Here is a 284,267-nt window from a genome sequence, read left to right on the forward strand (position 1 = left end):
ACCAACTCTACGCCGCAGTCTCAATTCCTTCTGATCTGGCTTCCCTTTCCCTGCCTGCTTCCTTCTCACTCAAACTGCACTTTAAAGTCTCACAAGCTCACCCTGGCTGGGTTGCTCAGTTGGTTAGAGCGTTGCCCTAATACGCCAACCAAGGTTGCGGTTGGATCCAGGTCAGGGCATATACAAGAATCAACCAATGAATGCATAAATAAGTGAAACAACAAACCACTAATTCTGTGTGTGTGTGTGTGTGTGTGTGTCTAAAATAATCAGTAAATTAAAAAAAAAAGAGGTTTAAAAAAAAAACATCTCATTGGCCAGCTAGGGTCATAAATTGTCCTGTTGTTAAGACATTAGGAGAATAGCTGGTCCAACATCTCTTATTTATTTTTATAATTGGGTGTAAGTGAGAAGACTTGAGGTTCCTTATTGTGGGAGCTGACTGGTGTCTCCTACCCTGTTGTGAGCATTTCTTTTTTTTTATTTATTTATTCATTTTAGAGAAGGGGGGGAGGAGCAGGAAGCATCAACTCCCATATGTGCCTTGACTGGGTAAGCCCAAGGTTTTGTATGTATAAGTACCGCGCGCTAACCGATTGCGCCACTGGAGCTCCGAAGCCCAAGGTTTTGAACCAGCGACCTCAGCGTTCCAGGTCGACACTTTATCCATTGCGCCACCACAGGTCAGGCCTGTTGTGAGCATTTCTAAAATTATTACAAATGTCGCTCTGGCTGTGTGGTTCAGTTGGTTAGGGTGTTGTCCTGAAGCACAGAGGTTGCCTCTTGCATCCCGGATCAGGGCACATACAGGGACAGATCTGTGTTCCCCTCTCTCTCTCCCTTCCTCTCTTGCTAAATCAATAAATAGAAATTTTTAAAAACCATAATTACAAAAGTAGCATAAGGAGCCCGACCAGACGTGGAGGACCCAGGTTCAAAGTCCCGAGGTCGCCAGCTCATCCGGTTTGAGCACAGGCTCGCCAGCTTGAGCGTGGATTCACTGGCTTGAGCATGGGATCATAGACATGACCCCATGGTTGCTGGCTTGAGCCCAATGTTGCTGGCTAAAGCAAGGGGTCACTCACTCTGCTGGAGTGTGCCGCCCCCAAGGCACATATGAGAAAGCAATCAATGAACAACTAAGAAGCTGCAATGAGGAATTGATGCTTCTCATCTCTCTCCCTTCCTGTCTGTCCCTACCTGTCTCTTTCCCTGACTCTCTTTGTCTCTGAAAAAAAAAAAAAAGTAACATAAGGAAAGGAGCTTCCTGACAAGCCTTTCAGATGTCTCTTGGGCCATAGATGCAGGTGAGTAATCAAATTTGTTGGACAAATATTGAAAGCCTAAAGGGCCAGGAACTGGGGCTTATCAGTGAACAAATAAATGAGTTACTGCATTCATAATTTGCTGATGGGTTGGATATGAGAGAAAGAAGAGTCAAGGATGAGCCTTGTAGGAGTTAAGCCAACAATTAAGCTCCTACTGGGATTTAGACTGTTACAGATACTGAGGGAGTTTTTGGACTGGTTTGCCTATTTATCACATATGCTAAGTAATTAAATCTGAGGTCCTCTCTGTAATAATTAATAATTTATAAAGTAAGGTAGGTCCATTGAACCCTCCTCCTACATTTTGCCAGGGGAAAATAATTCATATTTTGCTACTAGATCAGATCCCTGTTTTATAGCACCTATAACTCCTTTGGCTTCATAAAGCTTTTCACATTATTTAACTATATATTTCTGTCATTACTTTTTGCCCTCCAAAAAAGGTAAACTTTTAATCTTCCTCTGGCAGACAAGTTTCTGATTATAAAGTGAATTCATAATGCACATTTCTTTCTTGATATAGCTCTGTGTTTTCCTACCAACGATGGTTGAAGCTTATTACATTTTTCTAAGTACAGAAAAACATTTTCATTAGTAACAGCCAAGACTGTTGGTAAAAGTGAAAATATGCTTGGCCCTGGCCGGTTGGCTCAGCGGTAGAGCGTCGGCCTGGCATGCGGGGACCCGGGTTCAATTCCCGGCCAGGGCACATAGGAGAAGCGCCCATTTGCTTCTCCACCCCCCCCCCCTCCTTCCTCTCTGTCTCTCTCTTCCCCTCCCGTAGCCAAAGCTCCATTGGAGCAAAGATGGCCCTGGCGCTGGGGATGGCTCCTTGGCCTCTGCCGCAGGCGCTAGAGTGGCTCTGGTTGCAGCAGAGCGATGCCCCCTGGTGGGCAGAGCATCGCCCCCTGGTGGGTGTGCCAGGTGGATCCCAGTCGGGCGCATGCGGGAGTCTGTCTGACTCTCTCTCCCCGTTTCCAGCTTCAGAAAAATACAAAAAAAAAAAAAAAAGAAAATATGCTTTTCTCAATTCATCCTTTTGTTTTGAAAGCCTAAGCATACTTTACCATACCATCCAGCAATCATGCTCTTTGGTATTTAACACAAGATTCACAACTTATGTCCACACAAAAACCTGCACAAGGATAGTTATAACAGCTTTATTCATAATTCCTAAAGGTTGGAAGCAACCTAGACATCCTTCAATCAATGAATAGATAAACTGTGGTTCATCCAGACAATCAAATATTTAGTGTTAAAAAGAAATTAGCTATTAAACCATAAAAAGACATGGAGGAACGCTAAATGGATTATTGCTAAGTGAAAGGAGTCAATCTGAAAAGGCTACCTATTGTATGATTCCAACTAGATAACATTCTGGAAAAGGCAAAACTATGGAGGCAGTAAAAAGATCAATGGTTGCTAGGGGTTGGAGGGAGGAAAGGATGAATAGGTAGAGCACAGAGGATTTTTAGGACAGTGAAAACTATTTTGTATGGTACCATAATGGTAGACACATGTCACTGTACATTTTCTGAACACAAAGAATATACAGCCTGACCAGGCGGTGGAGTAGTGGATAGAGCGTCGGACTGGGATGCGGAGGACTCAGGTTCGAGACACCGAGGTCGCCAACTTGAGCGCGGGCTCATCTGGTTTGAGCAAAAGCCCACCAGCTTGAACCCAAGGTCACTGGCTCCAGCAAGGGGTTATCGGTCTGCTGAAGGCCCGTGGTCAAGGCACATATAAGAAAGCAATCAATGAACAACTAAGGTGTTGCAACGCGCAACGAAAAACTAATGATTGATGCTTCTTAGCTCTCTCCGTTCCCATCTGCCTGTCCCTGTCTATCCCTCTCTCTGACTCACTGTCTCTGTAAAAAATAAATTAATTAAATTTTTTAAAAAAGACTTAAAAAAAAGAATATACAACATCAAGAGTGAACCCTACTGTAGACTATGGACTTTGGGTAATTATGTGTCAATGTAGTTTCATTGATTGAAACAATGGGATGTTGATAGTGACGGAAGGTGTGTGTGTGTGTGTGTGTGTGTGTGTGTGTGTGTGTGTGTAGGCAGGGGATGGAAACTCTGTTTTCCACCCAATTTTGCTGTGAACAAAATATAGTCTTAAAAATAGCTAAGGACTGACAGCTATTGAGTGCTCGTGCTCACCATGTTCCAGGCATGTGCTATAAGCTTTTATTTTATTTTATCCTCATCTGTTAACGAGATTACAGCACCTCATAGAGATTTTGGAAGAAACAAATGAAATACCACTCGGAGTGGTGCCTGGCACATAACAGAAGTTAGTGGTTAGTTATTCCACTTTACGGATAAGAAAGCTGAGGCTCAGATAAAGTAGCTAACCCAGAATCATACAGAAATTGGCATAGCTGGGACTCAAACCCAGGTGCTCTAGTGAGGTTTTGACTTGGCAGTATTGACATCATAGGACTGAGGAGCCACTGAGCCATTTCACCCGCAGGTGTTGTAAAGTACCAAAGGCTACAGAATTAATATTTTAGGAGGCTTGGAGAACATTTTATTAATTTGGATTAAGGTGTGCAGATAAATTGTGAGAATAGTCTCTGTACTGTGTGATTGGCATAACCAGGATGGCCCTTGGCATTGTATTGTAAATGCAAGGGGAGGAAAACATGGACTCCCAGACATTGCACCACACCTGTGGGGAAAGGGGTGAATGGCTAGCCAGGTACAGGAAGAGAAAAGCCAAAATAAACCTTTTCTTATAGCAATGAGTCATTTGCAGGCATTTGTCCCCACCGAAACTACCTCTCCTATGTAAATGAGTGTGTGACTCTGGACAGAGAGATAGCAGATAAACACTAGATAATATAGGAATGCCTTTAATATGTAAAGAGACATCTTTCTACCATTGTGTTGGCTTGTAAATTTGTTTTCTCCAAAATGATGTATGGTTTGCAAATTGAATGTGGTCCTATCATGTTAAAGGACATATGACTATAACCAATAGCGGGAAGGGGCTCCTAATTGCAATTTTTGCTTCTGTACTTCCCACTTACAAAATTATAAAAACTAAGTAGAACAAAGGGCTGGCGCGCTCTCCGTCAGATTTCTGTCGGAGTTCCCTCCGTTTGGCCAAGCTAGACAATAAAGCTTTGATGTGTAAACGACGGGCCATGCTCCTGTCTTCCATATTTCGGGTCCCTCCGGATTTGGATTAACAGGACCAGATAAGTTGTTGTAGGAGGTTATTCTACGTATTGTAAGATGTTTAGTAGCATTCCTGGATGGTTGCAAATAAAACCCATATTTTTACCAGAACCTTTAAAAGCTTCTTTTACCCCACAATATCCATTAAAAGGTGGACATCGGCCCTGGCCGGTTGGCTCAGCGGTAGAGCGTCGGCCTGGCGTGTGGGGGACCCGGGTACGATTCCCGGCCAGGGCATATAGGAGAAGCGCCCATTTGCTTCTCCACCACCCCTTCCTTCCTCTCTGTCTCTCTCTCCCCCTCCTGCAGCCAAGGCTCCATTGGAGCAAAGATGGCCCTGGGAGCTGGGGATGGCTCCTTGGCCTCTCCCCCAGGTGCTAGAATGGCTCCGGTCGGGGCAGAGTGATGCCCCGGAGGGGCAGAGCATCGCCCCCTGGTGGGCAGAGCGTGGCCGCTGGTGGGCGTGCCGGGTGGATCCTGGTCGGGAGCATGCGGGAGTCTGTCTGACTGTCTCTCCCCGTTTCCAGCTTCAGAAAGAAGAGAGAAAAAAAAAAAAGGTGGACATCAAGAGTGACAGAGGCCATAAATAAATTAATAGATGAAGACATAATTGAGGTAGGAAGATCATATATGTGTGTGTGTGTGTGTGTGTGTGTGTGTGTGTATATATATATACATATATATATATAATAGTCCAGTGTGGCCAGTAAAAAAGCCAAATGGAACCTATAGAATTACCATAGACTATAGAAATATCAACAAAAATTCTCCTAGTACAGATGGAACCTTACCTGATGCGCAAGAAGTAATTAACATTTTACAAAAGGACAATCCGAAATTTATGGCAGCAATTGATCTCTCGGATGTGTTCTTTGCAATACCCATTCATGAGGATTCCAGACCAATTACAACTTTCACGCGGCAAGGAAAGCAGTATCGATGTAAAAGGCTGCCACAGGAATACAAAAATTCACCAGCAATTGCACATAATTTATTAGCATCTAGCATAAATCCAAAGGATTATTAATCCAAAATTATTACATACATTGATGATATAATAATTTATGGTGAAAACAAAGAAAACCTCCAGAAAGACTTAAACAAACTAGTAGAACAATTGAAAGGAGTAGGACGGACAATAAACCCAGAAAAAATACAACCCCCAGAGACAGAAATAAAATTTTTAGGAATTCAATGGAGCTCAGGTGGTAGGAAAATACCAGAAAAGGTAGTAAACGAAATACTTAGCATCAAGGCCCCCAGTAATAAAAAGGAAGCCCAACAGTTAATGGGATTATTTGCATACTGGAGAAATCACATCCCATACTTGTCAGTATTAGCAGAGCCAATATATAAAGTAACTAGGAAGGCAATAGATTTTACATGAGGGAAAGAGCAACAAGAAGCCTTAGAACAATTAAAAGAATATTTAGAGCACCATCAAAAATTAGTGGCACCAAAACCAGGAGACACAATCACATTAGACATAATTTTCACTGCAAATCATGGATGTTGGGTTGGGGCCTATATAAAAAAGGACCAAGTGATAAAGAATACCAGTAGGTTTCTTTGTGTTTTTTTTTTCTTTTCATTTTACAGAGACAGAGAGAGAGAGTCAGAGAGAGGGATAGATAGGGACAGATAGGAGTGGAGAGAGATGAGACGCATCAATCATCAGTTTTTCATTGTGACACCTTAGTTCATTGATTGCTTTCTCATATGTGCCTTGACCGCAGGCCTTCAGCAGACCCAGTAACCCCTTGCTTGAGCCAGCGACCTTGGGTCCAAGCTGGTGAGCGAGCTTTGCTCAAACCAGATGAGCCTGCGCTCAAGCTGGCGACCTTGGGGTCTCGAATCTGGGTCCTCCACATGCCAGTCCGATGCTCTATCCACTGCACCACCACCTGCTCAGGCACCAGTAGGTTTCTGGTCCCAAAGATTCCCATACTGCCACAATAAATATTCACCCTATGAAAAACATATATGGGTACTATATGCAGCACTTCTCCATACAGAGCCACTAATAGGACAAATACCAATAATAGATCCTTACTACCCCTCAAAGCATGGCTTAAAATTTCGGCCGAGGAATTGGCAGGTACCCAAATTGAGGAGAAGAAGGTACTGGCATGGAAATGGTACACAAACTCCAGAGAAATAACGAGCACTGGCGAACCAGCCCTTCTCACAGAGGATGTCTCCAAACTGGAGATAGAACCCCCAAGACATTGTTGAGAACCGAAGGGTGCCCGAGACTCTAGGGGCAGTAGGGCCTAAATATACACCCTAATTGAAAAATGCCTGGTTTACAGACGGATCAGCCCCCATAGCCGGAGACTCGACCAAACTGAGAGCAGCAGCTTTCAATCTGGCGGCAAATACAGCGCTCACAAGGGAAGGTAAGACTGACTTGGCTCAACATGCAGAGCTATTAGGAATCCTTCTGGCAGTGGAATATGCTATGGAGAAGGGCCTACCCAAAGTATATGTTTTTACTGATTAGGGAATAACAGAATGGTCAGGAAAATGGAAACAAAATAATTGGTAAATTAATGGAAGGGACCTCTGGTCTAGAGAACTCTGGGAAAAACTAGATGAATTGACATCACACATAAAGCTCTATGCAACCCATATATCAGCTTCTGCCATAGATAATTCTCCAACCACACTAGGGAATCAAATAGCAGATAAGCTAGCAAGAAGAATTAAGGTAGACGAAGAAATTAATATTAGGGATACAACAAAAACATATGGGATAAAGTTAAGGTTACAAAACGATGAAGATACAGGAGAATATAAAATACCTCCAATACCTACAATCAAGTTAAAAAGGGAAGAGGATAAATATAAAATACAAGAGGAATACCTAGATTTCTCTCCAGAGTTTATAAAGGAAATTCATATCCAATTAGGACATCCAGGACAAACAGCAATGATAGAATGGTTTAGAACTAGAAATTTAAAGGCAAAAATAGAAGACATAAAGAGAGGCATTAATAGATGTATAGCCTGTAAAAATGTATATACATTCTGGACAACAGAGCCACCAGGGTTAGATAGACCCCAAATACCAAATTTTCAAGCCCAAATGGATTTTATTGGACCCTTGTCATGGCCTTTTCAACAAAAATATGCATGTACGATGGTTGATGTACATACAGGAATAATGTTTGCCTTGGCAGCAAAACACCCATCAGCAGCCACTACAATTAAGACATTAAATATGTGGAAAACATTCTTAGGAACTCCTAAAATCATAGATTCAGATCAAGGAACCCATTTTACAGTCAGCTGAGTAAAATCTTTTGCTGCTATAAATAATATAGATTGGAATTTTCATATGCCATATAACCCAACAGCATCAGGAATAATAGAGAGACATAATGGATTATTAAAAGCCAAATGTCATACATTATTAATAGATAGAAAATTTAACAATTTACAAGCACTTTTTTTTTTTTTACAGGGACAGAGAGAGAGTCAGAGAGAGGGATAGATAGGGACAGACAGGAACGGAGAGAGATGAGAAGCATCAATCATCAGTTTTTCGTTGAGACACTTTAGGTGTACATTGATTGCTTTCTCATATGTACCTTGACCACGGGCCTTCAGCAGACTGAGTAACCACTTGCTCGAGCCAGCAACCTTGGGTCCACGCTGGTGAGCTTTTTTTTGCTCAAGCCAGATGAGCCCGCGCTCAAACTGGCGACATTGGGGTCTCGAACCTGGGTCCTCCACATCCCAGTCCGACGCTCTATCCACTGTGCCACTGCCTGGTCAGGCGCAAGCACTTCTTAACAAAGCATGCTTTGCCCTAAATAGTAGACCAAGAGTAAACAAAGTTCTCCCCTGGAAGAACTGATTAAACCCCATTTAGAACAAGCAGAAATCAAAATGGGAAATGTACCTAAAATTAAGGAAAATCCACCCTATAAAATAATAGTAAAATCCCCTAATGATGCATCTCTCTCCCAACAGGAAATAATATGCAACGCAGGATACAACACTGTGTGGATGGTAAATAAACAGGGACAAATACAACAGATCAAAGTAGACAACCTCACATCAAATGACTGAGAATGTGTAATTTAGTAAAATTGTTAGTTGGGATCCTAGTACTCCTTATGATCGTACCTTATACAATTATAATTTTACATATAACCTGGTGTGCCAATAGAAATTGCCTGAGCAATGGAACACAGATATTCCGCTGCTCTCAAATTAATAATAATACTCTCTGCATTTTAGACCATGGAACATTCTGGAGAAAACAGTAGAACAAATAAATAGTAGACATCCTGGCAGCAGGACCACCAAAACTAAAGAACAAAATTAGAAAATATTTATGGGATTCATATCTTTTTTTTTTTTTTTCTTTCATTTTTCTGAAGCTGGAAACAGGGAGAGACAGTCAGACAGACTCCCGCATGCGCCCGACCGGGATCCACCCGGCACGCCCACCAGGGGCAACGCTCTGCCCACCAGGGGGCGATGCTCTGCCCATCCTGGGGGTCGCCATGTTGCGACCAGAGCCACTCTAGCGCCTGAGGCAGAGGCCACAGAGCCATCCCCAGCGCCCGGGCCATCTTTGCTCCAATGGAGCCTTGGCTGCGGGAGGGGAAGAGAGAGACAGAGAGGAAAGCGCGGCGGAGGGGTGGAGAAGCAAATGGGCGCTTCTCCTGTGTGCCCTGGCCGGGAATTGAACCCGGGTCCTCCTCACGCTAGGCCGACGCTCTACCGCTGAGCCAACCGGCCAGGGCCGGGACTCATATCTAATGGGAGACTTTGATTGCCACTGGGAAGATATTTGTATATGAATGAACCCAGAACAACCAAAACAAAGACAAGATTAAAACTTTTTATTTTTATTGTTTGAATAGAGAACCTGAATCCTCGGATTTTAAATCAGACTTCACGGGAAACTGGGACTCTGATGAGCCATTGTCACCAACAACACTTGAAAATATGAATTTAAATTAATGAAAGAAGGGTGGCCACAGTCTAGGGAACTATTTAATACTAATTTACATTTTGAATCAGAATTGCCATCATCACCCCATTAAAATTAATTAAAAAAAAAACTACAATGAGATACCACTTCAATTAGTGCAACCATTATGGAATAAAGTATGGTGGTTTCTCAAAAAATTAAGACTGAAACTACCATATGACCCAGCAATCCCTCTACCCCCAAAACTCGAAAACATGGGTTCGTAAAGACACATGCAGCCCCATGTTCATCACAGCATTGTTCACAGTGGCCAAGACATGGATACAGCCATAATGCCCTTCAATAGAGGATTGGATAAAGAAGATGTGGTACATATATACAATGGAATACTACTCAGCCATAAGAAATGATGACATCAGATCATTTACAACAACATGGATGGACCTTGATAACATTATACTGAGTGAAATAAGTAACTCAGATAAAACTAAGAACTGTATGATTCCATACATAGGTGGGACACAAAATCGAGACTCATGGACATAGACAGGGGTGCAGTGGTTACCAGGAGGAAGGGAAGGGTGAAGAGGGAGGGGGTGGGGGAAGGGGAGGCGCTTAAAGAGAAACAAAATATAGGGTGACAGAAGATGATGTGACTTTGGGTGATGGGTATACAACATAATCGACAGTCCAAATGATGTGGAGATGTTTTCTCTAAATTTATGTGCTCTGATTGATCAATATCACCCTGTTAAATTTGTCTAAATAAATTTTTTTTAAAAAAGAAAAAAAAAAGAATTGCCATCAATAACAGAGGAAAACTCCAAAAAGTGAAGAAGATTCAGATCTAGATTATTTACCCTCACCACCAAAAACGCCCATAAGGGCACAATATAAGGAAAAACAAGTAAGTCCAGTTTTGATTGCTCCACATTGGTGGAGGACCTATAGGTATTATCCAGAACCAATCCATACCCCCTGATACCTCCTGCATGAAAATAATCAGAATTTGAATGCAGAAAAGGCTTGGCCAGAAATTCTGACTGGGGAATGCAGGGAGCAAATACATTGTACCCTCAACAGCATCCAATCAATGGACAATCTTAGCTATAAATAGCTAAGACAGCTATTTATAACCCACATAGCCAATTTACAGAGATTTAGAAAATCCACCCCAGGGAATTTATCCAGATACCCTAGCATTTTTAAATTCTGAAGATTATCACAATTACAAACAACAGCCTAGGGAAAACATTACTCCATATAATACAGAAGAATCTGCTTCAGAGCCAGAGGAAAATGAAATAATAGAACACCTATATAGAGTGCATAGGAGACAACCCAGAAACTGGCCAAACCAGAATGAAATCATCCAATATGATCACAAGTTGGTTCATCCTGATTGTCAATGTAATATTAAGGTGTAATGCTAATAATACTAACAATAATAACAATGTTGTTACTGCTACTGCTATTGTGACTACCTTTAAATTTCCTAATGTACTAATTGCACATAAACTTAACCTTACACAATATTCACAAAAATCACATCTAATTTTTCATCCACCGCATATAATAACAAGTAACAATTCATATTTTTCTTAGATTTTATTTATTCATTTTTAGAGAAAGGAGAGAGAGAGAGAAAGAGAGAGAGAAGAAGGGAGGAGGAGCAGGAAGCATCAACTCCCACATGTGCCTTGACCAGGCAAGCCCAGGGTCTCTAACCGGCGACCTCAGCGTTCCAGGTTGACGCTTTATTCACTGCGCCAACGCAGGTCAGGCACAATTCATATTTTTATAATATACTTGACAACAACATATTGGGTTGGGGAATAAGTTCGTAGCGTTTTTATATTTTCTTTTATTTTACAATGATTTGTTTGCTGTTTGGCAAAGGGTAAGTATTCATTCGATAAAACTCTTTCTGCTCTACAAAACTATGTTAATTATATTTTTGAGTTATTTAATTTTTTATTAGTTTTGAGGCTTAGAAATGGAATACCCAGGAGGCAAAAATCAACATTTTCGACACCTGCTCTTCTTTGCTTTTCATCGAGGTCAAAAAGCTGCCGAAGCAGCCCGGGACATTTGCGACATGTATGGAGAAGGTGTCATAGGTGAGTCTACAGCACGGAAATGGTTTGCAAAGTTCAAAAATGGCGACTTTGACATCGATGACACGTGCCGCAGCGGAAGGCCTTCTGAATTCGATGAAGAACTGGGAAATGCTCGAAAAGAATGCCACGGTCAACAAGGAGCTCTACATTGCCCAGCTACACCGCGTGAATGAGGCTATTCGACTGAAAAGACCTGATCGACATGGTCAAACCATACTCCTTCACGACAATGCCAGGCCCCATGTTGCACAAGTCGTCAAAGCCGCACTCCAAGAGCTCGAATGGGAGGTCCTTCAGCATCCCCCGTATTCTCCAGACCTTGCACCGACCGATTACCATCTTTTCTGCTCCCTGTCAAACCATATGAAGGGCGTTACCTTCTATAACAAAGAGGTCCTTAAAAACTGGCTCAACAACTTCTTTGACACCAGACCAGGCGATTTTTGGCGGAATAGCATCAACAAATTGGTCGAGAGGTGGGAAGAGGTTGTAAACAGCAACGGCGAATATATAATTGATTAATTTATTGATATAATTATTGTTTTTTGTTTAAATAAAAGTCTTCGGTAAAAACGCTACGAACTTATTCCCCAACCCAATACATACAGGTAGCATAACAAGATTTTTAAAAAGATTTTATTTATTCATTTTTATTAGAGAGAGAGGGGAGAGAGAGAAGGAGAGATAGAGAGAGAACAGGGGGAGGAGCAGGAAGCATCAACTCCCATATGTGCCTTGACCAGGCAAGCCCAGGGTTTTGAACTGGCGACCTCAGCATTCCAGGTCGATGCTTTATCCACTGAGCCACCACAGGTCAGGCCACAAGAGATATTTTTTATACAAGCCCATACATGTTATGTCCAACATACCTAAGTAAAGCATATTGCAAATATGAATTTTTAAAAGAATACCAATTTTTACTAAGAGTTAGATATGATACTACACTAGACACATGCCTAAAACAAAAATGGTTCCAACAACAATTAAGACTGAAATCTATATCAATTGTAGACCTAGAATTAGTGGAACCCCCATTGAGCCACATGAAGTTATAAAGGAACCCATTAATAATGCATTTACAAATGCAACACTACCAATTCTACCAACATATGACATAGACCCATATATAATCAGAGAATATTTGACATGCATACAAAGAGCATCAAGAAATTATGTACCATTTATGAATCATCTGATGTATTTCTGGTATCAACCAGCATCAGATGATGACACAGATTATAAAGATTATGAAATGAATTATGAGGATTATGAAGAGATACAATCAGACAAAATAGGAGTAACAGAGAAAATAGAAAACATAACAATTAGTGTGACATCCAACACAAATACACTTTTAACAGAAAACCATATTATTTACCACCAAAAAATAACCCAAGGCTACCATTACGATTTAATTCAAACAGTAATTTTAATATGACACATATCATTAAAGAAGGAGACATTACATACATACAGTATTATCTCACAGGATTCCCAAATTTCCCAAGTTATGGCAATTTTTGCCTCATTTATTGTATACCCCCCCAGACAAAATTATAAGATTTTTTACTTCTCTGATGGAATAACTTTTGGAAACAAACTCCATTCACAAATGTATACACCATTGAAGGAAGCCATCACCCCAGAAGAATTTTTGAAATATGATCAAGGCTTCTGGGCATTTAGACATAAACCACAAATATTAACTGATCTTATACAGGAACCTATATTAGAAAGACCAATTCCTATTACTAACACACCAACTTTTGGTAAGATTCAACAAAATGCTTGTATTCAGGACTATTTTTAACCAGTCCATAGATTCTATTAAGTACTGGCAGCATGATAATTATACACATCCAACCATTGATATTACATTATTTTTAAATTGTGTACCACCTACATGGATATCATGGCAAACTAAAGATTTATTACAAGCAGTTTCCCTCAAATGTTTTGTTTCTAATTTACAGTTAAAGGTATCATCAAAAGGATTTTTAGGATTAAACAGAATTATATTACACCACTCTATTGAGAAGCAATTAGGCTAACTGCCAGGGTCCAGCCCCGGGGGGAATCCAGGGGTCCGACAGGAAGAGATGGCATCGGCACAAAATGAGTGAGAGAGCTGAATTCTTTAGCATTAACTGCCAGGCATCTCTGCCAATGGCTAGTACAGCTTTATTTTTATACACACACACTAAGTTACAATCACATGGTATACAGAATGCATTGATTAATAATTGTTTTTGTTTCACTATGGTTACATATTTCTAGGCAACAGTTAGTATATATCTTTTTTTCTTTTTCTTCTTTTTTTTTTTTTTTTTTACAGAGACAGAGAGAGAGTCAGAGAGAGGGATAGACAGGGACAGACAGACAGGAATGGAGAGATGGGAAGCATCAATCATTAGTTTTTTGTTGTGCATTGCAACACCTTAGTTGTTCATTGATTGCTTTCTCATATGTGCCTTGACCGTGGGCCTTCAGCAGACCGAGTAACCCCTTGCTCGAGCCAGTGGCCTTGGGCTCAAGCTGGTGAGCTTTTGCTCAAACCAGATGAGCCCGCGCTCAAGCTGGCGACCTCGGGGTCTTGAACCTGGGTCTTCTGCATCCCAGTCCGATGCTCTATCCACTGCGCCACCGCCTGGTCAGGCCAGTTAGTATATTTCTATAAGCTATAAATCAGGTGGTAAGTCATTCTAAGTACAGTTATACAATATCTCGAAAACAGCAACAACAGTTTTTGTGCAAGCTTCTAAAAGGTCAGTATTGATTAATAACTCTACCTTACCTAATGTCTAGTCAAATTTTATTTGTCTACTAGGCCCTGGCCGGTTGGCTCAGTGGTAGAGCGTCGGCCTGGCATGCAGGAGTCCTGGGTTCGATTCCCGGCCAGGGCACACAGGAGAAGCGCCCATCTGCTTCTTCACGCCTCCCCATCTCCTTCCTCTCTGTCTCTCTCTTCCCCTCCTGCAGCAAAGGCTCCATTGGAGCAAAGTTGGCCCCGGGCGCTGAGGATGGCTCCATGGCCTCTGCCTCAGGCGCTAGAATGGCTCTGGTTGCAACAGAGCAACACTCCAGATGGGCAGAGCATTGCCCCCTGGTGGGCATGCCAGGTGGATCCTGGTCTGGTGCATGCAGGAATCTGTCTATCTTCCCGTTTCCAACTTCAGAAAAATACAAAAAATAAATAAATAAATAAAAATTTTATTTGTCCACTATATTCATATACCAGTTAAGTTCTAACTTTATTTTTCTGAGTGTTCCACTACCTGCAGGTCAGGTATGCAAGAAGAAAGGAAAGTTTTTCTATTCTATTATGTGAAAAGGCTACAGAGGTAAAGTAATGGATTAAGTGAAGGCTGAAACGTGCTTTTGTGAAACAGCTTCCTACCTATTCATAAGTCACAATCTATTTTTTCCTAATATGATTTATAGGAGGAAATTTTTCTACAGACCTAACCCTTTTGGCGGACAATCATAGCTAGCCTCTTATGTCTATGAGCCCAGGTAAAGAGGCTTTATAGGCTTTTCTGTGGAACTCACACCCTCTGTCTCATTTCCAAAGAAATTACTACGAATCTGAAGGGAAAGCACAGTGCTATTATCCCTGTGCCATAAATGATAGCACACACACCCAGCAAAGGGGGGATAAAAAACCAAATTAATTCAAAAAGTTAAAGGGGGAAGTATCGTTGTGCCTCTTCTTTCTGTGACTGTGTCAACCAGCAGTTGTTGATCTTCTTTGCTGTGACTATGTCAACCAGCAGCTGTTGATCGGCTTCCGACAGCCAACATTAGCTGAAAAGCTAGGATTACTAGAAAACACAGAATTTCATCTAAATCACACACATTTGTGTAATGACACCACACAGAAAGCAAAATATATAAGATGCCTTAATATTACCTTTTGAGGAAAGGTAATTGCATCAAGGCCCAAACATAAATATATAGCAGATATATTTGCCAATATATCTTATTATACATATAATTATACAGGGCTGACCAACTCATCATTTGATATAAGAACAATGATATATCCATTTTTCCTAACAGACATATATACAAGACAAGACAACACAAGTATACCCAAAAGGAAAATCAACATAATAGCACCGAAACTACACAAGATATCACAGTGCACAGACAGTAACATATTTAACACAATTAAAATAATCTCACTACCATACATTGTAATACAATATAATCCATTTCCTAAAGCATTTAAGTCACTCAGTTATAATCCATATGTATTTGGACCATATCACCCAAATACACAAATGTGTCAATTATGAATGGCACACAAATATACACATTCCCAGAAATAATGGAGGCACCAGAAATCTTAAGGAACCCAGACATAAGATACCAGTCGTGATTTGGGTTATTGGACTCATTAGTAGATTTACACTATAATTCAAGTTACAATTATAAAAGATTACACTGGTATGACACATTTGGTGCACAAACAAATCCACTTACCACACAACGAATTTTAGGGTCACATGCATCATTGTTTACATATTATATGTTAATGCCATTAGAAAATTCATGGACAAAAGTAATTTTACAAACACATACACCAGTTACAAATTATTCTTTTCATCCACAAACAGACTTATTTTCACACAAGTTTCTAGCAAGATTGTTATGTGACACCATTAGACCCATGTATAATACATAGAGGATGTTATAATGACACTCATTGCTTGAGAACATTACACTACGACCCATTATTTTCATATGGAATTCTCAGACCAAAACCTACCTCAAAGTAAGCACCACCATACATCACACTTGCAGAAAAACCATTGAAAATCATAATGAGACCATTGATGACACAAATAAGAATACAATTCAATTTAGAAACATTTACAGTATTTGAACACATACCACAATGTATATCACTTAAAGAAAAGATAACAATAGATCAGATTATACTACCAAATAGAATAGACATAAATAGAGGAAGAAAATTTACAATTTCTAGAGGCAGCAGCTGTTGGAATGTCAGCTTTAGCATTATCAACATCAGTATACAACACAATCAAAATTGACAAGATCACAACAAAACTAGCAGAATTAGAACTAAAAAATAAGAGAGACTATGAACAAACTCTAGACTTACTCTCAAAACATTTTGCGACTGCAATTGATATAGCAACACACATGCAGACACAAATACAATTATTGGAAAAAGCATCCAAAGAAAAAATGGATTACTTAGATCAGGGGTCCCCAAACTATAGCACGCAAGCCACATGTGGCCCCCTGAGGCCATTTATCCAGCCCCCGCTGCACTTCCGGAAGGGGCACCTCTTTCATTGGTGGTCAGTGAGAGGAGCATAATTCCTATTGAGGCCCTGGCCGTTTGGCTCAGTGGTAGAGCGTTGGCCTGGCGTGCAGGAGTCCCGGGTTCGATTTCCGGCCAGGGCACACAAGAGAAGCGCCCATCTGCTTCTCCACCCCTCCCCCTCTCCTTCCTCTCTGTCTCTCTCTTCCCCTCCCACAGTGAGGCTCCATTGGAGCAAAGATGGCCCAGGCGCTGGGGATGGCTCCTTGGCCTCTGCCCCAGGCCCCGGAGGGGCAGAGCATCGCCCCCTGGTGGACAGAGCGTAGCCCCTGGTGGGCGTGCCGGATGGATCCCGGTTGGGCGCATGCAGGAGTCTGTCTGACTGTCTCTCCCCGTTTCCAGCTTCAGAAAAATAAAAAATAAAAAAAAATAAAAATAATAATTCCTATTGAAATACTGGTTTGTTGATTTAAATTTACTTGTTCTTTATTTTAAATATTGTATTTGTTCCCGTTTTGTTTTTTTACTTTAAAATAAGATATGTGCAGTGTGCATAGGGATTTGTTCATAGTTTTTTTTTTATAGTCCGGCCCTCCAATGGTCTGAGGGACAGTGAACTGGCCCCCTGTATAAAAAGTTTGGGGACCCCTGACTTAGATGTTGATATACAAAGCCTTAAGAATTTCACATGAAACTTAGCTTTGCTAACAGCTTGCCAAAGAACCTAAGACCAACTAACCTTTGCATTAAGAGATATTAGAGACATAATGATAAGGGGAGAAGAATACCCCTCTGGACACAAAATTTAGCATTATTGGAACCATCAGAACCAGTAGGATGCATAATGTCACAGTGTGAATTCACTATAAAAACTATAGCAGGAGGCACAACACTATTAGGATTCCATACAATACCTTTACCACACAAATTAGCAAATGGTAAACATATAATATCAGTATGCAATTTGATATACGCTAACCCTTACTTCTTGAAACCAGAACAACTAATAACATGGACAAAAAATACATACATAACCACACAGCAGCTAGTCATAAACTTTTTTGACCTACTTGTGGTGGAAACCACCCCGAGGGAAGCATTTTATAATTTAGGAAATTTCACCTTTGTACACTGCAACACCAACCTGACCTACTGAGACCACACTGCGAACTCGGGGAATTGGACAACGGATAACATCGCAGATGACTCAATGGACACATGCAAACAAATCACCGACACCATGAACATGACAATCAACGGATAAACCATATACTCATCATATGCAATTCACGGCACATTGAAATATTTACCAACAACAACGTTCAGTGAACTGCAGAAAGAACATATGAATAGGGAAAAAGATTATGGAGAAACCTTCAAAAAACTTGAAGTACTCCATAATGAGACCAAAAAACTTATCTCAAAAGCTGGACAAGAACAGAACATTGTAAAGGAACTGAGACTGATACCTAACAGTATGAACATCATCTTAGACCATGATGCAAAAAGACAGGGTAAACCATGTAATTTTATAGAGACTATAGGATATTTTCAACACTGAGTTGTAAACCAACATGGAATTTATTAAATCCAGTATATTATATTGAACAAGGTATTCATACCTTTACATCAATATGGACTGGAATTAAGGAAATAATAATATTTATATGCCTGTTTGTTGTGATTGTATTTGGATTGAAAGTGCGTGATCCCATTTGCAATATATGTTTTAAAAGGAATAAAAAAGTTTTGTAATGATCCCTGCAAGCTTATAGCTTGCTGGGATCAAGGGGTGGAATGTTGTAGTAATATAAGGTTATAGTAATTAAATATATAGAAATATAAAAATATGGAAGATATATAAAAGTAATTAAAATATTAAAAATAATTATTAAAATTAAATAAAGTTATGTCATTTGGATAGGAATTAATACATTGTGTCCATAAAGTCATGGTGCACTTTTGACTGGTCACAGGAAAGCAACTAAAGATGATAGAAATGTGAAATCTGCACCAAATAAAAGGAAAACCCTCCCAGTTTCTGTAGGATGATGTGGCAGCATGTGCGCATGCGCAGATGATGACATAACACCGTGTATACAGCGGAGCAGCCCACAGCCATGCCAGTCGAGATGTGGACGGTACAGAGGAAAGTTCAGTGTGTTCTGTGGCTCGCTAAATTAGAAGCCGTGACCAAAGTGCAACGTGAATATTGGTGCGTTTATAACGAAGTGCCACCACATAGGAATAACATTACTCGGTGGGATAAGCAGTTGGAGGAAATCGGCAGTTTGGTGGAGAAACCCCATTCTGGTAGGCCATCAGTCAGTGACGAGTCTGTAGAGGCTATACGGGGTAGCTACCTAAGGAGCCCTAAAAAATCTGTACGTGAGCCCACATTGAACTGCACTGAATAGGTATGAAACTGGGAGAGTTTTCCTTTTATTTGGTGCAGATTTCACATTTCTATCATCTTTTGTTGCTTTCCTGTGACCGATCAAAAGTGCACCATGACTTTATGGACACACTGTATAATGGCTTAGTGCCATAACTCTGTAATGTGATAAACAGACTCTGACTTTCAATCAGAGCCCAGTTAGTATGTGTGTGAAGTTATACCTAGATAAGAAGTAGCTTGGTGTTATTTACATTAATTTTGTAAACTGATGTAAATAAAAACATCTTAAAAAGTGGTTTGATGTAAACATTTCAGTAGATTGACGTAGAGGGGATTCTCTGCGAGGAACTCCCAAAAAGGTGGTTTGAAGTGATAATCCTGTAGATTGACACCTGTTAGAAGGTGTTGGCCAGAAAAGGTACTAAAGCTGAGGGGCCCCCTGCTGCTGTAGTCCGCCAGACTCCAACCTTAACATGGACTGTCTCCACACTGCTCTGAGCTCTGACCAAAGCCAGCCGAGAGGAGCACGCTGACGGGCCCCCTTAAGCTGTACCCAGGCATGCCAAAAGGATTTGTGAGTAATAAATTGCCTGTGTGATTATTGCAACTAATTTGTGTGTTGGTTGTGTCTTTCCTCCGGTGGCACTTAACAGTAGCATCCTCATAGCCGCCTCAAGAGTAGTCTTGAAGAGGCTGCCAGCGCTGCTGATAAGCAGCAGTGTCCCACTGCACCGGGAAGTGGAATCAGGGACGCCCGATTCCACTTGGACATAGAGCTTGGGCTCTACTGGGACATTTACTCTTTCATTTCTGTAGCTATAAAGGTGAATGTACAATTTGATAATGTAAGTTAAAAAAAAGTTTGTGTATTCTGTAAACTTTCCCTCCTTGTTTCCTTCCTTTGGGAAGGTATCCTTTGTAAGTCTTTGAAGGGAAATTTGGAGGAGAGGGGAGCATTTCTAAGCTCTTGGATTTCCCTTGCCTTAGTGGCTCGCTATAAAAAACTAAAGCGCGCGCGGGGTGGGGACGACGACAGGGGACGGGGGACGGGACACCGCGGAGCCTCGCCGCGCCTGCGCGTCTCCTGGTAGTCGACGTCACGACGCCGGCGTCGGCTGACTGCGCGTAAGAGGGGGTCACCACAGCCGTTACCGGGCTGTTGTCACTGTTGTCCCTGCCGCCGCCACTACTTCGTCTGCCACCATGGCTCAGTACAAGGGCGCCGCGAGTGAGGCGGGCCGCGCCATGCACCTGATGAAGAAGCGGGAGAAGCAGCGCGAGCAAATGGAGCAGATGAAGCAGCGGATCGCTGAGGAGAACATCATGAAATCGAACATTGACAAGAAGTTCTCTGCACACTACGATGCTGTGGAGGCGGAACTCAAGTCCAGTACCGTGGGACTTGTGACCCTGAACGACATGAAGGCCAAGCAGGAAGCACTGGTAAAGGAACGGGAGAAGCAGCTGGCCAAGAAGGAGCAGTCGAAGGAGCTGCAGCTGAAGCTGGAGAAGCTGCGAGAAAGGGAGCGCAAGAAGGAGGCCAAACGGAAGATCTCTTGCCTGTCTTTCACCTTGGATGAAGAGGAGGAGGTGGGTGAGGAGGAGGAGGAGACGGGCGAGGAGGAGGAGGAGACGGGCGAGGAGAGGGAGGAGGGAGCTATGTTTCAGGAGGAGCTGGAAAGGGAAGGGATCACCACTAAGAAGAGGAAATTGGGGAAGAATCCAGATGTGGACACAAGCTTTTTGCCAGACCGCGACCGCGAGGAGGAGGAGAATCGGCTCCGGGAGGAACTTCGGCAAGAGTGGGAAGCCAAGCAGGAGAAGATCAAGAGCGAGGAGATTGAAATCACCTTCAGTTACTGGGATGGCTCCGGGCATCGGCGAACAGTCAAGATGAAAAAAGGCAACACCATGCAGCAGTTCCTGCAGAAAGCACTTGAGGTCCTGCGCAAAGACTTCAGTGAGCTCCGGTCAGCAGGGGTGGAGCAGCTCATGTACATCAAGGAGGACCTAATCATACCCCACCATCACAGCTTCTACGATTTCATCGTCACCAAGGCACGAGGGAAGAGCGGGCCACTCTTTAATTTTGATGTTCATGATGACGTGCGGCTGCTCAGTGATGCCACTGTGGAGAAGGATGAGTCACATGCGGGCAAGGTAGTGCTAAGGAGCTGGTACGAGAAAAACAAGCACATTTTCCCTGCCAGCCGCTGGGAACCCTATGACCCCGAGAAGAAGTGGGACAAATATACGATAAGGTGAATGGAGAGGTGGAGTAAGCTCGCTCCCCCAGTTCCCTGCAGTCTTCCCACTGCCTGGGTTTCCAGGACTCCAGAAGCGGAGCTTTCCCCCTCTGGCATGACTGATCATCTTTTGCCCCTGACGCTGTCATTTGTTGCTTTTTTCTTTTACAATAAAGAAATGCACACGTAGAGTCAGAGCACTGTTTTATTAAGAAAAACACAAAACATTTTTTATCTAAAATTTACATAACATAAAGTTCACCACTTTGGTCATTTCCAAGTGTACAATTTGGGTATTTGGTACCTTGACAATGTTGTGCATCCCCTCTATCTAGTTCCAGAATATTTCCAACACCTTAAAAGGAGACCTTCTACTCATTAGCAGTCTCTATCCCATCCCTTGGTACTCCCTAGCCTACTTTCTGTCTGTGTGGACTTGCCTATTCTGGAAGTTTTACATAAATGAAATCATACTATTTTAAAAAAAAAGTTAAAGTGAGATAATTAGTTACCACTTCCCCAACTAGTTTTCATTTCTTCCCCCCACAACTAATTTTCAGTAGGCTTTTTTATTCATATGCATATATATTCCTGAATTGACATACAATGTAAAGTTATAAATCAGGGACTTTTAAGATAAATATAAGATTTAAATCTCTTCCCAACTTTCCTTTAATAACATGAAGAAAACAAACTCTTACTTCAAGATCTGAAATGTGAGACTGCTTTTCTTTCTTCATTTCCTAATAAGCACTAAGAAGCAATTTGCATCAATTCACCACCTACTCCTTGGTATCCCCAATTCCTCCAGCAGTTATTGCGAAGGTGGCTTCATTTTCAGGCATCTCAGGGCTAACAGAATGCAAGGGAATAAAGTTTATAAAAAGCACTATTTCTATAAATATTATATTCATGTCACAGGCATCATTCTCCTATCAGTGTGAATCTCCAGAGATATCTCAGTACAGCTAAATATGGACTACAGAATTTACCTACAAGTATTACCTACCCTCACAAACTTCTACTGAACTTTATATATAAGTAAGGTCCTGAAGGCCAAGAAAAATTACCCCAAACTTGGAAATAGTCAAAAGGGATTAACAGCACTCTTTCAGTGTGTTATCAGGCATTGTGTAGCAGAACTTTAGGGGCTTATCTGATTCTAAAGGGGTATACACCTGTTACTGACTAGACCAATGTAGGGGAAAACTGTGAAAGACTGAAACGAACTAAAAGATTACTGAGCACTTGCTGTGAAAAATAGGTTGGCTAGCACATCTTTCCAAGTTATCCAATTCTATGCTGTGCTTTTCATTGTCTTTGAGCTATTTTACAACTCTGTAAGGTATAGAAAACTATAAATAATACAAATTATTCTTGTCCATAGAAATGTAAATTGTGTAAGGAAGCATGTAATTGATTAGTGTCCTATGGATATACTGTGACCTGTTTTTGATCAATTTATAATTCATTTTGGCATTCCTTATCTAACTACATATGTCTGGTAGCTTGATTTTTTTAATCTGGTTATAAAATCTTATTGGTTACTGCCTTAATGGGTTGAATAAACTGACATTTTATATGTGTATATGAGTCATGATTATATACTCTTTAAAAATTTATCTTTTAATTTGTTCTGCAACTTTGTAGGGCAGAATTAATTTGTAGAAAACTAATCGCAATGCAGTTTATTCCAGTCTATAGCAATGAAAGTGAATTTCATGGTGTAGAGAAGCAACTGATTTCTCTTCAGTAGAAAAGACAACTTCAAATGTCACAATTTATTGCTTGGTAGGATATCAACCTACATAGAATTTTGCATTTACTAGCAAATTTATTTCAGCATTCCTTTGACTGACTACATAAATCTCAAATTATTCTTTGAATTAGTGGTTTCCTCATTAATTACAGAGTTGAATAAAATCTTTAACATGTTCATTTTATATTTGCAAGAAAGTCATGTTTTTAACTTTTTGAAAATCATACTTTAGCATGTACTAATCCCTCTAGATTTTCCAAAAATGAGAGTCCTTACACTCAAGAAGTCTAACAGGTGAGCTAGTACATATGACAAATATGCAAAGTAAGCTGTTTCATAAATGCAGTTTATATGTTATAGAACTCTAAAGAAAGGAGATGACATTATGCCAAGTAGGTTGATTATGAAAGGCTTCATAGTTAATGTTTGAAGGGCCACTGAGGAAGAAATGGGAGTAATCCAGGTAGAGGTAATAGCATGAATAAAAAAATAGGAATAGGAAGCTTGTTTTCAGTATAGGAGGGGAATAAGAAGTCATGTTTAACCTGACCAGGCTGTGATGCAGTGGATAAAACATCGGACTGGGATGTAGAGGACCCAGGTTCAAAACCCTGAGGTTGCGGCTGGAACACGGGCTCACCAGCTTGAGGACGGGATCATCAGGCATGACACCATGATTACTGGCTTGAGCCCTAATGTTGCTGGCTTAAAGACCAAGGTCGCTGGCTTGAGCAGGGGGTAACTTGCTCTGCTGTAGCCCCCCAGTCAAGGCACATATGAAAAAGCAATCAAAGAACAACTAAGGAGCTGCAAAAAAGAATTGATGCTTCTCATCTCTGTCCATTCCTGTCTGTCTGTCTCTCTGTCTGTCACACACACACACACACACACACACACACACACACACACAGTTCTGTTAGAAACGTTGTGTTTGATGTACTCCTGGGACATTTATGTAGAAGAGTTCTGCAAGCAGTTGGAAATAAATATCTAAAACTTGAGTAAATGGTTAGGCTAGAAATAGAAATATAAAAATCACTGATCATGAGAGCCTATTGTTACTCTGTGCTATTATAGCCAGGTTATGGTGACTATATAATAATATTAATAGCTTCCTTTATTAGCTTTCTTTATTAAGTATTTATTATTACTGTGTGTCAGTATCTCTCATTTCATTTAAACTTTATGATAATCCTGCTGGGTATATATTATCATCCACATTTTACAGATGAGAAGATTGAGGTTCAGAGAGTACTTTGCCCAAGGTCACATTGCTAATAAGTGAAAATGCCAGGATTAGATACTAAGTTAATGACTCCAAAAGCTTTTGATCCCAAAGCTCATGTTCTTAACCATTAGGCATATTGTCTTTCAAAGTTGGGTGTGTATTTTTTGTTGTTGTTTTAAATTTTGCTTGTTTGGTTGTTTTGTTTTGTTGGGAGGGTGAAGAGTAGGCAGTCAAGTTTGAGCGTACTATGGATAAGGTTAGTTCCCTTAGGAGATAGTGGAGGGGTCTCCTGTGAGGATAGAAAATTGTCTGTAGGTAAGGTAGGGCTTGCTAGACAAAAACTGGGGTTGAGTTGGAAGCCCTGAATGGAATTAGGTGCTTCTCCACCCCTCCCCCTCTCCTCTTTGTCTCTCTCTTCCCCTCCCACAGCCAAGGCTCCATTGGAGCAAAGTTGGCCCGGGCGCTGAGGATGGCTCTGTGGCCTCTGCCTCAGGAGCTAGAATGGCTCTGGTTGCAACAGAGCAATGCCCCAGATGGGCAGAGTATCGCCCCCTGGTGGTCATGCCGGTGGATCCCGGTAGGGCGCATGCGGGAGTCTGTCTGACTGCCTCCCCATTTCCAACTTCAGAAAAATACAAAAAAAAAAATTATTGTTTAGCCTGATCAGGCAGTGGCACAGTGGATAGAGTGTTGGACTGGGATGCAGAGGACCCAGGTTTGAAACCCTAGTTTGCCAACTTGAGCACGGGCTCATCTGGTTTGAGCAAGGCTCACCCGCTTGAACTCAAGGTCACTGGCTTGAGCAAGGGGTCACTGGATCTGCTGTAACCCCCTGGTCAAGGCACATATGAGAAAGCAATCAATGAACAGCTAAGGTGCCGCAACAAAGAATTGATGCTTCTCATCTCTCTCCCTTTCCTGTCTGTCTGTCCTTCTCTCTGTCTCTGTCACAAAAAAAAATATTGTTTATAATTCTTAATTAAATAAGTATTGTGAAAGAATATAAGATGTAATAAAGGGGAGAGCCTAGATCAGGTGAAGTGATACTTAAACTGAAACTTAAAAAGAAAATTGGCAGAAAAAAAGGAGAACATATATCCTATCATACCCTGTACATTTCCTGAACTTTACTGATTATTTCATTATCTAGCTTCATTGTGAGCTTTGGAAGGTCAAGGATCAAGTCTGCTTGGCAAGAGAATTCCTAAATCCCTAGAACCTAATACATAGTAGGGACTTCCCAATGAATTGAATAATTTTTTAGAAGGAAATTCAAACATATAGTATCTTCCAGTGGTATGATTACAGCCTCTCAGGAGATGCTGTTTTATTTAACCCCTTGAGTAGTGAGTTTTTTTCATGCTCGCTGACCCCTGGGAGTGAGTTTTTTTCAAAACATGAAATTAGTTCCAGTTCCAGTTTTATTAACTTAAAATCATGTTTGTTTGATAACCAATTTATGGAAACAAGAACAACATACATTTACCTTTTTTTAATGTTGCCTTACACATTTCTAAAATAAACCGATCATACACTGGATGGTCAGGAGGCACGAGGATATACATCATTGGTAGTCAACCTTTTTATACCTACCACCCACTTTTGTATCTCTGTTAGTAGTAAAATTTTCTACCACCCATCAGTTCCACAGTAATGGTGATTTATAAAGTAGGGAAGTAACTTTACTTTATAAAATTTATAAAACAGAGTTACAGCAAGTTAAAGCATATAATAATAATTACTTACCAAGTACTTTATGTCGGATTTTCACTGTTTGGCAGAATAAATCTTTGTAAAACAACTTACTATAGTTAAATCTACCTTTTTATTTATACTTTGGTTGCTCCGCTACTGCCCACCATGAAAGTTGGAACACCCGCTAGTGGGTGTTAGGGACCACTGATGTACATGAACATTTGTACTACTCAAAGGGTTAATATCATATGTTATAAGAATCTGATTTAAAAAATATTTACCTGTCATAAATCTTGGCAATTCTCAGTTCTCCTCTTCCCTTTCGCAAACTTATTCTTGTTGTTGAAGCATGAGCTAGAATGTGTCCCCCAATGGGTTTTTTGGGGTCTGCCTGAAAACTTAATTAAAAACACCTTTTCAGATTACAGTATATGGACTATGTTGAGTAATATCTGCAATTCAAGGAAACTTTTCTGTGGTGGATGGCAGGGGATGGAGTAGGTGTGTATTGTGAACCATCAGGTTTGTTCATTAACTTTGGAGTGGGGTAGGGTGTGGAGCCATCCAGTTCAGGATTCCAAGATTCCTGTGATAACTAGTCCATTTTTTTAAATAGAAAAAAACCCCATAAGTAAACATTACTCGGACTTAGGATAACTATTGGGGTTAAGCAGTTTTTCTTCTTTGCAAAATATATTAAATTTACTTATTTAGCCCTGGCCAGTTTGCTCAGTGGTAGAGCATCGGCCTGGCGTGCAGAAGTCCTGGGTTTGATTCCCGGCTTGGGTACACAGGAGAAGCGCCCATCTGCTTCTCCACCCCCCCCCTTCCTCTCTGTCTCTCTCTTCCCCTCCCACAGCCAAGGCTCCATTGGAGCAAGTTGGCCCAGGTGCTAAGGATGGCTCCATGACCTCTGCCTCAGGCACTAGAATGGCTCTGGTTGCAACAGAGCGATGCCCCAGATGGGCAGAGCATCGCCCCCAGTGGGCATGCCACGTGGATCCCAGTCGGGCACATGCGGGAGTCTGTCTGACTGCCTCCCCGTTTCCAGAAAAATACAAAAAAAATTTACTTATTTATACATTCATTTATCAGAAATATTTATTAAAATCCTACTATGTACCAAGCACTATTCTTGTCTAATGAATAACAAACACCTGGCCCTGGCCAGGTTGGCTCAGTGGATAGAATGTTGGCCCGGTGTGCGAATGTACCAGTTTGAATCCCTGGTCAGAGCACACATGAGAAACAACCATTTACTTCTCTTCCCCTCCCTCTACTTCTCCCCTTTCTTTCTCTCTTCCCCTCCTGCAGTCCGTGGCTTGATTGGTTTGACCATCAGCCTCGGGTGCTAAGGATAGCTCAGTTGGTCCAAGCATCAGCCCCAGATAGGGGAGGGTTGCTGGGTAGATCCTGGTTGGGGCACATGTGGGAGTCTGTCTCTCTATCTACCCCCCTCTCACTTAAAAAAAAGAGAAAAGAAAAAGAATGTCCAACCCTCTTTCATGACATTGTAATGTAAATATGAACATATTGAGTGCATCCTTCTTATGCATTAACTGTATGTTGGAAGTATTCAATGTTATACAGGTTATGAATTTGCAGTGAGAATAATCTGAGATATGGAAATGATAAAAATATCAAGGAGAATATTGAACTGTAGAAAGATTGATGCTTCCACAGAAGGTAGATCAGTTAAAAGATTCTATCAAGGGAGACAAGAAAAGATAGTTAGCTAAATGGGCAGAGAGAAGTTTTAATAGCTATGTTAGATGGTCTCTCAATACTGCCTAGTAATTCTATGTGAGCAGGGGTAGCTTCACTTCCCCTTTTCCAAACCTTCAGTAGTCTCCTTAAGTCCCCTTTTCTATTCTTGTCCTCTCATCCCTGACACCACCATCTGCTTCTTCACAAAAAAAATGAGGGCTCTTAGGAGGAAGCTCCCTCAACTCCTCTTCTTTCTATCTGCCACCTATTTACAGTTGTAGTCATTCTTCCTCCTTTCCTCTCAAAATTATTTTCTTTTTTCTTATTTCAGCAATTCTTCTTACTTTTGCACACAGGATTCCCTCTGGAAAAGAGTCCCCTCTCCTACTGTGTTTGTTCATTTAGCTCTCACTCATTCATCAAGTATCATCCTTTCTTGGGAGCCTTGACTGATACCCTGAAGCAGAGTAAAAACCTGCCTCCTCTGTGCTCTCAAACCATGGTATAGATTCCTCTGTTAAAGCACACTACATTGCCTGACCAGGTGGTGGCACAGTGGATAAAGTGTCGGACTGGGATGCCGAGGACCCAGGATCGAGACCCCGAGGTCGCCAGCTTGAGCATGGGCTCATCTGATTTGAGCAAAAGCTCACCAGCTTGGACCCAAGGTAGCTGGCTCAAGCAAGGGGTTACTTGGTCTGCTGAAGGCCTGCGGTCAAGGCACCTGTGAGAAAGCAATCAATGAACAATTAAGGTGTCACAATGCGCAACGAAAAACTAATGATTGATGCTTCTCATCTCTCCGTTCCTGTTTGTCCCTGTCTATCCCTCTCTCTGACTCTCTCTCTGTCTCTGTAAAAAAAAATAAAAAAACAAAAAACACTACATCGTGATTTAAAAAAAAATTTTTTTTATTCAGTGAGAGGAGTGGAGGCAGAGACGGACTACCCATGCCCCTGACCAGGATCCACCTGGCAAGCCCACTAGGGGCAATGCTCTGCCCTGTTGCTCCGTTGCAACTGTAGCCGTTTTTTAGTGCCTGAGGCGGAGGCCATGAAGCCATCCTCGGTGCAGGAGCTAACTCGCTCTAATCGAGCCTTGGCTACAGGAGAGAAGAAGAAGGGTGAGACAGAGACAGAGAGAAGCAAGAGTGGGAGGGGTGGAGAACAGATTTAGAATAGGGTGTTTTTCCTGTGTGCCCTGACTGGGAATTGGACCTGGTACATCTACATGCCGAGGCTCTACCACAGAGCCAACCAGCCAGGGCCTACATCGTGATTTTTAATTCGTGGGTCTTACTCCCCTCAATGATCTAAATCCTTGTTCATCTTTTTAATTCTAGTGCTTAGAAAAGTGCGTGTAATATAGAAGGCACTCAATAAATATTGTTGAATGAATACAGAAGAGAAGATAGTTTGGGTCTCCCTGGTCTAGATTCTTTTGGAGACAGATTTGTTTTTTTTTTTTTGTTTTTTTGTTTTTGTTTTTTTTTTTTTTTTTTAGATTTGTGACATATATATATATATTTTTTAATTATTTTTATTTATTTATTCATTTGAGAGAGAGAGAGAGAGAGAGAGAGAGAGAGAGAAGGGGGGAGGAGCAGGAAGCAGCTTTGACTCCCATATGTGCCTTGACCGGGCAAGCCCAAGGTTTTGAACCGGCAACCTCAGCATTCCAGGTCGATGCTTTATCCACTGTGCCACCACAGGTCAGGCCCTGTGACATATATTTAAAGAAACTATAATTTAAGGAAATTTTGAAGGGTGTTCTGACAGAAAGAAAAAGGTAAAAGGAGATAGAATTTCTCCCTATTTGAAGTAATCCTTGATCTCAACCCTAGTACAGAGAATTTGAAGAGCAAGAAGCTGGAGCTTCTATATATATATATATAGCCATGGTATTTTCTTAGCAAATTATTATTTGCTGTTTCCAATGAGGTACCCTATGCACAGAGAGAATAGGTATTACTGCTTGTTCTTAATTATTGTAGGCAAAGAGCCTGAATGTTAAGAATGTCATCTCCAGATTGACCAGTGAAGGCATAGTGGATAGAGTGTTGACCTGGGACACTGAGGTCCCAGGTTCAAAACCCCAAGGTAGCTGGCTCGAGTGTGGGTTCACTGGGCTTCAGCATGGGGTCACCAATTTGAATGTGGAATCATTGACATGATCCCATGGCCATTGGCTTGAGCCCAAAGTCACTGGGTTGAGCAAGGGGTCACCAGCTCAGCTGGAGCCCCCCCCATCCCATCAAGGTATGTATGACAAACAATCAATGAACAACTAAATTGCCACAAGTAGGAGCTGATGATTCTCATCTCTCTCCCTTCTCCCCCCCAAAAAAAATGTCATCTCCAAAGGGAAATAATTTTGAATAGTAAAATAAATTATAAGATTTGCCAAAGTACTAAGAAAATACATAGGAAAAACATGGGGAGGGAGAAAAGCATTTAAAATTAGTCATAAACTATGAGGTTATACTTAATCAAATAGACTGCAACATAGTATAACAACCTTAGTTCTAGGACAGGGGGAGTCAACCTTTTTATACCTACCGCCCACTTTTGTATCTCTGTTAGTAGTAAAATTTTCTATCCACCCACTGGTTCCACAGTAATGGTGATTTGCAAAGTAGGGAAGTAACTTTACTTTATAAAATTTATTATGCAGAGTTACAGCAAATTAAAGCATATAATAATAATTACTTACCAAATACTTTATGTCGGGTTTTCGCTAAGTTTGGCAGAATAAATCTTTATAAAACAATTTACTATAGTTAAATCTATCTTTTTATTTATACTTTGGTTGCTCTGCTACTGCCCACCATGAAAGCTGTAACGCCCACTAGTGGGTGGTAGGGACCAGGTTGACTGCCACTGCTCTAGGAGAATGTCAAGTCAATTCAAATTTTACTTGCTCTACCAAGGTATTCAGGATCCAGGTGTAGAATCTGGGATTGCATATATGGCTCTTAACCTTTTTTATAGGTCACTAACATGCTGATAATTTAATGAAAGATACAAACTCTCAGAAAAATATACATTTGTACATATACAAAAGTTTGCATATACATTTAGGAGATTTGTGGTTTCTTGTCCCTCTTATATAGATAGGTATTAATAATAACAACACCAAGATTTATTGAGTCCTTACTATGTGGGAGTCCTTATTCTTCTAACTCCTAATTATTTCCTTTCGCTTGGATTCCATATTTAGTAAATAATTTTGAGTTAAAATTTGGATTCCTATAGAGGCCTGCCTATAGGGAGAAAATGTACTGGTCATAAATGTAGACTCTGGCTGGTTGGCTCAGTGGTAGAACATTGGCCCAGGGCCCAGTGTGTGGATGTCCCAGGTTCGATTCCTTGTCAGGAGAGGTGGCCATATGCTTCTCTACCCCTCCCCTTCTTGCTCTTTCTCTTCTCTTCCTGCAGCCATGGCTTGATTGGTTTGAGCAAGTTGGTCCTGGGTGCTGAGGATGGCTCTGTGAAGCCTCCACTTAAGGTGCTAAAAATAGCTTGGTTGAGTTGCCAAGCAATAGCCCAGGATGGATAGAGCATCTCCCTGTAGGGGGCTTGTGGGGTGGATCCCTGCAGGGTGCATGCGGGAGTCTGTCTCTCTGTCTCCCCTTAAAAAGAAGCTATAATTTAAGGAAATTTTGAAGGGTGTTCTGACAGAAAGACAAATATAAAAGGAGATAGAATTTCTCCCTAATTGAAGTAATCCTTGATCTCAACCCTAGTACAGATAATTTGAAGAGCAAGAAGCTGGAGCTTCTTGGAAGGAAGGAAGGAAGGAAGGAAGGAAGGAAGGAAGGAAGGAAGGAAGGAAGAAAAGATGGAAGGGGAAGGGAAGGGAAGGGAAAGAGAAGGGAAGGACCTCAAATGTAGTTACATTTTTCAATATCAGTAAACTGGTTCTCTGATCATTCAGTCTCATGAGCTTGATTGATGTGAGTCTGCCCCTGAGGGATGAATTTGTTCTTAGTAAGCTAGCCAAATCAAATCTCTGCCTGCAAGGCTGAGGGCCCTGAACTCTGGTCAACTCAACAGGGTAATGGATATATCCCTGCAAAGCCTCTCAAACGATGGCATGCCATCCTTTCCCCGGGCATATACAGCCCTTGATGTACTGTGTGGTATAGAAGTTTGGAGTTACACCTGGGTTCAAATTTTGGCCCAGACATGTGACCTCAGGAAAAATGTTTAACCATTCTAAATGTGTTTCCTTTTCAATGAGAGATAATAACTATGCCTAAATAGTAATCCTGACTCAAACACAACACATTATCTATTTTACCTTGGGCTACTTACCTTTATGAATCTGTTTCCTTAACTGTAAAATGAGAACAAAAAGACTTTACCTCTTAATGCTATTGTGAGGAGTCACAATATATTTAGTATAATCCATTGGGAGCCTACTACATGCCAGGAATTGTGCCAATTAGCTCTATAGTTACAGTAATCTTGGCACATAAAGAGATAATATATGGTAATTATTATTCTTTAACTAAATGATCTAGATAAAACATATAAACCAAGAGAATCTTAAAATTTCTTTCTTTTTTTTTTTTTTTACAGGGACAGAGAGAGAGAGAGTCAGAGAGAGGGTTAGACAGGAACAGACAGACAGGAACAGAGAGAGATGAAAAGCATCAATCATCAGTTTTTTGTTGTGACACCTTAGTTGTTCATTGATTGCTTTCTCATATGTGCCTTGACTGCGGGCCTTTAGCAGACCAAGTAACCCCTTGCTCGAGCCAGCGACCTTGGGTCCAAGCTGGTGAGCTTTTGCTCAAACCAGATGAGCCCGTGCTCAAGCTGACGACCTCGGGGTCTCGAACCTGGGTCTTCCTCATCCCAGTCTGACACTCTATCCACTGTGCCACCGCCTGGTCAGGCTTAGCGGGATTTAATTTACTTCTATTTCTGACCAAGTAAAAACAGCTTCAGAAAAACACCCACATCCTTCCTTTAGTGTATTCTTTATTTCCCCTTCTTTTTTATTTTCTTTTCCTCTTCTTTGCTCCTTTTCTTAGGGGATGGAGAATGTGGTGAAAAAGAGGAAGAGATGAAGTGGATATTAAAAATAAAGAGAGGTCAAGAAAGATTGTTTTATTTATTCCCCTCTGGTTGAACAGCCTATCATATAACTCAGTGGTCCCCAACCCCCGGGCCGTGGACCGGTACTGGTCCATGGGCCATTTGGTATTGGTCTGCAGAGAAAGAATAAATAACTTAAATTATTTCCGTTTTATTTATATTTAAGTCTGAATGATGTTTTATTTTTTAAAAATGACCAGATTCCCTCTGTTACATTCATCTAAGACTCACTCTTGACGCTTGTCTTGGTCACGTGATACATTTATCCGTCCCACTCTAAAGGCCGGTCCGTGAAAATATTTTCTGACATTAAACTGGTCCGTGGCCCAAAAAAGGTTGGGGACCACTGATATAACTGAAAGTGAAACCCAGAATAGCCTGACCTCCCAACTTCAAATTAGGATGATTGGGTCATGAGTCATATAGGGTTATGGTGAAGGTAGGGCAGGTATTTCTCTCTGGGAGTGGGATGGGAGGGTAGCACGGGGAGGCTAAAATAGCATAACTTTGAAGTCAAAGACACCACGAATAAAATCCTGGCTCTGTTGTGTTAAATTTTTAAAAAAAACTATTAATTGATTTTAGCCCAACCAGGTTGTGGTGCAGTGGATAGAGTGTCAGACTGGGATGTGGAGGACCCAGGTTTGAAACTCCAAGGTCACTGGTTTAAGCTGGGGCTCATCGGCTTGAGTGCAGGGTTGCTGGCTTGAGTGTGGGATCATAGATATAACCCCATGGTCGCTGGCTTGAGCCCAAGGTCACTGACTTGAGCAAGAGGTCACTTGCTCTGCTGGAGCCCCCAGGTCAAGACACATATGAAAAAGCAATCATTGAACAACTAAGGTGCCGTAACGAAGAACTGATGCTTCTCATTTCTCTCCCTTCCTGTCTCTCTGTCCCTCTCTCTGACTCTCTGTCTCTGTCAGAAAAATTTTAAAAATGATTGATTTTAGAGAGAGAAGAAGGGAGAGACAGATAGACAGACAGAAACATCAATCTGTACTTGTATGTGCCATGACCAGGGACTGAACCCACAACCCCAGAGAATCAGGACAACACTCCAACCAACCAAGCTATTAGGCCAGGGCCTGTCTCTGTTTTTTAAATTGTGTGATTGATTAAGTACTAAATCTGAGCCTCTGTTTCCTCCTTTATTAATTAAAAATAATAATAGTATCTACCTGAAATACTTGTTGGAGTGGGGATGTTGAGGGGACAAGTTTGAGACAATGAGTACTCCTAGTAATTCTGACTTGCTAAGGGGTAAGCTTACAGATGGGATTTTTGAGAAGGGGTCCATTGAGGAGAAAAAGACTGAGTAAACATGCCCAAGAATGAGGAGAGTGCTTTGAGATTAGGTAGAGACTAGAAGAAAACAATACAGCTGGCCCTGGCCAGTTTGCTCAGAGGATAGAGTATCAGCCCAGTGTATGGAAAGCCCAGGTTCAATTCCCGGTCAGGGCACACATGAGAAGTGACTATCTGCTTCTCTTCCCCTCCATCTCCCTCCCTCTCTCTCTTACCCTCCTGCAGCCAGTGGCTCAACTGGTCCAAGTGTGGGCCCCAGGCACTGAGGAAAGCTTGGTTGGTCTAAGCATCGGCCTCAGATGGGGTTGCCAGGTGGATCCTGGTCAGGGTGCATGTGGGAGTCTGTCTCACTATCTCCCTTCCTCTCATTTAAAGGAAGGAATGAAAAGAAAAGAAAAGAAAAGAAAAGAAAAGAAAAGAAAAGAAAAGAAAAGAAAAGAAAAGAGCCTGACCTGTGGTGGCACAGTGGATAAAGCATCAACTTGGAAACGCTGAGGTTGCGGGTTCAAAACCCTGGGCTTGCCTGGTCAAGGCACATATGGGAGTTGATGCTTTCTGCTCCTCCCCCCTTCTCTCTCTCTCTCTCTCTCTCTCTCTCCCCTCTCTATAATGAATAAATAAAAAAAAATCTTTAAAAAAAAAAAAAGAAAAGAAAAGAAAACTGCCAAAGAGAAGAATTTGGGGAAAGAGGAGATGATTTCAAGAAAGGAGTATGTTTAATAAGTTTTGTTAAATAACTCTCTTGTTTTTTCCCAAAGTATGCAGAAAAATCTATACTTTTTCAACATCTTGCAGATGGAATTAAAGAGTTTTTGGGAGCAGGGACAACATACTGAAATTGGTTTTAGAGAAAGAACAGGGAGGCCCAAGGATGCTGAGTGAATTACATAAGATAATGCATGAAAGCACCTGGCACATGGTAAGCAATTAATAAATACAAGTTCTCTTAATTTTAACGGGAAAGAATATAAGTTCAAATAACTTGGACAGAGTCACCATACTTGTAACCCTCATTTAATGTTTTTCTCTAACCACATCGCCTCTTAGTTTAGGCTAATGATGTTGGTTCAGTAGGGGACATCATTAGAGAATAAACTGACTTCATATTTACAAGACTGCAATTGTTCCAAGATGACTTTTTGTTTTAATAAGACAAATGAAATAGGTTACATCAAGGTCTTATTTGTTGCTCATCTTATTATTCACCCTGATGTGGATCCTTTGACTTTTTATCTCCAGACCTTCATCAACTGGATCATTCTAGTTCTAAAATCTGTATCTGCAAGCCTTGTCTAGGAGCTATGGCTCTGCTGTATCCTACAGCAGCTCCTCACCTCTATAATTTTGTTCCTTTTTAATACAATGTGCCATCAAGTATAATGCATGGGGTATAAGCTTCAATTATTGTCAGCATACTTGGGGACTCATACCAATTATAGTGATATTTTTCTGACAGGCCCCAGGCTTGCTGTAGCTTGGAGTTCCTCAACACTGAGAAACAAGGGTATTTTTTTTCTTTTCAAACCACATTTGAAATCCTTTAGTTTAAACTGTCCTTTCTTTTTCCATTTAGTGTGGTAATTTATGTGCTTTATATGAAGACATGCATTTAATTTGTATTGTTGTAATTTAAAATACTTTAGAATACACTAATTATGGTGAGCCTTGTTTCCTTACAGCTCAGCTAGGTGGAGGAGATGATGTTTCAAAGCAGATCCACCCAGCAAAAATACTAGCCTTTGTTACCTTCTCTGGCTCTTAGCTCACTTCATTATAGATCTGCCCTCTCTGACTCATTCAGTTATTTTCTTTCTGTCACCTCTCCATTTCTCCTGTCACTGTCTTACTGGAGTCAATTCAAAATGGTTTTACTCTTTTTGAAACTTTCTACAAGTACAAGAAAAAGAACCCCTTTCTGTGACCTCATGTATACTGATTTCGTTTGTCTTCTGACTCCAGATAGACAGTGTTGGCCTCTTCAATATTTCTTCCCCACACCTGAAGAAAGAACATTCATTGCTCTTTAACTTGGACTGTTTTTACTTGAATGCATCCCACTGAGCCAATGAGTCATTTTCCTCTTTTTAAAAATAAAATCTTTTGTTTTGTTTTTATTGCTTTAATTTAGACTGACAGGAAGGAAGAGAGAAAGAGAGAAGCATTCATTTGTTGTTCCACTTAGTTGTGCAAACATCTGTTGCTTCTGTATACGTCCTGACCAGGGATCAAATGAAACCTGCAAACTTAGCGTTCTGGGACAATGCTCTAACCGACTGCGCTAACCGGCAAGGGCCAAGTCATTTTCCCTTTTTAAGGCAAGCCTTAAACATCTTCCATTTCTCTTTAGTTTAAAATTATTCTGTTTGTGAAGTATTTCAGGTCCTATGTATAAAGATACCCTATAAAACAGAAAAGATTGCCTTAACCACTCAAAGACTAATGACAATGCATGCCCTACCAAGACTGTAGACTTTTGAGTTAAAAGGACATCATTTGGCCCTGGCTGGTTGGCTCAGCAGTAGAGTGTCGGCCTGGAGTGCAGGAGTCCCAGGTTCGATTCCCGGCCAGGGCACACAGGAGAAGCACCCATCTGCTTCTCCACCCCTCCCCCTCTCCTTCCTCTCTGTCTCTCTCTTCCCCTCCCACAGCCAAGGCTCCATTGGAGCAAAGTTAGCCCGGACGCTGAGGATGGCTCTGTGGCCTCTGCCTCAGGCGCTAGAATGGCTCTGGTTGCAACAGAGTAATGCCCCAGATGGGCAGAGCATCGCCCCCTGGTGGGTGTGCCGGGTGGATCCCGGTCAGGAGCATGCGGGAGTTTGTCTGACTGCCTCCCTGTTTCCAACTTCAGGGAAAAAAAAAAAAAGGACATCATTTATGTATATATGTATTTATTTATTTTTGTGACATAGAGAGAGAGAGAGACAGAGAAAGAGACAGAAAGACAGAGAGAGGGACAGATAGGGACAGACAGGCAGGAAGGAAGAAAGATGAGAAGCATCAGTTCCTCCTTGTGGCTTCTAAGTCTCCTTAGTTGTTCACTGATTGCTCTCCCATATGTGCCTTGACCAGAGGGCTACAGCATAGTGAGTGACCCCTTACTCAAGACCTTGGGCTCAAGCCAGCATCCTTGGGCTTCAAGCCAGTGACCTTGGACTCAAGCCAGCGACCATGGGGTCATGTCTATGACCCCAAGCTCAAGCCAGTGACCCCGCACTCAAGCTGGCGAGCCCACACTCAAGCTGGTGATTTTGGAGTTTTGAACCTGGGTCCTCCTCATTCCAGTCCGATGCTCTATCTCCTGGGCCACCACCTAGTCAGGCTATTTTTCTTTTTTTATGGAGGCAAGGTACATAGTCTCTTTTGAATTCCCAGGATCTCGGTAAATATATTTTTGATAAATATTTATTGAATGAATTAAATGATTGATTTCCCTCTACTCAATCCTTTAAACTTCCTTAATATTATTTGTGTAGTTAGTATTTTCACATTGGAATCTCCTGTGATTAAGTAGAAAATACTCGTAAAAGAGTATTGAAAAGTGAGAGATATATCAAACTGCAGAAGATGCAGCAATATTCTAGGGTTTATTTAGAAAATATTTAATGAAAAAAATATTTCACTACTATTTGCAGAATTTGCACTAGCATATCAAAATTCTTTAATATATTGTCAACCTCTATGACTTATTTATTTTATAATTGGGAGTTTGGGGATGTAATATACAGCAGAGTATACAAAATAACAAAAAATAAAATGTCAATGACTCATTTATCTGCTATTTGATATATTGACTCAGTTTTAGAGTAATATCACTTTGTATTGCAACCATCAGAGTAGTAATTGATGGAAGTAAGAATCTTCAATGGATCTTAAAATCAATTGGTGAAAGCTTATCATAGAACAAGGTATTTACACCAGTCTCAAAGTATCACTTCATAAATTACTTATTGATTACAAAGGGGAAAAGGTCTTTAACAATGTAGAAATCTTGTGAACACCATCTAAATCACATGATGAAACTTAACATCACTAATAATGGAACAAACTGCCCTATAGTTTTCCTGCCAAAAGTGCCCTGGCTGGATAGTTCAATTTGTTAGATCCGTCCTGAAGCACAGAGGTTACTGGTTCAATCCCTCCTTAGGGTACATACAGGAACAGACCTATGTTCCTCTCTCTCTCCCTCCCTCCCTCTCTCTCTCTCTAAAATCAATAGACAAACAAAAAATTTTATGTGTTTAACACTTTAAATACTGAGAAAAAAACTCAGCCACAAATTGAAGGACAAGGACATTCTGAAAAACAGTTGGCCTGTGCTCTTCAAAAATGCCAGTGTCATAAAAGTCTAACAAAGGTTGAGGAGCTGTCTTGATTAAAGGAGACTAAAGAGGTATGACAGTGACATGCAATACATGCTCTTCCATTGATCCAAAATCTAAAACAAAACAAAACAATCCAACAATTATATAGTAAATTATTGGCAACATTAGAGACACTTGAATACAACTGCATAGTATGTCAATGTTAAATTTCCTGAGTGTAATAATTATATTGTGGCTATGTAGTAGAATGTTCTTGTTCTTAGAAGAGATATGCTGAAGTATTAAAAGATGAAGTGTCATGCCTGACCAGGCGGTGGCGCAGTGGATAGAGCGTCGGACTGGGATGCAGAGGACCCAGGTTCGAGACCCCAAGGTCGCCAGCTTGAGCGCGGGCTCATCTGGTTTGAGCAAAAATCCCACCAGCTTGAACCCAAGGTCGCTGGCTCCAGCAAGGGGTTACTCAGTCCGCTGAAGACCCGCGGTCAAGGCACATATGAGAAAGCAATCAATGAACAACTAAGGTGTTGCAACGCGCAATGGAAAACTAATGATTGATGCTTCTCATCTCTCCGTTCCTGTCTGTCTGTCCCTGTCTATCCCTCTCTCTGACTCACTCTCTGTCTCTGTAAAAAAAAAAAAAAAAAAAGATGAAGTGTCATGATGTCTACAAATAATCCTCAATGGTTCAGTGGAAAAAACCCTCAAGTGGTTAACCAAAAAATACACATACACACACAAATGCATGTATGTGCATGGAGGAAGATTTCATATGTGTGCATACACACTAGAGAAAAAATGTGGCAAAAAATTAACTTGATGAACCTTGACTGAAGATATATATGTATTCATTATACTAGTCTTGTTTTCTCTGTTTAAAAATTTTTCTAAATAAAAAGTTGTTGAAAAAATATTTTAAAAAGCAGTATCATAGCCCTGGCCAAGTGGTTCAGTGGATAGAATATCACCTCGGTGTGTAAGGTCTCAGGTTCAATTCCCAGTTAGGGCAAATATGAGAAGCAACCAATGAGTGCACAACTAAATGGAGCAACTAAGTGAAACAATGAATTGCTGCTTCTCTCTCTCGCCCTTCCCCTTCTCTCTCTTTCTCTCAAATCAATGTAAAACTTTTTTAAAATAGCAATATCATGGATTCAGTATTATTTTGATTGCTTTTTCAGATACTTAATCCTTGGTTTGATGGTAGTAAGTAAATCTTCTGTTTTTGTTACCCTTTTAATCTCTGCTTGCCTTTCCATTCACAGCTACCTCTCAAACCATCAATAGGCGTTTTATGTGCACACATATTTAAATAAATTCTGCATATGTCTAATATGGACTAAAAACATTTCTCTGTCCCTCTCTCTGTCTCTGTCACACAAAAAAATAAGTTTTTATTTCTCTAGGATTTTTTTTTTAAGTGAGAGGAGCAAAAATAGTGAGAGACTCCTGCATGTGTCCTGATTGGGATACACCTGGCAACCCTGTCTAGGACCAATGCTATTTTTAGTACCGAGCTATTTTTAGTACCTGAGGTTGGTGCACCTCAGTGTCCAGGGCCATGCTAGAACCAATCTAGCAATTGGCTGTGGGAGGGGAAGAGGGAGAGAAGGGGAGAGGAAGGGGAAGAGAAGCAAATGGTTGCTTCTCCTGTGTGCCCTGACCAGGAATTGAACCCAGGAAGTCCATTTACCAGGTCAACACTCTATCCACTGAGCTACAACCCACTGAGCTACCGGTTAGGGCCTGAGATGTTCATTATCCTTCAATATCCTTTTAGTCCTAGACAAAAGCAGAGTCCAAAGTATCTCTTAAAATAGTTAAATTGGGTCCTGGCTGGTTGGTTCAGTGGTAGAGCGTCGGCCTGGCATGCAGAAGTCCCGGGTTCGATTCCCGGCCAGGGCACACAGGAGAGGCGCCCATCTGCTTCTCCACCCCTCCCCCTCTCCTTCTTCTCTGCCTCTCTCTTCCCCTCCCGCAGCTGAGGCTCCATTGGAGCAAAGATGGCCCGGGCGCTGGGGATGGCTTCTTGGCCTCTGCCCCAGGCGCTAGAGTGGCTCTGGTCGCAACAGAGTAACGCCCCGGAGGGGCAGAGCATCGCCCCCTGGTGGGCAGAGCGTCGCCCCTGGTGGGCGTGCCAGGTGGATCCCGGTGCGGCACATGCGGGAGTCTGTCTGACTGTCTCTCCCCGTTTCCAGCTTCAGAAAAATACAAAAAAAAAAAAAAAAAAAAGTTAAATTGGCCTGACCAGGCGGTGGCACAGTGGATAGAGCATAGGACTGGGATGCCAAGAACCCAGGTTCGAGACCCTGAGGTTGCCAGCTTGAGCGCGGGCTCATCTGGTTTGAGCAAAGCTCACCAGCTTGGACCCAAGATCGCTGGCTGGAGCAAGGGGTTACTCGGTCTGCTGAAGGCCGCGGTCAAGGCACATATGAGAAAGCAATCAATGAACAACTAAGGTGTTGCAACGAAAAACTGATGATTGATGCTTCTCATCTCTGTTCCTGCCTGTCTATCCCTCTCTCTGATTCACTCTCTGTCTCTGTAAAAAAAAAAAAAATGTTGCTTTATTTTATAAAGACCTAGAGAAAAACAGGTTCTGGATAAGAAATAAGTAATATTGCAATTATGAAGTAATATCCACAGTGCAATATAAAGATTTGTGATATATTTATGCCTGTATTAGGACGGAATATATTGGAATTATTTTCTATTCTACACTTTAACCCTCTGTTATTAACCTTTGTGAAATACAAAAGCAGAATATTGGGTCTTACGTCATTGTTGCTCCTGGATCAGCAGTCATTTGATTGGTCACAAACACAGCCACATTATATTCTGCATCAACAAAATAAAATTAAGAAACTAAGATAATGGCAAAGTAAACATAAAAATTTCTTTGCTTAGATTTCAGAGTTTAGAAATATTATATCATGAATTTATTTCATAAACAAGATATTACTATTTTTTCTTTGATAACATAAAGTAATTGAAAGTTATATTTATTATTTAGGTATCTTATTGTATTAGAATCAATTTTTTTTAAAAGAGTGGTATTCCCATGAAGGTAATTTTAATATTTTTAAAATTTTTATTGCCTGACCAGGCAGTGGCGCAGTGGATAGAGCGTCGGACTGGGATGCAGAAGACCCAGGTTCGAGACCCCGAGGTCACCAGCTTGAGCGTGGGCTCATCTGGTTTGAGCAAAAGCCCACCAGCTAGCCTGACCAGGAGGTGGCGCAGTGGATAGAGCCTCGGACTGGGATGCGGAAGGACCCGGGTTCGAGACCCCGAGGTCGCCAGCTTGAGTGCAGACTCATCTGGTTTGAGCAAAGCTCACCAGCTTCGACCCAAGGTCGCTAGCTCAAGCAAGGGGTTACTCGGTCTGCTGAAGGCCCACAGTCAAGGCACATATGAGAAAGCAATCAATGAACAACTAAGGTGTTGCAACGCGCAATGGAAAAACTAATGATTGATGCTTCTCATCTCTCTCCATTCCTGTCTGTCTATCCCTCTCTCTGACTCACTCTCTGTCTCTGTAAAAAATAAATAAATAAATAAATATATTAAAAAAAAAAAAAAAAAAGCCCACCAGCTTGAAACCAAGGTCGCTGGCTCCAGCAAGGGGTTACGTGGTCTGCTGAAGACCCACGGTCAAGGCACATGTGAAAGCAATCAATGAACAACTAAGGTGTTGCAACGTGCAATGAAAAACTAATGATTGATGCTTCTCATCTCTCTCCGTTCCTGTCTATCCCTCTCTCTGACTCACTCTCTGTCTCTGAAAAAAAAAATTTTTTTTTTTTTTATTTAAGTGAGAGGAGTGGAGATAGAGAGACAGACTCCCGCATGCACCCCAACCATGATTGGTGACCCCAATCTGGGGCTGATGCTCTTCCCATGTGGGGCCCATGCTCACAACCAAGCTATTTTTGGTGCCTGAGATGGAGGCTCCTCAGACCCATCCTCAGCACTAGGCACCAAAATGCTCGAATCAATTGAGCAATAGCTGCCGGGAGGGAAAAGAGATAGAGAGAGAGAGAAGGGGGAAGGGGAGGAGAAGATCACTCCTGTGTGACCTGACAAGGAATCAAACCTGGGACTTCCACACACTGGGTCAATGCTCTACCACTGAGCCTACTGGCCCGGGCCTAATTTTAATTTTTAAAAATATGTTGCCTCCTGACTTTATTCAAAGCTTCTCCTCAAAGTCTACTAAGCAAACTAACAGATACTATTCTGATGGTGCCATTTTACTTTAAAAACCTACCTTCTGAGATTTTTTGGAGTCGTGATAACATCTGGGCCAATTTTTGTTGTCGTTCCGCCAACTCCCCACGACCACTAAAATCCACTCGAAAAAGTGCCATTATTGAATCAATGATCTGCATAGAATGAATGTAAAAATAAATATGCATTTTGAAAGAAAGAATTTAGATCAGAATCAATAGAAGAAAGATAATATACTCTGTGAGTGAGCAATGTTTATTTTTATTTTTTTAATCTAAAAGCTTATACCAGCAGCTTGAAGATGCCGGCTTCTTCATGGAACTTTGCTGCTACATAGTCAAGTAGCTCCATCTGATGTTCACCTGGTGAAAAATGCAGTGAGAAAACATAAAAGCTTGAAGAAGCAGAGAATAAGATTAGTTATGTCCTTGGGAGTCAGGCAGAGTCCTTGTAGGATTTTCTTAATTATTTATGACTTTATTAAATATGATTTCATATTCCACCTTAGCATACATGCCAAATGCTGCATTATTCGTGTTACTCTCCTTTTCAAAGACAAAGTATAAGGAATAATTGGAGGGCATTTTAATATCTAAGGACTTATCAGATGATATAATTTGTGGGCTAAACTAATTTGGAGAAAATTAAAATAAAAAGAGAAAAGAATAGTGTCAAAATGTTGTATCACTCATATAGTAAATCAGTGCTTCCAACCTTAAAATAGCCCAAACATCCAACTGCATGGGGCCCTTACTAGTATATGCACGTGCATAAAGGACATTGTCCAGCACTGCATCATGGTCTACATTGAAGCGATCAGCAATGTCCCGGAGGCGATCTGGACGGCTGGAAGGTGCCAAAATTAAGGAAACAATAAAGCAATTCCAAAAAAGTTTAGACAACAACTACAAAAAATAATACTGTAAGGAAATTAACAGAGAGGCAAAATAATGTACCTACAAAGATATTCTGAAGGATGCTAATAATCACTTCAAATCTACACCAGATTTAAAAAAAAATTATTTTATGGATTGATTTTAGTGAGAGAGAAAAAAACACATTGATTTTTTTATTTATACACTCATTGGTTGGATTCTTGTATGTTCTGACCAGGGATAAAACCTACAATCTTGGCATATCAGGACAGTGCTCTAACCAACTAAACTACTTGGCCAAGGCCAGATTTTATTTTTTTTCATAAGTGCCTCAATGAATACCTTAGGTAGTGATTATGATTAGAGAAATGATGAGGCAGTAATGCATTTAAATATTAAATTATCTAATCTTTACAGTAACCATGGAAGCTAGATGTTATGGCCTATAAGACATTTTACAGATGAGGACATTTACAGAGATTAAGCAAATAATTTAGGATTATTCAACAAATTATTACAAGAGAAAAACTAGATACTAAGATTTATGAATCTCTTTTATTCTATGTTCCATAAAAATAGATCTATTTTAGGAAGATAACATCACTGAATTATAATTCAAGTCACTTCAAAGTAAATTAATTCATTCTCTTCATACTCCTCACTTGTCCAGTATGAAATAGTTTAATAAACCATTAACCATATCTTGCCAGTGAATAATAAAATTGACTACATGAACCAAAGGGTCAGAGAAAGTAACTTCAAAGGTCAGAAGGAAATTACCCATCTTCTAAAGGAGCTGGGTTAGCTTTTTGAAATGAGTAAATTCATAGAGAGGCAAATTCAGTCTACCTGCAAAGATATTCTGGAAGATGCTAATAATTAGTTACATCTATCTAAACTATAAAGAAATAAAATCATTTTTAGGTCCTTGGTGATCCCAGCAATATGTCTACAATATATTTTCTAAAGTGAAGTGGGCCCTGGCCGGTTGGCTCAGTGGTAGAGTGTTGGCCTGGTGTGTGGATGTCCTGGGTTTATTTATTTATTTATTTACAGAGACAGAGAGAGAGAGAGTCAGAGAGGGGGATAGATAGGGACAGACAGACAGGAATGGAGAGAGACGAGAAGCATCAATCATCAGTTTTTCGTCGTGGCACTTTTTTTTTAGTTGTTCATTGATTGCCTTCTCATATGTGCCTTGACCGGGGGGTTATAGCAGACCGAGTAACCCCTTGCTCAAGCCAGAGACCTTGGGTCCAAGCTGGTGAGCTTTGCTCAAACCAGATAAGCCCATGCTCAAGCTGGCGACCTCAGGGTCTCGAACCCGGGTCCTCCGCATCCCAGTCTGACGCTCTAGCCACTGCGCCACCACCTGGTCAGGCGATGTCCTGGGTTTATTTCATACCTTTCCCCTTACTTTGGACCATGACTCTGAGTGAGTCAATAATCTGTCTAGTTGCAAATAAAATATTTGGAGAAGATGATTAAAAATGATTAAAATGTAATTTCATCTCATGTATTTGTTTGGTCAATTTCACACCAAATCCATTTTAAAAAAATGAAACATTTTAAAATAAAAAGTGATTTGAGACCTTCACCAGCAATTGTTTACCCCTTGGCTTTTCTCATTATTGCTGGATTACAAAAATGATTATAAAAATGACATAGTTCAAACAAACTCTGTTATAGTAACATTACTATATCACACTACTAAGTTAGCAACTTGTTTAAATAAAAAGGTTACAAAGTATTTTCTGTATCGATGAAAATAATCTTTCCTCCTGAGTAGCCACCTGCTCCTGGAAGTTGAGCTGTCACTAGAAAACAATTAAAAGTTAGTTAATATTAACAGGATTGAATAAACTTTATACAAATGAATGTGTAAATTAACATGGGATTTTTGCTGATTTCAGTTCTGAATCAAGCTAGCAAAGAACCATGATCTTTTAGTTTCTAAACAAAATGTTATATTTTTTATTATAAACCAATGAAAAAATAAGTATTCTGCTAGCAGAACAGTAATTCAACAAAGAATGTCAATATTTCTCACAATGCATGATATTCATGAAAGCTAGTTCTCCTAAAGAATAGAAGTATACTAACTTCCTTCGTAAAAGAAATAATCACAACTATAACTTATGTTATATAATTCATTTAAGCAACCTTTAGATTAATTTATGTCAAATTTTAAAATGCATTTTCTTTATATGTAGTAGTAGCTTAGACTAAGGAATTACTTTATATTAGGTACATGTATATATTATTTCATTTATTTTTCAAAACAACTCTAAATTTAGCATTATCATTATTCCTACTTTACTGGTGGGGATAATTAGAAAGGTGAAGCAACTCACCCAAGTCACAAAGCTATTAATAGTATAACCACAACTAGAGCTCAGTATTTTGATTCTAGAATCAACTCATAACCATTTTGCCATGCTCCTTCCACTTAAGTCAAAGAAATGCACAGTAATGTCTTTGTATAAAAGGAGGTTTTCTTTCTTACTTTGTTTTAGAAAAAATTGTTTTTAAGTTTTTCTTAGGGCCAACCTTATTCCATGGAAAATAAGGAATTCTAGGCCTCAATAGATTTTATAACATTCTTGAAGATATGACATAGGAAAGATGGAATGAGAACAAGTGAGTCAGTGCAAGCCACTCCCCACCAACACACTCCTATACTTGTTTAACTCATCTCCCTGCCATCCAGCTGTTCAGAGTACAGCACATCACCTCAAGCATCACACGAAGACTGGCTCTGGTATCTGTGAGTGGGCAATTTATTTAACTTCCCTGAGACTTAGTTCCCTTGTAAATTTGTTCAGATTACATGACATTATATAAAGTTCCAGGCACAAATTAGATTAGTAAGTGATAGCTATGATTATTATTGTTATTGATGTTGTTCTGTATCCTTACCACAGAGGGTATGAGAGAGCTGGGTTTTTCCAGTACGAAATTCTGTGAAATACAGAAAACAAAAACAAAAAACAGTTACATTTTAGATATTTTCATAAAGAATAAAATATGACCTCATACTATGGTGTTCTTTTCCCACTGTCAAATCTCACACATAAAGTACCACCACATCGTGAATAGATTCTGTATATATGAATACCAGTAGTAAAAATAATTTTTAAGGTATTTCTTCTTAAAAATTGTTATTAGATGAAAATTAAGTTAAACTAAGTTTTCCTTAGGAATAATTATATGAATGAGATTTTAAGACCCTACCATAGGAAGGAGAGCCTGGGGTTCTCCCACTGAACTGAGATCCTCAAAGGGGAGCTAAAGTAGTCTCAGACTGGTGGCATGTCCTAGCTACCCATAATGCAAATTCTCTCTGGAGGAAAACCTGCCCACTTACCAGTTTAGGCCCACTGAACTCCCACAGATAAAATCAGCAATAATCTCACAAATATTAATAAATACATAAGATGATAAACCACTAAGACTGAGAGAATAAAATCAGAAATAATGAAAACAAAATTTATTTTTCTAAGTCAAAAGAAACATCAACAAAACAACAGATTAATTCCCCAAAGATAGCCAATACTGGAATTGTCAGGCACAGTATAAAATATAGTTATTCATTAATTGTTTTGAAGAAAAATAGAGGATATAAATAGGGAAGAGAAAAATCTATTTTCTATGTTCATTCAACATGCATTTCTTAGAAATAAAATGTTTCATTATTCAACACCTTTTGAAGGAATGCGAAAAAATTCTATTTTCTTCTATAGGAGTCAGAGGTAAAAATAATGAAAAACACCAATCTAAGACCCATCTATTAATGTTGGAATACATTTTTAAAATGATAATTGATATTTCATAAGTTCCAAATTAGATACAATTTACTATTGGTTGTTTTTAATTAATTAATTAAGTTTTAGATTTTTAAAATTTAATTTATTGTGTTTACATAGATTCTAGTGTTGCCCCGAATGCATCTCCCCCTCCCCCGTATTCCCCTCAACACATCCCTTGCCCCCCTCCCCACTTCCCTTCAGGTTTAATTCCGTTCCTCAGTTCACATTGTTCCTTGGATTCCTCAAATGAGTGAGATCATATGATATTTTTCTTTCTCTGCCTGGATTATTTCACTTAACATAATAGTTTCCAGGTCCATTTATGTTGTTGCAAAAGGTAATATTTCCTTCTTTTTCATGGCCCCATAGTATTCCATTGTATATATATACCATCGTTTTTTGTCCACTCTTCCACTGACGGACACTTGGGCTGTTTCCAGATCTTTGCTATTGTGAACAATGCTGCTATAAACATGAGGGTGCATTTCTTTTTTTGAGTCAGTGATATGGTGTTCTTGGGGTATATTCCTAAAAGTGGGATGGCTGGGTCAAAAGGCAGTTCCATTTTTAATATTTGAGGAATCTCCATACTGTTTTCCACAGTGGCTGCACCAGTTTGCCTATTGGCTGTTTTTTAAAAATACTTTTTATTTAGAAATTAAATTCAATGGGGTGACATTCATCAATAAGAGTACATAGGTTTCAAGTAAACATTTCTATAGCATTTGAACTATTGATTGTGCTATGTGCCCATCACCCAAAGTCAAATCATTTTCCATCACTGTATATTTGTCCTTCTTTACTTCATTTCCTCTCGAACCCTTCTCCCTGGTAACCACTTCACTTTTATCTATGTCAGTGGTTCTCAAAGTGTGCGCCAGGGCGCACTGGTGCACCCCAGAAGATTTCCAGGTGTGCCCTATGGTATTCCAGAGAAATATGTTCCTGTTGGGGACCAAAAAACCAACAGGGTTTTTGGAGTTTAGATTTTTGGGGGACAGAGTTGTGGGGAATTGACTGTAAGCTGACAGTCTGCTCAACCCCCCACCTCATTTGCCTGATTAGGTTGCAAAAGGCTGTTAAGCTGTGGTGCTGGATTGTTTATATAACCCCCATGTTCCCTTGAAAGACTGGAGGCAAGTTTCTTCTATCCTTTGTTTGGTGTAAAGTTAAGATGATATGTATGGTGGGGGTTTTCTGTACTCAACACAATTAAGAGTAAAAAGAGAGGAATTCTTCAATGTATTGACGAGGAAATGAGAGTTTGCCTTTGAAATAGATGCCCAAACATTGAAGAAATCGCTAGGACACATCAGGCTAATGTTTCTCATAAACACAAGAATGAAAAAACTCAACACATTCACCCCGGAACCTGCCAAATTTACTAAATCTTACTAAGAATGGATCTATATATAACAAAGATAACTTTTTTGTTGTTTATTTTATTGATTTTAATTTGTTGTGTTTACATAGATTCTAGTGTTGCCCCAAATGCATCCTCCCTCCCCCATATTCCCCTCAACATCTCCCTTGGCCCCTCCCCACAGCGCCCTCCCCCCTTCCCTTCACGTTTATCCCATCTTATCATCCCCTTTTCCTCTGTCCTCTTTTCCTCTGGTCTCTTTGATCTCTCCTCTGTCTCAATTCCATTCCTCAGTTCACATCGTTCATTGGATTTCTCAAATGAGTGAAGTCCTATGATATTTTTCTTTTTCTGCCTGGCTTATTTTTATTTTTTTTTTTTTACAGGGACAGAGAGTCAGAGAGAGGGATAGACAGACGGGAACGGAGGGAGATGAGAAGCATCAATCATCAGTTTTTCGTTGCGACACCTTAGTTGTTCATTGATTGCTTTCTCATATGTGCCTTGACCGCAGGCCTTCAGCAGACCGAGTAACCCCTTGCTTGAGCCAGCAACCTTGGGCTCAAGCTGGTGAGCTTTTTGCTCAAGCCAGATGAGCCCACGCTCAAGCTGGTGAACTTGGGGTCTCGAACCTGGGTCTTCCGCATCCCAGTCCGACGCTCTATCCACTGCGCCACCACCTGGTCAGGTATGCCTGGCTTATTTAACCCCTCTTTTGAACAAATTCTAAAAAGCATAACTCAAAAAATATAACATAAAAATGTTTTTTAATGTCAGAATAAATTTTATTTTGTCGTATTTATTTCGTTTAATTACCATAAAAGCATGCTTGGATGTTATATATTTTTTCTTTAATATTTGACTTAATTATTATAACATATTTCTCAGAAATTTGTATATAGTGCGTCTACAATTATTTGTAGGATTTTAAATGTGCCCCGACTTCAAAAAGTTTGAGAACCACTGATCTATGTCCATGAGTCTCATTTTTATATCCCACTTATGTATGAAATCATACAGTTCTTAGCTTTTCCTGATTTACTTATTTCACTTAGTATAATGCTCTCAAGGTCCATCCATATTGTTGTAAAAGGCACTATGTCATCATTTCTTATGGCTCAGTAGTATTCCATTGTATATATGTATCACATCTTCTTTATCCAATCCTCTATCGAGGGACACTTTCATTGTTTCCATGTCTTGGCCACTGTGAATAATGCTGCGATTAACATGGGGGTGCATGTGTCCTTGCATACCAATGTTTCTGAGTTTTTTGGTAGCTACCCAGAGGAATTGCTCGGTCATATGGTAGTTCTATTCTTAATTTTTTGAGGAACCACCATACTTTCTTCCACAATGGCTGTATTAGTTTACATTCCCACCAGCAGTGAATGAGGGTTTCTTTTTTATTTAATTATATGTGTGTGTGTGTGTGTGTGTGTGTATTTTTTCCCCAGTAACAAAATGTTAAAGTTCTGCCTACCTCCAAATGCTTCTGTGATTGCCATGCTTTCAATTCCACCTCCTAGCAACTTACTGGAAATAAAAGGCAAGCATTAGTAACAGGAACAGAAATAGAGATAACAAGAGAGGAGAAAGTGCTAATTTTATTTTATTTTTTGTATTTTTCTGAAGTTGGAAACGGGGAGGCAGTCAGACAGACTTCCGTATGCGCCCGACCGGGATCCACCTGGCATGCCCACCAGGGGCCAATGCTCTGTCCATATGGGGCGCTGCTCTGATGCAACCAGAGCCATTCTAGCGCCTGAGGCAGAGGCCATGGAGCCATCCTCAGCGCCCGGGCCCACTTTGCTCCAATGGAGCCTCGGCTGCGGGAGGGGAAGAGAGAGACAGAGAGGAAGGAGAGGGGGAGGGGTGGAGAAGCAGATGGGCACTTCTCCTGCATGCCCTGGACGGGAATCGAACCCGGGACTCCTGCATGCCAGGCCAACGCTCTTCCACTGAGCCAACCGGCCAGGGCCAAAAGTGCTAATATTATTTCTTCTACATCTATCTGTAGATCTATCTATCTATCTATTCAATATGAACAGGAATTCCTGGCTGAAGAAATACACTTCACCTGTTTAGATCACAGGTGCTACTGTGTGTGGGCTGGTGGATTAACAAAACAACTTGTAAGCTCTACTGTTCATACTTCTAGGAACCAATGGGCCATATAGGCCTATGTCTTAGTTCTGTTCTTTAGAACTCAATTGAAGTTTGAATAAATGCTATTATTATTAAATGGGTTTTTCAAATTGTGCTGGGACTATCTTTCTTTCTTTCTTTTTCTTTTTTTTTAAAATTTGTTTATTTTTTTACAGAGACAGAGAGTGACTCAGAGAGAGGGATAGACAAACAGGAACGAAGAGAGATGAGAAGCATCAATCATTAGTTTTTCGTTGCACATTGAGACACCTTAGTTGTTCATTGATTGCTTTCTCATATGTGCCTTGACCGAGGGCCTTCAGCAGACTGAGTAACCCCTTGCTGGAGCCAGCGACCTTGGGTTCAAGCTGGTGGGCTTTTGCTCAAACCAGATGAGCCTGAGCTCAAGCTGGCAACCTCGGGGTCTCGAACCTGGGTCCTCTGCATCCCAGTCCAACGCTCTATCCACTGCGCCACCACCTGGTCAGGCTCCTTCCTTCCTTCCTTCCTTCCTTTTTTCCTTCCTTTTTTCCTTCCTTCCTTCCCTCCCTCCCTCCCTCCCTTCCTTCCTTCCTTCTTTCTCTGTTTTGAGAGAGGCAGGGAAAGAGAGAGACAGGAACATCGAGCTGCTCCTGTATGTACCCTGACTGGGGAATCGAACCGGCAACCTTCGATGCTCCAACTGACTGAGCTGTTCAGCCAGAACTTAATTTTTATTGATATTATTTAGAAAGACAGAGAGAAGAAGGGGGATAGAGGGGAGGGGAAAGGGAAGCATTTGTTGTTCCACTCAGTCCTGAATTTCTTGGTTGCTTCCCATGTGTGTGTCCTGACTGGGAATTGAACCCACAACCTTGTTGTTTCAGGATGACACTCTTAACCCACTGAGCTAACTGGCCAGAGACTGGGACTTTGTTTCTAAAAGTCAATTGAATATTCAATTTTTAAAAAGTATACTGAGCCCTGGCCGGTTGGCTCAGTGGTAGAGTGTCAGCCTGGAGTGCAGGAGTCCCAGGTTCGATTCCCGGCCAGGGCACACAGGAGAAGCACCCATCTGCTTCTCCACACCTCCCCTTCTCCTTCCTCTCTGTCTCTCTCTTCCCCTCCCACAGCCGAGGCTCCATTGGAGCAAAGATGGCCCAGGCGCTGAGGATGGCTCTGTGGCCTCTGCCTCAGGTGCTAGAATGGCTCTGGTCGCAACAGAGCAACGCCCCATATGGGCAGAGCATCGCCCCCTGGTGGATGTGCCAGGTGGATTCCGGTCGGGTGCATGCGGGAGTTTGTCTGACTGCCTCCCCGTTTCCAGCTTTGGAAAAATACAAAAAAAAAAAAAAAAAAGTATACTGAGAAACATGAGAAATAGATAATAGGAGAAAGAAAATGATAAGTTGAACTAATTTTAAAAATGATTTGTAGATTAATACAGGCTGATTAAGAAACTATATTTTGGATCTGAATTTCTTGTAAGAAATTTAATCCTGTTTCTACAAGCAGTTTAGAATTTATTTTCTTCAGTTGCCTTTTGAAAAAAACAAACAAAAACCTGACCAGGCGGTGGCGCAGTGGATAGAGCGTCGGACTGGGATGCAGAGGACCCAGGTTCGAGACTCCGAGGTCGCCAGCTTGCGTGCGGCCTCATCTGGTTTGAGCAAAAGCTCACCAGCTTGGACCCAAGGTCGCTGGCTGGAGCAAGGGGTTACTTGGTCTGCTGAAGGTCGGTGGTCAAAGCACATATGAGAAAGCAATCAATGAACAACTAAGGTGTTGCAACGAAAAACTAATGATTGATGCTTCTCATCTCTCTCTGTTCATGTCTGTCTGTCCCTATCTATCCCTTTCTCTGACTCTCTCTCTGTCTCTGTAAAAACAAAAACAGAAACAACAACAAAACATAAAGAAAAAAAAACTACTTCCAGTAGAAACAACAACCAGATATAGAAAAAGAAATAAAGTGTTTTATGAGATACATACTCAAATTCCTGGCTCCCAGTGGTGATATGGAAAACCATCTTCCTCTTCTCACTATACTCGAATGCAGTCAAGAATCCTGGTTCCTACAGGAAGACAAAAGGTTTAAAAAGGGTATAAGAAGATGGTTTTAATTTCAAATGCTGCCAAAAACTACCTACTTGGTTATCAAATCATTATTTGATATAAACTACAGTTCATTTGTTTCTGAAGGCAGCACAAGATCATGGTGAAAAACACAGCCTCCTTAGCCACCCTACCTAGATTCAGTGGCCCCAAAAGCTCAACACAAAAGCTGGAATCAAAGCATGTTTTTGCTTGGAACCTGTCAGCTGCATGGACCTTTCACAGTCTGTGGGCCCAGTTATAAGGTATGGATTTAGCTCAGCTGCTACAGTGAGCACATCCTTGATCATATCTGTCTCAACTGCACACATATAGAACCAACCTCTGTTAGTCTAACCCAATGCTCTCTTATCAATTGGTCTATACCAGGAGAGAGTAACTTCTTCAGTGCTGAGCCGTAGACATATTTCTTACAATAGCCATAGATATATATGAGGAATCTAAAAATGAGAAAGAAGCATCAGCCCGGCATATGGAAGTTCCAGGTTCGATTCCTGGTGAGGGCACACAGGAGAAGCGACCATCTGCTTTCCACTCCTTCCCCTTCTCTCTCTCTCTCTCTCTCTCTCTCTCTCTATGTCTCTCTCTCTCCCCCTCAAGTGGTTCCAGCAACTTGGCCCTGGGTGCTGTGGATGGCTCTGTGGCTTCACCTCAGAAGCTAGAATAGCTCGGTTGCCAAGCAACAGAGCAGCGGCTCCAAATGGGCAGAGCATCTCTCCCTAGTGGACTTGTTGGGTGGATCCTGGTGGGGCACGTGCAGAAGTCTGTCTCTCTGCCTGCTTCCCTGCCTCTCACCCTCTCACTTAATAAAATTAATTAATTAATTAAAATTAGGAAGAATGTAAAAAGTAAAAAGGAGAAGAAAAGGCAGAGAAAAACAAAGAAAAAGAAATATAAAGGAATACAGAAAGAAAAATTTTGGTAAATATAATTATCTTCATAGTGTTCTAGGTCTCTTAATCCCTGCTTCAATCTTGTAGAAATTAATTGCTGTTGCTTTTTTTTTTTTATCACTGAAGTGATAAAAAGGTAACATGGGGAGATTGATATACTGTGATCTACATACAGGAACTCAGAGCTCCCACAATAGTTTCTAGTGTTCATAATGAGAAAGTCTACAGAGACTCACAGGGTCCTGCTAAGCTTAAACAACAAAGAAGGATTTTGCTTACAATAAGTTTGTTGGCTGCCTCTTTAATCTTGTCCACTTTTGCTTCTGAGAGCCCTTTGACATTGCACAGGGCTCTTCTTGTTGTCATTTGTATCCCTTTGATGGTACAGATTCCTACTGACTTCAGTTTCTTAATGTCAGCCACGTTCTATAAATGAAAGAATGGAGCAGATTGCTAAAATACCAGCCTGAAAAACTCCCATACTATGTCATGTGCTTTGTGTCCATCTCCTTCCACAATGATGCCAATTTTATACAAGCAACCAGTTGGAACCCACCCACCATGTAGCCAAATGTTCTGGAAATATCCGAGTAGAACACACCCAACACACTGCCAAATGTTCTGTCTGTGCCCTGATTTCCCAAGAATGTTAGTGAGATCATGGCAATGTAATAAGGAATTCAAAAGAAAAGTCTGTTGGTAGAAAAGCTAGTAAATTTATCACACATTCACCCCTCAGTTCAACTCCTTCCTTCTGCAGAACTTCATTACCAATATATTCCTTTAAAATTTTTAAAGATTTTTTTTCTTCCTCTACCCTTGGAAAATGCAAAAAAACTAGATCACCAGAGGACCAGAATTTTCTCTTGCTCTTATTTTATAAACCTAACTGAAAGAGATCAGGTGTGAGATTTCAAAAGATAATATAAGAGAAGTTTTACTATCAACTGATTGCTGTTGAAATTCATTTAGTTTATTACTCAAAGTCTGTATTTCTGTAAACATTTACTCAAATCACCTGACATAGAACTGAATTTTCTGCTGCTGAAGACAGTAGATGTTGACAGCTCTGAATACCTCCAGTTAAACTGTGGTTCTCAAATGGGGGCAACTCTGTCCGCTGGAAACACTTGACAATGTCTGGGTAAATTTTAGTTGTCATAACTAGAGATGTGCTACTAGCATTCACAGAGTACTTAGGAGCCAGGGATGCTACTAAACATTCTAAAATGCACAGGACAGCTCCCCACATCAAAGAATTCCCAGTTCTAAATGTTCAATAGGGTCAAGGCTGAGCAACTCTGAATTGGACAATTTGACACAGCATTGAAAAAATACTTACAATTCCATGTTTTTGTAACAAGTCAATGTCTTGAAACAAAGATTCCTAAAGGAGATGGAACAGAAAAAAAAATGGAGTTTTGATTCTTCATATCCAACTATTTTACATCTTTTAAAGGCTTAAGTCACTCCAAATTCCTCAAATTTCACTTCTCCAGACAGAAAGATGTAGGATAATGCTTTACAAACACATTGTTACATACTCAGAATAGCCAACCTCAAAAGGGCAGGGAAATTCAATACTTTTGTCATAGCCCAAATGTTTAAGATCTTCACCCTAAGGAGTAGAGCAACACTGAACCTATTTTTAAATATGTTTTCTCAATCTTCTTCCCCACAGGACCTTGCACTTCTTTCTCTGTTATTCGGTACCAGTATGCATAGGAACCAGTATGGCCATACCAGTTGTTAAGTTATTAAAATAATTTCATGCCTTTGCTAAGTAGCTAATCTTAGCACCCTTTGCCAAACAAGTTGTTGCATATTTAAAATATTGCCTCTCTCTAGAACTATGTTTTAGTTCTATTGTTTTTAAAAATAGTAGCTAGCAGAGAAGGAACATGACTGTGAGCCATCACTGAATGTCTACATATCTTTCAATATTCTTGCCAATACCTCTTCATCTTGGAATCCTGGTTCCTCCTGCACAACTTGATCCTCCTTCATATTGAAAGATGAGCAGCAGAAAAATAAGGAATTCTGGGAAAATAAATATTATTTAAGAAGTAGTCATTATATAGATTATATATTAATAGTAGATTAAGTAGATTATATAATACAAAATCTTTTACCTAGAGACCTCCTTGATTTTATTTCAAAGTCACCAAGGACCAGAAGAACAAGTAGAGAATCATTTAGTTTGAAATGACTCAGCTGGCCTATCTTCTTTCTGCTGAGCATGTGGCATTATATATTTTGTGAATGTATGTGGGGGTGGGAGACTTAGTTTCTTCTCTCTCTCCTCAAAACTCATCATTTTAAAAAAATCTTTTGATTTCTCATAGCATAACTGTCATACCAGTCTGATAATGTCTTATTTTCTTGGAATGTTTAGAATTGCATATTGCTATTTAACTTTTCAGGTTTATATTAACAACACTCTATGAACTTTGACCTTGTGTCCTTCTTCCTGCATCCTCCCTGGCTCCTAGAACTTAGTCCACCATCAATAAATAGATTTTATTTTTCTCATAAAATATGAATGTCTTCCTGCTAATTATTAATGGGCTCTCCTATAACATATATCTTTTTGCTTCATAGTAACATTAGATGTATTTACTAGTTCTGTGGTTTTAAGATTTAAAATTATGGTGGCTGCCCAATATTAAAATAATATTAGGGCCAGCCTGACCAGGTAATGGTGCAGTGGATAGAGCGTCAGACTGGGATGCGGAGGACCCAGGTTCGAGACCCTGAGGTTGCCAGCTTGAGCACGACTCATCTGGTTTGAGCAAAGCTCACCAGCTTGGACCCAAGGTCGCTGGCTCGAGCAAGGGGTCACTGGATCTGCTGTAGCCCCACGGTCAAGGCACATATAAGAAAGCAATCAATGAACAGCTAAGGTGCCGCAACAAAAAACTGATGATTGATGCTTCTCATCTCTCTCCGTTCCTGTCTGTCTATCCCTATCTATCCCTCTCTCTCCCTGTAAAAAATAATAATAAAATAAATAAATAAATAAATAAAATAATATTAGGGTCAATAAACAGAATCAAACAGTCTTTGATTTAACACTGTTGTAATTATTTTAAGATCTCAGGAATCTATAAGCCATGACTATGTTCATTAGTATAAAACGTGGTCCAAGTAATTCATTTCCTTGGTCTATTCCACCTCCTCACTTAATATTAAAGTCAGGAGTTGGGACCCAACAAAAGGAGAACAGATTGCTAAAATAGAGGTATTGTTGCTACCACCTATACATCTAAACACAAAGTACCGTATTTCTCCATGTATAAGACAGCCCCATGTAGAAGACACACCTTAATTTGGGGCCCGAAATTTGAAAAAAAAAAGTTACATAAAGTTATTGAAACTTTATTACATAAAGTTTTATTCATCATAAAGTTCATACAACTCCTCATCACTATCAAAACTCCCATCCATTAGCTTGTCCTCATCTGTGTCTGATGATGAATCACTGTCTTCAACAATGAGCACAGAAACAAGTGTGAAAAAGCAGGAAATGCAAGTAAAAAAACTACAACCTCTGTATAAGACGCACCTAGTTTTTAGACCCCAAATTTTCCCGTGGTGGTGGGGTGGGGTGGGAGGAGTGGGTGTCTTATACATGGGGAAATACGGTAACCGAGACAAATGAGGAGACAGTGTAAATGGAATCTTCTGGAACACTATGGAATACTGTCTCTCAGTTAATCATATGTAAGCCCAAAATTCCACATTGACAAAAAAACCCCATCTATTTCTCCCTTGGAAAAATGAAAAGATTGCTCTATTTCTCGAGAAGCAGCTGATGGGTTGAACAGCTGGACAGCTCCCAGACCTCAGTCCGGGCGCCCGATGCTGTTCGCCATCGCGGGAGGCGTAGTTCCGGCCGCCCCTCAAGGAGGCCTGGTCCGCAGCCGGACGTTGTCCTGACACCGGATTCCCTCATAAGGAGGCTGAGAGGGTCTCTTCAAGACTGAAGTCCGACTTGCTTTAGCATTAGAATGCTGGGACTCCCTTGAGCTCACCGAGATTCCCTCCCGGGGCTGAGAGGGAACGCACGAACCCACCAGCCGAGGGCCCACAACGACCACCAAGCATTACCAAAGAAAGGAACCTTGGCGTTTCCCCTCAGATTCTTCACACGCTTCGCTTTTGCTACAAACCCCGCTCGTACCCAGAGTCTCCCGAGGTCGTCAAGGTGAATCCCTTCCACCCCCAACCCACAGTTTCCAGTCTTCAGGGATTCTGACTGGGAATCAGAACCCGGAGACTCGCGCGTCGCTGACCAGGAGGTTTGGTTCCAACCGCAGGAGTTTGGGCGCGCGCAGAGCGTAGACTGTCAGGCCAAGGGGCGGGACTAAGATGAGGGGCGGGGCACAAGGGGGCGAATCGGAAGTGGGCGGGTCACTGGGCGGGACTGAGGGCAAGGGGTAGGGCGGGGCCCAAGGGGCGCAGGTACTGAGGAGCGAGTGGAGGTGAAGATAGACAGCTATTAGAAGGAGGGCCCAAAGGTAGTAGTGGCAGTTCTGAGATCGAAGAGAGACTGCTGGGAAGGGGACATGAAATAGAAGACCTCAAGGCGGAGGAGGAGTCCTGATGGAGGTGGTTGGAGACAGATGACGTGTAGAAGACTTATCGCAATTCAGAGCTCAGGGGTTAGGAGAACGAATATGGGGGGCTCTTTCCTCCCCTGCTCAAGGCTTTCCTTTTCACTCCCAGTTTTTCATACCTGGCTTTCATACCTGGCTTTCATACCTGGCTTCACTAACACCTCAGCGTTGTTCATTTCTTTCTTCTTTGTGACTCTCTTACCATTTGCCACACTCTACCTAGTCTGCGAGTGAGGCACCCAAGGCCCATTCAGGAGGGAGAGTAATTTTTTCTTTGTCTTAATTTGAAATTTTAAATAGACAACAGAAGCCAAACATATTTTGGTCCAGCTTTTAAATAGAAGTTTTAGGCCAGCTTTCATAGCCGCGGAGCTGTCTCTGGCAGCGTCATCCTCCTCCTCTTTTTTTTTTTTTTTTTTTTTTTGTATTTTTCTGAAGCTGGAAACGGGGAGGCAAACTCCCACATGCGCCCGACTGGGATCCACCCGGCACGCCCACCAGGGGGCGATGCTCTGCCCATCCTGGCGTCGCTCTGTTGCGACCAGAGCCATTCTAGCGCCTGAGGCAGAGGCCATGGAGCCATCCCCAGCGCCCTGGCCATCTTTGCTCCAATGGAGCCTTGGCTGCGGGCATCCTCCTCCTCTTAAATGGAGACTGACTGCTGAGAGTCATGAAACATTTGAAAGAGCATCTGTTGAGGTGGAGGCTGTGATGTATCTTGGATGAATATCTGTGCAAACAGTTTCTGGGTTCAAGACTTAGTACAGGGTGACCCTTATTCTTCAGTGTCTGAATCATTTTGTTGAAATAAATAGAAAAAAAATTCCCACAATAGCAGTTGGTATTTTGTAAGACATTTCCCCTTCCTAAGGTGGATTGTTTAAAGAGCCAACAAATAACTGCCATATTTTCCAGAAACACAGCCTGTCCTTCAGGTTAAATGGAAATTAATGTCCATTTTTGGAATGAACTGTATAGAAATAAAGCTTTCACTTTGAGGATTCACCTAAATTCTAGCTATTTTTGAGCAACTTGTTAGATGGAGATATCAACTGTACAGAAGAGCTGCAAAGAGCACAGCAAGATGATTTAGGGAAATACAACATATGTGATTTGGTGTAGTGACAGCTGGGAGAGAGAAATGTTCGAAATATTTGAAGGTTGTGTGCAGTACACTTAAACTGAAATGAGCTTGGTAATAACAAATCCGTGAAGTGAGGATAAAAATCTTGTTTGAATATGATATTGATGGTTACATACAACTTTTTAAAGTTTTTTTAAAAAACAAAACAAAAATCCTGGAGTAGTTAAAAGTACACATGAAGATCTTCCCATTCAAAAGAAAAAGACACTTTTCATATCATACAAAAACTGTGAATATGAGGAAGGTGATATTTCAAATCAGTGGGGAAATGACTCCAATGAATGGTGTTGGAACAACTAGTTAGCCATCTGGAAGAAAAATAAAATTGGAACCATACTCACACCTCGTGCCAAAATAACTTCCAGATAGATCAAGAAATTAAATCTGAGCAATAATATTACAAAAGTGCTAGAAGAAAATATGAGGCAATTTTTTATTATCTCAGTATAAGAAAAATCTCTTTAAGTATGACAAAACTCAGAAGCCATAAAAGACTTATAAAAGCTACTACAGGAAAAAAGAAATCCTGCCTGGCAAAATGCTCCTTTTCCATCCTAGATATAGAGCATGGTGAACGAGAACTTCTTCCTCAGTTAGTAACCAATTAGTAATTTTGACAATTAGTTTTCACAATTTCTCATATCTTTAAGTAAGTCCACACATTCTCTATAAAATTTAAAATTGTCATGTCATTTTTATTATATTCTAAGACAGGGGTCCCCAAACTATGGCGCGGGCCGCATGCGGCCCCCTGAGGCCATTTATTCCCCCCCCCCCCACTTCTGGAAGGGGCATCTCTTTCATTGGTGGTCAGTGAGAGGAGCATAATTCCCACTGAAATACTCGTCAGTTTGTTGATTTACATTTACTTGTTCTTTATTTTAAATATTGTATGAAGCAGGGCAGGGTCTCAAAGCCCTGAGTTATCTGGGGCCAAAGCCTGAGCTCTTTCTCAAGTACCTTTCCTGCACCTCTTTACCTGGGTAATATTCTCCAAGCAGGGGTCACCAAGAATTAAATTCAGGGTGCAAGTGAAGATGCATATCCCTGGGAGACACTGTAGGTCTCTGTTCAAGCTAACAGCCATATGCATGATTTTGTCCCTCTGGGCTGTGTCAAGCAGACTGTTTTCTAACACAAAGCAGGTTACTCCTTGCCCTGAGGCCAAAATGGTAACATCTAAGCCTCTCAGCCCAGCTGCATGTCCTTCAGCACACCCTGGACCTTATAGTTTCAGTGAATCTCTCTGCACTTGGTTTTTCTTAGATTTTACGCAGCTCTCCTGCAAAGCATTAATGTATGTTTTGGTTTACATGTCATACCCCCTCTTCTAGACTGTGAGTCCTGTAAGGTCAGGAACAGTGTCTTTATTCATCTCTGTATTCCCAGGGACTAGTACAGGCATGACATGGAATAGACAGCTAGTGGAAGTTTGCTCAACCTCTCCAAGCCCTGGTGTCTTCCTAGGAGAAATGGAGGTAACAGTACCATCTCAGGAGACCACCAGGAGGATTAATGGAAATAATGTTTAAAAAGGACTTAACAGAGTGTAAAGCCAGTATCTAAGGCCAGGGCCACTATCACAGCAGCCTGGCCCATGCAGGTTCGCATTGGATTCGGACAGTCGGTAAAGAAACAACGGAGCCAAAAACTGATGGGCCATTATCTTTAATCCTACCTTGCACCCGGCGGGCAAGTAAAAACACACACTGGGCTCCAAAACCCACTCACATTCAGTGCTCACAAAGCTACTGATTTATCCGAGTTTCCTAGAATCAAAGGTTTCTAGCTCACCAGATTTATTCACCTCTGTTCCCCATGTCCTTCCTTCTCCCTGCACAAACTCTGCACAAACTGGCTTCTCACTCAACACTCCGCCATCTTGGCTGCTTCTCCTGGCCTCCTCCACGTGGCCTCTCTCCCCTCTCCTCTCTGCTCTCTCCTCTAATGATAATCTCAAGAACCGAGAGAGCAAGCTCCTGTTCTGCCCCCATTTTATAGTGTAGATTCATAACCTTTAATCCAATATACAAAATAGGGAAGTTTCTAATACAAAATCACTTATCTGGGGCATGATGGGATTGTACCACCCCACATCAAAACGGGTGGGAAAGGCTTAATCCTAAAACCAAGACCCAGGCTACAAGGATCCTGCCTGCCCACAGCCCACAGAGACACACATTAATATCACCTGGGCAACGGCCTCCACGTGGGCAGCACCATCTTTAACAAAGTGAGCATAATATTCAATACATTTTATCCGCCCAACACAGAGCACTCAGCACATAGTAAGTGCTCAATAAGTGATGTCTCCTATGATTACTATGTCACGTAATAATATTACATATTCCATAGTATTACTAATAAACAAGTGAATGAAAGAATTAGTAAGTAAATGCATGAATGAATGGGGTTGTAAAGCCAGTAGCCACAGCCACCATCACAGCCTCCTGGCCCATGCAGGTTCGCATTTGATTCGGACAGATGGTACCGAAACAACGGAGCCAAGAACTGGTGAGCCATTAGCTTTAATTCTAGCTTGCACCTGGCGGGCAAGAAATACACACAGTGGGAAAACACTTCCCTTTCCATTCAGGGCTCCCAAAGCCACAGACTTATCCAAGTTTCCTAGAATCAAAGGTTTCTAGCTCACCAGCCTTATTCACCTCTGTTCCCCATCTCCTTCTCTCTGCACAAATTGGCTTCTCCTTCAGCACTCCACCATCTTGGCTGCTTCTCCTCTCCTCCATGTGGCCTTTCTTGGCTCTCCTCCCTAATGCTAATCTCAGGAACCAAGAGAGAGCAAGCTCCCAGTCTGCCCCATTTTATAGTGTAGAAATCAAAACTTTTAAGTCAATATACAAACAAGGACGTCTCTGATACAAAGTCACTTATCTGAGGCATAATGGGATTCCTCATGAGACTGCACCACCCCAGGGTGGGAAGGCAGCTATGCTCACCACTATACCACCAACGCTTCGCCACCCCAGGGTGGGAAAGGCTTAGTCTTAAAACTAAGCCTTAGGCTATAATGACCTTGCCTGCTTACAGCCTGTCCCCCACACCCAATGCAAACTATAAATGAGCAAACATATACATCATATTTGCAAACTTATTTGACCCACAGAGGTGAATTAACTTCAATTTAAATTCTGACTTACACCCAGGGTAGGAGTAAACTTTAATATGTTTTGTCCTATGGACTGGGAATGACTAAATGTGTTGCAGTATTACTTTCTTATCCTTGTTGTTTCTGTTTTAGATTAAACCCAACAATATGTGCAGGTTTCATCCCAAAACTTGTCCCAGTTCTTCGACAAGGCTTCCTTCAGTTGAGCTGGAATGTGAGGAACTAAGCAAGAACACTTCCTTTGTCTGTGTTGGTTTTGACTTCTTGGTGACCTCTCTGTGGATAAATCATAAAGACATAAACAGAAACAGATTTTAATTTTTTTTTTTCCATTTTTCTGAAGCTGGAAACAGGGAGAGACAGTCAGACAGACTCCCGCATGCGCCTGACCGGGATCCACCCGGCACGCCCACCATGGGGCGACGCTCTGCCCACCAGGGGGTGATGCTCTGCCCATCCTGGGCGTCGCCATGTTGCGACCAGAGCCACTCTAGCGCCTGAGGCAGAGGCCACAGAGCCATCCCCAGCGCCCGGGCCATCTTTGCTCCAATGGAGCCTTGGCTGCGGGAGGGGAAGAGAGAGACAGAGAGGAAAGCGCAGCAGAGGGGTGGAGAAGCAAATGGGCGCTTCTCCTGTGTGCCCTGGCCGGGAATCGAACCCGGGTCCTCCGCACGCTAGGCCGACGCTCTACCGTTGAGCCAACCGGCCAGGGCCAACAGAAACAGATTTTAAAAACCAGTTTGAGCAAGAGAATGAAGAAGGGGGCCCTGGCCAGGTGGCTCAATGTATAAAACATTGGCTCAGCACACTGAGGTCGTGGGTTCAATGCCTGGTCAGGGCACATATAAAAGGCAACCAATGAGTGCACAACTAAGTGGAACAATGAGTTGATGCTTTTCTTTCTCTCTCTTTCTCTCTCAAAGCAGTGGAAAAGAAAGAGAGAATGAAGAAGGGAATTCCCAGGATTATATAAAGAGTCTAGAAATCAACCACCTAGAATGAAGCAGGTCAGAAGGTGAAATTGATAGACTATGTAAAGTATCTGAATGTACTGAGAAGAAATTTATAAAACCAAGGGAGAATCTGGAGATAAATATTATAATAAGTACACAAGAAAAAAAGGAGAAAACAGGAAAAGATTAAAAAACAGAGAGATTGAGTTCCAGGGATAGCAAATGGTTTTTCAAGAAAAGAAAAATAACCATAGTACACTCAGTGGTTCACAGCAATGGTATTGATGGTGTAATAATGCTGATTAATGATCCAGCCAAAATCACAACAGAAACACAGTGGGAGGGTGGGAGATGGGAAGTGTGTGCATGTGAGAGAGACCTTAGTCCTCATCTTTCCTGGTGAGAACTCAACAGATAAAGCCTAACATTGAAAAATCAAGGAGCAGAACAACATGGAATTTAGACACAAAAAGGAAAATATACAAATACTGAAGCAATCAGTTAAGAAAGAGGGGGATAGGCTCAGCGGTAGAGCGTCGGCCTGGCGTGTGGAAGTCCCAGGTTCGATTTCCTGCCAGGGCACACAGGAGAAGCTCTATCTGCTTCTCCAACCTTCCCCCTCTCCTTTCTCTCTCTCTCTCTCTCTTCCCCTTCCTCAGCCAAGGCTCTACTGGAGCAAAGTTGGCCGGGGGCTGAGGATGGCTCCATGGCCTCTGTCTCAGGCGCTAGAATGGCAGTGGTTGCAACAGAACAATGCCCCAGATGGGCAGAGGATCGCCCCCTGGTGGGCATGCCGGGTGGATCCCGGTCAGGCGCATGCGGGAGTCTGTCTCTCTGCCTCCCCGCTTCTCACTTCAGAAAAATACAAAAAAATAAAAAAATTAAATTAAAAAATTAAAAATAAATAAATAAATAAATAAATAAATAAAAGAAAGAAGGGGATAGATGGTGATGAAAGGAGACCTGACTGGGGTGGTGAACACAGTATGCTATATACAGATGATGTGTTGTAGAACTGTGCACCTGAAACCTGTATACTTTTATTAACCAATGTTACCCCAATAAATTCAATAAATTTTTTTTAAAAACCAGTTAAGAAAGTGGAAAGACTTGTTTCTAGGGAATGGGAAAGGGGGCTCCAGGGAGTGTAATTTTTTCATAACACATTTTGTAGAACTATTAATTAGTTAATTTAATAAGCATTTATATTTAGCCTGACTAGGTGGTGGCACAGTGGATAGAGCGTCAGACTGGGATGCGGAGGACCCAGGTTCGAGACCCCGAGGTCGCCAGCTTGAGTGCGGGCTCATCTGGCTTGAGCAAAGCTCACCAGCTTGGACCCAAGGTCGTGGCTTGAGCAAGGGGTTACTCGGTCTGCTGAAGGCCCATGGTCAAGGCACATATGAGAAAGCAATCAATGAACAATTAAGGTGTCGCAACAAAAAACTGATGATTGATGCTTCTCATCTCTATCCGTTCCTGTCTGTCTGTCCCTATCTATCCCTCTCTCTGACTCTCTCTCTGTCTCTGTAAGGAAAAAAAAAAGTATTTATGTTTAGTTTGCATCAAGCACTATTCTGTTTTACAAATGTTAAACAATTTAATCCTCATAATAGCTTTACATTATACCTATTATCATCATTTTACAAATTTGTTGAATCCCTACTATATGCCAGGTGCAGGACATTCAATGCTGAATGAGACAAATTCCCTGAACTTGAGAGACTTACAGTAAGTACAGAGAGGAAGATGAACATCTATGGACATATTCAGCATATCCAGTGGAGCATGTTTGAAAAAGCAGACTACAATAGATAGTTATGCCAAGCTGGGATTTAAGGGTGAAGTAAAAATCAGCCAGATAAAAGTGTCTATAACATTTTCAAGGAAAAGGAGAGAATGAGTACTACTGTTAAAATGAACTGAACTAGTTGGTTTCCCCTTCCACTGTAAAATGGATAAAAACAATAGTATTTATAAGCCACTCCTAACCTGGGAGATTCCATAGCCCAAACCATGCTGCTGTAAGCCAGTATCAGTGATTGTTTCTTTATTTCTTTTTTTTGTGTGTGACAGACAGAGTCAGACAGAGGGACAGATAGGAACAGACAGACAAGAAGAGAGAGAGATGAGAAGCATCAATTTTTCATTGTAGCACCTGAATTGTTCATTGATTGTTTTCTCATATGTGTCTTGACCCAGGGCTACAGTACACCGAGTGACCCCTTGCTCAAGCCAACGACCTTGGACTCAAGCTGGTGAGCCTTGCTCAAACCAAATGAGCCTGCGCTCAAGCTGGTGACCTGAGGGTCTTGAACCTAGGTCTGCTTCCCAAACGTGAGAGCCTGAGAACTAGTCACTAAGCTTCTCTGGCTTGTTCGCTTCAGGAGTAAAATGAGGGTAATATTATCCCATATCTCACAGGAATGCTGTGAGAATTAAATAATACATGGATTATGCTTGGCCAAAACAAGTACTGAATAAATAAATTTTAAGTATGGAAAACTCTGTGCTACTGCTCAAGGTGATAAAAACTAATGAACAAGTAAAAATTATAATTAAGAAAAACATTAGATGATGTTTGATGCTAGATGATGCTATCTTAACACAGTATGTGATACTTTTTTTTTTTTTTTTTTCCTGAAGCTGGAAACGGGGAGAGACAGTCAGACAGACTCCCGCATGCGCCCTACCGGGATCCACCCGGCACGCCCACCAGGGGCTACGCTCCGCCCACCAGGGGGCGATGCTCTGCCCCTCCGGGGCGTCGCTCTGCCTCGACCAGAGCCACTCTAGCGCCTGGGGCAGAGGCCAAGGAGCCATCCCCAGCGCCCGGGCCATCCCTGCTCCAATGGAGCCTCGGCTGCGGGAGGGGAAGAGAGAGACAGAGAGGAAGGAGGGGGGGTGGAGAAGCAAATGGGCGCTTCTCCTATGTGCCCTGGCCGGGAATCGAACCCGGGTCCCCCGCACACCAGGCCGACGCTCCACCGCTGAGCCAACCGGCCAGGGCCAGTATGTGATACTTTAAGATACCAAACTTTCACACTGGCTGGTTAGCTCAATTGGTTAGAGCATCATCTCCAAATATCAAGGTTTTGGGTTTGATTCCTGGTCAGGATACATACAGGAAGTGACCAATGAATGTACAACTAAGTGGAACAACAAATAAATGCTTCTCTCTTTCCCTCTCCCTCTCTAAAAATCAATCAATAAAAAAGATGCTGAAATTTGCAGATATACTAAAAATTTATATTTTATGCTAGTGAGCAGTCCTTTATTGGATGCCAGAATTTAAAATAAGATTTTTATAGGCTTCTGCAAAGAGCACTATGATTTCTGACTGTTTTGTCCCGTACAGATGGGAGAATGAGGGCTGTGCGCTGAGAACACCCTGTGTATAGCAGGCTCTGCTCCTTCACCCTTTAGTCCATCTGCACTGGAAGACTGCCTCTTCCCCCACCCTAAACCAGTAGCCCACTGAAACAAGCACTGGACTGCTTTCTCCATAATGGGTCTGCTCTAAATCCCCTAACCCAGAATGTTCCAACAGACTTCCTTGCACTGCTTTGGGCTCAGCGAGTTTTCATGTCTAAGAGCGTAGAGGAAAAGCATTTAACTTTGATCTTGTGTGTGTGTCTGGGTAAGCTTCCTGGAGGAGGAGACATCATCTGCACTGACTGTGAAGAAGCAGCAGGAGCTGGTGGGGGTAGGAGGACTGAGGTAGGAGGGGGAATGGCATTTCCTACTGAGGAAGATGCTTGTGCCAAGCAAGGCCTGGAGGCAGGAGGAGCTCGGCCTCTTAGGGCAGCTGCAGGGCTCAGTGTGGCTTGAGGTGGCAGTGGAGACAGCAGAGAGAAGCGAGCAGGGGCCACCTCATGAAGGCCTCATGTCTAAGAATTTAGATCTTATCTCTATGAGCCTTAGGGGCATGAGGAAAAAAAAAATGCAGGTTTTCAGCAAAACAGTAGCATGATGAGATGTAGATTCTGGATAGAGACCCATGAGGAGCTTGTGCCTCAACTCAAGTGAGCCTCAGTTGCCTCCTTGGAAGCAGGAACAATAAAATTTACCTCAGAGGACTGTCGTCAGACTTGAATGGGGCAACTGATGGAATACACTCAGCACAGGGAAAGACTACTTGTCCTCAATTTCTCCTCCAGTATTTGTAACTGGAAGAACAAGTCTGCTCTTCCTTAGGCTCCTAGAAGTCAGGAGGCACCAATACTCAGTGACTTCTGAAAGAAGTGTCAAGAAGGATGTTTTTGGACCCGGGCTGTGCCCTGTCTGAATGTGACATTCTGGGAGCTTGGAGGCTCTTTCCTGTGTAAGAACCCATGTACTTTCTGGAGCTTCAGCGTTTCAGTTCCCACAGTGGGTGAACAAGTGTGGACTGCGCTAATCAGTAAGCTGTCCGGGCCCAGGAAACCAGGGTGTCCTTCTGGGTGGCTAGGCCAGTGCTCTCAAACAGGCATATGCGAGTCCAGGAAGACTTAATCCTTCCTGGATTAAGGAATGTAAGAAGTTTTAAGGAAAAAAAAAAATCACATGGTGACTGTTAATTATTGGCAGTTTTATGCTGGGTTCCTTATATGGATTAGCTTTCATATGTAACAACCATCCACATTTTTATGGCCAAGGAAACGGGTCAAGAAAACAGGTAATTTGACCTAAAGTCACAGAAGGGCAGAGGCGGATTAAGGTTGGTTGAGGCCCCAGGCACAGAGTAAAATATTGGGCCCCTTACATTAGAAAAAAGTGTAAAGTTGGGGTTTTACGGGGCCCTTCAGAAGTGGGGCCCAGGGCATGTGCCAGTGCACCCACTTTTAAATCTGCCTCTGCAGAGGGGGCACAGCAAAGATTCAAAACCCTGATCTTTTTAGAATTAAAGCTCCTTCTACTGCTTCATCTTTTCATGTGGGGAAAACTAAAAGGAAACCTCTTTACCTGATTAATTTTTACCTGGAGTTCATCCGGAGTAGTCATCCCTACCATAAGATGGATCCCCAAAGGAGCCATTATAAAGGAGAAGATATTGGAATTTCTATTTATATATTATTTCATCTTTTTTCAATTCTATTTTTCTGTATGTTTTATAGTATATATACTATAATAGTATAGAAATGTATGTATGTGATTTCTAAATAAATGTATTATTAGGGGCTGAATTCTCATAAATGTTTCACTGAGAGACAGACAAGATCAAGAAAGCTTGAGAATGGGAGAACATATTTGCTGATACATATGATAAGGGGTTAACAACCAAAATTTATAAAGAACTTCTAAAACTCAACACTAGGAAGGTAAAAAATCCAGTTAAAAATGGGCAAAGAATCTGAATAGACACTTCTCCAAAGAGGACATACAGATAGCCAATAGGCATGTGGGAAAATGCTCAATATTATTAATCATCAGACAAATGCAAATTAAAACTACAATGAGATACCATCTCACACCTGTCAGAATGGCTTTCATTCAATCAACAAGTGCTAGTGAGGATGTGGAGAAAAGGGAACCCTCCTGCATGGCTGGTGGGAATGCAGACTTGTGCTGCCACTGTGGAAAACAGTATGGTGTTTCCTCAAAAAATTAAAAATGAAACTGCTTTATGATTCAGCTATCCCACTTTTAGGAATATATCCTAAGAATCCCAAAACACTAATTCAAAAGAAGATATGCACACATGTTTATTGCAGCATTGTCTACAATAGCCAAGATCTAGAAACAGTGGACAAGTGTATAAAAAAGCTGTGGTACATATATAATAATTACAATAGAATACTATGCAGCCATGAAAAAGAAGGAAACCTTACCTTTTGTGACATGATGGAACTGGAGTATTACACTAAGTGAAATAAGCCAGGCAGAGAAAGAAAAATATCATGTGATCTGACATACAGGTGAAATCTAATGAACACAATAAACTGAGGAACAAAATAGAAACAAAGGCAGGGTCACAAGGTACAGAAGGACAGCTATCAGAGGGAAGGAGGATGAGATCAAAAAAGGTGAAAGGATTAGCCAAATTATATATACATAACACACTGATAGAGATAACAGAGCAGCAAGTCCCAGAGGGAAAGGGGTGATGGAGGTGGGGGGGGCAAAGGAGGTGAAATGAGAATGGAAAGAGACTTTGCATGGGCATGGAGGGCACAATGTGGGTGGTTGAGGGTGTTATATTGAGTGGGACACTTGAAACCATGTTAACACAATAAATTTAAAAATTTAAAATATAAAAAAAGAAAGCTTGGGGACTACTGACTAAGAGGTATAGTATAGGCAGGTTTCTACATAAAGGTAAATAATTGTGTGAGATTTTGCAGATCCCCCAAAATACATACAACTCCCTTTGTGAAGACCACCACTTGCCATCAGGACTTTTAAAATCAATATATGACTATCTGGTTTCCCTGTTTAGTATCTTTCAATGACTCCCCATGACTTAGAAAATAATGTGCCTCATGGAAACCCCTTCATGATTTGTCCAGGGATCTTTCCCAGGCTCACTTTCCGGGAAGCCCCTCACACACTGTCTTGACCTCCTGCCTCAGACACTACTTTGCCTCCACTGCTCCATCACTGAGAGGACCAGCCCCCTTTCTCATCCCATGCCTTCTGCCTGGAAAACACCTGACTCAGGTCAAGGCACACCACCTCTGTAAAGTGCCTCTGCATGGCTCTGGCTGCTGTATTCTATGTCTCCTCATTCTAATAGCACCTCTGGAACTTATGGCATTAATTTGTCAATACATCTGCCTTCTCTCTACCAGATCGTGAGCCCCCTGAAAATAGGGACTGTATCTTAGCTATTGTTATTCACTCAGTTTCTACTGCGGGGAACTTCTGAAACCTCTCCAAACCTGAGCTTGCTGCTAAATGTAGTGGATAATCCCTACCTCAAATGGCTGTTATAAAGGTTAAAATAAGGTCAAGTTCCTAATGTGTTTAATTCCATGCTTGGCACAGAGTAACCAGTTAATAAATGTTAGCCATTATTATATTATAATTTAATATTGCTAGTTATAATATTTAAAATAAAATAATGGGTAAAGAGTAAATGCATGAATAAAAACAAAAAAAAAATCCCCATTCCTGTTTTTTTACTCAGTTTAGGAAAAATTATAATTAACTCTTTCCTCTGCCCTGGGAATTGTTATTTTTTTAATTCTTTTTTTTTTTTTTCCCTGAGACAGAGAGAGAGTCAGAGAGAGGGATAGACAGGAACAGACAGACAGGAATGGAGAGATGAGAAGCATCAATCATTAGTTTTTCGTTGTGCATTGCGACACCTTAGTTGTTCATTGATTGCTTCCTCACATATGCCTTGACCGTGGGCCTTCAGCAGACCGAGCAACCCCTTGCTCGAGCCAGTGACCTTGGGTCCAAGCTGGTGAGCTTTTGCTCAAACCAGATGAGGCCGCACTCAAGCTGGCGACCTCGGGGTCTCGAACCTGGGTCTTCCACATCCCAGTCCGATGCTCTATCCACTGCGCCACCGCCTGGACAGGCATTATTTTTATTTTTCAATCTTTGGACATAATTTACTTTTTCTCCTGTTGTGGTACTTACCCGGTATCAGAAATATCAGATGATCCATAGGAGCTATCTACTTTCATGGAAGAGACTTCATCAAGCCTTGCAGGTGGCAAGGAAGAGTAGTTCAACTTCTTTCTCTCTTCCCTCTCCTTTCCCTTTCTGTGGGGAAACAAACAAACAAAAAAACATCAACAGCCTGACCAGGTGGTGGCGCAGTGGATAGAGCGTAGGATTGGGATGTGGAGGACACAGGTTCGAGACCCCGAGGTCTCATCTGGTTTGAGCAAAAGCTCACCAGCTTGGACCCAAGGTTGCTGGCTTGAGCAAGGGGTTACTCGGTCTGCTGTAGCCCCAAGGTCAAGGCACATATGAGAAAGTAATCAATGAACAACTAAGGTGTCCAACAAAAAACTAATGATTGATGCTTCTCATCTCTCTCTGTGTCTATCTGTCTGTCCCTATCTATCCCTCTCTCTGACTCTCTCTCTGTCTCTGTAAAAAAAACCAACAAAACACATCAACAGAAGTTGGCTCAAAAATCCAGTGTGATTTCTTCAAATTTGGACTGGAATCCTGACAAGTTTTGGAAAAAAAAAAGTTGACTAATAACACTGGCAGCAGCAAACGACTGAAGCATTACTGAACACACTACAATGACTCTCTCATTCATTGTCTAAACAATGATTGAAGACCTGCTGGGTGCCAGGCAGTAGACTAGGCCCTGGGAAAACAAGGTTATCTAGGACAAGATCCCCAACCTTAAGAAAGAATGGAGTTGGCCCTGGCCAGTTGGCTCAGTGGTAGAGCATCAGCCCAGTGTGTGGAAGTCCCGGGTTTGATCCCTGGTCAGGGCACACAGGAGAAGCACCCATCTGCTTCTCCACCCTTCCCTCTCTCCTTTCTCTCTATCTCTCCCTTCCCCTCCCACAGCCAAGGCTCCATTGGAGCAAAGTTGGCCCCGGCGCTGAGGATGGCTCCATAGCCTCCACCTCAGGTACAAGAATGGCTCCAGCCACAAAGGAGCAATGCCCCAGATGGGCACAGTGTCACCCCCTGGTTTGCATGCCGGGTGGATCCTGGTCAGGTGCATGCGGGAGTCTGTCTGACTGCCTCCCCGCTTCTAACTTCGGAAAAATACAACAACAAAAAAAAGAATGAATGAGGTTAAAATATACCTTTAGTCTAGGCAGATGGACAAGCAGATCTATGACAAGAGAAGGCTATGCTCTGTGGAGTGTGATAAGGAAAGTATAGGGCACCTAATGGGTACCCTCAGTAGGCAAGTCAGGGAAGACTTCCTGGAGGTAATCGCTGAGTTGTTTTTTTTTTTTTTCTTTTCTTTTTTTTTTTTTTTTTCATTTTTCTGAAGCTGGAAACGGGGAGAGACAGTCAGACAGACTCCCGCATGCGCCCGACCGGGATCCACCCGGCACGCCCACCAGGGGCTACGCTCTGCCCACCAGGGGGCGATAATCTGCCCATCCTGGGCGTCGCCATGTTGCGACCAGAGCCACTCCAGCGCCTGAGGCAGAGGCCACAGAGCCATCCCCAGCGCCCGGGCCATCTTTGCTCCAATGGAGCCTTGGCTGCGGGAGGGGAAGAGAGAGACAGAGAGGAAAGCGCGGCGGAGGGGTGGAGAAGCAAATGGGCGCTTCTCCTGTGTGCCCTGGCCGGGAATCGATCCTGGGTCCTCCGCACGCTAGGCCGACGCTCTACCGCTGAGCCAACCGGCCAGGGCCTGAGTTGTTTTTTTTTTAAAAACTTCATTTATTCAATTTTTAGAGAGGAGAGAGAGAGAGGGAGAGAGAGAAAGAGAGAGAGAGAGAAGGGGGAGGAGCAGGAAGCATCAATTCCCATATGTGCCTTGACCGAGCAAGCCCAGGGTTTCGAACTGGCAACCTCAGTGTTCCAGGTCGACGCTTTATCCCACTGTGCCACCACAGGTCAGGCGATCACTGAGTTTTAAGGGTTTATCTTGACTAAGAAGCAGCTGAGGCCCTGGCTGGTTAGTTCAGTGGTAGAGCTTCGGCCAGGCGTGTGGATGTCTCAGATTCAATTCCTGGTCAGGGCACACAGGAGAAGTGCCCATCTGCTTTCCCACCCTTCCCCTTCTCACTTCTCTCTTTCTTCCCCTCCTGCAGCCATGACTCAATTGGAGCAAGTTGGCTGGCCCCAGGCACTGAGAATGGCTCCATGACCTTTGCCTAAGGCACTAAGAAGAGCTCTGATGGGCAGAGCATCGCCCCCTAGTGGGCTTTCTGGGTGGATCCAGGTTGGGGTACATGTGGAAGTCTATCTCTCTGCCTCCCCTCCTCTCACTGAATTAAAAAAAAAAAAAAAAGCAGCAGCAGCAGCCAAAGGATAGTCAAGTCTGAGGGAACAACAATAATGTTGGTGACTTTGACTTAGTTGGCTTTTTATACTTCTGAGAATCTAAAATGAATATCAGAAAGACTATTAATGAGTCACCATCCTAGAAGATTCCATGGATCAGACAGGTAAGTCTTAAGCTAAATTGCTATTATAAAAAAATTGTGGTCTTTTTCTGGTTCAAAGGAAAACTCAAATTAGAAGGTTTGAAAAAATTGGAAGGTTTTAAAATAGGAAGGTTTTCTTACATAAATTTCTCAACTCACTAAGATTTTATTTCATTTCTAAAATAAAGAGTATGACACCATCTATCTGTGGTAGATGGTTATTTACCAACCCATCATCCACTATCCCCTTTTTCTTTAGCAATGGAGCCAATTTTTGTTTAAGAAGGCAATGATCCCATTTAAAAAACCCCTACATTTTCCAACCTTCTTTGAAGCTAATATCACCATATGACTAACATCTGGCCCTTGAAATAAAGTGGTAATGTTATATGGTACTTCTAGGGAGGTTATTAAAAAGGGAGGGGGTAACAGGGATTGACTACAAATGGGCATGAGGATCTTTCTGATGTGATTGAAAAAGTTCTAAAATTAGACTGTAGTAATTGTTGCAAAAATACTATAAACTTACTAAAAAATATTGTACCCTTAAATGAGCAAATTTTATGGTAAGCTGTACCTCAATAAAACTTATAAAAGAGTAATAATTATATAATTATAAAAGGAAATTCAAAGCCCTGGCCAGTTGGTTCAGCAGCAGAGTGTTGGCTCAGCAGGTGGATGTCCGGGGTTCGATTCCCAGTCAGGGCACAAAGGAGAAACACCCATCTGCTTCTCCACCCCCCACCTCACTTTCTCTTTCTCTCTTTATTCTCCTCTCTTCTGCAGCCATGGCTCAATTGGAGCGAGTTGGCCCTGGGTGCTGAGGATGGCTCCATAGCCTCTGCCTCAGGCACTAAAGAAAAAAAAGAAAGGGCTCTGGTTGCAGCAGAGCAAGGGCCCTAGATGGGCAGATCATCGCTGCCTAGTGGGCTTGCCGGATGGATCCTGGTTGGGTTGCATGTGAGAGTCTGTCTCTACCTCCCCTCCTCTCACTAAATTAAAAAAAAAAAGCATTCAAATGTTTTTTTAAATGATTTTAAGAGAGGAAGGAGAGGAGAGAGAGAGAGGGAGAGAGACGGGGGTAGAGAAAGAGAGAAGCATCAACTCATTCCACTTAGTTGTGCCATTGATTGCTTCTCATGTGTGCTCTGACCAGGGCTTGAACTGGCAACCTCAGAGTCAAGCCAGTACCCTCAGGATTGAGCTGGTGACCCCAGGATCAAGCCAGCAACCTTGGGATTGGCAACGCTGGGCTCCAGCTAGTGACCTTGGGATCAAACCAGTGACCTAAGTGCTCCAGGACAATGCTCTATCCATTGTGCAACTGGCAGGACAAAATGATATCTTATTAAAAAGGGAGAAGGTGGCCCTGGCCGGTTGGCTCAGTGGTAGAGTGTCGGCCTGGCGTGCAGAAGTCCCGGGTTCGATTCCCGGCCAGGGCACACAGGAGAAGTGCCCATCTGCTTCTCCACCCCTCCCCCTCTCCTTCCTCTCTGTCTCTCTCTTCCCCTCCCGCAGCCAAGGATCCATTGGAGCAAAGATGGCCCGGGCACTGGGGATGGCTCCTTGGCCTCTGCCCCAGGCGCTAGAGTGGTGGTCGCAACAGAGCGACGCCCCGGAGGGGCAGAGCATCGCCCCTGGTGGGCAGAGCGTCGCCCCCTGGTGGGCATGCCGGGTGGATCCCGGTCGGGCGCATGCGGGAGTCTGTCTGACTGTCTCTCCCCGTTTCCAGCTTCAGAAAAAAAAAAAAAAAAAAAAAAGGGGGGGGGGGAGGGAGAAGGTGTTGTAGCTGTGTTGTCATGTTCTAGCAATGAGGTATAGGTGGGGATTTCTGGAAATGCTCCTTAAAAGAGAATGGGGTTAAAATATACCATGCTAACACTAATCAAAAGAAAGCAGGGCCTGACTGGTGGTAGCGCTGTGGATAGAGCATAAACCTGGGACATTCAGGTCCCAGGTTCAGAACCCCAAGGTCACTGGCTTGAGCACGGGCTCACCAGCTGCAGCATAGGATCATGGACACGACCCCATGGTTGCTGGCTTGAAGCCCAAGGTCACTGGCCTGAGCAAGGGGTCACTGGTTCAGTTAGAGCCCCTGAGTCAAGGCACATATGAGAAGGCAATCAATGAACAACTAAGGTACCACAACAAAGAATTGATGCTACTCTTCTCTCTCCCTTGCTGTCTGTCCTTCTCTCTCACTAAAAATAAATAAATTAAATTAAATTAAACTAAATTAAAAGAAGTGTTGGGAGATAAAATGTAGAGATTTGTCTAGAAAGTAGGACATAAATTCATAGATTCCAACAGGAAAATAAAGACAAGAAAATTAGAAAGTCAGTCCAGGAGGTCCAACAACTGAGTGTAATCCAGAAAAACAAAGCTAGAAAAATAAGGAGAAGGAAATTATTAAATAATAAGTAGTAATAAAAATTCTCAGAATTGGAGGACATTACTCTCCAGTATAAGCGGGTTCTCAAACCAAATAAAATGTATTAAGAAAAACACTGATACCAAGGCATATAATTGTGAAACTTCAGACTACTAGGGATAAAGACAATATCCTAAAACGCTACTCAGGAAAAAAGTAATATACAACATTCAAGGCCATAGAAATCAGAATGGTATCAGACTTTTCAACAGTAAAACTAGAACTTAGGAAAAAAGTTTTTTGGTTTTTTTTTTAAGATTTTGTTTATTGATTTTATAGGAGCTGGATGTAGAGCAAGAAGTTTCATTTCCTAGTTGCTTCACTTTAGGTTCATTGATTGCTTATCATATGTGTCTTGACCAGGCAAGCCCAGGGTTGCAAACTGGCGACCTCAGTGCTCCAGTTCGATGTTTTATGCACTGTGCCACCACAGGTTAGGTGGGAAAAATGTTGTTTTTTTTTCCAAAATTCTGTGGCAAGTTGACTTTTCATTTAGAATTTCATTCCCAGCAAAACATTTGTCAAATATCAATCAAGAGCAAAGTCATTTTGGACATGTAAGGACTAAAAAAAATTCCCATGTACCTTTTCTTGGAGAGCTCCTAGAAGATGTGCTCCAGCCAAATAAGAAAGTAAAATAAGAAAGAAAAAGACATGTGGCCTGAAAAACAGAGACTCCAACAAAGTAAAGTTGACAAAGAGAAGTCCTAGGATGATGCTGAATAAAATCCCAACATGGTAACTATGAGCAAACCTAGAGCACACCCATCTGGATTGGAGGAGGATAAGGACCTGAGAAGGAGAACTTCAAAATTAAAAAGAAGAAGAAATTAATAGAATGTATCCTCATTTTTAGAAAAAGCCACAACTTTTTCTTTTCTTTCTTTTTTTCAAGTGAGAGGAAGGGAGACAGTAAGATAGACTCCCACATGCATCCTGACTGAGATCTACCCGGCAACCCCCATCTTGGGCCAATGCTCAAATCAACTGAGCTATTTTTAGCCCCTGAGGCCCACACTTGGACCAACTGAGCCATCCTTAGCACCTGGGGATGACAATCCAACCAGTTGAGCCACTAGCTGCAGGAGGAGGAGAGGGGGAGAGAAGCAAATGGGTGCTTCTCCTATGTGCCTGACTGGGAATCAAACCCAGGATGTCTGCATGCCAGGCCAGCACTCTATCTGCTGAGCACTCTATCTGCTGAGCACAACTTTTTCTTAATCCTTTGGGGTCTGAGCCCTGGCTGGATAGCTCGGTTGGTTAGACCACCATCCTGAAGTGCAGAGGTCGCTGGTTCAATCCCTGGTCAGGGCACATACAGGAACAGATTGATATGCCTCTCTCTCTCTTTGTCTCTCTCCCCCCTCCCCCCTCCTCCCTTCTCTAAAATCAATAAACATGTCAAAATTAAAAAGAAAAACAACCTTTGGAGTCTGCATCTGCTTGCAATGAAAAGAGTAAGCAGTAAACTGCATTTGTCCTTGTTACGACCACATTAGCTAATAGAATATATATATATATATATATATATATACATATGATACATTTGAGAATATGGAAAATAATGCTGCTTAGTATTTTATAGCTCTTAACAATCTGTAAAAAAATGATCAACAGATAATGTCTTAGAAAGAAAAATATCAAGAAATATATATATATATATAAGTGTGTTATTTAGAATAATGGATATAAATTCCAGAGTTGAATACTGTAATTTCTGTAGAGTAGACTTCTGGCTGGCTGGCTATGGGCTACAGGACAGCAGAATTCAAGTGTGGTATTTAGGACCCCCTAATATCCCCCACCTCACTACTTCTTCAGCTCTCCCTCGCTCCCTGCCCAGCCAGTCCCCATGGCAGGCTGATAACTTCTAGGCCTACAAACGGGTTTGAGCAGCTCTCTGCCTAGAGTGCCAGCCATTCTTCCCTTCAACCTAGCAAACAAAAAGAACTGACCACTTCCTACTGTGTTTCCTTTTGAAGTGTTCCCTTAGGACCTATGCAACTTGTAGCATGTTACCTATTTACATATATTTTTTTCTTCCCTAGACTACAGGAATTTTAACTTAGTTATTTCTTTGTATCCTTAGTGCCTGGCATAGAAGGTCTTTAGTCAATATATACTTGGCATGTATGTGCCTCCATTTCCTTTTCAGTACAATGGGAGTGATGTTATTTAATGGGATTTGATGAGATATAAATAAAATTAAGTGGGCATGTTGTCTTTGTATGATGGCATGTCACCCATTCTATCCCACATCATTGACTGTGCCCTGCTCTCTCAGGTCACATGACACTCAGGCTTGACTAATCATAGCACTGCTTCTTCTTGAACACAATGTTGGTCCAGACAGGATGGGTGAGGCCATGACCCAAGCAGAGCAATAAGAGACCTCAATGAGGTTTGGTGAATGGAGGCTGGGTAAGGGTACATCCTTTTAGGTGATGCACTATAAGAACATAGGCTTGTTTCTGGTCCTCTTTGTTTCTCTGAGAAAAGAGGCAGCTTGAAAAGCAAGCCAGAACTCAGAGAGCAAGAGGGTCAACAGAAAATATCCCTGAGCCCTTAGGTCTAATGTGCCTGCAGTCAACTTGTCCACAGGCTGCCTGGTGATTGCAGCCACTAGGCCCTCCTTCTTCTCAAGCTACTTTGAGCTGGTTTCCTGGCGCTTGCAGCCAAAGAGCTGTTACTCATACAGTTCATAAAGTACAAATGCTTGGCATAAAGGAAGTACAAAATCATAGGTAGCTCTTTCTACTACCATTAATAATAAAAAAATAAAATAAAATGAGAATTGAGTGACACATAAAAGGGAGTGAACTTTTATGTATTCTTTTCCATATATTAAGAATTCTTACATTGTTCACATTTCTACTTTTACCATGGTTTTATTCTAACAAACCTTAAAAGAAATGCAATCTCCCTCTGACGGATTCCTTTAGATTTCTTTCGAAGGAATTCCTCAGATGAGACTGCAGGACGGATGAACATGTGGTTTGCTTTTTTCTTTTCTGCTTCTCTTTGGTCTATAATCTTCACCTCCCTGTGGGAAATCACAAAGACACACAGGGAAAAAGACTCAAGAGTCAGCACAATCTTCTCTCTCCTATCTTCATATGTAAACAGGCAAATATTTACAAATTCACTCATTACATCTGTCAAGAGAAACTGACTGAACAGAGAGTTGATCACAAATCAGCAACCCAGACCTTGCTGTGTGCCAGAGGTCACATCAACCCTGGGGCCAGAGAGGAATAAGGGTGGCCCATGAACTCAAGGAACACATCTTCAAATTAGAAAGAGGTGAGGAAATCCACAATATGAAGGAAAGTTGAAGCGTGAGCATTGAAGGCAAGCTGAATTTAAGTTGGGGCTCTGGCACTTGCAGAGTGACTTTGGGAAAATTACTTCACTTATCTATGTCAGTATACATATCTCAACACGGTAATCATAGAACCTAGGGCATGGTGAGGACCGAGTTACCACAGGTCAGATGCTTAGCACCATGTCTAGTGCACAGGAAGTGCTCAATAAATGTTGGCTGCTGCTGCTGTCATTATATGAGGTTTTCAGAGTGGAATGTGCTTAGATAAGCTTGTGGCACACAATGGGAATACTGAATTGGCTAATATATCAGCTGATTATTCAAGGATGAGTGGACATTTACTGATGAAGAAGCATATTATGGATGTTCAAGGTAGACAAAACAGTAATAAATATATATTTGAGTGAAGTCCGATGCTGTCATATACTTCGCTGTTGTGGCAGGTAGGATAGATGTATGAAGCATGATATTTAAAAACTAGCATTGAACCAAACCAACAGTTATTTAAACAGTGGGGGTCTTTTCCCAAGTCAAAGGAAAAAATTGTGTTGACATAACATTCTCATTTTTATGATCTTCTGCTACAACCTTTCTTAACTTTTTGGAGCCTGCCTCTGCTTGCAATAGAAAGACAAAAATAAGCAGCAAATTGTCCTTGTTATGATCACATTTTTCCAACAGAAAAACTTGGATGTAATTCTTTATAATGTTTTCTATATTGTCATTTCTTGAGCTGTTGCAGCTTGAACATGTCTTAGTCTCCTTTCCTCGAGTAAAAGCATCTTTATTTTGGATGACAGAATCATATGTTGAAACATTTCATAGAGTTTTCCAAAAAGCATTTTAAATTGTGGGTGCTTTGTCCCCAGACCAGTGTGAGGATCAGGGCTCTGAACTCACAAGAAACGAATTCTACTGTAGCAGCTGACCCTGCTCCTCTACTATGTAGCTCCATCTGCACGTGCAAACTCGACTCTTCCTCCACTCAAAGCAGAGAACCCTGCACATGCAGCTGGTTAGACTGCCTTTTCTCAGGAGGTCTGCTCCATACCTCCCTAAATGCAAATTTCCCAACTCCGAGTCCTTGTGCTGCTTTGGACCCTGCAGTTTTCATGGTATGGGCTCACATGTATTATCTCTACAGCTACCATTCACTAAGCACTTCCTTTGAGCCAGGCACCAAGCTAGACATCTCCTTTCACTCACACGACTACTTCGGGAGTACTACTATAAATATTTCTGTCATATAGATGGCATCCAAGCCTCACAGAGGCTAACTGATGGACCTAATTCACACAGAGAGTGAGACAGCTGTAACTGGAGGTTCGGTCTGTCCAACTTCAATGTCAGTTCTCCTAACTGATATGCTCTGTTAGGGAAATAAATGGTAACTGATGTCCCAAAGGGGCCCTAGCCCATCTACAAGTAATATGCCACATCGCCATTTGTCACCTTTTGTTTTTGGTATGTCCACCATTAAAAAAAAACACTTATTTAAAATTTTATAACATATAATTTGTATATAAAAGTAAAGAAAGTAATATTATGAGCCCCATTTACTCATTCTCTAACTTCATCAGTTACCAACATAAGGTCAATCTTGACTCATCTGTTACTCTCTTTGTCCCCTCATCCCCACCTTAAATGGGTTATTTTTATTAATTGATTTTAGAGAGAGAGGAAAGGAGAAAGAGTAAGAGAGAGACATTGATTTGTTGTTCTACTTATTTATGCATTCATTGGTTGATTCTTAAATGTGCCCTGATCAAGGATGAAACCCATAAATTTGGCCCTGGCTGGTTGGCTCAGTGGTAGAGCGTCGGCCTGGCGTGCGGAAGTCCCGGGTTTGATTCCCGGCCAGGGCACACAGGAGAGGCGCCCATCTTCTTCTCCACCCCTCCCCCTCTCCTTCCTCTCTGTCTCTCTCTTTCCCTCCCACAGCCGAGGCTCCATTGGAGCAAAAGATGGCCCAGGCGCTGGGGATGGCTCCTTGGCCTCTGCCCCAGGCGCTAGAGTGGCTCTGGTGGCGACGGAGCCACGCCCCGGATGGGCAGAGCATCGCCCCCTGGTGGGCGTGCCGGGTGGATCCCGGTCGGGCGCATGCGGGAGTCTGTCTGACTGCCTCCCCGTTTCCAGCTTCAGAAAAATCCAAAAAAACCCAAAAAACAAAAAAAAACAACCCATAAACTTGATGTGTCAGGACAACGCTCTAACCAACTGAGCTTTCCAGCCAGGGCCTTACGTGGGTTATTTTAAAGCAAATCTTAGATACCATGTCATTTCATCCATAAACACTATATTATGTATCTCTTTAAAATATGACTTCTAAAAAAATAACATAACTATAAACTATTATAATATCTTTTACAAAGGAACACACCAATAAAAGGAATTCCTAATGTCATTTAAAACCCAGTCAATATTCAAATAAAATTAAAAATTATCTCTGTTATTATAGAGTTTACATTCTGATCACAAGAATACTTGTGTTTAAGATGTTACAGGGCTAACCCCCATTAAAGTTATTCTGACGGGCTGCCAACAGACAAGTGCTGGAACCCGGTTACGTCCCTCAGGTCCCTCACATACCTGAGGAAGCTTTTCTGCAGTTCCTTCAGGTACTCATCAAAGTAATTCCATTCGCTCCAGTGGAGATGGTGCAACTGCTGGAGGCATTCTCTCCGCTTCTTCATGTTGCACCTAGTCAGGCTGATAATGTCAGCATAGGTCGGGCAGCACTCAGTGGCTTTCATGGTCAAGGAAAACCTCACAATGTTGGTAGGTACTGATTCTTAACATTATTAGTGCGATGTGCCTAGTGTGTGGGGTGGGGGATGGTGAGATGGCAGAGTGGGGAAACCGTCTGCTTGTGGATGAGGTAATGGATATCTGAGCAGGAGATGACTCTCTGCTGTTTGACAATAGCCTGCTTTGGAAAGAGACTATTCTTTCCATGGCCAGATCACCCCTTATCTTTAAGAAGCCTGTCTTGTTTCCTGCTGATTCAAGGCCGGGTGATGCTTTTTCAGACTTTCATCTAAAAGTTCAACTTTGGTATCAAAGTGCTGAATAGGAAGGCATTCCAACTTTTCTTGCCTTTAAGGCCCAATGCCTCATCCCTCTGCTGTTTCTATGTTGAAATTTTTTCTCTGCCTCCCTCCATGCCCTCCACCCCTTCTGGATCAGTCAGAATCTCAGCCACACCCACCACTTATTGTGGGAGTCCAGACAAGACATAAGCTAACCTCTGTGTGCAACCTCTGTGCTTCAGGACGATGCTCCAACCAATCAAGCTATCTGGCCAGGGCAGGACAGCAGGTAAAAGTCCTACCTAGGCCCTGGCCGGTTGGCTCAGTGGTAGAGCGTCGGCCTGGCGTGCGGGGGACCCAGGTTTGATTCCTGGCCAGGGCACATAGGAGAAGCGCCCATTTGCTTCTCCACCCCCCCCCCTCCTTCCTCTCTGTCTCTCTCTTCCCCTCCCGCAGCCAAGGATCCATTGGAGCAAAGATGGCCCGGGCGCTGGGGATGGCTCCTTGGCCTCTGCCCCAGGCGCTAGAGTGGCTCTGGTCGCAGCAGAGCGACGCCCCGGAGGGGCAGAGCATTGCCCCTGGTGGGCAGAGCATCGCCCCTGGTGGGCGTGCTGGGTGGATCCTGGTCGGGCGCATGCGGGAGTCTGTCTGACTGTCTCTCCCTGTTTCCAGCTTCAGAAAAAAAAAAAAAAAAGTCCTACCTAGTTCATTATGAAAGCTCCTCCTCATGGGCAGCTATATGTAGATAGGTCCCATTCAATCACTTGTTACTTAGGCTCCATGCTAAGCCTTTACCTCTGTGCTTGTACTCTGCAAAGCAGAGTACTATGAGGCAGGTACTGTTATTCCCCATAGATGAAAAAAAATGAGGCTCAGAGAGAAGTTAGAATTTGTCTAAGATAACTGAGCTGGTAAGCAGTTGAGCTGGTTCCTGAGTTGTCTATTTGAGTCCATTTTCTTACCCCTTGTGGTAAACTGCTAAGACTCAGGACACCAACATATGTCAGACCTGTTTTCTTAAGATCTGAGCTTTATACCAAATCTTTAAGATAACAGTAGGACCAGGAATTTGCTGATGTGTCCGGGGGAGGAGTGTATGTGAGAAAGGTGTTAGAAAAAATAGACACCCAGACACTGAAATTCCTGATCAGTACATACTCCAGGGTCAGTGAGCATCTGGGAGGCATTACTGAGTTGCAAAGGATGTTTGAGCATCTAGTTAGCCTATTCATTCTGGAAGGAATTTTGTACAAAGGACCCTGTGTGCCCAGGGTCCCACACAGCCAGTTCATGAGGCAATTGTGGAACTGAAATGAACAAGATTCTGACCCTGACACTTATATCAATGACCACACTTGACAGGCACCTACCATGTGCCAGGCACTATTGTAAAGGCTGGATGCCTCTCCTCGACCCTTGCTCCTGGGAAGAGGAAGCAGGGGCCTGGAGTAATGTGTACTCCACCTGTGAAGGGAAGGATATGGGATGGTCTTGGTCTCTTCCCTCCGGACTATCAACATGTCTTTGCCACGCTGCTGCAAAGTGACGTAATTTAGGAGGAAATATACAATTAGAGGGCTCTTCCCATGAATGTTGAAGAGGTTTGAAGTCAGCTCAGGGCTTTTGCAGGCAGGGTGAGACTGAGAAGAAGAGAGAGAGAGAAAAAAATAAAAGATAGTGTCATTCTTACAGCATACATTAAGAAATGTAAAGGCACTCAAGTCCTTTTGAACTGGTAATTCCAATTTCAGGATGCTAGCCTAAGGAAGTTACCCCCTCTCCCAAATGGTTTAGGCACAAAGATGTTTACTGCAGAAATTTTCACTATAACAAAAGACAGAATAATGTTCAAGAAGATATTAATATCCCCACCCCAAGGAATAGCATGCTACTATTAAAATGTTTATGAGAGGTGGTACTATAATATTGTTTCAGATATAATAGATTAAAATAATCTAGATGCAAAATTGAGTAGATAATATTAAATATTTTATATGAAATATAAATTATGTGAAATAATTCTGTACAAAAAAATAGATAAAACTAGAAGCACAGTCACCAAAATACTAATAATTCATTCAGCACGTATTTTTGGGTGATTACTATGTATTCACTGTTCTAGGCACTGGAGATTCAGCTGAAAATAAGGCAAATTCCAGCCCTGGTGGAGCTTGCATTACAGTTCAGAGGAAAACAGTAAGCAAATCAAGAAATAAAAGAATTCCATGATATTATGGAATAAGTGCTTCAGATCAAAGTAAAGCAGGACAAGGTGTAAAGGGTGGTGTGGTGGGAACCTGGAGGGGAGAGGAATCTTCCACGGGGTGGTCACGGAGGGCTGCCCTGAGGAGGAGAGATCCTGGCAGATCCTGAATGATCTGTGCAATGGGGACAGCAAATTCAAGAGACGCTGAGGCAGATGAGAGCTTTCTGTAGCAGGGGGACAAAAACAAGGCTTGCGAGGCTCAAACGGGGAATAAATGATGAAGCTGAAGAGGGAGCGGGGGCTCTGAGCCCCAGGAAGGAAAAATCTTTTCTCAGTGTGATGGGAGCCACTGAAAAGTTCTGATCTGGGCACAACATAATCTGATTAATTTTTTCTAAGGATCTCTTTGACTGAAGTGTGGAGAAATGACTCCAGTGGGTATGAATGGACGTGAGAAGAACAGTTGGGAGGCCTCTGCAGTGGCTGGGGGAGCTGATGGGGCTAGGACTGGGAACTGGAAGAGGGTGAGAAGCGATCAATGTGCAATATATTATGAAAGCAGAACAGGATTTGCTGATGGACTCAATGTGGGCATGAGAACGAGAGGAGGCAAGGATGACTCAAAAGGTTTAGGTGCAGTTGCTGAGGGGGGAAGACCTGGGAAGGGACAGGTTAGCAGAGTGGGAAAAGCAAGAGGTCTGATTGAGCCTAACCAGGAAGTGGTGCGGTGAATAGAGTGTTAGACTGGGACGTGGAGGACCCAGGTTCAAAACCCCGAGGTCACCGGCTTGAGCACAGGCTCACTAGCTGGAGCGCAGGGTCACTGGCTTGAGTGTGGAATCACAGACACAACCCCATGGCCGCTGGCTTGAGCCCAAGGTCACTGGCTTGAGCAAGGGGTCAGTTGGTCTGCTGTAGCCCCCCAATCAAGGCACATATGAGAAAGCAATCAATGAACAACTAAGGAGCCACAACGAAGAACTGATGCTTCTCATCTCTCTCCTTTCTTGTCTGTTTGTCCTTCTCTCTGTCTCTGTCCCAAAAAAAAAAAGAGGTCTGATTGAGATGTGTTGTATTTGAGATGCTAACAGACAGCTAAGAGGAAGTAGATCAGGAAAGAGCAGGCTGGGGCTGAGAGTGGTTTGCTTTCCATCCTTATATTCCTCTGCCTTTCCCCCAAAATGTCAATAATGATTATGTACTACTTTTGTATTAAAAAATATATATTTTATTTTGAAAAAGTGGTTAGAATTTAATCAAACAAAAAATTCTGTCTCGAGAATAAAGGTCACAACCGGACTTAACCACACTCTTTTCTAATCCTACCCATTTTAATTGCGTAATGAGAGTTCTTCTATCTATAGCAGAGTCTCTCAACCTCAGTACTTTGACATTTTGGGCCAGATAATATTCTGATGTGGGAGATTCTCCTGTGCATTGTAGGATGTTTAGTGACATCCCTGATCTCCACTTGCTAGTGACAGTACTACTCCAACCCCAGCCTCCACAGTGACAGCCAGAAATGTCTCCAGACATGGCCAAAAGTCTCTGAGGGGGCAAAATCTCCCCCAGTTGAGAAGCACTATTCTACAGCAAGATCCTACTGTATCACAGAAGCTTGGGGTTAGTAGGGAACCTATCGATCATTTAAGTCTCTCTCATGATGCCTAAATCCCCATCTCCACATGTGGCCAGTCTGTGCTCACTGGTCTCCAATGGAATAAGGAAAACAAGGAAGAATACATTATGATATATCTGGTGTAAAGTAAACTTATTCACTTTAAGGTCTCTCTTTTACCCTGAGATCGTCTTTTATACACGTTTATATTGTAATGATCTTTCTTTCATGAAATGAAAGTGATGGCAGATAACAGGTATTTGGTTTTTATGAACTTATTTTTTAAAAAACCAAGTTTTTCAAAGTCTAGAAAAATCCAAACTGGATCTAGGATCTGCTCAGCTTATCAGAGAGTTGTTGTCCTGGTTGCCAGTAGCCATTCCCCTTTCCCAGCAGCCCGAGTCTTATGTGTCCGGTGAGTTTACCTGCCCTTTAATGCATTTGGGAGCAGTAATTCAGGGAGCTTTAAATCAAAAATAAAAATGGAACCATAGGGTCTCATAGGATGCCATCTGGGTCCTGCTTCAATAGTGGAAAGGAAGGTCATTGAGCTAAAGCCTGCCAGACTTACATGCCTCTGCTGTGAGGAAACAGGAACACTGGAAGGTAGGCTTCTCCCTCGCTCCTCTAAGGGAGGGTTCAGTCTCTTCCAGCCCTGCTCCAGCCACTTATGACCTAACCTTGCCCAGAATGCTGGGGTTTGCCACTGAAGGCTGAAAGTGCCCAGGGCCGTCGGCCCCATCTACGACACTGTGGACAAGCCTAGGGTATTTCTTCCAAGAAGCAGGTAAACTGATCTCATTTGCACAAGGGCCACTTAACTATGTCTTGCCTGAATAGTCAGGTTTTTTATTCTTCCCTCGAAGATCTCTGTTGTGGGTATTGATAGTCCTATTTTCTGCTGCTTTGTTTAATATATAGTGTTTCCTTTATTCCTCCTACCTCAATGTCCCGCTCATATTTCAGGCTGGGACCTACTCCTAATTTAGAGCTCTCTTTCCCCCTTTTGCCAACTTCTATTATGAATCTACCTTTGCCACCCAGCTTAGTGTATCCCAAGGTTCTTTTTACCATGCCACAGTCGCAGAGCTCCAGGGAAAGGCAACCTGGTCTCATCACTCCAGGCAGAGGAGAAGAGAAGCTCCATATCCACGCATGCTGCAGATGACTTTTCCAGTCTACCTGAATCATTACCAGCTAGAAGCAGCGGTCACTGGGACTTGGACGTGAGCTGCAAAGTATAGAATTGTGACAACAATTCCAGTGCCATGCAAACTTTTCCTGGATGTGGACTTTTCCTGGATTCCTGCTCCTTGTGACAGCTCCTAACAGACTGAACTGGGGTTGGGTTGCATTTTTCAGGGATTTGGCATGGTGTTGGGGCCAACTTGGACTTGGTGAACATGTTAAGGACACTACTCTTTTATGGATTCTTGCTGTATTGGCCAAGAGTTTGCTTAAAGGCTTTAATCACTGTAAAAAAAAATAGAGGACTGGATAAAGAAGATGTGGCACATATACACCATGGTATACTATTCAGCCATAAGAAATGATGACATCGGATCACTTACAACAAAATGGTGGGATCTTGATAACATTATATGGAGTGAAATAAGTAAATCAGAAAAAAACAAGAACTGCAGGATTCCATACATTGGTGGGACATAAAAACGAGACTAAGAGACATGGACAAGAGTGTGGTGGTTATGGGGGGTGGAGGGAGGGAAGAAGGGAGAGGGGGAGGGGGTGGGGAGGGGCACAAAGAAAACTAGATAGAAGGTGACGGAGGACAATCTGACTTTGGGTGATGGGTATGCAACAGAATTGAATGACAAGATAACCTGGGCATGTTTTCTTTGAATATATGTACCCTGATTTATTGATGTCACCCCATTAAAATAAAATTTTATTTATATAAAAAAAATGGAACCATAATACCACTGCTGGCTTCCTTTTGCAAATGTTATAGAAGAAGGTCAAAAAGGCTAAACAGCTTGCTTGAGTAACACAGCTAATGAGGTACAACACCAAGATTTGAACCATGTCTGTCTGTTTTTCCACCATGGCCTAATCCTTCTCAAAAGTTTCATGCTAGAGGCTGATGGGAAAGAGGCAGCTGTAATAAACATGGAGAAAAGAAGGAGGTTCAAGAAAGCATCAACCTGGGATGCTAAGTTTGCCAGTTCGAGGCCCTGGGCTTGACCAGTCAAGGCACATGTGAGAAGCAACTACAAGTTGCTTCCCACTCCTCTACCCTTTCTCTTTCTCTTTCCTTTCTCTAAAAATAATTAAAATCTTAAAAAAAACAAAACAAAACACTTAAGCCTGACCAGGCAGTGGCGCAGTGGATAGAGCATTGTACTGGGACATGGAGGACCCAGGTTTGAAACCTCGAGGTTTCTGGCTTGAGTGCAGGCTTATCTAGCTTGAGCACGGGCTCACCAGCTTGAGTGTGGGGTCGCTGGCTTGAGCATGAGATCGTAGACATGACCTCATGGTCTCTGGCTTGAGCCCAATGGTTGCTGGCTTGAAGCCCGAGGTTGCTGGTTTGAGCAAGGGGTCACTCACTCCACTGTAGCCCCCAGTCAAGGCACATATGAGAAAGCCATCAATGAACAACTAAGGTCCTGCAACAAAGAATTGATGCTTCTCATTTCTCTCCCTTCCTGTCTGTCTGTCCCTATCTGTCCCTCCCTCTGATTCTCTGTCTCTGTCAAAAAAACCCACAACACTTAAAAGAAAAATCCTAATTCTTACCCTGACATCCCTTTGGTGCTTACTTTTGTAGCCATGCCCCCTAGCTCCTTCTAAATCATCTCTGCTATTAAATTTCCATCACCTTCTTAGGAAGCATATTCTCATGGCCTCTTGCTTCTGATATCCTCTTGACTTGTTGTGTAGGTCTCCTCATGGCCAGAGTCTGAATATAATGATCTGTCAATGCAATATTAGCAGAAAGAAAAATCATTGGAGTTGGTTGGCTGTGGTAGACCTCTATTTCCTAAGAGTGTGAAAATGCCTGGGTGTATTCAGATCACTGGAAGATACTAGAGAGAGGAAGTAACTCAGTAAATTAATACAGTTTCACTTTAATTTTATCCATATATACACCTATGGACACAGATTTGTCCATTTATTAATCTGTCCATCCAACAAACAAACATTTACAGAGCATCTATTATGTGCTGGGCCTACGCCAGGTGCTAGAAGTACACTATCTTCAAGAATCTCACATTTTGCCTGGCTTGTGGTGGCACAGTGGCTAGAGCATCAACCTGGAATGCTGAGGTCACTGGTTCAGAACTCTGAGATTGCCTGGTCCAGGCACATATGACAAGCAACAAGCAAGCAATGAACAACTAAAGTGAAGCAACTATGAGTTGATACTACTCACTCCCCACCTCCTCTTTCTGAAAAATCAATAAAATCTTAAAAAAAAAAAAAAAGAAATTCACACTTTAGTGAGAAGAAACACATGCAAATAATAAATGTAATACCAACTCAGGTGCCATGATAGAATTCTCTATAGGTTAAAGTATGATCAAAGAACAAGGAAAGGTTAAAGGCTTTAAAAAAAAAAAAAAAAAAAAAAAAGCAGATCAGGAAAGGTATTGTAATTAAATGAAAAAATATCCAACTGTTGCACAATGTTGTAGTCTTTCTGTAGGAGAAAATTAACAGAGAACATCTTAAAGATGGGCAGAGAGAAACAACAGGTCATCTATAAATTAATAATTAGAGGTACTGCAGCATTTTCAGCAGCAGCACTGGAAGCTAGAAGACAGTGGAATAAAATCAGCAGAGCATTTAGGTAGACTTGTGTATCCAGTAAATCTACCCTTTAAGAACAAAGATGAAATAAAGACATTCATAGAAAAACAAAAACAAGGAAAAGCATAGATTGCTGGCTTGAGCAAGGGGTCACTGGCTCGGCTGAAGTCCCCCTGTCCTCTCCCCCGCATCGAGGCATGAATGAGAAGCAATCAATGAACAACTAAGGTGCTGCAATAAAGAACTAATGCTTCTCATCTCCCTTCCTGTCTGTCTGTCCCTATCTGTCCTTCTCTCTGTCTCTGTCCATCTCTCTTGCTAAAAAAAAAGAAAAAAGAAAAAAAACCTGTGATAAAGAAACTGCTAAAGATTATACTGTATGTGTTTATCTCCGTCTCTCTCTGTCTGTCTCTCTTTCTCAGTTTCCTATTCTACAAAGTGAAGATAACAATTTAGCCATGGCTGGGTGGCTCGGTTGGTTTGGAGCTCTGTCCTGCAATGCAGGGGCTGGTTCAATCTTTGGTTGGGGCACATACAGAAACACATTGATGTTTCTGTCTTTCTCTCTCTGAATTAAAAAAATAAAGTAAAAATAGAAAAAAAATAAAGTGATGGTAACAATTCCTAGATCAAAGTGTTAAGAGGTTTACCTGAGGTCGTAATGATAATTCTCATGTAATAAACACTAACTACAAGTCAGGCACTACACTAAACCTGGGCATGCAGTACATTTTAACTGTCAGTCCTCTAAGATAGTAACTCTTGCTTTTCTTCAGTTTATTAGTGAGGAAAATGACACTTAGAACAAGTAACTAATTTGTCCAAGTTCACAAAGCAAATAAGTGAGAAAGCCAAGACTTGCATGCAGATTTGTCTGACTCTGACCCTGAGCTCTTAACCGCTGAGTTTTGCCACAGAACAGTACAAATTTTCTTCAAGAACGGGGAAAGTTTGATAAAATTGTTCAGGCACATCGCCATCCCAGTACATCAAAGTGTTCAGCAACTTGTTCATCAAATCACACTGTTTAAGAGTTTTCATAACTAAATCTCTAGAGTCCCCCACCCCTCCCTGGAGATTGGGAGAGGGAACTAAACATTCCCACCCTCTAATCATATTTGGTCTTTCTGGTACCCAAACTGCATCTTGAAGCTTTCTGGGGTCCCAACCTAAGACATCTTGTTAGCATATACTTAGGTATGGCTGAAAGATGCTCATTATGAATGACACTACTATGGCTCTGGAAATTTAGAGGCTTTTAGGAGCTCTGTGCCAGGAACCAGGGACAAAGAAGACCAAATCTCTATTTTTATTATAGCACACAATCTGAACAATGTGGACACAAAAGACTGGAAAACATGAATGGAGTCTCAGGGATTTATGGGACACTATCAACAGGTCTAACATTTGTGTCATCAAAGTCTCAAAAAGAAAGGAGAAAGGGTATGCTACAAAAAATTTATTTGAGCCTGATCTATGGTGGCGCAGTGGATAAAGCGTCGACCTGGAACACTGAAGTCACCAGTTCGAAACTCCGGACTTGCCTGGTCAAGGCACATGTGGGAAGCAACTACTACTGCTTCCTGCTTCTCTCTCCTCTTTCTCTATCTTCTCTATCTCTAAAAGTCAATCAATCAATCAATAAAATTATTTGAGAAAATAATGTCTGAAAACTCTTCAAATTTGGCAAAAGACATAAACTTACAGTCTCAAGAAGCTCTGCAAACCCAAAACAAGCTAAATTAAAAGAAATCCACACCCATACACACCATCATCGACCAGCTAAAAGATGAAGACAAAGTAAATATCCCGAAAGCAGCCAGAGAAAAAGGCATCACACAGAAGGGAAGCAATTGCAATGACTGTGCATTTCTCACCAGACCAGTAAGGCCAGGTGGCTGTGGAACAACATTTTAAATTACTGACAGAAAAGAATCATCAACCCAGAATTCTATATCCAGAAAAAATACCCTTGAATAATGAAAGTTAAATAAAGGCTTTCTCAGGTGAAAGAAAACTAAGAGAATTCATTGCCAGCAGGCCAATTTTAAATGACATACTAAAGGAAGGACAATACCAGAGGGAAACCTGGAACTTCAGGAAGTACCAAAAAGCAACAGAAAATGTAAATATCTTGTTATATACAGTCAATATAATATATGGTATATAGGAAGTATATAATATAAATAGTAAATGTATAATATATAAATACAAGGTGGGGCAAAAGTAGGTTTACAGTTGTGAATATGTGAAACAGAATTTATTCTTTTATTATTAATTATTGTATTAGTTTCCATACAAACAACTGTAAACCTACTTTTGCCACACCCTGTGTGTTTAATGATATATAGCAAATATAATAGACTCCTTTCCTTCTCTTATAGTCTTTTAAATACATATTATAATAATTTTAGAATACAGTTTGGCATTTCTTCAAACTGTTAAATACAACTGCTCAAAAAAAGTAGGGGATCAGGGAACGTGCAGACACTCCAGCATTTTCAGCCTTTTGTATACTGCATTTTCACCAATAAAATAAAAGTTAGTTTTGCATCTCATTTGCATAATCGAACAACTTTCATTGAATTGTTTGCATCTCTGATGTTCTTGTTTAATAAAAAAATCAAATGCTTCTTTTTTTTATTGCTTCATATTCATTTTGAAATATCCCTAATTTTTGTGAGCAGTATATATGACTCAGCAATTCTACCCGTAGGGATGTATATACACCCAAGAGAAATGAAAGCATGGTTACATGAAAGTCTGAACATGAGCCTGACTGATGGTGGCGCAGGGGATACATTAACCTGAGACATTGAGGTCCGAGGTTCAAAACCCCAAGGTCGCCAGCTTGAGTGCAGGATCACTGGCTTGAGCACATGGGATCACAGACATGATCCCCTGGCTGCTGACTTGAGTGCAAAGATCGCTAGCTTGAGCAAGGGGTCACTGGTGCAGCTGGAGCCACCCCAACCCGCCTCCGGTCAAGGCACGTATGAGAAAGCAATCAGTGAACAACTAAAGTGCCACAACAATGAGTTGATGCTTCTTATCTCTCTCCCTTCCTGTGTGTCTGTCTCTCTACCTCTCTCTCACACTAAAATTAAAAAAAAAAATGAACATGAATTTCCATAGCAGCATTATGCAAAAGAGCTACAAAGTGGAAACAACCCAAACTGAATAAAAGACTGTTTCTAAAATGTGTGGGATGCCTCAGTGTCCAGAGGTATCTGACATTAAACACTCATATACAGCATTAAATGTTCATATTTGAAAAAAGGTCAGATTTTCATTCGTTCAAATATCTTCTAATTTCCCTTGGTACTTCCTCTTTGACTCACATAGATTTTCATGAACTGAATATACATGTATATGTTGGGAACTTGCAACATCTTCCCCAAATATTGACCTCTAACAGCCATACTCATTCTATTGCAATTTGCTTTTTTGAGCTTTATAGATATCGCAGTTTTTTTCCAATTGAAGGCAAGACCCTCTACCAGTAAAAAGATTATTATTATGGTTCATTGAAGGCTCAGATGATGATTAGCATTTTTGGCAATAAAATATTTTTTAGTTAAGGTATGTACACTGCTTTTTTTTTTTTTTTGCATTTTTCTGAAGCTGGAAACAGGGAGAGACAGTCAGACAGACTCCCGCATGCACCCGACCAGGATCCACCCGGCACACCCACCAGGGGCGACGCTCTGCCCACCAGGGGGCGATGCTCTGCCCATCCTGGGCGTTGCCATGTTGCGACCAGAGCCACTCTAGCGTCTGAGGCAGAGGCCACAGAGCCATCCCCAGCACCCGGGCCATCTTTGCTCCAATGGAGCCTTGGCTGCGGGAGGGGAAGAGAGAGACAGAGAGGAAGGCGTGGCGGAGGGGTGGAGAAGCAAATGGGTGCTTCTCCTGTGTGCCCTGGCCGGGAATCGAACCCGGGTCCTCCGCACGCTAGGCCGACGCTCTACCGCTGAGCCAACCAGCCAGGGCCTACACTGCTTCTTAAACATAATGCAGCCCTGGCTGCTTAGCTCAGTTGGTTAAGAGCGTCATCCTGAAATGACAAGGTTGCGAGTTTGATCTCCAGTCAGGACACACATGGGAAGCAACCAGTGAAGGCAGGACTGAGTGAAACAACAGATGAATGCTTCCCTTCTCCCTTCGTCTCTGTTTCTCTAAAAATCAATTAATTAAAAAAAAGAAATTAAGCCCTGGCTGGATAGTTCGGTTGGTTAGAGTATCATCCCAGAGCACAGAGGTTCCTGGTTCAATTCCCCGGTCAGGGCACATACAGGAACAATTTAATGTTCCTGTCTCTCTTTCTCTCAAAAACAAACAAACAAACAAACAACAACAAAAACCCATAATGCTATCACACATTTAACGAACTACAGTATAGTGTAAGCATACTTTTATACACACTGGGAAACAAAAATTCGTGTGACTAGCTTTATCATGATATTCACTTTATTATAGTGGTCTGGGACTGAACCTGCAATACCTCTGAGGTATGCTTGTATTTACAAACCTGGCTATATCTCTCAATGAGTAGTCCTAAAGTTATTTTGGTTTTTTTTTTTAATAACAGCTCTACTGAGATATAATTTGCATACTAACTTTATTGAGCCGCCATTTCTACATCAAGAAAAAGAATAGTTTGGCCTGGCCAGGTTGTTCAGTGGACAGAGGGTCATCCCAGTGCGCCGACATCATGAGTTCAACCCCTGGTCAGGGCACATAAGAAGCAACCAATGTTGGCCTGACCTGTGGGGTGCAGTGGATAAAACATTGACCTGGAACGCTGAAGTCACCAGTTTGAAACCCTGTGCTTGCCTGGTCAAGGCACATATAGGATAGGAGTTGATGCTTCCTGCTCCTGCTCCCCTTGTCTCTCTCTCTCTCTCTCCTCTCTAAAATGAATTAAAATTTTAAAAAAAAATATAGAAGCAACCAATGAGTACACAACTAAATAGAACTATTTCATTGTGTTCATAGTTCATTGGTGGAACAATGAACTAACGCTTTTCTCTCTTTCTCTTCCTTCCCCCTCACCCTTCCTCTTTCTCTCTCTTTTTCTCTCTCTCAAGTCAATGGAAAAATTAAATTTAAAAAAGATGCCCTATCCAGATAACTCAGTTGGTTAGAGCATTGTCTCAAGTCACAGAGGCTTCCAGTTTGACCCCCGGTCAGGGCACATATGGGAACAGAGGGATGTTCCTGTCTCTCTCCCTTTCTCTCTCACTAAAATCAATATGTAAGAAATTTTTTTTTTTTAAAAAGATGATTTGTGAAATTGTCTACAATGTTCTTGTGTTTTCTGAGATTCTGTATTTGTCTATTTGGCATCCATTAATTGTAGGGTCAAACAAATGGACAAAGTTGTTTCAATCTCCCCTGTGATCCAGAACCCATCCTCTGAACCATCACCTTTATCTAACTTTCACACAAGCTGATATTTTCCCTGACTTAAATCCAGGGTCAGGTGCCAGACAAGTAGGGAGAGCCCCTGAACCCCCAAAGCCTGCCAGAGTTACTCAAAATTAGCCAATCCTAAACTGTTTGCCGCCATGCCTGGTCTTTCCCAAGGAAATACATGCCTTCCCTTTGCTCCTTTCTGCCTCCTGACTAACCCTGAGAGAGAGCATATGGTAGACCTCAGCTTCCGATCAGTGTGACAGTACCTGGGGTGTATTCAGATCCCTGGGGGATGCTAGAGACAGAAGCTCAGGTAAAGTCATAAAATTCCACTTGCATTTTATCCCCTGGCTGTGCAGGGCAAGCCATGCTTCTTGTTCCTAGGAGAATTGTGAATAACAAACTTTTCTTTCAACAGCATTGGCCCCGGTGGGTAGTTACTCAGTCACCTGTATAAGTTAACAACCAGGAACAAATCAGTTCCTACCTCAGTAAATGCTGGTTTCTGATGGGGAGAGGAGAGTAATCATGTCTTAGATTTATTTCCTTCCATTGCCAACAACCTCTCTTTCCCACAGATACTAGTGCTGTGTTGGACTCATCATTACAAAAGTGGAATTGAATCAGTGCTTGTTGAACTGAAAAGAAAATTATGTCCTCTCATAAGATATCATTTGGTGCCAAAGCCCAGGCTAGATGGAACCTTGGTATGAACTAGAGTGACAAATTATGTTGAAACAAACCTAAAGAAACCAGGGTTTTGGAGATAATAACTGAGTTGAAAGCTTACATTTCCCTTTTAGGTAGTTAATGTACCTTTCATGGTATCCTGTACTTGTGAGGTATCCTCTGAATTTTTCTTAGATAAAGAGTCTCTCTCGTTGTTTGACTTTACACTAGTAGACTCCAGGGGAGAGGGGGAAAAAAAGAACAAATTCAGTAAAACTGGTAGTGAGAGGAATATAGAAAGTACACATGCTACTTCCTAGACATTTCTGATTGTTCTTGCAGAGAGGGAGCTTTCAGGTACAGCTTGACAACTCAGCCCCCATCCCAGGATGGGGATGCAGGCTGATGCAGAAGACGCATGGGCTAGCGGCTGAGGGCTGAGGCAGACAGGGTTTCCTCCCACCCCGCTACGCAACAGCTGGTGATCGTGGGCAAGTCACTGAACCTCTCTATTGTCTTGTTTCCTCATGGGGTTCTTATGGAGATTGTCAGCAAAGCATACGAGTGGCAACTCATGGAAAGTGCTCCATGAACATTGCTACCACTGTTCATACAACCACCATGACTCCTTCAGTAAACATTTCACTGAGCAACTACCAATGTGCCTGGCACTAGGAAGAACCTACAACCTACTCCCGGTAAGGAGCTCCCAGTCTACCAGGGGAGAGAATAGTAAATAGACGATTATGCTAAGGTGTGGAAAGTATCACATATTTATTAGAGAGGCAATGTAAGTTAGGAGTAAGTTTGTATGTGAGGGACAGAGACTCAAAATAGCAGTGGCTCAAACTAGGTAGAAATTTCTTTCCCACACAACAGTCTGAAGGTAGACAACCTAGGGCTTATATGACATTTCTCCTGAGACAAGTCCTTAGGGCCTCCGGCTTTTTCCAGCTCAAGGTTCCACCTTTCTTAAGATAGAAATCTTGTTCTGAGGGTCCAAGATGTCAGCCTGAACTCCAGTCATCACATTCACATTCCAGGCAGTAGAATGCAGAGAATGACAAATAGGTCAAGGACTCACATTCGCTCTTTTCTTAAGGTTCCCAAGAAATGCGGCATGGCGCCCACCTATATCTCATTAACTGGATCTTAGTCACATGGCTACACATACGTACATGTAGGGGAGGCTAGGAAATGTAATCTTTTACCTAGCCATGTACATGCCTAGAAAAAAATGAGAGTTTCTCTTTGTATAGAGAAAGGGAACAGTAGATTCTGCAGCACAAATAATAGTAGGCCGGAAGTACAAGCAGAGCGTCATAAGAAGGCAGAGTGGGGAACGCTTGATTCTATCTGGGGGAGAGCTGGAGGGTTTCCAAGGAGAGAAGACAGCCTTGTTCTGTCTTTGAGGGTGAGCAGGAGTTTAGGGACACTAAACAGATGGTCTACCAAGTGGCAGATGAGCAGTCTACCAGCCTCAACAACCACTACTTTGCTTTTATGTAAACATGATATTTGAATAGGAAGAAGAAAGCTAAAATGCACCATGCAGCTGGTTGTCCGACAGCTACTGACGCTTGTAGTGTTGAAGCAGTTACTGGGGTTTGTAAGAGAGAAAACACTCCCAGGGCTCAATGAAGCATCATGCTCATTCTTAACAGGCTTCAGAGAGTCTACAGTAAAGCAGAGAACAAATGCAAAGAGACTGGCTTGGATTGAGTTATTAGACTCTCCTATTTGTTAGAGGCAGCAAAATGGTGCAGAAAGAGCTCAGACTGGCAGCATCCTGATGTCAGTGGAAGTGGCCTGGGATGAGTGATTCACCTCTTTGAGTTTATTTTTTCCTTTGCCAAATAAAGATAATAATTACCGACCTTGCAGGAACATTGTAAAGACTAGAATGGATATATACAAAGAAAATCTGCACATGGTGCACTCTCCAAAGTCCTTTTCCATCTAGTCTCAAGTTGTAGCCAGCAACCACCCTGAGTACGTGAGGCTGGGTGACTATATCTGGGATCAGGGTGGCAAACTAAGCCTGCTCTGGGGCTCCCTCCCCACCATGGCACAGAGGAGATAAAACCATTCTATCCCATGTGGTCACCCTGCTGCTCAGATTCCGTATGCTGACAGCTCAGGTATGATGAACCAATGTGAGATTCACTCTGGAGATGCCCACAAATATCTGAGAGGGGGGTGGGCTTTGAGATCTGAAATTAGCAGGTATGGGCACAAGCTGGCCAAAGTTGGGTCAGTATTGTTATTGACCCTCACTGTAACCATGCTCTGGAACTTAGAAAAATTCAAGGGCCCCTCCCGAAGATGACAGGATAGGGATTGCTAGATATAGGACTGACAGTGAAGTCATTAAAGTTTATGGGCTCCAAGGGGTCTGGGTTTGTGCCTCTCCACTCACATGAGGAGAGTGGATCTTCTTGCTCTGGGCAGACTTCTGGAAAGAGTATGTCTTAAAAGTGAGGAAGGACAGCTCTCTTCCTAGGGAAAAGAAAAAGTTCTTATTTTTTTTTGTGTGTGTGTGTGTGGCAGAGAACGAGAGAGTCAGAGAGAGGGACAGACGGACAGGAAGGGAGAGAGATGAGAAACATCAGTTCTTCATTGTGGCTCCTTAGTTGTTCATTGATTGCTTTCTCACATGTGCCTTGACCGTGGGCCTTCAGCAGACTAACTGATCCCTTGCTCGAGCCAGTGACCTTCAGCTCAAGCTGGTGAGCTTTGCTCAAACCAGATGAGCCCACGCTCAAGCTGGCAACCTTGGGGTTTCGAACCTGGGTCTTCCACATCCTAGTCCGATGCTCTATCCACTGCGCCACCACCTGGTCAGGCAAAAAAAGTTATTCTTCAATTCCTTCATATCCTGGGGTGACACTGCAAACCATGACCTTTGAGACAGCCCCCTCCCTGGAGGCAACAGCATGAGAACCAGCCTCAAACCAGAACTGCTCACTGAGTGACCTGGGTGAATGATCTAACCTCTGTGACTCATTAAAAGGTGTGAATACTAACTACCTTGCAGGGCAGGACAGATGAGCCAATTAAAGGGAATAAAGTTTGCAGAGTATACAGGACAAGCATTCAATCCACATTTTAAAAGTACTGACTTCAAAAGAGAAACAAAAAAACTCAGAATCTAGCAAAATTGAAATAAACAAATGTTAGATTAAATGCTTTAAAAAGTAACAATCTATCAATCTCCTCAAGTACTTAATTTAGTGTTCACTGAAACATTGTTAAATTTGAAGACAATTTACAGGTTATATTTTTTTCACTTTGAAATTCCTGTGTGCACCTGGCCAGGCAGTAATGCAGTGGATAAAGTGCTGGCCTAGGTCACTGAGGACCCAGGTTTGAACCCCAAGATCACTGGCTTGAGTGCGGGTTCACCCTGCTTGATTGTGGGGTCATCAGCTTGAGCGTGGGATCACTGACATGACCCCATGGTTGCTGGCTTGAGCCCAAGGTCTCTGGCTTGAGCAAGGGGTCACTTGCTCAGCTGGAGCTCCCTGGTCAAGGCACATATGAGAAGGCAATCAATGAGCAACTAAGGTGCCGCAGCTATGAGTTGATGCTTCTTTTTTTTTTTTTTTTACAGGGACAGAGAGAGAGTCAGATAGAGGGATAGATATAGACAGGCAGGAACAGAGAGAGATGAGAAGCATCAATCATCAGTTTTTCGTTGCAACATCGTAGTTGTTCATTGATTGCTTTCTCATATATGCCATGACTGCGGGCCTTCAGCAGACTGAGTAACACTCCCACTCGAGCCAGTGACCTTGGGTCCATGCTGGTGAGCTTTTTTTTGCTCAAACCAGATGAGCCCACGCTCAAGCTGGCAACCTCGGGGTCTCGAACCTGGGTCCTCGGCATCCCAGTCCGACGCTCTATCCACTGCGCCACCACCTGGTCAGGCGAGTTGATGCTTCTTATCTCTCTCCCTTTCTATCTGTCTGTCTCTCTCACAAAAAGAAAGGAAGGAAGGAAGGAAGGAAGGAAGGAAGGAAGGAAGGAAGGAAGGAAGGAAGGAAGGGAGGGAGGGAGGGAGGGAGGGAGGGAGGGAGGGAGGGAGGGAGGGAGGGAGGGAGGGAGGGAGGGAAGGGGAAGGGGAGGGGGAGGGGGAGGGGAGGGGGAAGGGAGGGGGAGGGGAGGGGAAGGAAAGAAAAAAGAAAAGAGGAAAGGGAAAGAGATTCCTGTGTGCCAGTGCCCATGATAACTGCTGGGGGAAAAAACCTATTTATTAAGTGGGTCAGCAACTATAAACTAGAAAAGTAGTACATATAAGGGTCTGTCTCCGAGCCAGGGCTGGCTATTCTAACTTCCAGCCAGTCACAGAGAAGCAGTCTCACTCTTCTCTGAGGCTGTCAGGTATTCTCTTCCTGTGCCCTGCCTGCACCAGGGCTTCCCAAACTGGAATGTGCTTATCGATCATGGGGATCTCGGTAAACTACAGAGTCTGATTTAGTCCATCTAGAAGGACACTGATGCTGCTGCTGCTGGTTCTTAGACCATACTCCGCAGTTCTGAGTTTGGATCCTGATTCAGCCACCAACAGGCTGGTTATCCATCACAATTCTCCACTGCAGACATGAGGAATGCCTCTCTGTTCCCCTCTGGCCTCTGGGTTTCTCACACGCTGTTCCTTCTGTCTGGAACAGCAGTCCTCCCCTTTACCAGCCTAAAACACACATCCTTTAAATCACAGCCTAACTCCCACTTACTGACCCTCTCAGGGCCTTTCCCAAGCTGCTCAGCACCCATATTCCCCATCACAGTGCCCAATCCACTGTGTGCTACTGTGCTGCCTGTATTTCCCATTAGCCTGCACAGCAGGAACACCATGCACGAGCCTAGTGTTTATTCAGCACAGTGCCTGGCCCATGGGGCTCTTTCCTGGTCTGTTGAGTGCAAGAAGAAAGCTGGCCTTGGGAAAGGTGCTTCTCTGAACTCTAGTTTCCTCACCTGTGGATTTAGTGTGTACTTCACCTCCCTGTTGTGAGGATTACATAAAAAGGATGAAAAGCTTAGTATGGTGCCTGGCACACAGTAGACACTAGATAACTGGCATCTACTAAAATATAAAATACCACCTCCACACCCCAACAATTATGCTGTGCTGACTATGGTTCACAAATTGACATTTCAGTCCTTTGGGTAGCTAGTTTGGGTTTACAAGAGAGAGAAGCTGGCCTGAGGATTTCAATACTGAGGCCTTCCCATGCCCCAACCAGACGGTGGCTGGCATGCCCGGAAGAGGGGGACAGGTGTCCATAAATGGTCCCTTACCCTTTGTCAGTCCTCTTCTCTGCAACATTAATTCTTCTCTCCAGAATCTCTCTGGATCCAGTTTTGAGTAGTCCCAACAGTCATAGCTCCGTAGGCTAGGATATATACCTAAGAGGGAGTCAAAAGTGACAATGAAAACTGCAGAGAATGGGAAGCAGAAAACAGAAGACAGCCTCTGAGATGCCCCTTGCTGGTCCTGAGGAGACTGGGTTTCCAGCAAGCATTATCCCCATCCCACACTGGATTTGTGGTCTTGCTGTCCCTTCCTCTCTAGGCGGCTTTGGTTTCTTTATCTGGAAAATGCAGATGGTGATGCCCACCCTGCCTTCCTGACAGCATGGGTATAAGAATCAGATCACACCAGGGATGTGTGACTCTGTGATGTGCTATACAGATGTGAAGGCACTGTAATTATTTGCTTCTTGTCTATCTCCTCTGCTTTTACTGGACTATGAGCTCTCTGAGGGCAGGTCTTACTTATCTTTTTACCTCCAGGGTTTAGTACTGGACCTGGAACATAATAAATAGGCACTTAGTAAATTATGTTCAACATATTAACACACTTAGCTAAGTGCCAGAAATGGGTTCACCCTAAATGTTTGATAGTGATAGAAGTGTGAGACTGCTTCTCTGTGACTGGCTGGAAGTTAGAATAGCCACCCCTGGCTCAGAGACAGACCCTTATATGTATTACTTTTCTAGGAGTTTATAGTTGCTGTCCCACTTAATAAATAGGTTTTTTTCCCCCAGCAGTTATCATTGGCACCGGCACACAGGAATCTCTTTCCCTTTCCTCTTTCTTTTCTTTTTATGGGACTAATGCTTTTCTCTTAGAGAATCATCTGTTTCAGAATCTTGACTTCTTGGAACCTGGATTCTCAGACATCAGAGGGACTACACTGTCTCCCTCAGTTCTCTGGTTTAGGAAAGAAAAGATGAAGGATTAATTGATAAATTTCAGCCTCTATGCAAAAATGTTGTCTCTTTTGGACAAAGTAAGTAGACAGGAGGTTTGTTACTGGGGATAGAATAGGAAAAGGAGGCACAACCTTGGACAAAAAGAAGGAATAGGAAAGAGGAATAGAAAGAGACAGAGAGCCTGACCAGGCGGTGGCGCAGTGGATAGAGTGTAGGACTGGGATGCGGAGGACCTAGGTTTGAAACCCCAAGGTCACCGGCTTGAGCGTGGGCTCATCAGTTTGAGCATGGGCTAACCAGCTTGAGCACAGGGTCACTGGCTTGAGTGTGGGATGATAAAAATGATCCCATGGTCACTGGCTTGAGCCCAAAGGTCATTGGCTTGAAGTCCAAGGTCGGTGGCTTGAGCAAGGGGTCACTCACTCTGCTGTAGCCCCCTGATCAAGGCACATATGAGAAAGCAATCAATGAACAACTAAGGTGCCGCAATGAAGAACTGATGTTTCTCATCTCTCTCCCTTCCTGTCTGTCAGTCCCTATCTGTCCCTCTCTCTGACAGAGAGAGCTCTATCTCTGTCGAAAGGGAAGGAGGGAGGGAGGGAGGGAGGAAGGGAGGGAGGGAGGGAGGGAGGGAGGAAGGAAGGAAGGAAGGAAGGAAGGAAGGAAGGAAGGAAGGAAGGAAGGAAGGAAAGAAAGAAACAGGAGGCAGAGTGGCATAATGTTCATAGTCCTAGCTCTGCTATGGTATGGAATCTGAATGCCTGGATTTGAATGGCTGCTCCCCCATTTGTTTGCTGTTAAATTTCTTTCTTTCTTTTTAAAATATCTTTTATTTATTTTAGAGAGGAGAGATAGAGAGATAGAAAGAGAGAAGGGGGGAGGAGCAGGAATCATGAACTCCCATATGTGCCTTGACCAGGCAAGCCCAGGGTTTCGAACTGGTGACCTCAGCGTTTCCAGGTTGACACTTTATCCACTGCACCACCAAGCGCAGTGGATAAAGTGTTGGATCCTTCATATGTTAAGAGGATTAAACAGCTGTGCAGAAAAGAGTTAACATAGGCCCTGGCTGGTTGGCTCAGCGGTAGAGCGTCGGCCTGGCGTGCGGGGGACCCGGGTTCGATTCCCGGCCAGGGCACATAGGAGAAGCGCCCATCTGCTTCTCCACCCCCCCCCTTCCTCTCTGTCTCTCTCTTCCCCTCCCGCAGCCAAGGCTCCATTGGAGCAAAGATGGCCCAGGCGCTGGGGATGGCTCCTTGGCCTCTGCCCCAGGCGCTAGAGTGGCTCTGGTCATGGCAGAGTGACGCCCCAGAGGGGCAGAGCATCGCCCCCTGGTGGGCAGAGAGTAGCCCCTGGTGGGCGTGCCGGGTGGATCCCAGTCGGGCGCATGCGGGAGTCTGTCTGACTGTCACTCCCTGTTTCCAGCTTCAGAAAGATAAAAAAAAAAAAAAAAAGAGTTAACATAGTAAACTGTTATCCTTAGAAAGGCCTGCTTGTGCCCAGCCGGTGGTGGCTCAGTGGATAAAGCATGGACCTGGAATGCTGAGTTCACAGGTCAAAACCCCGGGCTTGTTGGTCAAGGTGCATATGAGAAGCAACTACTACGAGCTGATGCTTCCCACTTTCCGCCCACCTTTCTCTCTCTCTATCCTCTCTCTAAAATCAATAAATAAAATCTTAAAACAAAACAGCTGGCATCTGTGACCTTGGCTGGTAAACATTTCCTTACATTGATAAAAAACTTCCCCTAACTACATAGAAGAAATGGATAAATACCTAGAAACATATAACCTACCAAGACTAAATCATGGAAGAAATAGGACATCTGAACAAATAATGAGTAAGGAGATAAAGTCAGTTATCAACCCCCCTCACCTCTAACAAAGAAAAGCCCAAGACCAGATGGCTTCACAGATTAATTCTAGTAAAATTTAAAGAAGAGTTCAATCCTTTTCAAGTTCTTCTAAAAAATTGAAGAGGAGGGAATACTCCCAAACTCACTTTAGGAGGCCAGCATTATCCTTACCACAGTTAGATAAGGATACCATAAGAAAAGAAAATATAGGCTAGTATCCTTGATAAATATAGATGAAAAAATTCTCAACAGGCTCTGGCCGGTTGGCTCAGTGGTACAGCATCAGCCTGGTGTGCAGAAGTCCCGGGTTCGATTCCCGGCCAGGGCACACAGGAGAAGCACCCATCTGCTTCTCCACCCCTCCCCCTCTCCTTCCTCTCTGTCTCTCTCTTCCCCTCCCACAGCCGAGGCTCCATTGGAGTAAAAATGGCCCGGGCGCTGGGGATGGCTCCTTGGCCTCTGCCTCAGGCGCTAGAGTGGCTCTGGTCGCAACTGAGTGATGCCCCAGATGGGCAGAGCATCGCCCCCTGGTGGGCAGAGCGTCACTCCCTGGTGGGCGTGCCGGGTGGATCCCGGTCGGGCGCATGCGGGAGTCTGTCTGACTGTCTCCCCGTTTCCAGCTTCAGAAAAATACCAAAAAAAAAAAAAAGAAAAAAATCTCAACAAAATACTAGCAAACAGAATTCAACAACACTTTAAAAGAATTACACAGCACTCTCCTTCCAGGAGCAAGCCCACATCTTTCCCTTCCCTTCCCCTCAGGCATTTCTTACTTTCTCTTAAGGTCCCTTTATCTTACCTTGTAATGTGTTTCCTAGAACCCATTTCTTCTATCTCTGTGACTTTCTAAATAAACTTTGTCTTATATTTTGAAAAAAAGAAATAACTAAAAGATCACACACTACCCTGAAGCAGGATCTATCCTTGGGACAGAGGATAGTACGACATACACAAATCAATAAATGTAATACATCACATTAATAGAATGAAAGATAAAAACTATATGTTCATCTCAATAAATGCAAAAAAAGTATCTGACAAAATTCAACATTCTTTTATAAAACTTCAAAAAAAAGGGTACAGAAGGAACATACCTCAACATAATAAAGGCCATATATTACAACCCCACAGCTACATGATACTAAATAGCTAAAGGTTAAATGATTTTCTTCTAAAATCAAAAACAAAACTAAGGTGCCCACTCTCACCACTATTATTCAACATAGTACTACAAGTCCTAGCCAAAACAATTAGGCAAGAAAAAGAAATAAAAGATATCCAAAACAGAAAGGAAGAAATAAAATTATCTCTGTTTCCTGATGACTTGGTATTATACATAGAAAACCCTAACGATGCCATAATAAACTGTCAGAACTAATAAATGAATTCAGTAAAGTTACAGGATACAAAATCAATACACAAAAATCAGTTGTGTTTTATACACTAACAAAGAACTATCAGAAAAACAAATAAATAAAACAACCCTATTTACAATAACATCAAAAATGATAAAATATTTAGGAATAAGTTTAGCCAAGCAATTAAAAATATCTACACATTGAAAACTATATGCCTGACCAGGCAGTGGCATAGTGGATAGAGCATCAGACTGGGATGCAGAGGACCCAGGTTCGAAACCCTAAGGTCGTCAGCTTGAGCATGGGCTTGTCCAGCTTGAGTGCGGGCTCACTGGCTTGAGCCCAAAGATCGTTGGCTTGAGCCCAAGGTCACTAGCTTGAGCAAGGAGCCGCTCGCTCTACTGCAGCCCCCTGGTCAAGGCATATATGAGAGAGCAATCAATGAACAAGTAAGGAGCCACAATGAAAAATTGATGCTTCTCATCTCTCTGCCTTGTCTGTTTGTCCCCATCTGTCCTTCTCTCTGTCTCTGTCACAAAAAAGAAACTATAAGACATTGATGAAAGAAATTGAAGACACAAATAAATAGAGAGGTATCCCATGTTCATGTAGCGGAAGAATTAATATTGTTAACATGTCCCTACTACCCAAATCCATCTATAGATTGAATGTAATCTCTATCAAAATTCCAAAAGCATTTTCACAGAAATAAAAAAAAAAACATGCTAAAATTTGTATGAATCCACAAAAGACTCTTAACAGCTAAAACAATCTTAAAAAACAAAGCTGGAGGTAGCACACTGATTTAAAACTATATTACAAAGCTATAAAAATCAACAGTATGTTATTAGCAAAAACCAGCCACACAGATCAATGAAACAGAATTAAAAGCCCAGAAATAAACATATATAGTCAATTAATATTTGAAAAGGAAGCCAAGAATACTCAATGGGGAAAGGATAGTCACTTCAATAAATGGTGCTGGGAAAACTGGATATTCATATGCAAAAGAACTCCTACCTTACACCACTTACAAAAAATCAGTTGAAAAAAAGTAACACAGAAGAAGAAACCAAGATGGCGGGAAAAGAGAGAGAAGCCAGTTTTGCAGTGTAAGAAGCCATGTTGGCAGATGGAGAACCAGAGTTGAAGGTCAGCAAGCCTCCTGGAGCTGGAATGCCTGAAGGTCAGAGTCTGCATCTTTTGAAGTTAGTTTCTGAATTCTTATCCAAACATGTTGTGTATCTACAAGTTACTCAGAGTCAGAATTTACAGAAACAACATCAAAAGAATGGTGTGAGAAGAGAGAGAGAGAGAGAGAGAGAGAGAGAGAAGGGGGAGGAGCAGGAAGCATCAGCTCCCATATGTGCCTTGACCAGGCAAGCCCAGGGTTTTGAACCGGCAACCTCAGCATTCCAGGTCAACGTTTGATCCACTGCGCCACCACAGAGAGGAGAGAGAGAGAGAGAGAGAGAGAGAAAGAGAAGGGGGGAAGAGCACGAAACATCAACTCCCATATATGCTTTGACCAGACATGTGCAGGGTTTTGAACCAGTGACCTCAGCGTTCTAGGTTGATGATTTATCCACTGTACCACCACAGGTCAGGCTGGGTAGAATAATCTTGGTTGAAGTTCCTTGCTTTTCATTACATTAAATATTTCTTGCCAATCCAAAAAAAAAAAAAAAAAAAAAAAGTAACAAAAAACCCAAACAAAAAACAAAGAAAACAAACCAAAAAAGTCCCCCAAAAGTATAAAAAAAAATAACTAAAACAATGAAAGGAAAAGATAAACTGAAAATGGATTGAGGAACTTAAGTGTGAGACTTGAAAACATAAAACTCCTGCAATCAACCTAGGGGAAAATCTACAAGTACTTAAAGAAATGGGAAGATTTAACTAGAAGTAACATCAACGTAAGAGGCCAAAATGAAATACTTTTGATGCCTAAATTAATTTTTTGCATGCACAATTAGAAAATCCAGCTCTAAAATTAAACTGAATACATGCGAAGCTTATCTTGACTGGAAACTAGAAGCTTCGAGGGGAAGCATGGCTTGAATAACTTTAAAGGAACCTCTACAAGAGGAAACTAATCTTGAGACTGACTGAACATTTGCTAACGATGTTTCTCTCTCCTCTCTGTCCTCTGTCTCTCCTCTCTCTAAAAAATATTTTATACACAAGGGAATATATGTGGGCATAAAAAAAAAGGAAATCCTGCCATTTGTAACAACATGGACAGACCTTGAGGACATTAGGCTAAGTTAAATAAGTCAGACAGAGAAAGACAAATATTGTATGATTTCACTTATATGTATATTTAGAATCTTAAAAAGTTTAACTCAGAAGCAGAGAGTAGAATGGCAGTTGCCAGGAGCTGGTGGGAAGGGGATATGGGGAGATGTCGGTCAAAGGGCACAAACCTCCAATCCTGACAAGTTCTCAGGATTTGATGTACAGCATGATGACTACAGTACTGTCTACTTGAAAGTTGTTATGAGAGCAAATCCTCAAGGTTCTCATCGTAACAACAACAGAAAACAGGAATTATTGCAAGGTGAAGGATGTGTTAGCTAGCCTCATTATAGTAAACACTTTGCAATATATTATGCATGATCACATTGTACCTTAAACTTACACAATGTTATAGGTCAATTATATCTCAACAAAGCTGGGGGGGAAAACATTTTCCTTAGTGAGTAAGAGTGTTTCACTGTGCCTAGACTGCTTGCTAAACAACGTGGCTCATGCTGAACACCTGCTCTTCTGGATATTGAGTACATGATAGACAGAAGTGTCTACATGACTAGCTCCCAATAAAAAGGTTGGGCATTGTTTCTCAAGTAGGATTCTGGGCACAAACATCACACACATTACTACATTTTTGTTGCAGAAGGAGAGGGCTTTGCATAACTATTCATGGGAGGAAGAGAGCATAAGGAAGCATGCACAGGAGCTCTTCCAAACTCTACCTGTCCTCTCCGTTACGTCCGGCTGTGTATCCTTACCACATTGCTATAATAAATCTTAGCCATGAATACAACCTGTGAGTTTTCTTAGCAAATCTCCTAATATGGGAGTAATCTCAGAGACTGCCAATGCAGTAAGAAATGTAAAAAGTGCTTACTTACCAGAGTACCTACTACACAGGTACCTCTCAATAAATGGTATCTTTTAGAGACCTTAAAAGTGTCTAGGTTGAGCCTGGCCTGTGGTGGCACGGTGGATAAGGCATTGACCTGAAATGGTGAGGTTGTGGGTTCAGGACCCTGGGCTTGCCCAGTCAAGGCACATACGAGAAGCAAGTTGATGCTTCCCATTTCCTCCCCCAATCCTTTCTCTTTCTCTTTCCTCTCTCTAAAATCAATCAATAAAAAGAATCTTAAAAAAAAAACTGTCTGGGTTGAGATGGGGGAAGTGGGGAAGGAAACAGAAAAGTAGTTTAAAAGCAAATATCACACGGGCACTGTGTGTGCTACAGACAGAGGGGGTGATACATGGGCTGCTTGGCATCACATGGGGGAGGGGTGTGGAAGGGAGGGATGGTTATTTTTTTGTGTTTTTTAATTTCTTTTTTTTTTTCCCAGAGACAGAGAGAGAGTCAGAGAGAAGGACAGACAGAGACAGACAGACAGGAACGGAGAGACAAGAAGCATCAATCATTAGTTTTTCGTTGCGTGTTGTGACACCTCAGTTGCTCATTGATTGCTTTCTCATATATGCCCTGACCGTGGGCCTTCGGCAGACCAAGCAACCCCTTGCTCGAGCCAACGACTCTGGGCCCAAGCTGGTGAGTTTTGCTCAAACCAGATAAGCCCGCACTCAAGCTGGTGACCTCGGGGTCCCAAACCCAGGTCCTCCGCATCCCAGTCCGACGCTCTATCCACTGCGCTACCGTCCTGTCAGGTGAGATGTTTTAAGTGTCATGATGCTTCTGGATTCCTGAGTTCTGGGTCCATCAGCCCACAGCACGAGGTTAACTTCTGTGCAGTAAATGGGGCTGTGCTCAAACCTGCTTACATCAGATGCAGCTGGACACAAAAAGGAGCCAAGGAATGTTTCAGAACTGTTTTGAGGAAGCAGGAAAATTGGTACTCTTGGGACTCTGACAGTACACTTTACTTTCTTTAATGTCAAAGAGAGAAAAGGACAGCTGCCTCAATGAAGGGATGTGACGGCAAACAACAACATACTCAGGTGGAAAAAGGATTTCCCAAATTGTTTCCCCAGTAGAAAGCAGCCAACCTCTTACCTGAAATCCACAGGCTCATGGTGTTACAGATCAGAGACTTGAATTCGTGTGTGTTGAACCAGGACTGTGGGAAGCAGCAACAGAAGCTGGTATACAGGGCTTTACTCAGAAGTGATGGCAACCTCTAAGGGGCAAGCAGAGCTCAGGCAACATTCTGGACATCTCTACCCTCAGAAAAGAGCCCCTGTCATCAAAAAGGAACTGCGATAAAATTCTCTAGCTGACCCTATGCTGCCTTCCTGGTTTTGAGGGGAGCAATTTCCATTTGTGGCTGCCCCACAGCTCAGTGGACTCCTTACCCTAACTGGGGACCACTTCTTTTTAAAAATTTGTTTTTAATTGGATTTATTGGGGTGACATTGGTTAATAAAATTGTTCAGGTTGGGGACCACTTCTCAAACATCACGCTGTGCTAGGCCAGCAGCCCTTCTTGCAGCTCCTCTGTACCTGGTCTTTGGCTCAGTCCTTTCTGCAACCTGGCCAAACAGTAGTCCAGAAGAGGACAAGATACATGTGACCCACCCAACTTGTTGTCTCCCAGAGATGATACTAGTAAGTGCTACTCACTGGGTTATTTTCTTCACACAGGTGGTGCTGTTGTTTAACTATGGTTGAGCTCAGATTGTACATTTATATTTTACTTTATTCATTTAACATTATAAGTACTTCCCCAGGTTGTTATTAACTCTTTGGGATTTTCTTTTTCCATAGTGACCTTTATAATATTGTGCAGAGTGGGCATATCAAAATTTGCTTAAACATCCCCCACTGGTGGATATTGTCTTATTACTCATTATCCAGCACAAATTAGATAGTCAAAATTGCTGAATGAATGAATACATGTATGAATAAAAGCAGTTCTTCCTGTATATTAAATTACGTGATCCAGGAGACAATATGATAATGCTGCTAATATAGAAGCTATGATACATTGGGGGCTTATCGTGTGCTGGGAAAAATGTCATATGCCGTACAAACATCATCACTTTTAATCCCTAGGGGAACTCAGTGAGAGGCATTATTATCCCCATTCTACGGGTGATGAAATTGAGGCACAGAAAACCTAAATGATTTGTTAAATGGTTATTTCATTAGTATAAGTGCCTTCCAGCATAATTGTATCAATTCACTTCCCATTCATACAGAGTGCCATATACCCTTAACAACACTAGCAATTACATTTTTGTGTGTGTCACAGAGATAGAGAGAGACAGAGAGAGGGATAGATAGGGACAGACAGACAGGAAGGGAGAGAGATGAGAAGCATCAATTCTTCGTTGTGGCACCTTGGTTGTTCATTGATTGCTTTCTCACATGCGCCTTGACCAGGGACTACAGCAGATCGAGTGACCCCTTGCTCAAGCCAGCGACCTTGAGCTCAAGCTGGTAAGTCTTGCTCAAACCAGATGAGCCCGCACTCAAGCCAGTGTCCTTGGGGTTTCAAACCTGGATCCTCTGCATCCCAGTCCGATGCTCTATCCACTGCACCACTGCCTGGCCAGGCAGGAATTACAGTTTTTAATTTATGCTCTTGGCCCTGGCCGGTTGGCTCAGTGGTAGAACATAGGTCCAGCATGGGAAAGTCCTGGGTTCAATTCCTGGTCAGGGCACACAGGAGAAGCACCCATCTGCTTCTCCAACCCCTCTTCTCTCTCTCCTCCTCCAGCAGCCATTACTCAAACGTTTGAGCAAGTTAGCTCTGGGCGCTGAGAATGGCTCCATAACCTCTCCTTGGCACTAAAATAGCTTGGTTGAGCAGTGCTCCCAGATGGGCAGAGCATTGCCTGGTAGGGGGCTTGCTGGGTGGATCCCAGTTGGGGTTCATGCAGGAATCTATGTCTCACTTAATTAAAAAAAAATTTATTCTAACAGGTAAAAGAGCTATTAAATTATTGTTTTCATTCATGCTTTTTATTATTGTTAAGGATAAACTTTTTCCCATTTATATTTCTTCCCTGGTGAATTTCCAGTTTACATACTTTGTCCATATAGGGTATTTCATTTTTTCCTTACTGATTTGTAAGGTTTTTTTGTTTCGTTTTGTTTTTTTGTATTTTTCTGAAGCTGGAAACGGGGAGGCAGTCAGATAGACTCCCGCATGCGCCCGACCGGGATCCACCCAGCATGCCCACCAGGGGGCGATGCTCTGCCCATCCGGGGCGTCACTCTGTTGCGACCAGAGCCACTCTAGCGCCTGACACAGAAGCCATGGAGCCATCCCCAGCGCCCGGGCCATCTTTGCTCCAATGGAGCCTTGGCTGCGGGAGGGGAAGAGAGAGACAGAGAGGAAGGAGAGGAGGAGGGGTGGAGAAGCAGATGGGCGCTTCTCCTGTGTGCCCTGGCCGGGAATTGAACCCGGGACTTCTGCATGCCAGGCTGACGCTCTACCACTGAGCCAACCAGCCAGGGCCGATTTGTAAGTTTTTTATGTTGTGTGACATATATGGTACTAGTATTTTTGCACAGTTTCTCATTTGCCTTTTAACTTTGTCTGCAGTAATTTTTAAAAATTTATATAATTAAATCAATCAGTCTTTTCCCATATGGTTTTTTTTCTTTTTTTTTCTTTTTTTCCTGAAGTGAGAAGCAGGGAGGCAGTCAGACAGACTCCTGCATGCACCCCACCAGGATCCACCTGGCATGCCCACCAGAGGGCAATGCTCGGCCCCTCTGGGGCATTGCTCCTCTGCGGCAGGAGCCATTCTAGCACTTGAGGTGGAGGCCATGGAGCTGTCCTCAGCGCCCTGGCCAACTTTGCTCCAATGGAGCCTTGGCTGCAGGAGGGGAAGAGAGAGATAGAAAGAAAGGAGAGGCAGAAGAGTGGAGAAACTGATAGGCGCTTCTTCTCCTGTGTGCCCTGATGGGGAATCGAACCCGGGATTTCCACATACTGGGCCGACGCTCTACAGCTAAGCCAACTGGCCAGGGCCTCTTTTCCCATATGGTTATTTGAGGTCATATTTAAAGAGTCCTTCCCTACTACCAAATCAGGTAAATATTCACTTATATTTTCTTCTAGCAATCCTTTTAGTACATATATACACTTATATATAAAAAGTAAATACATATATGCAATTTTAATTTTGAAATTATATGCTTATTTAAATACTATAGAAATATATAGACTAGAAAAGGAAGTCTGTTATAACCTTATTTCTCAGAATATAATGAGTGCTAATGGTTTGGTAAATATTTTTTCAGATTTTTTTCTGTTCATAGGCACATATGCATATATAAATATTTTTTAAAATATAGAATTGTATAAATTGCTTTGTTTTTCACTTAACATACATCATTATATTTTTCCCAATCAGTATAGGGTGGGGGAAAAGTAGGTTTACAGTTATGAGTATGCACCAAAATACAGTTTATTTTTATATTATTACTTATTAATTATTGTATATTATAGCATGATCCATATGAAAAACTATAAACCTATTTTGTCCTACCCTGTATATACAGACCTACCTCATTTTTTGTAACTGCTGCATTACAAGTCAGTGTATAAATATATCACAACTTACTAACTAATTACTTCCTTATGGAAAGAAAGTTAAGGGCATTCCACTGGTATCAGAAGTGACTAGAGGCCCTGGCCAGGTGGATCTGCAGATAGAGCCGGAGTTATGGACTTGATCCTTGGTCAGGGCACACATGAGAAGCAACCAATGAGTGCACAACTAAAAGGAACAACTAAGTGGAACGAGCTAATGCTTCTTTCTCTTTCCATTCTCCCCCACTGTCTCTCTCTCCCTTTCAAATCAATGGAAAAATTTAAAAAGAAAAGAAAAAAAGAAGTGAATAACTATTACATGTGATTATTTTTCTAAACAGTGGTTGATACTCACTTTTAAGATAGCCTCTTCATAGTGGGACCTTGATTCATGAAACAAAAGAAAGGTATATTTTTGGGATATCCGATCAAATAGCTTATTCTGGATCTCTCTGTTTGGCTAACAGGAATAAAAATAGAGAAGGAATTATTAGAATTCCTTGTTAAAACAGCCAAGGGCTGAGATTCTTAAATAAGAATTTCTCTCATTTTTAAAAATCTTATTCTCAAGTTACTTAACCTCCTATTAGTTAGGAAACTATCATACAGTAATTTGTTTTACAGGATTTATAAAACATGTACAGAGAAGTAGAGCATTGAAGGTTCCCTAACTCTGGACCAGGAGGTCCTGGCTTTACTCTTGGCCCTGGCCTTGAACAGCCATGTAACACGAACTAGTTCCTAAAGTTTAAGGTAGCTTCAAGACGTTGGGGTAACAGCTAAAGCACAGGGTATAAGGGTGAGACATGAGTGGGGGAAGGGGTGGGATGACGGATGAGGCTGCAGGCACAATCCATGGAATCAGAGGGGCTTATAGCCCACGGTAGAGTGGTCAGGGTTTGTGCCATAGAAGCATAAGTTAAGCAGTGGAGAGAAAAGCGATCAGATTTGCATTTACCTGGTATCTTTCATGAAAGATCCACCAGAAGCTATCCAGCCATATGGCTCTTAGAGGAGGCGAAGAGAGAAACTTCTCCAATTCTCTACCTGAACAGAAAGACTTGAAAAAACAAAATTCACGTTATTATTGTTGCTGTTTCTGTTCTTTTTTAAAAAATTTACCTGAAGCCACAGCCAGATTCATAATCATCTCCACTCAAAACCTTCCTTTCCTCCTTCTGTGTTCTATGCTTTGTTATTGTTATTAATCACACCATTTTCCCACCAGTCAGCTTTGAAGTCAACATACTATGGAGTCAACCTGAAAAAATATCAGACACCTAACTTTATAGTGAGTGCTGACTATTTGCCTCGCTAGGTATTTTCACATGTTCTCTTTTAACCCCTAAAACAATTATACAAGCCATAGGTTATTATCTGAATATAACAGATGAGGAAACTGAGGGCTACAGAGCTGAAGTCACTTGCTCGAATAATACAGCCAGCAAGTGGCAGGGCCAGGATTAGAAACCATAGTTCTAGATAGGTGCTCCATGCTCTCACCTACATTCAATTAACAGTAATCAATATGAACAAACACAAAAATTATATAAATGTAAATCACCAGATCATAAGATTACACTCAGTTAATAGTAAGCACACAGAATTCTAAAATTAGAATTATTGCCCTGGCTGGGTAGCTCATTCAGTTAAAGCATCATCCCAATATGCCAAAGTTGCAGATTCGATTCTCAGTCCAGTCAGGGTACATACAAGAATCAACCAATGAATAGCCTGACCAGGCAGTGGTGCAGTAGATAGATCATCGGCCTGGGATGCTGAGGACCCAGGTTCAAAACCCCAAGGTTGCCAGCTTGAGCACAAGCTCACCTGCTTGAGTACAGAGTTGCCAGCATGAGTGTGGGATCCTAGCCATGATCCCATGGTCACTGGCATGGGCCCAAAGTTCACTGGCTTGAAGCCTAAGGTTGCTGGCTTGAGCAAGAGGTCATTGGCTCAGCTGGAGCCCCCTGGTCAAGAAACATTTGAGAAAGCAATCAATGAACAACTATGGAGCCACAACTATGAGCTGATGCTTCTCATCTCTCTTGCTTCCTGTCTGTCCCTCTCTTTCACAAAAAGAGAGAGAGAGAGAGAATCAATCAATGAATGCATAAATAAGTAGAACAACAAAAGGAGCTGGAGGCCAGTGCTCTGGTAGACAGAATCTAGGTTTCGGAGGAACATGGGCTTGGGGTCTAATGTCAGCTAACTCACTTGCAAACTGTGTGGACTTCAGTGACTTACTCAAATGCTCTGACTCTTTGTTTTCTGGAGTGTAAAAATGCAACAGCTGTGTCTCTGCAGGGGTAACTTTAAAGTTAGGGTACAGCTGGGCCCACAGCTGAGCAGCACAGAGGTAAGCTGCCCGCTCTTTCTTACCTTGCCAGTAAAGGGGTTTCTCTCAGACTGGACCACATTGCCCACCATGTCACAGAAGTTCACCCCATTTGGAAGCTCATTTGGCTTAGAGCTGTCAAACTGTGAGTACTGATACAGCTCTGCCAACAAATTTTTATCTGTTGTTTTCTGAAAAAAACAAAAACAGAATATGAAAATGAAGTCTGTCTTTTGATAGTTTAAGACAATAGGGTATTTTCCCATTTATATCATGAAGACAATAACCTTACAGGACATTTAAAAAAATGAGGGCAAGTTCATGACCCCAGCACCCCTTACCAAACACCCATTCACATTATTTCTAGTTTCCCTTTCAGGCCTTGAGCACTTATATACAAATACATATATGAAACTATATTTTAACACACACACACACACACACACACACACTCTCTCTCTCTCTCACACACACACTTTTATGTCCTGCTCTGTGCACTTTAGATTTTTCACATTGCTACATTGTCTTCAAATTTCTCATCTAATATAATATATCCTATTAATAAGATAGGTTATAATTTAATTAACATTTAATTACTTCTAATTAATACTACCACAGCTATTATATATATATATATTTAAGATTTAATTTATTCATTTTAGAGAGGAGCGGGGAGGAGCAGGAAGCATCAACACTCACATGTGCCTTGACTGGGCAACCCCAGGGTTTTGAACCAGTGACCTCAGCATTCCAGGCTAGCACTTTATCTACTGTGCAACCACAGGTCAGAGGTATATATTTTAAAGTTAATACTAATTTGGAACATACAGCTTTTCCTCCTCCTTGGGTTACTTATTTAGTATGACTTTCTCAAAATGACAACATTAGATCAAAGAATAAAACTCTCCTTATGGTTCTTTATATACATTATTAAATGAATTTTTAGAATAAAAATAAGACTATAAAAATGTAAAAATATGCCCTGGCCAGTTGGCTCAGCGGTAGAGCATCAGCCTAGCGTGCGGAGGACCCGGGTTCGATTCCCGGCCAGGGCACACAGGAGAAGCGCCCATTTGCTTCTCCACCCCTCCGCCGCACCTTCCTCTCTGTCTCTCTCTTCCCCTCCCGCAGCCAAGGCTCCTTTGGAGCAAAGATGGCCCGGGCACTGGGGATGGCTCCTTGGCCTCTGCCCCAGGCGCTAGAGTGGCTCTGGTCGCAACATGGCGACGCCCAGGATGGGCAGAGCATCGCCCCCTGGTGGGCAGAGCGTCGCCCCATGGTGGGCGTGCCGGGTGGATCCTGGTCGGGTGCATGTGGGAGTCTGTCTGACTGTCTCTCCCTGTTTCCAGCTTCAGAAAAATGCAAAAAAAAAAAAAAAAAAAGTAAAAATACAGAAAAATAGAAAGAGGAAACCAATTACCATCACCCAAAGGCACCTCTGGAAACATTTTGAGGGACTAAATTACTCTCTAATTGTGCAATGGCACTGACAGTGGAGGAACCCAGTGAGTAAATGCACCGACTCTGAGTCAGACAACTTGGGTCAGACGTCACTCCACCATCTAGTAGCTGTGTCACCTTGGGCAGGACATTTAGATCCGGTTGGGCTTTATGCTGTATGGAGATCCTCTATAAAGGGAATTCTGCAAATTCCCTGCACAATCACCACCCAAGTGCCAATTGTTTCCCCCCTCCCAGGAACAAAATCGATTTCATGCCTAGCAGAAACCAGCCAGACACAGACTCTTACCCTTTTAACAGCGAAAGATTTGACATTCCTGGATTCTGAGCTGCTGCAAGTATGCTGCGGTTTTTTATGACTTTTGTCTGCAGAAGAATGGAAGAGAAGTGGGGTGTGAGCAACCGCAGGGCCTGTCCACTGCTCTGCTCTGATGATAACTGTGATTTCTCATTCAACCTGAGTTACCTGAAGACACTCACATCATTAGTCTCACTAGATCCCACCTGTGTTGCTGACTTATTAAGAGTCCCCTCCTTATTTAATTATTAGACTACTTGAGCCAGAGAAGGAGCCAGAGTAGAAAAAGCATGGGCTTTGAAATCAGGCTGGGACAAATCCAGGACCTGCCACAGACAAGCTGTGTGACTTTTGGCAAGTTGCTCCCTTCCCCCAAGCCTGCTCCTCAGCTATAAAATATATCAATGGCACCCACCTCTCAGGCTGGGGCACTATGCAGATTTAACAAGGAATATGTACACAAGCACCTGGTGCAACGTGGACGAGGCACATATCAGGTGGTCTCTGAACGGATTGTTCTCCCTGCCTTTGTTGCCCAATGTCAAGAAGTCAGATTTAAGGCTCCTTCAGAAGAGGACAAGAATACCCTCACCTGAAACTCTGGATTCCTATTCAATGCTATTTTAGACACTGAAAACCCAAACCCCACAAAAACATCATCAAGGCTGAGAAAGGATTTTTGCCTCTGTCTCCCGGGCTGTCGTGACTTTTCTCTCTTAAAGCCTTCTTCTCCAACTCAAATCTCTCAATTGCCTTCAAAAACCAAAAAGAAATGGATAATTAGAGACTGATGCATTTGTGACAGCGCCTTTCTGTGTTCTCCTTGGGTGGTAGGGCCTTGGCGGCCACTGACCTCATCCCTGAGCGTGACTACATCCCCAACCCTGCCCTCTCTCATGCTGCCCCTCCTCCTGGCTACACCTCTGAGGTGCACAGGATTTGGAGCAGTTCCAATCGTGGCTCCACAGGTTACAAACTACTTTTAATCTCTCTGTAAAAAGGGAATAATAATATCTACCTTTCAGGATTCTTACAAGGTTCATATATAAAGATATTAATGCATCTTAAAACACAAGTGCAGAGACTAACAGGTAGCAGCTGCTCAATAAAAGGTAACTCTTATTAGTATTGATCATTATACCCTTGACCTCTCAAGAAATTTCTCTTGATCTTGGACTCCTCCTCTCCTAACCCACCCCCTCCTGAAAAGAAAAGAAAGAAAACTGAATGCCAGCAAGCCCCAGCCCACTGCTCCTGGATAACAAGGTTAACAAGAAGTGTGATTCTGTGTTCCTGCCCTCAAAGAACTTACAACCTATTCTGAGAGCCAAATCAACACCTGTGGAAGAATTAAATTGCTACTTTCAGGATTCAACCAAAGAGATTAGTGTGAGCTGGAGCAATCAGAAAGGACTGCCCAAAAGAGGCGGGACACGAGTGTTGGGGAAAATGATGAAGCATCTGTCTACTTAGCTCCATCACCTGAAATACCTCTCCAGCCTGCCCCCACCTCTCTCCTGAACTGGCATGCATGCAGGCGTGTATGTGGCGGAAGGGGTCACATTGGTAAGGTACATATGAATGTTGTTGCTCTAGTCAAGCATGATGGATGAATTGGTGGGTGGGTGTCAATGTAGCAAAATAGCAAGGCCTCTGATCCTTATTAAGACACCACTATAGGAATATTGTCAGGGCCCTGGAAGGATGGACAAGACCTGCACACAGAGGGAACAGAAAGGATAGTTGAACATTGAAAAGAAAGCAAGATGGCCCTGGCTGGTTGGCTCAGCGGTAGAGCGTCGGCCTGGCGTGCGGGGGACCCGGGTTCGATTCCCGGCCAGGGCACATAGGAGAAGCGCCCATTTGCTTCTCCACCCCCACCTCCTTCCTCTCTGTCTCTCTCTTCCCCTCCCACAGCCAAGGCTCCATTGGAGCAAAGATGGCCCGGGCGCTGGGGATGGCTCCTTGGCGGCTGCCCCAGGCGCTAGAGTGGCTCTGGTCGTGGCAGAGCGACGCCCCGAGGGGCAGAGCATCGCCCCCTGGTGGGCAGAGCGTAGCCCCTGGTGGGCGTGCCGGGTGGATCCCGGTCGGGCGCATGCGGGAGTCTGTCTGACTGTCTCTCCCCGTTTCCAGCTTCAGAAAAATACAAAAAAAAAAAAAAAGAAAAAGAAAAGAAAAGAAAGCAAGTTTTAGAGGGAGAATGATGAGACTGGCCTTAGGCCGAGTTTGCATTTGAGGTGACAGCAGGATCTTCCAGGGGCGGTTCTCGACAACTCCCAAACCTGTGGAGGTCCAGCCCTGAGGCACATTATTCGGATATATATATAGATTCACCAGAGGCTTATTCCTTAGGCCTGCACTGGGTCCTAAATAGTGGCTCCTAAATAGTTTTCTATGTAAATATTTAACAACCAGTAATTTTCATGGTACAAAATCAAAGAGTATAATCAAGTCCTCCTACTCCTTGCCCAATACACTTAGTTTCCTGCATAGTCTTCCAGAGCTATTCTGTTCAAACGAGAGCACTCAAGGTACACAGTCTCACACCTTGAAATGTCCACTTTTAGTTTTCAAAAAGCTCCCAGGGCAGTCAGATGACTAGTTAGGTTTAGGTATCCCTCCTCTAGTAGTGGGGAACAGGAGACTAAAATGAGGGTAAGAAGCTATAATTTGTGAATGCATTAATTCCGCCAATATTTCCCAAGCACCTACTAAAAGCTGAACTGTGCCAATGTTGAGAATTTGCCGTGAGCAGTGTTGCCATCCCTGCATTACCAGCACTCACAGACTAGTGGGGAGAAGCTGGTGACCAAGAAAGAGTGAGTGGTGCTGCTCTGGGGAGGGACAGCATGACAGAAGTATGTCCAGAGGGGTACCTACACTGCTCTTGAGGTTAAGTGGCCAAGAAGGCCTTTGCAGGGGTAGTGACCCACAGGCAGAGAGAGGACGGAAGGTGCCTACGACTGAAGTGAAGGGAGGAGCTGTGGTGGTGGGTGAACAAGCTCTAGAGGGAGACCGGAAAAAGAGCTAAGTGAGGTTCATGCCCAGAGCCTGGAGGGAGACCCACAGTGAAGGCAGGAGAGAAGGAATGGAAATAGGAAGCGAGGAGGAGGATCTGAGACGCAGTAGGAGATGGCTCACACATGAATTAGTACCTATCTATGAAGCACTATGAAGTACCTATCTATGAAACACATATTGAAGGAGAACTAACATTACTCGACTTTAAGACTTACTACAAAACTATAGTAATCAAGACAGTGTGGTATTGACAGAAGAATAGACAAATATATCACTGGAACAGAATAGAGAGCCAGAAACGTGTAGATCCGCACATAGTCAACTGAACCTGGACGAAGAGTCAAAGGCAACACAATGGAGCAAAGACAATCTTTTCAACAAATGGTGCTGAAATAACTTGACATTCACATGAAAAAACAAACAAACAAACAAAACACCCAAGACACAGACCTTACATTTTTTCACAAAAAAATGAACTCAAGCCTGACCAGGTGGTGGCACAGTGGATAGAGTGTCGGACTGGGATGCAGGGGACCCAGGTTAGAGACCCCAAGGTCGCCAGCTTGAGCATGGGCTCATCTGGTTTGAGCAAGGCTCACCAGCTTGGACCCAAGGTCGTTGGCTCAAGCAAGGGGTTACTTGGTCTGCCGAAGGCCCGCGGTCAAGGCATATATGAGAAAGCAATCAATGAACAACTAAAGTGCCACAACGAGAAACTGATGATTGATACTTCTCATCTCTCTCTGTTCCCATCTGTCTGTCCCTATCTATCCCTTTCTCTCTGACTATCTCTGTCTCTGTATAAAAAAAAACACACAAAAAAAACCTCAAAATGGATCAAAGACTAAACATTATGTGCAAAACTATAAAATTCCTAGAAGGTAATATAGGGAAAAACCTAAATGACCTTGGGTATAGCGATGACTTTTTAGATACAACACCAAAGACACAGTCCATGAAAGAAACAACCGATAGCTTGACTTCATTAAAATGAAAAACTTCTGCTTTGTAAAAAATACAGTCAAGAGAAGAAGAAGACAAGCCACAGACTTGGGAGAACATCTTTGCAAAAGACACACATAAGAAAGGACTGTTATCCAAAATATATAAAGAACTCTTAAAACCCAACAATAACGCCAAGTGGCTCAGTGGATAAGTGTCATTTTGGTGCACTGAGGTCATGAGTTTTATCCCTGGTCAGGACACATGTAAGAAACAGTGAATGGGTGCACAACCAAGTAGGACAATGGATTGATGCTTCTCTCTCTCTCTTTTTCTCTTTCCCTCTCCCTCCCTCTCTTGCCCTCTCTCTCAAATCAATGGAAAAAAAATTTTTTTAAATGTGTTATAAAAACAAACCAACAATAAGAAAACAATTCATCCCTGGCCAGTTAAGTCAGTTGGTCAAAGTGTCTACTGAAATACCAAGGTTGTGGGTTCAATCCCTGTTCAGGGCACATGCAGAAAGTGACCAAGGAATACACAACTAAGTGGAACAACAAATAAATGCTTCTCTCTCTCTCTCCCCCTATCTCTCCCTGTCTAAAATCAATCAATGAATAATAATAAAAAAAGAATAATTCAATTAAAAAATGGGGCAAAGACCTCAACAGACAGAAGAAGAAATACAGCCTGACCAGGTGGTGGCGCAGTGGATAGAGCGTCGGACTGGGATGCGGAGGACCCAGGTTTGAGACCCCGAGGTTGCCAGCTTGAGTGCGAACTCATCTGGTTTAAGCAAAGCTCACCAGCTTCAGCCCAAGGTCACTGGCTCGAGCAAGGGGTCACTCACTCTGCTGTAGCCCCCCCGGTCAAGGCACATATGAGAAAACAATCAATGAACAATTAAGGAACTGCAACGAAGAATTGATGTTTCTCATCTCTCTCCCTTCCTGTCTGTCTGTCCCCTCTCTCTGACTCTCTCTATCTCTGCCACAAAAAAAAGAAGAAATATAGATGGCAAATAAACATATGAAAAGATATTTAATATCACTTATCACTAGAGAATTTAAAATTAAAATGAGATATCATTAATTAGAATGGCCAAAATACAGAACACTGATACCACCAAGTACTGACAAGAATGTAGAGCAACAGGGCCTGACCTGTGGTGGCACAGTGGATAAAGTGTCAACCTGAAATGCTGAGGTCGCCAGTTCAAAACCCTGGGCTTGTCTGGTCAAAGCACATATGGGAGTTGATGCTTCCTGCTCCTTCCCCCTTTTCTCTTTCTCTCTCTCTCCTCTAAAATGAATAAATAAATAAAAATAATTAAAAAAAAAGAAAGAATGTGGAGCAACAGGAATTTTCCTTTATTGCTGGTAGAAATGAAAAATGGTGCGGTCACTTTGGGAGAAGGCAATTTGGCAGTTTCTTATAACCTAAACATACTCAACATATGGCCCAGGAATCGCACTCCTTTGTATTTAGCCAAATGAACTGAAAACCATCTCCACACAAAACCTTACACATGAATGTTTATCACAACTTTAGTCATACTTGCCAAAATCTACTATAGCAGCAACCAAGACTATAGCAGCAACCAAGACGTCCTTCAGTAGGTGAACAGATAAACTGTGGACCTCCAGACAATGAAGTATTATTCAAAACTGAAAAGAAATGACTTATCAAGCCATGAAAAGACATGGAGGAAACTAAAATGCATATTACTAAGTGAAAGAAACCAATCTGAAAAGGCCACATACTATGATTCTAACTATACGACATTCTGGAAAAGGTAAAACTATGTAGACAATAAAAAGATCAGTGGTTATCAGGGGTGGAAGGGGGGAAGGGGATGATAGGAGCACAGAAGAGTTTTAAGGCAGTGGAGCTCTTCTGTGCAATACTACAAAGGTGGATGCATGTCGCTACACGTTTGTCCAAACTCAGAGAATGCAGAGCACAGAGAGAAAATCCTAATGTAAAGAATGGGCTTTGTGTGATAATAATGTGTCCATGGAAGTTCCTCAGTTATAACAAGGGTAACACTGTGGTGATGCGGAGGCTGTGAATGTGTGAGAATAGGGCAATGTGAGAACTCTATACTTTCAGCTCAGTTATGCCATGAACCCAAAACTGCTCTAAAAAATCCAGTTTGTTAATTAAAAAATATATCTTTGAGACCTCTGATGGGCAAATATGCTTGCAAATAAATGGAGGGGCCTCCAGGGCCCTTCCTTCCTAGATGCCTGGCCTCAGCCCCAGCACCCGTAACTCACCAGACTGTTGTCCAGCAGGCTGAAACTCAGATCCATCTCAGCAATCTTTTGGTTCACCTGGTGGATGGAGCCAATAAGGCACGCTGGGTGGTGAGCTGGCTAAGGAAATGGTCTGGGTGGTAGTTACACCCAAACAGGATGGAGCTAGTCTGGCAAGGACAGAGGCTTACTCCCTTCTTGTATTGTCTCTCACTCAATTATTTTCTTTCCAAACATTCAATACTTCTTTTTTTTTTTTTTTTTTTTCCTGAAGCTGGAAACGGGGAGAGACAGACAGACTCCCGCATGTGCCCGACCGGGATCCACCCGGCACGCCCACCAGGGGCTACGCTCTGCCCACCAGGGGGCAATGCTCTGCCCCTCCGGGGCGTCGCTCTGCAGCGACCAGAGCCACTCTAGGGCCTGGGGCAGAGGCCAAGGAGCCATCCCCAGCGCCCGAGCCATCTTTGCTCCAATGGAGCCTTGGCTGCGGGAGGGGAAGAGAGAGACAGAGAGGAAGGGGGGGTGGAGAAGCAAATGGGCGCTTCTCCTATGTGCCCTGGCCGGGAATCGAACCCGGGTCCCCCGCACGCCAGGCCGACGCTCTACCGCTGAGCCAACTGGCCAGGGCCCAATACTTCTTTTATCTTGTTTTAAATGAGTAGCTAATATCTTGGAAAATATAAAAAGAATCATCCATTATGCTACCACCCTAAACTGCTGTTAGAATTTGCAGAGGCCCTGGCCAGTTGGCTCAAAGGTAAAGCATCAGCCCAGCATGTGAAAGGAAATCCCAAGTTCAATGCCTGGCCAGGGCACACAAGAGAAGCGCCCATCTGCTTCTCCACCCTTCCCTCTCTCCTTTCTCTTTATCTCTCTCTTCTCCTCCCACAGCCAAGGCTCCATTGAAGCAAAGTTGGCCCAGGCGCTGAGGATGGCTTCATGGCCCCTGCCTCAGGTGCTAGAATGGCTCCAGTTGCAATGGAACAATGCCCCAGATGGGCAGAGCATCGCCCCCCAGTGGGCTTGCTGGGTAAATTCCAGTCGAGCACATTCAGGAGTCTGTCTGCCTCCCTGCTTCTCACTTCAGAAAAATACAAGGAAAAAAAAAAGAAAGGAAGGAAGGAAGGAAAGAAGGAAAGAAGGAAAGAAGGAAAGAAGGAAGGAATAAAAAGAATTCGGGGGAGATTCCTTTCCAATATATATTTTAAAACATTACATATCATTTTTTTAATGTTTCTTTTTTTATTGATTTTATAGAGAGAGCAAGAGAGGGACAGGAACATCAATCTTTTCCTGGATGTGCCCTGACTGAGGATCAAACTGGCAACCTCTGTGCTTCGGTATGATGCTCTAAATTGTTTATAACTTTTGAAATGATAAATAATTCCAAATTATTTATATACATAGTCACACAGAGTGCTGTTTCCATATTTTGGATTATTCCTTTAAGAGAGATTTTCAGGTTACAGATGACTGGGTCAAAGTGTATCTCAAACTTGTTTATCACTGTTGAAATCTCTGCTCAGTTCAATGACCCATTTTTTTTAACTTGTTTTTCCTGTTTTTGTTGTTTTGATTCAATGGCCCCTCTTATTACTGTCTGTACATTTGAATTTCTTTCTGTCTTAGCTTCAGTTGGTCTAGGACCCATCCTCTGTAAATGCCCCATAATCCCATCACACCTTGCTGCCTTCACATAAAGCAAAGTTCACTCTTCCAAGTGGTCTTACAAATTGGAGGATATGTGACAAATGAAGATGTTGAAGAGAAACATGACAAATCAAATGGGTTCGGTGGAGATGAGAGTGGATTAAGAAGAAAGAGGAACGTCAGAAAAGGCCCAGGGAAGCGAGACCCTGAAGCTCATCCCGATAGGATCACCCATGCCTATCTTGAAGAGGGTTTCTGAGAGGCCTGGGAGAGAGGGGACACAGAGAGGTACATGCAGTCTGGTTGGCAGCAGCATGCTTAAAGGGAAAGGAGGTCTTCATGAGATGGAAAGATCTGTGGTTCTTTATCATCTAAGAGGGCTATTTGCTGGACAAGCTCTAAGTCCTCCAGAAATAAGATTCTGTGGGTTCCTGGAATATAGTTCAGGGTCAGAAATGAGATGAAGATCAAAGAAGGCAGGACTGGAGAAGTAAGATGCTGATGGAGCCTGGATGGTGCCAGAAGGGGCAAACTCTGAGCCCAGGCAAAAGGGCTGGCAGGTTTGGTGAGGTTAAGTAGTGCAAAAAAAAATGCCCTGGACAGGTAGTTCAATTGGTTAAAGTATCAACCTGATACACCAAAGTTGCAGGTTTAATCCCCAGTCAGGGGCCCTACAAGAATCAACGAATGAATGCATAAATAAGTGAAACAAACCAATGTTTCTTTCTCTCTCGCTCTAAAATCAATAACTATTAAAAACAAAATTTTACTCCATGTTTCCAGCTTCAGAAAAATGAAAAAAAAGAAAAAAAAATTTTAAAAATTGAGTCTAAGTTCACTTGTCTAAGGGTAGAGGGCTGGACAATAATTCTTTTGTTACTATCTATAATTGTAATTCTTCAGAAGGTGAAAAGGAAAGAAGGAGATAATGAAAAATACTGAGCTTTTTTCTCTTATTCCTGATTCTTTCAAGAAGTATTGCCAGTATTTCTTCCTTTTAAGTTCTTTCTATCTCAGTAAAACAAATTCAAGTCGAACAACCCTTCACAGTCTCAAATACCTTTAGAGAATAGGTAGAACTCAGGTAATGAAAAAAAGTAACAAATATATAAGGCACAGCTTATAAGTAATGCATGTTATAAACTTGGCACAGGTTACATGTCTGTGGCAGTTGTATTTTATCTCAATTGTAAACAGCACCATGAAGGATACAGGATGGACTGTCTTCCAGATTCTTCCTCACGACATTCTGCATTGTGCTCTGTGCAGTGAGTGAGACAGTCAGGTGCTCATTCACTGGCACCATTGGCAAGGCGATGGCATTGATGACATCCATCTTCTTGAAATAGGCCACTCTCCAGTTTCTTGTAAACTGATAAACAGTAAATTTCCGCTTTTAAAAGCCTCTCATTTCTTATGGTGGTCTTGTTCTCTATTCAGGCAGTCTCCTGGAAATCACAAATCCCATGGAACTGTCTTAGAAAACACAAGCATGCTCACCTGGCAAGCAGGGCTGATGGAGAGGCACCTGCTGGATGTAACATGGGGAATAAAGGCTTTTGTCTGAGAAACCCATTGTCACTGAGCACTTCAAGAAATATATACTTTTTCTTTTTACTTACTGATGTCCACCCTCCAGCCCTGATGAAAATTGAAAATTGTTGTACAGTTGACCCTTGAACAATATGGGGATAAGAAAGGTGCGGCCCAGCCCTGGCCGGTTGGTTCAGAAGTAGAGCGTTGGCCCAGCATGTGGAAGTCCCAGGTTCGATTCCTGGCCAGGGCACACAGTTGAAGCACCCATCTGCTTCTCCACCCTTCCTCCTCTCCTTTCTCTCTATCTCTTCCCCTTCCACAGCCAAGGCTCCACTGGAGCAAAGTTGATGCGGGAGCTAAGGATGGCTCCGTGGCCTCTGCCTCAGGTGCTAGAATGGCTCCAATTGCTATGGAGCAATGCCCAAGAGGGGCCAAACATCGCCCCTGGTGGGCATGCCAGGTGGATCCTGGTTGGGTGCATGCAGGAGTCTGTCTGTCTTCCCCCCCACCTCGCTTCTCACTTCGGGGGGGGGAAAAAAAAAGAAAGAAAGAAAAGAAAGATGTGGCCTAATGAACTGAAATTCCACATATAACTTTTTTTTTTTTTTTTTTTTTTAGAGTGAGAGGAGAAGAGATAGAGAGACACAGGCTCCTGTATGCACCCTGACGAGATCCACCCGGAAACTCTGTCTGGGGCTGATGCTCGAATCAACCCAGCTATCCTCAGCTCCTGAGGCTGATGCTCAGACCAGTCGAGCTCTATCCTCAGTGCCCAAGGATAACACTCAAACCAACTGAGCCACTGGCTGTGTGTGAAAGGGGAAGAGCGAGAGAAGGGGGAGCAGGAGGGAAAGATGGTTGCTTTTCATGTATGCCCTGACTGAAGTTGAACCCAGAATGTCTGTACACCAGGCCAACCCTTTATCCACTGAGCAAACCCACCAGGGCCTCGCATATAACTTCTCACTCCTGAACTTAACTACCTCTGACTACAAGCCTTATCAATAGCATAAACAGTCAATTAACACATACTTTGTACGCTATATGTATTTCATGCTGTATTCTTACAACAAAGTTAGAGAAAACATTATTTAAAAATCATAATGCCTGACGAGGCAGTGGCACAGTGGATAGAGTGTCAGATGGAGACACAGAAGACCCAGGTTCAAAACCCCTGCCTGACCAGGCGGTGGAGCAATGGATAGAGCGTCGGACTGGGATGCCAAGGACCTAGGTTCGAGACCCCAAGGTTACCAGCTTGAGCATGGTCTCATCTGATTTGAGCAAAAGCTCACCAGCTTGGACCCAAGGTCGCTGGCTCAAGCAAGGGGTTACTCGGTCTGCTGAAGGCCCGCGGTCAAGGCACATATGAGAAAGCAATCAATGAACAACTAAGGTGTCACAATGTGCAACGAAAAACTAATGATTGATGTGTCTCATCTCTCCGTCCCTGTCTGTCCCTGTCTATTCCTCTCTCTGACTCTCTGTCTCTGTAAAAAAAAATTTAAATTAAATTTAAAAAAAAACCCAAAGTCACCGGCTTGAGCGTGGGCTCATCCAGCTTGAGTGTGGGGATTCTGGCTGAGCGTGGGATCATAGAAATGACCCCATGGTCGCTGGCTTGGGGTTGCTGGCTTGAGCCAGGGGTCACTCACTCTGCTGTAGCCCCCCTAGTCAAGGCACATATGGGAAAGCAATCAGTGAACAACTAAGGAAACTAAGAAGCCGCAACGAAGAATTGATGCTTCTCATCTCTCTCTCTTCCTGTCTGTCTGTCCCTATCTGTCCCTCTCTCTGTCTCTGTCACAAAATAAAAAAAACATAAGAAATAGAAAATATTTACAGTATTGTACATGTTGATTGAAAAAAAAAAAAAAGTGCCTGACCTGTGGTGGCGCAGTGGATAAAGCATCGACCTGGAAATGCTGAGGTCGCCGGTTTGAAACCCTGGGCTTGCCTGGTCAAGGCACATATGGGAGTTGATGCTTCTAGCTCCTCCCCACCTTCTCTCTCTGTCTCTCACTCTCCCTTTCTCTCTCCTTTCTAAAAAATTTAAAAAAAAAAAAAAGAAAAAAAGTCCACAATAAGTTCAAGAGACAACTGTAGTTTTAAAAATAAGGAGACTAGGGCACTAAAAAGGCTGGGGCTCCATACAACCCAGCAAGTTAATTTCCAAGTTAGAAGTGAAATCAAATCTTTTTGCCTCTCTGAACCTCATCTATTTTAACTTAAAACAGGTTGTCTTTTGTTCAGTTTAACCTTTGGTCCTTCAATGACTAGTTACTGAGTGCCTAACACAAGCCAGCAGTATATTTCCACTGAGGATACGATGGTGAGCTAACCAGACTGGATACCTGCCCTAATGGAGCTTATGTCTACTAGGGGAGACATGCAATAATCAAACAATTATAATAAATAATTGGGAATAACTCTGACCACTTCTTTGAAGGGATATACAGTGTGCTACAAGATGACGTAATAGTGGACAATGACCTAGTCAACACGGCCAAGATTTGAAGGAAGAGCAGGGGTTAATTAGATAAAGGGGGAAGGGAAACACCATCAAAGCAGAGGGGAGCAAGGGTAGAAAGGAAGGAAAAGGCTAGACCTGAGCATCACAGCCACATATAACAAGTAAGCCCTTGGAATTTAGTTAATGTGACTGAAGAAGTAAACTTGATTTTAATTAAAAAATGAGCCTGGTCTATGGTGGTGCAGTGGATAGTGTCGACCTGGAATGCTGAGGTCTCTGGTTTAAGACCCTGTGCTTGCCTGGTCAAGGCATATATGACAAGCAACCAATGACCAACTAAAGTGAAGCAACTATGAGTTGATATTTCTTGCTCCCCTACACGTTTCTCCTGTCTCAAAATCAATGAATAAAAAAACTTTAGGCTCTGGCTGGTTGGCTCAGTGGTACAGCGTCGGCCTGGTATGTGGATGTCCTGGGTTCAATTCCCAGTCAGGGCACACTGGAAAAGCGCCCATCTGCTTCTCCACCCTTCTCCCTCTTACTTCTTTCTCTCTCTTCCCTTCCTGCAGCTATGGCTCGATTAGAGTAAGTTGGCCCAAGGCGCTGAGGATGGCTCCATGGCCACCTCAGGCGCTAAGAAGAGCTCAGTAACCCCAGATGGGCAGAGCATTGCCCCCTAGTGAGCTTGCCAAGTGGATCCCGATCCGGGTGCAAGCGAGAGTCTGTCTCTGCCTCCACTCCTCTCACTGAATTAAAAAACAAAACAAACAAAAAACTTTTAAAATGAAGTACAAATTCATATGTTTTAAATATATTCATTATATGCTAAAATGATAATATTCAAAGCATTTGGAGTTAAATAAAATGTTATTTAAATTAATATCACCAGAATTTTTTTAACTTTTAAAAGTATGGCTACTAAAAATTCTAAATGACATATGTGGTCCACATTATGTTTCCATTAGACGGTGCCGCACTAGACCGTGCAGATTTTGGTTCTAGGACATGGAACTCTTCCCCCTTTCAATGCAGTGAGGTGCAGTTGAAAGAAAATTACACTTGGAGCTGGATAGCCATGGGTCCTGCTCCTCACTGACTGGTGCACCCAGTAAATATCCCTTGAATGACCCTGCGTTTCTTCATTTATCAAATGGAACTAATAATACCTCTGTTAGGACTTTAGCAGATCTAGAGTTGACTCTTGAGTAGTTCTCTGCCCCTTGCTCACTCTGAGACCCTGAGCCTCAGTTTCCTAGTCTCATCGAAACCCTTGAGAGTTGGGCGTGAGGGGGTGTGGGTCACCGTTCTTCTGTTCATCTTACCTGAAGGCACCGGCGGAATCCGAGGAACTGGGGGCTGGTTTTGTCGCAGGTCCCTCAAGGTACCAGGCGAAGTTCTGGGTAAGACAGCCAATACCACTGCCCCCCACATCCACCAGGAAGAGGTGCCTTTTGTTTTGCGGTTGTAGGGGAAGAAGAAGAGGAGGCGCAAACAGGGAGAGGCTCATTTTGCCACCGTGAGTCCTGGCGTTCTCCAGGCAACGCGGGACGCAACCACCACGTCCCCCTCTCCCACAATAAAGGAAGCTTCGCAAACCCCTGCCTGACGCGGTCACCAAGGAGACGATCCAAGTAGGTTGGGGAGACCAGACCAGTGGGTCTGTAGGGAGGGCAAGTGTCGTTCCTCGCCCTATTCTCTCTCAGAGGAATATGTAAATGACTCCAGAGATAATCTCTTTGTGAAACCCCTTTATTATGTCGAGAGCAGTCCTCAAGCCTTCTTAGTGCTCCGCGAAGACACACGCGTTTAAGCCCACCGTCTGGACGCCCCCCCTCCACTCTCTCAGTGGTAGAGTCGGGGGCGGGGCTGCACTTGCGCGCGGCGGTCAGGTGGGAAAAGGGCCCGCTGTCGCGATCACCTCTGGTCAGAAGACTCGTTGCGGGTCTTTTGCACGCGGTCTAGGAGTTTATTTGGAACCTAGCTTCTGGAACGCGTCAGTTACGTCTCCTAACCCGGGATCTCCCAACGGCCTGAAGGAGGGTAGGACATCCGGGCTTTCCCCAGAGGACCCAGGGCCTCTCGGCTGCTTGGACGGCCCCAGGGCGCCGAGCAGGGGGCGAAGGCCTGCTTCACCCCGGCGAGTCTCCTCCCCTCTCGAAGTGTGTTGCCTTGATTGTAAATTGGAATAGTAATTCCTCCCCGTAGGCAGGCTGCGAAGGGCCTGCGAGTGAACAGTGAACGCTTGTTCGCTACCGTCAGTTGTCTCCACCAGCCCCGGGCGGCTTGTACCTGTGCGACGCGGACTGGGCTGGCACTGAACTCGGGGATTCGCGGATCCATTTGAAAATCTGATGAAAGCCAAAGACTTTTTGTTAGATTAAGATAAGAGAGTGCATTTTATGGCCCATTGCAAAATGTTCATTGCACTGTGGTGAAGTGATTATTATCACTAGCACAGGGGACTAGACCTTATTTTGAAGCTCAGGTCCACCACCTACTCACGGTGTGAGGGGGGCAAGTTACTTAGCTTCTCTCAGCCTCAGTTTTCTGATTTGTAGATTGGGACATCCTTGGGTTGCTGTGAGCATCAAATGTCACAGCTTTTTGTAAACAGTAAAGTACGTTAACAACTTGTGAGCCGGGTACTGGTCTTTCCCCTGATTACAAATAAGAAGCCTGAAGTCGGGAGAAGGTAAGGGCTGGGATCCTGCTGGAGGTGAGCGGCAGCGCGATGGTTGGAACCCATATGCTCTCCCTTCACTTCCTGTGTACTGAGCCTTGTCTCCCCCGGCAGGTTCACTAGAAACAAGGGGACCCCTCGGTCCACACTGATGTTCCAGGACCCATGGGTCTCAGCTCGACTTGTTTGTGGGTTACTGAATCTGACTTAAAAGGCAGCTAGTGCAGACCCTTCCTTTTCCTCATTGGTTGTATATTGGTGATGGTTCTCAGCTGAAGAATTACGAGGATTAGTGAGGTCATTGGTGAAGTGTCCCTGTTAAAACCCTGAGAAATAAATTAACGAGGCTAAGGTTCAGCAGGCTACTGAGGGGCAGAACCAGGCCTGGAAATTGCTCTAAGGATGTGCTCAGGCAGAGTTGTTAGCACAGTTGCTACCTTTGCAATGACAATTGGGCTTTTTTCTCTCCTTCTTTGCATGTTTCCAGATGCCTGGAGAGACAGGCTGCTTTTCTTATGTGTTTTTTTTTTTTTCCTAAGTAATACATGAATATATTATTCTAATAATTCATTAAATCTGGAAGTGTATTTCTTTAATATAATTTTCTACTGTAACATATGAAATTGCCACTATTTGCTCCCCTCCCCCCCACTCCACCCCACCCCATTTTTTAAGCCTATAAAAATGATCATTTCTTTGGAGTCAGCCATTCTACTCCCCTTCCCAGATTTAACCACTGTGAGCTGTTTGGTGTATCCTTCCAGGTTTTCTTCAAATTTTGGGGGTTTTTTTGTATACACACTATATTACTGCTTTTTTATTTGTTTTTATATTGTCATATGGGATTACAGTATACATAGTGTTCTGCAACCTGCATTTTTAATGTAGAGCGTGTTGGAAGGCTTTTCGGGTCAGTCCATATACAGCTGTCTCATTGTCTTTCCTTGCCACTTAGTATTCCATTATGAGAATGTGCCATGATGTATTTGGCTGCACCAACCATTGGATTGTTACATAGCCATTTTGGGTTTTTTAATTTTCACTGTTATTAACTAATGCTTATACATTAGTATAAGCATGCTCAACCAATTCTTTGTGGAGGATAAATTTTTAGAAGTAGATTTGCTGGCCAAAAAGTATGCACATATCAAATTTTGCTAGGTTTTGCCTAATTGAAAAATTATAGCATCTTAGGTTTCCACCAAGAGAATTTTTTTTTTTTTTTAATCTTTCTGAAGCTGGAAACGGGGAGAGACAGTCAGACAGACTCCCGCATGCGCCCGACCAGGATCCACCCGGCACGCCCACCAGGGGCGAAGCACTGCCCACCAGGGGGCGATGCTCTGCCCCTCCGGGGCGTCGCTCTGCTGCGACCAGAGCCACTCTAGCGCTTGGGGCAGAGGCCAAGGAGCCATCCCCAGCGCCCGGGCCATCTTTGCTCCAATGGAGCCTTGGCTGCGGGAGGGGAAGAGAGAGACAGAGAGGAAGGAGGGGGGGGGGGTGGAGAAGCAAATGGGCGCTTCTCCTATGTGCCCTGGCCAGGAATCGAACCCGGGTCCCCCGCACGCCAGGCCAACGCTCTACCGCTGAGCCAACTGGCCAGGGCCAAGAGAATATTTTTCTCTACACCCTCACTAGCATTGGATATTATTCATCTTTGAAATTTTGCCAATATGATGGATGGAAATGCTTTTTATATGCTGTACCCCACAAATATTATTACAGAGGCAATTTGCTATATAATTTTCACCAGCTGACTGTGGCTGTGGACCTTGGGAAAATTGCCTATATTCTCTGAGGCCTAGTTTTTCCATATGCAGCAGACATTGGGAAATACCTACCTTCAGGGGTTGCTGCAAGGAATCCAAGAACTATAGGAAGTGTACCCAGCATTGGGCCAGACCCATAGTGGATGTGCAGGAAATGATACTACTTTGTTTTTGTTACTGTGCCCTTTTCTTTTTTGTTAAAAATCTCTCTTTCTTTACATTCTAGTTTCATTCTTGTTGTGCCCTCTACAGACATAAGATTAATTGCCTCCCCTCTTCCACCCTTTTGTTTTCTCCAGCAGATACAATACCAGGGCCTTGTGTTTTGGATGACGTGGTAGCACAGCTTTAAACTCCCTCAGCATCTTGGTTCCCACTGCTGTCCCGTCCACCACCAAGCTGGAAGCATTCGGGTTTGTCCAAGTCTTAAGTTGTTGTGCCCAGGCCCAAATGCCATTCCATAGGTTGTGGGTCGACAGCTTTCTTTCATTACAAAAACACACCTACCAATAAAACTCTCATGAGTACACACCCCAAAATATCTTTTTTATATATCATGTATACTTACACTTTTGTATTGTGTATTGTAACACCTCCAAAGAAACTTTTAAACTTTTATCATTAATTTTAATGATACTAGTTTCTACATCACTGAAAACAGCACAGAAAGAAGTTTTCCTTCATGTTCTCATTGAAAACAGATCTTGCTAATTATGATGGATTTATACTATGAGTTCTTTGTGTGTGTGTGTGTTTTTAGTTATCCTGTAATGATAGTTGATATAAAACCTTGTTTCAAATAGTCTTGAGAAGTTCCCTCTTTTTTGACCAACTTCTTATTAGATATGATTAACTCATTACTGTTTTTATCTTATAATGTGGTAAAGAAAGACCTTATTATACTAGGACTAGGGACAGTGAGAGCTCTAACAGTTTCTTTGCTCACCGGTGCTTTAACTATTATTTTAGTCCATTTAGAGTTTCTTAGAAGGAATCTTTTTAAGCCACTTGTGTGTATAAGTTAAAACTAGGTAATATATGGGAAGAAATGAACCTTGACTCCTGTTTCTCACAATATACAAAAATTAATTCCAGATGGATCATAGTGCTAGGTGTGAAATAAAATTTCCAGAAATTAATATATGAAAACATCATGACCTTAGAGTAGGCAAATTATCTTAAATAGGACACAGGAACACTACTTGCCTGACCTGTGGTGATGCAGTGCATAAAGTGTTGACCTGGAACTCTGAGGTCATGGGTTCGAAACCTTGGACTTGCCTGGTCAAGTCACATATGGAAGTTGATGCTTCCTGCTCCTCCCCCTTCTCTCTCTTTCTCTCTCTCCCCTCTCTAAAATGAATAGAGTCTTTAAAAAATTAAAAAGAGGAAAAGAAAGAAACACTACTCATTAAAGAAATTTGGTAAGTTATATTCCATTAAAATTAAGAACTTCTTTGCCCTGGCTAGATAACTTGGTTGGTTAGAGCATTGTCCTAAAATGCAGAGGTTACCGGTTTGATCCCTAATCAGAGCACATATGGGAATGGATCAATGTTCCTGTCTCTCTCCCTTCTTCTCTATAAAATATATAAAAACTAAACATTAAAAAAAAAGAACTTTTTAATCACAATGAATTTTAGTATTCTCTATATATACAGACACCAAAGGACTTGTATTTATCATGTTAAAAAAAAGACCCTTACAAATAAAAAAAAAAGAGACAACCCAATAGAAAAAAGGCAAAGACTTGAACCAGCATGTCTAAAAAGTGTATCCAAATATCCATTGAGCATATGAAAAGATGCTCCATTTAATTAGTTATTGGGGTAAAGCAAATGAAACACAATGTGATACACCACCTACCTACCAGAGGGATAAAATAAAAAAGGATGAAAATGCCATATGTTTACAAGGGTCTCATACATTGTTGGTAGGATTATAAATTGGTATAACCATTTTAGAAACCATTTAGCAGTATCTACTAAAGCTGAATATATAGAGGCTCTATGAGTCAGCAATTCCACTGCTAGATAAAGAACCAGAGGAGTAGTATACTTAACGTGTGTGGAAATCCACATCCAAGAGTGTTCTTAGCCCATTTTTAACAGACAAAAATTGGAAACAGTCCTAACATCCACTCTATGCAGTAGAATATTTTACGGCCATATGAACAGACTACAGCTATATATAATAACATGGAGAAATCTCACAAACATGGTATTGAGTGAAAAAAAAGATACAAAAGAGGATATCCTCTACAAATCCGTGGCTTTGAAGGTGTTGGGCAAGGCTTGTCGGGTAATGAAGTGTTCTGGATCCTAAGCTGGAGGGTGGCTGCACAGGGTACGTGGGTGGGGGGCTTATTTTAGTAAAACTCAGGAAACCATGTTTATGACTTGTATACTTTTCTTTTGTTTTTAATTAATTAATTTTTTTTTTTAAAATATTTTTCTGAAGTTGGAAACGGGGAGACAGTCAGACAGACTCCCGCATGCGCCCTACCGGGATCCACCCAGCACTCCCACCAGGGGGCGATGCTCTGCCCATCTGGGGCGTCGCTCTGTTGCAACCAGAGCCATTCTAGCGCCTGAGGCAGAGGCCACAGAGCCATCCACAGTGCCCAGGCCAACTTTGCTCCAATGGAGCCTTGGCTGCGGGAGGGGAAGAGAGAGACAGAGAGGAAGGAGAGGGGGAGGGTGGAGAAGCAGATGGGCGCTACTCCTGTGTGCCCTGGCTGGGAATCAAACCTGGGACTCCTGCACACCAGGCCGACGCTCTACCACTGAGCCAACCGGCCAGGGCCAGTATACTTTTCTATATTTATGTTACACATAAATATACAAAAAGATTTACCAGTCTTCCCTCTCCCCCTACCCCTACCCCTATCCCCCAAATGGACAATGTCAGTAAATTTATGTAACTGGGTCTGTGTGAATTGCAGCAGGTTACAATATGCTGAAAGCAAATGTGTAGCTGCTATTGTCAGCTCTGCCATGTTATGGGCCTGCCTCCTTCCACTGGATGCAGGACAGGTGACCTTTGACATTTAGTCCAACTGAGGGGCACTAGTATCAACCTGAAAGTGAAGTATAAATATAGCTTTATTTCTTTAAAATGGAGTTCATGCAGAGGTTGTGTGACTCTTACCAGGGTACGGGAATAAATAGAATTATATTCCTTGCTCCCAGTGGTCGGCAAACTAATTAGTTAACAGAGCCAAATATCAACGGTACAATGATTGAAATTTCTTTTGAGAGTCAAATTTTTTAAACTTAAACTATATAGGTAGGTACATTCCTTATCGAGGTAGTACCCGCACATGGTATTTTGTAGAAGAGCCACACTCAAGGGGCCAACGAGCCACATGTGGCTCACGAGCCGTAGTTTGCCGACCAGGGCCTAGACCAGGAGTAGTCAACCTTTTTATACCTACCACCCACTTTTGTATCTCTGTTAGTAGTAAAATTTTCTAACTGCCCACCGGTTCCACAGCAATGGTGATTTATAAAGTAGGGAAGTAACTTTACTTTATAAAATTTATAAAGCAGAGTTACAGCTTTATAATTTATAAGAGTGAGCATATAATAATTACTTACCAAGTACTTTATGTCAGATTTTCGTTAAGTTTGGCAGAATAAATCCTTATAAAACAACTTACTATAGTTAAATCTATCTTTTTATTTATACTTTGGTTGCTCCGCTACTGCCCACCATGAAAGCTGGAAAGCCCACTAGTGGGCGGTAGGGACCAGGTTGACTACCACTGGCCTAGACTAGAAACCTGGTGATGTCAGCTTGTGATATTTTAAGGCGGGCCAGTTAGGCACTTCTCTGTGGTTAACTTAAACTGTAGAGCCCCACACAGCTGTGTTCAAATTCTAGCTCCCCCTTAGGACCTTAATCTTTCTAAACCTTATCTGTCAAATGGGGATAATGAGAAGAGTGAGCAAAGGGTGGTGTGAGAGTCGAAACACTATATGCAAGGGTTTTAGCATACTGCCTGCCTGGCGCTCAGTGAGCACTCAACACAGGGGAGCCATTACCAGGGTTGTGAATCATCACATAAGATGTATGTTTTGTGATTTTAGGACAGTGACAAAGTCACTGACCCAGCTGTTTATACCCCTGACTTATCCTTACTCTAGCACAAGGAGCATTGACCTTTCCTTCATCAGGCCAAAAATGCCTCTCTTTGGGAATACGTTCAGTCCAAAGAAGACGCCTCCTCGGAAGTCTGCTTCTCTCTCCAACCTGCAAAATGTGAGTGTCAGTACTAGGGTCAGCCTGGAGTGCATGTGACTGGAGCATCAAGCCTGGTCTCCGATGGAAATGGGGTCCTCCAGAGGCATCCTTTTCATTCATATTGCTATTGCTAAAATAATTTTTAACTCCTATTTGGGGATGACTGTCAGAGCTTGTTCAAGAAGCTAATAAGATAGTTAATTTTATTACTATTTTTTACTCCAAATATTATCCAGTTTGGCTTCACTTTATTTCCAAGATGTGGTCAGGAATTGATTTTAGTCATGTCTAAAAATCAAATTATTCTGAAAAGATGATGTTTGCCACTATTAGTGGCATTCCAAAGGATACATCACAGCTCCAGAGACAGTTTCTAGGCTCCTCAAGGGCAGAGCTGGTCGCATTCACCTCTGAATACCCAGTACTAGACCTGATGCAGAGTGGGTGCTCAGCGACTTGTAAAAACATTGAAAAATACATTGCTCACAAAAATTAGGGGGTCAGGGAACATGCAGATACTCTGGTACTTTCAGCCTTTTGTATAGTGCATTTTCACCAATGAAATAAAAGTTGGGTTTGCATCTCATCTGCATAATTGAAGAACTTTCTTTGACTTGTTTGCTTTTTTTATTGCTTTATATTCATTTTTAAATATCTCCTGATTTTTGTGAGCAGTATACATTAAAGAACAGCTATTCCTAATAGGGTATTAACATTTTATGCCTTGTCTGTGATGTATGTAGCTCCATAGTAAGCAGATGATAATTTAGGCACTTATTACATTTTAAAAAAAATTTCACAGCCTGACCAGGCGGTGGCGCAGTGGATAGAGCGTCAGACTGGGATGCGGAGGACCCAGGTTCGAGACCCCAAGGTCGCCAGTTTGAGCACGGGCTCATCTGGTTTGAGCAAAAAAAAAGAAAGCTCACCAGCTTGGACCCAAGGTCGCTGGCTTGAGCAAGGGGTTACTCGCTCTGCTGTAGCCCCATGGTCAAGGAACATATGAGAAAGCAATCAATGAACAACTAAGGTGTCGTGAAGAAAAACTAATGATTGATGCTTCTCATCTCTCTCTGTTAATGTCTGTCTGTCTCTATCTATCCCTCTCTCTGACTCTCTCTGTCTCTGTAAAAAATAAAAATTTAAAAAAAAAATAATTTTCACAGTATGTGTAAAATAATTCATTTTACAAACTCCAGCATACATCGCTTTTTTGAAAACACCTATTGTATAAAGCAGTATGTTCTCTCCTATGGTTTAAGTTTTTGTTGCACCTTACTTGATTTTCTGACTTTAAAAAACAATATTTTTATTTTTTATTTTTTTTTTCTTTCATTTTTCTGAAGCTGGAAACAGGGAGAGACAGTCAGACAGACTCCCGCATGCGCCCGACCGGGATCCACCCGACACGCCCACCAGGGGCGACGCTCTGCCCATCCTGGGCGTCGCTATGTTGCGACCAGAGCCACTCTAGCGCCTGAGGCAGAGGCCACAGAGCCATCCCCAGCGCCCGGGCCATCTTTGCTCCAATGGAGCCTTGGCTGCGGGAGGGGAAGAGAGAGACAGAGAGGAAAGCGCGGCGGAGGGGTGGAGAAGCAAATGGGCGCTTCTCCTGTGTGCCCTGGCCGGGAATCGAACCCGGGTCCTCCGCACGCTAGGCCGACGCTCTACCGCTGAGCCAACCGGCCAGGGCCTAAAAAACAATATTAAGCCCTGGCCAGATGGCTCAGTTGGTTAGAGCATTGTGCTGAAGTACAGAGGTTGCCGAATTCGATCCCCAGTCAGGGCACATACAGGAACAGATTGATGTTCTTGTCTCTCTCTTTCTCCCTTCCTCTCTCTAAAATCATTAAAATATAATAAAAATTTTTAACTAAAAAATGATTAAATGTGCTGGGTAATGATTAGAAGGAATAAGTGAGTTAGTCAGGGTTCAATACTGAGGAGAGGTGCTGGGAAATGGAGCCTGTGTGCCAGGCTTTCTGAAGCTGGCATGCGATATCTCACCCACAGCTGGATCGGTCAACCCGGGAGGTGGAGCTGGGCCTTGGCTATGGGACCCTCACTATGAACCTGGCGGGACAAAACCTGAAGTTTGAAAATGGCCATTGGGTAACAGGTGGGCTGATTTCCTGCCATTTTGACTAACAAGATTATGGAAGGAAATTACCCCTGTAACTCCTCGTTTTGTTTTTCCACCAGAGACAAGGGTTAGTGAAGGTGTGGACCAGAGGGAGGCTCAACGCCTCCGGAAGCGGAACCAGCAGTTGAAAGAAGAGAACAATATCTTGCAGTTGAAGGTGGACATCCTGCTTGACATGGTGAGGAAGGTGATGGGAAGGGCTGCCTAGGCTTTCCTTTTTTTTTTTTTTTTTAATTTATTTTTTTTGTATTTTTCTGAAGCTGGAAACGGGGAGAGACAGTCAGACAGACTCTCGCATGCGCCCAACCGGGATCCACCCGGCACACCCACCAGGGGCGATGCTCTGCTGCGACCAGAGCCACTCTAGCGCCTGGGGCAGAGGCCAAGGAACCATCCCCAGCGCCCGGGCCATCTTTGCTCCAATGGAGCCTCCGCTACAGGAGGGGAAGAGAGAGACAGAGAGGAAGGAGGGGGGGGTGGAGAAGCAAATGGGCGCTTCTCCTATGTGCCCTGGCCGGGAACCAAACCCAAGTCCCCCGCACGCCAGGCCGACGCTCTACCTCTGAGCCAACCAGCCAGGGCCGGCTTTCCTTTTGAGGAGACTCCCCCTCCAGTCGGTTCTTCCTGCTCATACTTTGTGAGGGCCAGTTTGCCCGGCCACAATCCAATGATACAAGTCTAGTGGGGAGATGGACAGTAAATATACTGCCCGTGCCTTGTGGGAAAGGCAACAGTTAGAATTTGTACAGGGCCTGGTGTCAGCACAGGATAGAGAGAAAGTAACTGTCAAGACAGGAGGACACTGCATAGGAAGGGATATTTGAGCTTAGTGTGGAACTAGTAAAGGAATGGAGGCTGGGATGAAGGCATTCTGGAAAGGAGGCTTGGAGATGCCTTGTACTACCTGCTGAGGAGCACTCTGCATTGGCGTTGGTTTCCTGTAGCTGTTAAAAACCCAGCAGCCGCCTGACCAGGATGTGGCGCAGTGGATAGAGCGTCGGACTGGGATACAGAGGACCCAGGTTCGAGACCCTGAGGTTGCCAGCTTGAGCCTAGGCTCATCTGGCTTGAGCAAAGCTCACCAGCTTGGACCCAAGGTCTCTGGCTTGAGCAAGGAGTTACTTGGTCTGCTGAAGGCCCACAGTGAAGGCACATATGAGAAAGCAATCAGTGAACAAGTAAGGTGTCGCAACGAAAAACTGATGATTGATGCTTCTCATCTCTCTCTGTTCCTGTCTGTTTGTCCCTGTCTATCCCTCTCTCTGACTCTCTCTCTTTCCCTGTAAAAAAACAACAACAAAAAAAACCCAGCAGCCTGTTAGTTCTAGAGATGCATGTGAAGAAGAGGCAGGAGAGTGTACTTGTGGTTAAGAGCATGCATTCTGGAGCCAGACTTCCTGGAGCCAGACTTCCTGGATCCTTGCCAAGCTCCATACTAGTTATGTGACTTTAGGCAAGTTATTTACCTGATCTGTGTGAAGGACTTAGTTTCTTTAGCAATAAAATAGGCATGATAGTGGGATTCACCTCATAGTGAGTTAACAATACAAGTAAAGCACTCAGAATAGTGGATTACTAAGGAAGTGTGACTCGTATAGTAAGCTGACCCCTACTTTAGAAAGTTGGTATCTCTCTGTCCCTGTCTTTTTTTTTTTTTTTTTTTTTTTTTTACAGGGACAGAGAGTGAATCAGAGAGAGGGATAGACAGACAGGAACGGAGAGAGATGAGAAGCATCAATCACCAGTTTTTTGTTGTGACACCTTAGTTGTCATTGATTGCTCTCTCATATGTGCCTTGACCGCAGGCCTTCAGCAGATCGAGTAACCTCTTGCTCGAGCCAGCGACCTTGGGTCCAAGCTGGTGAGCTTTTTGCTTGAGCCAGACGAGCCCACGCTCAAGTTGGCAACCTTGGGGTCTCAAACCTGGGTCCTTCCACATCCCAGTCTGACACTGTATCCACTGAGCCACTGCCTGGTCAGGCTCTGACCCTGTCTTGAATATCTCAAGTCCACTGAAAGATCCTGATGAGGAAAATGGCATTTTTTCCCCCTTAAGTGAGAAGCGGAGAGGCAGAGAGACAGACTCCTGCATGCAGCCTGACCGGGATCCACCCAGCAAGCCCCCTATGGGACAATGCTCTGTCCATCTGGTGCCATTGCTCTGTTGCTTAGCAACCAAACTACTTTAGCACCTGAGGCAAGGCCATGGAACCATCCTCAGTATCTGGGGCCGACTTGCTCCAACTGAGCCATGGTTGCGGGAAGGGAAGAGAGAAAGAAGGGAGAGGGGGAGGGTGGAGAAACTGATAGTTGCTTCTCCTATGTGCCCTGACTGGGAATCGAACCCAGGACATCCACACACTGGGCTGATGCTCTGAGTCAACTGGCAAGGGCCAAAAGTGGCATTCTTTTTTTTTTTTTTTCAGAGACAGAGAGAGTCAGAAGGATAGATACAGATAGGAACGAAGAGAGATGAGAAGCATCAATCTTTAGTTTTTCTTTGTGACACCATAGTTGTTCATTGATTGCTCTCTCACATGTGCCTTGACCATGGGCCTTCAGCAGACCAAGTAACCCCTTACTCGAGGCAGCAGCTTTGGGTCCAAGCTGGTGAATTTTTTTTTCTTTGCTCAAGCCAGATGAGCCTGCGCTCAAGCCGGTGATCCCGGGGTCTCGAACCTGGGTCCTCTGCATCCCAGTCCGACGTTCTATCCACTGCACCACCGCCTGGTCAGGCAAAAGTGGCATTCTTGATGAAGTATTTTCCCCCTATGCATCATTATGGGAGCTACAGCTCAGAAGCAACTAGTCCTTTAGCTTACATTCACCAATATCTGCCTTTTTTTTTTCCAAATTATAAAAGAAAGTTTATGTAGAAAGTCACACCTGACCAGGCAGTGGTGCAGTGGATAGAGTGTTGACCTAGGATACTGAGGACCCAGGTTCGAAATCCAGAGGTCGCCAGCTTGAGCGTGGGGTCACTGGCTTTAGCATGGGATCATAGTCATGACCCTGTGGTCGCTGGCTTGAAGCCGAAGGTCATTGGCTTGAGCAAGGGGTGACTGGCTCATTTAGAGCTCTTCCCCCCACTCTGGTCACAGCACCTATGAGAAAGCAATCAATGAACAACTAAAGTGCCACTGCAATAACAAGTTGATGCTTCTCATTTCTCTGCTTCCTGTTTGTCTGTCTGTCTGCAGTTTCTCACTCTCTTTCTCTAAAAAAAATGGAGGAAAGTCACACAATTAGCAGAAGTGAGCTAGCTGGGCTTTATGGGCTCACGTAACAGGTTACAGAGGCAGGAGGGCCTTGGCACTTAAATGAGGGAAAGGCAAAGGTAATGCACCTAGAGGAGGAAAAAGGGGACTGGGAAAGGCACGGGTGTGCTCCTGAGAGGGAGATTGTGCCATTATCTGCCCTTTCATCCCATGAGGCCTGCTGTCCTCAATGCAGTGTGTGCCATAAAACCCTAGGAGGTGCCTGACCAGGCGGTGGCACAGTGGATAGAGCATCAGACTGGGATGCAGAAGGACCCAGATTCGAGACCCCAAGGTTGCCAGCTTGAGCGCGGGCTCATCTGGTTTGAGCAAAAAGCCCACCAGCTTGGACTCAAAGTCGCTGGCTTGAGCAAGGGGTTCCTTGGTCTGCTGAAGGCCCACGGTCAAGGCACATAAGAGAAAGCAGTCAACTAAGGTGTCACACACACAAAAAAACTGATGATTGATGCTTCTCATCTCTCTTCATTCCTGTCGGTCTATCCCTCTTTCTGACTCTCTCTCTCTGTCCCTGTAAAAAAAAAAAAAAATCCTAGGAGGTGATCAAAAGCATTGCTCAAGTAGATTGTGAATGTTCTTCAAGTACTTGAGGTGGTTATATTCCGCCCAGTTACAAAGGGGTTTTTGTCATGGCTTCCAGCAGGCATTTTTAGGAAATTGCCAGGGGCTTTTCCATGGTGCACAGCAAACCTGAAACAGCCCAGAAACATCCTTCTTTATAATCGTCTGCTGCTTTTCTTCCAGTTCTCTGAGACCACTGCCGAATTCCAGATAATGAAGAAGGAATTGGATGAACTGAAGCGTGTCAACCGGAGAAGAAAATGAAGACCTCCCAAGACACTTCTTTGGAGAATAGAGGACTTCTGCTAATTGGAGTAGAATAGAGCTGAGGGGTTTTTAGCTGAACTCATGGATTAGGTCCTGGGAAAGAGTACCATATAATGCCAAAGGCACCAGCACCCTTGAGTTAGCAATAGAAAGTTGACCAAAAAATGGAGGAAAGTAGGATTGCAGGGCAGTAAGTGGCAATGTACTCTGGCTGCACGGCACAGGGAGGCCAGCACAGGAACTCGGCCTCAAGGAGGTCTGGAGCCATGGTAAGACTTTGGGTGCTTGCCAGTGCCTTAACATACAAAGGCACCTGTCCTAGGTTCAGTCTCATTGGACAGACTCTTAGAAGAAGCAGTTGGAGTTCATCATTGCATCCCCTCACATTGGTGTTCGGAGCATGGCCCCAGTTCTAAAGCGCCTGTAGGAGGGGGTTTCAGATGAGCAGCTCTTCTGGTCCTGTGCCCCTCAGGCTACTCTCTCCGTCCTCTGGCTTCAGCATCTCAACAGCAAGTGTCAGCCTTCCATGCAACACTATTTTTGTGCTACTTTCCTATTTACACTACTTTTTAAAATTAAATGATGTTATATAATTGGTTCTTGGAGAAGTAAATGGAAACTGGAGTCTAAGTTTCTGTTGCTCCATCCAAAGACAGACTTGTTAGGTTGTGGGGAAATGTCACTGTTGCAGAAGAAGCATTCTGGTTCCGGGGCATTGGCAAAGGCTGACCTGGAACAGAAACATTCTCTCTGCCCAAGATTCCCGGTTTTCCTCCTTTGGGGAGTTGGGACTAGCCTGGACCTGGCAGGGACTGGGGTGATTGGGGTTGGGGCTGGATTTTGAGAGTGGAAATTTGTGCATGAGTCAGTGAGCTGAGCTGCTCTGGCTGGAGGAGGGAGCCAGCCAGTCAGTCAGAGGGAACCCAGCTCCCAAAGTCGAGGGGGAGGTCACTGAGGGTGGGGACAAGGCTTACATCTAGGGATGGACTACTGTGGTGAGCAGTTATGTGCCTGGGACACGGCTTAGGACATTGCACACATCTTCATTTCCTCAGCCTGGCCCTGTGGAACAGGGACTATCAACATGCCTATTTGCAGACAAGGAACCAAACTGGGAAGTTCAGAGACTGGTCTAGGATACAGAGTGGAAGTGGGAAGCCTGTGGACTCAGCCCACAGTGAAAGAGGAGCTGGGTGCTGTTTGTGTTTACCCTTATGGCCCGCTTACCTTCTGACATAGAGAGTAATGCAGAAGAAATTGGAGAAGGACACAGATACATATAGGGCCTAAATCTCCAGGTGGAGGCAACTGGAGTGATTGGGAGTTTGCTTATTTCTAAATGACTGTAATTAGCAACCATTTTAATGAACACACTTGATGCCAGGCCAGGCATATTTCTCATATTCATGAGAATTATTATTTTTTATAGATTTTTTAATTTTATTTTAGAGAAAGAAAGAGAAGCATCAATTTGTAGTAGTTGCTTCTCATATGTGCCTTGACTAGGCAAGCCTGGTGTTTTGAACCTGCGACCTCAGCATTCCAGGTCTATGCTTTATCCACTGCGCCACCATAGGTCAGGCAATTATTAATGAAAATTCTTCAAGCTTGTTATCCCCTGTGTTTAGATGAAGGTACCAGCAGAGCATGGTGCAGCTGGGAGAGAGAGCCTGGACCAAAACCTTGGGAACTGAGGAGCAAGTTTAGTTGTCACAATGATGTGGATCTCCCTGCTCATCTGACAGGCCTGGGGCCAGTATGTGGGACAATTCTGCAGTGAAGGACGTTTATTTGGGGGAGGGGGGGCGCATGTATGCATGAGAGAGACAAGAAGGAAAAGAGATGAGAAGCATCAATTTGTAGTTGTGGCACTTGTTCATTGATTGTTTCTCATATGTGCCTTGACCAGGGGCTCCGCTGAGTCAGTGACCTTGGGCTCAAGACAATGACCATGGGATCATGTTAATGATCCCATGTTCAAGCGAGCAACCCCCACACTCAAGCTGGTGAGCCCGTGCTCAAGCTGACAACCTTGGAGTTTTGAGCCTGGGTGCTTAGCTTCCCAGGTGAGTGCTCTGTCTACTGTGCCACCACCTGGTCAGGCAAGAAGGACATTTATTTTAAACGATGAAGCAAGCCTTTGGTGAGTTTGAACAGAGGAATCCGTGATCAACTTGTTTTTTAAAAGGATCCTGCTGACTTCTCTGGTGAGAACAGACTGAAGGGGGAAGGCTAGGACCAGAGAGGTGCCAGTAGAGGAAGTGAAGTGGGCAGACTAGACATGAATTGAAGGCAGAGCCCACCCTTGTTTGCTGATGGTGTGTGTGTGAGCGGAGTCATGGATAATCCTATTGATGAATGTCTCTAAGAGAAGGGGGGAAATTACCCTTATCTCACCAAACTTTTTTTCCTCCATTGAGATGCTATATACACATTAAACATCTTACCTTTTTAATCAGATGTATTCTTCAGGTTCTGGCTGGAGTTCTTCCTCCTCAAAGCCATTGTTAATGAGATCTATTCTATGGGATATCCAAATTGAGTGCTATCTAGTTGACATTATCTCTTGTAACTACTACAATTTCATCAATTTCTGTACAGAGTGTCAGATTAGGGAAGAATTGTTATGGAAGAGCTGAGACAAAGTGCTGTGGATTTGAGTGAGTGATTGTGGGATTAGAGGCGATAATCAGGAAGTTTATAGTTTTGAGGCCTCGCAAGAGAATGTGTATGCACAATAATAACAAGAGCTAATTGGGAGGGGGCCTATAGCTTTTGTAAAATTCTCAAAGGGATCTATGCCCACCACTGACCCAAATTAAGAACTTTACCAGTTTCCAATTCGACAGGACAGAAATGGAAGGTGAAAATCATGGATTTAAGGGATAGGGAATGGGATGAGCTAGGGGACGGAGTTCTAGAACACCATCCAAATGGCAGGGTCACCTTTGCACCTCGCATTGGACATCATTTCTCACTTGGTGGCACCCTTATCCCCACTTGTCCTTCAACTGTAACCCCTGGCCTGACATCAGTCTTAACGTATAGGTCTTCTTTGCTGCCACTGAGCATTTCTCCTTGAAACCAGTGCAGCCACACTCCTCTGCTTTTCCTTGTTCACCTCCAGCAGCTCCTTGAATCTCTTGGTGGGAGAAGGAGACTCCTTTCCTCACAAACACCTTTTTTTTCCTCTTATTTTTGATAGGTATGGCTTTTTATTGACTTAATTTAAAAAACTTATAGCAAAATTAAAATACACCTAACAAAATTTGCCATCTTAGTATGTTGATAATGTGCAACCATCAACACCGTCCATCTCCAGAACTGCTCTTTCATCTTGTAAAGCTGAAACTCTTGTCTTCATTAAACTCACTCCCCACTTCCCCCTCTTCCAGCCCCTGGCAAACCACCTTTCCACTTTATGATTTTTATTAAGTATCCTGCTGACCTTTAGGTTTCTGATTCCACAGAGCTCTGTCCCTGTCTTCTCTTCCCATTCTGCCTTTTCTAGATCATCTGATCTATTCCTAAGGCTTTGAATACTTTGCACTGCTTGATTCTTTTGTGGTTTTTTTTTTCCTTATCCTTTAACAATTTTCTAATTGTTGGAAGAACTCTTTAGTCTTAAACATAGGATTTTTTTTTTAATTTATTTTATTTTATTTTATTTATTCATTTTTAGAGAGGAGAGAGAGAGGGAGAGAGAGGAGGGGGGAGGAGCTGGAAGCATCAACTCCCATATGTGCCTTGACCAGGCAAGCCCAGGGTTTCGAACCGGCGACCTCAGCATTTCCAGGTCGACGCTTTATCCACTGCGCCACCACAGGTCACGCTTTTTTTTTTTTTTTTTACAGAGACAGAGAGAGAGTCAGAGAGAGGGATAGACAGGGACAGACACAGGAATGGAGAGATGAGAAGCATCAATCATTAGTTTTTCATTGCGCATTGCAACACCTTAGTTGTTCATTGATTGCCTTCTTATACGTGCATTGACCGTGGGCCTTCAGAAGACCGAGTAACCCCTTGCTCGAGCCAGCAACCTTGGGCTCAAGCTGGTGAACTTTTGCTCAAACCAGATGAGCCCTCGCTCAAGCTGGCGACCTCGGGGTCTTGAACCTGGGTCGCATCCCAGTCCGACGCTCTATCCACTGCACCACTGCCTGGTCAGGCAAACATAGGATTTTTTAAAAAAAATCATGTGTTGCTTTTGTAAACACTAAACAATTAATTGGTTAAACTTTTCCTAAAACTTCTTCACATTAGCATTATGACTTTCCACTTGAAATCACTGATGGCTGTACTTTCCACATAAGATTGTCTTCACTATGCCGGTCTTCCAACATTTCTTGAAAGAGTCCATGTGCACAATGATACAGATTATTGTGCATATGGAGCCTCTGTAAAAGAATCAAAAGTCATTGCCACTGGGGTCTTATGCTGCCCTTGCATTGATGTATAGCTAGCCTACTTTAAACAATAAAAATACAAAGTTTAACATGCAAAAAAGGCATAATTCATAAGTGTACAGCCTGAATTATCCAAAACAAACATAGCTATGTAAACACCACCCACATCAAGAACTAGAACATGACCAGCAGCACCTCAAGAGCCACTCTCCCGTCCCTTCCTAAATATTATCCCTTTCTCTTCCTCAAAGGGAATCACTATTCTCACCATTGATTGGTTTTGCCTGTTTTATAACTTTATATAATTAAATCATACAGTAGGCACCCATTGTGACATGAAAACTGTGTAGCCAGAGCTGCCTGTCCATAGATGAACAAAACAGGTCTATCTGGAGGAAGTGCAAGCCCTCCTACCCCAAAATATGTAAGCACAGGACAAAGTCTCATTGCTGCATCGAGTTGCATCAGATAAAGGTTTGGACCATCCAATCCTGAAGTTCTCTGATTCCATGTAAAATTGGCTAAGGATGTATGTCAAATTACCTTGTATTAACTTATGGGGCACATTATAAAGAGCATTTTTGTCTATCATGCATGCAAAAATAATATGATAATACTGAGGGAGAAGAAACCAGAAGAATGCAGAAGAGGGGGGACCTGCAATGTCTGGAGCCTTATGCTCAAGCCAGTGACTTCAATGTTTAGAACTGAGGGAGCAGAAAAATCTGAAAAATAACCAAACACAGCTGGTCCTTGCTTGTTATCAGCTCCTTGAAATGAACTTGCAGTTCCAGAGAATGAGTGATAGTCAAGGACAGACACTCCGGTCTCCTCTCCCCCTCCCCTCCCAGAGATGAAAGTCACGTAGGTCTGCAGACAAAGAAGTCATAGAAATGGGGCATTTGTTACATGAAAGCTAAAGCTGTAAAGGTATATAAAATGTAAGAAATCTAACTTTGGGGGAGCTCGTGTTTTGCCTCTTTTGGGGTCACGCTTCTGTGCTGGCTAATAAATCCTATTTCCTTCATCAAGTTGTCTGGGTTTCTTTGTCTCCCTTGATTCTTGCTACAATATGGCCTGACCTATGGTGGCACAGTGGATAAAGTGCCAACCTGGAATGGCTGCGGTTGCCAGTTCAAAACCCTGGGCTTGCCTGGTCTAGGCACATATGGGAGTTGATGCTTCCTGCACCATTCACTAAAATAAATAAAAATTTATATATATATATATATATATATATATATATATATATATATATATTAAAAAGTATATAATTTAAAGGCAATCAGCTAATACCTAGCAAAATTATATATTCACACTTTTTTTTTGGCAGCAAGTCCACTCCCAGAAACCTATCCTTCAGAATGACAGTAACTCTGTAATGTTCCTCAATTTCTTCATTTCTTTTTTTTTTTTTTAAAAATTCTCCTACCTTCTTTTTTTTTTTTTTTAAATTATTTTATTTTATTTATTCATTTTTAGAGAGGAGAGAGAGACAGAGAGGAGAGAGAGACAAGGGGGGAGGAGCTGGAAGCATCAACTCCCATATGTGCCTTGACCAGGCAAGCCCAGGGTTTCAAACCAGCAACCTCAGCATTTCCAGGTCGACGCTTTATCCACTGCGCCACCACAGGTCAGGCCAATTTCTTCATTTCTAAGATGGAGATTAATAGGCCCTGGCCAGTTGGACAGAGCACACAAGAAGCAACCATCTGCTTCTCTTCCCCTCTCGCTCCCGCTTTTCTTCCTCTTCTTCTCCTGCAGCCAGTGGCTGGATTGGTTGGAGTGTCAGCCCCAGGTGCTGAAGATAGCTCAGTTTGTCCCAGGGTAGACCTCAGGCCCTGAGGATAGCTTGGTTGATTCAATCATTGGCCCGAGACGGAGGTTGCTGCGTGGGTGCAATGAGGGAGTCTCACTATCTTCCCTCCTCTCACTTAGAAAAGAAAAATGGAGGTAACAGTACTTCAATACACACACAAACAATGCCTGGTACTTAAGTGTTAACTCTTGCCTCTGTTTTAGTACATTGGGTCTGTTTACTTGAGATTTTTTCAAAAGACCAATACAGCCTCAAATCTCTTACTCCTACCAACACAACTCAGGTAAATGAAAAGAATTAGTGTTTCTCTAAGTGCGATCCCTGGGAGGCATGTTAAAATGCAAGTTGCTGGGCCCACGCGAAACCCTCTGAACAGAATTTCTAAGGAAGCACTCTAATTTTAGCAAGTTTCCCCTGTGTTAATTTTCATTGCAATCTCAGTCGCCTCCTGACTTGGTTGAAGGTGTTCGATGACAGCCGGCGAGAAGATGTCGCTCTCTCCTAGCCCTCCCGCCTCGGGCTCCCGGAAAAGCAGTTCTATCCTCGCTTCGCGCTACACTCGCTTCCTCTTTTCCGGTTCCGGTGGCTCCTCCTCGCCCCTCCCACCTCCAGTCATGGCCGCCGCCGCCGCTGCCGTTGCTGTTCCTGGGGCTCCCCTGTCCCCGGACGAATTGCTTCCGAAAGGCGATGCTGAGAAAACTGAGGAGGAGCTGGAAGAAGACGACGATGACGAGGTAGTGGTTCCTGCGGGGCGTGGGGGTCTGGACAGGAGCGCCCGCCCGGGGGTGTGGGCTCCGCGTGCTACGAGATCGAAGCAAAGGCGCGTCGCGGATCCTGGAGAGGTCTGAACTGAGGCGTCTTCTCTGGGAGGCGGAGTTAGGGGCCCCGCTGGGCCCAGGATGCCCTAGCTCCAAGGGGAGGGGTAGCTTGGCGTGTCGGCGTCGTGGGGAGGTTACCGCTGCTTCAGCCAAGACCCGCGTCCTCTCCACCACAGTTAGATGAGACCCTGTCGGAGAGACTCTGGGGTCTGACGGAGATGTTTCCAGAGAGGATCCGGTCCGCGGCCGGAGCCACTTTTGATCTCTCCCTCTTTGTGGCTCAAAAAATGTACAGGTAAGGAACAGGGGCAAAGAGAGTTGGGAGTGCCTGGAATACACGCATATACCATAACTAAACATGGGCTTTGGAGTTGCATACCAGGGTTGGAAGCTAGTCTGCCACCTAGATCGTTGAGTGACCTTGGACTCGTGATACTTTAACCTTTCTTTGTCTCAACTTACTTTTTTATAAAGTGGGGATTCTTATCGGGCAGGGTCATTGTTAGAATCATTTCAGATGATGTGAGATAAGTAACGTATTAGTACCTTTGTAAGAACTCAGGAGAATGTTAGAAGTACTGTCACTTAGATACACAGCTGCCAGAACTGCTTCTCTTCTTTCTAGTAGGATATGGTGCAAGAGTTGGGTAGAATACATTAATCAGAAACATTTGCTTATGTAGCATGAGAAATTTGGTTTTCTTAGTCCAACTCTCTAGTTTTGCCCCACCATCATGCTCACAATCCCCCTGCAGGTTTTCCAGGGCAGCCTTGTGGATTGGGACAACTTCCTTCATGATTCTGGTTCTTCCTGTTGTCTTTGAGACTGAGAAGTTGCAAATGGAACAGCAGCAGCAACTGCAGCAGCGGCAGGTGAGTCCATACCCTGGGCTTTTTGCCAGTGGTGGAGACGCAACTTGGTTATTTCTCCAGGACCAGGGTAAACTAGCAGTTAATGTGTGGGTCGAGATTGGGATCTGGCCCATGTTCTTTTAGGTACTTGATTGTATGCTGTAAGCATTCTGTAGACCTTGTCTGCCCCCAGTGAGGTAGGGGGTAAAAAAAGATCCCTAGACTCGTACAGTGCCTTACATCTTCCCTTTTCTGTTCCAGATACTTCTGGGGCCTAACACAGGGCTGTCAGGAGGAATGCCAGGGGCTCTACCTTCACTTCCTGGGAAGATCTAGATTGTTACTACTATCTTTAACCTGTCTTGGTGGATGAAGTTTGAAAATAGTGTTTGAACTGCTGATTTTTTTTTTTAACTTTGGCATTGACCTATCTAAACCTGGTTGAGAGAATTTCCCCCCACATTGTCCCATGGAGAGACTTCCAACTTGCAGCTGTGCCCTCCAAGCTATCCTGACTTCTGTCCTCACTCGGATGGATACCAGAGTGCAGCAATGCAGATGGTTACTCCAGCCCTAGTCATCTTGCCTCTTTCACTAGATTACTCCTCACCAGATCTTGTATCTTTTGTGGGGTATGAACTGATGCCATTGGGAAGGATGTACCCCTGACCGTTAATGACTATTTTGTTTTGATATGCACACTATATGAAATACAAAATGCATTATAGCTGTAGTGTAAAAGCAGCCACTGTGAAGTTCTATATATGTTGGAAAAGGGAGGGGCCAGGGGCAGACAGCAGCTTCAACCACAGGATGGGGACTGTGGAGGGCAGAGCAGAAACTCACTTTCACTGCACTTTTTGGCTATTAGACCTGTGTATATGGTCTAAAAGAGGGGGGGGGAAAGTCAGTGCTCTCTTTTGTATTTAAATAAAAATGATTCCAACTGAAAGTGTCATGCGTGTTTCTGATATACACCTCAAAATTACTTAGATCATTTTAGAAGGGCAAAACATGAGCTGCCCCAACCACAATATATCTAAAAGATGACCTGTGATATTAGTGAATTCCTTCAAAAGCAGCATCATACTCCAGTTTGCCTTTTTTTTTCCTTTATGTACATAATTACAGAATTCAGACATGAGATTTATATATGGAGTTTTCCATTTTTAATATTTGGTTAAACAAAATACATCTTTTGTAAACAAACCCAGCACAAGGCCAACAAAAAAGGGGAGGGGGGAGAAAAGCAAGAAAAACAAAGCCTAGGGTTGCCGCTTACCGGGCATCAGGATCAGGCCTGTCCCTTTCCTTAAAGGAAATGGGGCTTTTTGCCCATGGGCATCAGCATGGGTCCCTGTTCCTAAGCACCAGAATTGGATATGAACAGAAACCAGCCCTGAAATGTTTAAGCGTCTTTGCATATCCCATTGGGTCAAGGACTCCCAAGTACATGAGGACTCCTTTGAAGTGCAATTTGCACAGGCCCAAGCAGACTGGAGGAGTTTCCTCCTCTTCCCAGGAGATGGCTTACTAGATCACTGACAGCGCCAATGGACCCAAGGTCCTGTTTGTGACAATCAGCAAGGTCAGCTATAACTTCTGGCTGGTGGTGGTTGGAATGTCATTGTGCAGGGGTAGAGAACTCTGTGGTGCCAAGCAGGTCTGGTGTAGAAAATGGTGCAAAAGAGACTGGTCAGTTGCTTAGATGGTGTAATGCAATGGCTGCTTGGTGGCCTCTGTTACTCAGCACAAAAACGGCCTTGTTGAAGATGTATGTGCAGAGAAAGTGCTGGTGTAAACATGCACTCCAGTCACAGTGGGGAGGAGAAAGCCTCAGCTCCATCCTGTATAGCTTGCTCAGGTTTGACATGCAAGCCCAGGCTGGCTTTGCTGCTGGAGGGAAATCTGGCCAGTGGGGCAGCTCTCAGGCCTGCCAAGACCATTGATCTGTAAGGGATGCACAGGCCATCCCTGCCTGCCCACCTGCATCGAGAAATCACACTTTGGTGACACGCAGTGTGGTATGACATGTACTTCCCCTCCTCTTGTGTTCCAAGGGTGCAGGAGAAAAGTGGCCTACAACTATCTAAAGAGGTAGGGGGTGGGTCAATTCTTAGTTGATTTGGAAAGGAAACTACAGAAAGATGACAAACCCAGGTCCTATAACATAATGCACATAACCATCAACTTGAGGACTGCTTGTCACTATAGTGACTCTGACCCGAGGACTTCTGATTCCAGCTGTTAACAATTCTATCCTCACCCAACTGTGTCTTAAATTAGTAATTTTGTATTGAAGGCAGGCTTATTTTTTCCTGATTTTGCTGGAGTGGGTCAACTGGGAAAATTGCCCTTTTGCTTATCTTGTGCCCCTGAGCCTCCTAAATTAATGAAATGGCAGGGACAATGCTGGAGTGAGGCAGAGGGGTCATCCATGCCCACTTGGCTTTGGCCATGTCCTCTTAGGTATCTCTAACTCACACTGTCACTCTAGAATGTTTCAGGATTCCACCACTTGGTATGAAATATTAAAGAACTTTTCATTATAAAACTCTTAAGGATGACCAGAAACCACTCTTAAAAATAGAGTGAGGGGTGGCATTAAGGGTTGGAGACGGCATGCTTACTGCTGCTGGGGTTTTGGAGATGGGTTCCTGAGAGGCCCTTTTGCTCTGGGTCCTTCAAACCAGTCTTCAGACCCACTAGTTGCTAGGAAAAGGGGAAACGGAGGAAGCATCCTCAGGTAAGTCAGAGCAGCAGTGAACTCCAGCAGAGCCTTTGTCAAGTCCTCAGAGGAAAGGGCATAATAAGCTAGGACCCACCTTTTTTCCCCTCTCTTCAAATAAAACAAGGGTCTTCCATCGCTTGCCCTAAGGACAGTGCTCCTACCTTCCTTTCCCAGGAACAAGTAACGCTGGTTGTTTCTTGTAACATTTCACACATCTGGCCTATTGCACTGTCAAATCTGAGGGAGAATATCCCGATGAGATGTTTGGGAAGTGGCAAGGCAGACCCACTGCATAGGCCACAGCACGTCACAGAGGATTTAGGGGGCTGAGGTGAGGAAAGGTTGGGCAGAACTGTTATATATCAGTCCTCCAACTCTGATGGGCCTCCACTTCTTCTGGTACCACCAGCAGGAGTTCACAGTTCTTTCCCCGCAAATGATGTTTTAGAAATTTCCTATGGGAAAAAATACAGATTAAATGATGGTAAAATTATAAATTCCTATCTTGGGCCCCATGCTCACTGGTTACCTCATTATACTGTTGGCCATCCTAAACACTTGTAGTGATCTGTTCTGTGAGGATTCCACCTTTGGTTACCCCTTAATCTGTTCAGTTAAATTTCCAATCTGAATTTCTGCTCCTATCCCTATTGCCAAAACTAGCTAGTTCTGTGACAAATAGAGCCAGCCCAGAGTACTATAAAGGACTTCTACATCTAAAAAAAAAGTTTTAGCCTGACCAAGTGGTGGTGCAGTGGATAGAGCGTCGGACTGGGATGCCGAGGACCCAGGTTCAAGACTCCGAGGTTGCCAGCTTAAGCGCGGGCTCATATGGTTTGAGCAAAAGCTCACCAGCTTGGACCCAAGGTCGCTGGCTCGAGCAAGGGCTTACTCGGTCTGCTGAGGCCCGCGGTCAAGGCATGTATGAGAAAGCAATCAATGAACAACTAAGGTGTCGCAATGCTCAACAAAAAACTAATGATTGATGCTTCTCATCTCTCCGTTCCTATCTTGTCTGTCCCTGTAAAAAAAAAAAAAAAAGTTTCTTCTTTGGTCCCAGGGAAATTTAGCCCTCTCTGGCCTGAATGCCTTTCTTTTTCTGAACTGACCGCTCCGTCACAATTGTCTAAGTGTAGATAACATGACAGTGCCAGTCCCACCACAACAGAAGGCCAATATCCCAGGTGCTGAAACTTCATGGGTCATCAAAGATTCATGTCTTTGATTCTAGTAGGCAGGAAGAGGTCCAAAGAGTTAGGAATTTCATTTCTTTTTTCAAATAACCAAAGATGAGCTCAACTTCCTCAAAACACCAAAGGAAGGGGCCCAGCCAGCACATTAGCAATCACAGGCACCTGAGCTCACTCTCGCCTCCAATCCACTCGGGCATCTTCAGTTTGGAGTCAAGGTTGTAGTAGGCGCCGCCCACCTCTCGAACACAGATCCAGTGCTGCCTTTTGAGAGGCAATTTCAGTGGACCCCAGCACAGGCTGGAGGGGAGATTCATGATGAAACCCATGACATTAGTGAGGGCAATGGCACTGACATCCCTGCAGAAGAGAAATGGTGTCAGGATACAAGCAGCAAACCCGACACGGTTCCCTGCCATACCACAACTGGCCGCCTACCACCCTACCCATACCGAGTGCCAGTTCGCATCGTGTCAAGCCTGGCTCAGATTACCTTCGCTTGTCCCACCAAACAGCTTCATAGCCTTTGGTTTGAAGTGCTGCCATGATGACATTCACATCGTAGTTCCCATTTCCCAGCATGCTCTTCTTGTGGGGTGTAACCATGGTGTTTGGAGACAACCTATAGATGTGAAAGGAGGGCTGAGACTTGAGACTTGCTGATGTGCTTACCACCTAAGCCTGCACTACTGGAGACAGAAGGGTACTCTAGGCCATTGTCCCCTGGAAGTTTGTTTATCCCACTGACCATAACCAGCTTTCAACAAAATATACTGCTCACAAAAATTATGGGATATTTCAAAATGAATATGAAGTGATAAAATATTCCCTAATTTTTGTGAGCAGAATATTTGTCATCCGGGTTCCTACTGTCCCAGGAATTATTCTCTTTTTATGCAAAATAATAATTCAGTAGTGATGGGGGCTGTCTGTCATTTAGAAAGTGTGTCTACAGTGAAGTCAATGGACACGAAGAATGTTCCATGGAGTATCATTTATGAACTCCCCAGCCTACACGTCTGCAGTCTTTTTCCTTGCTGATTTTCTGCCCTGACACAAGCCTTTATTTTTTTTCCAACAATGGAAAATAGTATTTCCTATTTTCAGCACAGAGAGTATTTGCTCTTCATTTACAGTTTTATTTTGTTTGTTTGTGTTTTTACAGAGACAGAGAGAGGGACAGATAGGGACAGTCAGGAACGGAGAGAGATGAGAAGCATCAATCATCAGTTTTTCATTGCGACACCTTAGTTGTTCATTGATTGCTTTCTCATATGTGCCTTGACCGCAGGCCTTCAGCAGACTGAGTAACTCCTTGCTCGAGCCAGCGACCTTGGATCCAAGTTGGTGAGCTTTGCTCAAATCAGATGAGTCCGCGCTCAAGATGGCGACCTCGGGGTCTCGAACCTGGGTCTTCCGCATCCCAGTCCGATGCTCTATCCACTGCGCCACTGCCTGGTCAGACTTCGTTTACATTTTAAATGTTTCCTACTGAAGGCTTGCACACCAGTCCTCATTAATCATCTAATACTCAAAGGCCCACAGGGGCCCAAGCAGGTAACAGAAATACAGGAATTGGGGCCAGATATAAAGCAATAAAAAGTACTATAGTAAGTTATTAAATTACAATATTAAACTGGAAAGCATTCCAAATATACATATATGTATAAAATACTTAAATAAGATTTCTAAAAATATTAAAACACAGAGAATCAATTAAAAGTGTTTTGTGCCAGATAAACAAAACTCAACTGCAATCTGGTTTGCTCAGCCAAATTAAAGCCGTTTTTGGCCAGGCCTCTTAACCACTCCTTCATCTCAAGGCAAGGTCAGTTCTGAAGGCATTCGTAATCCTATTCTTTTTCTTTCCTAGGCTTGTCCAGCCAGGACCTGAAGGAAAGGGCAGCATGTGTGGAGGAAGGGAAGTGTGGAAGGGAAGCAGAGATATCTAGAGGCTGCTAAAGGCCATCTCCAGAAGAGAACTGAGACTTGAGGTCAATTCTAAAAACTTAATCTGATAAAAAGTTAAAAAAATCTCTATGCAGTAAACATACAGATAATTTTTCAACATAAAAGATACTCTTGCTACTGCTTAAACCCTCTGGTGGCTTTCAAAACACTTAAATACAATCCACACTACTTCCTCTGGCCTGCAAGGCCCTCGAGATCCTGCAGACCTCATCACACAGACCTTCTCTGCTACTTGACATACAAAGCTCTTTCACACTGAGGGCCTTTGTACTCACCCACGGCTGCCACCGTCTAGAATACTCTTTCCCTGGATTGTCATTTGGTCTGCTCCTTATTTGGGTCTCAAGTATTATTGCCTTGAGGCCTTTTCTGACCATCAAACTTAGGTTTCTCCTAGTCACTTCCACTAATATCCACTGCTTTACATTATTTACAATAATTATAGCACTTGTCACTATGATACATGTCTTCTCATCTGTCTGATTTTTCATACTACAATGACAGCAGAGGCCACAGGGGCCCTCTCATCCTGTTAATGCTACATCACCAGGGCCCAAAGAGTGCCTGGCACATTATAGGTGCTTAAGTAAGAATAGTGTTCAAGTGTTCTCTATGTTTATTTTGTTATCCTATCTCTTTCCCTGAAAATAGAAGTGGACCCTCAAAATGAGAAGAGCTTACATGCTTGTCTCCAAAGCCAGCAAACTATGATATCTGAAGACGCTCAATTCCACCCTACAACCAAAATGTTTTCCCTGTAACAGTAACTACCATTTATTGAAAACTTCTGTGCCAAGCCCATGGCGTGCTTTTGTATGTTTCTAATTTAATCCTCACAATAAGCCTATATTAGGCTATCAATTATTTCCATTTTATAACTTTTAAAAATCTGAAGTTTGAATGACTTGTTCCTGATCACTTATCTTTCAAGTGACAGAACTAGGATTCAAACTGAGATCTGTTGGAATCTGAAGTTGTGCCTGTTTTACAGCAAGGACCCAAGATGAGAATGGTGGTGGTGGCAAGCTGATAAGACAGGCCAGCTGAGTCCCTGGGGCCTGGGCTTAAAATGTAGCTTAACAGGAAGGACAAATGCTCTCAGTGGATTCTTGGGCACTTGGATTAAATACAAAAGCCCACGAAAGAAAAGCTCAGCTTAAGATATATATATATCAAGTTCCTGCCTGATTAGTGGTGGCACAGTTGATAGAGCATCAACCTGGGACAGCTGAGGTCTCAGGTTTGAAACCTCGAGGTCAATGGCTTGAGTGCAGGATCATCAACATGATCACATGGTTGCTGGCTGGAGCCCAAATGTCACTGGCTTGAGCCAGGGGTCTCTGGCCTGATTGGAGACTCCTGCCCCCCAAGAGGCAATCAATGAACAACTCAAGTGCTGCACCTACTAACTGACGCTTCTCATCTCTCTCCCTTCCTGTCAATCTTCTCTCTCTAAAACACACACACACACACAATCAAGTTCCTTTCTCTTCACCATTTTTTCACTTCACTTTCAGTGAAGTCTCTAACCAATAGGTGCATGAAGGCTCCAACAAATAAATTGCTGAGTCTTCCTCCTCTTTCACCACCTAAGTCCCTACCAGACTCAAACCTTAGAGCTGCACTTTCCCAAATATGTTCCCAGAGGATCACAGAAAACATTCACTACAATGGCTGAATGAATCAAGAAAACAGGTTTCCTGGAACTTCTAGTTTTCTAATACTACCTTGAGTCATTTTTCTTTTTAGACAGAGAGTCAGAGAGAGGGACAGACAGGGACAGGAAGGGAGAGAGATGAGAAGCATCAATTCTTTGCTGCAGCACCTTAGTTGTTCATTGATTGCTTTCTCTTATGTGCCAAGACCCGGGAGCTACAGCAGAGTGAGTGACCCCTTGTTCAAGCCATTGACCCTGTGCTCAAGCCGGATGAGCCCGCACTTAAGCTGGCGACCTCAGGGTTTCAAACCTGGGTCCCCTCCACATCCTAGTCCAACGCTGTATCCACTGCTCCACCGCCTGGTGAGGTTTACCTCGAGTCTTGAGAATTATCTTTCAGTTCCCAAACATGTTTGACCACACATTTTTTTTTTGGAGGTGCACCCTATTGGACCTTCTCTCCTACACCTTCTCAGATTCAAATTATTTCCTGTCTGCTCTATCTTTCCCCTAACTGGAGGCCCCTCACCCCACACCTAGACTTTTAAGAAGGTTTCTAAATTGATCTTGCTTTCAAACTCTTCTACCTCCTATTCACCTCTATGTTCCTGCTGCATTCACCAAGGCATCACCATTTCGCTCTTATATAAGAACTGCCAATGGAGGCCCTGGCCGTTTAGCTCAGTGGTCGAGTGTAGGCCTGGCATGTGGAAGTCCCAGGATTGATTCCCAGCCAGGGCACACAGAAGTACCCATCTGCTTCTCCCCCTTACCCTTCTCCTTCCTTTCTATTTCTCTCTTCCCCTCCCACAGCCAAGGCTCCAGGGGAGCAAAGTTGGCCTCAGGCGCTAGAATGACTCTGATTGCAGCTGAGCAATGCCCCAGAGGGGTGGAGCATCGTCCCTGGTGGGCATATCGGGTGAATCTGATCCCGGTTGGGCGCATGAGGGAGTCTGTCTGTCTGCCTCCACCCTGCTTCTCACTTCAGAAAATACAAAAAAAACAACAAACAAAAAGAACTGCCAGTGGAGCCAAGTGCCCTCTTGGCCAATTCCAACCCCCAAACCCTACTCAGACTGCTGTTTCCCTTTCATTGGGCTTCACGCACCATGACCATGTGGCCTCTTTCATCCTCCTTTCTGTTTCAAGTCAAATCTTAAAGCTTCTTTAGGCTCAACCTCACATCCTACCTCCTCCATGGACTCTTTCCTGGCTCCTTATAACAGAAAAAGGAGGGAGACTGGGAGGACCACACAAACCTAAGCTTACATCCATCCAACAGTGATACTAACCGTGAGATTTAATCTTCGTGCCTATCTGTAAAAATGGGGATGATTCTGTGCTCGCTTTGGCAGCACATATACTAAAATTGGAACGATACAGAGAAGATTAGCATGGCCCCTGCACAAGGATGACACGCAAATTCATGAAGTGTTCCATATTTTGTGCATTTGCCCAAAGGGAAACTGAGGCGAAACACCGTGTGTTGCACTGAACTGCAAAAAAAAAAAAAAAAAAAAAAAAAAAAAAAAAAAAATGGGGATGATTCCTATCATATAGGACCATTGAAAAATTCAGGCATTTTATACATGTCCAAACAAACAATAAATTCCTGAAGGAAAGGAAATGGCTCTTCTACTCTGTATCCCTCACAGCTAGGCACTGCCAACTCAGTAAACATGTGTTGGCCAAACCAATCAATACAGGAAATGCTAAGAATGGCTTCCATCTCAATCACAGCATGCAATCATTTGAATAAGTGGGGTCCACCCAGTGTGCCTACTATGCTAGCACCTGCTTTTATGTTAACAATAACTAAGTGCCCACTGTTACTTTTGTAAACTTTATTAATCCTCCCAACAATTTTGAGAGAGATTAGCCTCACAGTGTAAATAAGGAAACTACTTTGTTCACAAAAATTAGGGGATATATATATATATATATATATTTATTTAGTTAGAGGAGGCAGAGACAGACTCCAGCATCCACCCCGACCAGGATCCACCTGGCAAGCCCACTCGGGGGCAATGCTCTGCCCATCTGGGGCCCTTGCTCCACTGCAACCAGAGCCATTTTTTTTTTTAGTGCCTGAGGCAGAGGCCATGGAGCCATCCTCAGCGCCCAGTGTCAACTTGCTCCATAGAGCTATAGGTGCAGGAGGAATGGAAGAGAGAGAAGATAGAAAGAGAAGCAAAAGGGGGAGGGGTAGAGAAGCAGATGGGTGCTTCTCCTATGTGCCCTGGCCAGGAATTGAACCCAGGACATTCACATGCCAGGCCAATGCTATATCACTGAGCAACTGGCCAGGGTCAAGGGGATATTTCAAAATGAATATGAAGTGATAAAAAAGGAAGCATTTAGGCCCTGGCTGGTTGGCCCAGTGTTGGAGCGTCAGCCCAGTGTGTGGATGTCCTGGGTTCAATTCTTGGCCAGGGCACATAGGAGAAGCACCCATCTGCCTCTCCACCCCTCCCCCTCTTGCTTCTCTTTATCCCCCCTCTTCCCCTCCTGTAGCCAAGGATCCAGGAGCAAAGTTGATGCTGGGTGCTGAGGATGGCTCCATGGCCTCTGCCTCAGGTTGCAACAGAGCAATGCCCTAGATGGACAGAGCACCGCCCCCTAGTGGCTTGTCCGGTGGATCCCGGTCAGGCACATGTGGGAGTCTGTCTCTCTACCTCCCCACTTCTCATTTCAGAGGAGGGAAAAAAAGCATTTAATTTTTTTTATTAAACAAGAACATCAGAAAAGCAAACAAGTCAAAGAAAGTTGTTCAATTATGCAAATGAGATGCAAAACCAACTTTTATTTCGTTGGTGAAAATGCACTATACAAAAGGCTGAAAGTACTGGAGTATAGTATCTACATGTTCCCTGGTATTGAAAGTGCACATCCTGCAATTTCCCAGCCCTTGCAATGCCCCTGCAACACGATTTGCTTGAATGCAAAGTCTGGAGAGCCACAGGACGTCTCGAAGCTGGTCAAACGCAGATGACAGTGGCAACAGCACTTGGAACATCCCAAAGCATGGTGAGCAGACTGTGAATGCTTTCAAGAGACTGGCACGGTAAAAAGACGGTGAGAGTAATGCAACAGAGCTGCAGGGACAGCTTCTTGCTTCTACTAGACGACAGATATGCACCCAGACCATATGAAATCGGCTCCACTGTGTTGGACTGCATGCCTGGAAACCAATGGTATGCATTCCGTTATCTGAACACCGTAGAACTTGTAGAAGGTGGCTGATGAGCATTGTCATTGGACCCATGATGAGTGGTCAACTGTCCTCTTCTCTGATGAGTCATGGTTCAGTCTGCAGCCTGACAATCATCATGTCCTGATCTGGCGTGAAAAAGGAACACAGGAGAATCCATGTTTCATACGAGAAAGGGACTCCTTTGGTGGTGGAATCATGGTGTGGGCTGGCATCAGCATTGGTGGTCGTACTGACCACCACGTCATCAGTAATGGATTGCTGACTGCTATCAGATATCAAGATGATGTCCTGCACTCAGTAGTGGTATCCTATGCTGGAGCAGTTGGAAACAACTTTCTTTTCATGGACGATAATGCAAGGCCCCACCATGCACATCTCGTCAACAACATGCTTCAGGAGGCAGGAATCGAACACATGGACTGGACTTCATGTTCTCCAGACCTGAATCCCATTGAATATGCTTGGGTTGCACTGGGAAGATGTCTGGGAAACCGTCCAATGCCTCCCACACTTCTTGAGCTGGAGGTTGCCCTGGAGCAAGAGTGGCAGAGGATCCCACAAGAACTGCTGGACAATCTGATCCTGTCCGCTCCCCATCACTGTCAGTGTGTTTTGGCAGTCTTGGGTGACCATACACCCTACTGAATGTGTGGCGCTCTTGTCCAGTTTGACATGCTTTTGTTCACCCCCCACTAAAATGTCACTTGCTACTCAATCACAAAGATTGAGTTTGCATCTCATTTGCATAATCAAACAACTTTCTTTGACTTGTTTGCTTTTCTTTTCTTTTTCTTTTTTTCTTTTTTATTTTTTTACAGAGACAGAGAGTGAGTCAGAGAGAGGGATAGACAGGGACAGACAGACAGGAACGGAGAGAGATGAGAAGCACCAATCCTTAGTTTTTCATTGCGCGTTGCAACATCTTAGTTGTTCATTGATTGCTTTCTCGTATGTGCCTTGACCGTGGGCCTTCAGCCGACCAAGTAACCCCTTGCTGGAGCCAGAGACCTTGGGTTCAAGCTGGTGGGCTTTTGCTCAAACCAGATGAGCCCGCACTCAAGCTGGTGACCTCGGGGTCTCGAACCTGGGTCCTCTGCATCCCAGTCCGACGCTCTATCCACTGCGTCACCGCCTGGTCAGGCTCGTTTGCTTTTCAGATGTTGTTTAATTAAAAAAAAATCAAATGCTTCTTTTTTAATCACTTCATATTCATTTTGAAATATCCCCTAATTTTTGTGAGCAGTGTAGGTGCCAAGAGTAGTGACTTGCCAAGTCATCTACAGCTAGTTAGTGGCAGACATAGGCCTGACTCAACCTCCTAACTCTGAACAGAGCTAACTAAGGTTATACTGAACAGTCTTCTAGATATTTCGACACACTGAATTAAATGGGATCCTTTTCTATTCCAATATTGTTTTCTTTCTTTTTTAAAAATTTTCCCATTGATTTGAGAGAAAGTGAGAGAGAGAAGTATCAAGTCATTGTTCCAACTCATTTGTTCTATTTAGTTGTACACTCATTGGTTGCTACTTGTATGTACCCTGACTAGGGGTTGAACCCGTGACCTTGATACACTGGGACAACACTCCAAAACTCTATCCACTCAACAACATGGCCAGAGCTGGATTTTCTTGAGACTCTTTGGCCAACTCCTGTTCAGGACTGACTCTCAATGATTTTATTAGAAATTCTGGACCACAAAGCAGGTTTTTCACTGTTGCCACAGCCAGAGGTTAGAGTGATAAAATTTGAAGTGATCTCCAAGTAAGAAGATGGGCTCTAGTCCAGGTCTCACACCTCAGATTAAATTCCAGGTCCTCTCTCACGGTTACCACTGTGTCTGGCTATGCTAGTAAGTTCAGATTTTAATGAAAAGATGATGTGGAGACATTTATCCTTATTCCTTTTCTCCCATAATTAGTATTTTCCTTTTCATCAGGTATCAAAAGATGTGACATAATACAGCTAGAACTTCCTGATGTCTTTAAATTATTAAGTGTAGAAAGTACAGATCATAGGGCCAGACACACAGAAGTACTCTGTAGTAAATGTTGGCTATGAGGACAATGAAGTTTGGCCCTTGGATGAGATAATTCAAATCTCTACAGATTAACACTCAACAACACCTCTTCTCAATTTACAACTGCAGTATCTTTAAATGTGGCTCCTTCCAGCCTGACCAGGCGGTGGCTCAGTGGATAGAGCATCGGACTGGGATGCAGAGGACCCAGGTTCGAGACCCTGTGGTCACCAGCTTGAGCGCGGGCTCATCTGGTTTGAGCAAAAGCCCACCAGCTTGAACCCAAGGTTGCTGGCTCCAGCAAGGGGTTACTCAGTCTGCTAAAGGCCCGCGGTCAAGGCACATACGAGAAAGCAATCAATGAACAACTAAGGTGTTGCACCGCGCAATGAAAAACTAATGATTGATGCTTCTCATCTCTCCGTCCCTGTCTGTCTATCCCTGTCTATCCCTCTCTCTGACTCACTCCTGTCTCTGTAAAAAAAAAAAAAATGTGGCTCCTTCCACCTGCTCAGGGGCCTTTTAATAGGGAGGCAGGAGAACTGCCCTTTTGTGGTACAGAATGCTGGTTGTCCATCAGTATCTATAATCTCTGGGACTTCCAGCTGGCATTAGATTTTCCCCCTAGTACCAAGCTAGTTTTTGTCTATTTAGATCTAAACATCTATTTTATTTGGGAGAGGAACACATACCTAGCTGCCAGAACATTTGATCACTGAAAAACTGAGATGATCTAATGAAAATCTTTGAGACCTGAGGATTTTCAAAACAATCTTGCAAAGCTGCTACCATATTATTTAACTTCTAAGTCCTATCTTTTTTATTTATTTATTTTTTGTATTTTTCTAAAGTTGGAAATGGGGAGGCAGTCAGATAGACTCCCGCATGCGCCCGACTGGGATCCACCCAGCATGCCCACCAGGGGGCGATGCTCTGCCCATCTGGGGTGTTGCTCTGTTGCAACCAGGGCCATTCTAGCGCCTGAGGCAGCGGCCTTGGAGCCATCCTCAGCACCCGGGCCAACTTTTGCTCCAATGGAGCCTTGGCTGTGGGAGGGGAAGATAGCGACAGAGAGGAAAGAGAGGTGGAGGGGTGGAGAAGCAGATGGGCACTTCTCCTGTGTGCCCCGGCCGGGAATCAAACCTGGGATTCCTGCACACCAGGCCGACGCTCTACCACTGAGCCAACCGGCCAGGGCTAAGTCCTTTCTTTTTTAAAGCACAGATACATATGATAAAATGTATGGTAAGGAAGGAAGGAGAGAGAAGGGTTTAGGAAAGGGGAGGGGCATAAAGAAAATAAAATTAAAGGTGATGGAGGACAATTTGACTTTGGGTGATGAGTATACAACATAATCAAATGTCAAAATGATCTGGAGATGTTTTCTCTGAATCTATGTACTCTAATTGATCAATGTCAGCCTGTTAAAATTGTCTAAAAAAAAAAACTCCAAAAAAGTATGAGATAAAATATCCACATCTATACACATGCATACTGATGAAACGTGCTGTATTCTAATCTTTTCTGATTTCACGTTGCAAACTGACCCTTTTCAAACCTCTTTTTGCTATCACTGTGGACATTACCACTATCTCCAAATCCTGTACTGAGCCTGAGCCTGTCACATCTCTGACTACTGTCTTCCCCGTCCCCATGTTGCTGCCGACTCATTAGTGTAATTCTTCCTAAGTTCCTATTCGTTTGTGTTCCAAACATGAGTCATCTCCTATGCACAACTGTATTAAAACTCCACCCCGCTTTTGTATTTCTCTTTCATCTGGCTAAAATTCAACTGCTAGGATGAACTTCCTCTCAACAAAAAGCATTAATAAAAAATTTTCTCATTTCTACTATTCATTAGCCACATCTTCAAAAAAGTGTATAACATCAACCTGGGAATTTAAAATCATCTAGTTAAACCTGCCAACATTACTGTTCTGTTTGTTAGAAAGCAAATAGATCTCTTTTCCTTTTAATAATATCTTTTTTTTTTTTTTTACAGAGGCAGAGATAGACAGGGACAGACAGGAATAGAGAGAGATGAGAAGCATCAATCATCAGTTTCTCGTTGCGCGTTGCGACTTCTTAGTTGTTCATTGATTGCTTTCTCACATGTGCCTTGACCACGGGCCTTCAGCAGACCGAGTAACCCCCTGCTGGAGCCGGCGACCTTGGGTCCAAGCTGGTGAGCTCTTTGCTCAAGCCAGATGAGCCCATGCTCAAGCTGGCGACCTTGGGGTCTCGAACCTGGGTCCTTCCGCATCCCAGTTCGACGCTCCATCCACTGCGCCACCACCTGGTCAGGCAATCTCTTTTCCTTTTAGATTGTTCCAAATTCCATGGTTCTCAAGTCCTGGTCAATGTGTATCTCTGAAATGTACGTCCCAGCGGCGGAGTCCTATTCAATCTGTTTTCTCTACAGTGCCTAGCAGTGCTTACACTGCAGGTAGCCAGTAAATGTTGGTTTAAAAAACTTTCTCTCTCTCACCTCTTCTCCGTTTGCTTTTTCCTCTGATGTCTTTCAGGATTGTCTTGTTTCTTTTTTTTTTTTTTTTTTGTATTTTTCTGAAGCTGGAAATGGGGAGAGACAGTCAGACAGACTCCCGCTTGCGCCCGACCGGGATCCACCCGGCACGCCCACCAGGGGGCGATGCTCTGCCCCTCCGGGGCGTCGCTCTACCGCGACCAGAGCCACTCTAGTGCCTGGGGCAGAGGCCAAGGAGCCATCCCCAGCGCCTGGGCCATCTTTGCTCCAATGCAGCCTTGGCTGCGGGAGGGGAAGAGAGAGACAGAGAGGAAGGGGGGGGGGTGGAGAAGCAAATGGGTGCCTCTCCTATATGCCCTGGCCGGGAATCGAACCCGGGTCCCCTGCACGCCAGGCCGATGCTCTACCGCTGAGCCAACCGGCCAGGGCCAGGCTTGTCTTGTTTCTAATCATCCAAACAAAGTATTCTATATAGCAGGGGTCCCCAAACTTTTTACACAGGGGGCCAGTTCACTGTCCCTCAGACCGTTGGAGGGCTGGACTATAAAAAAAACTATGAACAAATCCCTATGCACACTGCACATATCTTTTTTTTTTTTTTAAAGGTTTTTTGTTTGTTTGTTTGTTTGTTTGTTTTTTAATTTTTATTTATTCAATTTTTTAGAGAGGAGAGGGAGAGAGAGAGAGGAGAGATGGAGAGACAGAGAGAGAGAAGGGGGAGGAGCTGGAAGCATCAACTCCCATATGTGCCTTGACCAGGCAAGCCCAGGGTTTCAAACCGGCGACCTCAGCATTTCCAGGTCGACGCTTTATCCACTGGGCCACCACAGGTCAGGCACATATCTTATTTTAAAGTAAAAAAACAAAACGGGAACAAATACAATTATTTAAAATAAATAACAAGTAAATTTAAATCAAGAAACTAACCAGTATTTCAATGGGAACTATGGGCCTGCTTTTGGCTAATGAGATGGTCAATGTGCTCCTTTCATTGACCACCAATGAAAGAGGTGCCCCTTCCGGAAGTGCAGCGGGGGCCGGATAAATGGCCTCAGGAGGCCGCATGTGGCCCGCGGGCCGTAGTTTGGGGACCCCTGCTATAGAGAATACTATCCTTGCCTGACCAGGTGGTGGCGCAGTGGATAGAGCGTCGAACTGGGATGCAGAGGACCCAGGTTCGAGACCCCGAGGTCGTTAGCTTGAGTGCGGGCTCATCTGGTTTGAGTAAAAGCTCACCAGCTTCAACCCAAGGTCGCTGGCTCGAGCAAGGGGTTACTCGGTCTGCTGAAGGCCCACGGTCAAGGCACATATGAGAGAGCAATCAATGAACAACTAAGGTGTCGTAACGAAAAACTAATGATTGATGCTTCTCATATCTCTCCGTTCCTGTCTGTCTGTCCCTATCTATCCCTCTCTCTGTCTCCGTAAAAAAAAAAAAAAGCATTAAAAAAATAATAATACTATCCTTGGATTGGGGACAGAGTATAGGTAGATAGTCTCTTTGTGTACTGGTCTGCTATTTCTTTAAGGTAGATCTTTACATTGTGAAGACTGGGAAAAGGGAAAGGTAGCACAACTTACTAAAGCTTTAAAAGCCAGGACTAGAACTCTGGTTCCATGTGAGTGTTTAACATATATTTAGCATTCTTTCATTCAGAGAAAACACAGTTAAGAGCCCCACCATTATTCACAAACAGCTTATAATCATAATCCACATCTTCATGCCTGACCTGTGGTGTCGCAGTGGATTAAGCATCGACCTAGAATGCTGAGGTCGCTGGATAGAAACCCTAGGCTTGCCTGGTCAAGGCACATACAGGAAGCAACTACTATGAGTTGATGCTTCTCGCTTCTCCCCGACTTTCTCTCTCTCTCCTCTCTCTAAAAATCAATAAATAAAAATCTAAAAAAAGAAATTATAGTCCACATCAGACCCAGACCCAGACCAAACTTACTAGAAGGGTGGATAGCTACTCATGATACATGCTTTTCCAATACTCAGGAAGTGACAGAACAGTTAGGAGGCCAGGCCCTGGAGTCACAAAGCTTGGGTCCAAATCCTGCCACTGATAACTCTGTAAACTGTGCCATGATTTCCTCATCTAGAAAAACGGGAAATAACACAGAACCTACCGTTTAAGATCAGTGTGAGGAATGAATTAACACAAGGAAACAGTGCTTTGCAGAGTGAGTGTTAATCTGTGTTAGTGATCGTTATCATGTCAGATCAGAGGCCAAATTTATAGAAGTGAAAAATTTCTAGGCCCTGGCTGGTTAGCTCAAGGCTGTGATATGGGTTCCATCCCTGGTCAGGCACATATGGGAAGTGACCAATGAACAAATGTACAACTAAATGGAATAACAAATGAATGCTTCTTTTTTTCTGTTTCTCTAAAATAAGTAAATAAATAAAAAATTATGAATGAACACATGGAATCTTGACTTGAAATTTACCAGTGAGTGAAATTGGGCAAACTGCTTAAATTGAATCCTAGTTCCTTGGCTTACTATTGATGAGGTTGTTGAAAGGTTGCTACCTATTACCAAGTACTAAGCTCATTCAAGCACTCACAGTGAGTTCTTTCCTTCACTCTAGTCTTGGGTTAAGAAATAATTCGCAAATATTGAATTTAGAACATTAATGGCTGGTCAAAAGGAAGCAGTCTAATGGATTGGCCTACTTTCTACTCCTTTCAGTTACATGACTTGGTGATGAGACAAATTATCTCAACTGCCAGGGCCCAATTCCTGAAGAGTTAATTCTACTTGCCAGATAATAACCATAACGCAAATAACACATTTGCCCTGCTAAGGCATAACTATGGTTATTATTGGCAGTGAAAAATAATTACTCTCATTACCATTTTGTGAGCACACTAGGATTAACATTCATTTAAGAGAGGACTATGGCCCTGGCCGGTTGGCTCAGTGGTAGAGTGTCGGCCTGGCGTGCATAAGTCCCAGGTTCGATTCCCAGCCAGGGCACACAGGAGAAGCGCCCATCTGCTTCTCCACCCCTCCCCCTCTCCTTCCTCTCTGTCTCTCTCTTCCCCTCCCGCAGCAAGGCTCCATTGGAGCAAAGATGGCCCAGGCGCTGGGGATGGCTCCTTGGCCTCTGCCCCAGGCGCTGGAGTGGCTCTGGTCGCAACAGAGCGACGCCCCGGAGGGGCAGAGCATCGCCCCCTGGTGGGTGAGCCGGATGGATCCCGGTCGGGCGCATGCGGGAGTCTGTTGGACTGTCTCTTCCCATTTCCAGCTTCAGAAAAATACAAAAAAAAAAAAAAAAAAGAGGACTATGGCTCTTTCAGGGTAAATGGTCCACACCTATGGTTTCACAAATCACTCCAAGTAAGTTGTTTCCAACTGTAATTCAGGTCCTTCTGGTGCAATACTTTCATCACTGAGTGAAGGGAGTCAGAAAAGGGTCTTCTGGAACTGTCAAATGCACTGCTTGAAGAATTTTTGAACTTTCTCCACACTGAGAACTGAGCAGGTCTACAATTTCTAGCTGGAGGAATCAGGCTCACTGCCAAAGCTAGTATGTACTGCAGTCATGCTAACATGCCTTGGTGATCTTAGACAAATTATCTCACCTGCTCAGGCCCCATTTCCTGATGAGAATTAGTTCCTGCACAACTAATTATCAAACCTCTTTGATAAAAGAAGTTTAGAACAACAAAGCAGAGAGAAAAAAGCTGAACTCTTATCAACCTGTCAGATAGCATTTGGCAAAATGGTCAGAAAGGGTATCTAGAATGAAGTAGAAAAGAGAGGGGATCAAAAGCTTCACATCATAGCTTTGCTACTTAGAACTGTTTGGACAAATTACCTGACCTTTCTGCCTATTTCTCCATCAATAAAAAAGAGACAGGAAGCCTGCTAGGCGGTGACGCAGTGGATAGAGCGTCGGACTGGGATGCCGAGGACCCAGGGTCGAGACTCTGAGGTTGCCAGCTTGAGCGCGGGCTCATCTGGTTTGAGCAAAGCTCACCAGCTTGGACCCAAGGTCGCTGGCTCGAGGAAGGGGTTACTTGGTCTGCTGAAGGCCCACAGTCAAGGCACATATGAGAAAGCAATCAATGAACAACTAAGGTGTTGCAATGCGCAACGAGAAACTAATGATTGAAGCTTCTCATCTGTCTGTCCCTGACTATCCCTCTCTCTGACTCTCTCTCCGTCTCTGTAAAAAAAAAAAAAAAAAAAAAAAAAAAAAGAGACAGGAAAACATTGTTGGGAGGGCTACACAAAGCAAAGTATGAAAAGCACCAGGCTGAGCACTATGAATACACTATAAATATATCTTTCTATGGTACCCACAACATTCCACCTCCGATGACAGGTGACTGAATACTTATCCCCTTCTAGACTGTAAACTCCTTGGAAGCAGGACTTGAGAGGCATGATAGCACAGTAGTCAACTGCACAGATGCAAACCTGAATTCAAACTTGGCTTCATCTCCTGGTATGGGTGTTCAGACAAGTTACTGAACTTCTCTGAGTCCTATCTTTATCCATGAAATAGAAGTAACACATACTGCATGAGATTGTTGAAATAAAATCCCTGAGGCTCTGAGCACTGTGCTTAACCCATAGTAAGTTAACAATAATTATCTTTCCAATTCTGTGTCCCTTATACCTGCGAACAGCACCCCGCTAATACCCGTTGAAGGTGTATTGAAATGAGACTATGCCCACCCACAGAAATTTAGAAATAGCAAAAAGTATCAAGAAGCCAAGAAGGGGTCCCTTACCTCTGGAAAATCTCCTGCAGTGTTTCCCGGGTGAACGCACTGCTATCCTGGAAGACATTATTGAGGGCATGCAGAGCACAAAGCTCCCTGCGCTGTTTCTCATGGTAGATTTGTGGGGGTGCTGCCTGGGGCAGCTCCAATGATTCAGATTTGGCCTTGTCTCCTTTCCATGGCACGCAACTCATGTTTTTCGTTTTAGGTTCCAGAGAGGGCTAAAAACACCCCACCCTTCCCTCCTGGGGAAGAATGGAAGTAAGCTTCTCAGTCTTTTCAGGATTCCTGAGGTCCACCTTATTTTCTGGTGTCTATGATTTATGCTTTGTCACGGGAGAAAAGGCTGGAATCAAAAGGAAAAACGATCCACCTCTTCAGTTATTAGAAAAATAACTTCTGGATTAGTCTATTTCGCCACCACTGTCAAAGTGCTTTAAAAAAAATCATATAAAACCTAAGACCTTGTTCCCTTCTCCTACCCTACCCTCCCACCCCCCAAAATACACGACTTTCTTGTATTTTCCTCTCTGCGGAAGCCAACCAGGCCTCAAAGCAGGAGGACAGAAAGAAATCGGTCACATCGTTCCTTTTCTTCCATTTCTTTCGAACCACAACGCCACTAACTCAGGAGACAAGGCCTAGGTGGTGGATAAAACGCAATATTCGAGCAGCTAGCGAGGGCCCGCCAAGGCGGGCTCGCGGGCAGTGCTGGAGCCTCCGAGGCGGCTCTCCATCCCCTCCGGGTGCGGTGGGGTCCTCAGGACGCAGGTCCAGGAGGGCGCCGCTCCCTTCGAAAGTGCGGACTCTCACCTTCCCGCCGCGGCCCTGCGGGGGGAGACAACCCGTCAGCTCCGGCGGTCACACGGGCAGCCGCAAAGGACCAGCCAGGCCGGGAAAGTGGCGGCTCTCTGGCCCCAGCCCGAGGGAAGCTCCTGCGCGGGGACTGGCAGACCCACGAGGGGTGGGGCCGAAATATTCGCTTCGCTCTCGTGGGCCCACCCGTCGCACCGCCCCCACCCAAACCTCTCGCCGGTCACGTGAGTGCAAACCGAGGGGCCCTCCCGTCGCTCCCCTAAACCCGGTCCCCTCGCCAAGTCGCGTCCGCGCCGCAGGGCAGCTCTCACTGCCGCAGGGTGCCACCCAGAGCTGCGAGCCACCACCTGGGCCGCGCTCCGGCGGGCGCGCGCACCTGGGCCCAACGTCAGCGGCCCTCGCCCAGCGCGTGCTCCGGAAACGCCCTCCAGCACCGCCCCAGCTCCCGCCCCGCCGTAGCGTCACGTCTGAGGTCAGCCTGACGTCAGCGGCGCCGGCTTAGGGGCCGTGGCAGCGGCGCGGCGGTTGGCTGGGTTCCGGCAACGTTGGGCGACTGGGTCGGTGTGGGGCTGCGGAGCCGGGTAGTGGCAGCGGGTCGCGCTGGAGCCGAGTTTCTCGGCTCTGAGCCTCCCCTAGGCTGCCCTGGGTCGGGTGGCCTGCGGAATCCCGCCTCGACACCCGCCGCTCCTCCCCGGGCGTCGTTCAGGGGTGCTGACCTAGGCTGCGGCTGTACTTGGCGGACCTCCCCCGCCCCGCCCCGCCCCTCTCTGGGCTGGGCTACTCCGGCTGAGTGCTTTCGCCTACCGGGTCGACGACTCCTGCGCAGACCGTTTTGTATTTGTTTAGAGTGGGGTTCCCCAGGTGATTTCAAAGCGCCTAACCGGCAGGCTGGGCTCAAAAATCTCGGTTACTGGGCCCGACCGCGCCGCACTCTACGGGAACGCTGAGACTGTCACTTTTTAGAGTGAAGAGTCTGATTTCAGTTCCTTGGTGTCGTATTTCGGTTCACTACATACAGACTACTGTCCTCTCGCCTTCACGGCGGCTGCCCACGAAGCTTTCCTCTTAAGGTTTATCTAAGCGCATCGTGTATGTCAGAAGGGTAAATTTTTAGTCCTGCGTGGATTTTTCCCCCTTTACCCCTAGGACATGTGGAGGGCATCACCAAATACTATCCATCTTAGCTGTCTTCCGTTTGGACTTTTGTTCAGAAAACTGGAAAAACATCTCTGACAATTCTGTCACTTCAATCCTAATTGAACAGCACTCTTAACACAGTTATCACTTAACACGTTTGAGTGCCTACTACCTGGCTTGGAATCCTCTGGGCTGAGCCAGACAGCTTTTTAAAAAAATATTTTATTGATTTTAGAGAGAGAGAGGAAGGGAGAGAGACAGGGACAGGAACATTCATCTGTTCCTGTATGTGCCCTGATCGGGTATCTAACCAACTCTCCTGGCAGGGCCAGACAACTTTTTGAATTACCTGAAAATTTTTGTATTTTATAAGCCTAAGTGTTACAGTTATATTTATGTAAGATTGGTTATTGAGGCTTGCAAGCATTGTTCTAAGTGCTTTACAAATATAAACTTATTTACTACTATCCTGTGAGGTAGGCACTTTTTTTTTTTTTAGTGGAGAAAACTTATGCTCAGGTTAATTAACTTGCTCTAGGTCAGTGGTCCCTGTTAGATTCAGGGAGTACTGACATGCTGGGGCTGCCAAGAGTGTACAAGGTCCCTGTGACGCTGAGAACAAAGAGTTCAGCAACATCCTGCATTGAGTTAGAGACCCTTATCAGAAGTTTATGTTGGAAATTCTCCACTGAGCAATACCCCCCCCCCCCTGTAACTGCGCACGACCTCCCTAGCCAATGACTAACAGCCACATCAGCTTCTGTATGATGGTTTCTCATCCTAGATAGCCACCCTATAAAAAGGAGCCATTTTAGAAGCTCGGAGCTGCAGTCCCTGTGCAGGTTTGGGGGGGCTGCAGTCCCTGCGCAGTTTGTTGGCTGCGCAGGTTTGGTTGGCTGCAGTGCTCCCTTGCATGGGTTGGCTGCAGTCCCTGTGCAGGTTTGGGGGGCTGCAGTCCCTGTGCAGTTTGTTGGCTGCGCAGGTTTGGTTGGCTGCAGTGCTCCAGTCTCTTTGGAGGCGTGGGTTGCCTGCAGTCCCTGTGCAGGTTTGGGGGGCTGCAGTGTTCCCCTGTGTGGGTTACCTGCATCCCCTGTGCAGGTTTGGGGGGCTGCAGTGCTCCCTTGCATGGGTTGCCTGCAGTCCCTGTGCAGGTCTGCAATAAAACTTATAATATTCACTTTGTGTCTGCTGTGGCCTGTCTCCTAGGATGTAACAGTCCCCAACCCTTTTTGGGCCATGGACCTGTTTAATGTCAGAAAATATTTTCATGGACCCTCCTTTAGGGTGGGACGGATAAATGCACAAAATAAAATCATGCGACCGGCGTAAAAACTGTGGTATTTTTAAATATAATTGTTGAACTTACAAGACAAGCGTCAAGAGTGAGTCTTAGATGGATGTAACAGAGGGAATCTGGTCATTTTTAAAAAATAAAACATCGTTCAAACTTAAATATAAATAAAACGGAAATAATGTAAGTTATTTATTCTTTCTCTGCGGACCGATACCAAATGGCCCACAGACTGGTACCGGTCCGTGGCCCGGGGGTTGGGGACCACTGCTCTAGGTCACATAATAAGTAGTGGACCAAGGGTTTGAAACCAGACTCTAACCTGTCTTTAGAAAGAGGATTTAAAGATGGCTAGGGAATTCCCTTTATAAAATGTGATTTTAGACTTCTTTTTTTTTTTTTTTTTTACAGAGACACAGAGAAGGATAGATAGGGAAAGACAGACGGGAATGGAGAGAGATGAGAAGCATCAATTATCAGTTTTTCGTTGCGACACCTTAGTTGTACATTGGTTGCTTTCTCATATGTGCCTTGACCGTGGGCCTTCAGCAGACCGAGTGACCCCATGCCCGAGCCAGCGACCTTGGGTCCATGCTGGTGAGCTTTGCTCAAACCAGATGAGCCCGCACTCAAGCTAGCGACCTCGGGGTCTTGAACCAGGCTCTTCCGCATCCCAGTCCGACGCTTTATCCACTGTGCCACCGCCTAGATTTCTCTATTAAAGAAACACCTACTCAGAGAATATTCTGGGCAAAGCCTTGTGGTAACAAGAACATGCTTTTAATTTAATTTTATTTAGATTTTTATTATTCACTTTTAGAGAGAGAGGAGAGAGAGAAAGAGATAGAATGGGGGGGCAGGAACCATCAAATCCCATATGTGCCTTGACTGGGCAAGCCTAGGGTTTTGAACCAGCGACCTCAGCATTCCAAGTCGTATCCTCAGCGTATCCACTGTGCCACCACAGGCCAGGCTGACAAATCAAGATTTTAATATTTGTAACTACATCATAGAGAAATATAAAGGATAGTGGTGAGCATTTTAGCCAGTAAAAAATGAAAAAACAACTATTATCAAGACATTTAGAGTTGGATGACTTCTTGTCCAGGGTTCCCAGCTGTGTTTGTACACTGTACATTGTAGCATCCACCAGGTACGAGAACAAATGTTGGAGACTTTCAGGAGTTAAGATGTTACTTTATTGGCCAGTTTAACCTGTGCAGGGGCGAACTCCCGAGATGTCCGGAGACACCTTGCTCACTTAGGATATATAAGGGCCTGGCTGTAAGCTCCAGGTGCGGCTCCCATTTGCAGCTCCTTGTGGGCAAGGTGTCTCCGGACATCTCGGGAGTTCGCCCCTGCACAGGTTAAACTGGCCAATAAAGTAACATCTTAACTCCTGAAAGTCTCCAACATTTGTTCTCGTACCTGGTGGATGCTACATTTATATAAGACTTGACTGTAGTTGCAGACAGGAACGAGCAAGCTTGCCCCTTGGAGCTAGTGGTCTACTCCTTAACTCATCAAGCTTTTCAGATTTTTGAAACAGGAATTCAAGACACTAAAACTTTTGCTGGTGGCATTTGGATTGGGGCTTTCCACAAGTGACGACACTGAAAGACCCATCTACCACAAACTACCTTAATAGACCCTAGCTAGATCTCAGCACCATAGTTCACAAATGGGGTGAGATATGTTCATAAACATTCAACCGAGTAAATTTGAAGATCTAATAGGCTTTATTAAATGATTCACAAATTGCCCTGGCCAGTTGGCTCAGTGGTAGAGCGTTGGCCTGGCGTGCAGAAGTCCCGGGTTTGATTCCCGGCCAGGGCACACAGGAGAAGTGCCCATCTGCTTCTCCACCCCTCCCCCTCTCCTTCCTCTCTGTCTCTCTCTTCCCCTCCCACAGCCAAGGCTCCATTGGAGCAAAGATGGCCCCGGGCGCTGGGGATGGCTCCATGGCCTTTGCCTCAGGTACTAGAGTGGCTCTGGTCGCAACAGAGCAACGCCCAGATGGGCAGAGCATCACCCCCTGGTGGGCGTGCTGGGTGGATCCCGGTGGGGCGCACGCAGGAGTCTGTCTGCCTCCCCGTTTCCAGCTTCAGAAAAATACAAAAAACAAAGAAAAGATTCACAAATCGGCAGCAGCAACCCATCTAGCAAATAGAAGGGATCTCCAAGGAGTTGTACAAAATGGGAGGTGTTTATAGGCATTAGGAAAACGGGCCAAGGAGGTTAAAAGAGTGAATTATTTCAGGCAATGTCACCTTCCTTTAGGAGAAGGCAGGGAGTCTTTTCAGGCAGCTTATTTCACAAGTGGTCAGGAAATTGCGGACTGATTGATTTAAAGTTCCACTTCTGGGAGAGAATGAAACTACAGTTGTTAGGTGTTAAGTCTTGGTGGGGCTTACCCATAATGACTCCATTTTGGGTCTATTTTGTTTTTGGTTTTTTTCTGAAGTTGGAAACGGAGGCAGTCAGACTCTCGCGTGCGCCTGACTGGGATCCACCCAGCATGCCCACCAGGGGGCAATGCTCTGCCCATCGGGGCGTTGCTCTGTTGCAACCAGAGCCATTCTAGCGCCTGAGGCAGAGGCCACGGAGCCATCCTCAGCGCCGGGGCCAACTATTGCTCCAATGGAGCCTTGGCTGCAGGAGGGGAATAGAGAGACAGAGAGGAAGGAGAGGGGGAGGGGTGGAGAAGCAGATGGGCGCTTCTCCTGTGCCCTGGCCGGTAATTGAACCCGGGACTCCTGCACGCCAGGCCGACGCTCTACCACTCAGCCAACTGGCCTATTTGTTTTTTAAAAATGTTCTCTGTTGCCTTTTTTTGTCTATTTTTTTCTATTTTTTAAATCTTTTATTTTTATTGAATCCAGTGAGAGGAAGGGGGTTAAGGGGGAGACAGAAGCATCAATCTGTTTCTGTATGTGCCCCAGCCAAGGACCGAACCAGCCATCTCTGCATTGCAAGACAATGCTCCAGCCACTTGAGCCATCCAGCCAGGGTGGCCTATTTGTTTTGTTTTGCTTTTTTTTTTTAAAGATTTTATTTATTCATTTGAGAGGAAGAAGAGAGACAGAGAGAGAAAAAAAAGGCAGGAGGAGCAGGAAGCATCAACTCCCATATGTGCCTAGACCGGGTGAGCCCAGGGCTTCGAACCAGCGACCTCAGCATTTCCAGGTTGACACTTGATCCACTGTGCCACCACAAGTCAGGCTGGCCTATTTGTTTTTAACAGGTACTTCTGGCTGCTGTTCCATCTGGTTGCCTCTTTTTTGGTCGTGTAACTGCTCTCTCCTTAGAGTCAGTGAATGGAGAATTCTCCCTAAGGTCAGCGCTCAATTAATTGCCTTGCTCTGGCTGCTACAGTATTCCAGGCATCGATCCGATCCTATTATCAAAATTGCCTGGAGATCACCATCACATCGAGCTTCGGACTTCCAGAGACTGTCTCGAATCACTGAGTGGTGTGGCACGCGCCCTGTGCTGTTTACTATCTCCATGGGCAGTGGCCCAAAGCGCGGGACCTATTCGATGCCTGGATTGGGCCTTGCCCCAGTCCATCATCCGGAGGCTCTAGGCGCCGACTGTTTTGCAGTAAGATTTCGAAACTGAGCCCGGCCTCTGGAAACCAGGAGAGTGAGGTGGTGAGGGTAAATGTTGTGTTTATTTCCTTCCTTATTGGATAGCTACCGTGTCAGTCATACTCTGCGCTGCTCTCGTTGGCGGGAAAGCTCCGGGCTGGTAGCGCGGGCATGGTGCTGCCCTCTGTCGAGCTGCAATCCAGGCGCGTGACGTCTCAGAAATTTGTTGTTGAGTTTTGAGTCTTATTAATTATTCATTAGGTACTTGAAATGGCTGCAACGATTGGTGGCTAAGAGGCCTGGCCGATTGTTTCCTCGTTAGAGTTACGTGTCACCTTCGTCGAGGCTGTTAAGAATTTCGCATAAAATTTTTCCGATAAGGTACGGGGCGGGGCCACGCATATATTAGGCAAATGAGCAAGAGGGACGGGAGGCCGGGTACGATTTAGCCTAAGTTATTAAAGATGGCGGCGGAACGGGGTCGTTCCCCGATGGACTCGCCGGTCCCGGCCTCTATGTTCGCCCCCGAGCCTACTTCCCCAGGGGCGTCCAGAGCCGCGGCGGCTGCTGCTCGACTCCACGGCGGCTTCGACTCGGATTGCAGCGAGGACGGAGAGGCCCTCAACGGCGAGCCGGAACTGGACCTCACCAGCAAGGTAGGCCCAGGCGGCGGCGGCGCTAAAGGGGACCGGGCGCGTAGGGGACAGGGCGGCTGACCGATCCGTCTCCTGGGCAACAACAGGGGCGGAAGAGGCCGAGCCCGCCTACTTGCCGGTGCGGGCTGCGCAGGGACTTCCCGGGTGAGGGGCGGCCTTCACAGTCGCTTCTTCTCCGCGGTTTTTCCTCGGCGGCGCCGACCCAGCCTCCCGCCGTCCAGCTCCGGGGGAGGTCACTACCCCTCGGCTCCGCCACGTGGAACGCAGGTGTCCAACGCCCGCAGATTCCAATTCTTCCGAGACCGAGAGGGGCCCTCGCCCTGGACTATCCATGGCAGCCTAGGGTCACAGATGGCTTGGCCCGGGGGAGCGGAGGCGCGGGAGGATCAGGATCAGGTCGTCGTCCGAGGAGCGGGTAGGCGGTTCTTCCTGGAAAGGAAACAGAAAGTAGTCGCTCAATCGGGGAGAAGAATGTCTGAGCTTTGTCTACTTGACTAGTCCACCCAAAACAAAATGGAAATATGGGCATGACCCATAGTCTCGCTATCCTAGGAGTGGAAATACAACTTGTATGAGTGTAATAATGAAGGACGTTTCAAATCGTGTCTTCTGAGCTCTTGAGAAGGTGAGCAGGAGTTAAGTTCTCACCTTCTGCTTGGCATTGTGGGTGATAAAAAAGGTAAGTATAAGATGTGATTGGTGTTTTGAAGGTGCTTAACGTTGCTGAAGGAAAGAATGCTAGCTTGGGAGTCAGGGATGGATTCTGTTAAAAAAAAAAAGAAAAAGAAACAGGCCTAAGGTAGGTTCTCTTGCTCCCACTACAACAAACCAAGACTTAATTGCAGTTTTCCGCCTCTCCTAAGTGTGGAATATTAACCTATAATTTCCTCATTGACTTTAGAGAGGTAATCTGCATAAGAGTCCCCTAAAAGCCTTCCCCACCGAAACTGGTGACTGAAACAATCTTTTGTTTTGCTAATAACTCTCTTATTCCACCCAGTTTCTGATAAGAATCACCCATTTTGCACCACTCAGAGCATGTCTCTTATATACTAGGTGGGATGCTGTGCAATTCTTGAATCTCTCAATAAAGACATCTTCAAATATACTCGGTTTTGTTTTTTAACAGATTTCTTTCCTGCTCTGCCACTTAAAAAGGCTCTGTGACCTTGGGGAAGTTTCTTAACCTCTCAGTTCTCCAGCTATGTCATCTTTTAAGTACGGGTGGCTGTAAAAGTGAGCGATATATGTTAGACACCTAGTATAGTGCCTAATACATACTATTCAGTGAATGTTTGAAGTGAACTGAATAAGTGATGATTTTTTGTGCAGAGTAATAGCCAATGGAAGATAGATCACCAATACCCATTCTTCCTGTTGTAATATTGCAAGAGTTGTTTGTGACTTTTCAGTTTTTGATGGCAAAATGGCGTGAAACTTGGCCCAAAATGGAAAAAACTTGTCCTGGTAATCTGAAGAACCAAGTTTCAACGGCTCTTTTTCCTTTAGTGTCAGCAGAGCACTTAGAAGCCAGTGGTCCTGTCTGGTTCCTTTAATGCCATAATGAGGATGACCAAGCTGGGAGAAAGGGAAGAAGGTCAGGGGAAATGTGTGAGGCAATGTGACATGATGCAGAAGACCCAGGCAGCACTCAGGTTACAAGTACAAGCTCTGATGAGTCAACTCAGGAATTACAAGAGATGTACTTGACTCAGGTTCATGGTCAAGGTGCTGAAGAAACCTGAAAGCACAGTGGGAAATGGCAAGGTAGAGTTGCAAAGACAGTAATAGCTTTATTTTCTGACGACCTTATTTAATGTTCCAGAATAGGGAGGTGCTACTACATCACATAGCTGGGGTAGTTTGCCTCACTATTTTAAAGTTGTGAAGCTATATGTATATAAATATTAGTGATATTGAAAAGAAAAACTGATCATATGGAGGGAGAGAAGGGATAGGTTCATAGAATGATTCCTGAGGAGAAGATTAGAAGCTATAAGTTTATATACTTGCTACAATTATATGTGATCTAAGGCTCTGAAAGTTTCCAAAGGGAGAAACAATTAGTCAACTGTGGTGGCTAGTTTCATTCAAGAAGGTTTTTGGAATGACTGAAGAAAACTATACTTACCACTTATTGAGCTGTGGACTAGATACTTACATGTTATCTTATTTGGTCTTTACAGTGGCCTTAGAGTGCAAGTGGTATTATCTTCATTTTGTAGCTTGAAAAAGATAAGACTCAGGTTAAGTTCTTTGTCCAAGGTCACACATGAATGGTTAGAGAATGGAACCTGACATGCCTATTGGTAAATGGCTTCCTCAAATAAATGGTGATAATTCAATGTTATTGGCACACATTTGTAAAATGATGGTGCTAATATCCATCTGAATGGTAATGGTGTTTTGTTGATGAAAATGAGTCTTGCAGGAGTTTTCATTGCCGATTCCTAAAAAAATCAAGATAGCCAAGGCAGGAAGGCACGAAGGCTGGACAGAATGGAATTCTTTTGTTGTGGCAACCACTGGTCTTGGGTGGAAGGCATGATGACAATATAGGAGGTCTCTGTCTTGTTAGTTGCAAGGTGCAGGTAGAAGACTGGCATGTAGGTGTGAAGTACTGTTCATCATTTGCTACCCACAATTTTCAGTCATTGTTGGTCCTTCCCCTCCTGTTAAGCAGCAGGAAGCAGGCTGCTCACACCCTCTTTTCTGTGGGTGGTGTTTCAGACATAGTCATTTTGGTAGTTATAAAACTCAATTCACATAAGGCCTTAGGCTCAAAGGCTATTTAAGGAGTGACAGAGAGGGAATGAGGGGGCTTTGCAGCCATTTTAGATGAGGGTGCTGTGGGGTTCAGTCAGGGTCTTTGGTCAGACTATTGATCTGCTTTGGCTGTGGTGTTCTTCTAGTAAGTGTGGTCCTAAGGCTGTTGGTTTCTTTTCTAGCTGGTTCTAGTGAGCCCTACATCAGAGCAGTATGACAGCCTACTTCGGCAGATGTGGGAGAGGATGGACGAGGGATGCGGAGAGACCATATATGTCATTGGGCAGGGATCAGGTGAGCATAGTTTTCCTTTCACTTTAATTTTAAAAAAATTATTTAGAGCATATTTTCTATCTTTTACCTACTTTTCTTGTTCGGTGTCTGCAGAACTGTTTGGGAGGACATGGAAGTACAATGTGATGATGTTAATTCCCACCTTAGTGGTCATAATATGCTTGACTTTAAAGATTCACTTTCCACATGGTTTACAGAGGCTTCTTTTCTACCTCCAGTGCTCTCCATTCGCATAATGGGGAGTGACGCACGAAGCCAGGAAACTTCTTGTCCCAGGTATAGAGCAAGTCACAGATCTAGAATGAAACCTTCCCTGTGCCGTTTTAGGTCTTCCCCTCCAACCAGTTTACAGAGCCCGTTGCTACTTATGTCTGCTTAGCAGAGAACTTCCATGTTCCTTCTTGATGTCAGCAAGAAGGAAACTCCCAGATTTCCAATTTCTTCTCTTTAAGAAGGCTTCCTTGCCCCAGACCACACTGACAACTCAGAGGGGCTATCTGTGATAACAAAAGTCCTCTCCTCCCTGTGAGATCCCATCAGGCTTGTAGGCTTGTTATGGTTCTGTAAGAAACTAGTTATTGTCTCCAGTTGCTTATTTCATTGTAATGGGACTATATTAGTAGGAAGGCACCCTTCATTACAGACTCCCAGATTATATCTTGGGCATTTTTCCCTCTGGTCATTCCTAGTTTGTACTTTCAATACAAGGCCTACTTACCCTCATCTTCATTATGACATTATCTTTGCTGAAGCGGCAGCTGGTCTTGTTAATGATTCTGAATTTAGCCTGTACCAGAACTTGTCTCTCATCTTCACAGGAAGCCTCAGTAGGGCTGCACGCATTGTTAAAGGAGCAGTTCTCTTTGCTGAATGTAGGCTTTGTAAAGGCAGGTGATACTTCTTTTGTAGACCCAGTTTAAGATGGAGAAAACCTAAAAATCATTCTTTTTTTTTTTTTTCTTTACAGAGACAGAGAGAGAGAGTCATAGAGAGGGATAGACAGGGACAGACAGACAGGAACGGAGAGATGAGAAGCATCAGTCATTAGTTTTTCGTTGAGACACCTTAGTTGTTCATTGATTGCTTTCTCATATGTGCCGTGACCGCGGGCCTTCAGCAGACGGAGTAACCCCTTGCTTGAGGCAGTGGCCTTGGGTTCAAGCTGGGGAGCTTTTGCTCAAACCAGATGAGCCCACGCTCAAGCTGGCGACCTCGGGGTCTTGAACCTGGGCCTTTGGCATCCCAGTCTGACGCTCTATCCACTGTGCCACCGCCTGGTCAGGCAAAAATCATTCTTTATTTAAGAAATACCTATTAAGTATCTTCTAAGGCAGTGGTTCTCAAACTTTTTGAAGTTGGGGTGCATTTAAAATCCTAAAAATAATTGTAGGCACACTATATACAAATTTCTGAGAAATGTGTTATAATAATTAAGTCAAATATTAAAGAAAAAAATATAAAGTCCAAGCGTGCTTTTATGGTAATTAAACGAAATAAATATGACAAAATTAAATTTATTTTGACATTAAAAAACATTTTTATGTTACATTTTTTATGTTTTTTAGAATTCATAAAAAAGAGGGGTTAAAAATAAAAAAAACAACAAAAAAGTTATCTTTTTATATAGATAGATCCATTCTTAGTAAGATTTAGTAAATTGGGCAGGTCCCCATGCAAATGTGTTAAGTCTTTTCATTCTTGTGTTTATGAGAAACATGAGCCTGATGTGTCCTAGCGATTTCTTCAATGTTTGGCCACTTATTTGAAAGACAACTCTCATTTCCTTGTCAATACATTGAAGAATTCCTCTCTTTTTACTCTTAATTGTGTTGAGTGCAGAAACCTCCACCATACATATCACGTTATCTTTACACCAAACAAAGGATAGAAGAAACTTGCCTCCAGTCTTTCCGGGGAACATGGGGGGTAGTGTAAACAATCCAGCACCACAGCTTAACAGCCTTTTGCAACCTAATCAGGCAAGTGAGGTGGGCGTTGGGCAGATGTCAGGTTACAGCCAATTCCCCACACCTCTGTCCCCCAAAAATCTAAATTCCAAAAACCAGCTAGCTTGGTTGGTCTGAGCATTGGTCCCCAACAGGAACATATTTCTCTGGAATACCATAGGGCACACCTGGAAATCTTCTAGGGCGCACCAGTGCTTCCTGGTGCACACTTTGAGAACCACTGTTCTAAGGGCTTGATACTGTTGCAAAGAAAGCGCTTTTGGAAACTACAATCTGTCTCTGCCCCAAGGAGGAAAGATGGCATATATATAAATAACCTCAATAGAAAACAATATTTAGAAATGCTGTAAGAGTGACACAAGAAGAAGGGCTTGATCTCTAGGACTGCTGCGCTTCCTTTGAAATGCTTTCCTTATCTAGCCTTTCCATCTAGCCTTTCCTTTCTATCCTTGCTGCCACCTTGAGGAAGGCATGGTCCAAGAGAGTACAGGTCAAGAAAGGGAGGGAGTTAGTCAGATTGTCAAGTGCTAGGGAGACAGCAAGGAAAATCTGGTTCAGAAAAAGCCATTCTGTTTGGTGACTAGGGGATCATCAGTAGCCTTTTACAAATTTTTCTGTCAGGTACATATCTGGCTTGCTGTACTAGGATGCACCACTCAGAGGCTGCTTCAGTTCAATTCAAGTAGAATTGAAGAAACCAAATCTGGATCAGTTTTGACAAGTGTTAGACTGTTCTTTGAAGACCCAGATTCTTAAGTCACACCCCCATTCCTTAATGTGGACTGTCAGTAAATTTTACCATACCATGGCAACTCACAGCTAATTAACCCTCTCATGGCAAAGCGTGAGATGTCAAACATTCAGTAACACATCTACACACCCAAGCATTATCTTTGCATCTATCAATTGGATGCTATTAGAGTAATAATGACTCCTTCCTGCTGGAATTTTTTAGAGGTCATAATTAGTTAAACAAGTTGAGCTTCAAACAGGACTAAAGCAGATGTAAGGCCCCTAGGGGTCAGCTTCATCACCTGCTTCCTGTGTGTGCTTGGTACTTTACCTGTTTATCACTTCCTTTGCCTGTAAAATGAGGATAATGACATCCTTCTCCATTCTACTCCTAAGAAATTTTGTGTGAATAAGTTAGACATTAAAAAAGTCTAAGCAGTACAGAGGAATGTGCTGTTTAAGTATACATTTCTAATTTAAGATGGATTTTTTAGGAGGAGGCAATCTCGCCTAGTAGTTCAGGGTCTGGAGTCTTGACAGGTCTGAGTTTGCCGACTGGCTCTTTAACTTACCTTAAACTGGGGATAGTAGTGTCTTGGTTAAGCTTAACACTTGGCATATAGTAAGCATTATATAAATTCTAGCTAGCATTGGTAGTTGCAGTAGTAATCTTTTAAGGGTTACAGGTTATAGCTGATTTATCATGAGATTTCTTTTAAAAAGAAACTTGTTAATTTGTCAGATATTGTTATGACTTTTTTTTTTAACAGAGACAGAGAGAGGGATAGATAGGGACAGACAGGAACAGAGAGAGATGAGAAGCATCAATCATCAGTTTTTTGTTGCGACGCCTTAGTTGTTCATTGATTGCTTTCTCATATGTGCCTTGACCGTGGGCCTTCAGCAGACCGAGTAACCCCTTGCTCGAGCCAGCAACCTTGGGTCCAAGCTGGTGAGCTTTGCTCAAACCAGATGAGCACGCGCTCAAGCTGGCAACCTCGGGGTCTCGAACCTGGGTCCTATGCATCCCAGTCCAACACTCTATTCACTGCGCCACTGCCTGGTCAGGCTTGTTTTGACTTTTCTTGAAAAAGAGTTTATTTATTGATTTTAGAGAGAGAGAAAGGAAAGGAGGAGGAGTGGGAGGGCTCATAGTAGTTGCTTCTTGTGTGTACCTTGACCAGGCAAGCACGGGGTTCTGAACCACTGACCTCAGCATTCCAGGTTGACGCTTTATCTCCTGTGCCACCACAGGTCAGGCTAAGTTATGACTTTCTAAGAGCCAGTACTAGATTAAAAGTTCAGGGGGCCTGGCTTGTAGTGGTGCAATGGATAAAGCATCGACCTGGAATGCTGAGGTCGCAGGTTTGAAACCCTGGGCTTGCCTGGTCAAGGCACATTGGGAGTTGATGCTTCCTGCTCCTTCCTCCCTTCTCTTTCTCCTCTAAAATGAATAAATAAAAAAAAATTAAAAAAAAAGTTCAGGGGGGCCGTGGCCCGTTGGCTGAATGGTAGAGCGTTGGCCCGGCGTGTGGAAGTCCCGGGTTCGATTCTCAGCCAGGACACACAGGAGAAGTGCCCATCTGCTTCTCTACCCTTTTTCCTCTCTTTCTCTCTTATCTCTCTCTTTCTCTCCCGCAGCCAAGCTCCATTGGAGCTGAGGATGTCTCCATGGCCTCTGCCTCAGGCACTAGAATGGCTCTGGTTGCAACAGAGCAGTGCCCCAGATGGGCAGAGCATCGCCCCCAAGTAAGCTTGCCGGTGGATCCCGGTTGGGCGCATGCAGGAGTCTGTCTCTGCCTCCCTCCTTCTCACTTCAGAAAAAACAAAAACAAAAAAAACCAGGGAGGAACTGGCTAGTTGGCTCAGTGGTAGAGTGTTTGCCTGGCGTGTGGACATTCAGGGTACACATGAGAAGTGACCATCTGCTTCTCTTCCCCTCCCTATCTCCCTTCTCTCTCTTCCCCCTCTTGCAGTCAGGTGTTTGGTTTGAGCATCAGCCCCGGGTGCTGAGGATAGCTTGGTTGGTCCGAGCATTGGCCTCAGGCGCTGAGGATAGCTTGGTTGATTTGAGCATTGGCCTCAGACGGGGGCGGGGGGGTGCTGGTAGGATCCTGGTCAGGGTGCATGTGGGAATCTGTCGATTTCCCCTCCTCTCACTTAAAAAAATAAGTTCAGGGAACAAAGTAGAAGTGTTAAGTCTTTGTGGGGAGTCAGAAAGGCTTCAAAGAGGAGGTTCCCCTTGAATTTGTTCTAAGAGATAAGTAGGAGTTTTCTAGATTTGTGGAGGCAGTCATGAGGGAGCAGAGGAAGCCACATGCACAAGGCACAGAGCCATTGGCAGTTGTGGAGTAGTTGGTGGACCAGTGGTGATTCAGTAAAGTAGGAGCGTAGTGTCTGAGATTGGGTGTCAGTTAGGAGGCCAGGCTGGAAGATAGGCAGGGCCCAGATCTTGAGGGTCTTTGAATACCATACCAAAGAGTTTAGACATTTATTCTAAAAGTTTAGAGAACTGCTCACTTCAGCAGCACATATACTAAAAAGTTTAGAAAACCTTTGCCTCACATTGAACAGGAGAGTACACGTAGAAAAGGTAAGTCAGATGGCAGGATGGAAGTGTCATTTAGAGCTGGGCATGGGTGAATATATATGACCTTTAGTAATTGGACTTCAGCTTTTCTCCTTGGCCTGTGTCTCCCCTCCTACCGAGTGAAGAATGCAGTGCTTGCTGGCGAAGCATAATGTGACTGGGGGCAGTTTCTGGGAGCTCTGGGTGGACAAGGTGACATTGGTTATTGCTCCCTCATGTGAAACAGGACCTGAAAGCAGTGCTTTTTGTTGTGTCAAGAGTCAGGAAAGGGTGAATAGAATTTGGGGGTCAGTCAGGGTTAGCAGGCCTTCTCCGAGGAACACTTCTAGCAAGTTCTTCTCTAACCCAGATGTCCAGAGCTCAGTTGGCCTTGCGTTTAGAAACTCCTTAACCCAACTGCTCCATCTTTGTTCATTTGTTTTGCATTTTACAAACTCTTGAGAACTTTATATAGAAAAGACATCCTACATGGGGTATTCAGGGAATGTTTGAGTTTGATCCCTGTCGAAAATGTTTATGTAGTGGGGGAAGACATGTATCCAAAACACTGTCCCACAAAGTATAGTGTGTGGCAAATTCCATAAGGGAGCAGAATGGGTGGATTTTTGACAGGTGGAGGGTGCAGATGGGCTCCTTAGGACAGGACATACATAAGCATAGGTATAGAGCGGGAGAAGTGCGGGGAACAGGGGGAAGGGATGGTGACTGGGCCAGTTGCTATGGGACAGAACTGAGGAGGGAGTGTGGAATAAATGGGGGAGGACTTTAAGGAATTGAAACTGAACACAGCTGGGCCTGGGGAGCCATTCCAAGGCTTTGGCTAGAAAGTGACATTAGAGCTGGGCTTTGTGTAGGAGCTTGGGCTGTGTCTGTGCAGGATGGGTTGGAGGGAACAGAGACTGGATTTGCTAAGACCAGCTAGGGGTCTGTTGTGACTGAGGGAGAATAAGGGCCTGAATCATACTTGTGGCATTGGGTTGGCAAAAAGAGGAGAGCAGGGACAAAGAAAGAAGGCCAGATATAAAGCTAGACTCAGCAGTACTGGAGTGATGAGCGGTAAGCTTGGGTGATTGGAAGGATGGTGTTGTCATCAGAAATAGGGAAAACAAGAGGAGGAACTGGTTTAGCATTAAGTGGAATAGCTCTAGGTTTGGACTCAGAAGACCCAGGCTCATAGGGCCCCTCTGTTCCCTACCACCTCCGAGTCCTCTCTGGGCTCTCTTTACCCCACTGTTAAATGGGAAAAGTAATGCTTACCTCATAAAGGTTGCAGTAGGAACTAAAATGATTGATTAATCTTGTCAGGTTTTGCGTTGTTGTTTAAGGGGGAAGGGTTGTTGAGTTTAGACATTGGGCTTCTAGGAGTCATCCAGGCAATAGGGAATTCAGTCTAGAGTTCTGAGAAGAGGACAGTGCTAGAAATTGATATTTTTTGTAGTTTTTTTAAATGACAGCAGAAGCCATAGTATAAGATAGCCAAGGAGAATGTTCAGAAGATAGAGAAGAGGGCCACTGGCTGACTACTGGAAAAGACTGGCGTTTATGGGACAGGAGTGGGCGGGGAATCTGGCGAGCTCGTGCACTAGGTGGACAGGGTGGGAGGAAAGTGCTTCTGGAAGCAAAGATGAGTGGCCAGCAGTGTCAAATGCTACTGGGATCAAGAAAGGGGCATTGAATGAGTGGGAAGAAGGCCATTGATACTTGAAAACTGGTTTTTCTAGAGTTGTAAGGAAGATTCAGGTAGTAGGTTGGTGGTAGTCAACAAGTGTCAGTTACTCTTTTGAGAAGCTCAGTGGTGAAAGGAAGAACAGAGAAGATGGTAGCTCAGGAGATATGCAGGGGCAAGGGGAGAGGGGATGGGTGGCCTTTTCCTAGTTTAGGAATGACTTGAGCTTGTTTGTAAGGGGAGAAGTGGAGGGAGAAAGAAGAGAGGGTGAGAGAAGTTGCTTAAGGGTCTTTTTTTTTTTTTTTAATTTTATTTATTTATTTATTTTTAACAGAGACAGAGAGTGAGTCAGAGAGAGGGATAGACAGGGACAGACAGACAGGAACAGAGAGAGATGAGAAGCATCAATCATTAGTTTTTCATTGCGCGTTACAACACCTTAGTTGTTCATTGATTGCTTTCTCGTATGTGCCTTGACCACGGGCCTTCAGCAGACCGAGCAACCCCTTGCTGGAGCCAGCGACCTTGGGTCCAAGCTCGTGAGCCTCGCTCAAACCAGATGAGCCCGCACTCAAGCTGGTGACCTCGGGGTCTCGAACCTGGGTCCTTCCGCATCCCAGTCCGATGCTCTATCCACTGCGCCACCACCAGGTCAGGCAGCTTCAGGGTCTTTGGAAGGAGTGAGAGAGAAGAGGTTGGGCCCATGCTTGGGGTATTAACCTAGAGGAGTAGTAGCAGGGGTGCTCTCAGAGACAGGCTGGAGGAGAGCCTGAAGGGAGTTGCTGTGGGATTTATGACAGCAAGTGGAAAGCACCTGGTGGGAATTGATATACAGTCCTTCCTCATCCTGAGCTCAGACTCGTGTTTTCAGTCTACTTGCCTGCCAAGCATTTCATCTGAGCTACCTCAGTTAAAAATCTATCCCTAAAGTCATTCGTGTGTGTGTGTGTGTGTGTGTGTGTGTGTGTCAGAGACAGAGACAGCGAGAGTGACAGACAGACAAGAAGGGAGAGAGATGAGAAGCTTCAGTTTTTTGTTGCGGCTCCTTAGTTGTTCATGGATTGCTTTCTCATATGTGCCTTGACCAGGGGGCTACAGCAGAGTGAGTGACCCCTTGCTCAAGCCAGCGACCTTGGGCTCAAGCCAGCAACCTTAGGCTTCAAGCCAGTGACCATGGTGTCATGTCTATGATCCTATGCTCAAGCCAACGACCCCATGCTCAAGGTGGTGACCTTGTGGTTTCGAACCTGGGTCCTCCGTGTTCCAGTCTGACGCTCTGTCCACTGTGCCACCACTTGGTCAGGCCCTAAAATCATTCTTAAATTCTCTCCCCATTTCCTTTGTCTCCTGTCCTCATTATTGCTTGCCTGGATTATTAGAACGACTTCCTATCTGGACTCCCCGCTCTGGTTTTTCGCTTGTCATTGCACACTGTTTACTGCTGCCCAAGAGATCTTTCTAACCCACAGTGGTCTGGTCCTGTCATGCCCTTGCCTAACCCCTGAAGGCTTCCCACTACCTGGTACATAGTGTGTTTTGCTGTTTATTGTCTGTCTGCTTAACCACTTCCACCTCTTGTGTGGTCTCTTTCCACTTGACAGCCTGCTCCCCAACTCACCGAGCTGCTTGCTGGTCCCTGAATGTGCTGTGCTCTGTGATGCTCCATGCTTAGCTGCTCTGCCTAGGATGTCTTTCCTTCTTTCTCTGTGGGCCCATTTTTTACACTTGGAGACCCAGCACCCTGCAAAGCTGTCCTCAGCTTTTCCAGGCAGTGCTGGTTGCTCACACTTTACATTCTCTTTATACAGTTCTATAGTACATTATTCCAGCTATATTGCAGTTAATTTCCTATTTCTCCCACTGGGATGTGAGCTTGCTAAGGACACCTGTATTTCCAGGACTCAGCATGAGGCTTGGCATAAAACCCAGGAGAGTCTCAGTGATTATTGTTGAATGAACTAATGAGTGCTCTGCTTAATGAGGAAACCCGTGGCACTATTATTTGTTAACTATGTGTGCCCAAGTTTTTGAAAAGTGTCAGGTAGAGAAAGCCATGTTCTCTGGTGCCTGGGTTGGGGCCTTTGTTAGAGATTGACTTCTGGCTTGTTAGAACACTGATGTCTGGCTTCTTGTCACCAGATGGGACTGAGTATGGGCTGAGTGAAGCTGACATGGAGGCCTCCTACGCCACAGTGAAAAGCATGGCAGAACAGATAGAGGCTGATGTCATTCTCCTGCGGGAACGTCAAGAAGCTGGGGGCCGTGTGCGTGATTACCTGGTCCGGAAACGAGTAGGGGACAATGACTTCCTGGAGGTCAGGTGAGGAGGCCTCAAAACAGTTCAGGGGTCCCCTGCAGCATAACCTTGGGTCCAGGGCTTCATAGAAAGTCCTGATTGAGCCTTTGATACCTAGAGTGTCAGCTCAGCCCTTTCTTTCTGAGGCACGGAAAGAGTGTGCAGAGAGACACAATAGTGCCTACAGTATTTCTACGCTTCCCCACCCCTAAAGATTTCTGTTTGGGAAGAGTAGGAGAGAGGCGACCATACCTTCCATAGGCTGCATTTTCTTTCTTATCCGCCTGTGAGGCTAGAAACCAGGGTGATGGAGAAGAGTGTTGTGGACCTCTCTTGGCTTTGGGCCCGCTGTCCAGCAGGTTTGGGGAAGGTGGTGGAAGTTAAGGGAGAAAACCACTGTGGTGGGAGCCCACTTCCTCCTGAATAACTGTACTCCCCGGATACCTCCAGCAGCATTCCCAGTGTGCTCACCTGCGAATAGAACGGACTCCTGGAGGGGCTCAGGAGCAAGCTGTCCTCGCAGATTCAGTTAGTGGGTTTCACTTTGCTCACCCACGAACTCTCACGTGGATGTATGGGTTCATGTACATGCAGGGTAGCAGTAGTGGGCAACGTGGATGCCGGTAAAAGCACACTTCTGGGGGTCCTGACTCACGGGGAGCTGGACAATGGCCGAGGCTTTGCCCGTCAGAAGCTCTTCCGCCACAAACATGAGATTGAATCTGGCCGCACCAGCAGTGTGGGCAACGACATCCTGGGCTTCGACAGCGAGGGCAATGTGGTGAACAAGCCGGACAGCCATGGTGGCAGCCTGGAGTGGACAAAGATCTGTGAGAAATCCACCAAAGTGATTACTTTCATTGACTTGGCTGGACATGAGAAATACCTGAAGACCACTGTCTTTGGCATGACGGGCCATTTACCGGATTTCTGCATGCTCATGGTAAGTGAGTGGTGCTCCCAGGGGGTGGCTTCAGCAGGACTACTGAGAGCATGGCTATGCGCAAGAGTCTGAAATTGTCCTGAGGCTAAAGCCTATTGGTTTGGGGCTTTGACATCCTTAAGGGTGACAAGTTTTGCCAAGAGTGCCTAGGCCTCTAAGCTCTACTGTCTCCTGAAGGGGGGTAACTTGATGTCCTAGGTAAGGCTCAGAAGGGATCTAACCAAGGTATTTGCAGACCTCTCATTTTTTGGAGAGCATAGAGGAGGGCTTTGTCCTAGGGCTTACTTATTACCTTCAGAAATGTTTCTTCTGGGCTTGGGCTACTTTGAGGAGGTGATGGCAGACCTTTACCTCAGAGGGGGAGGCTAGGGAAAGAAATGGACAAGAGCACTTCCAGCAATCAAGAACGGCCTGGTAAAAAATATATTTAAAAAATGTAGGGGAGCCTGACCAGGCGGTGGCACAGTGGATAGAGCGTCGGATTGGGATGCGGAAGACCCAGGTTCGAGACCCCGAGGTCGCCAGCTTGAGCGTGGGCTCATCTGGTTTTAGCAAAAATTCACCAGCTTGGACCCAAGGTCGCTGGCTCAAGCAAGGGGTTACTCGGTCTGCTGAAGGCCCGTGGTCAAGGCACATATGAGAAAGCAATCAATGAACAACTAAGGTGTCGCAATGTGCAACGAAAAACTAATGATCGATGCTTCTCATCTCTCTGTTCCTGTCTGTCTGTCCCTGTCTATCCCTCACTCTGACTCTCTGTCTCTGTAAAAAAACAAACAAACGTAGAAGAGCCTGACCGAGTGGTGGCGCAGTGGATAGAGCATTGGACTGGGATGCAGAGGATTCAGGTTCGAGACCCCAACATTGCCAGCTTGAGCGCGGGATCATCTGGTTTGAGCAAAGCTCACCAGCTTGGACCCAAGGTCGCTGGCTTGAGCAAGGGGTTACTTGGTCTACTGTAGCCCCATGGTCAAGGCACATATGAGAAAGCAATCAATGAACAACTAAGGTGTCGCAACAAAAAAACTAATGATTGATGCTTCTCATCTCTCTCCATTTCTGTCTATCCCTCTCTCTGTCTCTGTAAAAAAACAACAAAAAAAACGTAGGGGAACCTGAGAGAAGGCCTCTTCTGAAGCCTGGAATGAGTTTCCTTGTTGGGAGGGTTCGGCATGCCTGGCACCTGCTGGGCCGGAAGGTGCAGCTGGAACAGGGCTGACCTGGGCTCCCATAGAGCTTATTGTCTAGTGGGAAGAGATTTTTAAGCTGAGATTTTTAAGATGAACTGAAAAGTAAAGGGAGCAGAGGCCTCTCTGTTGGATCATGTTGCTAAGTTTGTATTTGGGTTCCTTGGATCTTCCTCCCTGGACAGAGTGGCTGTCCACGAGGCCCACAGCCCTGGCGGCAGCTTCACCTTCACCACTTTCAGAGAACGCAAGCAAGTTCTCCTTTGGCAAGTCCTTCTCGAAGTCCTACCCCATATCCCAGTTCCTCCAGCCGCTTGCATTAAGTTTAGTAAACACAAGCGTCTGTTCAAAGCGTGCTCTATCAAGTTGCCCCACAGACACAGGTTCTCAGGCAGAGTCTCCCCAGACTGGAGACTGAGAGAGGTGGAGCATATGGACAGGCACCCATGGCGCTCTGCCTGGGGCTCTTGGGATCTTGGTGTTTCATGTCCCAGGGCTTCCATCACTGCAGGGGGCCTTACCAGTCTTCACTGGGCTACAAGAAGGGGTTCAATGGATGGTCCAAAAGGCATATGTTGGTGGTGGGTGGATATCAAAAAAGATATAGAAATCAATCAGTTAAAAAATTTTTTTAAATTATTTATTTTTACAGGGACAGAGAGAGAGTCAGAGAGAGGGATAGATAGGGACAGACAGACAGGAATGGAGACAGATGAGAAGCATCAATCATCAGTTTTTCGTGTGACACCTTAGTTGTTCATTGATTGCTTTCTCATATGTGCCTTGACCAGAGGCCTTCAGCAGACCGAGTAACCCCTTGCTCGAGCCAGCGACCTTGGGTCCAAGCTGGCGAGCTTTTTCCTCAAGCCAGATGAGCCCGCGCTCAAGCTGGTGACCTCGGGGTCTCGAACCTGAGTCCTTCTGCATCCCAGTCTGACGCTCTATTCACTGCGCCACCACCTGGTTAGGCCAATCAGTTTAAAATGAGCATTTTTCTAACTGAGCCAGAGTGAGCAAGGCCAGTTATTGAAAATATTTTCACCCAGATGAAACGTTATACATTGTCTGACTTTTAGGACATGATTCTAATGTTAAAATTTTTCTGTAGAAAAGAATGAAATACTATATCACTTTTCCGTAGCAATCAGTTTCCCAGGGTTGGGGTAATCTTATAAACAATATAACAGAGCAGTAGACCTCTGTCTTATCCAGGCTGAGAAGAACAAAAGCAAGTCTGGGTTGGCTAGAAAAGATTGGGTGGAAATATTCAGAGGAAGGTAGTAGGGGTGTCTTTATGTAGGTGAAAGGGAGTATAGACATGGGACATCTGTGTCAGTGGTGTGGTGGCTCACCTGTGAACTGTGATGGTCAAATGTCATGGCAGTTTTAATTTTATCTTGTTTTAGTAAGTAACATATTTATATGATACAAAATAAAAAAAGATATCAAAGGGCTGATAGTCAAAAGTCCTTCCTTTGTCTAGTTTATTCCCTGAGTCAAGTAGTAGTATTTCCAATCCCTTCCCCTTCCCTTTCCCCTTCCCCTGCCCCTTCCCTTCCTACCTCCCCCTCTCTCCCTCTCCCTCTCTTTTTCCTCCTTTTATCCCTTTCTCCTTCCCACACTTTTTATCCAGTTCTGCATATGAATAAAATCATGTGGTACAAGCCTTTCTCTAACTGGCTTATTTCACTTAGCATAATGCTCTTTAGGTCTATCCATGCTGTTGGCAGAGGGTAAGGTTTCCTTCTTGCCTTGGCTGGGGTAGCTTAGTTGGTTAAAGCGTCCCAATATACGAAGGTTGTGAGTTCTATCCGCCGTCAGGGCACATAAGAGAATCAACAATGAATGCATAAATAAATGGAACAAATCAGTGTTTCTCTCACTCTCTCCCTTCCTTTCTCTTTAAAATCAATTTTTATAAAAATTTCCATTTTTACATTGGAATACATTTCCATTTTCCATTGTGTAAATACACCATAGCTTTTTTATCTACTCATCTACTGATGGGTGCTTGTGCTGTTTCTAAATCTTGGCTATTATTAATGCTGCAATGAACACAGGGGTACATATATTCTTTAGAATCAAGTGTTTCAGGTTTCTTCAGATTTATTCCTAGAAATGTAATTATTGGATCATAAGGCAGTTCCATTTTTAATTTTTTCATTTTGTTTTTAAGTTTTTAAAAATTTATTTTTTGATTTGAGAGAGCAAAAAAACATCAATTTGCTGTTCCATTTACCTGTGCATTCATTGCTGTGTGTCCTGACTAGGGATCGAACCTACCACCTTGGCATGTCGCGATGATGCTCTAACCAGCTGAACTACCTGGTCAGGGTCCCCTTTTTTTTTAAATTTATTTTTTTGAGTGATGGAGACAGAGGGACAGGGACAGATAGGGACAGACAGGATGGGCGAGATGAGAAGCATCAGTTCTTCGTTGTGGCACCTGTGTTGTTTATTGATTGCTTTATCATATGTGCCTTGACCAGGGGGCTACAGCAGAGCAAGTGACCCCTTGCTCAAGCCAGCGACCTTTGGGCTCAAGCCAGCAACCAGTGGGGTCGTGTCGATGATCCCACACTCAAGCCTGTGACCCCGTGCTCAAGCCAGATGAGCCAGTGACCTCAGGGTTTCGAACCTGGGTCTTCTGCATCCCAGTCCGATGCTGTATACCAGAGGTTGGGAACCTATGACTCGCGAGCCAGATGTGGCTCTTTGGATGGCTGTATCTGGCTCGCAGACAAATCTTTAATAAAAAAAATAATGTTAAAAATATAAAACATTCTCATGTATTACAATCCATTCATTTCCTACCGCTCATGTTCATGGTTGTGGGTGGCTGGAGCCAATCACAGCTGTCCTCCAGGACAACACCAAATTTTTATTGGATAATGCATAACGTACACAGGTTGTTGTATGGCTCTCACGGAATTACATTTTAAAATATGTGGCATTCATGGCTCTCTCAGCCAAAAAGGTTCCTGACCCCTGCTCTATACACTGCGCCACTGCCTGATCAGGCCCATTTTTAATTTCTTTTTTTTTTGTATTTTTTCGGAATGAGAAGTGGGGGTGGGGGGATGGGGCAGGCAGGCAGACTCCCGCATATGCCCAACCAGTATCCACCCAACATGCCCACCATGGGGGGCGATACTCGGCCCCTCTGGGGCATTGCTCCGCTGCAATCGGAGCCATTCTAGCACCTGAGGCAGAGGCCATGGAGCCATCCTCAGCACCCGGGCCAACTTTGCTCCAGTGGAGCCTTGGCTGTGGGAGGGGAAGAAAGAGATAGAGAGAAAGGAGAAGGGAAAGGGTGGAGAAGCAGATGGGCACTTCTCCTGTGTGCCCTGGCCAGGAATCGAACCTGGGACTTCCACATGCCAGGCCAAAGCTCTACAACTGAACCAACTGACCAGGGCCCCATTTTTAATTTTTTGAGGTAACTCTATACTGCTTTCCACAGTGGCTGCACCAATCTTCATTCCCACCAACCATGCATGAGGGTTTCCTTTTCTCCACATCCTTGCCAACACTTGTTGTTTGTTGGTTTATTTATGATAGCCATTCTGACAGTTGTTTTAATTTACATTTTTCTGATGATTGTGACATTAGCATCTTTTCATATGTCTATTGGCCATTCTAGTTTCTCATGTATCCTCCAGACATATTTTGTAATCATACCAGCAAAAGTGTATATATTCTTTCTCCAATTTCAAACATTGAAAAAGGTTGAAAGAATAATATAACAAATGCCATAAACTTGCCACTCAGATTCAACAATTAATATTTTCCCATACTTACTTGTATATGTGATGAATGTGTGTGGTTTCTTTTATCTTTTGTTTTTGGCTGAATCATTTGAAAGAAGATTATAGACATTGTAACTCTTCACCCCCAAATACATAATACTTCAGCAAGTAGCTCCTAAAAGTAAGAATTGCCTCCTTCTGTTACTGCATCCAAGAATAGGAACAAGAGCTCCCCAATACCACCCAATATCTAGTCTATAAGTATTTATATTTTTCAGATGGTCTCCAAATTTTTTACATCTGTTTTATTTTTTTTTAAGTGATCCATTCTCTTTTTTTAATGGTAGTGTGCTATATACACCTTTTTAAAAAAATTTTTTATTTAAAAAACAATTTTTTAAATTTATTGACTTAGGAAGGGAGCGAGAAATACCAATTTGTTGTTCCACTTATTTATGCATTTATTATTGGTTGATTTGTTTATACCCTGACTAGGAACTGAACCCACGACCTTGGCTTATCAGGACGATTCTCCAACCAAGCTACCCAGCCAGGATTACCTTGCTTTCTCTCCCTTAAAAACATATCCTTAAAAAATAAAGATAGTCTGACTAGGTGATCGCACAGTGGATAGAGCATTAGTTGCAGAGGACCCAGTTTTGAAACCCTGAGGTCGCTGGCTTGAATGTGGGCTCTCCAGTTTGAGCATGGGGTTGCTGGCTTGAGCATGGGATCATAGACATGACCCCATGGTCACTGGGTTGAGCCTAAGGTCTCTGGCTTGAGCAAGGGGTCACTCGCTCTGCTGGAGCCCCCCTCCCCCAGAAGGCACATAGAGAAAGCAGTCAATGGGCAACTAAGATGCTGCAAAGAAGAATTGATGCTTCTCATCTCTCTCCCTTCCTGTCTGTCTCTCTCTCTGTCACACACCAGACAGACAGACAGACACACACGAGATAGAAAACATATCTCAGAGGATTATCCTTTATCAGTAGATAAGAGTTTCCTCTTTCTTGGTATAGCTCGCTTGTGCATGTGCCCTGATTTAAGTAGCCTTGTGGTGCTGTTTTAAAATGTTTATTATTATGGGAAGGAATAGTAATAGTAATAACAGCTGCCGTTGCTTGAACATCTAATTCATGCTAGTTGTATGCTGGACCTCTGACATATGTTACGACATTTAAACCTCCAGTAACCCCCTAAAGTGGATATTGTTATCCCCCTCTTTTATAGATGGGGAGCACTGAGGGCCAGAGATGTTAAACTGAATTCACTTTGATGATTCTAGACAGTTGTTTTCCTAGACTGTCTAGGGTTGTCTTGTTTTTTTTTTTTGGACAGAGAGAGAGGGACAGATAGGGACAGACAGACAGGAAAGGAAAGAGATGAGAAGCATCAATTTGTTGTGGCACCTTAGTTGTTCATTGATTACTTTCTTATTATGTGCCTTGACTGGAGGGCTACAGCAAAGCGAGTGACCCCTTGCTCGAGCCAGCAACCTTGGGCTACAAGCCAGCGACCATGGGGTCATGTCTGTGATCGCACACTCAGGCTAGATGAACCCACGCTCAAGCCAATGACCTTGGGGTTTTGAACCTAGGTCCTTTGCGTCCCATTTTGACCCTCTATCCACTGCACCACTGCCTGATCAGGCTGGGTTTGTCTTTTTTAATGTTTGTAAGCCTCCTCAGATTTGATGGCCTGCATTGTTGAATCAGGTTTAGCAGTCTGTGCCCAGCTTAGCTTTCATCTGCAGCCATTTTTTCCTGGCCTGAGACCTGTGCTCTGTGTCCTGTTCTGACAGAGGCCTCAGAGATGGGAGCTCTTATTCCAGCATTGAGTCTCTGTTCTGACCCAGCAGCACCCTCTGTCTTCCTTCCCCTGACAGTTCTTTCTGTGTTGGGGCAGGTGGGCAGCAATGCTGGTATCGTGGGGATGACCAAGGAGCACCTGGGCTTGGCATTGGCACTTAATGTGCCTGTTTTTGTGGTGGTCACCAAGATTGACATGTGTCCTGCTAACATCCTGCAAGGTAAGTGATGACTCCAGCTAGCAGCAGTCTCTCTGTTTGTGGCTGTCACATACTGTGGCTCCCTGGTGGTCTGCTGCCAGGGTTGAAGCCCAAAATCTTCTGCTTCCTTTTCTTGTGCTCACACCTGTCCTGGATTTTCTGTCATCCCAGAGTCTTGTGCTTTCTCCCCTGTTCAGCTCTTGGTCTGAGCACAGTGTAGAGTAATCCCCTGCACTTTGTTCTTTCTGGTTCTAAATGCAAGATTCTTGAGATCCCTAATCTGGTACCTCTTTTCAGATGGACCCAGACAAAGGGGGTTAGGTTTCGCCATCTCAGCTGGATATATGTGGCAACATTGGGCAGAGGGTCTGATAACCTTTTACCACCAAAGGCTTCCGAACAGGGTTGCAGGACTAGGCCTTGGTGCATTTCTCCTTCATTACTACAGGTGGTGGAAGAGAAATGGAGAGATGTCCTTTCAGAGGACCTCATGAGGACCTCTGCAGGTGTCTGAATGTCCTGGAGGTTCTTTTGTCAGATGCATTTTTTTCCCTAGGAAGGAGAGCATTCTGAGAAGAACATTGTCCTATGGATCCCCTAGTCACTTATTTATCGGATGCCAGTCTTCTAGAGCAGTGGTTTTCAGCTACCTGTCTGTGGACTAGTGCCGGGCCACAGACTGGTGGTTGAAAACCACTGTTGTAGAGACTCTAGGGAAACCCAGTGGGTTTCAGACTTGTAACCTCAACAGACAGGCCCCATCTGTTCTCTGTTTCTACTTCAGCAAGCACGCATCCACCCAAAGTTTGAGCTTCCTTTTTGCCTCCCCAGGCATTGTGGCATTTAACACTGTCTGTCTCCTGCTTGCAACAGCAGTGAGTGGATCTGTCTTGCCGTGGAAGCCTGGCCATAAAGAAGGCTCTGTCCTCCTAATTTTGTTCCATTCACCCTTTAAGAAACCCTGAAGCTGTTACAGCGCCTGCTAAAGTCTCCAGGCTGCCGGAAGATCCCTGTGCTAGTGCAGAGCAAGGATGATGTGATTGTTACGGCCTCCAACTTCAGTTCTGAGAGGTAATGACGTAGGGAGCACTCACTTCTGGGCAGGCATCTGGGCAGGCCCAGACAATGGATGAAATATACACAAGGTCTCCCAGGTTGGCAGTGTTGCCCAGGAGCCATTTAGGTGACTCAGATGCTGAGGAGTTAGCCCCACTGAGGTTGGAATCCCAGCTGAGACTTCAGTGTCCTTATCTGTGATGGGGATAATATTATCTTCTCCCAAGGGCGCATGAGTGTAAGTGATGTACAGAACGCACGTAGCACTGTCCCTGGCTGCTGTGTGAAAGATACACAGACATTATTATAACTTGGTATAATTTTTTTATACTGCTGTTTCTCAAAGGCTCTCAAATCACAAATCAGTTTAGGCCTCTACTCATTAACATATCCTTTGATTCCACAAATAGTTTTTGGATGTCTGTACTGTGCCAGTCTCTTCATCTAGGCATCAGAGTTGGCTTGGGCACTGTTTTTGTCCTCTAGTGATCAGCTCCTTGGTCAGAGATACTCTCTGGACTTGGTTAACTCTGTTCCTTCTTCCAGAGTCTTGGGGCTGCTTAGAGCCATCTGTCTCCTGGGTTGGTCTATACGTAGTACAGGACCCTGGCATTTTGGCCTGTGGCTCTGCCTTGATTCTGTTCAGTAAGTACATCATATGGGCAGCAGAGGGAGTATTTTTCAGCTGTCCCCATTTTAATTCACTGATTTTTTCAGGGGCCTGTTCTGTGTAGGTGCTATTCTAGGAGCTATGGCAGGGGTCTCAAACTTGTGGCCATGCAGCCCGCGGGCCGCGAGTTTGAGACCCCTGAGCTATGGGGAATGAATAGTTCCTGATCTTGAGAAGTTTGATTAACCCTGGGTAGGAGATCTAGAGACCACTGAGATAGCTGGTGGAAAATCAGACATATGTACATATAACAGAGACACAGAATGTTCTAGATCTGAGAGGAGTTGAGTGCCCATCTGGGAAGGGTTTCCTGGAAGCAGCAGCAATGGAGTAAAGGATGAGAGGAATTGATAGTTGGATAAGAGGGAAAGAATTCGGTAGGAGGATCAGAGTGAACAAATACATGGCAGCAGAAAAGAACTAAGCTTTTAGGAGAAAGTAAGGTTCTCTGCTCTGGCTGGAATATAGGAATTTTAGAGAAATAAACCTGTAGAAATGTTGGGGGGGGGGGAGGAATGCTGGCTGTTTTCTCTGTTAATGGGGTTAAGGATTTTAAGAAAGCATGTGTGCTATCAGAAGCGGTTATGAGTGCCTGAAATAGGGCTATGGTGGAGGGGCAGAGAGGAGGGGACAGATTTCAGAGGCAAAACTGAGTAAGGGGAGAAGGCCTTAGTGTGGAGCAGAGGGGTAGAGCCCTGGTGGTGGGTGAGGGGGCAGGGGACCATCCCAGGGCCTCCTGCTGCTCCTGTCCAGTGTCAGGCAGGAGCTGGCCTCCTGAGTGCCCGTCTTCCTTTCTCTTCACCCTTCACTCAGGATGTGCCCGATATTCCAGATTTCCAACGTTACAGGTGAGAACCTGGATCTGCTAAAGATGTTCCTCAACCTCCTCTCCCCCCGCACCAGCTACCGGGAGGAAGAACCTGCTGAGTTTCAGATTGATGACACATACTCGGTACCGGTGAGTGTTGCTGGTGGGCTGAGCGGGGTGGAAGGCTGAGCAGGTACTTCCTACAAGGTGCATTGGGTTGAATCTGGTGGAGAGGGGCTGTGTGGGGATAGACTTACTGGGCCAGGGTCTTCTCTGCAGGGTGTGGGGACAGTGGTGTCGGGGACAACACTCAGGGGCCTGATCAAGCTGAATGACACACTGCTACTGGGCCCAGATCCTCTGGGTAACTTCCTATCCATTGCTGTCAAATCAATCCATCGCAAGCGCATGCCTGTCAAGGAGGTGCGGGGGGGCCAGACAGCCTCCTTTGCACTGAAGAAGGTGAGTATCCATAATACCAAAACTCCCCTGGGAGTGTGCATTTTGCTAGGCTCTAGGCCATTTCCAGTCCTCATGGCTGTTCTGCAAGCCAGCGGTTACTGACCTCACTTCTACAGAGGAGGAAACTGACTCAGAAAGGCTGTGTAACATTCCCAGGAGTACACAGGTAGTAAGTGCTAGAGCCAAGACTTGAACCCAGGCCTGCCTGCTTCCTAAGCTCTGTGCCTCCTCCTAGTGCCTGAGCAGGGTGCCCTAAGCTCACTGGTGAGGTCAGGTAGGCATCTCCTTGCTGTGTTGAGGGTCCTTGTACACAGGGCTGTTGAGGTCCCATTCAGCCTTCTGTCCCCCAGGGATTAGGATGAGTGCTAGCTCTAGGGTCACTTACCTTCTCTGCGAACCAAATTAACCAGCAAAATGGGACTTTCTTTATTCCCTCCAGTAGTCGTGCCGTACTCACCCTGCTCCTTCCACCTAATGCTTGCCTGCCTTTGTCCTTGTCACCTCCTTAATTCTTACCCATCCTTCAAGGCCCATCTGAAATGTCACTTCCTGCATGAAACCTTTCCTGCCCATGAATAGCAGTATTTAAGCTTCACATGGAGCATTGAAATCTGCCTAGAAGGCCTGTGGTCTATTGCAGGGAGGGCAAGGCTGAGTTGGGGTGATCTCATTCCCAGAAGGACTCCCACCCCTCCAGGACCAGGGGTGAAACCCAGAGGCATTATTGTCCCAGAGGTCCGGGATTCCCTCTTTCTTTCAGATAAAGCGCTCATCCATCCGCAAGGGCATGGTGATGGTTTCCCCACGTTTGAATCCCCAAGCATCCTGGGAGTTCGAGGCTGAGATCCTTGTCCTCCACCATCCCACCACGATTAGCCCACGCTACCAGGCCATGGGTAGGTGTCTAAGGGGGTTGCCACCCTAGGAGGCCCCCCACTCTAGCTCCCTTTACAAAGTGCTCCAGCAGCCCAAACCCTAGAATTTCAATTCCATCCAAGAGGCAGGTTTCCTTCTTGCTTAGTGATGCTCTTTTTTTCGTCCACGAGCTATAGCGGTTATTCAGTCCTGCAGACACAAAACCGAGTGCCACTGTATGCCTGCTCAGTGTCTGCTGAATGCTGCTGTGTACTTGGTGTTTTCGCCAGGTGCTGGGGACAAAGACCAGATAGGCAAGGGCCCTGCCCTCAAGAAGCCAACAGTTTAGAGAAGGCACACATGCAAGCACAGTGCCCTGTACTCAGGAATAGGGACCATGGGTCCAGGGACTGGAGTGGTCTCCTGGAAGGAAAGGTAGAATCCGAGGCATGGTCAGCTTCCGCCAGCTCACTCAGCTTCCTTAGGCCTCCCTAAGGTCTTAAACGCTGCTGCAGCTCAGCCATGCTCATGCTTTCACTTACTGCCTCCCCTGCCCTGAGCCTAGTGGGTGGTTCAAACCTGTCCTGACCTGGCTCCTTTGGCAGTGCACTGCGGGAGCATCAGGCAGACAGCCACCATTCTGAGCATGGACAAGGACTGTCTGCGCACTGGGGACAAGGCCACTGTGCATTTCCGCTTTATCAAGACCCCCGAGTACCTACACATAGACCAACGGCTGGTATTCCGGGAAGGCCGCACCAAGGCTGTGGGCACCATCACCAAGGTATGGCTGGACAGATCTCACCTGCTCCCAGCAAACACCGGGGCCACTAGACTATGTCAGCAGGTGCTTCTTGAGAAGCCTCATTGAGTCTCCTGAACTGCCAGGGCAGAGGCACCGGTCCTGCCTCGGGAGAGCGGGAGTGGCGCAGTCCTCCTGGGTGATAGCCGTGGATTTCTGATAGCCACACTCCAAATGTTTCCAGCTGCTGAGATACTCGGTTTCTGGGAGGCCTGAAGTTAAAACTTGCCCCACACTCTTGTGCCAGGGCAGTAGGGTCCAAGGGCTAGAGATGCAGTTGATGTTCTGAGGAGCCAGCCTAGTGAGGAAGATATGCATTCAGCTCAGCAGGCTCTGGTGGGCTGGGGGGTGGGGGCGAGGTTCCCTGATTGTCTGCAGGAAGAACACCTGAGCAAGGGACAGGATGGAGCCCTACCCGGCCAGGCTGAGGCAGCCTGGGACATGGGGTGGGAGGGAGTAGGGGTGGGGGACATCTCTCTGTCCCTGTATCATCATGGCCCTCCTGCTATGGACCCTGGGCCATCCCCTAGGACGAGCCAGGCCAGGGAATGAGAAGTCCCTGAGGTGGGGGCGGGAGCAGGCAGCTGAGCTGATGTCACTGCCTGTAGCTGTGACCTCATCCTCACCTCTTGGCTCCTGCAGCTCCTCCAGACCACCAACAACTCCCCAATGAACTCCAAGCCTCAGCAGATTAAAATGCAGTCGACAAAAAAAGGCCCCCTGGCCAAGCGAGAAGACGGGGGCCCACCAGGAGGGCCGGCAGTAGGGGTTCCCCCACCTGGAGATGACACTTGCTCTCCTGGATCTGTGCAGTCAGCTGTGTCCAGCGGCCTCCAGTTAGCGGTGAGCCTGCCTCCCAGGCCAGCCCTGGGCCCCTGACCACCTTGGGCGGGTGCGGGCAGGGTGATGGGGGTTTGGCTGTCACTGTCAGTGGAGATGACATCTAAGAGAGCTTCAGGCAGCCTTTTCCTGCTGCCTGATCCGTGCAGAGATAGATGGTGTTTCCCACAACTCTGTGCACTTGGGTACTTTCTGAGTGTGATCTATTGGTCTCTGAAGACAGAATTTTTCAAACTTGGACATGTGATCAATGTAAAATCAATTTAATTGGTCCTGATTAGCATTTAGTTTCCACATTTCAAATTTCCCTTTCATAGTAAGAGTAAGAAGTGTTTGTGGGGGGAGGCGCGAGGAGATGTGTGACAGGAAAAACGGTGCCTTAGAGGGCTCTCCTGTGTCCTTCCCTGACTTAGTGCCTCTTGAGGAACCTGTGGCCTCAGGCCCTGTGTATTGTGGCTGTCACTCAGTGTCCCCTGCGAGCTGCGTCCCGGTCTCTCCCAGTACCCTCTCACCTCTCTCCTTTCTGAGTCTTTCTCCATGTGATCCCTCTCTGGAGAAGGAAGCTTTTGCCTGGCTCCTTCCTTTCTGTTCTCCTATTGAGTTTTCCTTGGGCTCCTTCATCCCCTTTCACTTTCCACCTGTCAGTGGTGGCAGGAGTTGGTTCCTACTTCCCTTTGTGCTTGTCTGAGCTCATGCCTTTCCCAGGGGACCCACCTGCCCAGCAGATAGAGCACACCCTTGCTCCATCTGACCAAGGGGAGAAGCTGTGCTCAGGTCTACAGTGGTGCCTGCCAGGGAGGCTCAAACCACACAGCCTGCCCTTGGTCTCCTGCCCCCCTTCCTCCTATCCCCACTCCTCAGCTGTTCCCTGTGCCCATTGGGCCACTGCTTCTCAAGTTCCTCCTTTCTTTTTCAGCCTAAGCCCAGCAGTGGGGGCCGGCGACGAGGGGGCCAGCGTCACAAGGTGAAGTCCCAGGGGGCCTGCGTGACTCCTGCCAGCGGTTGCTGAATTTCCCCTGCCTATCCTCACCACCCAAGGGATTCTCATGTTCTGGCCACCACTCCACCACATGGGCCAGAGTAGCCACGTGCCCTCCCACAGGCCACAGCCAGAGTTTTGTCATTCCCCCACCCCTGGTTTCTGGGGGCTTATAATTTATAAGCTAAGGAAGATGGCCAGACTTCTGAAGCAATGACCACCTCCTGCCTTCTGCCCTTCATCCTCACTGTTTTTGTACATCTGGGCCTTGATTTTTTATTCTTTTTATTCTCATTCTTCATCCTAAGTGTGTGTGCGTGCGAGGTGCAGGAGTGTGGCCCTGACAGTTTTTCTCCTTTCTCCTTTCTTCATCCATGGCTGGCCACCATCTCCAGGAGCTGGCCACCTGGCCATTCATATGTCTGTCCATGTGTCTTTGTGAGAACCTTTAGGGGCTGTCAAGAGCTGAAGGGTGCCCGGAGCCCCTCCATGGAGCTGGCCTTGGGGCTGGGGCTGGGGGCCGCAGGTGTAAGTGCTGCCGCTGCGGCTCAGGAAGCCTCCTTCTGGGACTCGGGGCTTCTGGCAGGGTGGAGAGTGCTGGCTTCCTCTTTTCTCTCCCTCTTCTCCTTAACCCCAAAACAGGTAATGCCAAAAGCTCCTAAATTGTAACCTATAGATGTGTGAAGGGAAGAGGCGATTGGATAGTAAGGCCCTCCCTGCTCCTAGCTCCTAGCTCTGACCCTTGCCACTGATCCAGAGACAGTGGCTTTCTTTCCCTTGGAGACAATCCTGCATGTGGCTGGTCAGGGCAACTCCTCTGTGACTGCTGAGCTGGAGGCTCTGGCCTCTCCCAGAAGCTGCCTCTGGCTTGGACTTTGAATTTTATTGGGTCTCAGGGCACTGATGACCTAGACTGGTATCACCTGCTCAGGATTATGCTCAGAAGCTCATCCTGTTGGTGGGGTGCAGGGTGTTCCTCTGAGCCAGGCTGGGACTGGAACTCCTCCTCCCACCACATCCTGCTACATCATCCCAGCATGGCTGCTACAGGAGCACAGAAATCAAGGCCCTGAGCCCTGGGTTTGGAAGCCCAGACTGGGATGTCTGGAAAGACTCCCCCAGGCCCAGCACAGAGCAGTAAACCCTCTGGAAGAATCAGTGCCTAAGGTGGGGTTGCCAGGCCAGAGGTGGCAGCGTGGACCCTGAACCAGCCTGGTCTGAGCTGTGGACTGAAGCCCTCACTCGGGCGGACTGGTGGGTAGAGCCATGTTCTTTTCTCTAGCTAGGGCAAATACCCAGCTGGCTGGGTCCTTCCTCAGCCTTGCCTCCCTCTTGTCCCCAACCCTTCTCCTTTCCTTCTGCTCCTGGACTACTAGTCCCTTCACCTCCCCTTCTTCCAACTCTTTCTAGTATCCACTGACCATGGCCATGGACTGACCAGCATACAAAATAAAAGTTTGTTCCAAGTTGCAATGTCTTGTTCCCTGTCCAGCCCTTCCAGGTGGAGGTGCTGCCCCTGGGAACACTGCTCTGTGTGCCCTACAGCCCTGTCTGCAGAGCAGAGTGAGTTGAGAGAGCCCAGCTCTTGTTAGGCAGGCGTGGCTTCAACACCTGAGCACTTCCATCGGCTGGGACACAGGACAAGTTGCCAGCCTTCTCTGAACCTCAGTTTCCTCCTCTACAGCAAGAGGTAAACGCCTACAAGGGTCGTAAAGATTTAATGAGAGGATGTATGTGAGGCCCTGATGTGCCCAGCACGTGGGGGTGCCTGGTGAATGGGTACCACACTGGTTCCCAAGTCACAGCAGCGGCCACAGTGGGGGACAGGCTTGAAAGGAGAAATGTGGCATTGACATGTCTGTTATGTGGCTGGGCCGTGTCCGGTATCTCACTTGTTGCATTCATACTCTTTACGGAAGGTGTTGGTGGTTCCATTGTTCTAGTTAAGGAAACTGAAGCTCAGAGCAGTGCCCAGCAGGCGAATTGCTCGGGCACTGGCCCGCCCCAGCCCTCCCGCTCCGCTGCTCCAGTGCGTCCTTGGCCCCTGCCTGTTCCTTGTCTCCTGGCTCTTTCTCTCTTGCTTTTCTGACTCCGGTTCTGCTTATAGGGGCTACTGCCCACTGATGCCTTCATAATTGGAGGGCTCCAGTGTTGGGCACCCCTCTGTTCTCGGTCCCCACAGTGAGTTCTGTGGAATTTGTTTCCAGAGGGGTTGGCTACTTTAGAACCTTAGAACAGGTAGAACTTCGTTTTGTTTGAATTCTTTGGCCCCTGTGAGCATAACCACTTTATGTTTGGAAGCTGTGGCCTCCACCCTGGTCTCTGTGCCCTCAAGACACTCAGGAGGTTGGTTTGGATATCTGTGGCCACCAGGCCACACTTGCTAGCAGGGGCCTGGCCGGATGCAGCATTTTACTGTCATCGATGGACTATAAAAGTTCCCCATTGGTCTCAGCCCTACCAACTATCCATTTGAAACAAAACACCAGCCCTTTTGTAGTTGATGAAGAATAAAGTTGTTACTCTGATCACCTGAATGGCTAATCCTGGCTCTTCTGTGTGTGCTGCTGGCGTGGGCGGCATCTAAGTCAGCACTGCTGTTCTGGCTTACTGGCTTCCCTGGCGCAGTCTAGGCAGGGTGAGTGCAGGTCTGATTGGGGGCATGGCATGTTCCACGAAGAAGGTGGTGTGAGTTGTGCCGCGAGGCTGATAGGATTTGAACATGTGCAGACAGGCAGAGTGTATGTGCCTGGCCCCAGAGGGCAGGAGCAGAGGCCCCGAGCCCTGCCATGGTATATGGCAAATTCCTGGGACCCATTTATTGGTACTGCTCAGGAATGTGCCCTTTGTTGGAAAGTGGTGCTAGTTGCAGAGCAGAGCAGTTGTTGGGTGAAATGGGGAGGGAAGTGAGCAGTCGGTGGGGGGTGAGCCTGATGTAGGATTAGCTCTTTTCCAGGACCTTGAGTTCAGTGACTGGCCTGAAGCATCAGGGCTGGGCTTGCACTCCACCCAGCACTTCTCTGTGGTTGTTTATCCTCAAGCCCTGTACTGCTGACCTGTTCCTGCCTTCCAATTCCTCAGCCATGATGGGGACCTGCCCTGGGCCAGGCGTCAGGGTCAGGATAAGAGGCATGTATTTGCGAGTCCAGTGGGGAACCACCCTGGCCCTTTGAGCAGCTCATTAGGGGCACTGAATCTGGGGAAGTGTTTATGGGGAAGGACCAGGACCTGTCCCCTCGAGCTGGCAGAGTCTGGCTCTTCAGGGGACCCCCTTCCTTGTCCCATCCCAACAGATACAAGGGGCAAATGTCTTAACTCCCACGGAGAAGGATCACAGCCCTGAAGGCAGACATGGTCACTAGTGAAGCAGACAGCTACCTTCTACTCAAATGGCACTAAGATGCCAGAAAAAACCTCTCCATAATGGGTATCAGTGTTGGCTGAGAAAGCCACCTCACTTTCTCCTCCCAGCCCTTGAGCCCCATCCCCCATCACAGCTGGGTTTTAGCTGAAAGGCCTGGTTTTCTAAAGTAGGAGTAAGTCTTTGAGGCATTGTTTTCTTTTTTTTTTTTTTGTATTTTTCCGAAATGGGATGGAAATGGGGAGGCAGTCAGACTCACGCATGTGCCCGACCAGGATCCACCCGGCATGCCCACCAGGGAGCGATGCTCTGCCCCTCCGGGGCGTCGCTCTGTTGTGACCAGAGCCATTCTAGCGCCTGAGGCAGAGGCCACAGAGCCATCCTCAGCGCCCGAGCCAACTTTGCTCCAATGGAGCCTTGGCTGCGGGAGGGGAAGAGAGAGACAGAGAGGAAGGAGAGGGGGAGGGGTGGAGAAGCAGATGGGCGCTTCTCCTGTGTGCCCTGGCCAGGAATCAAACCCGGGACTCCTGCACACCAGGCCGACGCTCTACCACTGAGCCAACCGGCCAGAGCCGAGGCATTGTTCTGACTAAATTCATTCTTGGATTCCCAAGAGCTGATTCCTTGTGTAGTGGCCAGATAAAAACCATGTACTCCATCAGTCCTGGGCATATTTTATTTTTTGCATAGACATAAATTATAATCTGGAGATAAAAAATTAAGAACCCAATAGTGCAGCATTTGTGACAGAAGAGCACAAAACAAAACCAGGTTGTCTGGGGGCAGAGGCTGTGCAGGACTGGCGCTGGAGGAGCACAGGATGGCCTGGGGCCTCGCCTTCACTCCAGCTCCCTTCTGCAGCAGCCCAGTAAGGGCCAAGCCCTCTTTCTTCCTAAGGGCACCTGCCTGTGCTGGCAGCCCCTCTTGTCTAGGGCATTATAGGGAACTGAAGTCACCCAACACCCCACAGAACAGGGCTAGGAATCAAGCCCTTAGCTTTTCAATTTAAAAAACAGACCTTGAAAAATATTTACATAATATAGCAGGGCCTGCTGGGTCAAAAAGTCCCTGCTCAGACCCCTGCCCTACCTAGCTCCCCCCTCCCCATCCCCAGGCCCCCATAGAAAAAGCCAGAAAGGAAATAATTGAGCAAGAGCTGAAAGAGCCCCAAGGGGGTGGCTGAGGGTGAGGACCACTTACACCATGAAGGATGATGCAGGGCCCACAAGGCAGACTGACTTCCCACCATGATACCCTGAATATCACCTTGTTATCACTGGGCCACCAGGAGAGCCCAGGGAGTCCCCTGCTCCCAACCTTCTAGCTGATCCCAGATGCTTACAGCCTCAGAGGACAGGTCTGGGCTCCCTGCACCCTGGGGGAATGTGGCAAGCTTCAGGGGACAGGCCCCGGTCCCAGCATCAGAAGAGAAAGAGCAACTAATATTCCTAGCAGAGGGGATCCTACAAGGATGGCCCCTGGGTCCCTCAGAGGCTCATAGGAACCGGACCTAGGGTACAAGCAGACCCCTGCCCACCTCAGCTGAGGGCAAATACAGTGTACAAAAGCCCCTCAAGGAGCCTGTGGGCCAAGCTCTCCTAGGTTGATGGCACTGGCTTCTAGAAAAGACCAGCCACCCTCTACCAGGAGCTTCCCGCCTGCTGCCCAGCCTCACCCTCCTCCCACAGGGCTTCCCTTCCCTACCCCAGGCCCTCGCTTACACCACCCGTGGCCTTGGCAAGTGCATCATTCACATAACCTCCCAACAGCTTCTTCAGTGCCAGCCCCTCACCCTGTGGAGGGGTCGCAATTGCTGGGACAGGTTTACTCATCACCTCTCCTGCCTCAGTCCCATGTGATATGCTACATATGTACACCCTCCCAGGAGGGGAAGGAGATGCCTGGAGCCTGGCATGAGAACGACAGAGCCCGCTGTGCCCTGGCACCACCCTGCTGCTAGGAAAGCCCTGCATGTTCTTTCTCCTCTCCACTTGGCCAGGGGTTCTTGCTCCTGGAAGTCAGTGCACGATCAAGCATGTGCAGGAAGTGGCAGGGTGCTGCTCTCCCACTCCCAGAGAAGGCACGGCTGGCCTCCCAGCTGGCTGGCAGCAGCACAGGGAAGGCCTAGTGGGCGGGCTCCCCATGCACCCGGAAGCGGTAGATGCAGGTATACTCAGGGTGGCCCCAGTTAGTCAGGATCCGCAGCTCCACCACCTGGTATGTGGCCATTTTAGAGTCCTAGCAGGAGAAGGAAGAGGTTAAGAGTGTCAGAGAGCCCCCCAGACCTCACTGATAGCAGGCAGGAGAGGAGATACCACCCCTAGGACCAGATGTTCCTCTCCCCTAGGGCCTCTGCAGAGACCTGTCTTTAGACCCTGGAGGAGTTTCAAGCTGATGGGCTAAGGGGCCCCAGGGGCTTCAGAGATCCTACAGGGGCCACCCATCAGGGCCACATGGAAATGTCCTTGGAGCTGGGAGTGGCACATGATCCCAAAGTGACAATTCAGGTTCTCAATCATTACTGTCAACGGGCAGAACCACCTCCATGGAGAGTTTGCTGCTACATGTTGATGTCAGGAAAGAATCCCTTTATAAACTTTAGAATTTTTTCTTTTCTTTTTTAAGTTCCTATCAGGCCTCTCTATGCTCAAAAAACTACAATTTTTAATTAAAAAAAATTTTTTTTTTAGCGAGAGAGAAGGGGGCAAATAGGGACAGATAGGAAGGGAGAGATATAAGAAGCATCAATTCTTTTGTTGCTGCTCCTTAGTTGTTCATTGATTATCATATATGCCTTGACCGGGGAGCTCCAGCCAAGCCAGTGACCCCACTCAAGCTGGATGAGCCTATGCTGAAGCTGACCTTGAGGTTTTGAACCTGGGTCCTCTGTGTCCCAGGACAATGCTCTATCCACTGTGCCACTGCCTGGTCAGGCAAAAGCTACAATTTTTGGGTTCTTGCTCCTGGAAGTCAGTGCACGATCAAGCATGTGCAGGAAGTAGCAGGGTGCTGCTCTCCTACTCCCAGAGAAGGCCAGCTTTTAAAGCAAGTTTCACCTTTTTTTTTTTTTTTTTTTTTTTTAATATTTATTCACTTTATAGAGGGGAGAGAGAGACAGAGACAGAAATGGGGGAGGAGCAGGAAGCATCAACTCCCATATGTGCCTTGACCAGGCAAGCCCAGGGTTTCGAACTGGCGACCTCAGTGTCGCCTTTATCCACTGCGCCACCACAGGTCAAGTCTCACCTTTGATGGCCCAGCACAGTGTTCTGCTCTTCCTCTCCCTCCAGTCTCCTACACAGCCTCTTGTCCTCCACATTCTCCTAAAGGTATAGTCTGCACGCATCCCTGAGAAATCCCAGCTCCTCCTATGACTCAGCACCTTGGAGCTCACAGCTCAGTCTGTATGTCCAGGCCTCTTGACAACTTCACTGGACTGTCCCACAGGTGCCTCAAACTTGTTGGCCAAACCTGCCCCATCTCTGCATTAGCCTCTCAGCTGCCCTCACCTCCACCATCTCCTCCCCTACTCCCAGCCAGGGCAATTGTGTCCCGCCACCCTTGGTCCTCCAAACACCCTCTTGTTAGCTTCAGTTCTGGCTTGCTTCCCTGCAACCACTTCCCAACCAGTCTCCCTGTCTCCAGGCTTGTCCCCCTTGGATTCACCATTTACACCCAGTCACAGTGATCTTATTATAATGTATGTCATATTGTCATTTCTTTGCCTAAAACACAGCAATGCTCCACCCCAGCCCTGGGGGCTAAAATAAATACTTAGGCCTGGGATCCAGGCCTGCTTCTCCAGGCTCTGTTCCTGCTACTGTCCCTTTACCTCACATCCCCCATGGCACAGCAGAGTATTCCGAGTCCCCACCATTGGTGGTAGTTGCAGGCAACCTGCATCAGATTCATCTGGGCTATTTGTTAGAACACAGGTTTCTGAGTCCCAACGGCCCTAGGGAATCAACCTATTGGGGTAGAGCCTGGGACTCTGCATTTCAGGTTGAGTGGCCACAGTACAGTGTACTGCTTGAGGTCTGGCTGGGCCATGCTCAGACCTTTCCCAGGCATCTTTCCTAACACTGCATCTGGAAGGGGCCCCTCCCCTATCTGATGTCTACTTGACACCTCTTCCAGTCACCTGGGACAGCTGTTTCCCATACCTCCAGCTGTAGGAGGGCAGGGTCTTTGGTTTCCTGCTCTGAACCCCCAGCACCTGGCACAGGGTAAACTACCATAATATATCTGCTGAATGGATGAGAAAGTGAGTATGCCACCTCTGCTGGCAAAACAATCCTGTACCTGAAAATAAAAGGTCTGAATGGGCTCCCCATCCTGGTCGTAGGTGAACTGGCCAAGAAGGGTCCCCTCCTGCTGCAGGTCTTCATCAAACCCCTGTGAAGAGCAAAGGATGAAGGGAAGATCCTGGCCACCCAAGGATGAGTGCCTTCCCTCCCTGTTCCCACACTGGTCCCCTCCCACCCTGGCGGACAGGGGATCTGAACAATGGACACTTCCTCCCTCTATAGCCCAAAACAACTGGGATCAAAGTACCATTTCCACCCTGGCACCATCTCTTCCAGATCTGCTCCCCTCCCTGGCCAAAGAATGACCTCAGTAGAGCCCCACGGGCTCACCCGGCACAGGTGGCATACTCACAAAAACAGCGAAGTCCTTGGGGGCACTGGAGATGGTGCTGTTGGGCGACAAAGACTTGGGGACATGCTCTAAGGTGACAGCAGTGGGGTGGATGCGGGCAGATAGGCGAACTACAGCAAAGCCCTGCGGCCCTTGGAAGGCCCAACAGTTGCCTGGGTGCACATCTGGCTAGAGGAGAAAAAGTCAGGTCAGTGCAAGGCTGGTGACAAAGAGCCTGTCCTGAGTGTAGCTCTGGCTGACCTGGAGTGGGACTGTCACCCAGCTACACGGGAGACTGCTCAGGATACCTACCTGGAGGATGACGCGGGGTGACTGGGAATGGTACCACAAGGGGATACCGAAGAGGCTGAGGAGGGCCGTCTTGGTCTCATAGGTCTCGGAACATCGGGTGCTGATCACACTGGCCCCTGACACAGGAAAGAAAGGCAGTGTGGGTGCCGGGGGCCTGGACATTGGTGGAAGGGGAGACCAGATGACCAGCTCGGCTCAGTAGCCATAAAGACCCCAAGTTTAAAGGGCTGAGGCAGCTCAAGGAGGGACCACTGTAGCCCATGTTCTCCCTGAGGGCAGAGGCAGATGCCCCAGGCCCAGTCTGCCCACCTAACCCAGACCACAGTGCAGCTATAACAGCCTCATCCCAGCCAAGGATGGTGTTGGGCACGTTCTGAATTCTCCCAGCTGCTGCTTGTCTTCATCGTGAGTTCTAGGTTGGGTGACTGCTGATAAACCCTGCTTGCCTAGCACCACAGTGCTTCAGCAGATGCTGGATGCTAGTGCAGGGACCGGGCTCAGCAACAGAAAGGGGCAGCACACACACCTCCTGATTCCAGCGCATAGTCCACCATCCCGATGCGGTCCTCACTGTAGCGCTTCAGGGCCCGGTTTACAATGCGGTGCACCTCCTAAAACCCAGGCACCCAGAGCAGTTGTGATGGGAGGCAGACTCATCTACCCTTGTGCTTCCTCTGACGGGGGCTAGGGACCCACAGACCCCTTTTGTGCTTGCACCACACTGGTGTCCCGACACACATGCCTCCCACACAGGTGCACCTCTACCCTCCCATATCAGCCTCAAAGTAAACACTGGAGCCCCTGCATGTCACTTGGTTCCTGGAACATTCCAGGGAGCTGACACTGTGGGACTGTGCATGTCTATAGCTCCCAGGAGGAAAGCAGTTTGTGTGTGTAAGTGGGGGTCCCAAGAACCTCACCTCCTCTGTCACCCCGATCACGCCTTCCTTCTGCAGCGTGAGCCCCAGGCTGGCCGCGGCCTCCTTCGCTGACTTGCCCTGCATCTCGGCCACATGGGTGAGGATCTTGCTCTCTAGCTCTTGAAGCTGAGCCTGCATCTCTTCTCGCTGAAGGAGCCCAGTGCGGGTTCCCCTACCGCGGAGGAGGAACTGACTGACCCAGGCAGGGAACTGAGACTCCACCTAGGAAACAAAAAAATGGTCTCACTTTGGGATGCTGGCTGGGAGGTGTCTGGCTTGTGTAAAGGGGTAGAAAAGAAGTTCTTGATAGAAGAATGGGAAGAACTCCCATTGAAGGAAACAGCATGTGTCAAGTCCAGAGCCAGGGCTCGTGGAACAGGCTGCACGGACAGGAAGCTTTCTGCCCCATGCAGACTGCACGGACAGATGGCCTCACAGGGTGGGCTGTTCAGCAGGGGACTTAGACAGTTCCAACTCACATCATCCCGCAAGGCCTGGAGCTGCTGGGGCACCAGGCTCACTTGGTCTGCCACCGAGCTCTGCTTCAGGGTCAGGGCTGCCAGCTCCTGCCGCAGGCCTGCCACCTGGTCCTCCAGCCGCGCCAGTGCCTTCATGGAGTTCTCCCGGAAGGACTCCTGGGTCATCCTGCTCCCAAAGAGAAGAAGAAGATTTGGATCTCTGGTGAGGGGTAAGGACATGCTGGGGAAAACCAGAGGATCACCTGCAGGTGAATGCAAAGCCTACTCTTGGAGATCCTACTCTTGGGAGATCCTGGCTGTGAATGCAGCTCCGGGCTTGCCTGTACCAGGGAGTTAATTCTTATCCGGCTCCCTCTCTAAATGCAGACCCAGCATTCACTCAGCCTCAGCTGCTCACGCCCTCCATGAGCATGATGTCTAGGCATGGGAAGGCAGCCGCGCAAGGTTGTACAGAAAAGATGGTATGTCTGCATGACCCCAAGAATCCCAATTCTCTTGCTGTACCCCACACCCCCAACCTCCACTGCACCTCAAGGACAGGCTGTAAGCATGTGGTTCCAAGCCAGGTGTCAGCCATCTGACTCTGCTTTGAACACAGTCTGAACTCTGCTCTGGGGCTCTGCTCCCCAGTCCTGCTTTGAGTGGGGGTGAGGGTGGGCAGGGGAAAGGCAGGCCTTGGCCAGACTGCAAGACCCAGTCAATACCTGTGCCACTCAGACTTCAGCTGTTGGAGTCGAGCCTCAGACTCCTGTTGGCAGGAACAAGGGAGATGTCAGGCTCAGAGCAGTCAGCCTCCCAGAGCAGTACGTGTTCCCTTTGGGGTTTTTGCTTAACTCATCCCTTCCCCAGGGTCTCCCCACTGCTTTAGCAAATGTCAAACTGGCCTCCTAATCTCACCCTGTATCTGGCACACTCGGGTATTCATATGTTCACTCATTCATTCAGCATGTTAGACCAATAGCACGGGCCGCTTGAAAGTGGCCCTCCCTGTCCTCCAGCACACTCCCAGGGCATCCCTGAACAGCATTCCAGCCCAGGCAGGTTCAGTTCAAGCAGAAGTCAGGAAACTACACACCCCTACCCCATTCTATGTCTGAGCAGACCCTTCAGGGAGCCATGTTTATCTCAGCCCTAGAAGAGATACCAACTTGGATCAGGGCCCCACTGTAGGGTCCACGTGCCCAAAACCCACCCACCTGGGAGGCCTGGACAATCTTCTTGAAGAGGTCTTCTGAGTCTTGTTGATGTTCTGCCCTCAAGGTGACTAGTTCTTCCTGTAAGGCATAGTGACAGAGGCTGAGGATTTCACTGAGCTGTGCTCAGAGGACCACTTACTGCCAGTAAGTGGTGTGTTTGGAATTCAAACCAGGCCTGATGGCAAACATCAGCTCCTGGTCTTGCTGCTACCATGCTTCTTGGAAACATGCAAACCTCCCCTTAAGCTTTCCTGCACACCGACGTGGTGTCAGGCCCGGCACCAGGCACTCTGAAATCTTAAATGCTCACAACTAGGGGGCGGGGGCAGCAGGAGAGTGTCTATTTTCAAGAAGAGGAGACTCAGACATAGAGAAGGTAATTGCCAAGTGGCAGAGCTGTCTCTCATGTCTGTCACGGTGTGCAAGGTCTCGCCCCCTCCACCCCACACGCCCACTGTGTCACCCGCATATGACATTCAGCTCTAGCCCAGAGACCACAGCTCCTCTCCCCTACCTGGATCCGGGCCGCGGTGTCCCTGCGGAAGTCCTCCTTCAGGGCAGCCTCTCGGCGGCTCACCAGCCCCTCCAGGAGCACCAGAGTGTCCTCCTGGCTCAGGCTGCCACCACCTCCCTCACTAACAGCCCCTTGCCGCAGCTCCAAGCGTTCCAGGCGCATGGCCTCCTTCTGCCAGTTGGAGGAAAATTCGGCAGCAAGAGTTTCCAGGCGCCGCTCCAGAGAGTGTACGCGGGACAGAATGCGCTGCTCAGCCTGGCAGGGTGGGAGGGAGAACCCAGAGGTGAGGGACCTGCGACAACAGTGCTTCCTGAAGAGAAACGGAAGAGAATCCCAGATATGCCCAAATGTCAACACATGCTGGGTCCAAGGGTCCCTGGACAGTCTCTCTGCCCTGCGGGTGGGCAAGTCCTTCTGCAGGTACCCGGGTTTGGTGGGTATGGTAACCAGGAAGCACAGGGCACTGGGACACAAGGGGGTGCTGGAAGGGTCTGATCCCAAGAAGAAGTGCACAAGGGACAGGTGAGAGGGGATCCAGTGTCCTCCCAGAAGAGGGTCCGAATGGAGGAACAGCCCCAGAAGAGGAAGGATGGCCATTTGGGTGGCCTGTTGGGCTGAGCCTACCCCCCTTCCCTCTCTAGGTGTAGTGTACCAGAGAGTGTGGCACTGAGAGGTTCATGGAACAATGGCTAAAAGGCCAAATAACTTGAAAAGGCTTTCTTTCTCCTCTTAACTGGTTGCCCCACAGAGAAGATAGAATACGAGTCATTTGGACTTGAGGTTGGCATTTGATAGCATGCCATGAATTCTGAGAACCTTGTTGGCTTAAGAACAAAAATCTTTGCCAAGAGAAAGCATAAAACACAGTCTGTCAACTATCAAAGGGTGAGGCCAGTGGGTACACTGGGTACAGAGATTGCTTGATTTTTAAAAATTCCATTTTTTACATGACTCAAAAAGCAAACAAACAGTAAAAGTCATGCTTCTGATCTCTGCCCCCTCCCCCTCCCCTCCTCTCCATCCCTCCCAAACCAGGCAACTCTAACTCTGCTACTTCTTTTTCTCCTTTCTCTCTCTCTTTTTTTTTTTTACAAAAAAAAAAGGTGATTTTGAAATTGAATTGTATTTAATGTCTTTACTAATTAAAAAAGGAAAATTTACAAATGCCAGGATATGTTATTTTAAGAAATAATAAGATCATGGTCAAGAAAGTAATATCCACCAAAATAAATAATTAAAAATGTGATACCAAATTAAAGTCAGCAAGGTACAAATAAAGTTAAATAATTACAATAAAGAGTTTAACTTTTTCATCGTGTACCTCAGGACCTGCACACATACATACTGGTTATTTGTGCCCTTGTCACCACCCCCTCCCCACTGGACTGCAGGCTCTTTCAGGGAGCAGTCTGGGCCTGTTCCATGGCCACGGTCCTGCCCTCTGCCCTGCATGTGCACCCTGTGCGATGCGGCCTTGCACGTGCTCCCATGGAGAGGAGGAGCCTGTATCCCGTCCTTGAATCTAAACTGGCTCTGGGTTTGCTGAGGCCAATAGGATGTGGAGGAAGAGACAGGGTGCTAGTTCTGAAGTGAGGCCGCAAAAGGCTGGGCCTGATTCTGCTCCCTTGGAACCTGGATCCGCCTCTGTGAGAACATGACCGGGCTAGCCCGCTGGACAGCAGCAGCGCAGGTGGGGTACAGCCCACCCTGCTGCTCCACCAGCCAGCTGCAGACACATGAGGGAGCCCAGCCAAGACTGATCTGTCCCTGCACAGACTCAAAGAGCCAACTAGAGGACCCATAGACTCATGAGCTAATCAAAGGCTCGTACTCTTAAAGCACTGATTTTAGGGGTGGTTTATCTGCTAGTAGGTAACTGACCGACATTATTACCTTAGTTGTAGAAGGTGTTCAGTAAATACAAGGTAGGGCGAAAAAGTAGGTTTATGGCTGTGAGTACATGAAATACACAGTTTACTCCTGTATTATCACTTATTAATGATCGTATTGTTTTCCATATGAACAACTGTAAACCCACTTTGCCCCACCCTGTGTTTGTGAAATTGTGTTCGATAAAATAAAGCAAACAAGATGACTTGTCTGATTCCTTTTCCTTCTTTTGCCTGTGCCCAGGGTGGCAATTAACTTTGGGACAGTTCTGACTACTATCTAAGCAAACTGCCTCTCAATACTCACACTCCAAGTGGTAGAGAAAGGGTGCCAGGAAGGTGAGGCAGTGTCTCAGCTAGGATGGTACCTCTTCTCAGTCAGGCATGTCAGGAAGAAGCACAGGGAAACCAGCTACGGACAGGCTGAGGGAGGAGCCTGTGAACAAGCTAAGATGCTCACCTGGAAATGCGGAGATGCGTCTCTGGACTCCCACACTGCACGCTGCTGGCCACCGCCCCGTGCTGCCCACCAGGAAACCACGGCTGGGTGGAATGTCTGCAGTCCGTATGGGTAGAAATACCAAGCACCTGTACACAGGGGAGGGTGGTTACCCAGGCTGGGGCCATAAGCATGATGGCACACATGGTAAGGACTTCAGCTTAATCAATGTTGGTCATCAGTAGCCTGTCTCATTTCATGGCAAGTGGTACAAGAGCCGCACTTCCCAGTCTCCAAGGCAGCAACTTCCACCAGACCGTCGTCCCAGAGTGTGTGCATTCTCACATCCCCTCAGGAATCCTCATCTTTCAGAACTTGCAATAGAACCCAGAGGCCCTGATGGTGGTTTTCAGCCCAAACTTTAAATCAGGATCACCCAGGGAGCTTTTAAAACACCCAGAGTCAGGCCTGGCCCTCCATAGGATGAGTTCATTGGTCTGACTCTAGGGGGACCCTCGTGAGTAGTAAAAGCTCCTCACGTGACTCTAATGTGCTGCACGGTTGGGAATCACTGAAACAGAATACACCTGCTAAAAAGGCCGCTGTCGGGGCCATCTGTGTTGTGATGTGTTTATCCCTGAGCTGTGCATGTACATGTGTGTGCGTGTGTACCTATGTACGGTGGTAAGGGCACCTGAAAAGGCCGTATTGGCTGAGGAGTCTTCACCCAGTAAGATGCCATACTTGTCACTCATCGGCTAGCAGCAGGTGCAACAGAAAGCACTTGGCTCTAGGCTTTCTGTCAGATCCCCTGGGCACGCCCTCCCTTACTGTACTCCCTGAGCAGGTCCCTCCACGGGGTGAGGGTGGAGCTCAGGTTAAACTGAGTTAACTCATGGGAAAGTACCTCCTGAACAAAATGCAGTACTGTTATAAAGGGTATTATTTTAAGGATGATGCCCGCTTTCCAATGGATATGAACAAGCTGTTCTTGTAACAGGAAACAAAAAGGAAATCAACAACTGGAGAAAATGTTCTACCTTGACATTAAATGTAAAAGAAATACAAGTTGAATAGATGCTAAATCTATAAAACCAAATACCTAAAAATAATAAAGCATGATCTCTAATTAGAAATTGGTACAATTATTAAAATTGAACCTGGGGGCCATGGAGGCAACTCTTATAGAATTATGAAACTCATGTGAGACTGTCAAATAAAAAGTTGACACAAATGTACATATAAGGCCCTGGCCAGTTGGCTCAGTGGTAGAGCATCGGCCTGGCGTGCAGGGGTTCTGGGTTCGATTCCCAGCCAGGGCACACAGGAGAAGCGCCCATCTGCTTCTCCACCCCTCCCCCTCTCCTTCCTCTCTGTCTCTCTCTTCCCCTCCCGCAGCCGAGGCTCCACTGGAGCAAAGATGGCCTGGGTGCTGAGGATGTCACCATGGCTTTCGTCTCAGGAGCTAGAATGGCTCTGGTTGCAAAGGAGCAACGGCCCAGATGGGCAGAGCATCACCCCCTAGTGGGCATGCTGAGTGGGTTCTGGTAGAGCGCATGCGGGAGTCTGTCTCTGCCTCCCTGCTTCTCACTTCAGAAAAATACAAAAAAAGAGAAAAAAAGTACAGGTCTACACACATATATATGTACACGTACACACACACACACACACACACAATGATTACAACTATGTAACAAATTTGGAACTCCCATGATAGAGACTGGGATAATGTAGAGCATCTCACAAAGACAGCATCTTAGAGTAAAAGGTGTATTTACTTCTTTTTACTACTTCATTGCTTGGATCTTAAAGATAGTTAAAGTTTGAACTTGATCTTGTAACAATAACTCACTCATCCAGACTATGTCCTGATTTGGAATGGAGAAAAATTTACTACTAACAACTGTCAGAGTCCTTGATTTTTACCCCATTACTCCTGTACTAGGCATGTTCTGACCTAGGTGGCTCCAAGCCTCCTCTAGACATGCCAGGCAGTCCAGAGTGGCTACCCAAACTGAGGACAAGATCAGCGGGTAGGGGCATTTACCCTTTCACTCACTGGGCACCCTGAGAACACAGTAGCATTAGTCAGCAGAGGACCCAGGAGAGCCAGACAGGACTGGTCTAAGGCTCAGGTCTCAGGGTTCATGAGGTGCTCAGGTGCAGTCCAACCCCACTCATCCAGTAGGTGATCACCATCCCTCTAGTTTTCTATTCTGCTCAACACCAGCCTCTGCCCACACTGCCCTGCCTATCTGGCTTACCAGCCCCATCCCGGCAGCTCTTGTCCTACCCATTTCCTGTGACAGCGGGTCAGCTCACCATAGGTCAGGCCTGTCAGGAGCAGCAGCAGCAAGAGGAACCACAGGAACATCTTCAGGGATGAGAAGCGCCTGGGCCATGGGAGGGGTGAGCAAGGAAGGCAAGGGTGTCAAGAGAAATTCAGGCCTCTGGGTTTCCCCCAGGGAGTCCCTTGAGACTTTTTCTGAGTGCTAAACTGGGGCTGAAGTGACACTCTTGAGTGTCTCATCCTGCCAGAGCCAAATAGGACTCTTTCGAGGTCTTGGAATAATGGGGACAATTATGACCTAGGAGTTTCACTGTTGTTATTAAAAATAAGTAGTGAAATCTTAAAAAAATAAAAATTTTCATATACAGAGGTCCTCTAAGCAAGAAAATATATATTAAAAAATGGAACTCCTTCAACAACATCTTCTTTTAAATAAACGAGGAACCTTTTTTTCTTGGTGACATGAATCCATCCTTGCCCCTCTTCTCAGCAGAGCTGGCCACCCACTCCAACCAGGATTATGGCCAGAGAGACCCTGACTTCTTGGCTCAGTCTTCTCCCCTCCGCCAAGGGGCCAGTTCCCAAACCCTGGCACTACTGGGCCAGGGACTTCAGACCCATGGCACCCTCAGGCAGCCTCTGAACATGGGGTGGGAAATTCTGGGGTCTAGGCCATCACAGGGTCCAGAGGGAAACTGAATATCCTGAGAAACACCACTGGTGGGTTAGAGCCTACGACCTGACCAGTAGGAAGAGACCAAGCCTGTCTGAGACTTCTGTTTGGAACTTTCTGAATCATTGTCCAGGCAGGAATCTCGCTCACCTGGTTAAAACGAAGACGTCGAGGAGGGAGGCAGCTGTCGTCAGGCGGTACCAGGTGGTGCCAACCCACCAGTAGAGGAGTCCAAAGAGCCGGCCTAGAAGAGAGACCATGAGGCCTAAGTGTCACCCTGAGCCAGCGGCGGCCCGCGGGTCATGGCTTCAGGGCACCGCTTCCTCTCCACCTGCAGTCCTCCCTGCCGCTACTAACATGGACCTGCCGGAGCACCATTGCCTTCGCTGACAGCTAGCTACCCAGTTCCTGAAATCCCACCTGCCTGCTCTGCCAGTGCCCTTGGTCCTGTCCACAGTTGCTCCTGCCTGTCCAAGCGAGGATTTTCCCATGGCTCTTGGCTCCCAGTGGTTATTCCAGAATTATTTGTTTTAACCAGGTGAGTTTCCCGGATGGTCCTACAGTGGTGTCTGCATACCCAACCTCAGGGAGATGAGTGAGAAGGGACTACTGTAGGGAATGGAAGCAAGTGTGCACTGAACAGCCAGCACCCACCTGGAAAAGTGACCACCATCCAGAAAAAAGTGCCTGCCTGAGAGACAGCGTTCCTTAGCCATGAACCTGAAGTCCGCTGGTCCATCTCCGAGTATCCTGCAGAGATGGAGAAGAAAGCAGCTCAGCCTGTCCTCATTCAGAAAGGCCCTGGGATGTGGTGACTGCCTATTACTTATCGTCTCCCTTAGACTGTGAGCTGAGACCACGCATCATTTTCCTTCACGTTCTCAGAGAGTCACATAGGCTTGGCACCTAGTAGGTCAGTAACTGTCTGCTGAGGGAACTTTCAATAGGTTTCTGACATTTTCCTTGAGCTCCTCACCTGCATCCATCCCCTCACGGACAATCCTTCAACCACTGTTCAGAACTGGACCAAGGGATCAGGCACCTCCTCTGTGTGAAGCCTGTGTTAAAAGGCTGGCCAGAAATAAGCTCAACAATGGAGCTGACCGCAGGCCTAGTGGGGCAGGGGCGCCCAGTGTGTTGGACACCCTAGGCTGGGGTTCAGGAGGGACGCCCAGATGATCCGTGGAGGTGCCCGCCAGACACTGCGCTCTCTCAAGCTGTCAGGGGCGCCTTCCCCAGCTTCCCATCACCTCCCCTGCAGTCCTGGAACCTGGGGGAGCATCGCCCCGTCTCCCTGAGGCTGAGGTGGACGGCGTCGCCTACCTACATAGTTGCGTACCTACATAGTCATCCTCAGAGGAGTAGCCCGAGGAAGACCCGAGGAAGTCCTCGGAGAGCTTGGTCTCCGCCAGCCCGTTGACTTTGCTGCTCTCGGAGCCCCCTGTGCCTCTCCTCCTCCTCACCCGCAGGGCTTCACCTGCGGAGGGAAGAATGCAGGGTTCTCCTGGGGAACAGAGGTGCCGATGAGGGCATTCTGGAGGGCTGTGTGGGGACACCCTGATAAACAGATGAACTCTGTCCTTGGCCTCTCCCAGCTCTCTGGGACCCTCTGGGGTGAGCTGGGCCCAGCCCCTCTTTGTCTCCTGGGCTTGGAGCAGCAACATGGCTACTTCATCTTCTAAAGGAGCCTGGAAGTTGAGACACCTGGCTGCTTTTCCAAGGGTTTCTGAACACAGGAGCCCTTCCTCTGGCTCAGCATGTTTAGGAAACCTGGGGGGAAGGAGCCAGCATCTGGGACCTTAAGTTTCCAGAAGAAGCGAAGTCCCAGGAGAAAGGCTGCAGATACTTACTCCAATAGGGGTCACTGTGCAGCTGGTTGTCAAGGATGGCACTCCTGGCGAGGGAGGCAGCCCGGGGACTGCCAAAATAGGACTCCCTGACCACCGACTCGCTGTAGTAGGAGGTGTGTGTGTCAGAGGATGGGTCCAGCTGTGGAGCTGGAGAAAGGCGCCTGGTGTTGCTGGACTTCCTCTTCAGGGTCCTGCAGGGGGTCAGCCAGGAAGGAAGAGCAGAACAGGCAGGTGAACCCAGCCAGGAACAGGAAGCCAGTCCCCTTGCCCTCCTGCAGTGAGTAGGCTGGCCTTGTTGCTAGGAAACTAACAGCTCCCCATTACTGACTGGCTGCAGAGCTGAGCACAGGCAGTTCCTCTGCTTCCATTATCTTCAAAAATCTCACTAGCAGTTAGGGGAGATTGTCAAGGTGATAGAGTCAAGATTCAAACCCAGGTCTCTAAGTCCAAAGCCAAGTTTTTTTCTCGTGCTTCATTGTGGATTAGTAATTTCTACAATCCACTGAAAACCTGAATAAACCAAATCTGACCTCCAGGAGCCTGCTGTGGGGCTCATGTCTACAAGGGGGGCCCGATGAGGCTGGCGCCTGCCTTACTCATTTTCTAGTGCCCCTGGGATCCATTCCTCTCCACAGCTGCTTGGCTGGCCCTGCTGCAGCCCTACCCTCGGTGAGACACAAGGGTGTGGGCCTGGGGAGGACGGCCAGATGGGCACACCCATCTATAGCAGAAGGGGATCCTGTAAGCCCAGCTTGCAGTGTCGGGGTTTCCGGTCTAGCTTACTCTTGAAGTTGCCTCCCCACTTCCTGTTCTCTGAACATGAGGGTAGCAGCCTGGCTTACATTAACAGAGAAGGATTGGTGCCAGTCCTGGCTTCCCTGTAGCTGCTCATGGCCCCTTGACTGGACATGGGCATCTTATCTCTGCCCATGAAGGTCACAACAGGAAGAGGCTGCACAGAGAGTTGCCTGAGTCCTCTGCTCTGCACATCCACACAGAGGTGGTGGGGCTCCCCTACCTGAAAGGACTGTCTTTAAACAGGGTGCTCTGGCTCCCAGCCACTGAGCTCCCTCCACTGCTGCTGCCGCCGTCATCGTCCACCTGGGAGTAGCGTGTGAGGCGCTGGCTTCGACGAGACATGATGAGGTGAGATGGGGACCCTTCCCCTAAAGAGAGTCTTGGGAGAGAAAGGAGGACAGGTGAGGTTGCGGCAGTTGGCAGCTCCTCCCTGGGGGAGGAGAGACTAGGCACTCTCTCCCAATGAAAAGATCACCCCCTGTGATCAATCAAAACAGCCTGAGATATGGGTGACAGCACCACCCATTCTGCTACAGTCTACACCCAGCCCTGGGCTCACTTTGTACCCAGGCAGCCTTTTTTCATGAGGTTTCCTAATTTTCAGTTTATCTGACACCGCGCTTCACGAGAGCCAGCGTTGTACTTTCTGCAACCGTGGTAAGTGGCACACGATAGGCACACAAAAGATGCTAAATGAGTGCCTTCAATCACTGCTGCCCCACACAGAACCTGTGGCCCTGCATTCCACTGCACTGCCCTCCCCTGGAGCGGTGTCCTCTCTCATTTTAGATGCTTCTCTGGTGAGACACGCTTTCCTTTCCTTGTAGCTCTACTTATTTGATCAGGCCCCAGTCAAACTGGGACTCCAGAAAACCTTCCCTGGTACATGCCCCCAGCATTCTAACAGTGGTCATCTGCTGTATACCCCTGGGCTGGTTACTGTGTGGGAGGTGACGATAAAACACTTTGTAAATACTACCTAGGTACCTTGTTCCTTACAGGTATTTCTGATCCTACAAGCAAGGGAGACCTCATTCATCTCCTCGAGCAAGGGAGGATCCTGAGACACTAAGATGACTGGTAACCATAGCCACCCAGCCTGTAAGTGACAGAGAGCCAGGGTTTGAGCTCAGATTTGACATGTGATAGGGCCTGGGTCTTTCCACCCTACCATGAAGTTTTCAACTTGTTTCAGAAATGTATAGTGTGTCCCCAACTAGAGTCCTTTACAGCCTAAAATATGTTCGCAACAGTCTGTAGATAGAATTGTTACACAACAAATATTTGTTAACAAACTAACAAAACAGGGTGGTAGAGCAGGAGTGTGGGATTACAGGGGCCGGAAATCAAGGCTCGGGAACTGAGAACTAGGACTGAGAGGAGGCTGGGTGAAGGACCTGGCAGAAGGACTGTTCTACCACCTGAGGAGGATTAATAAACTCTAGAAACCCAAGTTTGAAATGTCAGATTGCCGATGTGAGGGGTATCAACACGCTGCCTCTGCCCGTCCAGGTTATAGTCATTGTTACTCAGGCCCACTCAAGGGCTCCTCCTAATATTCCTGGGTCATACTTAAATTACTAGTTCTCTGGGTTGTGTGGTGGGCATAGACTCTTAACACATCTCAACTCAGACTATGAAAACCAGAAGGTCTGGTTAGTCCAGCTAGAGAATTCTAGAAAGTCCTCTTCTGAAAAACAAGTGGCCTCATATCTTGCTTTTTGTTTTTAATTTTTTTCCCCCATTGATTTGGGGGGGGGGGGAAGGGAAAGAGGGAGGAAGATGGAGGAAGAGATAGAGAGTAACAAGGAGAGGAAGAGAGAGAGAAGCATCAACTCATTGTTCCACTCAGTAGTTCCAGTTAGTTGCGCACTCATTGGTTGCTTCTCATGTGTGCCCTGACCAGGGGATCCAACCCACAGCACACTGGGAGGATGTTCTATCGACTAAGTCACCATGCCAGGACCCTTCCGTCTTGGTCTGATTCGTATCTTCTCAGGTGGATGTCCACCCAACGTCCTCCCCTGGTTCTAGCCAATGTTGGTAAAAGACCGACTGGTAGTAGCCAAAGCAGGAAGTTGGCCTGAGTTCTTTTCTATATTCAACTCCTTATTAGGTAATTCCACCCCCACTACTGCCCTCCCACCTGAAAGCTCCAAATACCCACACAGGCTCCTCCTCTTAACTTCTGCCCTGCTGCAGTGGAGGCCTCCACTCCCGGGCAGAAACAAAGCAATGTGTTTACACAACACTGAAGGCTGAGGCTGGCAAAAACACAGATATTCATACTGAGGTGGTGGAGAGGCTCAAAGCTGTGAGCACCTCCACGCTCCCAGGGGAGCCTCTTAGTCTTTCCTGTGGCATGCTGCTAACACAAAACAGTTTGCATTTCTCAAGATGAAAAAGGTCAAGGCTTTATCCACCAAAACAAAACAGAGGAGCCTCTAGCTCAGATATTTTGCATATAAAAACAGACACCACCCCCCCCCCCACACACACACACACACACGATCAGTTAAAAAACTCTCAACTAAAACATCTCTCCCCACTTCTGAGCTGAACCACATCCTTTTCTTAACACCACCTTCCGCCACCCTATCGCAAACTTATATGACAGTACCTATCCAATGTTCAGTCTTAACGTGGATCTTGGGTATCTTGCACAGGCCGTTTTCACTCTGGGGCATTGTCACATTACGTTTCCTCCTGGGGCCTGTAAAACGCTCCAGGTGCTAACTTCCTTTATTTCTTACCCGCTGAACACATAGAAATTTTTTTTTTCTTTTTAACCAACCGCGCGCCTTCCCTGCCTCTCTGCTCTAAGGCACACTCCCTCCCCGTTTGTTTGGTTTCTTTTTAGAACTGAACAAAATGGGCCTTCCTCCTATTTCCTGAGTTCTGACACTCAGAGGCAGAGAACTGCCTGTCCCTGGAAACTGCCTGACTGGCACGAAAACATGGGCACTGCCCTGCACTGGTTTGGGGCAGCCGGTCTTCACTCTTCTTCTCCCGGGGAGTTTCTGCCCAAGGAAGTCCCGCCTGGAGACATCCGCCCTCCGTGGGGACCAGTGCGGCAGCCAGCCCTGGGGGCGGGGACCTGGCAGAGATGAGTCAGGGCGGTTGGCCTTGGCCCGGCGCTGGCCCTGCCCGACCGGCCCAGGGGCGTGCGCCGGGCGGGGCTGGAGCCTGGCCCAGCTTGGCCCGGAGAACCAGGCCTGGGCAGCTTGGCCCTAGCCGAAGCGGCCCAGTGATGACCCCGGGGTCAGGCCTGGCCCGGCGTCCGCGGGAAGGCGGGAGATTCCGGCCCACCACCTTCGGCCCGCGTGTTCGCTCGCCTGAGGCCCACGAAAGGCTGTTACCTGCTATCACGGCTGCTCCGTGCGGGGACAGGGGCGTCCGAGGCCCGCGGTGCCACCCGGGCGCGCCCCCTTTCACCGTCAGAATCCCGCGAACGGCGCTCTGCGCGCGGGCCCGAGGCGCCGAGGAGCGGCGGCGCAGGACGGGGCCGGCGGGCGGGAGCTGCGAGAGCGGTGACAATGCGGCCCGCGCAGAACTGCGCGAGTGGGGCCGAGCGGTGCGCGCGTGGCGGAGTGTGTATGTGTGCGCCTGTCAGTCAACCCTGACAGGCCGTGGCCCATTGGCCAGGCCCCTCCCGCTTCACCGCCCACCGCCACCTCCTATTGGGTGGTTTGAACACAAAGGCCCCGGCTCGCCCCGCCCACCGCGTGGCCCCGCGGGCCGGGCGCGCCCAGTTAGCAGTCCGCGCGTGGGAGGCGCGAGGGTGACGTCTGGGCGCTGAGAACTCAACTGGATCTCGCAGGTGGCTGGCTGCTCCGCCGGTCGTCACTGCGCACTTGGCCCCCGTTCCAATGATTCAAAAACACCTGAGGGCTCCCTCTAGCGCTCCACACCGCTCGTGGTCCCCTGTCCGCGGCGTCCCAGCGCTCCGCAAGCTGACTTGACGAGACCGGGGTGCCAGGATCTTATAGGCTTTGTGTGGTTGGAGTAACAGCCTCCCCCGGGATGGCGCCCGAGGAGGTGGCGAGCAGGGGAGTTAAAAAGATCCCTGGCCTGGGCCCACCTGGGGGTGTAGGGTTGTAGTTAGCCCTCCGTGGAATCTCAAAGGATTGTTGAAGGAGCATGCGACCTGGAACACTGAGGTCGCCGGTTCGAAACCTTGGGCTTACCTGGTCAAGGCACATATGGGAGTTGATGCTTCCTGCTCCTCCCCCTTCTCTCTCTCTCTGTCTCTCTCTCTCCCACTCCTCTCTCTCTAAAAAAAAAAAAAAAAATCAATAAATAAAATATTTTAGCCTGACCTGTGGTGGCGCAGTGGATAAAGCGTCGACCTGGAAATGCTGAGGTCGCCGGTTTGAAACCCTGGGCTTGCCTGGTCAAGGCACATATGGGAGTTGATGCTTCCAGCTCCTCCCTCCTTCTCCTTCTCTGTCTCTCCTCTGTCTCTCCCTCTCCTCTCTAAAAAATGAATAAAATAAAAAAAATAGTTTAAAAAAAAAAAAAAAGAAAAAAAAAAAAAGAAGGAGCATGCGTAATTGTCCTGTTAGCCAGACCTTCCTACACCCATTTTACAAATAAGGAAACTGGTTCGTAGAGGTTTGAAGTGATTTGCTTCAAGTCACACAGCTGGAAAGAGGTAAATTGAGATTAGGAGATTTTCTCCACATCCAAGCCCGCGGTTTCCATTTTAGGGTTAATTTTGGGATTCAAACATGGTGGGATGCTCTGCTGCTTCCCAGTCTGCCTACAGAAGCCCCAACTTTCACTGCAGAAGTTTTTCTCAGTTTTAAGGAGGGAGTTGGCCACACTGGTGCTGAGAAGGCAGGCCACCCATGAGCATATATAGATACTGACTGAGGAAAATGCTGCCTGACACCAGGGGTCCTGTGCCCTGGCTTACCAGAGGCAAAGCCTGGGAGTAGTCACTTCCTGTGCAAGCTCTTCTAGGGGAAGAAGAAACAGACTAGTTATTTCATTTTTAATGTGCCAAGAGGAAGAGACAAGAAATGACAAAATCACTGAGACAGGACAGGAAGAAGGGGGTAGGGCAGGGGTCAGGAACCTATGGCTCACGAGCCAGATGTGGCTCTTTTGATGGCTGCATCTGGCTCACAGACAAATCTTTAATAAAAAAAATAATAACATTAAAAATATAAAACATTCTCATGTATTACAATCCATTCATTTCCTACCACTCATGTTCATGGTTGCGGGTGGCTGTAGCCAATCACAGCTGTCCTCTGGAACAACATCAAATTTTTATTGGATAATGCGTAAGGTACATGGGTTGTTGTATGGCTCTCACGGAATTACATTTTAAAATATGTGGCGTTCATGGCTCTCTCAGCCAAAAAGTTTCCCGACCCCTGGGGTATGGGGTAGAGGATTGAGAAAATTTGAAGCCCTTGTGCTAAGTTGACTCCAGACAAAAAAACAATCCTCCCTCCCTGGGCCTCCACTGCCCCACCTGGAAAGTAGAGGCCTCACCTGTACTTACAGCATCTTGAAGACAATGGTGCTGGTCAGAGTTGCTTCTGGGGTTAGATGGAGAGCTCCCTGAGGCCAAGGGCTGGCTCTGTAGGACTTAGCACAGGTCCTGGCTCATGTCTGAATATCTGCTGAGAACTGAGATTTAGGGTCAGTGTCCAGGTAGGGGCAGGACTCTTTTTTGACACCTCCTTACCAGGGTACTTTAACACCCCAATTTTTTCCTAGCTAATTTCAGTGGAGTCTCCAGATACCTCCATCTCCATTGCAGAGCCTGCTTCCCCCCTCTTCCAGGGTCCTGGCAGAAGGACCTCCCTTCTAGGATCTGCTGGTTTGTGAAGCAGGAGGTGTTGTGCCTTCTGCTGGTGTCAGGCAAGGGCCATGGCCAGGGACTCTTTGGAAGCAGGCCCTCCCCCCCCCCCCCCCAAGCCAGAAACGGGGAGGCAGTCAGACTCCTGCATGCGCCTGACCGGGATCCACCCGGCATGCCCACCAGGGGGCGATGCTTTGCCCATCTGGGGCGTCACTCTGTTGCGACCAGAGCCACTTTAGCGCCTGAGGCAGAGGCCACAGAGCCATCCTCAGCGCCCAGGCCAACTTTGCTCCAATGGAGCCTCAGCTGCGGGAGGAGAAGAGAGAGACAAAGAGGAAGGAGAGGGGGAGGGGTGGAGAAGCAGATGGGCGCGTCTCCTGTGTGCCCTGGCCAGGAATCGAACCCAGGACTCCTGCACGCCAGGCCGACACTCTACTACTGAGCCAACCGGCCAGGGCCGGAAGCAGGCCCTTTTTATACTTGACATGCCTCCATGTAGGAGACAAACAATGGGCTCCAAATATATTAAGTTCTAATTCCTGTAACCCATGAATGTTAACCACCAGTGGAAAGTTTTTGCGAATTCAATTAAATGAAGGATTCTGAGATGCAGATTATCATAGTGGGCCCTCAGTGTAATCACAAATATCCTTTTAAGAAAGAGGCAAAGGAGAAGAGGTGAGGGAAATATGACCATAGTGGTAGAGACTGAAGTATGTGCTCACAAAACAGGGAATGCTGGCAGCCACCAGAAGAGACAAGAAACAGATTCTGCCCTGGAGCCTCCGGAAGGAGCATGGTCCTGCTCACAGCTTGATTTCTGCCCAGTGATTTTGATTTTGGACGTCTGGTCTTCTGAACTGTGAGAGAATAAATTCCTGTTGCTGTAAGTCACCACGTGTGTGTGGTAATCTGCCACAGCAGCGATAGGACAGTAATAAGGACCCTGGCAAATTCCTGCTTAAGATACACCAGATATTTCCACAATATGCCAGGCCCTTCCTTCGGTCCTGGCCAGCCTTACTGACACCATGCATCAGACGTGTGAGATCACACACACACACCAGTCTCCCCATCTCTCTTGCTACCCCCCCCCCCCCAACTCTCTTCCATCTGTTCACTCAGCAACTCCACCTTGCAGACTCTCTCTCTGTCCGGCCACCATTCCTTTGGCTAGTCTTCTCCCAGCCCCACTTCTCTCTCCTACTGCTTCGTTCTTACTCCTTCTCTCACCATCATTTCATAAACAGTGGTGAGGGGAGATGGTGGTATTGCTCCAGCTGTGACAATGCAGCCACAGCAGTGGGGCCACATTATGACTCTATTGCTAGGCACAGTTGCCTTAGTGGCGCTTCATAAAAAAAAATTTTAAATTATGTTTTATGATCACATTGGTAGAAAGATGACTGTACTCTAGGCTTTCATTAGTCAATATTTATTATTATGATACTTAATTTTCTTTCTGATTTTAAAAGAAATGAAAATGAAAACATTTCCATGGACCCCCAAAGCAGCCTGGTCCCTAGTGCTGTGCCTGCTCAGCCACATGGAGAGGATGGCCCTGCACTGGAAGTCAGTGCAGGGAGCGCTACTGGGCCACAGAATACCCTCGTTCTCATCTGGAGCAGCAGCAGCTGTGGGGAGTCCCGTGCCAGGGTGGGCTGTGGTGACCAGCAAGAGAGAGTGGCATCTGTGGCCCTGGTTCCAGGCCAGGTGCACCACCTGCTTTGTAACTCCCAGCCAGACACTTCACCTCTCTGAGCCATTTTCCTCATTTGTACAATGTGAATAGCAACTGTCTTGTCTGTATGTGAATGGCTGTGTGACCTTGGACCAGTCAGTGAGGCTCTCTGGCCTCTGTTTCCTCATACGGGAGGGCAAGTGAGAAGGACTGCTCAAATACAAAGGGCTTTGCCACGACTGGTCTTTGGGAAGAGGAGAGATAGTGCTGGGCCTCTGGTCTGTCCTGGACTCATAGTCAAATCAGTATCTTCTTTGTGCTTTCAGAGGCTAGGGCTTTCCCATTATATCCCCATGGGGTGTTGGAATGATCTGTGCCTCTGTCTGCCTCCTCCATGGATCCAGGACACGTGTGCTGGGGACTGGTCCAAAGGAGATACTTAGTGTGCCTGTGTCAGATGACCACATGAGTGAGGGTATTAGCCACCTCACTTCAGTCAAGGCCACCGCCACATCTTCCTCCCTGCTGACACATCAGTCAGCAGTCGGGAGTTGGCGTCTGTCATTAAACCACCACCACAGGCAGAGTTGCCTTGATGGGGGTGGGGGAGAGACTTTAAGATCAAGCTTTCGGGAGCAGGAACATGTTTGGCAGCTATGGAGAGGCAGTAATCTCAGAGGATCTGGTGCCCCTGCCCCAGGGCTGTTTCCCTGCCTGGCCAAGGAAGGAAAGGTGCTGGATCCAGGTCACTAAGTGGGCCCAGCAGGTGTCAGGGACAGACTGGACTCTCCCAGCCAGGCTCTTATGGGTGACTGTGCCTTAATCATCTCTGACCCCCTCCCGTTATTACAATGCCTGTCTCTAAATAAGTGTGCATCAGCAAACTGCATGACTGTGGCTCCCTAATCTTCAAACGCCCTGCTCCCTAGCGTGGCAGCCACAGACGCCTGTGGGCCCCACCTGTACTCCCCAGAGTCGAGCCCTGTTCCTCAGCCCATCCCCAGGCACCTCCCACTCCCACACCTTTGCTCAGCCTGTGCCCTTTCTCCATTTCTCAGCCTGATGAAATTCTACTAACCTTTCAAGGACGGGCTCAAATTTCTCTGCCTCTATGTATCCAAGGCAAAGGAATGGCTTCTACATCGTGTCCCTACGTTCTGAGTGTCCCCTCTATCTCAAGCTGTGTTCTTGAGTGGGACTACTAGTCACCCACAGCCCCAGGCATCATGAGATTGGATGAGCTAATGCCTGACACGCAGTGAAAGTGACGTCATCACATTGTCTCCCAGGCCCTGTGCCTGGCTTCATGGAGGAATGGCCTGCATGGTGTGCTGTCAGAAGGAAAGTCAGGCCTGACCAGTGGCACAGTGGTTAGAGCATCAACCTGGGATGCTAAGGTCCCAGGTTCAAAACCCTGAGGTTAAGAGCTTCAGTATGGGTTCACCAGCTTGAGCAGGGGGTCACTGGCTTGAAGCTCAAGGTTGCTGATTTGAGCCCAAGTTCTCTAGCTTGAGCAGGGGGTCACTGGCTTGGCTTGAGCCCCCTGGTCAAGGCATGTACAAGAAGCAATCAGTGAACAACTAAAGAGCCGCAACTACAAGTCGATGCTTCTCATCTTTCTCCTTTCCTCTCCCTCTCTCAAAAAGAAGAAGAAGGAGAAGGAGAAGGAGAAGGAGAAGGAGGAGAAGGAGAAGGAGAAGGAGAAGGAGAAGGAGAAGGAGAAGGAGAAGGAGAAGGAGAAGGAGAAGGAGAAGGAGGAGAAGGAGAAGGAGAAAGAAGAAGAAGAAGAAGAAGAAGAAGAAGAAGAAGAAGAAGAAGAAGAAGAAGAAGAAGAAGAAGAAGAAGGAGAAGAAGAAGGAGAAGGAGGAAGAAGAAGAAGAAGAAGAAGAAGAAGAAGAAGAAGAAGAAGAAGAAGAAGAAGAAGAAGAAGAAGAAGAAGAAGAAGAAGAAGAAGAAGAAGAAGAAGAAGAAGAAGAAGAAGAAGAAGAAGAAGAAGAAGAAGAAGAAGAAGAAGAAGAAGAAGAAGAAGAAGAAGAAGAAGAAAGGTCAGGGGGCAGCCTTGGGGCCTCTGAGGGCACCGGCCCACACACGGGTCAGGACTCATGCGCTGACATTACGGACTTGTGTGATATCTATGTGAGGTTGTCCCTCCTTGAAACTGACTCTATCTCCTGTGGGGACATTGCTGGGCCAATAGTCCAGAGTGTAGAATTGACAGTCTCTCCTAGTGAACAACTTGGGCAAGTCATGTAGTCTTTCTGAGCCTTGATGTCCTCCTCTGTAAAACAAAGACGGCATTAATGTGTCTACTTCATAGAAGCTGGCACAGTGCCTGGCATAGGGGAAGTGCTAAGTCAGTGCTAACTATAAGCATGTATAGTATTTATTCGCCCAGTGCCTACTGCATGCCTGCTCTGACAGCAGGACATGCTCCCACTGGAGAAGGTGGTCAACGGAGCAGATGGTTAGCACACAGTGAAGCCCTGGGAGAGGCACCGGTCCCCAAAGGTCCCCCAGGGCCTCAGTGTGACTTTTGTGGGCCTCTTCTTCCATAAAAATGTTAAAAATTCTTTTTTTTTTTTGGCTGTGTTGGCATGAAGACAAACATAATCTAGGCTAGATTATACTAATATCCCCTACTCCCAATTAAAAAGATAATTAAAATATTTTCATGTGCCCTGAAAGTGTTGTGGGCTCTGACACTGTGCCAGACCATGACTCCTAACCCAGATCTGGGAGTCAGGGAAGCTGCCAGAGACAGTGGCCTGAAGGGTAAGAGGAGAAGCCAGGGGACCAAGGAGACAAGAGGGGCAGAGGGGACAGCAGGGAGAGCACTGAGCTCATGAAGGCATTGCCAGATCTACCAGGCCCACTGCGTGCAGACAGCCTCTGTCCCATCCCAGCCCTGTCACTGCATCTTCCACCCATGTCCCCAGCACAACCATAGCCTGTCACCAAACCACACAAACCCTCCATTACTAGCCCAGCTCCCTCCTCCTTGACTACAGCACACTCTATCCCTACCCCAGCCTCAAACTTTCCCACGCACAATGGGAACAGTAATTGCCACCCTCCCCTGCCTACCCAGTGGCTGTAGAGACAGAGGAGGTGGAAGCTTTCCAGGGCCTGGGGAGAAGGTGCCATGTGAGGACCCACAGAGGCAGCCAGTCCTCACAGCAGTGCTATTGTTGGTGTGACTGGCATGCCTTTCCCATGCAGGGAGAAGCCTCAGAGGCCCACCTCACTCAGCGTCCCACTGTCAACACTGCAGCCTGCGTGGGGAAGGCGTTCCATCGTGAGCCACTCAATGTGACCCCCAGAAAGGGTGCCAGAGTGGTGGGCTGTTGGTCATGGCCAAGGGCATTTCCATCTGGGGACCCAGTTTCTTCAGTTCTTTTTCTGTGCCCAACACTCCCTCACTCCTATTTCCTTGGGGTCTGTACTTTCTGCCAGCCAAAGTCCTTTTTTTTTTTTTTTTGTATTTTTCTGAAGCTGGAAACGGGGAGAGACAGTCAGACAGACTCCCGCATGCGCCCGACTGGGATCCACCCGCATGCCCACGAGGGGGCAATGCTCTGCCCACCAGGGGGTGATGCTCTGCCCCTCCGGGGCATCACTCTGCTGCGACCAGAGCCACTCTAGCGCCTGGGGCAGAGGCCAAGGAGCCATCCCCAGCGCCGGGGCCATCTTTGCTCCAATGGAGCCTCGCTGCGGGAGGGGAAGAGAGAGACAGAGAGGAAGGAGAGGGGGAGGGGTGGAGAAGCAAATGGGTGCTTCTCCTGTATGCCCTGGCCGGGAATCGAACCCGGGACTTCTGCACGCCAGGCCGACGCTCTACCACTGAGCCAACCGGCCAGGGCCCCAAAGTCCTTTTTAAAAAAATGTATTTTATTGATTTTAGAGAGGAAGGGAGAGACAGAGACAGAGACAGAGACTGTTTCTGGATGTGCCCTGATTGGGGATTGAACCCTCAACCTTTGCGCATTGGGATGACACTCTAACCAATCAAGTTATTCATCCAGGGCAGCAGCCAAAGTCCTTTAGGTATGGAGGAACCTGAGTGGCTGGCTTTGGTGCCTCATACCTGGGGCTGTGAAGAGCTTCAAAGGCTAAATGTGCTCCTCTGCTCAGCTCCATCCCACTAGCCAGTGAGCTCCTCCACTAACACGTCGGAGGGCACTTGGGCATTGTATCCAGCATGGCTTCTGGCCTTCGGCCCAGGGCCTCCTGGAGCTCAGAGACTCCCATATGCCATCACTCAGGCTACAGAGCCTGGTGGTAAGGAGGTGTGAGCTCAAAAAGGTTGATTTCTTGATGCTGAAGAGTGGGAGGGTGGGGCAGGGTCAGCAAGGGATGGCCTGGTTCAAGAGAGGACTGCAAGAGAGGACTCCTCTCTTGCAGCTGGGGCATGTGTTCATGTGTATGTGTGCATGTATGTGCATGCCTCTGTGTGTGTGTGTGGTGTGTGTGTGTGTGTGTGTGTGTGTGTACAACACAGACAGTAGATTTGGGCTGCCACTTGCAAGTGGCATGAACTTGAGCAAGCCTCAGTGCGCTTATTTGGCCGCAGCAAGGATTGAATGAACTGCCCTTAGGGTCCCCTCCAAAGCCCATCCTGGGTTCAGGCTTGCCCACTAGCAGGGGCTGTCCCCTTCTCTGTTCCAGCCACCTTCCTGGAATTGATCCAGCCCCAAGGACACACCTTAAATCCACACCCAGTCCATGCCTGCTTCACAGGGACAGCTCTGTATACATGTGTAATGCCTGCTCTAACTGTCCCTCTTCTCTCCTGCTGGCTGGCTGCCCAGGCTCTCCCACATGGGTTCTGAGGGTCCTGTAGGTCACCATTTCTTTCTCCTTTCTGTTTGGAGTGTTCCAAACTCTTCTGTTTTCTCCCTACACTTCTGTCCTGCCCCCCACTTCTCTTCTCTGTTATCCCAACCTCCTCCTGTGTTCCATTCTCAACAGCTTTGCTCCCTGGGCCAAGGTGGTGATGATTATTTATAATTTGGGCAATTTCTCAGTCTTCCTCTTCCGGCCTCTCCCTAGCCCCCACCTCCTACCTCAGAGCCCTCAGAACCAGCTCCCTGCCTCCTCCCCATACCCCATCCCTAACTGGCAGCCTTCCTCCCACTCCTTGGATCCTGTGCTCCCTTCTGCCTTCCTTTCTAGGACCAAACAACTCCCTTTGGAACCCTCAGTGAGGTGCCATCTCCTCTTCCCCACCAGTCTGCCCATCCCCTAGGAGCCTCTCATGCTGTCGTCCCCCCCAGCGAGCCCTAGTCCCAGAATTGGACTCTGGAGGATTTCTTGGGGCAGGTGGAGGAGTTGATGGTAATCTGCTGAGGGAATTACCAGGTCCCAGATGTCTGCCCTGGGCCAGGTCCTGAGCACCTGGACCTCCATGTTCACAGCATACCTGCTAAGTTACAGGAGGGGACAGGGGCTCAGATTGTGAAGTAGAGGTGCTGGGGCAGGCTGGACCATAACTTAAATGAGCATGGGGACCTACCTACCTGCTCTGTTTGCTGCCCCAGTACCCACATAAGCAGAGTACATAGTAGGTGCTCAATAAATGTTTTCTAATGAAGAGCAGAAGGAAGTCAGGTCTGACAGACCCAAAGCCACACTTTTCCCCACTTGGGCCCAATGAACCTGAAGAGGTGGCCTGTGACCTGTTGGGCTTCAGAGAACAGAGTGGAAGTTGAGCCCATTAAGCACCCTCAGTGCCCTCCCTCAGGACCTGGCCAGAGCAGTTGCTGTTGAGCCGTTATGCCCATATGTAGCCACCAGAGGTCGCCCCACACCACCAGCCACAAGGAGACCACTAGTAGTAGAGGAAAAATCTGTAGTATGAGGGAGGGAGGCAGGATTGGAGGATTGTACCATCTGAATGGTGCACCATAAGAAGGGCCCTGGGTTACAGAGGAAGAAATAGGCCCAGAGAAGGGGTGGTTGTTCTCAGGATATACAGCCAGCCTGTGGTAGAGCTGCGAGGTTCCCTCACTGGTATGAAGAAGGTCGTGTCATTGTCGGCCATGTTATAATTAGCTTTGCCTGGGTTACCCCCAGACTGCTGGACTGAAAGGCAGACATGGAGTGGAGGAGGGCAAGACTGGGGGATGGGTATGATGGGTGGGATTACAGTGGTGGGACTCAGCCATACCTAAGGCACAATCCTCATCCATCAGGGTGGGCCTAGGGGGTCACGCCGGAGTGCAGCTCATGCCCATTGATGTGGAAGTGTTGTCAGGTGGGGCAAGTGCCCTGGGGTCTGGCCTGGCAGCTCTGCCAGCTTGCTTGGCCCTTGCTGACTCTGGGACCCCAGAATCAAGGGTCAGCATTGGCCCTGGATGCCCAGGCAGTGGGGCCTTGCTAAACAGTGGTGAGGCCAGGAGGGACCTCGCAGGCCAGGTGAGAAATTGGGCTTTATCTTAGGGAAGTGGGCAAACTCTCTCGTGAGGGGTAAGATGGGGAGCAGCATGGGCCTTCTGGTTACTGTTTAGGGGCAAGAGAGGCGTGGGGAAGTAGGTTAAGAGGCCCTGCCCTCTGGTGCCTGCGCCATAGCTCATAGCCCAGCTCATGCTTGACCTGCAGAGCAGCTTGACTGGCTCTCTGCTGTCACTTGTCAAGCCTTTGAGCTGGGAAAAGAGACCTATGTTCCTGGTTCTATGGCATCGAATTCTGCCAGGAGCCTCCATGACTCCCTGCCACTGCTGGGTGACATGGACATGCCCCACGCAGCCCCAGCCTCAGCTCTGCCCATTCTCTATTCTCTACCCACATCTTTGGCTGCTATGTCCTGACCCCTCCTCCCTCTCTGGGGCCTAGGAAATCCCTTTCAGGCCCAGCCCCAGCTCAAATGTCACTTCCTCTGAAACACCTTCAAGACAGTCTGGGGATCGAGGCCTCTCCCTGGGGCCCCCAACCTGTGGGAGCTCAGTGCTCACTACATTAACTGGGTTTGCGGCCAACGTCCTGGTGGGCAGAGAACACTGCTGAATGTCAGGGACTGGAGTCTCCAGCCGTTCCAGGGCCCAGCAGCATATGTAGCATTCAACAAGAGGGTTGGCGGGAGAAAGGAAAGAGTAAGTCTGGGACAGAGGGGCCCAGAGGGGATGGAGACACCAGCCCTATCTTCCAGTCACTGAATGTTCCAGCTAAGCAGGCCTCCAAGAGCCTCCCCCTGTGTCTCGCCCAGCTGGGGATGGGGGAGAGGCTTGGTCTCTAGCCAGGCCCACAGCAACACCCAGGAGTCCAGCCCTCCTGACCTTTACATTTCAGCACTCTTTTGGGGGGTCTGTAAACTTCTCTTTGGGGTGTCACAGAGAAGCTTGTCTTCCTTCCTCAGCATTGGCTCGGGCAGAGAGCTGGCCAGTTTGTCCTGGCCCACCTGGAGTGCTGTGGCTCCAGGCTCAGTGAGGCAGTGCCCCCTCCATGGAGTCCTTGCCACTGTTGAAGTCCGCAGCTTTTGAAGCCCTCCACATGGCTCCTGGCTATGTGGACCTGGGTTGCCCTGGTCACCTGAAGGGGCCCACAGGTAGCAGGGCCATTGAGATGAGTCTCAGGAGCTGGAAGGCCTGGAGCTAGGTCAGGCCGGCAGAGGGAAGAGTCAGAGAGAGGTGGCATCTGCTAGAGCCAGCCAGCTGGGGGGTGGGGGTAAGGTCTTCTCTCAGTGGGGTCTTCAGAGATGGAGTCTAGAGAGCGCCCATGGCCCTGGGGATGTAGTGGAGGCCTGGGCGAGGGAGGAGTCCTAGGTGAGGGAGGTGTGCGGGGCTTATCAGTGCTGATAAGGGAGAAGGGGCTGCGGGTCAAGGGGAAGGCAGGGTTGGGCTCTGGATTATTCAGTGACAGAATGTTTACCTCACGTCCCTCCTGGGCCTGAGGAAACCTCCAGAGATGCTGGTGCAAACCAAGGTGGCTCCACAGGTGCCCTGAGCTGGGCTGGGAGAGAGCAAGAACCGCCCAACCCAAGGACCAAGGTCCTCCATGGACCCCCGCCCCTTTCCAGCCTATATTCCCAACATTTAATAGGTTCTGCACTGTCGCCTCCCCCCATTCAGCACCCTCTGTCAGCCTGGTGTAGGCCTTCCTCTGACCCCAGCCTGCCCTCTATGTGGTAGCTGGACCCTGCCATGTGAGTGCTGTCACCTTCTTACCACCCACTCCCACTCCTTGCTTCAGTAAGTGAGGTCCACAAATGTGCAGCCCTGCCCGCCTCCCCAGAGCCATCTCTCATGACCCTCAGTCCTCATCCCCACCACCTGCCACACCAAATGGCCTTGTTTTCTGAAAAACGTAACACTCTTGTTTTCAGGGCTTATACACAGACTGAGCTCTGCTTCAATTCCTTTCTCTCATGTTGAACTCCAAGTCCAGCTCAGTACAAATGTCCCTCCTCTGGTCTCTGTGCCCCTCCTGGGCACTCCCACACCCACATAACAGCACTTTGCGCACGGAGCTGTCCCAAGCTCTTTCAGGGTGGCAAACATGTCATGCTGTCCTGTGTTCCCTGGCCCCAGCAGAACCCAGCACAAAAAATGTGCCAAAAAGTGTGGCAAATAAACAAATGGGGAACAAGGGCATTCACTTAATACATCTATCGAGCCCCAGGTGTCTACACACCCTGTGCTGCGCCCCCCAGGGGGATACATCAGGCAAGGCCCCTGGGCTCCTGTAAGTGCCCGAGGACAACGATGAGATTGTTAAGGGGAGAAGCTCTGCCCCGCTAGAGTGATCAGAGACTGCGGAGAAGGGTTTGCAGGGGGCTCCTGATTGGGACGTGCGGATTCTAACAGTTGCTGGCTCGCCTCAGCTCTGCCTGTGCAGTGTTCTCCAGGAAGCCCTCTCAGATTGTGTGCCTCCGAGGGTGGAGACCACAGTGCCTGGCACTTTGCCAGAACTCATTAACTATTTGCTGACTGATGGCTGGAAAGACCACCAGGACAGTGGAATAGATAGAAAGTGGTTGTCACAGGCCAACTTGGGGTGTAGGGGCCAAGATATGTCTCACTTGCCAATGACAATAACCAGGCGGAAGCTTTAACAATAGTAGCTAACTGACCACTTTACTGCTCCATACCCTAATTGTCCCAGTGACCTCTGAATAGGAGGACAAGGATGTCTCCCCATTTATAGATGAGGATGGGGCTCAGGAGATGAGGGGACTCACTGAAGGTCATATGGCTGGCCAGAGGGGATGCGCTGGAATTCAGGTCCAACTGCAAACCTGCTGCACCTCCCCGCTTGTTGCCCTTTAGCCATGTTCTTCCACCCTCAGGAATCCACCCATGCCACTTTTGGGTTTTCATCTTTCTTAGGAACCAGGTCAAAGGGGGATTAACTTTGTGAGTCCCACACAAACCTGAGGTCTTCTGTGAGGGGCCTGGAAATTTGGCTGAGGGCATCAGAAATCAAGCAACAAGGTTCAGTCCCTGATCCAGTCATTACTGATGTGCTTGCCTTGTGTGCCCTGTTGCTCAAAGCTTCCTGGAAAAGACTTTTCCACTCATCTATCATCCATCCATTCATCCACCCATCCACCCATCCACCCACCCATCATCCATTCATCCCTCATCTATCCATCCATCACCTATCTATCTATCCAACCAGCCCCAAGGCCGGGGATGGCTCTGGAGACTCACCCTGACCCAGATCCTTCCAACTCTAAGGCACTTCCATACTTGTGGCTGCCATCCCCCCCCCCCCCCCAGTGCCCAATGGTAACCCTGGGGAGGAGGCAGGGCGGGGGCTTCTGCGGGTGAGGAAACTGACAAGATCGAGAAGCAAGGTGGCTTGTGCCGGCTGACAGGCCAGCCCCTGGAGAGGTTTCAGACCTGGGGCTCTGGTGTGCTTAGCCAGGGAGGCTAAGTCCATAGCTTAGCCTCCCTGGACTTCAATCTCTCATCTGAATAAAGGGGATACTGAGAGTCCTGCTGCCGGAGTGAATGGAAGCATTCCATGAGACAGAGTTCAGAAAATGCTCGGTGAAGTGCCTGGCACACCTGGGGCACCCAATAGTTTGGAAATATTAACACTAATTCAGATCGTCTGCCTCCTGTTCTCTCCTCCCCACCCCCGCCCCACCGCCTTTCTAAGGATGAAAGGCAGCAGCTGGCAGTGGGAGGTGGTTACTTTAAATATGAGATGAGAACAACAGGAAAACAGAGGAGGTGTTGGCTCATGGCTAAACTTTCATCAACTGCCCTCCCAAACTTGGGGAGGATGATCTGGAGGACAAATCAGATGTCTGCTCCCCCCCCCCTTTTTTTTAAACTTATTGATTTTAGAGAGAGAGGAGGGGGAGAGGGAAGGAGAGAGAGAAAAAAACATTGGTTTGTTTTCCCACTTATTTACGCATTCCTTGGTTAATGCTTTTATGTTCCCTGACCAGGGATCGAGCCTGCAACCTTGGCATATTGGGACCAACTTGGCATATTGGGTTAGAGCACTCAGTTGGTGCTCTAACCAACTGAGTTCCTGGCCTGCTTCCTATAAAGGAGCTTTGCTTCCAGTTCAGTCCTCTGGCAGGGGGTCACTGGTTTGGGCTGGGCCTGCAGACCACAGGCAGACCGCCCCTGCCTGCCTGCAGGCTGTTCTCCAGAAGTAGGATGAGTGGGTTCCGGAGCTGGTCTGCAGCACGTCCAGGACACTAACACTCACAGGTTTCTTCACAGGCCCCACTGAGAGCTTCAAAGGCAGCCCACTCCCTGGCAGCATGCCCACTGCCTTCGTTGCCATGGCCTTCACCTTCTCACACTGACAGCCTCGCTGACCCCCACCCCACCCTCTGGTGAGGCCTGTGGTGCTGGAGTCTGTAGGTCCCAGTGGGGGAACCAACGCTCCACTTGGATCTGGCCAGGGCTCACCGCTCTCCCAGTTAGAGGAACAGGACCCTGAGGTTTGGGGCCAGTGACTTCGCCTGCAGATGTGTCTGCTCATGGCTGCCTGTTCCTCCCCCTACCCCCCCCCCCCCACTGACTCTGGCTGGGCCCAGCAGAAAGGACTGAGGTGGTAGTGGGTGAGCCACCACACCCCCCACATTGATGGCAGAAGAAAAGTTGGGAGGCCACAGCTGCTTGGCTGGGGCCCCTGCCTCCACCAGTAAATCCTCAGGGCTGCTGAGGTGTGAGAGGAGGGTGTGGTGAAGGCCTGAGGAAAAAAGAGCCAGATGGACTGAGGCACTGGGGACAGGCCGTGGAGATCCCAGCTCTCTGTGGGGTGGGAGTACATGGAAGGCCTATGAGTGCGGTTGTGCCAGGAAGAGCAGGGATGGTGCAGGTTGGCAGGCCTGGGTTCAGGGCCTGGCCAGAGTTGCCTCCTGGATGGACCCTGGGCAAGATATCTCATCTTCCAGGCCTCAGTTTATTTGCAAATGGGAACAGGAGTACCACCGTGGAGGTGTGTTGAAGATACAGAACATCATGGTTATAGGGAGGGAGCCAGAGTCCACACCCTGAACGTCTCCCCCGCTTCCTCGTGCTGTTTTTCTGCATATGCTGTCACTCCCTTAACCAGTGGTGCCTTCCACTGCATCCACTGAGCCTTGGCAGTGAGGGTTGCTCTCTTCTCTGAACCCCACACTCCCCTACACCCACCATGTCTCTTCTCCAAGTAGATGACTTACATGCATCCTGCTTTACTGTTCCTGGGTATGTCTCCCTCAGTAGACTGTGAGCCACTTCCTGCCAAGGATGGTACATTCTTCCTTGTTCTATCCCTTCCTTTTCAGCGCCCTGTCAGCAAAGCTTGTTAAATCACAGGCTATAACCAGGAAGATTAGGGTGACTTTGGTTGGTATGGGCTGCAGGGAGGGGAGGGAAGTAAAGTCACTGAGATAAAAAAAGAGAAGTCTGCTTGACTGGTGATGGTATAATGGACAGAGCATTGATCCAGGACGCTGAGGTCCCAGGTTCAAAACCACAAGGTCACTGGCCTTAAGTGCCTGCTAACTGGCTTGAGTACAGGCTTGCCAGCTTGAGCACGGGGTCACCAACTTGAGCATGGGATCACTGACATGACCCCATGATCACTGACTTGAGCCCAAAGGTCGCTGGCTTGAAGCCTGAAGTTGCTGACTTGAGAAAGGGGTCACTGGCCCGGCTGGAGCCCCCCGGTCAAGGCATGTATGAGAAAGCAATCAATGAACAACTAAAGTGAGTTGATGCTTCTCATCTCTCTCCCTTCCTCCCTCTGTCTCTCACACACACATGAAAGAGAAAAGAAAGAAAGAAAGAAAGAAAGAAAGAAAGAAAGAAAGAAAGAAAGAAAGAAAGAAAGATCCCTGGAAAGAAAGCTGCTATGGTCCCCGGTTACCTGACCTGGCCCAACAGTGAGCACACCACCGTCTGGAGGTAGTGGGGGGACAGTTAGGTGGGGAGTGGGTAGGGGAACCCATGTATGCTAGGCCCTTTACCAGCCTGATCTTGATGAATTTCCACACAGTCCTGAGGGAGCTGGGTGTCATTCCCCATCTACAGGTAGAAAGAAAAGTAGCACACCCAAGGTGAGCAGTAAAGAGAGTAACAGCACACACACACAGGCCTGAGTCTCCCAACAACCTCAGGAGGCTGGTGCTTTTATCTCTATTCCACAGACCAGGCAAGCAAGGTACAGAGAGGTCAGGAAGCGCAAGGTTGGGCCTGAGCCAGATTTGTGGACGGCAGAGCCCACACTCCCAGCACCACACTGCTTTGGTTAGGGCAGGGCCAGCCTCACTGTTTGGCATCACATGTGGCACATTAGAGGAGAGAACAGATGCAAAGCAGGCAGTTAATAACCATAGCTATCCCAGACCTTGGTGTCCCTCTCCTTTCATTCCCGTCTGCACATCGCCAATTTCTCTGGTAGCACCTGGTGTGGCGCAGGGCTTGGCCGGCCCAGGCCTCCCCACCTCCCCACCTCGCCTCCTCGCCTCCTCATCTCCCTGCCTCAAGTCCCAGAGGGCCTAGATCCCAAAAGCCACCTGAGTGGATGGACGGTCAGCTGTGGGCAGTGACCTGACTTCTTGTTCTTGTCTGTCCCATTGCACCTAGCTGAGGACCTACACATAGCAGCAGCTCCAGAGAGCATGTCAGTTCCCGTGTGGGCCCACAGAGCTCCTGCCTCTGCTCCGCCACACTGGGCTTTGTGTGAGCAAGCTTTAGTAGCCTGACAAGACACGACCCAGCAGACCTCATTAAAACGACTCTCAGCCACAGAATGGCGTGACTGGGCCAGGTGCCAGGACTTCCAGGCCTCAGTGTCCTGGGTGGGCCATCTAAAAAGAGGGCCCTGTGGGTGTGAGGAAGGTAGGGACAAGGGCAGGGGCCCCAGCTCTGCTCATGTGCAGTGTTTTCAGGTCTGAGACTGGGATTCAGAGGCCAGCACCTGAACGCCATCCTCATGTCACTTCTGCCTCCACATTTACTCCTGCATGCCTCACCCTGGAGTCCCGGCCCTCTCTGGGTAAACCCCTCTCTCCCTTCAAGGGCTGACTTTTGGCCTGACCCTGCCAGAGGCCCTCCCTGACTCCCCTGGCTGGGTGTGCAGCCCCTCCGTCCTCCTCCCAGAATGCCCGTTTAGGCTTTTGACTTGTCAGTTTCCACACTCTGTTAAATGGCTGGGTTAGTGTTCCTCCCGATCTGCTGTGCGCTCACTGAGGGCAGGGTCTGTGGCTCCCATCTTCATACCCGCACTTCCGGTCCTGGCACTCAACAACTGTTGAATAAATATCTCTGAACGGAACCAAATTATGTGAGACTGAATGTACCTCCACAGTAGCTCAATCTGACCACCAAGGGTGTCCAATCAGTGTCCACATGGCCCTGTCCGACCGCATTCAGCCAGAACACATGAGGCAATGGGGAGGGAGGGGCGGGGCCCGGGGTGTGTGTCTAGGCACAGGGTTTCCAGCAGCCTCACTGTCTTGCCAGAAGTCTCTGGCTTCCTGGGTTATACCACAGTCTGAGGACCCTGCTCACGTCTTCCCCCAACCTCAAGACGCTGTAGCTCGAGTCAGTTTTTGACCATTTTAATTGCAAAAACAAGACATTTATATAAATAAGACCGCTATGTAAAATAGGATTCACCCTTCTACTAAACGCTTCTCCCACACTCAAAAAGAATGTAGAAAACCCAGCAGAGATAAGAAGTACAAATAGCATGCGGTCCCTGATGAGAAATAACTGGCAGGCCAGGTTTCCCTGCTGAAACGGGCCTCACGGTGAGTGCGCTCCTGGCCCAGGCGGCTCACCGGGGCTGACACCTTGAGACACTGCTCCAGAGCAGTCCCCACACCCTCAGCCACTGGTCACCAACTTCGCGGGGGAGGCAGTGGAAAAGGTTCACGAAGCCTTGGGGTGGGGAGGCAGGAGGGGGTGGGGGAAGGCTGCTTGGTCCTCAGGCCGAAGAAGCCGGGGCTGTGGAGCTGTTGGTCCAATGAGATGCAGTGGTTGTTCAGCCTGGGGTCAGACTGGAAAGGGGTTTCTGGGGAGTCACCACTCCTCCAGAGGACAAGGAGAGAAGCTGCCAGTGACCCTGGAGAAGACAGGCTCCTTCTCGGACCATTTGCATATGGTCAGTAATGACAAGGATAGTGACAGCTGCCAGCAGTGCTGGGTGGAAGGGCAGGGGGCTCCTGGATATAAGGGGGAGCAGCTCTTGAGAGAGGTGGGGCTAGAACACACTGGGAGAGAAGTTCCGCCTCCCCACCTTCCTACCCTGTCACATTTCACATCTCCCTGCCCTGCCCTGCCCTGCATCAAGACCACTGCCGCTGCCCCTCACACCCTGGGACTCAGAGCCTGGGGAGAGAGATGCTGATAAGCTCACACACTGGGCATGGCTCAGGACACCAGTACACAGGACAAAGGACAGACCCCGCGCTCTCCTTCAGAAAGCTAGGACATGCCTGGGGCTGCTCCCATGCCAGATGAAGGGCAGGAAGGGCCCTGAGGGGGAGGGCTGGGGAGGGGCAGCGTCAGGAGCACTTCCAGACACACACGGCCAGGGTCCCCCCGAAGTACAGGTACAGGAGGTTCTTCACCTCGTGTGTGATCTCAAACCCGAAGCCCTCGCCAATCACCACGTGCCAGGAGGAGCCGAACTTCTTGTCCATCGTCTCTTTGATCATCTTGGCGGCACTCTGGAACAAGGAGGACGCTTATTAGAGGGGATGCCGAGGGAGAGTGCATGAGTCAGCTCTGTCTGGGGGATGCTGGAGTCCTGGCAAGAGAAAGGCCTGCTGCCTCATTACTGTTGTTCTGTTCCTGGAACCATCAGAACGGCTTTCTAACAGGCCAACTCCTGCCAGGGCTCTACACAGGGACAGAGAACCAGACGTCACCTCACTGGTCAAGCTCACTGGCTTACATGGCAGAGCAGGCACCAGGTCTGGGGACAGAGCCCCAGGTTTGCGTTCTGGCCTGCCATTCAGTGCCTGTTCCTGGTGTCAGCGCCAGGCTGTTCTCAGGACTAAATGAAGTCACATGCCGAGAGCACCCTGCAGACTATGCAGGATTATTACTGTCAGTCACAGCGAGGTGTTGGGTTTATCTCTAGGGAACAAAAGGCTTTTTCCCTAATGAGTTTGGTAGGCTCCCAGAAGAGAAGCTAGACTGCTTCCCTCAGTCATGGCAACAGCTCCCGCTCCTTCTTAAGCTCACTCTTTCAGAAAATTTCTTTCAATAAGAGCTCTAGCCTGAACTGTGGTGGTGCAGTTGGATAGAGCGTCGATGTGGAATGCTAAGGTCACTAGTTGGTTCAAAACCCTGGGCTTGGCCAGTCAAGGCACATGCAACAAGCAAGCTATGAACAACTCAAGTGAGGCAACTATGAATTGTTACTTCTCGTTCCCACACCCCTCTGTAAAATCAATAAATAAAATCTTTTTTGTGTGTATGTCTGTGTGTTACAGAGACAGAAAGAGTCAGAGATAGGGACAGACAGACAGGAAGGGAGAGAGATGAGAAGCATCAATTCTTCATTGCGGCACCTTAGTTGCTCATTGATTGCTTTTGCTTTCTCATATGTGCCTTAACGGGGGGGGGGGGGGGGGGGGTGAGTGATCAGCAGAGTGAGTGATCCCTTACTCAAGCCAGCAACCTTGGGCTCAAGCTGATGAGCTTTGCTCAAACCAGATGAGCCTGCACTCAAGCTGGTGACCTCGGGGTTTCGAACCTGGGTCATCCATGTCCCAGTCCGACGCTCTATCCACTGCGCCACCGCCTGGTCAGGCAATAAATAAAATCTTAAAAAATAAAAAAGTGCTCTAGGGACCAGGGAAGTGCAGAGGCCCCAGTCTTTGTGGGGCAAGTCCTAGGCTTGGGCATCTGCTGAGTACCCACCACTGTGCCAGGTGCCATATAGGCACTTGTTCCCACCATCTCAGTACTCACTACTCACTCAATGCATTCTTACCACTGCCCAGTGAGGCGGCAGCACCCCTACCCCCGGTTACAGATTAGGAAACAGGCTCAGAGATGAGAAGTGGCTTATCCAAGGTTACAGAGCTAGGAAGGGCTAGAGATGAGATTTGAACTTGGGCCTCCCTGGCCCAAAGCCTGGGCTCTCATTGGCCAGGGTCTGCCTGTCCACCTGCTACTGTGACACTGACTTTGTTCTCTTTCACCACCTGATTAATGAATGACATTCCTGTGTTGATGCCTACTGACCATATCACCAGCACCGAGAACAGTGCCTAGCATAGAGATGGTGTCTAACATCTTTTCTGAATGGATGAATGGATACACGAATGAATGCCTGGGTGGGCCTCTGTTCTCTGCTGGAATTGAGCCAACGGAAAGGTGTCCTGTTCAGCAGCCCACTAAGACAGGGAGCAGGAACAGGGGTGTCATGAAGACCCCTCTGGCTTTTCTCCTTCTAGGGCTGGGCATAATCACCAGATTAGGGTCGACAGACTGCACCAGCTTCTTCCCTCTCCGGCCTTCCCCAGGCTATAAATGCTTCCAAGGAAGGCACTAGCCTGTTCCCAGCAGGACTCTGGAGCTGGCTGTGAGGACTGGGGTACTTGATTCACCCACAGGGGTCACCAAAGGCACGAGGGGCCGCCTGTACCAATGGCAATACCTCGTTGTTGTTGGAGAATTTCTCACAGGCCGTGACACATAGCTCCATGGTCTCCACTCGCATCTCCTCTGGCATGTCCGAGTGCTAGAGACAGGGCAGGGGTGACAAACAGAGAGAGGCTTAGCCCATGACCTGGTCTCTGGGCTGGCCTCTCTGTCCCAAGCTTAAGGCGCGGACACTGGGTAAATGCCCTGGCATAGGCCTGGGCAGAGCCCAGAGAGGTAACCCATCTCCTTACTCAGGACATGCAGCTGGGGAACTGGGGGCATGGACTCAAGCTGAGCCACATGGGCACCAAGGCCCAAGCCCTTCTGCAAGGGTACGAAGCTTCATCAGCACCACACTCCAGCAGACAAAAGTGATGGAAGAAGAAGGCCGGCCCAGGCAGTGGAGAATGCTGGCTACAGAAACGGTTTACAAGCAGCCTCAGAACTCAGCCGGGTCTCGCCCCAGAAGCCTGGAGGACAGCCTGGCCACTCTGACGGCTCCTGGCTCTCTCCCTGGCTCTCTAGCTCTTTCTCAGTCCACTTCGCTGGATCCCCTCCCAGTCCCAGTGCCGGAGGGCCCTCGGCTTGTCTCCACCCTTTCTTCTTCCTCAGCTATCTGCTTTCTAGGGGATCTCAGCCTGTTCTGCGGATTTATTTATCTTATATATGGGGAGGGGTCCTGTAATTTCATCCTCAGTTTTAATCTCTTTTGGGTTCTGAACTCCTACATCCAACTGCCTACTTGACAACCTCACTCAGATTTCAAAAAGATAACTCCTGCTTCTCCCCATAAACCTTTTCCTCCCCTTCCCTCTCTAGGGAATTAAAACTATGTTGTTTAAATCTTCAGTACATGTGCGCCAGGCCATTGTCTGTCTTATTCACTACTATATCCACAGTGCCTAGAACAGTGCCCAGTATATAGCGGTGGCCTAAACAAATACTGTTGAATGAATGAATGAATGAAAGAATGAATTACTACTGACTACTAGCTCTCTAGATCTGAGCCAGCAAAGCCCTTAACTTCCTCCCACTGCCTCCCCAGCCTCTCTCCAAGGCTGTGCGGGCTCTGTGGTTACCCTGGCTCCCTCCCCTGGGGCTTACCCTGACCAGAGGGAAGGTCTGCAGTCTTTTATAATCAGCCTCATCTTTCTTCCCTTCTGCTTCTCCCATGATCCTTCCACTGCAACCACTGGAGAAGAAAGTGGGCTTTTAGAAGGTGCTGGACAGGCAATTAAGACACACCCACGAGATTCAGGAAGCAGACCCTGCCAGCTTGGTGGGAGCAGAAAATCTTTCCACAAGTGGTGCTGTAGAAAACAGGAAAAACCAGGAGAAAAGAGTTCGCTTTAAAACCATACATCACAAATTAGAACTGTCTCAGCAACAATTTGACACCTCCTGCTCTTAACTCCTCCGCATCCTTTTCCAAATGGCCAGCAAGTCTGCAGACAGGAGGATGAGTCAACATGAGATGCTGGGACCCAGTTAAGAACACACTGGTATAATGCTGTAAGCCCACACTGTCATTATCAAGACAAACACTGAGTGTAGGCCAGGCCGAGGACGGAGCCATGAGCTAGCAATGAGAAAATGATGCTTCTCTGCATGCCCATTATGTACATGATCCTACTTCTCAGTGGACGTGATTAGAAAGTTAACATCAGGTCATGAGCCAATTCTGGACTTATGGGAAAGCAAGTGCCTCCTTCCACAGGTCCCTGATCTGCAGAGGAATGGGAACAGCAACATCTGTGTCCTCTTTGGCATGCCAGGCTCTCTAGCTCTTACTGCCCAGTTCCCCTCAGGCCACCCAGTACTGTCTTATGGCTCAGGGATTGGAGGCCAGGGCGTTAGTTAGCTCAGGAGGTTAGTGCTGCTTCTACCACTCACCCAGTATGGCCTCCTCATCAGTACTCCTCATCAGTAACATGAGGGTAGTCACATCTATCTCAGGAGGCTGGTACAAGAATCAAATGAGACAATGTATATAAACAATGATCACTGGCCCAGGCATGTGGTCAGTCAATGCACTGTTCTGCCCTACCTCTGGCTCCTGGGGGAAGCAAATGAGAGAATATATGTAGATATGACTGGTAAGTTATAAATCTATATACAGGTATAGATTTTTTCTTTCCAAATGCAGTTATTTAAGAACAGATGGGACTTTCCCAAAGAGATGGGTCTGGGCCCTAAATGACTATAGGCATTGCTAGAAATCCTGGTGTTTATCTTATAATTCAATTTACCCTGTAATTTAAAGGACATTTTGCCACTGGCTGGATAGCTCGGTTGGTTACATCACGAAGTGCAGAGGTTGCTGGTTTGATCCCTGGTTAGGGCACATACAGGAAACAGATGTTCCTATCTCTGTCTCTCTCTCCCTTCTTCTCTCTAAAATCAATAAAATAAACACTAAAAATCTTTAAAAAAAATAAAGGACTTTTATCTCAGAAGAAATACTAACATAAATGAATACAAATTATCATATTGTTAAACCCTTTTTTAAAAAAAATTATTCATTTTAGAGAGAAAGGAAGGAGAGAGAGAGAAAAACATCAATTTGTTCTTGTTCTACTTATTTATGCATTCACTGGTTGATTCTTTTTTTTTTACAGAGACAGAGAGAGAGTCAGAGAGAGGGATAGACAGGGACAGACAGACAGACGGGAACAGAGAGAGGTGAGGAGCATCAATCATCAGTTTTTCGTTGCGACACCTTAGTTGTTCATTGATTGCTTTCTCATATGTGCCTTGACCGCGGGCCTTCAGCAGACCGAGTAACCCCTTGCTTGAGCCAGCGACCTTGGGTCCAAGCTAGTGAGCTTTTGCTCAAACCAGATGAGCCGCGCTCAAGCTGGTGACCTCAGGGTCTCGAACCTGGGTCCTCGACATCCCAGTCTGACGCTCTATCCACTGCGCCACCGCATGGTCAGGCTATTGGTTGATTCTTTTATGTGTTCTGGCCGGGGATCGAACCCATAACCTTGGTGTATCAGGATGATGCTTTAACCAACTGAACTAGCCAGGGCTTGTTAAACCCTTTTTAAAAAAATCCATATTGGGCCCTGGCCGGTTGGCTCAGCGGTAGAGCGTCGGCCTGGCATGCGGGGGACCCGGGTTCGATTCCCGGCCAGGGCACATAGGAGAAGCGCCCATTTGCTTCTCCACCCCCCCCTCCTTCCTCTCTGTCTCTCTCTTCCCCTCCCGCAGCGAGGCTCCATTGGAGCAAAGATGGGCCGGGCGCTGGGGATGGCTCCTTGGCCTCTGCCCCAGGCGCTAGAGTGGCTCTGGTCGCGGCAGAGTGAAGCCCCAGAGGGGCAGAGCATCGTTCCCTGGTGGGCAGAGCATCGTCCCTGGTGGGCGTGCCGGGTGGATCCCGGTCGGGCGCATGCGGGAGTCTGTCTGACTGTCTTTCCCCGTTTCCAGCTTCAGAAAAAAAAAAAAAATCCATATTGGGCCGTGGCCGGTTGGCTCAGTGGTAGAGTGTCAGCCTGGCGTGCGGGAGTCCTGGGTTCGCTTCCCGGCCAGGGCACACAGGAGAAGCGCCCATCTGCTTCTCCATCCCTCCCCCTCTCCTTCCTCTCTGTCTCTCTCTTCCCCTCCTGCAGCCAAGGCTCCATTGGAGCAAAGATGGCCCGGGCAGAGGATGGCTCTGTGTCCTCTGCCTCAGGCGTTAGAATGGCTCTGGATGCAACAGAGCGACGCCCCAGAGGGGCAGAGCATTGCCCCCTGGTGGGCATGCCGGGTGGATCCCGGTCGGGCGCATGCAGGAGTCTGTCTGACTGCCTCCCCGTTTCCAGCTTCGGAAAAATGCAAAAAAAAAAAAAAATCCATATTGAACAAATATAGACAAATGTTATTTCAGCATTTCCCCCATTTCCAAGTGAAGTTATTTTCATGGCATAACCACTGATCCCCAAAGGTGTCTAGCATAGAAACTAACAGGTAGGTAATGACAGGTGATATTTAATAGGTTTCCAGTGTGCTGGCCAGTGCTCAAAGTGCTTCTTGTACATTTATTTACCCAGCCTACCACTGCATCTACCCCATGAGTCAGGTCCTATACTAACAGAGGCGCAGAGCTGTTAGGCTGCTGCCCGAGGTCACTCAGCTAGTAAGCGGCAGAGCTGGGCTTTGAATCTAGGCACAGCCTCTGCTGTGGGCACTCCTAATCCTTCATCAGGCCTTCTCTTGGCACTGATACACAGTAGTACTCACAAAACTGACCTCGGGTAAGTGACCACTCGTGTGGCTCACATGACTCCAGCAGTGAGATGTTCAATCTTCCCTTTTGATGTCTACCATTCTAATGCTAACTGGACCTTGTCTGGGCAAGCTCAGAGCTTTCCGTGTATTTTTCTGGCTGTACTCTCATCTTCTCTCTCTCTCCGGTGCCTCCGCAGCCCTCAGCGCCATTCCATGTGCCCCCCACCCCCACCCCCGCCTGGCTGAAAGCCTGGCAGCATCCCATCAAAATGGCATTTTCTGATTCCTCAGTGGACAGATGGCTCCTCTTATCAATTCTGGGCACTCATACTATTCAGTCATTAGTTGTTTTTGTCTCTACATATAAATTGGCAAATTACCAAACACAATCTCTTTGTACTTGCCGCTCATGTTTCTTATTTTACAAAATCCAGAGAATCCCTTTGTCTTTGCTCATTAACGGTAAGGCCACAGGCGGATTTAATGGCAGGCGCACTAGGCATGGGCCTGGGCCCTGACTTCTGAAGAGACCCGCAAAACCCCAACTTTACTTTTTTCTAATGTAAGGGGCCCAATGTTTTCTTCTGCGCCCAGGGCCTCAACCGACCTTACTCCGCCTCTGGGTAAGCCTACCTTCAATTCCTCCTCTCCCTTTAGTACAGGCCACTTCATGCTTCCTCTACCACAGCACCAAGGGGTGACAGAAGGTGGTGGCTACACTGATGATCAAAGGAGAAGGACTTTAAGGTTCGTTTGCATTTACTATGGAGTCTAGTCTTAGTCCTGCAATTTTCTAGTGGGAACAACTTAAAATTCTGAAGCAGGTGCTTATGGATCTTCTATCTAAATATTTCAGTTTGATTCAATTCATCTTTAGCTAAAACGTGCCAGCATGGAGGGCCTGGAAGGGCACTCAGAGGCAATTGTGCACATGCCTGCCCTTGGGGAGGTGGCAGCTGCTTGGACTCCCCTACAGCATGTGGAGTCCAGATGAAACAAGACTCCAGAGTACTGCCAAATCCCATTCTTCAGGAACACAGGGAAAAGCCATTGGGAAACTTTGGGAAAAGGAGCACTGCTCTGTGGAGCAGAGAAGGGGCAGGACCAGGAGGCAGAGTACTTCAGCGTGTATAGCAAGTCTGTAACTGAAATAACTTCTTCCCTCTTCCTTGCTTTGCAGCGCTGGGCAAGTAATTTAACCTGAGCGGGTTTCTTCCTCTGTGAAAGAGAATAATCCCATCTTAGCTTCAGAAAGCTGGCACAAACACCAAGCATACGCATGTGAGCATTTTGGAATTTTAAAGCTCTCTGAACTGTTAGTGTCTCACTACTCTCCCTACCTCCATGTTATTAGTATGGAGCGAGGACTCTGACTCAACCACGTGTATTAAAGACCATGATTGAAAATAGCTTTTCATAACCACTACAGGTACTTTTGGGGCCCCAAAAGGGAGACTTAAAGAATGAAAAGGAACAGTTATAGATGGTGCTTCCAAGTACAGAAAGGTAGGGGAATTTTTTATGATGCTGTTTCATTAGAGTACAGTTACAGTCATTCAGACATAATTCAAAACCCTGCTGAAAGAATGCTACCAAAAATAGTGGATCTAGAGGTTTTAATAACCTTATCAATCTTCCATGCAAATGAGTGTGTACTTGACAGCTTCAGGCCAGAGAGAAGTCAAAGCAGGCCTAAAAGACAGCCCTTTAATAATGCAATTATGTCCATGGCCAGCATACTTGAATCTGCTGGGTACCAAAGCTCAACATGCCCCAGGGTCTGTCCTGGCGCACAAGGCTAGCGGCAGCCTTGCTCTCCCCTGCCCTTGATGCTCCTTCTCACCCAAGGGTCCATCTGCGTGCCTGACAGCCTCGCCCATGTCTGAGGAGAAGCTGCTCCTAGGCAACAGGAGGCACAGGGCTCTTCAGCTCATCGCCTTGTCAAAGCCAGTGTCACTTGCCCCACTGTCTCTTGTTCTTTTGTGGTAATGACCTCAGTCATCCTTTGTTATTTGGCTTTTGAAGTAGTATTTGGGAAGAATCCTTCAGAGGGTTAGAGAATGTGGGAGGGATGGGGGAAATAAATGGATTCTGGGAAATAAGGCCCAAAGTGTTGCCAGCTACTCAACACCCAAAAGGAACACACTTGGCCCACCGACCACCGACCACCGTGAGGCAGCAGAGAGGAGGGCGGGCACACCCAGAGCAGGCTCCACAGGCAGGTCTGAACTCACATCTCCGTCTGTCTCAGGCAAGTGTTCACCTCTGTAAGCCTCGGTGTTCTCCTCTGGAAACTGGGACTAAGTAGACCCAACAGTGAGTGTAAACTCATTACTGGTGGAGTTAGATGGGAGCTTCAATGTCCTTCCTCATCTACCAGCCAACTAACCATCAGCATTCAGCCAAACAAACCAATATAATCTGAGTTCCCACCCTGTGCAAACTGAAGGAGGAGAGTCACAAGAAAAGTCTGCAAACACAGTCCGGGACGGGCCTGGGCATCAAGGTGTGGGCACACCGTGCTTTCACAGTTGCCATTGTGTTTCATCTTATCCCAACTTGTGGAGGCAGCATCCATCTCAGTCCTCACATAGGCACCTGGGTTCAGAGAGGTTTTGACACAGACCCAAGGGTGCACAGCCAACAATGACAACGCCAGGATCTGAACCCACATCGATTCTTCTGATTCTACCTTTGTACTTTTTCCCTGTCACCAGCAAGTAGGAGATAAGACAGACACACAAACAACTTCAATCCTCAGCAGCCACCACTCCGGGTATACCTCCTGCTTCCAGCCAAATCAGGGATACACGCTTGTACCCCTTGGATAGTCCTTCTGCCTTTCCCTGACAGTCCACCCCTGCCTTCTAGCAAACAAAAAACAAAGCTGGTAAGGTGAGGACACAGGGACCTAAGGGCTTGGGGACATGCAGCCAAGATGACAGCGATGAGGTCAGGAAACACTACTTAGAAGGTCTGGATTTCACAGATTGGTTTAAAATGGGGGAAGCAAACATGGGGTTAGCATTTTTAAATTTCACTAAGAGCATTAAAAACGCATCATCTTCTAGAAAAGAAAGTTTTAATAGTAAGAAGGAGATGACTACAGGATAAAGAATAGTCCTTCTCCTGTACACACAAAGATTTTTTTATTTTTATTTTTTTATTTTTTTACAGGGGCAGAGAGAGTCAGAGAGAGGGATAGATAGGGACAGACAGACAGGAATGGAGAGAGATGAGAAGCATTAATCATTAGTTTCTTGTTGCAACACTTTAGTTGTTCATTGATTGCTTTCTCATATGTGCCTTGACCGTGGGCCTTCAGCAGACCGAGTGACCCCTTGCTCAGTGACCTTAGGTCCGAGCTGGTGAGCTTTTTTTGCTCAACCCAGATGAGCTCATGCTCAAGCTGGCGACCTCGGGGTCTCGAACCTGGGTCTTCCGCATCCCAGTCCGACGCTCTATCCACTGCGCCACCGCCTGGTCAGGCCAAAGATTTATTTTAATTGCCCTTCTTTGTTCTCATTTTATTGAGGTCCAGTGAAAACTTCTGATGTGCTTTAGACCATGGGAAAGGAGAGAGAGGAGGGGAAGGAGGGAAAGGAGGGGAAGAAAGGAGGAGGGAAGGAGTAAAATGGTAGAGGGGAAGAAAGGAAGAAAGAGGGGGAGAAGGGGCAGTGAGGAGGAACAGGGGGAGTGAGGGGGAGTCAGGAGGAGAGAGGGAGAGAAAGAGGGATCAAGACATTTTATTTATATATAACATGATGTAATGAACAACACTGACTCATGTTGTGCACAGATTTGGATGAGATCCCAAACATTCTGATCAAGATAACAAAGTACACCAAAAAGTCATAGCTATCCCAGCAATCAGCTCTGCATAGCGGCTGCTAACCATAGTGGGTTTCGCAGCCTCCCACCTCCCCTTTCCCACTCAAGAGAACAGATCTGAAAGTAAGAGACTAAGATGACATGATCACAAGAATAAATTGGGAGTTAGCACTGGCTTATTTTTCAAACTGTCATTCACAATTGCTCATTACTGGTGACATCTCACAAGCAGGCATCACTGAGCAGTGTGTCGTGAGTCCTGACAGTCACCTGGGGCTGCAGGACTTCCTCTGTTCTGCTGTAAATGTCCCAGAGCACAAAGTCCAGTGTCTGCCACATGGCAGAAGACCAACAAAATACCCAAGTTGTAATTAAATTATATTTCATTTGTCCCTTGGAAAGGGAGAGGACATATCAAATTCATTCCACAATATTTACTGAGTACTAACCTTACACAAGGCAATAAGATGGGTGCTCCACATACAGGACCTCATGACTCCCCTTGATGATTCTGTCAGGCAGGCACTATTATCCCTACTTTTCTGATGACCATATACAGGCTGAGAAAAGGAAAGTGTCATTTCCCTTGGCTAATAAATGGAGAAGCTAGGATTCCATCAGGTATATATGACTTCAAGCTTATGCTTTCCCAACTTCTGCACTATATGTAAGAGTCCCTGCTTTCAAGGAGCTTCCTTTCTGACAGACCAACACACATTCACAAGGAACTAACTGGTTCATGACAGAAAGCGGTAAGTGCCACCAGACAGATGCAGAGATAGAGGAAGGAGAATTCTAGAGGGGACAGGGGTAGGTTTTGGGTCAGGTCTTAAAAGGTGAGTAGGAGACCCTGGCCGGTTGGCTCAGTGGTAGAGTGTCGGCCTGGCGTGCAGGAGTCCTGGGTTCGATTCCCAGCCAGGGCACACAGGAGAAGCGCCCATCTGCTTTTCCACCCCTCTCCCTCTCCTTCCTCTTTGTCTCTCTCTTCCCCTCCCACAGCCAAGGCTCCATTGGAGCAGAAGTTGGCCCGGGCGCTGAGGATGGCTCTATGGCCTCTGCCTCAGGCGCTAGAATGGCTATGGTTGCAGCAGAGCATCGCCCCCCTGGTGGGCGTGCCGGGTGGATCCCGGTGAGGCGCATGTGGGAGTCTGTCTGACTGCCTCCCCATTTCCAACTTCAGAAAAATACAAAAAAAAAAAAAAAAAAAAAAAGAAGAAAAGGTGAGTAGGAATCTTGACAGGTGGACAAGATGAGGAAGACAGGAACAAACACGGTGCTATCAAAGCAGAAAGCTCCAAGCGTTTTCTGTGAAGGTTCAACAGTCCAACATGGCTGAGGACAGAAGCTGGCAAAGGAGAAAGGAAAAAGAAGGCTAGGAGGAAAGCAGGGTTAGGTTGTGGAAGTGTGGAAGGGCCCTAAAACCCAGGTATAAGAAGTGTGGATATTTTCCGTGGGGCATGAGAAGCCCTTTGGAGATCTCTTAGGGGTTGGTTACATGGTTATATTTTTGGGCAATTATTCTTTCTTCTTTTTCCAAGTGAGAGGAGGGTGAGATAGAGAGACAGACTCCTATACGTGTTCTGACAGGGATCCACATGGCAACCCCATCTGCGGCCAATGCTCTGCCCATTTGGGGCCATGCTGGCAAATGAGCTATTTTTAGTGCCTGAGGCGGAGGCTCCACAGAGCTATTCTCAGTGCCTGGGCAGATGTGCTTGAACAAATCTCGAGCCATGGCTGCAGGAGGGGAAGAGAGAAAGAGGGAAGGAGGGGAGGAGAAGCAGATGGTTGCTTCTCCTCCGTGCCCTGGCCAGGAATTAAACCCAGGATATCCACATGCCAGGCCCATGTTCCATCACTGAGCTAACCGGCCAGAACCAATTATTCTTGTTAATTTAACTGAGTTAAGAGGAGAAGGGGGCCCTGGCCGGTTGGCTCAGTGGTAGAGCATCGGCCTGGTGTGCAGAAGTCCTGGGTTCGACTCCCGGCCAGGGCACACAGGAGAAGCGCCCATCTGCTTCTTCACCCCTCCCCCTCTCCTTTCTCTCTGTCTCTCTCTTCCCCTCCTGCAGCGAGGCTCCACTGGAGCAAAGATGGTCCGGGCGCTGGGGATGGCTCCTCGGCCTCTGCCCCAGGCGCTAGAGTGGCTCTGGTCGCAATAGAGCGACGCCCCAGAGGGGCAGAACATCGCCCCCTGGTGGGCAGAGCGTCGCCCCCTGGTGGGCGTGCCGGGTGGATCCCGGTCAGGCGCATGCGGGAGTCGTCTGTCTCTCCCCATTTCTGGCTTCAGAAAAATACAGAAAAGAAGAAAAAAAAAAAAAAAAAAAAAAAAAGAGGAGAAGGGACCGGAGGTAAGGACACCAATTAGGAAGCTACAGCAATGGCCCAGGTGATAGACATTAAAGATTTGAACTAGGGTGGTGGCTTCAGAAATGAAGGGATGTGAGATCCTTGCTAAAGCAAAACCAAAGCAACTTGACAACTGCCTGAGGGAGATGGGCATGGCAGAATGACGGATGATGGATGCCCTGGGAGGGTGGTGATGCCCCTAAGAGACACTGGGGAAGTCATATATACCAGATGGATAGGGAGAGAGCAGGCTAGTCTGACTTGAAAACTATTGAGTTTAAGTTGCTGGTGAGATGTGCAAATAGAGGTGTCTCATCAGGAGTAGGTAATCACTGAATCATGGATCATTAGGGGTGGAAGGGAAGCCATTGAGTCCAACCATCACCATCAGTATGGCAATTTCTACCCCCACCCCCATCCTAAAGTATCCCTAATCATGGAAACCCAGGAGAAAGATCAGAGCTGGAGAACTGGATTTGATGGTCAAGTGAAGAAATGACAGCTCATACTAAGGGAGTTGGTGGCACTTCTGGAGGAGAAAATGTGGGATGAGTCAAAGGAAGAAAAGTAACAAATACTGAATCTACATGGGACCGGACTCTACACTTCATATTATCCTCAGAATTCCCAAAGGAGATACTCTGTAGCATCCTGATTTTACAGGAGCCCAGAGAGATAGGGTAACTTGCTAGGGTCCTGCGATTGGGAATCCAAATCAGGTCTGTGAAGTTCCTTTCACTACATACTATTATTCCTCCAATGGGAAGCACATCCTCAGGGAAGCCTACAAGTGGGTCAAAGAATCACAGCCCGGAACGTCAGAGTCGAAGAGGTCTTGGAGATCATTCAGTCCAACTACTCGTTTATAGATGGGGAAACTGAGGCCCAAAGAGGGAAACGACTAGCCTGGAGTCCCAGCATGTCGCCTACTGTCCAAATCAAGAAGCAGTCTGGGCCAAGGCTCTGGCGACCACAGGCCCAGCCACCAGAAGGGGGAATTACTCCGCGAAAGGTTGGGGGATCAAGGTGCTGGGGGCGGGTTCGGGTCTCGGCGTATGAGGGAGTGCAAAGCTGCACGGGGCCTCGATTGAGGAGGAAGATAGTAGCGGCCTGCAGAATTGCGACGAGTCTGTAACCCCGAGCTCGCAAGTCTAAGTGAGATGGGGGTTGGGAGGACTTGGGGCTAGGGACCAGCAGGGAGGAGACTGAGATGGGGCCTCCGCTGTGGGCGAGGCCCCACCAGCCCCGCGGTGCTTCTTGGCTTCCCTTCGGGCCGACCCTCCCCACCCGGCTGCCCGCCGAGCCCCGGGGCCTCACCTGCTCCCGCGGGGGCTGGACCCGGGGCTGCAGCTAGCTCTCCCCCACCAGGGTTGTCAAGGAGCAAAACAAGAGTGTCTTAGCAACAGCAAGGAAGTCCAACCCCTCACCGGACGTTGACAAAAATATCACTTCTTATTGGTGAATAAAAGTGTCTTTCAATGTTAAAAGGCCCTAAAACGTAGAAGTTTGTACGGAAAGGGGCGTGGCTTAGAGGCTAGGGAGGCGGGACTTCACTTATAGTCGTCTTAAGTGGGCCTGAGAAGCCGGGAACACAGCGATTCTCATTTTAGAGAAACAAACTTTTAAGAACATTTATTGCCTTAGGAGTTTCTTTTAGTCATTTGAAATTACAAATGAAATTTTTTGGTGTGGTGACAATGAGATGCTACTTTATTAAGATCTCAAAAGCCTAATAACCAGCATTTATGTGGGGCTTTACAAAGATATCTCACCTGATTCTTACCACAATTCTTTTAGCTAAGGTGACCAGCCTTTTACAATGAAAAGGAGGACAAAAATAAATCGAAGAAAACAATATCGTAAATAAAAGAAACATTTTATTCATTGCAACAATAATACAATGTAATATGATAAACACATAATAAAAACATTTGTAATATTTAAATTGTAATTATGCTTACATGCCTATTAATTTTAATAATAATTGTAAGAAAAAAGTACTCATTTAGATACAAATACATCACATGACACGCATCAATCAAATATGGACATTTACCAATTAGTCTTCCAATATGAAAAAGGCTGACCTGTGGTGACGCAGTGGATAAAGTGTCGACCTGGAAATGCTGAGGTCGCCGGTTAAAAACCCTGGGCTTGCCTGGTCAAGGCACATATGGGAGTTGATGCTTCCAGCTCCTCCCCCCTTCTCTCTCTCTGTCTGTCTCTCCTCTCTGTCTCTCCTCTCTAAAATGAATAAATAAAAAAAATTAAATAAAAAAAAAAAAAGAAAAGAAAAAGGAAGACATTTAGGAGGACACTTTTTGAGGGAGGACAGAACTTACAAAAGAAGGACTATCCTCCCTAAAGGAGGACGATTGGTCACCTTATTTTAGCTAATAGAATTTGTGACCTCCACCTGAACCACGGTTTAGAGGCTAAATGACTTGTTAAAGGAAAGAATCAAGGCCCTGGCGAGGTTTCTGAGTTGGTTGTAGGGTCATCCCCATGCGCCAGGGGTGTGATTTAATTCCCCCAGGCACATATTTGAATCAGCCAGTGAATACAGGGATGAATGGAACAACAAGTCTACGTTTTTCTCTCTCTTCCCCCCCCCCTCCTAACTTCCTCTCTCTCTGAAATCAATTTTTTTAAAAAAGGAAAGAATCAAGAATGAACCCAGGAGTTATTTTCAATGGAGCACACTCTCATATAGATGCCTTGTCCTAGTCCATAGGAGACATTGTACCATCTAACTTAAAGGCACAGTTGTTCAGAGACTGCCCTTTTTCCCCTTTGGAGGGAAAATTAAACTGAAAGTATTAATACATCTATTCAAGGGACAAGAATCTATAGATTCAATTACTTGATTGGTGGATCAAAGGTTCATTGGGGTACTCCATAATAAACACTTACTTTCTCATGGTGGGTACTCAGGTGAAATTCCACATCACATTCACTGACACCTACTGGGAACTCAGCCCTGGCCAGGTTCTGGTGATTCAAGAGAAATAAGATGAGGACCTTGGCATAAGAAAAGGCACAATCCAATGAGGGGACAGCTATGTCAACAAAATAGATACAGAATAATTCATTCTACCTGTGCTCTGGTAGAGGTGTGGGCAAGGTGCTATTTCTCTCTAAGGAGGGAGTAACTAACTCTCAGAAGAGGTGGTGCTTGAGTTGGCTGAGTCTGCCCATGACCAGTAGGTTGATGAGGGTGGAGAGCACAGTTCACTGCAGGGGAGCTTCTTGGTTCCATGAGGTTTGGGTGGAGGATGAATGTGATACAAGTGGGAGGTGATGGTGATGAGAGTAGAGGTGAAGATGCAGGGTGAAATAGGGACTACAAAAGCCAGAAGGGTTTTGAACATCAGGTTTAGGTAGTTGGTTGATCTCTGAAGTGATGTGAGAGTTGGGAAAATAGCTGTTGGAGGGTTTCAAGGCCAGCAGTAACATGGTCAGGTTTGGGTTGTGGAAAAATCACTTGGGTGGTGAAGATAGTGGACTGGACTTGGAGAGGGTAGACAGAAGGCAGGCACAGTGGGTTTAGTTTTGAGACTTGGCAGTGTGAAGTATGCTGGACCATTGCTGATTCCCACCTTGCCTCCCTGGTACTTTCTGAGAGTCCAGAGATGTCTGACTCAGCCTCCATATTTCCCAAAATCTCTTTGCCAACTTTTTCCAGGAGATAGAAGGTGGCCTTTGAGGGGGATGAAGATCTTGCCTCCGCCTCTCACCCAAATTTCTCTAAAAGGGGTCTACATTTGCTGTCTTCTTTTTCTCACCTCCCATTCATTTTTCAGCCCACTGCAATCTGGCTTCCACTCCCACGACACCACCAAAATTCCCTCTTCCATGGTTACCAGTGACCTCCTGAAGAGCGGAAGCCTAGAGACTCATTTAGTCTTTATCTTCTTGGACCCATCCCCTCTGTTGGCATAGCCTGTCAACCACACCCATCTTCTTTAAATTCTGTACCCCAGACATAGTACCTTCAGAACTCTTTACAATGCAGATTCCAGGCTCCCACGGCATCACAATGGTAAGGGACAGCAATCTGTATTTTTCACAAGCACCCTGTGCATACTCATAGTTGGGAGTCACTGCTCTATCTTGACATTGGGGGTACCTCACTCTCCTGGATCTCTTCAACTCTCATCCTTACAGAATTTCTTGGGCTTTTCTTCTTCTGCTCTCTGTGCCCACTTTGGCCCTCTTTTCTTTTTTTGGATTGTGTCCCCCATGCATATCTTGTTGAGAATTGCCGCCACAAGTACTGTCTCTTGGGGATCTCATCCACTCCATGGTTCCACTGTCAATGTCCTAGATTCCTTTTTTCTTTTTTCAAAAGAGGCAACCATACCCAAATTTAATCCAGCTCTTTATAATCCAGAAAAAAATACATTAAAAACATGCACCTAAATTTAGGGATGGGAAAAGTATGAAATCAGAACCATGCCAATGTCCTAGATTCTGATAGCTCCTGTATTTCTCTCTCCAGGTTAGGCCTGTCACTGGAGCTCCAAAACTAAATATCCAGCTGCCCCTGGCCATCTCCACCAGCATGTCCCACAAACCCTTCAAACTCTGTACATCCCAAACACAATTGCTCACCTGCTCTCCCTGAGTTTCCCACCTTAGTCAATGTTACTTCCACCCAGCCAGCTGCCTCCATCAGAAACCAGGGACCCTCATCCTTCACGCTTTCCCCACCATTATCCACTTGCCTCCAGTCAATCACCAGCCTGCCAGTTCTGACTTGTATTTCTGACTCTGTCCTGATTATATCTTCTTATGATCATGTTCCTGGTACTCTGCATGTGCACAAAACCCCAATCCCGCCTGTGCTATTGCAGCAACTTTGTAAAGGGACTCCTTGACTGTGGTCTTGCCCATCTTCTCTACCACAGACAATGTGATCCTTCTAAAACCCAAAGTTCACCACTGCATTCCTCTTTTTAACAACTTCCCTTCTGCCACAGTTTCCCATCGCCCATCCGGTCACCTGACATTCAAGGCCCCATGGTGTGGGCTGTGGATGGCTTTGTCTCCTTGCTGCTTCTTTCCTTGCTCTTTGTGCCAACTCTCCTGGGTCTCCAAATACTCCACGCTGTTTTTTATCTCCTGCCTTGGCTCACACATCCTCTCTGCCCCTCTCTGCCCACATCCTCCCTCTGCCCTTCCCTGCTTTTGGCTCTACGAGCCTATGCACTTTTGAACGAAACTTGTACACACTGGGATTCCTTGCAACCAGAAGAGTCACTGTACTCTGTCTCATCTGGCACATGTTTCTGCCACTGCCCTTCTCCACCATTTTGTACTTGAGTTTAATTCTGTTTTCCCCTGTGAGCTCCTTCAGAGTAAGGACCTTGCGTATTCAAATCTACATCCTTGGGTTCCACACAGGATCTAGCAGAGAGTATGTGCTTGGTGAATGTTTCATGAATGAATGTATGAGTTAATGAATGAGGTGGGTAGGGTCCTACCCTATTTCTTCAGACTCAGCTCTTGACAGTCCCCAAGACTTAGCCTGCATTTCAGCTACACCCTTTCCTGTGCTGCTCCTGCTGTTCAAAATTGCTGATGGAGGATACTCTAGGATCAATTAGCAATTGGATCAACTACAAGACTGAAAAGACAGTGACTTAAAACAACCTTAATTTATTATTCTACATTTCCAAAGTCAGAAGTCTGAAATGGGTGTCTCTGTACTAAAATCAAGGTGTTCCCAGGGCTCCGTTCCTTCTTGAGGCTCTAGGGGAAACGATTTCCTTCCCTCTTCCAGCATCCAGAGACTTCCTGCATCCCCCTGACTCTGACGCTCCCACCTCTTTCTTCCACATGTAAGGACAGAGATTACTCTGGGTCCATCCAGATAATTCAGATGAATCACCTTATCTCATGTTCATCTGATAAGCAATCTTCTTTTCATATTTAATTTTTTAATTTTTCAATTACAGTTGCCATTCAATACTATATTTGTTTCAGGTGTACAGCATAAGGATTAGACATTTATATCACTTATGAAGTGATCCCCTGATATTACCAGTACCCACCTTGTACTATATATAGTTTTTACATTATTACTATATTACCTATGTCATACTTTTCATCCCTGTGACTATTTTGTGACTGCCAATTTGTACTCCTCAGTCCCTTCTGTAACCTTATTTCCCTTTGCCATGTGACGTAACATTCACAGGTTCTGGGAATCAGGATGTAGACATCCTTGGGGGACCATTATTCTACCTACCACAGTCAGTTTGAGTAAATTTTTTCCCATGTACTTGAAAAGAATGTCTATTTTGTAGTTGCTGTATTAGGTCAAATTTGTGAATCGTTTTGTTCAAATTTTCTATATTCATACTGAATTTAGAGATGTGTTAAAATACCCCGCTATCATTGTGGATTTGTCAATTTTTCCTTTTGGTTCTATCAGTTTTTACTTTATATATGATGAAACTGTGTTAATATATGTACACAAATTTATAATTGTTATATCTTTCTAAAACATTGACTCTTTAGCATCATGAAATGTCCCTTTTATTTCTGACTATGCTTTTTTTAAAAATTATTTTTATTTATTCATTTTTTAGAGAAGAGAGAGAGAGAGAAGGGGGGGAGGAGCAGGAAGCATCAACTCCCATATGTGCCTTGACCAGGCAAGCCCAGGGTTTTGAACCGGCGACCTCAGCATTCCAGGTCAATGCTTTATCCATTGCGCCACCACAGGTCAGGCTGACTATGCTTTTTGCCTTAAAGTCTATGTATAGATACACCAACTGTTTTTGAAGTAGTGTTTGCATAGTACATATTTTTCTTTTTCTTTTTTAAACTTGTTTTGAATTTATTGGGGTGACATTAGTTAATAAAATTATATAGGTTTCAGATGTACAATTCTACATCAGCTGTATATTGTGTTTTCATCACCCCAAATCGAGTCTCCTCCCATCACCATTCACCTCCCTTTTACTTTCTTCTCCCCCCACCCCCCTTTCCCTCTGGTAATCTCCACACTGTTGTCTGTGTCTATGAGGTTTTTTGTCTGTTTGCTTTGCTAATCCCTTCACCATTTTAACCAGCTCTGCAACCTCCCTCCCCTCTGATAGCTGTCAGTCTGTTCTTCAGGAGTCTGTTTCTTTTTTGCTCTTTCAGCCATTTCTTTTTATTTACAGTTTGTATTCAATGCCAATCAATTCCATAAATATGAAGTTACTATGAATCAAATCATAAATACACAAACACGATATACAACCAAAAATAGAGGTACAGCATTCAGGTATGAGGCAAAAGGGAATCTTCAATCACACACACAGCAGCTTGAGACCTGCTGAGTATGGTGCTCCTGGATAGGTTTCTAAAGATCAAAAACATGACTTAGGTTATCAAGACTACCCTGGCTCTATTAGATACTGGAATGTGTAAGCATCTGTGTGTGACCTGTGAACAAAAGACTTTAGGGAGGGTCTATTTTTTTTTCTTATCTATTGATTTTTTAGATAGAGGAGATAGAGACAGAGACAGAGGGGAAGAAGCAGGAAGCATCAACTCGTAGTAGTTCTCAGGGTTTTGAACTGGCGACCTCAGCATTCCAGGTCATAGCTTTATCCACTACGCGGCCACAGGTCAGGCATAAGGCAGGTGTATTTTTAAAAGGTCCTGTGCATCAAAGCAGCTGTGGAAAGATTTACTTTCCAGAATCAAGCCCACATTAGGCTTTGAATCAGGTTCTAACTACCTAAAAATATTGACCAATAACAGAAAGTGTTCCAAATGTGGCTATTCTGATTCATAGTTTTTTTAAAAAGGCATGTACAGAAACAATGTAAAAGTTTTTTTTTCTGAATTTAATGTAAGCTTCCAGTCTTCATCTCTCAAATATCTAATTTACAGTGTTTGGCTTCTTCATGTATTTGTTTTTTTAATTTTAAGATTTGTCAATTTTACCTTTAAGACTGATCATTTCTTAAATTGTAAAAAATATTCAACATACGCAGGCATAAAAAGCATTTTGAAATTAGTTGAGGTTCAGTGTACTACTCTTTGGAATTAGTTTAGCTAAGTGAATCAGCGCTCTTGTTGAGTAGGAATAGGTGATCAGTGTATAAGCAAAATTCACTTGTTATGCTAGGATTTGGGTTAAATTCCAATCCACCATTGCCTTGGCACATATCAATTACTACATAAAAAGTCAAATGCTATGTCAAATACTAAGTCTCAGAGGAAAGAGTTTAGTTTCCAAGAGAAGAGTGATAGCTTAACAACGTAAATCTTTAAAAAAAAAAAACCATACAAATTTGGAGATTTATTTTATTTATTAAAGATTTTATTCATTCATTTTAGAGAAGGGGGGAGAGAGGGAGGGGAGGAGCAGGAAGCATCAACTCCCATATGTGCCCTGACTGGGCAAGCCCAGGGTTTCGAACCAGCGACCTCAGCATTCCAGGTCAACGCTCTATCCACTGCGCCACCACAGGCCAGGCTCTTTTATTTTTTAACAACGTAAATCTTTATCTAGAGTTGCACTGGCCTTAAATCAGTACTGTGAAACACTACATTGAGGGTTTATGGGAACACCTGGAAATTCCTTCTAATGTACATATAAATAGAACAGTAGTTTTTTTTTCTTCTTTTTAAATTATTTATTGGTTTTAGAGAAAGAGGAATGGGGGAGAGAGAGACAGAATCATTGGTCTGTTTCTGTGTGTGCCCTACTAGGGATCCAACGAGCAGCCTTCGCAAATCAGGATGACACTCCAACCAACCGAGCTATCTGGCCAGGGCTAGAACTGTAGCCTTTTGCATTACCTGTTTTATGACCTTAGAACTTTAATGAACCAAATGAAAACTGATTCTATTCCAAAGCCCATCCCTTATCTCTAGATAAGATAAAACCTATTCATTTTCAAGGTAGAGTTTTATGTGTCCATACTTCATAAGCCACATACATGTAAGGAAATTATCTCTGAACTAATTTTGGATGTGTCTCTTCATCTTATACATGATGAAGTCTAGCAGATTTAATATTGGCTTTCATCACCTAGTCAAATTCTGCACATGCTCTTCAAACCAATCAAATTTGAGATTCTCGGCCCTGGCTGGTTGGCTCAGCGGTAGAGCGTCGTCCTGGCGTGCGGGGGACCCGGGTTCGATTCCCGGCCAGGGCACATAGGAGAAGCGCCCATGTGCTTCTCCACCCCCCCCCCCTTCCTCTCTGTCTCTCTCTTCCCCTCCCGCAGCCAAAGCTCCATTGGAGCAAAGATGGCCCAGGCCCTGGGGACGGCTCCTTGGCCTCTGCCCCAGGCGCTAGAGTGGCTCTGGTCGCGGCAGAGCGACGCCCCAGAGGGGCAGAGCATCGCCCCCTGGTGGGCAGAGCATCGCCCCTGGTGGGTGTGCCGGGTGGATCCTGGTCGGGCGCATGCGGGAGTCTGTCTGACTGTCTCTCCCATTTCCAGTTTCAGAAAAATACAAAAAAAAAAAAAAATAAAAAAAAAATTAAGAGATTCTCAACATTTTCAGTGTCAACAAAATTAGGTGTGGAATTAGCAGATTCAATAAAGACCTGTTTTACTATCACACTGGATGTCCAGATGCCATTTGGATTAGGTTTAGAAAATGGGAAAGTATAGACATTTCTTGGCCCAAGTCTTTTGATAGTAGAGATGTAGAAGAGAGAGCAACAGACCTGTGGTGGCGCAGTGGATAAAGCGTCGACCTGGAAACACTGAGGTCGCCGGTTCGAAACCCTGGACCTGCCTGGTCAAGGCACATATGGGAGTTGATGCTTCCTGCTCCTCCCCCCTTCTCTCTCTCTCTCTCTCTCCCTCTCTCTATCCCTGGTCTCTCTCCTCTCTAAAATGAATAAAGAGAGAGCAACATCGTGAAGAGACTGGCTACTGACTGCAGAACACCACCACTTGCCTTGGCTGTGGCATTCGCTGGACTTGGGGCAGTCAGGGTGTTGTGGGAGGGGTTACTTGAAAGGCTTTACAGCAGTTGTTTGATTTGAATAAATCTGTATGGGTAGGAGCAGTGCCATAAGCAGCAGCCCCGAACCAAGCCTGGCTACCATGGCTTTGCCCATGTCCACTCCTTTGGTGCACTGCAGTCTCAATGGATGCCAGATGCGTAAAGAACCTCTGGCTCCAGGCAGACACAGGCAAAGTTGAGTCTGTTTCTATTTTGTTTGTTAGTTTATTTTGTTCATTAAATTCCACATATGAGTGAAATCATATGGTACTAGTCTTTCTTTTTTTTTTATAAATAAAATTTTATTTTAATGGGGTGACATCATGGTACTAGTCTTTCTCTGTCTTATTTCACTTAGCATAATTCTCTCTAGGTCCATCTATGTTATTGCAAAGGGTAAATTTTCCTTCTTTTTTATGGCTGAGTAGTATTCCATTGCATCAATCTAGCACAGTTTTTTTATCCACTCAACTACTGATTAGCACTTGGGCTGCTTCCAAATCTTGGCTATTGTAAGTAATGCTGCAAAGTACATAGGGTACATATATTCTCTTGAATCAGTGTTTCAGATTTCTCCAGATAAATTCCCAGAAGTGGAATTGCTGGGTCCTAAGGCAGTTCCATTTTTAACTTTTTTTTTCTTTTTTGTAAAGCTGGAAACGGGGAGAGACAGTCAGACAGACTCCCGCATGCGCCCGACCGGGATCCACCCGACACGCCCACCAGGGGGCGATGCTCTGCCCCTCCAGGGCGTCGCTCTGCTGAGACCAGAGCCACTCCAGCGCCTGGGGCAGAGGCCAAGGAGCCATCCCCAGCGCCCGGGCCATCTTTGCTCCAATGGAGCCTTGGCTGCGGGAGGGGAAGAGAGAGACAGAGAGGAAGGAGGGGCGGGTGGAGAAGCAAATGGGCGCTTCTCCTATGTGCCCTGGCCGGGAGTCGAACCCGGGTCCCCCGCACGCCAGGCCGACGCTCTACCGCTGAGCCAACCAGCCAGGGCCCATTTTTAACTTTTTGAGGTAACTCCTCCATACTGCTTTCCACAGTGGCTGCACCTATCTGCATTCCCACCAACAGTACATGAGGGTTGCCTTTTCTCCACATCCTCACCAGCACTTGTTTGTTGGTTTATTGATGTTAGCCATTCTGACAGATGTGAGGTGATATCTTATTGCAGTTTTAATTTGCATTTCTCTGACAATTAGTGACATTGAGCATCCTTTCATATGTCTATTGGTCATCTGTATGTCCTCTTTAGAGAAGTATCTTATTCAGGTCCTTTGCCCATTTTTAATTGGATCGTTTGTATTTTTAGTGTTGAGTTTTATAAGTTCTTTATCAATTTTGGATATTAACCCCTAATCAGATGTATCACTGATGAATATGTTCTCCCATTCAGTGAGTTGTCTTCATTTTGTTGATGGTTTCCTTTGCTGTGCAAAAACTTTTCAGTTTGATGTAGTCCCATTTGTTTATTTTTTTATTTTGTTTCCCTTGCCCAAAGAGATACAGTATATCATAAAAAAATATTGCTATGAGAAATGTCTGAGATTTTACTACCTATAGGATTTTTTATAGTTTCACATCTAACATTTAATCTTTAATCTATTTTGAGTTTATTTTTGTGTATGGTGTAAGCAGGTGGTCTAGTTTCATTTTTTTGCATGCATCTAATTTTACCAACCCCATTTACTGAATAAACTATCTTTACCTTATAGTATGTTTTTGCCTCCTTTGTCAAATATTAATTGACCATAAAGGCATAGGTTTACTTCTGGGCTCTTTATTCTTGTTCCATTGATCTATATGTAAGTTTTTATGCTAGTATCTGCATAATATATATTTTTCTATCCTTTTAATTTCACCTTTTAATATGATTATTTTAAAATCCAGTTGACAGCATTAATATTTTAATTGGAATATTTATCTTTTCATATTTAATGTAATTATCCATTTACATTAAATTTAGATTTAAATCAATAAACTTTTTTTATTTATCTCACCCTTCTTGTATTTTTTTCTTTCTCTTTTTTGACCTTCTTTTGAATTACTTTTTATTATTCTATTTTTTCCCCTGAAGTAGATTGTTAGTCACATATTCTTTTATAATTCTTTCAGTGATTACCTTAGAAAAATATAATATTGATTCTAGACTTATTAAAGTCTAATGTAATATTAATAGTTTTACTACTACCGGGAACTTGCAGGGACATTAGATCATTTTAACTGCATTTACCTCTTTCGACCTTTTATTCTGTAGTTGTCATGGATTTTAAATCTCACAAGACATAATTATTATTAGTTTTTCAATCAGTATTCACTTATATTTATCCACATAGTTGCACTTCCTGTTGTTCTTCATTGGACTTTTTATACTTTCTATCTGGACCATTTTCTCTCTCCCTAAAGAATTTCTTTCAGTTGGTCCGTCAGAGAAGCTCCGTTGGTAACAGAAACCATGGGTGATGAATATTCTGGTTATACCTTGTATGAAACATCTTTTTTTTAAAAATAATTTTATTTTTTTAATGGGGTGACATCAATAAATCAGGATACATATATTCAAAGATAACAAGTCCAGGTTATCTTGTCGTTCAATTATGTTGCATACCCATCACCCAAAGTCAGATTGTCCTCTGTCACCTTCTATCTAGTTTTCTTTGTGCCCCTCCCCCTCCCCCTTTCCCTCTCCCTCTCCCCCCTCCCCCCATAACCACCACACTCTTATCAATGTCTCTTAGTTTCACTTTTATGTCCCACCTACGTATGGAATAATGCAGTTCCTGGTTTTTTCTGATTTCCTTATTTCACTTCGTATAATGTTATCAAGATCCCACCATTTTGCTGTAAATGATCCGATGTCATCATTTCTTATGGCTGAGTAGTATTCCATAGTGTATATGTGCCACATCTTCTTTATCCAGTCATCTATTGACAGGCTTTTTGGTTGTTTCCATGTCCTGGCCACTGTGAACAATGCTGCAATGAACATGGGGCTGCATGTGTCTTTACGTATCAATGTTTCTGAGTTTTGGGGGTATATACCCAGTAGAGGGATTGCTGGGTCATAAGGTAGTTCTATTTTCAGTTTTTTGAGGAACCACCATACTTTCTTCCATAATGGTTGTACTACTTTACATTCCCACCAATAGTGTATGAGGGTTCCTTTTTCTCCACAGCCTCTCCAACATTTGCTATTACCTGTCTTGTTAATAATAGCTAATCTAACAGGTGTGAGGTGGTATCTCATTGCAGTGAAACATCTTTATTTCATCTTCATTTTTGAAGAGTTTTCAATGAATATAGATGCTAGAGTGGCAGTTGTTTCCTTTCAGACTTGGAAGATGTTATTTTATTGTCTTCCTTCTTCTATTCTCCTACTGAGAAGTCAGCTGTTGGTCTTCTCATTGCTCCTTGGAAAGCAATGCATCCTTTCTCCTTGAGACCTTCTGAGATTTTTTTTTTTTTGTCTTTGGTTTATGGTTCTTTCACTATTAAAGTCCTAATTGTGAGATTTTCATGGTTTTTTTATGTTGTTGTTGCATTTTTCATGTTTAGAGTTCCTTGGGAGTCTTCCATCTGTGACTTAGTGTGTTTATTTATGTGATAATTTTTTCGAGTTTAAAGTTCTGTTGAAATTCTATTTGAGGCAGGGCTCTCAATTACGTAGCTGCAATGGCCTCTCTGAAAATCCATTTTTGTTGTAACATGATTGTTCTAGGTAGTGTAGAGAGAATGGATTTTCAGAGAGGCCATTGCAGTTGCATAATTCATAGACAATGGTGGCTTAGAACAGAGTGGTAGTTGTAGAGCGTCGGCCTAGCGTGCGGAGGACCCGGGTTCGATTCCCGGCCAGGGCACACAGGAGAAGCGCCCATTTGCTTCTCCACCCCTCCGCCGCGCTTGCCTCTCTGTCTCTCTCTTCCCCTCCCGCAGCCAAGGCTCCAGTGGAGCAAAGATGGCCCAGGCGCTGGGGATGGCTCTGTGGCCTCTGCCTCAGGCGCTAGAGTGGCTCTGGTCGCAACATGGCGACGCCCAGGATGGGCAGAGCATCGCCCCCTGGTGGGCGTGCCGGGTGGATCCCGGTCGGGCGCATGCGGGAGTCTGTCTGACTGTCTCTCCCTGTTTCCAGCTTCAGAAAAATGAAAAAAAAAAAGAACAGAGTGGTAGCAGAAGTGGATAAGGGTGAACAGGTTGGAGATACGGGTTTGTGAGGGAGGCAGGAGGTGGTGGATTGAACAGGATGAGCAAGAGAAAGCGAGAAGTCCATGATAACACTTGCATGTCTGATTTGAGCAACTGGAAGATGGTGAGCATATTTATTAAGTGGAAGACTGGAGTAGAAGCAGAGGGGCATCGAGAGTTTGGAATATATTAATTTTGAGATTCCCATTAGGCAACCTGGCTATAGAAATGTGGAGTTCAGGGAAAGGTCTAGGAGGAATCATTGGTTTGAAAGTCATTAGATGACTTAAAGCCATGGGCCTGGAGAGATTTCCTAGGAAGAGGATCTAAATAGAGAGAATGAAGGGATCCAGGACTGTACCCCTAGGAACAGCAGAATTTGGAGGCCAGGGACATGATGAGGAACCAGAAGGAGGCTGAGAAACAGCAGCCAGAGACGGAAAGCAGTGGTTCTCACAGTGCAGCAGCCACTGCATCACCTGGTGCTGGTTAGAAATGCAGACGTCAGGCCCCAGCCCAGACCTCCTGCCTCAGAAACTCTAGGGCCAGAGTCCAGAAATCAGTGTTTTAATGAGGTAATTATGGGGCAGACTAAAGTTTGAGCACCATCAAGGTAGATGGAAAACCAGGCAAAGGTGTGTTTCCAAAGATAAAATCATTCAAGCAGGGAGGAGCAGTTAACTCTGTTTCAAATGCACCTGAGTGCTCAGCCCAGATGAGGACAGAGACCTGGCAGTGAGGTTTTGTAACATGAAGGTCATTGTTGGACTTGACAAGGATGATCTTGGTGGAGTGGTGGGGACAGCAGTGAAGTTGAAACTGGCCGAGGAGTGAATGGGAGGAGGGGGGAAGTGGTTGCAAAGACCACAGACTCCATGTGTAGTGAAGGTTAACTTAGTGGGCTTAGAATGAGCTAACATTCTGAAGAAGGGACTGGGCCTTGACCAGAGCTTGGTAGATAAGCCCTGGAATATAAGCACGATCCTTTGGAATATCGTGCCTGATAACAGTGTCTTTGTATACCTTAGGCCATATCAGAGAGTTTATGCTAACTCTCTGATCAGGTGCTATATGATGATTTATTTGTTTAAGACCCTGGGTCATGCTATATTTGTTTGGCCTCTGATGGAGACTAAGCAGTTAATGTCACTCAAACGGGTATTCCATGCCTGTGCGATTGACTCCCAGTACAAACCCTGGACACATAGGCTCAGGAGAGCTTCCCTGGTTGACCATTTTCTGTACGTCACACATAGTTGCCGGGAGAAGGAAGGAAGCATTGTCTGTTGAGCTGCACCAGGAGGAACAGCAGGAAGCTCGCCTGGTCTCTCCTGGACTCTGCCCTGTCCGCCTTCTCCCTCTCTGCTTTCCATCTGTGTCCTCCCAATGTATCGCAGCCATGAGTACGACGGCTTTCCTGAGTTCTCCGGGTCCTCCTAGTGGATCAGCAAACCTGAGGGTGGTCTTGGGGACCATGACACACCTGCTTTTTCAAGAAGTCTTGCTCTGAAAGGAGCAGAGAAGTGGGTGCTAGCTGGGGAAGGGCGCTGGCTCGGGTAGGGGATTTTGCATGAGAGAATACTAGGGCAAATCTGCATGCCCAGTGGAATGGTAAAGGAGATGAGAAGTTGGTAATTCAGGAGAAATGATCTTGAGAAGGTGAGGGGGGTGGGGCCTCCAACAGGAGCAGGGACAGGAGGGGCCCAGTTCACAAGTGCCTCTGACCGGAGCAGGGGCAGTACAGCAAGTGGCAGAAGAAAGCCAGAGAATGTGGGGATTGGGCAGTGTTGCAGACCGGCCGTGAGACATGAGTCAGCACACATCAGAGCCCTGTGCTTTTTGGCATCAGCGTCTGGCTGTGCAGGTGTGGCAGGAAGCAGGTGGACAGCGTGATTTAACTGGGGTTGGACCTCGCCAGACGAGGACAGAGGGAGAGACGGTAAACCAGACCAAGAGAAGCTGGTTTAAAACAACTCTGGATTCATTTGGAAATAGAATGAAGAAAGCACACGACTTTTCAGATAGCTCAATAGACTTCAAATATGGTTTTCCTGTTTGAAGTCTGCTTCCAGTGATACCCCTGGTCCTCATGGGGTGAGTTCACTCTTGCTGGAAGTTGGGAAGTTTTGGAAAAGTCTGGGAAGGCTCTTCTTGCTGGTGTGACCCTTTGACCCTTGATTGGCCCCCTGGCAATTCACAGGGGCCTGCTGAGGACAAGATCCAGTGATACTGTTGTGGAGCAGGAGGGTGGAGGCTATGTCCCTAAAATGGTGTGGACAGGGAAGCCTGAGGACTAGACCAAGATCATCCAGGGATGGGTGGGTGTTAGAGGTGGGAGGTGGGGGACTGTCAGGGAGTTTAGAAGCTAAAGGAGTCAAAGGTGTCCAGGTAGATCATGGGGAGGGGAGGAGTTGAAATACACCAGGGCCAGCTCCTTTCCCCTCCCCCATCTTCCCAGAACCTAAGGGAGGTAGGGGTGAAGGTTGGGGGTGGAGAGGTGGGAATCCAGGCAAGTGACTCAGACAGACTGGGTCTCAGGGAACAAATCAGGGACCTGGTTCCCAGAACTGGAGCACAAGGTGAGGATGGGGTGTTAGGAATGAGGCCAAAGCCCAGTTATCAGAACTGGGACACTTTCCACGTGGGACTTGTGTTCTCTACATCCTTGCTGCATAAATCCTGGGAAACAGGATCTGCCCCTGGGGCTTGGCAGCACCTGTCAGGTTGGGGGGACAGGTGGGGTTTAGTGAGACTTTGGGTCACCAAGGTGTCTTTGCCTACTGCCCTGCCCCCAGGGGGAGCCCCAGCTTTACAAGAAGAGCCTCTGAATAAACATCATGTTTATTTTGAACATTCAAATGTACAAAAACAAAGAAGTAACAAAATCCATGACATATCACACACATACACACACACACACACATTGTATCTCATATCACTTTATGTACAAAATCAGGCCAGGAGGATGAGGGGGTGTCAACAGTAGGTACACTAATTTCACAGTGTCCAACAGCTTTACATGCTCACTCACTGCTCAGCCTGGGCCCACATGACCCTCTTCTCCACCCAGCAGGATCAGAGGTCAGGGTTCATGGGGAGGTGGACCTTGGGGTGGCAGGCAGCTGAGACAAAGGGGGTAAAGAAATGATCCCATCTCTGGGAGGGGGCGCATCCCCCAGTTTGTTCAGGGCAAGGTGCAGGGAAACAGGAAAGGGGGAACCAGTTGTAGGGAGAGAGGGGCCATGCATCGTGGAGAGAGCACTTCACGCAGAGTCAGAAAGCTGGTTCAGGTCTCCCAGTGTCCAGGCTGGGTGGCCACTGAGGACCACTCACCGTCTGTGGGCCCCAGTGTCCTCACCTGTAAAATGAGGGCTTTGACCCCCTGCAAGAGCCCTTCTGTCCAAATCTGTGGACCGAGGTCATGCACAATTGTGGCAAAGTGAACTGTCCCCTTGGGAGGCTGGCTGGGGGTACAACACGCCACATGGCAGGGGATCTGGCAGATAGAGCTGTGAAGCACCTGGAGCAGGGCTGGCCCCCAGCAGGAGCAAGAAATGTTTCCTCCCCTCCCCTGTTAGGGCTCTTGGGAGACAGTCCACCTTTCAGCCCTCCTGGGATCTCCAGCCAGTGGAGGAGGGGGCACACTGAAGAGGAACGTGCTCCCTAAAAGGACTGAGACCCCTCCCACAGCCTCAGCCAAGGGGACCCTGGCCCTGGGCCGGCCCATGCTGTGCCTCTGTTCTTCCACCTCAAACTCTGTGGTGTGAGGAAGAGGGTCACACCTTTGGGCCAAAACCTAGCAGGAGAAATGATGCCCAAATTCCACTCCACAGGATGTGGGAGTGACTGCCCCCTTGGTCTGAGGGGCGGGCCCTTGATGTAACCTGCCTTGGTTTGAACTTGCTGACACTAGGCAGGTTACTTAACCTTTCTGTGCCCTAGTTCCCTCTGTGTATGATGGGGATAAGAGGAGTCCTAACATTATGAGGATAAATGAGATGGTGCCTGCAAGGTGCTCAGCTCAGTGCCTGACACTTAAAAAGATGTAACACACTTGGGTTCAGCATTGCTATCAGACAGGAGCAGATTAGCGATGCAACTGAGCCACCTTTCTGGATGCTCTTGCCTGCATTCCTGGCTGTGCCCAGCAGCAGCTGAAGTGGATCAAAGCTGGAGTCCAAACAGCAAGCCCTGGCCAGTGTATGAAGGCGTGGGGACTCTTGGGCTTTCATTTTTCAGGACTAGAAATGGGGATCCAAGCTACTCATCAATGGCCCGGAATCAGAGCTTGAACCCCAACACCTCAGATTTGTTCCCGTTCCTCCTGGCTGGCTGGCCAGGGTGCACTGGGTATCTCATCATCACCATGACAAAGCATAAAAGACTTGGGATTGTCTCTGGGTGGGCTCAAGTGATCAAACAAGTCTGTCACCTCTTATCTTGAGACCCTTTCTTCCCCCCAATGCCTCCACAAAAGCTGCTTCCTTTAAAACAAAAATAGAAACCCATTAAGGGCTGGTGTCCAGTGTCCCTGAAATCTAAGTTCCAAATTCTGCCATCACCCCAGCAACAGTGTATGTCACTATGAGATACTTGACCCAGCACTTGGGCTGACGTCATTGGCTGTTACCGGGGCAACCTGGAGCCCAGCAGGTTCTGGCTGAAACATGCCATCGCACCTTCTCCTAGGCTCTTCTAGGGGGAGTTGGGCCAGAGGTGCTGAACGGTCTATTTGTGCTCTGGAAATGGGAAGAAGGATCTGGGGGCTGGAGACAACAGTCTCAGAGAAGTCTCCACAGCCCGCAGCTCTCACACCAGGCCTCAGGCTAAGTGGCTGTGGATGGTGGAGACAAGGAACGAAAAGTGGGACGAAAGGCACCAGTGCCCACTTGAGTCAGGTTGCTGGCAGCTGCCCAGACCTGGTAGGTGGTTGGCAGGGAAGGGACACTTGCATTTTCTCTCCATTCCTGCCAGAGTGGCCAGGATTGCGCCTCCCAGGAGGTAGGGGTGCCAAGATTGTTTCATAAAGGAAGATGTTCCAGTGGTCATGCAGGAAAGCATCCTGACTTCTCAAATGCCCATCTTCTAGATGAAGGCTGGACTCAAAAACCTTCATGGGCAGGCAGTATGGTGGGGGGGGCAGAGCACTGAAGAGGGAGGCAGAGTCCTGGGTTCTAGTCCTGGCTCTGTCCCACTGTGCTGGACGAGCCTGTGCAAGTCATTTGCCCTCTCTGAGCTCTTCCCTATCTACAAAAGTGAGGGATCAGACTGGGTGGCTCCCAGCTCTGACATTCTTCCATTCTCTTGGGGGAGCTGGTGAGGACTCAAGGGTGGGGACCAGGAAGCCACTGGCCCTGTGAGACACTCAGACAGGCACGAGTGCCAACCTGGGGGATCTGGAAAAACTGATTTTTTTTCCTAGGGGAGAGCGCGAACACAGTCCCCCACTACCACAAATTATGCAGTCAAATTTCCCACATTTGGTGAAATCTCAGGGGTCAGCACATCCGGAGTGCAACGGATAAGCCTCGCCCTGGGAAAACCACCTTCGTGATCATGGTATCTCCCCTGCCAGGTAAGTATGGAAAAACTGATTTTTAAAATCTGCACATGAGGTTGGTCTGCCTTGCCCCTCGCCCTTGCCTGTGATCTCGGGAGCCAGATGCTGGCCTTGACCCATGCATGCCTAGTCAGATCCCATGTTCTGCCCAGTCCCAGGACCTGCCCCAGTTATGTCCCTCAGCCACCAGGAAAGTTCTCAGGCTTACCCCCCCTCCACACTATTTATCTGAAATCATAGACCATCTCACATTTGCTCACAAATGGGGAAGGCTAGCACAGACAGGGCAGGGACTGATAGAAGGCCACACAGCAGAGCTGACTCGGAACCAGGGGCTCCTCCTGCTCACCCAGTGCTCTGCATACCACTTCACGCTTCTCCCTGCTCACTCAGCTTCTTCTGTGCTTTCTCAGAGGTGCAGGGCCATGTGAAGGGGTAGGGGATGTAGCTTTGTCAAAGCCCGGATCCCCTGGGGCACAGTGCCTCTGCCTCATGCTGCTTCTAGCACAGGCTTAAGTGGCCCAGGCCATGTCCTGGCCACAGACAGGGAGAAGTTACCATGCTAGCAGTGGACACAGCTGTGTTTGGGCACAGGGGTGACTATGGCCTTTTGGCCTCCTAGAGTCTTGGTCCCTAACCCTCCAGGCCAGAGCTGGGAAGAAAATGTCCTGGAAATTAAGGTGGGGTTGAGATAGGCATGGAACCAATATTCAATCCACTTCACACAAAGAAATGAGGAAAGAGGAAGAAGAAAAAGGATGTAGGTATGGGTGGGGTGGGGGTATGGGGCACAGGGTACATCAAAATCCCGCTGCTCTTGACTGTCAGCTGGTAGAAGGATGGAAGAGGGGTGAGTGTGAGTCTCCTATGTCTCTGCCATCCCCTTCTCAGCTGGGAAGACTGTTCTACAGCCTGTTGTGGCCCTGAAGGAGAAGGGGCCAGGCCTGTTGCATGGGGAACAGGTGGGTAGATGGCCTCTCTTGCCACTGAGATAGTGGGTCCTTCCTCCATACACAATCCCATTGGGATGCTGTTGATGTCAGTGGAATCAGATGCGATTGACAGGATAAGGTGTGGTGGGAATAAGAGAGGGCTGTGGCACAATGCCAGGAGGGTGGGCAGAACCATGGGCACTGCTACCAACCCTTGCCAGGTCCTGGACTCACCCCAGGCTTGACCTATTCACTTGAGCTGCTTGTCCCCATTCAAGCGGGATCAGGGGACAGCCATCACAGGGCAGTGCATTCTGGAGGTGTGAATATAGGAGGGGAAATGAGAGGCATGATTAGGAGTGGAGCAGGAGGGGAGGCCAGTGTGTGGGTAGGTTAAGGGAAGAAATGTGACCTCCCTCTTGTAAGGTCCCCAAATTGGCAGGCACGGGAGGGGCTCTGGACAAGGTGGCTTCTCATTCTCATGCCTTAGCCCTCCCCTTGCAGACATCGAAGGTGGCTTTCGTTGCACCCCCAAAGGTCTCCACCAGCTTGTCTTCCCAAGGGAGGACGTTGCCCAACAGCAACCCAGTACAGTTGGCAATGCCCAGGACCTGGGCAGGTGTCAGGGCGTGGTCCCACAGGTTAAACTGAGCAATGTCACCAACGAAGGCCTGGGTGGCATCAAACCGGCCTCCCAGGGTATCCTGGGCCAAGAGAACAGAGAGAAAGGAGAGAGACATGGAGTGAGGGAGCAGAAAAGATAAGCAGGTTCAGAAAGGCAGGCCCTGTCCTGCTCTCGGGGTTCTAGCTCCACCCCAAGGTTCTCGCCCCTTGGGTGTGACCTGCTCCCTCTGGGTCCCAGTCTGCCAGACCAGCTACAGAATGGCTGGCTCAGGCCGGGTGATTGCTGCCGTGCTTTCAAGGGCCCTCGGCCTAACCCCCTCCTCAGGGGCCCTGGGTGGGTGGGATATCTACTGGGCCTCAAGCCCCATTATCACCCTGAGCCTTACCTGCTCTTGGCCAAGAATAAGGATCCCATGAGGCTTGATGGGGTGCCAGGCAGCCAGGTTCTCACCAGAGCCCCGCAGCTCCCCATCCTGGTAGGCAGACCATAGGCCATCCCTTGTGGTCCAGGCAATGCAGATGTGGTGCCAGCCATTGTCCTTCAGGCTCAGGGGCAGCTGGGCCACCTGGACACAGATCCCCAGCTCCAGGTCAGAGGTCACAAGGCCCAAAGCTAAAGCAGTGGGGGGGGGGGGGCTAGGAGACCTATGTCCTGCTTTCCAGGGAATGACCCAACCCTGGACCCTCCCCTTTCTCCCAGCCCAGAGTCTTCCCTGCCACTCCTAACCCCCATATTTCCCACATCCTAACCAGGCAGCTTCACTCGGGCCACAAGGGACTAGTCAGTGTTGGTTTACCTTTGTTTCCAGGTAGTTTAATTGCTAACAGTCCTGTGAGGTTATGTGGGGTGGGAGCTGCATCTCCCATCCTGCCTCCCCCTGAACACTTCACACAGGGCCCAGCACATAGCTGGGCCCAAGAAGTACGGCAGTGGCGGGACATGCTCTGGACTCGGGCTAGGCACTGGCATCCGGCCTTGGCTCTGCCAGCCAACCCCCTGTGGGATTCAGGGGAGGCTTCACTCTCTTCCGTGGCCTGAGCTTTTTCATTTGCAGAGTGAGGAGGTTGGGCAAGGGATGGCAAATAGGCAGCCACCTCCACCTCCTCTACCCAAGGCAGACATGGCTAATCAATCATGAGCCTAGTCTCAGCCTCAGAATCTTCTGCATCATGGTGCTCTCGGAAGCCACTGCGGATTGACTAGTGTTGGCCTGTGAGATGAAAGGTACTTGCTGGCTGAAGATTTGGAGTTCCCAAAGGGGTCTTTCATCTCCTAAGTTCTCTGAGATCATAATTTAATGCAACGTTCTCTGAGGCCTGCTTGGTGCCAGGCCTTGTTCTGGACATCGAGGATATGAACCTGGTCCTAACTGTAAGTAAGCTGAGTCTGCACAGGAGGGAAAAACTTAAGGGACAGTATTACAAGACAAAATAACACAGAGCCATTTGGGAAGTACAGAGGTGATAAAGGCTCAGAGGAAGAAGAGGGGGGTGGGGACAGAAGATATAGAGTCTAAACACATCTGGATGACAATGGACTCTGACCATTCCCATGCAAGGGAAATATGTGGGGAGCACAGAAAGAGCAAAAGCTTAGAGCCTGGAATAAGAGGGAACTGTGAGCCTGACCAGGCGGTGGCGATGGAGCTTCGACCTGGGATGGTCAGGACCCAGGTTCAAACCCCTGAGGTTGCCAGCTTGAGCATGGGATCATAGATGTGACCCCATGGTCGCTGGTTTGAGCCCAAATGTCGCTGGCTTAAAGCCCAAGGTCAATGGCTTGAGCAAGGGGTCACTGGCTCGGCTGGAGCCCCCTGGTCAGGGCACATACGATAAAGCAATCAATGAACAACTAAAGTGCCACAACTATGAGTTGATGCTTCTCACCTCTCTCCCATCCTGTCTGTCTGTCCTTTCCTATCTCTTTTGATAAAAAAGTGGGGAGAAAGGGTTGAGGGACTGTGAGCAGCTTGTGAGGTTGGCCTCAAACGACGGCAGAGGTTCCTGGACTAGGGCTGCCCTGTCCAGGGTGCTGAATCCCGTCTAAGAACTGAGTGCAGAGCCAAGGACGGCAGCCAGGGGGTGTATGAAGGGAACAGGTTTGTAGGGTCTAGATGCAGCCTACCTTCCCAGGTT

The 284,267-nt window shown here is 45.8% G+C and overlaps 9 protein-coding genes, 2 non-coding genes and 1 pseudogene across 35 annotated transcripts in view; 5 read left to right on the forward strand and 7 right to left on the reverse strand.

Annotated features, from left to right (window-relative positions):
* Nucleotides 1–20,427: 20,427 nt before the first annotated feature.
* LOC136387240 (protein FAM50A pseudogene) lies at nt 20,428–21,727 on the forward strand (annotated as a pseudogene).
* DMC1 (DNA meiotic recombinase 1) lies at nt 21,728–58,414 on the reverse strand. 5 transcript variants are annotated; one of them, XM_066358405.1, is made up of 14 exons: nt 58,253–58,414; nt 56,026–56,109; nt 55,412–55,456; nt 54,349–54,495; nt 53,054–53,136; nt 50,418–50,470; nt 46,682–46,723; nt 45,507–45,579; nt 43,642–43,733; nt 43,176–43,249; nt 42,928–43,042; nt 41,435–41,495; nt 26,500–26,616; nt 21,728–22,388 (listed from the first exon to the last, which is right to left on the reverse strand). In XM_066358405.1, the coding sequence occupies exons 2-14, from the start codon at nt 56,074–56,076 to the stop codon at nt 22,319–22,321; spliced, it is 1,023 nt and encodes a 340-aa protein (XP_066214502.1). In that variant the 5' UTR covers nt 56,077–56,109; nt 58,253–58,414; the 3' UTR covers nt 21,728–22,318. The 5 variants fall into 5 exon arrangements, with proteins under 5 accessions (XP_066214502.1, XP_066214503.1, XP_066214507.1 ...); XM_066358406.1 differs by having other exon boundaries at nt 58,180–58,414; XM_066358407.1 differs by lacking the exons at nt 21,728–22,388; nt 26,500–26,616 and adding an exon at nt 36,178–36,336.
* Nucleotides 58,415–61,675: 3,261 nt separating this feature from the next.
* FAM227A (family with sequence similarity 227 member A) lies at nt 61,676–131,070 on the reverse strand. Its single transcript, XM_066358435.1, has 18 exons — nt 130,878–131,070; nt 126,759–126,994; nt 123,915–123,997; nt 118,356–118,425; nt 117,664–117,740; nt 115,958–116,104; nt 114,534–114,635; nt 113,931–114,035; nt 110,083–110,206; nt 101,697–101,804; nt 98,815–98,894; nt 96,543–96,630; nt 89,377–89,471; nt 84,196–84,353; nt 82,274–82,426; nt 79,262–79,402; nt 71,485–71,610; nt 61,676–63,238 (listed from the first exon to the last, which is right to left on the reverse strand). Exons 2-18 carry the CDS (start codon nt 126,880–126,882, stop codon nt 63,121–63,123), a joined length of 1,899 nt encoding a protein of 632 aa, XP_066214532.1. The 5' UTR covers nt 126,883–126,994; nt 130,878–131,070; the 3' UTR covers nt 61,676–63,120.
* A 385-nt stretch (nt 131,071–131,455) lies between these two features.
* CBY1 (chibby 1, beta catenin antagonist) lies at nt 131,456–148,732 on the forward strand. 7 transcript variants are annotated; one of them, XM_066358412.1, is made up of 6 exons: nt 131,456–131,595; nt 134,304–134,433; nt 138,151–138,267; nt 140,263–140,368; nt 140,452–140,570; nt 144,412–148,732. In XM_066358412.1, exons 3-6 carry the CDS (start codon nt 138,190–138,192, stop codon nt 144,490–144,492), a joined length of 384 nt encoding a protein of 127 aa, XP_066214509.1. In that variant the 5' UTR covers nt 131,456–131,595; nt 134,304–134,433; nt 138,151–138,189; the 3' UTR covers nt 144,493–148,732. The 7 variants fall into 7 exon arrangements, with proteins under 7 accessions (XP_066214509.1, XP_066214512.1, XP_066214508.1 ...); XM_066358415.1 differs by having other exon boundaries at nt 138,181–138,267; XM_066358411.1 differs by having other exon boundaries at nt 134,304–134,417; nt 138,153–138,267.
* A 2,580-nt stretch (nt 148,733–151,312) lies between these two features.
* TOMM22 (translocase of outer mitochondrial membrane 22) lies at nt 151,313–153,328 on the forward strand. Its single transcript, XM_066361256.1, has 4 exons — nt 151,313–151,454; nt 151,715–151,833; nt 152,294–152,411; nt 152,652–153,328. The coding sequence occupies exons 1-4, from the start codon at nt 151,335–151,337 to the stop codon at nt 152,724–152,726; spliced, it is 432 nt and encodes a 143-aa protein (XP_066217353.1). The 5' UTR covers nt 151,313–151,334; the 3' UTR covers nt 152,727–153,328.
* Nucleotides 153,329–153,574: 246 nt separating this feature from the next.
* On the reverse strand, nt 153,575–173,948 carry JOSD1 (Josephin domain containing 1). Of its 5 annotated transcripts, none has more exons than XM_066358426.1 (5): nt 173,933–173,948; nt 172,410–173,228; nt 156,805–156,933; nt 156,477–156,671; nt 153,575–155,576 (listed from the first exon to the last, which is right to left on the reverse strand). In XM_066358426.1, exons 2-5 carry the CDS (start codon nt 172,592–172,594, stop codon nt 155,477–155,479), a joined length of 609 nt encoding a protein of 202 aa, XP_066214523.1. In that variant the 5' UTR covers nt 172,595–173,228; nt 173,933–173,948; the 3' UTR covers nt 153,575–155,476. The 5 variants fall into 5 exon arrangements, with proteins under 5 accessions (XP_066214523.1, XP_066214519.1, XP_066214520.1 ...); XM_066358422.1 differs by lacking the exon at nt 173,933–173,948 and adding an exon at nt 173,593–173,916; XM_066358423.1 differs by lacking the exon at nt 173,933–173,948 and adding an exon at nt 173,564–173,916.
* Nucleotides 161,279–161,385, forward strand: LOC136390177 (U6 spliceosomal RNA). The gene has a single exon (XR_010748612.1). It is a non-coding gene; the product is annotated as a U6 spliceosomal RNA (small nuclear RNA).
* Nucleotides 173,949–178,574: 4,626 nt separating the features above from the next.
* Nucleotides 178,575–209,100, forward strand: GTPBP1 (GTP binding protein 1). Of its 3 annotated transcripts, none has more exons than XM_066358419.1 (12): nt 178,575–179,890; nt 182,839–182,950; nt 192,045–192,225; nt 192,796–193,144; nt 199,989–200,112; nt 201,048–201,162; nt 202,631–202,775; nt 202,905–203,087; nt 203,848–203,983; nt 204,548–204,726; nt 205,387–205,587; nt 206,501–209,100. In XM_066358419.1, the coding sequence occupies exons 1-12, from the start codon at nt 179,699–179,701 to the stop codon at nt 206,591–206,593; spliced, it is 2,010 nt and encodes a 669-aa protein (XP_066214516.1). In that variant the 5' UTR covers nt 178,575–179,698; the 3' UTR covers nt 206,594–209,100. The 3 variants fall into 3 exon arrangements, with proteins under 3 accessions (XP_066214516.1, XP_066214517.1, XP_066214518.1); XM_066358420.1 differs by lacking the exon at nt 178,575–179,890 and adding an exon at nt 179,916–180,515; XM_066358421.1 differs by lacking the exons at nt 178,575–179,890; nt 182,839–182,950 and adding an exon at nt 179,916–180,515.
* A 1,486-nt stretch (nt 209,101–210,586) lies between these two features.
* SUN2 (Sad1 and UNC84 domain containing 2) lies at nt 210,587–229,541 on the reverse strand. 2 transcript variants are annotated; one of them, XM_066358427.1, is made up of 18 exons: nt 229,282–229,541; nt 226,143–226,301; nt 225,125–225,315; nt 224,614–224,751; nt 223,929–224,024; nt 223,425–223,518; nt 222,634–222,704; nt 220,333–220,460; nt 217,984–218,238; nt 217,470–217,547; nt 216,978–217,021; nt 216,274–216,439; nt 215,795–216,016; nt 215,401–215,485; nt 214,875–214,990; nt 214,584–214,751; nt 214,227–214,319; nt 210,587–212,162 (listed from the first exon to the last, which is right to left on the reverse strand). In XM_066358427.1, exons 2-18 carry the CDS (start codon nt 226,262–226,264, stop codon nt 212,049–212,051), a joined length of 2,181 nt encoding a protein of 726 aa, XP_066214524.1. In that variant the 5' UTR covers nt 226,265–226,301; nt 229,282–229,541; the 3' UTR covers nt 210,587–212,048. The 2 variants fall into 2 exon arrangements, with proteins under 2 accessions (XP_066214524.1, XP_066214526.1); XM_066358429.1 differs by lacking the exon at nt 229,282–229,541 and adding an exon at nt 228,543–228,563.
* A 17,875-nt stretch (nt 229,542–247,416) lies between these two features.
* Nucleotides 247,417–262,292, reverse strand: DNAL4 (dynein axonemal light chain 4). 8 transcript variants are annotated; one of them, XM_066361266.1, is made up of 7 exons: nt 262,182–262,260; nt 258,965–259,075; nt 252,725–252,869; nt 251,580–251,785; nt 250,489–250,572; nt 248,447–248,545; nt 247,417–247,828 (listed from the first exon to the last, which is right to left on the reverse strand). In XM_066361266.1, the coding sequence occupies exons 4-7, from the start codon at nt 251,646–251,648 to the stop codon at nt 247,712–247,714; spliced, it is 369 nt and encodes a 122-aa protein (XP_066217363.1). In that variant the 5' UTR covers nt 251,649–251,785; nt 252,725–252,869; nt 258,965–259,075; nt 262,182–262,260; the 3' UTR covers nt 247,417–247,711. The 8 variants fall into 8 exon arrangements, with proteins under 8 accessions (XP_066217363.1, XP_066217362.1, XP_066217356.1 ...); XM_066361265.1 differs by lacking the exon at nt 258,965–259,075 and having other exon boundaries at nt 262,182–262,281; XM_066361259.1 differs by lacking the exon at nt 252,725–252,869.
* A 15,546-nt stretch (nt 262,293–277,838) lies between these two features.
* Nucleotides 277,839–284,267, reverse strand: part of NPTXR (neuronal pentraxin receptor) — a 19,805-nt gene continuing 13,376 nt past the window's right edge. The window contains exons 4-5 of the mRNA XM_066358431.1: nt 282,518–282,697; nt 277,839–282,211 (exon numbers count right to left, since the gene is read on the reverse strand). Coding sequence (XP_066214528.1) covers nt 281,987–282,211; nt 282,518–282,697 — 405 coding nt within the window. The 3' untranslated portion in view covers nt 277,839–281,986. The remainder of the gene's footprint in view (nt 282,212–282,517; nt 282,698–284,267) is intronic.
* On the reverse strand, nt 280,435–280,598 carry LOC136389997 (U1 spliceosomal RNA). The gene has a single exon (XR_010748529.1). It is a non-coding gene; the product is annotated as a U1 spliceosomal RNA (small nuclear RNA).

Source organism: Saccopteryx leptura, chromosome 1, assembly GCF_036850995.1.
Source record: "Saccopteryx leptura isolate mSacLep1 chromosome 1, mSacLep1_pri_phased_curated, whole genome shotgun sequence".
Lineage (NCBI taxonomy): Eukaryota > Metazoa > Chordata > Mammalia > Chiroptera > Emballonuridae > Saccopteryx > Saccopteryx leptura.

Bases quoted from the DNA above. Each gene is read 5' to 3' on its own strand.
- DMC1 (XM_066358405.1), bottom strand. From the start codon at position 56,076: ATGAAGGAGGATCAAGTTGTGCAGGAGGAACCAGGATTCCAAGATGAA. The intron at 50,471-53,053 runs GTATGTATCTCA...TTTTATTTCCAG, and splicing joins ACTGGGAGCCAGGAATTTGA to TAAGTTGCTAGGAGGTGGAA. The intron at 43,734-45,506 runs GTAACCTTTTTA...GGCACCTTCCAG, and splicing joins ATCGATACAGAAAATACTTT to CCGTCCAGATCGCCTCCGGG.
- FAM227A (XM_066358435.1), bottom strand. From the start codon at position 126,882: ATGGATGTCATCAATGCCATCGCCTTGCCAATGGTGCCAGTGAATGAG. The intron at 117,741-118,355 runs GCAAAAATCCTT...ATTCTTCTGCAG, and splicing joins CGACAGCCCGGGAGACAGAG to ACAAAAGTCATAAAAAACCG. The intron at 82,427-84,195 runs ATATCCTTCCCT...CATGAAAGCCAC, and splicing joins GAAGAGACCAAGACCATCCC to TGAGTGCTGCCCGACCTATG.
- CBY1 (XM_066358412.1), top strand. From the start codon at position 138,190: ATGCCTCTCTTTGGGAATACGTTCAGTCCAAAGAAGACGCCTCCTCGG. The intron at 138,268-140,262 runs GTGAGTGTCAGT...TCTCACCCACAG, and splicing joins CTCTCTCCAACCTGCAAAAT to CTGGATCGGTCAACCCGGGA. The intron at 140,571-144,411 runs GTGAGGAAGGTG...CTTTTCTTCCAG, and splicing joins TGGACATCCTGCTTGACATG to TTCTCTGAGACCACTGCCGA.
- TOMM22 (XM_066361256.1), top strand. From the start codon at position 151,335: ATGGCCGCCGCCGCCGCTGCCGTTGCTGTTCCTGGGGCTCCCCTGTCC. The intron at 151,455-151,714 runs GTAGTGGTTCCT...TCTCCACCACAG, and splicing joins AAGAAGACGACGATGACGAG to TTAGATGAGACCCTGTCGGA. The intron at 151,834-152,293 runs GTAAGGAACAGG...ATCCCCCTGCAG, and splicing joins GTGGCTCAAAAAATGTACAG to GTTTTCCAGGGCAGCCTTGT.
- JOSD1 (XM_066358426.1), bottom strand. From the start codon at position 172,594: ATGAGTTGCGTGCCATGGAAAGGAGACAAGGCCAAATCTGAATCATTG. The intron at 156,934-172,409 runs GTAAGGGACCCC...TCACATCTATAG, and splicing joins CTGCAGGAGATTTTCCAGAG to GTTGTCTCCAAACACCATGG. The intron at 156,672-156,804 runs GTAATCTGAGCC...TCTCTTCTGCAG, and splicing joins GTTTGGTGGGACAAGCGAAG to GGATGTCAGTGCCATTGCCC.
- GTPBP1 (XM_066358419.1), top strand. From the start codon at position 179,699: ATGGCGGCGGAACGGGGTCGTTCCCCGATGGACTCGCCGGTCCCGGCC. The intron at 192,226-192,795 runs GTGAGGAGGCCT...ATGTACATGCAG, and splicing joins AATGACTTCCTGGAGGTCAG to GGTAGCAGTAGTGGGCAACG. The intron at 201,163-202,630 runs GTAATGACGTAG...CCCTTCACTCAG, and splicing joins TCCAACTTCAGTTCTGAGAG to GATGTGCCCGATATTCCAGA.
- SUN2 (XM_066358427.1), bottom strand. From the start codon at position 226,264: ATGTCTCGTCGAAGCCAGCGCCTCACACGCTACTCCCAGGTGGACGAT. The intron at 225,316-226,142 runs GTAGGGGAGCCC...GACCCCCTGCAG, and splicing joins TTTAAAGACAGTCCTTTCAG to GACCCTGAAGAGGAAGTCCA. The intron at 214,991-215,400 runs GTGTGTGTGCTG...TTCCTGTGTCAG, and splicing joins CTATGCGCTGGAATCAGGAG to GGGCCAGTGTGATCAGCACC.
- DNAL4 (XM_066361263.1), bottom strand. From the start codon at position 251,648: ATGGGAGAAGCAGAAGGGAAGAAAGATGAGGCTGATTATAAAAGACTG. The intron at 250,573-251,579 runs GTAAGCCCCAGG...CCCTGTCTCTAG, and splicing joins AGACCTTCCCTCTGGTCAGG to CACTCGGACATGCCAGAGGA. The intron at 247,829-248,446 runs GTGAAGAACCTC...TTGGACCAACAG, and splicing joins GGTTTGAGATCACACACGAG to CTCCACAGCCCCGGCTTCTT.